At 38.5% G+C, this 278223-nt stretch overlaps 36 protein-coding genes, 1 long non-coding RNA gene and 4 pseudogenes across 61 annotated transcripts; 18 read left to right on the forward strand and 23 right to left on the reverse strand.

Annotated features, from left to right (window-relative positions):
* Positions 1-2638: 2638 nt before the first annotated feature.
* Positions 2639-4428, forward strand: LOC135608951 (monoterpene synthase 8, chloroplastic-like). Its single transcript, XM_065102031.1, has 5 exons — positions 2639-3000; positions 3097-3315; positions 3408-3546; positions 3625-3870; positions 3969-4428. Exons 1-5 carry the CDS (start codon positions 2642-2644, stop codon positions 4260-4262), a joined length of 1257 nt encoding a protein of 418 aa, XP_064958103.1. The 5' UTR covers positions 2639-2641; the 3' UTR covers positions 4263-4428.
* Positions 4429-18049: 13621 nt separating this feature from the next.
* LOC135609678 (uncharacterized) lies at positions 18050-22402 on the reverse strand. Its single transcript, XM_065103186.1, has 2 exons — positions 21858-22402; positions 18050-19409 (listed from the first exon to the last, which is right to left on the reverse strand). Exon 2 carries the CDS (start codon positions 19401-19403, stop codon positions 18237-18239), a length of 1167 nt encoding a protein of 388 aa, XP_064959258.1. The 5' UTR covers positions 19404-19409; positions 21858-22402; the 3' UTR covers positions 18050-18236.
* A 5043-nt stretch (positions 22403-27445) lies between these two features.
* LOC135609679 (uncharacterized) lies at positions 27446-31651 on the forward strand. 2 transcript variants are annotated; one of them, XM_065103187.1, is made up of 2 exons: positions 27446-27801; positions 29759-31651. In XM_065103187.1, the coding sequence occupies exons 1-2, from the start codon at positions 27505-27507 to the stop codon at positions 30923-30925; spliced, it is 1464 nt and encodes a 487-aa protein (XP_064959259.1). In that variant the 5' UTR covers positions 27446-27504; the 3' UTR covers positions 30926-31651. The 2 variants fall into 2 exon arrangements, 1 of the variants encoding a protein (XP_064959259.1); XR_010485840.1 differs by having other exon boundaries at positions 27662-29268; positions 29759-29888.
* A 1155-nt stretch (positions 31652-32806) lies between these two features.
* Positions 32807-33474, forward strand: LOC135610796 (E3 ubiquitin-protein ligase RING1-like). Its single transcript, XM_065105746.1, has 2 exons — positions 32807-33033; positions 33183-33474. Exons 1-2 carry the CDS (start codon positions 32807-32809, stop codon positions 33472-33474), a joined length of 519 nt encoding a protein of 172 aa, XP_064961818.1.
* Positions 33475-36433: 2959 nt separating this feature from the next.
* LOC135608952 (uncharacterized) lies at positions 36434-38395 on the forward strand. The gene is made up of 6 exons (XM_065102032.1): positions 36434-36681; positions 36894-37043; positions 37558-37644; positions 37729-37854; positions 37946-38050; positions 38127-38395. The coding sequence occupies exons 1-6, from the start codon at positions 36567-36569 to the stop codon at positions 38219-38221; spliced, it is 678 nt and encodes a 225-aa protein (XP_064958104.1). The 5' UTR covers positions 36434-36566; the 3' UTR covers positions 38222-38395.
* A 6270-nt stretch (positions 38396-44665) lies between these two features.
* LOC135608953 (stem-specific protein TSJT1-like) lies at positions 44666-47800 on the forward strand. The gene is made up of 5 exons (XM_065102033.1): positions 44666-44736; positions 44813-45052; positions 45537-45777; positions 47143-47263; positions 47389-47800. The coding sequence occupies exons 2-5, from the start codon at positions 44859-44861 to the stop codon at positions 47574-47576; spliced, it is 744 nt and encodes a 247-aa protein (XP_064958105.1). The 5' UTR covers positions 44666-44736; positions 44813-44858; the 3' UTR covers positions 47577-47800.
* Positions 47801-47950: 150 nt separating this feature from the next.
* LOC135609680 (uncharacterized) lies at positions 47951-51120 on the forward strand. 2 transcript variants are annotated; one of them, XM_065103188.1, is made up of 5 exons: positions 47951-48446; positions 48682-48763; positions 50106-50320; positions 50478-50645; positions 50751-51120. In XM_065103188.1, the coding sequence occupies exons 1-4, from the start codon at positions 47977-47979 to the stop codon at positions 50596-50598; spliced, it is 888 nt and encodes a 295-aa protein (XP_064959260.1). In that variant the 5' UTR covers positions 47951-47976; the 3' UTR covers positions 50599-50645; positions 50751-51120. The 2 variants fall into 2 exon arrangements, with proteins under 2 accessions (XP_064959260.1, XP_064959261.1); XM_065103189.1 differs by having other exon boundaries at positions 50817-51120.
* A 145-nt stretch (positions 51121-51265) lies between these two features.
* On the forward strand, positions 51266-53355 carry LOC135609681 (CASP-like protein 4A3). The gene is made up of 3 exons (XM_065103190.1): positions 51266-52179; positions 52260-52395; positions 52995-53355. The coding sequence occupies exons 1-3, from the start codon at positions 51668-51670 to the stop codon at positions 53184-53186; spliced, it is 840 nt and encodes a 279-aa protein (XP_064959262.1). The 5' UTR covers positions 51266-51667; the 3' UTR covers positions 53187-53355.
* Positions 53356-53662: 307 nt separating this feature from the next.
* Positions 53663-57400, forward strand: LOC103980885 (2-methylene-furan-3-one reductase). The gene is made up of 4 exons (XM_009397409.3): positions 53663-54248; positions 55272-55595; positions 56159-56318; positions 56950-57400. The coding sequence occupies exons 1-4, from the start codon at positions 53775-53777 to the stop codon at positions 57213-57215; spliced, it is 1224 nt and encodes a 407-aa protein (XP_009395684.2). The 5' UTR covers positions 53663-53774; the 3' UTR covers positions 57216-57400.
* A 151-nt stretch (positions 57401-57551) lies between these two features.
* LOC135610851 (uncharacterized) lies at positions 57552-60274 on the reverse strand. The gene is made up of 3 exons (XM_065105838.1): positions 60110-60274; positions 57658-58416; positions 57552-57557 (listed from the first exon to the last, which is right to left on the reverse strand). Exons 1-3 carry the CDS (start codon positions 60272-60274, stop codon positions 57552-57554), a joined length of 930 nt encoding a protein of 309 aa, XP_064961910.1.
* Positions 60275-63801: 3527 nt separating this feature from the next.
* On the reverse strand, positions 63802-73204 carry LOC135609682 (uncharacterized). 2 transcript variants are annotated; one of them, XM_065103194.1, is made up of 11 exons: positions 73048-73204; positions 71708-72016; positions 70560-70637; positions 69889-70475; positions 68784-69395; positions 68562-68719; positions 67323-67525; positions 67097-67230; positions 66691-66998; positions 66508-66611; positions 63802-64182 (listed from the first exon to the last, which is right to left on the reverse strand). In XM_065103194.1, exons 2-11 carry the CDS (start codon positions 71997-71999, stop codon positions 64112-64114), a joined length of 2547 nt encoding a protein of 848 aa, XP_064959266.1. In that variant the 5' UTR covers positions 72000-72016; positions 73048-73204; the 3' UTR covers positions 63802-64111. The 2 variants fall into 2 exon arrangements, with proteins under 2 accessions (XP_064959266.1, XP_064959265.1); XM_065103193.1 differs by having other exon boundaries at positions 66691-67016.
* A 341-nt stretch (positions 73205-73545) lies between these two features.
* On the reverse strand, positions 73546-76846 carry LOC135609685 (large ribosomal subunit protein bL12c-like; annotated as a pseudogene).
* Positions 76847-77386: 540 nt separating this feature from the next.
* On the reverse strand, positions 77387-82577 carry LOC135609684 (1,4-dihydroxy-2-naphthoyl-CoA synthase, peroxisomal-like). The gene is made up of 9 exons (XM_065103195.1): positions 82209-82577; positions 81125-81247; positions 80804-80905; positions 79685-79723; positions 79486-79584; positions 78848-78895; positions 78483-78578; positions 78223-78345; positions 77387-77645 (listed from the first exon to the last, which is right to left on the reverse strand). Exons 1-9 carry the CDS (start codon positions 82467-82469, stop codon positions 77529-77531), a joined length of 1008 nt encoding a protein of 335 aa, XP_064959267.1. The 5' UTR covers positions 82470-82577; the 3' UTR covers positions 77387-77528.
* Positions 82578-83600: 1023 nt separating this feature from the next.
* On the forward strand, positions 83601-85597 carry LOC135582455 (uncharacterized). 2 transcript variants are annotated; one of them, XM_065103191.1, is made up of 4 exons: positions 83601-84298; positions 84377-84469; positions 84824-84891; positions 85198-85597. In XM_065103191.1, exons 1-4 carry the CDS (start codon positions 83639-83641, stop codon positions 85331-85333), a joined length of 957 nt encoding a protein of 318 aa, XP_064959263.1. In that variant the 5' UTR covers positions 83601-83638; the 3' UTR covers positions 85334-85597. The 2 variants fall into 2 exon arrangements, with proteins under 2 accessions (XP_064959263.1, XP_018681188.2); XM_018825643.2 differs by having other exon boundaries at positions 84824-84937; positions 85198-85336.
* Positions 85598-88025: 2428 nt separating this feature from the next.
* Positions 88026-91818, reverse strand: LOC135610891 (uncharacterized; annotated as a pseudogene).
* A 2141-nt stretch (positions 91819-93959) lies between these two features.
* Positions 93960-96929, forward strand: LOC135610941 (uncharacterized; annotated as a pseudogene).
* Positions 96930-97173: 244 nt separating this feature from the next.
* Positions 97174-100117, forward strand: LOC135609686 (zinc-finger homeodomain protein 5-like). Its single transcript, XM_065103197.1, has one exon. The coding sequence runs from the start codon at positions 98409-98411 to the stop codon at positions 99486-99488; it is 1080 nt and encodes a 359-aa protein (XP_064959269.1). The 5' UTR covers positions 97174-98408; the 3' UTR covers positions 99489-100117.
* Positions 100118-104120: 4003 nt separating this feature from the next.
* Positions 104121-108284, reverse strand: LOC135608954 (protein RADIALIS-like 3). Its single transcript, XM_065102034.1, has 2 exons — positions 105261-108284; positions 104121-104380 (listed from the first exon to the last, which is right to left on the reverse strand). The coding sequence occupies exons 1-2, from the start codon at positions 105478-105480 to the stop codon at positions 104376-104378; spliced, it is 225 nt and encodes a 74-aa protein (XP_064958106.1). The 5' UTR covers positions 105481-108284; the 3' UTR covers positions 104121-104375.
* Positions 108285-111680: 3396 nt separating this feature from the next.
* On the forward strand, positions 111681-113705 carry LOC135609687 (mannan endo-1,4-beta-mannosidase 1-like). The gene is made up of 5 exons (XM_065103198.1): positions 111681-112147; positions 112241-112435; positions 112547-112669; positions 112760-112962; positions 113066-113705. The coding sequence occupies exons 1-5, from the start codon at positions 111830-111832 to the stop codon at positions 113523-113525; spliced, it is 1299 nt and encodes a 432-aa protein (XP_064959270.1). The 5' UTR covers positions 111681-111829; the 3' UTR covers positions 113526-113705.
* Positions 113706-115651: 1946 nt separating this feature from the next.
* LOC135609688 (uncharacterized) lies at positions 115652-130281 on the forward strand. 2 transcript variants are annotated; one of them, XM_065103200.1, is made up of 11 exons: positions 115652-115966; positions 119197-119240; positions 119727-119841; positions 119951-120077; positions 120599-121293; positions 122873-123158; positions 123229-123294; positions 123383-123644; positions 124746-124904; positions 129086-129565; positions 129641-130281. In XM_065103200.1, exons 1-11 carry the CDS (start codon positions 115762-115764, stop codon positions 129917-129919), a joined length of 2718 nt encoding a protein of 905 aa, XP_064959272.1. In that variant the 5' UTR covers positions 115652-115761; the 3' UTR covers positions 129920-130281. The 2 variants fall into 2 exon arrangements, with proteins under 2 accessions (XP_064959272.1, XP_064959271.1); XM_065103199.1 differs by having other exon boundaries at positions 115653-115966; positions 123365-123644.
* Positions 130282-131556: 1275 nt separating this feature from the next.
* On the reverse strand, positions 131557-132574 carry LOC135609689 (chlorophyll a-b binding protein of LHCII type 1-like). The gene has a single exon (XM_065103201.1). The coding sequence runs from the start codon at positions 132516-132518 to the stop codon at positions 131718-131720; it is 801 nt and encodes a 266-aa protein (XP_064959273.1). The 5' UTR covers positions 132519-132574; the 3' UTR covers positions 131557-131717.
* Positions 132575-133729: 1155 nt separating this feature from the next.
* LOC103980894 (cleavage stimulating factor 64) lies at positions 133730-137686 on the reverse strand. 5 transcript variants are annotated; one of them, XM_065103204.1, is made up of 8 exons: positions 137568-137686; positions 136695-136878; positions 136539-136616; positions 135787-135825; positions 135132-135698; positions 134946-135026; positions 134248-134427; positions 133730-134145 (listed from the first exon to the last, which is right to left on the reverse strand). In XM_065103204.1, the coding sequence occupies exons 2-8, from the start codon at positions 136800-136802 to the stop codon at positions 134020-134022; spliced, it is 1179 nt and encodes a 392-aa protein (XP_064959276.1). In that variant the 5' UTR covers positions 136803-136878; positions 137568-137686; the 3' UTR covers positions 133730-134019. The 5 variants fall into 5 exon arrangements, with proteins under 5 accessions (XP_064959276.1, XP_018681069.2, XP_064959274.1 ...); XM_018825524.2 differs by having other exon boundaries at positions 136695-136852; positions 137568-137647; XM_065103202.1 differs by lacking the exon at positions 137568-137686 and adding an exon at positions 137179-137536.
* Positions 137687-137777: 91 nt separating this feature from the next.
* On the forward strand, positions 137778-142088 carry LOC103980895 (uncharacterized). 3 transcript variants are annotated; one of them, XR_010485843.1, is made up of 5 exons: positions 137778-138025; positions 138791-138932; positions 139016-139126; positions 141019-141676; positions 141771-142088. It is a non-coding gene; the product is annotated as an uncharacterized LOC103980895 (long non-coding RNA). The 3 variants fall into 3 exon arrangements; XR_010485844.1 differs by having other exon boundaries at positions 137779-138025; positions 138853-138932; XR_671360.3 differs by lacking the exons at positions 138791-138932; positions 139016-139126 and having other exon boundaries at positions 137789-138025.
* On the reverse strand, positions 139763-140608 carry LOC135608856 (glucan endo-1,3-beta-glucosidase 12-like). Its single transcript, XM_065101907.1, has 2 exons — positions 140552-140608; positions 139763-140473 (listed from the first exon to the last, which is right to left on the reverse strand). The coding sequence occupies exons 1-2, from the start codon at positions 140606-140608 to the stop codon at positions 139763-139765; spliced, it is 768 nt and encodes a 255-aa protein (XP_064957979.1).
* Positions 142089-144219: 2131 nt separating the features above from the next.
* LOC135582474 (transcription factor IBH1-like) lies at positions 144220-145115 on the forward strand. Its single transcript, XM_065103206.1, has one exon. The coding sequence runs from the start codon at positions 144565-144567 to the stop codon at positions 144997-144999; it is 435 nt and encodes a 144-aa protein (XP_064959278.1). The 5' UTR covers positions 144220-144564; the 3' UTR covers positions 145000-145115.
* An 8543-nt stretch (positions 145116-153658) lies between these two features.
* LOC103981601 (WRKY transcription factor 28) lies at positions 153659-155323 on the reverse strand. The gene is made up of 3 exons (XM_009398351.3): positions 154742-155323; positions 154208-154351; positions 153659-154096 (listed from the first exon to the last, which is right to left on the reverse strand). Exons 1-3 carry the CDS (start codon positions 155197-155199, stop codon positions 153781-153783), a joined length of 918 nt encoding a protein of 305 aa, XP_009396626.2. The 5' UTR covers positions 155200-155323; the 3' UTR covers positions 153659-153780.
* Positions 155324-158344: 3021 nt separating this feature from the next.
* LOC135609691 (uncharacterized) lies at positions 158345-159290 on the reverse strand. The gene is made up of 3 exons (XM_065103207.1): positions 159150-159290; positions 158957-159069; positions 158345-158889 (listed from the first exon to the last, which is right to left on the reverse strand). Exons 1-3 carry the CDS (start codon positions 159157-159159, stop codon positions 158386-158388), a joined length of 627 nt encoding a protein of 208 aa, XP_064959279.1. The 5' UTR covers positions 159160-159290; the 3' UTR covers positions 158345-158385.
* Positions 159291-159298: 8 nt separating this feature from the next.
* Positions 159299-164488, reverse strand: LOC103980900 (high mobility group B protein 14). Its single transcript, XM_009397422.3, has 5 exons — positions 164144-164488; positions 161599-161656; positions 161473-161517; positions 159635-159715; positions 159299-159544 (listed from the first exon to the last, which is right to left on the reverse strand). Exons 1-5 carry the CDS (start codon positions 164308-164310, stop codon positions 159503-159505), a joined length of 393 nt encoding a protein of 130 aa, XP_009395697.2. The 5' UTR covers positions 164311-164488; the 3' UTR covers positions 159299-159502.
* A 1186-nt stretch (positions 164489-165674) lies between these two features.
* On the reverse strand, positions 165675-166711 carry LOC135609044 (uncharacterized). The gene is made up of 2 exons (XM_065102130.1): positions 166544-166711; positions 165675-166385 (listed from the first exon to the last, which is right to left on the reverse strand). Exons 1-2 carry the CDS (start codon positions 166709-166711, stop codon positions 165810-165812), a joined length of 744 nt encoding a protein of 247 aa, XP_064958202.1. The 3' UTR covers positions 165675-165809.
* Positions 166712-167551: 840 nt separating this feature from the next.
* On the forward strand, positions 167552-172474 carry LOC103980901 (protein NUCLEAR FUSION DEFECTIVE 6, mitochondrial). 4 transcript variants are annotated; one of them, XM_065103210.1, is made up of 4 exons: positions 167552-167831; positions 167961-168082; positions 168830-168866; positions 172074-172474. In XM_065103210.1, exons 1-3 carry the CDS (start codon positions 167686-167688, stop codon positions 168847-168849), a joined length of 288 nt encoding a protein of 95 aa, XP_064959282.1. In that variant the 5' UTR covers positions 167552-167685; the 3' UTR covers positions 168850-168866; positions 172074-172474. The 4 variants fall into 4 exon arrangements, with proteins under 4 accessions (XP_064959282.1, XP_064959281.1, XP_009395700.1 ...); XM_065103209.1 differs by lacking the exon at positions 172074-172474 and adding an exon at positions 171514-171896; XM_009397425.3 differs by lacking the exons at positions 168830-168866; positions 172074-172474 and adding an exon at positions 171514-171896.
* Positions 172475-173088: 614 nt separating this feature from the next.
* On the reverse strand, positions 173089-177327 carry LOC103980902 (proline-rich extensin-like protein EPR1). The gene is made up of 3 exons (XM_009397427.3): positions 177021-177327; positions 176057-176332; positions 173089-174653 (listed from the first exon to the last, which is right to left on the reverse strand). Exons 1-3 carry the CDS (start codon positions 177162-177164, stop codon positions 173328-173330), a joined length of 1746 nt encoding a protein of 581 aa, XP_009395702.2. The 5' UTR covers positions 177165-177327; the 3' UTR covers positions 173089-173327.
* Positions 177328-178458: 1131 nt separating this feature from the next.
* LOC103981603 (3-deoxy-manno-octulosonate cytidylyltransferase, mitochondrial-like) lies at positions 178459-182715 on the forward strand (annotated as a pseudogene).
* A 128-nt stretch (positions 182716-182843) lies between these two features.
* LOC103980903 (interactor of constitutive active ROPs 1-like) lies at positions 182844-185042 on the reverse strand. 2 transcript variants are annotated; one of them, XM_009397430.3, is made up of 4 exons: positions 184870-185042; positions 184213-184277; positions 183988-184141; positions 182844-183891 (listed from the first exon to the last, which is right to left on the reverse strand). In XM_009397430.3, exons 2-4 carry the CDS (start codon positions 184224-184226, stop codon positions 182974-182976), a joined length of 1086 nt encoding a protein of 361 aa, XP_009395705.2. In that variant the 5' UTR covers positions 184227-184277; positions 184870-185042; the 3' UTR covers positions 182844-182973. The 2 variants fall into 2 exon arrangements, with proteins under 2 accessions (XP_009395705.2, XP_009395704.2); XM_009397429.3 differs by having other exon boundaries at positions 184857-185042.
* A 476-nt stretch (positions 185043-185518) lies between these two features.
* On the reverse strand, positions 185519-186204 carry LOC135608955 (dof zinc finger protein 5-like). The gene has a single exon (XM_065102035.1). The coding sequence runs from the start codon at positions 186123-186125 to the stop codon at positions 185667-185669; it is 459 nt and encodes a 152-aa protein (XP_064958107.1). The 5' UTR covers positions 186126-186204; the 3' UTR covers positions 185519-185666.
* A 1158-nt stretch (positions 186205-187362) lies between these two features.
* On the reverse strand, positions 187363-195500 carry LOC103980906 (phosphoenolpyruvate carboxylase 2). The gene is made up of 10 exons (XM_009397432.3): positions 195153-195500; positions 194005-194396; positions 193352-193436; positions 192233-192455; positions 191881-191984; positions 191685-191772; positions 190570-190724; positions 189343-190341; positions 188629-189015; positions 187363-187813 (listed from the first exon to the last, which is right to left on the reverse strand). Exons 1-10 carry the CDS (start codon positions 195312-195314, stop codon positions 187517-187519), a joined length of 2892 nt encoding a protein of 963 aa, XP_009395707.2. The 5' UTR covers positions 195315-195500; the 3' UTR covers positions 187363-187516.
* Positions 195501-207485: 11985 nt separating this feature from the next.
* LOC135608956 (uncharacterized) lies at positions 207486-208572 on the reverse strand. Its single transcript, XM_065102036.1, has one exon. The coding sequence runs from the start codon at positions 208471-208473 to the stop codon at positions 207805-207807; it is 669 nt and encodes a 222-aa protein (XP_064958108.1). The 5' UTR covers positions 208474-208572; the 3' UTR covers positions 207486-207804.
* A 1657-nt stretch (positions 208573-210229) lies between these two features.
* On the reverse strand, positions 210230-236618 carry LOC135586432 (U-box domain-containing protein 51-like). Of its 8 annotated transcripts, none has more exons than XR_010485846.1 (19): positions 236372-236618; positions 233904-234280; positions 233589-233792; positions 231799-231990; positions 231411-231670; positions 229755-229880; positions 229479-229553; positions 228301-228396; positions 227090-227176; positions 225848-225968; positions 222849-223119; positions 221540-221663; positions 221432-221451; positions 221185-221341; positions 211658-211946; positions 211494-211566; positions 211307-211410; positions 210950-211070; positions 210426-210563 (listed from the first exon to the last, which is right to left on the reverse strand). XR_010485846.1 is itself a non-coding variant. In XM_065103212.1 (18 exons), the coding sequence occupies exons 2-17, from the start codon at positions 234147-234149 to the stop codon at positions 211328-211330; spliced, it is 2424 nt and encodes an 807-aa protein (XP_064959284.1). In that variant the 5' UTR covers positions 234150-234280; positions 236372-236618; the 3' UTR covers positions 210230-211070; positions 211307-211327. The 8 variants fall into 8 exon arrangements, 6 of the variants coding, with proteins under 6 accessions (XP_064959284.1, XP_064959283.1, XP_064959286.1 ...); XR_010485845.1 differs by having other exon boundaries at positions 211298-211410; XM_065103212.1 differs by having other exon boundaries at positions 210230-211070.
* Positions 236619-246189: 9571 nt separating this feature from the next.
* Positions 246190-253940, forward strand: LOC135609693 (protein MALE DISCOVERER 2-like). Its single transcript, XM_065103218.1, has 14 exons — positions 246190-246295; positions 246408-246737; positions 246829-246961; positions 248318-248389; positions 249129-249272; positions 249356-249496; positions 250909-251004; positions 251097-251170; positions 251261-251710; positions 252192-252382; positions 252496-252628; positions 252726-252877; positions 253016-253204; positions 253367-253940. Exons 2-14 carry the CDS (start codon positions 246632-246634, stop codon positions 253625-253627), a joined length of 2142 nt encoding a protein of 713 aa, XP_064959290.1. The 5' UTR covers positions 246190-246295; positions 246408-246631; the 3' UTR covers positions 253628-253940.
* Positions 253941-254625: 685 nt separating this feature from the next.
* On the reverse strand, positions 254626-255414 carry LOC103980910 (protein DOG1-like 3). Its single transcript, XM_065106625.1, has one exon. It carries the CDS (start codon positions 255412-255414, stop codon positions 254626-254628), a length of 789 nt encoding a protein of 262 aa, XP_064962697.1.
* An 829-nt stretch (positions 255415-256243) lies between these two features.
* LOC135609694 (CBL-interacting protein kinase 19-like) lies at positions 256244-261774 on the reverse strand. Of its 3 annotated transcripts, none has more exons than XM_065103220.1 (2): positions 260088-261774; positions 256244-256786 (listed from the first exon to the last, which is right to left on the reverse strand). In XM_065103220.1, exon 1 carries the CDS (start codon positions 261533-261535, stop codon positions 260099-260101), a length of 1437 nt encoding a protein of 478 aa, XP_064959292.1. In that variant the 5' UTR covers positions 261536-261774; the 3' UTR covers positions 256244-256786; positions 260088-260098. The 3 variants fall into 3 exon arrangements, with proteins under 3 accessions (XP_064959292.1, XP_064959291.1, XP_064959293.1); XM_065103219.1 differs by having other exon boundaries at positions 260076-261774; XM_065103221.1 differs by lacking the exon at positions 256244-256786 and adding an exon at positions 257407-257537 and having other exon boundaries at positions 260088-261669.
* A 10762-nt stretch (positions 261775-272536) lies between these two features.
* LOC135608957 (monoterpene synthase 8, chloroplastic-like) lies at positions 272537-275068 on the reverse strand. The gene is made up of 7 exons (XM_065102037.1): positions 274832-275068; positions 274488-274758; positions 273866-274241; positions 273551-273769; positions 273326-273464; positions 272995-273240; positions 272537-272896 (listed from the first exon to the last, which is right to left on the reverse strand). Exons 1-7 carry the CDS (start codon positions 275030-275032, stop codon positions 272603-272605), a joined length of 1746 nt encoding a protein of 581 aa, XP_064958109.1. The 5' UTR covers positions 275033-275068; the 3' UTR covers positions 272537-272602.
* Positions 275069-278223: the final 3155 nt, after the last annotated feature.

Raw genomic sequence — 278223 nt, forward strand, 5'->3', positions numbered from 1 at the left:
AGACAGTCACAATTCTCAATTCGGACAATGTGATACTCGAGAGAAATGCGATGCTAATTGGTATGACCTGATTGATGGATGACAGTTGGTAGTACGTCATGTCGTATGCGATAAATATAGATGTTCATGTTTAGACTGCCACATGAAATGTCCACTTCGTGGTGGGAAACAAAAGCTTTGGACATGCACGATATACCTGTGTGAAGTGGGGCACTACTAACGTGGCATAAACGTACCCCATTCACGAACGGGATGGGTCATTTTTGCATTTATTTATCTTTTGTCTCTTATTGATTTTTGTGATATAGCTACTCATGTGATTGAAAGCACTTTTTGTCTAGATACCATATCATAAATTGACTATAGTTTAAATCAGCATTAGCTATTAGTATAACAGGATTATCATTCGTTTCTTTTGTGTTTGTAAAATTTGCATTATGACTTCCATTGTTATGATTATAATAGCAATACGCAGTATAGTGGTCAAACTTATTGCAAACATAACATTGAATTTGAGAGTTGGGATTATGATAACATTACTGTAGCATAGTGGTTAAACTTCTTACTAATATAACGTTAAATTTGAGATTTGTTAGTACATCCCATATTTACCTCATCCACGACCTTGGCCTCGATCTCTTGGGCTTATATTGTCTCCTCCATTTTGATTGTTTTGTACTTCACGAGTAGGTTGATCTTTTCCTCCTCGTCGTTATTCACGACCTCTACTTCATTGTTTAGTTTATATAGCTTGCTCTAATGACTTTCTTCTCTTATTATAAGCATTTGTTCGTGTACTCGAAGAGAACTCATTATTTGTTCCAAAAATAATTGTTTTCACTATTCAAATTCTTCAATTACCACAAATAAAATCAAACTTCGGATCCCAAAGATCTTAAATATTTCTCCATTACTCTTTGGTCATTAATTTGTTCACCATTTTTTCTCATTTGGTGAATAATATAAATGATATTATAGAAGTACTTTGAAATGGACTTAGAGGTGCATTGTTGTAGTTTTTCAAAGTCAGCTCTTAAAGTTTAAAGTTTGTAGGCGGATCTTGTTCACCTTGTTCTTTTGTAAAGTGTTCCGTGCCTCCTTTGATATCTTTGACGAAGCAATAATCTCAAACTACATTTTGCTAAGGACTTAGTAAATTGTGAATAAGGCATTCTTCTCTTTTCTTTGATATTTGAGTTGTTTTGTTGCTTCTTTATCCATTTGTGTTTTTTCCTCCATACTAAGTTTAATAAAATCATCTCGTACAAGCTTCCACACATCAAGAGTGCCTAGAAGTGCCTTAATTTGTATGCACAATAAATTAAAGTTTTCCTCCATCAATAAGGAAATTTATGTTGAAAATGCACTCTAGGAAGTCATGAGTTAACTTGGCTCTCCGATATCAATTGAAGAACGAAGTGGAGAGATTAAAACAAGTTAATTTGGACAAGGAAAGAAGGGTTTCTTGATGTATTTACTAAAACTTATACAACTCAATTGTTTTCACAACGCATATACTCGAAGGGATACAAATCATGACTTTATATAATCCAAGAAAAACTCTTTAACACAAATTAATTTCGAAATCCAAATTAAATTCTTTTTTATCGTTTTAATACCATTTTCTAATTTAATTTATACACGTTGATTATCATAAACTTGGTGCGGAAGTGAACAAGTTGAACACGCTGACAGCAAATATACATTTGCATGGAACACGAGGATGTGGAACTTGTGTGGATATAAATGAAGCCGTCCGTAATAAACCCATCGCAACACTGCCATTACAAAGCCCATAAGATTCTCCGTCTTCTGCTCAGTGTTGTCCACCGAACCAAATGGCTTTCTGCGCTTCTGCTCCGTCCTTCTGCAGTCTCATCGGTGCCCATCGGTGGACGTCGCCGTCCAAGGCTTCACCACGTCCATGCTTCCGACCACATATCCGGTGTGCTGCGCAGACTCCTCCTCGGCGATCGGCTAATTACCAGCCAAGTTCGTGGAGTGACGAATACATCCAATCGCTAAGAAATGACACCAAGGTCGGCATGCATGCAATCTGTAAACTTGAGTTTTATCTATAGTTCGCACTGGTTACTGACTTGGTTTCATTAGGTGGAGGAGGATAACGCAACAAGGATGGGAAAACTGACAGAGGACGTGAAACAATTGATCTACATGAAGAAGGGAATGGAGGAGCAGCTTCAACTGATCGATCACCTGCAGCAGCTTGGGGTGGCGTATCACTTTAAGGAGGATATTAAGGATGCTTTAGGGACTATATACGGTTCCGTGGAAAAGGTGAACATGTTGCTGAAGGATAATCTTCATGCCACGGCTCTTATGTTCAGGCTTCTCAGAGAACATGGGTTTGCTGTTTCTGAAGGTGATTAAGCTGTATATCCTACTTTACTCCTTTCTTGGCGACTGATACAGCATTGTCGCTGATGTACCTCATATATTGCTAGAACAATTACTTCCATAAAACTGAGACAACTAGAAATATGTCCAATTAGTCATAAATTATGCCACGTTAATAGCCTAACATACTAATGGAATTTTGTGTTTATTCTGTTCTATCATGGTGTCACAATCTAACATGCACAAATTATGTGGATGGACTGAAGGTGTATTCTACCGATTTATGGATGAGAAGGGAAACTTGAAAGCCAGCCTTCGCCACCAGACTGAAGGATTGGTGAGCTTGTACGAGGCTTCCCATCTTGCAAATGAAGGAGAGCACGTGCTGGAAGAAGCTACGAACTTCACAACTAAACAGCTCAAGAGCCTCATGGAGGGATCACTTGAGCCTCATCTCAGGGAGCACGTAGCCCATGCCTTGGAGCTTCCATTGAACTGGAGGATGCCGAGGTTACAGACCAGGTGGTTCATAGAAGCATCACAAAGGGAAGCGAAGATGAACCCTGTCCTACTTGAAATGGCTAAGTTGGACTTCAACAGGGTTCAGATCATATATCAGAGGGAACTCAGAGAAGTGTCGAGGTATTTTGAGCTTGCTTTACTTGAATCATGTCCTGTGCATTCTGCCCTCGTTTATGAACCAGCAAAATTCAGCACAAACTTATGGCTATCGATCAGGTGGTGGAACAATCTTGGCCTGGCGCAGAGGCTTCCATTTTCAAGGGACAGGTTGGTGGAGAACTATTTCTGGACTGTTGGCTGGGTTTTTGAGCCACAGTTTGGTAGATGCAGGGAGTTGCACACGAAGGCAAACTGCTTTATAGTAACATTAGATGATGTGTATGATATTTACGGCACCATGGATGAGCTCGAGCTCTTCACGGATGCTGTCGATAGGTGATGAATAACTCCTCCACGTCATGCATGCAAGAGATAAAATTTCAACTATCTTTGATTCTTGACAACTTCTACTCTGATGGATGTTGCAGATGGGATGTTAATGCAATGGACAAACTTCCAGAGTATATGAGGATATGTTTTCTAGCCCTCTTCAACACTACAAATGACATCGCATACAATGTTCAGAAAGAGAAGGGACTGGACATAATTCCACACCTAAAAAAAGCAGTAACATATCGATCCCTTCCTCTTTTGTGCATCAATCATGCAGTTCCACTTTCGAAGGAGTAATAGTCTTGGTTTCAGTGGGCAGATCTATTGAAGACATTCACGGTGGAAGCGAGGTGGTACCACCAAGGCTACACACCCAATCTTGGAGAGTACTTGGAGAACGCACTGGTATCGGTATCAGTTCCCCTAATACTGACTCTTGCTTATTGCACCAGTGACGATTTAACACAGGAGGCCTTGGATGATTTCCAAAGCTGCCCTGAGTTTGCAAGATGGCCGTCCATGATTTTTCGACTTTGTGATGATTTGGGTACTTCCACGGTATGAGAATTGCTCCATACTTAATCATTCGTTCATGAAACGAACGTAATAAAGAGTTCACACAGTTTCTCCTCTCTGCATCGGTTGTTTTTGTGCAGGACGAGCTTGAAAGAGGCGATGTATCCAAATCTATCCAGTGCTACATGCATGAGACCGGTGTATCGGAGGACACGGCTCGTAGGCATATCAGGGGATTAATCAAGGGGAATTGGAGAGCAATAAACGGAGATCGAAGTTTCACTTCGCGTTTTGAGGAAAACCTGAAAATGATGGCCATTAATATCCCTCGAATGGCCCAATGCATGTACCAGTTCGGAGACGGACTCGGTAAACCCGGCCAAGTAACGAACGACCGCATCAGGTCTTTATTAATTGAACCTATACCGCTATAACAATTTAATTATGGATAATATAGGGAATCTGTACTCGAAATTAGTCTCGTCATGAATTGTTCGAGTCTTCGATTAGGTTTCTTTGGGTGTGATAAGTCAATTGATGGTGTGATTCTAGTTTGTCGGTTGTCATAATTGTTCTGTATCGTCGCTTTATATTAGAAAAACTGTGTTTTATGAAACTTCAAAGAAAAAAAAATGCATAAATCATATTTTATTTTATGTTACTCATTGAGATCGGACTTTTATTCTCTCTGCTTTACCTCCTTATTCAATCGATACTCTCCGCAATTACGTGGCATGGGCTAATTAAGAACAAAACAATATATTGTTCCCAAAATCACCTCTAGGCTAATTAAGAAACAACCAATAAACACAAAGCATGAATGTTTATGGTTTTCTTCAACATAAACTTTTACTTTTAATAATATTTGACACAAATAAAGTTTTTATTAATCAATTATTAGACCATGATAGAAGGAATAAACGAACGTAAGTTTTGCAATTGATGATTATATCAAATAATAAGAACTATGCATGACTCCTACTTTCTCTACTCAATCGTGAAACCAGAGGAAGTGGCCCAGACGTCCTTCTGTTATAAATTGTTTAAATTAAAAAGAAAAAAAATATTTTCAAAAGATTTATTTGAAAAGATGTTTTCTTTTATAGTTATTTTGATAGTTATTTTTGAAAGATTATGTTTTTTGAGAAAATATCTATAAATAGATATTTGAGAGTAAATTATTAAGATATTTTTTTCATATTCTTCTTCTTTACTCTGATTGAATTAGATAATCTCTAATTTCTTTTTGAAGATTCTTTATTGTTTGCTTAATACATATCTTCTAAAGGCTTGTCATATCCACTAAAACTATTTGCATCAAACCCATAGTAATCTTATTAAGAAGAGGATGCAAATATCGTTTTTAGAAAAGTGTTTATACACATTTAAGCCTAAATATCTTTTCTAAAGTATTCTTGATCTTGTGTTTGTTATTTGTTTCCATAGTGTTTTTATCCTCTTCTTTCTCATATTTTCCCAATAATCTAAAATTGATATTTTTTGAGTTTATATAAATTCACTATAGAGGCCACAAATACCATCAAATTATTGAATCAAGATTTTGTTCGTTTCGATCGTTTTGGTGGAACAAATTTTACCCGTTGGCAAGACAAGATGAAATTCATGTTGACTGCTTTAAAGATCTTTTATGTGCTTGATCCAAATCTTCAACCAATTCCTGATCCAACCGATGATGACACCGATGAAGTCAAGACTGAACAAAAGAAGAGAATCGAAGATGAAGTCATGTGTAGAGGACACATTCTTAATGCTCTTTCGGATCGACTTTATTATCTTTATATGGTGGAACCATCTGCAAAAGCAATTTGGAATGCTTTGGAATTCAAGTATCATGTCGAGGAGGAAGGTACAAAGAAAATTTTGATTTCTAAATATTTTAATTACAAGTTTATAGATGACAAGCTAATCTTGGCACAAGTGCATGAGTTGCAGGTCATTGTTAATCAATTGAAGGTTGAAAAAATCGAACTTCCTGAACATTTTCAAGTAGGGGCTATAATAGTCAAGTTACCTTCATCTTGGAAAGGGTATAGAAAGAAGATTTTGCATGACTCCAAGGATATCATTTTGGAGCAAATTCAAAAATATCTTCGAATCGAGGAGGAATCGTGGATGAGAGAAAAGAGTGAGAACTCTTTTGGCAATATAAAAGCAAATGTTGTGAATTAGCTTAAAAATTCCAACAAAGGCAAACAAAATAAGGAAAATCATTTTGGTCCGAAAAGGGATCAAAGAAAATTTAAGAAGCCAAAGAGTGGAGGCTATTTTGTTTGTGGAAAACCTGGTCATTTTGCTAGGGATTGCAGATTTAAAAAGGGCCAGAAACGAGAAGTCAACTCCATTGAGGGAGATGATAATATAATCGCTATGGTGAGCGAAGTAAATACTATATTTGGCAAGGTTTCTGGTTGGTGGTATGATACTTGTGCTATCGTCCATGTTTGCTATGATAATACACTCTTCAAGACTTACAAAGAAGTCAAAGAAGAGCAAGAGATTCAAATGGGAAATGAAGTTCGTTCTAAAGTGATTGGCAAGGGAAATGTGGAACTCACTTTCACTTCGGGTAAGAAAGTCACTCTTACTAATGTTCTTCATGTACCGAATATGAGTAGAAATTTAGTAAGTGGGAATCTCTTTGGCAAACCTGGAATTAAATCTGTATTTGAATCCGAGAAGTTAATTCTATCCCGTAATGAAACTTTTGTTAGAAAAGGCTATTCTGCTGAGGGAATGGTCAAATTATCTATTACTGATAATGATTCTAAATTTAATAAAGATGTTGCTTCTATTTATATTGTTGATTCTTATTCATTATGGCATGATAGATTAGCACATATTGGAACTAGTACTATTAGAAGAATGGTTAAGTGTGGCTTAATAAATTATCATTTTGATGATCTTAATAAATGTGAAATTTATGTTAAATCAAAGATGATGAAGAAACCTTCAAAAGTGTTGAAAGATATACTAATTTTTTAGACTTAATACATTCTGATATATGTGAATTAAATGACATATTAACGAGAGAAGGTAATAGATATTTCATTACTTTATAGATGATATGTCTAGATTTACATATGTGTACTTGTTGAAACATAAAAATGATACTTTTAATGCTTTTAAGGCATATAAAGCAGAAGTTGAAAATCAATTAGGGTAGAAAATTAAATCTTTAAGAAGTGATAGAGGAGGAGAATACTTTTCTAATGAATTTAACTTGTTTTGTAAACAACATGGTATAATTCATGAATGTTCAGCACCTAGAACACCTGGGCAAAATGGATTAGCAAAAAGAAAGAATAGAACTTATTTAGAGATGATTAATGCTATGTTGTTGTATGTTAAATTATCTTAGGAGAAGTTTTATTGGCTGCGTGTCATATTTTAAAAAGAATAAGATCTCTCCTTATGAGTTATAGAAAGGAAGATAACCTAACATTGGTTATTTTAAAGTGTGGGACTCTCTTGCATATTGTAAGAATAATGATCCTCAAAGAATAAAGTTGGGACCTAGAGGAATTAAATGTGCATTTATAGGCTGTCTCAAATAGCAAAGCATATAAACTTCTTAATTTAAAGTCTAATATTATAATAGAATCTCGAGATGTGGAGTTCTTTGAACATTTAATGACTTCAAGTAATAATGTTCATCCTCCAACTAGTGAAGAGTCACTAGTGGAGACATCTCAAAAGGTTGGTGAGCAACCTAATATTCCTTTGATTGGATATCAATCAAGTTCACAAGAGGTTGGAGAGCAATCTCATAAATTAAGGAGAAACACTCGTATACGAAAAGCAAAAACAATTCCTCTTATTTTACAAGTGGAAGATGATCCATTCACCAAACCTCTTACATGAGAAGTTGTAAGATCAACATCAAAATGGATGGGGCTAAAACTCCTTGAATAAAAAGATCCACCAATGATAGCAACCCTACTCAACATTATGAAATAAGTAATGAAGAGTTCAAAGGGCAAGAACAAGTCATTGACATGTGGAGTGGTTCAGCACTTTGAAATATTTTATCTAAAGATATTAAAGTGTTGGTTATTACCGAATGAGGGTTGAGTTAATTATACTCTTAATAAAGTTCAGTCAAGTTAGGACAAGTATCTCAAAGAGTGACAAAGATACTATAAGAACTTCACCTATATGAACTTAAAAGTGGTGCCGCTTTGATTGAGAGTTAGAGTTTCTCTCATAAAAATTCATGAACTTGGATGAGCCCAAGGCCATATTAGGGCTGAGCGAGATTTTATGAGGAATACAATGATATTGTATTATATGTGTGGTATCACTAGTGTTGTCATTAGGAATAATAAATTCAAAACTTTTATGCTATTTGGGATTTCGACTTCACTTTGTGATGCTTACACTAAGGTAATATTCAAATCAAAAGATATATTACTTTATTCATAAATACTATTTAATCACTTGAAGAAAATTTTAAATTTGAACAAGTGGGGGATTGTTATAAATTATTCAAATTAAAAAGAAAAAAAGAATTTATTTTCAAAAGATTTATTTGAAAATGTGTTTTCTTTTATAGTTATTTTGGTAGTTATTTTTCAAAGGTTGTGTCTTTTAAGAAAATATCTATAAATAGATATTTAAGGGTAAATTATTAAGACATCTTTTTCATATTCTTCTTCTTTACTCTCCAAGTGATTGAATTAGATATTCTCTAATTCCTCTTTGAAGATTCTTTATTGTTTGCTTAATACAGATCTTCTAAAGGCTTGTCATATCTACTAAAACTATTTGCATCAAACCCATAGCAATCTTATTGAGTAGAGGGTGCAAATATCATTTTTAGGAAAGTGTTTATGTACGTTTCAAGCCTAAATATCTTTCCTAAAGTATTCTTGATCTTGTGTTTGTTATTTGTTTCCATAGTATTTTTATCTTTTTCTTTATCATATTTTCCCAACACCTTCCTCTTCTTGGCAACATCTCCCTCCCTTACAGTGTAGCCCGTGCTCCTTAGCAAGAAATCTAATTGTATCTCGTCTATGGCCTCGTTTCGAGCATTGGTGTATGTAGGATACTACAGTAGCATCTTGAAGAACCCCTTGCCATTATGCCACTGGCCTCGTATCATCAACGACTTTATCGGTATCGTCTCAAAAGATGACTTCTTCATGGTGGATGATGAAGGTATTGTTGGGCTGAGAGCCCATGAGTTCAGCCCATAGTGAGTTTTAATAGTCCATAACTCACATCTTTTTAACTTGAAAACCCTAACATTTTTAACAAAAAAGTATGGTGGCTAAGGAAGGTAAAATAAGGTTGCAGTGGCTACGAATAGGGCTAGAATACTGTAACTACGTGATTCTAAAAAAAAAAGAGAAAATAAAAAAAAAAATAAGAGAATGAAAGGGAAGAAGATAATAACAATACAGAAAGATTATTCTTAATCATCTAGGCAGTGTTCTCATCTAGGCAAGAGACTCTGAGATTTATATATTCGGATTTTTTCTGGTTTGTCTCGTGATTTTTACTCTTCACGTTAGAGGATTTTTTCATGTAAATCTTGATGTCCTATTTTATTATGATTTCATTTAATTCCACTGTGTGTTAGCTTATATTTATTCATATACAAAATTATCTCTTTTTATTTTTTCTCTCTCCCCACTTCCTCTCCTATGTGAACGGAAGGTAAGAAGGACCATGGGCTGGCTATAAAGAGAGACGGAGACAACTGATTCCCAAACGAACTAGGAGAACTAGTTTTGGTTGTAGATTCAAGCTGCTTTGCTACGTGAAGATTTGTGGGTCAAAACGGCCGTGGGCCTGTGATGAAGAGAGCAGTCAATAGCTTGCCAAACTGACTAGAAATCCTAGTTGAATTTGACGGATCACATTAGAGTTCTCGGGTTGGTTCTTTGTTTGAAGGGGAGAAAAAAAATGTTGGATTCGATCTCTATGCTTCTTCAATAAAAAAATCTGTTTGAAGTTCTTAATTACGAGCTGCTTGATTACATTCTTTTGTCGATACCTTGATATGCTGCCGTTCAACCTTATGATTTGGTAAAGGAAACATTGGACGAATCATGGTAATATACGGGGTCTAGAGAACGTGGAAAAGAGGAAGCATTAGATGTTGTTCACTGGTTGCAAAGTGAGGAAAGGTTTCTCTAGTCTTTTCAATGAATAATAGGCTGTGACATGGCAATCCACAAGCATGCCATGTGGCATGTTAAGTACCCTGTGGATGATCACACGCCCGAGTCTAGCATTGCATGCGATGGGCGCAATGATACCGAGTCAACGTGACAGATATCCCAACTCCATGAAAGCTAAGATAAAACCATCTTGTCTTCGCTCCTGATGCTAGAAATTACCTCACCGTCATTTTCCTATTATGCCATGTCCATTCCGTCGCCATAGCAACCCAATGCTCATGCATGAGAATTTGTTTTCTGATGACATCAGGATTTATTATAATCCTTCCTAACCCCATGCCATGATGTATCAACCCATCCCCACATTGGAAAGCAGGACCTCTCTTATTCTTTTCCTCTTCCAACACAAGGCACCATCTCCTCCTTCCTCTCTACATTTATCTTTCCAATTAATTCTTCTTTATATAATCCCATTGGGCTTGCATGAGGTTATGGTCAAAACTAACAGTTGCGAATGATAACATTTATGTGTCACATGGGTCAAAACTAATATAAGTCCATTGGACTTGCAAAAGGTTAAGGTCAAGATGGATGTTTGTAGATGATATCACTTAGGTGTCACACGACTAAGATAATCCATACTAAGGTCATGAAAGTACAATACCATTGTGATATCTATATATAAAGGATCAATTGTATTCTCCAAGGGACCCATATGGAAAAGAAGTGGGTTAGTGAATGTGAATACATATGCAAACTAACGTCACCACTCTATTGAAGTATAAACTTGGGAAAGCATAACAATATTAACACAAATACTTTATGGATAATGCAATACAAAAGTAGACTTATAAGTTTAGAACAACACGATAAACATTTCAAGACAATTCATTATGCACATAATCCCCATGAGCGAGTGCACATGCTATACGGTAGTTAGGCAATACAATGACCCATCCTTAAATATTATCCAAAATTGAAGGTAAGCCACATCTCTATTCAAGTAGATCCCAACAAGTTACAATCTAGAGGCTCCAATTTTTTGATGGTTTTCCCTAACGCAATCCTCTTACATATTGTCTATGATATATATAAATTGAAAGTATGAACATTATGTTAAACACACCGCTATTGGCTTATATGGCTATGTAACTTTGATGTATCTCATGATTTCTCCTTGGACCATTTCAAAAGAAGAAAATATGACATTAAATAAAGATACTGAACAATTATTAACTTTTGGGAGGTTTAATTTATAAAGAAATAATACTCATCAATATGTATAGCCAACATAATATGTGGATACACTTCAATGTGGTGACGTTATAATAGAACAAAATAAAAAGAAATACTATTGTATTTGCGTCACTGTAAATTTTGAGGTGCAGAGAAGCCTTGCCGAACTTGGTATTTTAAGCTACCTATCCCGACCATGTTCTTGTAATTTAGCACTACGTACTGACAAGGTGTCCATAGCTAATTCTGGTTCATGTCGTGACAGTACAACATTGCCTTCCTCCCCGGAGAAAATAATGTCAGGTCCATAAATACCTTATCACCCCCACTGAATGGTAGAAGTGAAAAGATTCAATGTCCCTAATGTTCATATAATCTAAAACATGGTACCTCCTAACCCATTCTCCATTGTCGGTCATCATCCATATGAAAATTAAATTATTCCTCATATATAGAGTTCTTGTCAAAATCTCTTCATCAGTCACCCCAACACAATGATGATAAACGTCATCATTATTTATTGGAATGTCTCCATATTCTATTGGCGACATCATGCTGCCTGAGATATTTTTATGAAGGTCAAACCATATTATATAAGGAAAATAGTTCCAATAGGTCAAGCATCTGATAAAAAATTGTCCACTTCCCTGTGTCCGAAGAGTATATCTTGAACCCAATCTCAGTAAATTCTATCTCATCGTCTTCTATTAGTTTTACTAGTTTATAACGAGTCAAAGTAGCTGATGGTTCAAAGGCCAAGCCAATACTCTCATGAACTTGAGCACGAGTTTTAGGTATGGCATGACCCTCTTTCATTATCGGATTCCACACATAATGGAAGGTGCACTTGCCAATGGTCTCCTCCCATCTTGTCAACAATAATAAGAGGACACCATTGGCAGAGGTAGCTATATTTGCTAAACTTGTGTCATCAAGCAAGGAGAAAGATAACTTAGGTTCACAATTGTCAGGTTTCCCAATAAGATTGATGGGCATGAAGTCAATTTTGTGGTCACGTATCCACACAAAGCCAGGCAGCCCACGACGACGTGAGCATTGGTGTGCGAATGTAGGATCATGATTGATGAGGTGATGCCATTTCTTATTGACAGACTTGAACCTAATGAGAGTCTTGTTCGTAAGCCATGGGAGAATTTCCAAATAAATGATTTCCTCAGGTATAGTTGCCACTGAAGCGATCATGTTACTCTATCAAGTACAAATATAAGACAAAATAATTAATAGGTAAATGTTATAAGCTAAAGAAGAAAAAAGAAACCAAAAAGAAAAACCATCGAAACATTTAAAGAATGAACATATTGCTAGAAATACTCCGACAAATAAAATTTTGTCATGACTCAAAATCAAGGATGTGATGATTCAACAAATGCGTCACCACCGAATTTTAAATATTTTAACCCAAATCATACGGGTGGAAACTTACATTTATTTTACTTGACCTTATGGCACAACTATAATTGAAATAATAACAGTGAAAGAAGTTACATAATAGCAAGGGGTTGGGTTTCGTTAGTAGAGCTAGGAAAGTTACGACTAGATTAGACTAAACAGGACTTAGGTCTGAAATTTCATGTCTTTTCTTCCACTACCTATAAAAATTTATTCTACAGATCCAATAGGTCACTAATAAGTCTAATAAATTCTAGATAAAATTCTAAAATTCAAAATGATGCATAAATCCTGAAGTTTAATTAATTAAAATGAGGAAAACCTAATATTAATTATTTATTGAATTAAAAAAAAACAAGACTTTACCTTATCTCCTTCTAAGGTCACATAGTTATTATATTAATCACAGATTTAAAAAACAATTAAGAAGAAAAAATTCTACGACTATATCGTGTGTTTTACCAAACTAAATGGGGAAATGAAATGTGCTATCATTTCATAGAGTTCAACAACACCTACCAACCAATCTATTACCACAGAATAATGATAATTATGTAATCAAGAATAAGGTAGATGTTAATCCCCATGTACATCAAATGTAGAGTTATGCTTGTGCATGAATATGGCATCACGATCCACCAAAAGAAAATAATTTATTTCAAAAAAAATTATTCATTAATTTCTTAATCAAAATCCATCAAGATTTCACCTTAAATTGATAGAAAAATACAAGTACATGAAACCAGAATTAGCAAGGATTTCTACCCATTCTTTAAGCAGTATTATGCCTCATGCGAGCACATAAGTAGAGAAAATTGACTCAGCCTCTTGTACTGAACCAAAAAGCTGAACAAAATTAAACAACGTAATATATATTGGGTTGATTGAGACTATTTATAATATAAAAATATCTTAAATGACACATTAAAAGGGTATTTTTCCAAGGGACACATTCTTTCAATAAGGTGATTATTGACTAATTTACAAAATTTTGATTTTCAGAAAACCTCTATCATAAGAAAGCATACCTTCAAATTGGAATGTGTATTATATATAGGAAAAACAGATGGGATACTCCGTGGAGGAAAGTCATAATAGACAATTATATTGTATATTTATTATATATAGGAAAGAAAAAAAATCCCATCAATATGTTCTCCTCTAAAAATATCTCATACATAGGAAACGACATAACTTCCAAAATAGTTCCCAAACCAAATTATCATTAGTTGCATGTTATGAGAAAAAGAAAACTGAAAGAGTAATTTCAGAGTACCATACTCCAAAAAAGAAAAAATAAATGCAAAAACTAGCTTCAAAATGTGATAAAATTTAACATGTATTTTTTATAAAGATAATGTCAAGTATGGTTGTCTGTTAGGAGGGATGAAGTCTATCCAATGAAGCTTGAATCCAATGTTTGATTTACTCAGGAAACAAGGCAAAGTGTTATTGATATGATCACATTGGGTGATTGGATGAGGAAAATTTTGATTCCGACCCATAGAAACTAGTGTTAGAGGTATACCTAATAAGACGACTTTTGACGCTTACACTAATTGGTCAGGTAGCTTGTCATTCATTCCGGAGCTCCAGTTATAAAACTATATATGGCAAAGGAGGTGTTACAAGTTGAATCCACAGTAGAAGATTGGGAGATCAGATTATTAGTGATTTATTGATGATATGGTTTATGATATTGTTGATGATGATGTTCTACTAAATTAGATAAGTAGAATAAAGAAAAATATTTTGATAAAAAACGTATTGAGGTATGATAGACAGTTTATTATACCTTATTGTAACTAGACCTGATAAAATATTTAATGTTGGGCTTTGTATAAGATTTCAAGATAATTTTAAATAATCTCACTTTAAAACAATAAAAGGAATTTTTAGTTACAGGAACATCATCTCTAGGATTATGATATTTATGTTCCTCTCTAGGATTATGATATTTTAGATCTAATAACTTCGATGTGATTACTTATACTGACTTTACATAATGTAAAATAGAGAAAAATAGTATCCTTGGAACTTATCAATTCCTAGATCATGTACTTGTTTCTTGATCATCAAAGAAATAAAACTTTATCACACTATGAAGCTAAATATGTTATGGTATGTGCATATAGGTAATTTGGATGAAGAACACTTTAGAAGATTATAGACTTTACTTAAAAATTATCTATATAAAATGATAATACTAATTCAATTTGTTTGACAAAGAATCATATTCAACACTCTATGACTAAGCACATTCGTATTAAATATCATTTTATTACGGATCATGTTAGCAATCATAATGTCTTTATATTTCGTTGACATGAAACATTAGTTAGCAAATATTTTTATTAAATCACTAAGTGAGAAACAATTCGTTTTGATTAGAAAAGAATTAGATATTTTGAATCTTTCAAATGCATGATTAAAAACCTTTTGCTATATGTTTTCGTATGACTTTTTTTCGCTAATGCCTAAAAAAGATATTCATCAAAATGAATCATGATCTTTTCACTTGACTTCTTGATATTCATGGTTTGAGATTTATTTATATGTTTTTTTTATTTATGACTTATATATTTTGTTGATAACAAAGGAGAAGAAGTAACTCATATTTTTGTTAATAACAAAATGAAAGAAGCAACAATTCATGCTTAGCTTATGTGTTGAACAAGAGACTAATGATATTTTGATAACTTTTTATTAGTAGTGATTCCTACCTAATTTTTGTTAATTATTTTTAAAATTTAAAACTTGATTGAATATTTAGGCTTGCAATGATAATATTTAGATCAAATTTGTTTTAACTTAAATTTAATAGTATCATTGAAAAAATATTATTTTGAATTCAAGTTCATCACATTTTTAAGATGACATATAGATAGGAAGAGTCTTGTTAAGACCGCATCATCAATTGATCTCTCAGTGTCCATAACTTGAATTTATCTTCGATGACACAATATTGAGATACTTCATATCATATCAAAGTAATTTTTATTTTTACACAATTAAAATATTAATACAAAGAGGGAGAAATACTACCATGATATCATTCTCTTCCTTTTGTTGATGACAAAGGCAAAGAAGAAGTAACTCATATTCTTTTGTTAATAAAGGGAGAAAAAAGAATTTTTTTAACCAAGGGAGAGAAGTGATTACTCATGCATAAACATGAAGAATCATGATGTCTTATAATTTTTTTGTTATGATTTGATTTATGTAAATGGTTAACTTATAGTTATTATTTTGATTGATATTATACATTAATAATTATTAAAATTTGAAACCATATTGGATATTGATTTTTGGGTTTGAATGATTAAATCATAATATCGACAAGATCAAATTTTTTTTAACTTGAATTTAGTATACGCATTTAAAAGAATATATGATTATTTGAGTTCAAATTTATCATAACATTTTAAAATGACAAATATACATGATAGTCTTATTAAAATTCCGTCATTTTGTCATCATCAAAAAATAAGAGATTATTGAATCCTAGATTTTGATGATGAAACTAATGATAAGTTTATTGGACTAAATATGTTTTTAAAATAAGTGATACAGGAAATACTTCAATCACAGGCTTGGATTACCGAATGACAACTATCAAGTAGGAGATTCGAATGTTATATTCAAAAATTATCGTGTTGAAAATTGGACGTCGAGCCGAAGGAAAAGACGATCTGCCGAAAGTTCAGATGGAAAGTTTAGATAAAGTGCCAAAAGAACATACGACATGCCGCAATAGTATACATCATGCTAAAAGTTTCATTCATGTGCCATATGCATGATTGATTAATCAAAGTCTTGATCGAGATCATTATGAGTCAATTTGAATTGGTATTGGGCCAAAACCATGCCAACTTGTGAAGAAAGTCATTGGGCTTGAATCAAGGCCGAATTGGATATGTTGGAAGGCCAAATCGATGGCCCAAGCAATAGTACCGCCTAAGTCAAGCAAAAAACACTATTTATGCTTTTTCGATGTTTTTAACGATAGTACTGTCCAAGCCAATGATATTACTACCTAAGGAAATGGTAGTACCGCCAAAGCTATTGGTTGCAATGGTAGTACTACCTAGTGCCGGTGGTAGTATCGTCAAGCACCAACGGTAGTATCGCTAGTACACCGAAATTTTGGGATTTAAATTTTTGTCTCTATTCTTGAAGCCTTTTAGTGCCTATAAATTCTTCACTTAGGCTTGGATAATGAAGCATCTATTTATGAGCAAAAAAAATATTGTAAACTCGTATTTTGATGATAGTTTGAGTCTCCTCCTTATTTTGAGTTTAGTTACAATCCTAGATTACAGGAGATAGAAGATCTTATGTCAAAAGATAGTATAAATGTTATCTTCTCAATGTGTAAAAGGAGAAAGTGCCTTAAACATATAAGTCAAGATTGCATTGGGCTTGCATGAAGTTAAGGTCAAGATTGATGCTTGCATGTGATGTTTCTTGGGAGTCACATGCCTAAGACAATCCAAGCTAAGGCCATGAAAGTGCAACACGCTTGTGATATCCATTCATAAAAGGATCAATTGCATTCTCTAGGGACCCACATGGAAAAAAAGTGGGTTAGTGAACGTGAATGCATAGGCAAACTAATCATCACTCTCTCAAGCATAAACTTGGGAAAGCACAACAATATTAACACAAACACTTTATGAATAACGCAATACAAAAATAGACTTCATAAATTCAGAACAACATGACAAGTGAGTGCACATGCTACATTGGTAGTTGAGCAATACGATGACCCATCCTTAAATATTACCTGATATGGTTGATATTTCAAGTGACATCTCTATTCAAGTAGATCCCAACAAGTTACGATCTAGGGGCTCCATTTTTTTAATGGTTTTTCCTTGACCACGAGCTATGATTACAGGACATAAAATCCAATAAAATCCAACCAACATGGAGTTGTCTAACCAAATATAAGCCACTTACATATTATCTAAGATATGTATAAATTGAAAGCATGAACATTACGTTAAACACATTTGCTATAAATAGCCCGTAACAATACAAATGCATCTCTATTGGCTTATATGGTTATGTAACCTTGATGTATCTCAAGGTTTCTCCTTGGCCCATTTCAAGAATCGCTCAAAATATATAAAGCTTCTACTGAAACCAAACAATAGCACGAGAAAACAGAAATAAAGGCCACTACTACTAAATGCATTTATTAGTCTTAGGTGGTGCACCAAGCCAAATAAAGACCTAGTGCATATTGTTTCTGTACTTTGTATAGTAAACTCTAATCTTGTGGGTTTAATCCACTGACACATGCTCTAATATTGTGGGTTTAATCCACTGACACATTCTCTAATCTCCAAGTTATACTCCAAAAAAAAGAAGAAAATATGACATTAAATAAATATACTGAACAATTATTAAATTTTGGGCAGTTTAATTTATTTATTAACTTATAAAAATTAAGTTAGGGATACAGGAAGCAATACTCATCAATATATATAGTCAACATAATATGTAGACTCACTTCAATGTGGTGATGTTATAATAGAACAAAATAAGAAAAATACTATTGTATTTGCATCACTATAAATTTTGAGGTGCAGAGAAGCCTTGCCAAACTTAGTATTTTAAGCTACCTATCTCGGGCATATTATTGTAATTTAACACTACGTACTGACAAGGTGACCATAGCCGATTCTGCTTCAACATATCGATCATCACAGTCTCTCCTGTCTTCATGTCGTGACAACACAACATTGCCTTCCTCCCCATAGAAAATAATGTCAGGTCCATGAATACCTTATCACCCCCACAGAATGGTAGAAGTGAAAAAGAGTCAATGTCCCTAATGTTCAAAAAATCTAAAACATGGTACCTCTTAACCCATTCTCCATCCTTACTCATCATCCATATGAAAATTGAATTATTTTTCATAAATAGAGTGCTTGTCAAAATCTCTTCATCAGTTACCCCGATACATTGACAATAAACATCATCATAATATATTGGAATGTCTTCATATTCTATTGGCGACATCATACTGCCTGAGATATTTTTATCAAGGTCAAACCATATTATGTAGGGAAAATAGTTCCAATATATGATGCCTCTAGCGTACAACACATTCCACCGATACCTATTGTACTCATCTTTGATAACAAGCTTCTGATCAGAAATTATCCATTTCCCTATGTCCGAAGAGTATATCTTGAACTCAATCTCAGTAAATTCTAGTTCATTGTCTTCTACTAGTTTTATTAGTCTATAACGGGTCGAAGTAGTTGATGGTTCAAAGGCCAGACCAATATTCTCATAAGCTTGAACTCGACTTTCAGGGATGGCATGACCCTCTTTTGTCATTGGATTCCACACATAATGGAAGGTGCTCTTGTCTTCATACATGTACCATTCGTTTTCGTTTTGTTCCTCCCATCTTGTCAACAATAACAAGAGGAGGCCATTGGCAGAGGCAGCAATATACGCGGAACATCCAGCAATATACGCGGAACATCCATCAGGAAGGGAGAAAGACAACTTAGGTTCACAAATGTCATGTTGCCCAATAAGGTTGACGGGCATAAAGTCAATATTGTGATCACATATCCACACAAAGCCAGGCAACCCACAACGGCATGAGCGTTGGTGTGCGAATGTAGGATCATGGTTGATGAGATGATGCCATTTCTTATTGACGGACTTGAACCTGAAGAGAACCTTATTGGAAAGCCATGGGAGAATTTCCAAATGAATGATGTCTTCGGGTATCGTTGCCACTATAGCGACCATGTTTCTCTATCACGTAAGAGAAAATAATTAATAGGTAAATGTTATAAGCCAAAGAATATAAAAAAATCAAAAAGAAAAAACCATCAAACATTCAAAAAAATGAACATATTGCTAGATATACTCCAATCGATAAAATTTGTCACAGCTCAAAACCAAGGATGTGATGATTCAACAAATGCGTAACCACAGAATTTTAAATATTTTAACCCAAATCATACAGGTGGAAAATTACATTTATTTCACTTGACCTTATCACACAACTATAATTGAAATAATACCAGTGAAAGATATTGCATAACAGCACCGCTTAATAAGAAGGGGTTGGGTTTCATTAGTTGAGCTAGGAAGGTTACAACTAGATTAGACTAAACAGGACTTAGATCTGAAATTTCATGTCTTTTCTATCCCCATGTACATCAAATGCAGAGTTATGCTTGTGCATGAATATGACATCACAATCCATCAAAAGAAAATAATTTATTTCAAAAAATCTTCATTAATTTCTTAATCAAAATCCATCAAGATTTCACCTTAAATTGATAGAAAAATATAAGTACATGAAACCCATTAAAAAAATAAATACTGAAATAACAAATCAAAAGAACCTGAAAGCACATTTATGTAGTCTTAAAGTGAATTCTCATTCCTTCATCTACGAATTAGCAAAGATTTCTACTCATTCTTTAAGTAGTATTATACCTCATGCGAGCACATAAGTAGAGAAACTTGATGTACTGAACCAAAAAGCTGAACAAAATTAAACAACATAATATCTATTGGGCTGATTAAGACTATTTATAATATAAAAATATCTTAAAAGACACCTTAAAATGATTTTGTTCCAAGGGACACGTTCCTTCAATAAGGTGATTATTGTAACTACATAGAACTAATTTAAAAAATTTTAATTTTCAGAAAACCTCCATCATAAGAAACATACCTTCAAAATGGAGTGTGTAGTATATATAGGAAAAACAGATGGGACGCTCCCTAGAGGAAAGTCATAATAGACAATTAAATTATATATTTATTATATATAGGAAAGAAAAAAATCCCATCAATATGTTCTCCTCTAAAAAATCTCATATTTAGAAAACGACATAACTTCCAAAATAGTTCCCAAACCAAATTATCATTAGTTGCATGTTATGAGAAAAAGAAAACTGAAAGAGTAATTGCAGAATGCTACAGTAAATCATACACAAAAATTAAAAAAAAATAAAAGCAAAAACTAGCTTTAGAATGGGATAAAATTTTACATGTATTTTTTATAAAGATAATGTCAAGTGTGGTTGTCTGTTACTGAGGGATGAAGCCTATCAAATGAAGCTTGAATCCAATGTTTGATGTACTCAGGAATCACGGCAAGCATTATTGATATGATCACATTGGGTGATTGGATAAGGAAAATTTTGATTCCGACCCCTAGAAACCTAGTGTTAGAGGTATACCGAGAGCTCCTGTTATAAAACTATATGTGGCTAAGGAGGTGTTATAAATTGAATCCATCATAGACGATTGGGAGATGGGATTATTAGTGATTTATTGATGATATGGTTGATGATGATGTTCTAGTGTCAACTAGATGATGTTTTTAATAGTAAAAATAAAAAAATTATTGCTGAAACTGATACGAAATAGTCCCTCAAAGCAAATTCAAAGATCCAAGTACAAACGATAACATTTTCTCCAAAGACTATAGAGCTTGTTGGCTCTAGCATGCATAGACAATCAATTAGCTACATACCTTCCTCCATGAAATACATACGAGATTTTATAATAATGCATGATAGACAATAAATACAAAATGTTCCTAATAATATTCAAAATTAGCCATGGGACAGAAGGTTGTTTACTAATGATATCCACCTTCATCATATAGACTGTCTCGATATGAACTCGATGGAGACCATCCTAATAAGCTAATAAGATAACTTTTGCCTCATAAACTATTGTCCTACTTCTTAAAATACTCTTAGAAAAACAACAAAAGCATTATCGTGTCTATCAGTGTCTAGCAATGAAGCCAATACTGCAATTACAATTTAATTTGATCCAACGAAAAGCTAGTTTTTCCCATTTAACAAGGAAGGACAACGACTAACATTTCTCACAAATTCATTTTGGTTCATCATATCATGAATTTATGAGACAATTTTGAAAAATAAACCAAAAATAGATGATATCAAATTATTAAAAATAGAATCATTGGAGCCCTCAATAAGACCATAAATTTGTAGCAATAAAAGATATTTGTCAAGAAGCCTCAAAATCTGGCAAAAGTAAACCCACATTAATCTAAATGCCAGCTAGCCAATAATCAAAAAGATGAAAATGTAAACCAAGTCAATTCTCACAAAGAGACTAAAAAGCCCAATGAGTTAGAATAATGAAACAACACATGTTCAGTATATTCTAAATCAATATTACAAAAAGAGCATAGTTTGCACTCACAAATTCCTAACACTGCAAGCCAATTCCGAACACTGTGAAGATATATCTTGGTTGCCCTCTTGTAATTCTATGACAACAAATTCATGAACATTAGTTAAAAGCATCGATTTCTAGCTCATGGGGGCAGGAGCCATATGGGTTCCCAAATTCTTTTACACTATTTTGAGTTTCTTCTTCTTAGATCTATATTTCAAAGAAATCAAAAGGGGGTTAGGACTTCCCTGAGGTGGCTTCCGTCGTGCTTTTGGACCATAACTGCATTCCATCCTCATTCATTCGGGATCATCCTCCTCCAACACGAAACCAGAATCCACATCGTGGATCTCCTTGGATGCCTGACGAAACACTTCGGCTGCCTTCTCCGCTAGTTCCTAGATGGACGAACAGCGAGAGGTGGATTTGTGTCTGCCTCCAGCCTCTTGCTCCTTGCGATGGTTGGCTTGGAAGAGGAGACATCAGCATTAGGGTGGCCGTTCTCTATCATTGACTCCGCCGCACGAAGGGCAAAGAAGGGGTTTTCCAAGATAAGGTCAACTATCTTTTTGCCCACTGGTAACATTAGCGTTAGCTTTATATGACAGGTCTTTCCGTCCAAATGCAGGCTCCTTTTGCATCCAACGGCTGGCAGACTGTTGATTTGATATTTGATCTGGTTTGTTGGACTGGCCGTTGAATCGGATTTGCTGTTTTCGAAGGTGATTAAGCTATCCAGCATTATTCCTTTCTTGGCGATTGATACAACATAGTCGCTAATGTACTTTTCATATGTGACTAGCAGTATTCCTTCATGATCACCTGTAGGTAAAGAACAAGCATGCTAGAATCGCTCAACATACTAATGGAATCTTGTATGAATTCCATTCTATCATGGTGTCACAATCTAACATGGACAAACTCTTTGGATGGACTCAAGGTGTCTTCAACAAATTTATAGATGAGAAGGGCAACTTGAAAGCCAGCCTTCGCCACTAGACTGAAGGGTTGCTGAGCTTCTACCAGGCTTCCCATCTTTCAAAGGAAAGCTCGCACTGAAAGAAGTTGTGGACTCCACAACTAAACACCTCATGGTGGAATCACTGTAACCTCATTTCAGGGACATAGCCCATGCCTTGGAACCCCACTGAACTAGAAGATGCCGAGGTTACGGTCCTGGCGGTTCATAGAGACATGCCAAAAGGAAGGAAAGATGAGCCCTATCATACTTGAATTGGCTAAGTTGCATTTTAACATGGTGCAGAGAATACAAAAAAGTGGGAACCCAAAGAAATGTCGAGGTATTTTGAACTTGGTTTGCTTGAATCATGTCTTCTACTTTGTGCCCTTTAAGGAAAACTCATCTTATTGCAGCTTGTCATGTGGTTGTCAAATCAGCATAGAGAGTGAGATCGAAATAATATGACTGTCACCCGAGCCCAACAATAATAATAAGAGAAAATATTTAGCCCATAGTGCATAATATTTTCTTGGATCTAGCTTGTTATAAAGGTACATTAATTTACTATTACTCGGGTTTTACTATTTATCCGTGACTCTACTTCCACCTTAGTCTTGAATGACGACGGAAGGATCAGGTCGGGCATCCCACCCAGCTCTAATCTTTTTATAAGTTGATTCTGAAGGGAACACCAGAGTCATATTCTCGAACATTTTTAGACTTTTTACACACATGATTTAGGATCGAGTCAAGCTGACAAAGGAAACACTGATAACTATATCATCATTTTAGTGCTAGGAGGGTTCTATGTCATAGGAGCACTACACCATCAATCTTCCCAACAAGCTTCAAGTGAGGATGCTCCATTGTTGATCCACAAAACTTTCACCCAAGGAGGCTAACAATTGATATTTCGATTTTAGGCACCTCTACCTCCACCTAAACCCCTAAGCAGTATGAGCAATTGTTCAACAATCATGGCCTTTCCTCTCCAACAGTGATGCTGGCCCACATGTTGGTTCCAATGGAGATCTTCCTGAACCTTGTTCAACGGGTCAATGGTTGATGCTATCAATTATTCCCTGCTACTATAACTAGCTTAGTCATAGTGGCACCTCGTACACCTATTGAGCCTCCTTAACTAGCCCAGATTGAAGTCATCATTAATGGCTCAACCAAAGGAGTCCTAAGGTCCCTTACCATCGAGTTTAGTGGATTGCGCCTCTCATAATTGATGACTCCTAAGTCTAAGACTCAATTAGTGGACTCAAAATACATGGACACAACTTCAATAGATGGACTAGTGCTTAAAAGATATACACCACGAGTTTCACTCGAGCAATTTGACCACATTTACCTCAATCAAATCCACATTCACTCGATAAATATAGGAATAGCCTATCCCCCAAGCTTACAACCACTAAATTTGGAAGTGTTTGACAAAGGTGTTAACCTAGTAGAGCATGTGGTAGCTTTCCAAACTCATATGGCACTATATGACACATCTAATGGCTTGATGTGTTGAGCCTTCCCTATAACCTAAAGCTCTCTTGGTGAACTCCTTCGCACAACTCGCAAGTGAGTTCTAAGAATATTTTGTAGGGAACATCTGTCCTTGATGTTCAACTGTTGTCCTTCTCCACATCTGATAGGTGGAGGGTAAGCCATTGGAAGAGTTTATCACCAAATTTATTAATAAAGCTCTGGGGTTACAAATGCTTATCCCTCGATCCTCATATAGGTATTTATGATGGGGCTTATATACTCTAGTTTCCGTAAGTTGCTAATAGAGAGATAGTTGGGCACCGTATCCAATATACTATAGAAAATCAACCAATACATTATGAACTAACAAGACATGCCTACAATCTAAATATGTTTCTATTACCTCAGCCCAATTCTAATTTTTAGCAAGCAATAAGTTATCCTAAAAAACTTATATAGTAATAGAGTAAGTATATAAAACTCAACAAGTGACTAACATATCTATGGTAAGAAGAGAATAGCTTCAAGTAAACTTGGTATCAAAATGCAAGGTAAAATATAAGAATTTATGGATATCCACTCATTGAATACATTGAATACAAAATCACAATATCATTTCATTTAAAGGGTGTTCTATTCATAATGATAGAGTAAAAGATAATTGGAGCATATCAATGGCTTAAGAAGTATTTCGGAGTATATCAATGGCATATGAAATATCTTGAAGCATCTCAATGATATTTGAAATATTTTAAAACATATTAATAGTGTATGAAACATTTTGGTGGCATAAGAAGCATTTCGAAATATATCAATGATATATGAAATATTTAGGAGCATATCAAAAGAATAAATATGAAACAGAAGCTCAAATGTTATATTTTACGCTGCATTCATTTCATTCTTATCCAAAGCATAAATAGAAAACTCATAAGTAATTCTTTGGATATCAAATCGAAAACACATAGGGTATAGTGGGATCATAGACAGAATATGGCCCATATATTCCTAGATAACCATCAAATAGAAGTTTCCTACATTTGGGAGCTTCATCCACTCACGTCTAGATGAAGTCAAAGGAGATTGACAGAACATTGCGGGCTCTAAGCATACCTCTCTTTACCATTTATGGTAAAGGTTCACATTATCCCACAAATACCGAAATATAAAAAAATATTATGAGTAATAAAGTTGGTACATATTGGAAACATATGTGGAACAACGAAATATGCATGTGTCTATGTGAGTGAAAATGCACCCAAGATGTCTCCCTCAAACTAAGCATGAAAAATATGTCCTAGACACCTTCGTAAATATATATATATATATATATATATATATATATATATATATATATATAATGTATAAATATATATATATATATATATATATATATATATATATATATATATATATATATAATGTATAAGATGTCTCCCTCGAGCTAAGCATGAAAAATATGCTCAAAATGTCTTCCTTAAACTAAGCAAGAGAATACACTTGAAACGCTTTCCTCGAGCCAAGCATAGAAAATATACTCGAGATACCTCTCTTGGACTAAGCATGGAGAATATACTTGAGCTAAGCGTGGCAAATACACCTGAAATGCTTCTCTCGAGCTAAGTATAATAAAGAGATCCTACTTGTGTTATGTGAGGCACTACATGCTTTAGGCACCCTTAAAGAGTGAAAAACTTAAAACCCAACATATAAAAATTATCAAGCACCTTGGGTATACATCCATCATGCCTAAAACTAGGGTTGGATATTCCCTCGAGGCATACTTTCAAGAGGCGATAAATGATAAGAGGAAAACTTACCCTCAATTGTAGCTCGCTACGTGATTGCTAGATCAACATGGAGAGTGGAGTTGACATGGCAATCACTACACATAACAGTAGTAGTAAGCTCAGAAGAAACTATTATGTCAATACGGTAAAATATTCTCTTGAGACCAATCTACTGTAAAGGCTCATTAACGACTTTATTTTTTATCTCGACCCTTTTGATGTGAGAAGTACTAAGTTGGACACGCCTGATCTTTTTACAAGTTGACTCTGAAGCAAATACCAGAAACACCTTTTCATTCTTTTTTCTTATTCTGACACACGTAGCCCTAGATCAAGGCATCACCGACAGCCAATCATCATTCAGCATGCAGTAGATGAAATTTCAACGATCATCGATTCTTGACAAAATCTACTCTGATGGATGTTAATGCAACGGACAAACTTCCAGAGGACATTCTTGCCCTCTTCAACACTGCATACAATGTTATAAAAGAGAAGGGACTGGACATAATTCCACACCTAAATGAAGCAGTAACATATCAATCCCTTTCTCCCTCTTTTGTGCATCAATCATGCAGTTCCATTTTCTAAGGAATGCTACTCTTGGTTTCAGTGGGCAGATCTATGCAAGGCATACACGGTGGAAAGAAGGTAATACCATCATGGCTACATACCCTTGCTGGGGGAATACTTGGAAAACGCAGTGATGTTAATAAAAGGCCCCCTGATATTGACTCTTTGCTTAATGTACGAGCGACAATGCAACTCAAGAGCACTTGAAGGTTTCTACAGTTGCCGTGAGATTGCAAGATCGTCATCCGTGATCTTTCGACTTTGAGATAATTTGGGTACTTCCACGGTTTGCGAATTGCGCCATACTTATCATTCGTTCATCAATCAACGCAACAAAGAGTTCACACAGTTTCTCCTGCATTGGGTGTTTTTTTTGTACAGGACGAGCTTCAAAGAGGCGATGTGCCCAAATCGTGCTGCTTGCATGAGAACGGTGTTTTGGAGGATGCGACTCGTGAGCACATCAGGCGGTTGATTAGGGAGAATTGGAGACCAATAAAGGGGGATCGAAATTTCATTTCTCGTAGGTGAGAAAGTGCAACAGCATATTGAAGAACTCCTTGCCGTTGTGCCACTCCCTCTACTCTCTCTCTCTCTCTCTCTCCTTCGTGAACGAGAAGGGTTCTATGGACTACCCATATAAAGAGGGAGGGGAAAAGGAATGCACGTCTGGCCGCAAACTCAGCCGGTTTTACGGTTCGGATCGGATTAATCGGATGTAGTTAATCGGATTCGGGTCTGGAGATCCTATATCCGTTATCATTTCAATCACGTGATGATTAGATCGCACAGACCCACATTGAATCCGCCTGCTCATGGGGTCGGCTCGGAACGGCAGCGAGCCCACGGCGACGCACCAATCGCGATGGAAGCCACCGCAACGGCAGAGGTGGCGGCGGAGATTCTAGAACCCTTGGAGCTCCGCTTCTCCGACCTTCTCCTCCTGTCCTCCGCCGCTCCCTCTCATCCTCCACCCTCTCCCGCGGAGCTGGCGCGGCTGGAGTCCATCTCCGCCGCCGCGATGCAAGCCCTAGGCTCTTTGGGGCCTGGCCTCCTCGCGATCACTGAAGTGCCCAAAGCTCCCGACCTTCGCCGGCTCATTCTTCCTTTCGCCCGCAAGCTCGCGCTCCTTGGCCGCAAGGACCGCGCCCGTGTCCTCAAGGTAACAACCATTTTTCTATGCGGCTCCACTTCTCAAGATGACGCTTTGACGAGTAGGCGACGGCGTATCGTATTGGAGTTCTTGGGTTGGTATTCCGTATCAGGGGAAAACTTGGGTTCGATCTCCAAGCTTCTGCAATAAAAAATTGGTTTGAAGATCTTATTTATGAACTGCTTGATTAGATCCTTCTGCAGATACCTTGAATGCTGCACTTCAACCTTATGATTTGGAAAAGGAAACATTTTGTTTTGAGTTAGGGTTTTATATTCGGATGAGACATGGTAAAAGACAGGGTTTAGAGAATGAGGAAAAGAGTCTCAAGACTTTATTCATTTTACATCATCAATAGCTTTTAACTCTTACTCCCCTGCGAGGAATTGAGATCTACTTGTCCGTCTTTGCTGATTTACCCATCAACACGTCGGCAAGTTTTTAATTCTTACTTGATCTGGATTTAAATTTTTGCTACTTACATGCGGTTATCTGACAAGAAAGAATAACTTCAGGTAGGGTGTGAAGATTTCCTCCCATTAGTTTACTTCAGTTCATAATGAGAATTTTTTCTATGTTTGTAGAGGCTACTATATTACCATGTTCACAATCTGAAATATATAAAACAGAAATTCCAGTGATACTTTAGGACAGATGTAGGGGATTAACTTGTGTAACTTAGTGTAAGTGAATGCACCTTCTTGAAAACTTTGACTTTTCCTCTAAATTGTTACAATCATATTGTAAACAGGAATGGTTTGGATTTAGTAGCAAATTCACTTTGCTTCTTTTGAGTGTCCAAGGGAATTGGATATCACTATGACTGATTGGACATGCTAACCATTTCATATTGAATGTTATAATGAAGTCAAATAAGGAGGAAATCTGACTATACTATAAGCATCTATTCATTTATTGATCATCTTACATTCTCAAGTTGAGCCTACTTTATGAATTTGTCTAATAACTTTGGAAAAAGAAAGGTATATCTTAAATAAGCTATAGTAACTGGACCTGGAAACTGGTGTTCCTAATCATGATTGTTTTTTTTTTTAATACTTTTGTGCTATGTGCTTGCCTTCTATACATTTGCATGAAGACTGTAGCTATTTGTTCCTTTTCCTTGGTAAATTAGTAAGCCTCAGAAAATTGCCAAAATTAATTTCTGTACAATGATGGATGCAACCTGCTACTCTTTATCTTATCTTTTTTTTTTATCCTTTGCTTTTTACCATCAGCTTCAGGAACGGAATATATGTCTACCGTATGCTTTTGGTATGTTGTTTAATATCATGGAATATAGAATTTTTTTCTTACCTATCCTTTGTACATAACGTAGGCTTTTAGGGATACCATGAGAAAATTTATAAAATTATCCTTTGAGCAAGGATGGATGGATAATTCTGTCTTCCTAAAGCCCTGACTTCTAAAATTGAGCTAGATGACATTGGAGAACTGATCTCTGAACAATGATAGGTAATTTCGTCCTCCATTTATGTCTTTGAGTTAATAAAACATTAAGGTCACTACACAGCAAAATTGTCCTTTCTGATTTCCAGGCTCCCATAGGTGGCATTGTTTGTAGGATTATTGTTAACTTGGCCATTCTTTTTAGATATCATATTTTGGTGATTCTACGAATTTGTAGGTAATACTATGGTTTGGGTTTTTTGTTACATGGACCAACTTGTAATTCATGTTGAAGGCATATTCTTCGAAGTTTAAAATGAACACAAAATGATTTTAACACTAGCATATGCATTGTTCCTTGGAGGACTTGTGCAGTTCACTTGTAAATTGTACATTTGTCATGATCATGGTGCATGATTTTTCTTGATGCCATGCACATTTATTAAGAATGAATAGGTATCAGACATTGAAGTTCACGAGCCTTGATTCTTGTGTTTAGTGTTTGATATTTGCCCATTTGCAGCTCTAAGAATTTTTTTTTTTCTGCTGATTACAGGAGCATGGTTTGGGCAGTGATGTTCCCCTAAAGAATCTTGACAGGAATGTGTCGTCTTTCGCTTTGCAATTAAAATATGCACATAATTTAAATTCTGAATCATCATCAATTAGATCTCTATGCACAGAAGAAAACCATTATTATGCAGAAGGAAATCCTGTTGAGGATAGTTTTGAGAAGTTTGATGATAAGGAGTTTAAGATCCTTGGGTCTACTTTCAAGGAACTGAGTCTTTGCATGATGGAACTTGGTCTTCGACTAGCTCAAATTTGTGATAAAGCCATTGATTGCAGAGAGTTAAAGCAAAGCATCATGGATGGCAGCGCAAAAGGACGCCTCATTCATTATCATTCAACAATAGACAACATTATCCTTAAAGAGACCAACAGAACAAAAAAAGGATCTAAGAAGAAAGTTGAACCTGCTACACTTGATCCTTCACCTTCCGATGAATGTACAATATCAAGGGACTTTCATGAGAAAACTTCTGTTACACATTGGTATTCAGGAAGCAGATCTGTAAAAGATAGAACAAGTCAGATTACTTTGTCCAATCTGTGGCAGCAATGGCACTATGATTATGGCATTTTTACTGTTCTAACATCACCTTCGTTTATGTTCTCTTGTCTGGCAGAAGATTGCTCTCATATTTCATGCTGTCGAGAGTGCTCCTCACCCGATGAACATACTTATCTTCAATTGTTTGATATAAAGAAGAACAAAATATTTATTGTGAGGTCCCCAGCTGATAGTTTCATCATTCAGGTAGGGGAAGCAGCTAACATATTGACTAGTGGTAAGCTTCAATCTACACTTCATTCAGTCGGTAGAACTGTGGACATGGAGAACTTGAGCAGGCAGACTTTTGTGGTCTTCCTGCAGCCAGCTTGGAACAAAATTCTCTCTTATTCTGGGTATCCTGAGGAAACAAGTAATCATGATAAGTTGGTCTTAAGAACCGAAATGACCACATCTTCTAAAAAAGAAGATGCTTTCTTGAGATATAGCACAAGTGACTCTAAGGATTCACATCAGTTAATGCAAGAAATACTCAGAAAGATACCACCTCTTTCTATCCGATTTAGAGATGGAATGACATTTGCAGAGTTCTCTCATGAGACTACCAAGCAGTATTATAGCAGCAGCGGCACACAGTCTATGAGATAACTAGATTATTGCTTTGCTTTTCATAAAAAATTCTAGTGTATCATTCACATTTGACATCATGGCAGATGTCGCAAAATATTCATGAGCAATCGGAATCATCCTAACAGAACTCATGTCAAAGTATTTTCAGTAGAAAATTTTGTGTTACAGTAAGGAAGCATGAAGATGCAAACGTAGGAGAATATATCAGGTTCTTCTGAGGCTTTGGATTTCCTATGTTGCAGTACATGCTGCATAACATATGTGCAAGTTCTCTTTTCAGAAGTTAAACAGCAAATCTACACACCACCTGTATCCTATGGTGAAATGCGGTTTGCAAGTGGGAGCCCGAAGATGATTTTGGCAAAGTGGATTTTGTGGACGTGGAATCCTTGAGATTCATACTGTACCCTCAGGCTTATTTCACTCGAGGCTGATGGAGCATGAGAACTGCTGTCATTCATCTTCCTTTGTAGGTTATGGCAGCGGCAACAATGTTCAAAGAGCCTGGGATGTCGAGAAGTCACTCCTTTCATTCTGTTTTGAGATTCAAGGATTTTGGCGTAGGATCCATCTATGAAAAGGCTGTGTTTTAGGCTTTTTGACTATTTGTGTAAGTTCGGAAAAATGCAGGCAATAGTATTCAAACAAACAAATCCTCATTAATTTGATTGCTGGAATCTGGGATGCTGTTCTCACACTGCCGATCGGCTGTGCTTTAATAAATATATCATGTGGTTTTATAGACATTCTGATCTTTTGAGCTTTGCTAATGATCTGTCATTTGAGCCTGCATGCAGCCGGGTAATGATGATAGCCTCGCACCATCATATAGACAACTTTCCTTTCCTGCAGTTGAATCAACCCTTTGCCTTTCCGTGTTCTTCAAACTCCTCCCCCCCTGAAGCTGAAGCATTTTTAAGTGTATGTTTCACATGCATCCCTCTTGATGTGTCGTGGTTTAGTATGATTGTACTGCATTATTGGTTGTCGAATGGCGAACCATGCTCTGGTTCAAAAACAGAGCTGCTTCTTCCAGATACCTAATCGAGACATCAAATGTTGTTTTCAATTTGATTGTTTTGTGAATTTATGGCTTTGTAGGTGCTTTGAATTTGCACACAGGATTAGACATGGATTTTAAATGCCAATTAGAACCAGGGTGATCTTTCGATGTCTAATTTCGTACATTCATTCGTCATCATGGATCTCGTGCTGAAGGCAAATGTTTTATCTAATTGCAGTGGGGATGACTATGTCATCCGCTGTTCGGAAACCGTACGGTTTGGTACTTCTCAAGGCGCGTCATACCTCCTGTCATCGTCTTGGCTAGACACGTGGCGATCGATGGAAGGAGCAGGAAGCGTTTGCTACGACGCTGCTGATCTGATCCGGTGTAGAATATTGAGTGTGGGCTTGCCCAAGCGAAGACGCTTCGACGCGCCTTCCTAGAGAGCGCGACGTGACGATGGAAGTCTCCTGGCAGCTTCGCTACACTTCAATTCAACGCCATCTACCGCTTACGAAATGGTACCCTACTGACCTATAATTACTGGAACGCCACAACCACCCACTAAAACATTAGTGCGCAAGAGTATGCTTCTTCAGCGCCGACTAACAGTTTCGTCTTGGAATTCATCAGCATGAAACAAATGAATTGAGTTCCTCCGCCTCATGCCGACAGCCGAACAGTTTTACTTGCATCACTATCTTCGTCTTTTAACATTATGAAATTTCATTGCATTATTTGATACTTATGTTATTGACACTTATACTGGCAATGGCGTTCTTGTAGTTACAGCATAAGGACGGCCCATTCTTTCATGCCCGTTTCCTTCTATTAAACGCAAGGAAGGGAGGATAAGTACGACCCGGGAACGGAGAGACTTGGGCGGTCCAACGATGTTGCCGGGGGTGGAGTTGGCACGGAAGCGAAGAGTCCACCACCGCCACGAGGTGGGGACGCCGCCGAACCTGCCGTCGTCCGCGCGCCTTCCGTTTTCCGACCGTCTGCCTGCTGCGGCCATGGACGAGCCGACCCTCGCCGCCCGCCTCCGTCTGGAGGAGAAGCTTCGGGGCCTTATGGGCTCCCGACGGCCGTCTCCCTCCTCCTCTCCGCCATCCATCAGGTTCCACCGCTCCTCTGTGCATCTCGTTCTTTTGTCCGTTCACTTCTCCATCCTCCGATGGATTAGGAACACGCAGCTACCAGTCTGCAAAACCTTTTGCACGACATCGAACTCTCTCTCTGACCGTGCTTGGCTAATGGCTTCCGCAGGTCAAATATAGAAGAGATCTCGACGCTTCCCGCAGCGGCTGGCAATATCACAACGAGGGTAATCGCTACTGAACTCCCTAAGCGACGGAGTAACAGTGTTGCGCTTCAGAGGACGGGCTCCAGGGCCGATCTGTGCGCGGTGTGCCTCGACGAGGTCCAGGCGAAGCAGAGGGTCACACGGCTTCCTTGCTCCCACAAGTACCACACCGAATGCGTGCTGCCATGGCTGGCTGCTCATTCGCACTGCCCATGTTGTAGAAGCCAAGTTCCTTCGTCGGATCAGATCTCATAGTACTCACATGTTTAGGGTTGTGCTGACGAGGGTAGATTCGAGGGAGGGTTGATGGTGTGAAGCAGGGTGGAGGTCTGCAACACGAACCTGTTCTTTGATTGTTTCATATGAAGTAATGGCATCCTCTTTTCAATAGTGCTCAACGCAGTGGTCATTGCGAAGTTTTCCTATTTGTTTCGAGTTTTGTGTTGCATTATCAAACATCAATTGCTCTCTGGTTTTCAAAATACACCACAGACAATAATTAAATATAAACGAATAAAATTCGTTTACAGCTAAATCAAAACATTCCCATCACTTTACCAAATCAATGACAGTACTGTTAACTAGAAATTCTTCTTCAATTGATGCAAGATTTAGTTATCTATTCCCTTTTGGTTTGTGAGGATATCTTCCCAAGAAAGGGCAGATTTGAAAGTATTACCCCAAGTTCTAATACTGAATATACTTTACATACTAGAAGAATATACTTCACATAGAATCCAAAGTCTTCCTGAATCGATGGAAATGGCATGTTTGCGTCTGAAGTATCACATCATTTTGTCAAACTCCTACCAAGTAAACAAGAGAATCATATGTTAGCGAACAAATACGTCGTGACCTGTGAGTCAGCACGATTAGGTCTGTGGGTTGATGTCGGGAGCTTGCTGTGAGGTGATCTGGATGAAGAGGTAGCCGGGCCCTCGGGAGAGGGTGTTAGATGGCGTTGGTTGGAATCAAGGCTGATTAACAACTCCACATTGCCAGGCGACTGACGCTCCCGTGTCTAGTCCCTCGCAGTCAATAAGGGGTCATCCTCTTACAAAAATGGCCTTCGCTGGGTGTTCTCCCGCTGTGGCCCCTTTGACGAGCAAGTTAGTAACGTAAGAGATTGCTTTTCTTTTTTTCCTTTTGTTTTTTGTGCCTCTCCCTGGCCGGAGATTGGCCAGGGGTTTTATACTATAGCGCGAGGGTTGATGGTGCATCGATTCGACGTCGCCGCTGACCCCCAAAAGATGGGACGGCCTTTCTGACCAACCGTCATTCCAGGACGTGCAGAGCAACGTCAGATAGCACCGCCCCGAGTTCCTAGGACGGGACATGTGGCATATCTTCTTGGTATAAGCTCCCGGGACGGGACGTGTGGCGTAGGGCTCTGACTTGACGTGCGATGTCAGCTGTGACGTATTCAGGCAGCCAAAATATACTGTATCACCATAAACGATGGTTCCAGTTATGTCGAATTTGGAATCTAAGACAAAATCAGTTCCAAACGATTACAGTTGTAAAATGAAAATGTAATATAATTTTTTTAAAAAAAAATTCTCTAATTAATCATTTATTAAGTTACTAAAAGGGATATATTTATCATTTAGACAATCATTTTTTTAATTTTTAGATTAGTTCAAAATCAAATTAGAACTTCAAATTCTATGAACCATAGACGTCCATGGAATCTAGTTTTGATTTGGTTTAGAATTACTAAAACATTAACTCGATTTGTTCGATTCTTAACTAGTTCGGTTCCAATCCACATCGAATCATGGTCGAATCTACCTCTTAAGCAAATCTTAAGTTACGATATAACTTGTAACACGAAACATTTGTTCAGTCTATTTAGACCGAAACAGGGGGACATGTAACAACATGTTCCAATTCTAGTCATCTGTATCACGAGTTGATAAGAAGGAAAACTTATTCGAAGTCTTGGTTTTTGTTTTCCCTTCTACAGGGTTGCGAAGACTCGAAACTAAATGTTTAGAATGACTTCCATGTAGAAAGTCGATTAGTTTACTCTCGGCCTATTAAACACGCGTCGTTCTTGACCTAAAACCCTTCTTAGGTGGAAGCTTAACGAAGGCAAACTTTGAATTCGTAGCAACGAACTTTCTCTAGAAACTATGTTTGTGGACAAGCTTTTGCCTCCAAAATATGACTAATAAATTAAACCAGTATGCATCGGCTCCCGTGTGTCAGCCCAGCCACCAAACACAGAAGCAGAAAGGGGCTCCTGCTAGTTTTGCTCGTGGGGCCCTTCATCGACCAATACGGGTGCTTTGTAACGTGTTTGGTCGCTCGATGGAGACATTGGTGTTGCACTACGTGTCTGTCATATGGAACGTGTTGACGCAACCTGATAAAGTCGGCCTCTAGATTGAATTTGGAATTATTAAGGCAACACGACGCTGACCAGACTGCTTAAATGTACGTCTACTAACCAAAAAACTAATCTATAACTAGTAAAGTTGAACTCCTTATAAAGCTCTCATACAATAAAACTTCATTTGATAAATTTATATTAAATATATTGATCTCTAATGGTGACATATTAGAGAACTAATTTCATATTTTACCACTTATGTTTTATAAAAGAATAATTTAACTAGTAAATATCTTGTCGGGATCTAATCACCTTCGTTTGTTCATGGTATAGTATAAATAAAAGACTTCGAGAAAAATATTGCTTTAGCCGAACCCATTAGGATTGAGATTCTAGATGAGATGAGACATTTTCTTCGATGAGGCCCCAATTTAATGCAGGGAACATTCGGATGTGTCTAAAAGTCAAAATCAGGTCTCCACAGAAACCTCATAATTCAAATGGTTTGGTCGGGAGGAACTGTCGATGACTATTGAAACTTGAAGTTTGTTATCCATGTTTGATCGAAGACACGACTTTTGATCAAATACAGAAACTTGACGTCTGTACTTTGGACCTTTGAACCGAAGCTGAGTTATTTGTTTATGATGCCAAATTGACACGTGGCAATGAACCAAGCATGAAATACATTTAATTAATTCAGAATTACCCACAAAAAGAAAACAAGATAGGGATAGTTTAAATATAAAAAACATATATTTTTTACGACAAGTGTTTTATGAGGTTTTGTTACAAAAAACACAAAATTTTCTTCTGTCTTCATTTCTCTGTTGTGCTGCGACTAATTATATAAAGCTGCGTTGCACAACACAATCTTAAACAACTCCGGTAATTTCTCCTAAACACCATCACCTACCCCACTTTCGTCTTTATTTATACCACCCAAAAGCGTATGCACGTCTCTCGTTGTGGGCTCGTGATCTGAAGCAGGAGCAGGAGGGGTGGAAGGAACATGGAGTGGGCTCAACTTGTGCTGGTTTTGGTGGCTCTCCAATCAATCACCACCTTGCTGCCACACGGAGCAGCTGCGGAAGATCCGCTCTCCCCTTTCCTCGCACCTGCTTTCGGTACCTACTCTCCTCATCTCTCCAACCTTTGTGCTTTCTTTGTGTTCACCGTATCTCATCTCCTATCTCTCCAAATCTGAAGCTTTCTGTTCTTGTTCTGCTTGTTCTTGTCCAGCTCTGTAGTTGCCTTTGATTTCTCTGTAAAATTGATACTGCCTAGTAGCTATTGGCTATTATGTCGAATGTCTGATTTGCCCCCTTTTGTCATATAGATTATATATGCAATAAGAGTGACTGTGGGAAGGGGACCTGCGAAGTATCACCAGAACACGCCTTTGGATATGTATGCAACTGCAAACCAGGGTGGACTCAGTTCCACATCGGAGACCACTTCAGGTTCCTCCCTTGTGTCGTCCCCAACTGTGAGTTCCCTCTCTATCTCTCTCTCGCTCGCGCTCCCTCTGACTTGGTCGGTGGAATAGCTCAAATATTTGCTTCTGTATCAGCCTTGAAAAGCTTAGCTATGTAGGTTTCAGGTCTATGCTTTGCATAATGAACCTGTTCTGCATAATGCCTCAACCAGAGCTCATTAACTAATTGAATGAGTTGGGTCACGTTTGATCAAATTATAAGAGATGTCCAGCATAGGTTTTGGCGATACAGCATATTCTTGACTCATTTGTTTGAGTTTAATCTCAAGACTTGTCTTGACATGTACTGGTTAGCTGTATGGATTCTCCTGAAACCAAATGAAAGAAGAAAACATGAAACATAAGAACTATTTGTTGAACACAGTCACATTCATCCACATCAATATGCTTTTAATATCTTCTATATGTCTAAAACATACAAAAACATATATCTTTGATTCTTTGGAATTTCAGCCTGCACATATTTTTTCACTTCAAATATCCTGCTTTTATGTTGATCTTTTAGGTAGCATCAGCTACTCATGCCACAATGATTCAATGCCTCCTGCGCCGTCACCCTTGCCAAATCCACTCAATTTCTCTTTGTGGGATCGTAAGTATCAGATCATGGCCTCCTTTTATATCTTTTTCACCATTAAGTTCTGCAAGTATGACACTGCTTCTCTGTTTCCAAAAGCTTGCTTGTATTCCTTCTGTGGAGGTGGCACTTGTGTGAAAACATCGACTTCCGAACATCGTTGTGACTGCAAAGCGGGTTTCAAGAATCTTCTGAACGATAGCAGTTTGCCTTGCTACAGAGATTGTAAGAACATCACTGTTTGGTTTCTCTTTTCTGTCAACATCATGATCAAGGGAAAAAAAGACAGATTACAAATTTGGTGATGGACTTGCAGGCTCGCTTGGAGCTGATTGTGCAAACCTCGGGATCACACTGTCGAATTCCACTTCTCCGGCTTCACCGCCAAGTCTGTCCGACAATGGCAGTTCATCAGGCGGAGGTAAGTCAAATTTGTTAGTTCTTTTGAGAACTGAGAACCGATGCGATGAAACACTACTTGATCTCTATGTCAACAGATATGTTAGCTCCCAATACATTGCTTTGGATGGTTGTGCCGGTGATTCCTGTCGCCATGGCTTACACAAGATTCGTAGAACTCGGAGTATTGTGATAGTGTTCTTCTGTCCACATTCAGCATATAGATACAGATGGAGTAGCACCATTAGAATTCATAGTGCTTGGTATTTGTTCTGAGATCTTATGTATATAACTTCTTGAATAAACATTTGGTTTGCTCCTCTCGTGGGTTGATATACTTATAATAAAGCAGGCAGATCTTCTTGTAGCTTTTCCATTATTGATTGGTTTGGTTCTCTACTGGAAAAATAAAAGAGTGCGGTGACATATAACGTTTTAGCTCATAACTTTTGAATTGAATTGATGTTCAAATTGATATAGTTTAACTTTGTCAAGTTTGACTTAGACTCATTGTTTTTAACATGCACTCGCAGTAGATCAACACCTCAGAGACAAGAAAATAGCGCAACTTAAAAAGAGTAGAAGAAGATGAACTAAGAAAATATTTTCATTTTGTTGCATATTGAAAGAATAAGAAGCTATAGCCTCTATATCACTTGAACATTTTGAGGAATAAAAAAATATTTCTACATTAGAAGCTGTAGCCTTCAAGAGATATTGAAAAATTATGACCTTGAGAAAAGATAAATTAAGAGTGGATATAGGTTTGGAAGATCGAACCACTATAATGTATTTGATTATGTTTTAAATTTATTGTAAAAGATTATCACACTATCAAGATAATCGTATCATTTTGTGTCTTCGCATAAGTCACTCTCTCTCGACAATTATGTCTCTTCGAGATGTTTTTAACATAATCATATCTTCAAGTTAATTATGTCTTTAGATCATTCTAAAATTTTTTTGTCAAGTCATTAATGTATAGTCATCTTGAAAACTGGACCCTTCAACATGGTCTATCCTCAAGTTGACTATCTATATCTACAAAAAAAAAAAAAAATCACATCATTCAAGATTGAATGATGGCCAAAGTCAACTGTATCTTCAAGAAGGTCACACCCTCAACTCGATCCCACCTTTAATTTGATCATTCTCAAGTTAGTTAGACCTCCAAGTGCTCCGCGATTGCAACCAAGACATTCAAGCACACAACAAACCGAGCACTTGACTTGTTCAAGTTGGCAAGATAGCATATCGACAAATCTAGAGCAAAAAGACAAAAGGACTAAGTCAAGTAGGTAAACATAATGACTCAATAAAGACCAACATATCATAAGACAAATGGACTAGGCATTAGGGTGAGATGATGAGTCAAGATCATCGTTAAAAGATACTTTGGTAGCCATCAAAATATTTTGATCTTTGGAGTACTCGATGAATGGGTCTTTCTCAATCTCTGCCTGAAGATACCTCATCTTGAAACGAGTTAACATAGTACTCATACTAGTATGAGGTGAACCTCAACCTCTCCAAGCTCTTCCTAAACCTGATGGAGGCCTTATAATCGATAATCGTCTTCTCTCAGTACCTCAGTATTATGTTTCTCTCAACCTCTAATACCTTATTTAGACTTTAAATGAGCTTAAAGTTGGCTGCAGCAACTTACTTAATGAGCTTAAAGTTGTAGGTTCTCATCGAACCTAACTCTCGGATAAGTCATAGTAGCTCATCCTCCATGTTATGATTGTTGCTCTAGACCACCTTCAATTGTTTAGCATGATCAGTGAGGTATCGCTTGGCGTTTTCTAATTGTCTCCCCATTTGTGCTTCCTGAGCTTCTGCCTCAATGATAAGAGCTAGGTCTCCCATGTCCCTCTTCAGCCCCCTCTACCTACTTAGAAAAATTGTCAATCATACGGGACTACTAATAAATGATAGAGCTGACGTCCTATACACGGTTAAGAAGGATCATGATATAATGGTGATGTTACAAGTCAAAAACAAAGGGGTTATTAACAAAGCAACAAGGTACTAAAGGAGTTAACCATGACTTAGCTTACCAATACTTGATTACGGTAGTTTGTGTCAAGCAAAACCTCTAAGAGGGAATGGTAAATATTCTTCACTATCTTGGAGCAAACGAACCCTCAACAATATTGCTCTATGGCTCTGGCATTGCCTCATATTTTATGCCCTTCTTCAATGCCCTCCCAGCTTGGTTGCAATGGCATGTTTGGAATCAGGTCTAGTAGGTCGACTATCTTCAAATGCTACGAAGGGTAGGGACTTGCCTTTGCACAAGTCAAACACTAACCTTTTTCCCTCTTCTCTTCTTTCCAAGGAGGACCTTGAGCTTTAAGAACCCCTTAAAAATGCTAGTATCTCGGAAGTAGGAGGCACTTTGTTTAGTTCCTCTTTGAGAATCCACTCCATCTTTGGTTCCTCAACCTGCTTCATGACCTTCTTCTTCCTTAGCTGGCTGATGGTTGGACATGGAAAGAGCTAAAGAGGCCACCATTGTGCCTAAAGAGGAACCAGCTTCATTTCTCTTTAAAGCTCCAAGATCCATAACAGTAGGAGATCAAAGTTATAAGGCTACACAGATTAATTTTCAAAGTGCAAAAATAAGTGAGAAGGAGAGTGTGTTCAGATCATACCCTGAAGAGTTAGGTTAAGACCCATGTTGATTAACTAGTCCTTATCTATCTTCTTGAGAGCCTCAAAAGAAGAGAGTATATCTCTCAATCAAAGCACTTGATCTGCCTCCTCATCTGACAAGAAAGGAAGTATGTTATCTATGGAGTGTGTGGATTAGCCAAGACTAAAAGCCCAATCTTGATTTGTATCTATTGGGAAGAAGCACTCCTTTTAACTTCTAACTTTGAAGCCTTCCTAAACAGTCAAGTAGTAATCAATTTTTGCCTTGCATAGCCAAAAATAGGTAGCAAAGAGTTTGTAGGTTAGGTTAATCCCGATGTGGTAGCATTCTCTTATGAACACTACTGAGTAACACCACAAGTTAGGCACTGTATGTGAGAGTGATATCTTCTATAATCGGAGGTAAGATACAATCATCAGGTGAAGGGAAAAACAAAGTCCCAACTTTAGGACATCAGAAGACAAACAAATAAACCTAAATATTAAGTCATATGGACGGTGACTAAGTTGAGGGACCTATACCTCAAACTTGATTGGGATAGAGTACTTGGCCCACAAATGGTCTAGGAGTTATTTGCTCATCACCAAGTTTCTATTATACATGTTTTTCATAGACTCTAAATCTCGAAGAATCTTTGGGTTTACAGGGATCGACTCTCTGGATGAAGAAGAGGTTGAATCTTCCTTCGCCCCTATGCTATCCAAGGATGGAGCACTAACCTCCTCAGACATTCGATGTCCATGAGATTGGGAGCAACTTGTGCAAGAAAGAAAAGACCTCCCAACCTATAGAGGCGAAAGAATGAGGTGCTGGAAGTGAAGGTTTTAAAGAGCGGGCATACCTAGAGGATGAGGCATCCAAGAATCAACCTACTTTCAAGAAGAGAATCAAGGATCAACTTATCTTATAGAGGAAAACTAAGGCTAAGAAGTGAAAGCTTCTGAGGGAGAAGAGGATCAAATGAGAGAATGAGTTTCACCTTCATGGCTAACGAGAATTTATGAGGAGAGGATCAATCTCTCTCCTCCCATATTGAAGACAAGTACATCTTCCAATCGAATCCAAAGAGACACTAACTAATAAAGGGGAACCTTAGAAAATGTAAAAGTGACTGATATAAGAAGACTACATTAAAAAGTGCAAAAGGGATCAATGTACAAAGAACACCACGGAAACACAAAAATAACCAATATACAGAGACCTCTTTGAAAAGTGTGAAAGGAACTTATCACAACGAGAGACACGAGGCAAAATATGTCTGAGGCACATGAGTCTAGAAAACCTGACCCGCATAATAAGAAACTCACCACAATATGAGGTACAAGGTAAAATATTTTCAAGATGTATGTTGGAAAACCCAACCCTTATAAGAAGAAACCCACCATGATATGAAGCATAAGATAAAATATGCTCGAAGTACATAAGTCGAGAAAACATTGACCAATTTAAGAAGAAACTTGCTATAGTATGAGGCATAAGGTAAAATGTATTCAAGGCACATAAGTAAAAAAAACTAGACCCTTATGGGAAGAATTTTACCATAGTAGGAGATACAAGATAAAATATGCTCGAGATGCATGAGTAGAAAATACCCAACTTATATAAAAAGAAACCTGCAATGGTGGGAGGCACAAGGCCAAATGTGCCCAAGGACCGTGAACTAGGAAAAACCTGACCCTATGAAAAGAAACTCATCATGATAGGAAGCATAAAGAAAAATATGTATGAGACACATGATTCAGGAAAACTCAACCTATATGAGAATAAATCCATCACGATGGAAGGCATAAAAGAAATAGTGCTCGAGATCATCATCATCAAGCCACGAAGATCAGACACTTGACCCTTGTCTTCTTGCCAAGGCATGAAGGTTGGGAAATCGATCCCTTTTCGTTATTGCTAAGCCATATACATTGGGCACCCAACCCTCACCTTTTATTATCATCGAGCCATAAAAGTCAAGAAATATAGACACCTCAAGTAGAAATAGGCCTCCTACATCTAAGTTTGAGAGGTCAAGCACCCGACCCTCCCCTTTTATCGCTATTGAGCCATGGAGACCGAGCACCCGACCCTCTCCTTTCATTATCACTAAGTCACGAAGGTCGGGAAACTCGACTCATAGTCACCCATAACCCTTGTTGGTGAGGCACGAAAGTTGAACACTCAATCCTTCTCCCTCCCACCACCCCATCATTGTCGAGGCACAAAGGTCGAGAAATTGACCCCCTCTTCGTTATCGAGCCATGAAGGTCAAGAAACTGACTCTACCTCTTTGTTATCGAGCCACGAAGGTCGAGAAACTAACCTCCCACCCCCCTACATCGCTGAGGCAAAAGCTTGGACACTCGACCCCCCTAGTTGCCAAACTGAAAGAAGAAGACAAAGACTATCCCTCACATGTTTACCCACATGGATAAGGGTCCAAGGCAAGCATTTGTAGGTTGTCCCCCCCTTGTCACCCATATGGAGAAAAAGCCAAAGAAAGATTATTTAAGGTAGTTTGAGGCTATCTTCTCATAAAATATTTTACGTAATATTTTATATTTTTGTAATCAAGTATAAAAGCTCATCTTCAATATAATAAAAAGGGGGAGCATGCTTTGACCACTCGCGTCCACACTTATCTTTCTTGAATTACTAACTTCGACGTCAAAGGGATCGATTAGAGAAACCTCTTTTGATTTTTGTCTTTCTGTAGATGGTATCTTATAAGCTCGATATTTCTATCTCAAAAGTACTTCAGACAATATTGTACATATGGATTCGAATCACGTTAGGCAAATAAGGACGTCAACGATATCTTTCTATAACAAATAATGATCAAAATTAATATATTTTTTATCTATCATAAAAACGAGAACAACCAAACACTAATATAAGCCATATGGCACAAGTCAATTAAAAATGACAACATTGGTATCACCAATTTATTCGACAATATCGTCTTATTATATAATGAAACATCTTATAGTAATTTGTTGTTTCTCTCATATTCACACCGTCAATCAATCAGTTGTTTCTCTCACCAAACGGCTAATGGGACGGCAATTTCACGATCACTGCCCGAAGATTAGCATTCTTGAGAGGTACAAGTGAAAACAATAATTTGATTAATCTTTTCGTGAACAGAAATTTTAGTGAGAGGAAATAATCTTTTAATGGAAAGGAAACAATACTTAGATCGAAAGAAAAACAATCCTTTGATTGTTAGATTTATTTGGTATACATGTAACAGTTATATATTTATAATTATTATTTTCCTTATTTTTATATCCAAGTTTATAATAGAACACAATTCAATTATACCCTTCTCCAGACGTCGAACATATGTGGATGCAGAAACATGGTAATCGCCCAATTTTTAGTATACAAGTAAATATATAAATTAACAATTGAATTCCTGAGAACTACGAGCAACAATGTCCAATTGCTAAACCCCCCCCGTCTTTCTTTCTTGGGATAAAAGATTTAAAGCATGCATCATTATCATTATTCTGCATATATATGCACAGAAACATAGATACATGAACCAGAATTTAAAGCCTGATGTCCCATAGACATTGATTAATCGGATTGCCTGCTCTTGTGATTATACTCCATAAGACAGTATATCATTTATTGCATCATTCATCGTATTTAACATCTTAAAAATACATCTGCCATGCAAGTCAAGATATGCATAAAGAAATTATTTTTTAGGAATTACGAGTTTGGATCGGTAATAAGCATTTTCACTAGAATATTATAATGATATATATATAAGGTATTTTCTTGTCCTCGTATGGGCGTGTGACACTTTCCGTACTGGTTCCCTACCTTTCTTTCTATTTGGCATATATGTGGGTCCTGCCGTTCGCAACGAGTAAAGTGAGATTGATAGGGTGATTTACAGGCTAATAATGAATTAAATAAGAAAACTTTTTTGAATTATACCTATTTCCCTCTCGGCTCTGTCATATTCAGACAATGGTTGAACACCGACTTTCTTTTTGCGCATTCATCCGATTTTGTCCCTTTTTCCCTCATCTGGTGGCGTTAGTATTGCGGTAATTATGGTTTGTAGCGGAATGCAATTTAGGAATATGAATTTCTATTTAAGATCCTTTTCGTTGCGGCAAACAGAAGCACAAAGCGAGACAGACGAGTGAGCATCAGACTGAAGGTGAAGATGTTGGCTGTGTTCGATCGGACGGTTGCGAAGATCCCGGAGGGCCTGAGGGCCCCGGCGGCGGAGCTCGGCGAGGGCGGTGGCCGCTTGATGGGCCACTTCTCGGCGACGCGGGATGACGCAGTGGTAGTTAACCTCGGCTCTGGCGGGGCCATGGCCTACACACCCGAGAAGCACAACCCTTTCTTTCCAAGGTAAGGAATGATCGAGATGGAAATGTGATCTCCTTAGACGAATTCCTGATTCCATTGAAATTTCTCTTCTTCGATCGGGTCATGGATGCAAAGGTCCTATAGATCATTACATATAGATTCCTTCCCTATCTTCAAGATTAGATCAGGGAATTTTTTATTCTGCTGGAGAATTGGATTGAACATATGGGCAAGAATTGAAGGTTGGGATGAGCCCTTATCGGGTGAGACTTGAGGAGAGGAAGTTTAAAGCCAATGTAAATTCTGCAGTTTTTCCTGAAAGAAAGTGTAGACTGGGATCTATTTGTCCTCTAAAAACAAAATAATGGTTGTTATATTTATTTATTTTTCTACTTCCTGCATTATATCAAATCTCTGTTTTTAGGATACAATTTATCAGATCTTTTATGATAGTTTTTATATTGCTTGCTGTTTTTTGATAGCACCAACAATAACACTAGTTGATCCTAATTCTTCCCTTCTGCAGATTTCTTGCTGTTGTGGATAATGTATTTTGCTTGTTCCAAGGGCATGTTGAGAATATTGCTTCTCTGAAGCAACTATATGGATTGGGCAAGACAACCAATGAAGCGATCATTGTAATTGAAGCCTATAAAACATTAAGAGACAGGGGACCATTCCCTGCAAGCCAAGTTGTCAGAGATCTCCGAGGACATTTTGCATTTGTTCTGTTCGATATCTCATCAAACTCCACCTTCATTGCGGCTGTAAGTATTACCGTGTTAGCTGTTTTTTTCATACCTCTATCAGATCATTCAAGTGCTGGTGGCACTGGATAACCATGAACAAAGAACACTTGAGATCACAGCATGAGGTCAAGCGGTCATGGAATGGTCACTATTGTCACAGTTATATGCCCACATTGCATAAACACATCCGCTCGTGTGCTCCCCATCCACTGAACTTATGTGCTTGACTTTGTACTTCCATTTCAGTTAGTTCAGTGAATTTATCATTCCTCAAAGTTTCAATTCCTGTCCTTGTTTCTTAAGAAGCATAGAACTGGGAATGCTAGATGATCACACATAGATGGGAATGCCTCGAAGTTTCAATTCATATTAGAATGTGGATTTTTCTTTAATTAATTTGCATCTCTGTCTGTTTTCTTTTTTTTATCACACATAGATACATTTCCTTTGACCCATGCTTTATAAGTTTTTGTATATTTCCTATTATTTATATTCGACTTGTGATGATGTTTTTTCAAGTTTGACAAGCTTAAGTTGTCGCCTTTACCTAAAGCTATACAGATGGGATTTAGCATAGTCCATTTTGTACACTTGAAAGATTACCTGAAAGTGCTAGTTATTATAGGCTCATCTTGAAGCTTTTTGTATGTTGTATTCAGGAAAAGGTTCTTGAGCATGTAATTGACCTGAAAAGTAAACATACAATAAAATAAGAAAATATTGCATGCACTTGATAATAGATGGGAAGATTTGGATCAGCCAAGTTGGATCGATGAACAGGATTAGTCAATCCTACAAACTTTTGTGAGATTGGTGAACATATTGCTCATAAAGTAGAGTAGAGAAGGGCATTTAGTTGAACTGTATGCCTATGCCTTTTTTATCTTTTAAGTTGAAGGAACACATTAGTCTGCTATACCTTGTGGATTTCAATGTGAGCAATTGAGTAGAAACAGCATATCCATTTTGGTGCTGGTAAAGAAGGATATTGGGCTGGTAAATAAGTAATTCCTTTAAGAGGGTTGGAATATATTCAAAAATCTTCTGAATGCATAATTAGTTTTCCATGTATACAGGCATGCATCCCCTGCGTTTTATTTGCGAGTTCCAAAAGCACTCCCTTTTAGCAAGTAGCAACGCTTTTCATTGTCAAGTAGTAATGCTTGTTAGTTTCATGCACTGTCATTGTATGCCAATTTATCATACTTGTAAATGTACCCTGAGGAGTTATCAAAGTTTTGGTATGTAATGGTAGTGCTAATTCTGTATTTATTATCACTTATATTAGCAGCTAATGGTACTGCAAGTTCTGTATTTTTTTGAGTTTATGCTCACCAAACAATCCTACGCTGAATCTCTCTCTTTTTCTTTCTCTAAATTTAGGATGCTGATGGGAGAGTGCCTTTCTTCTGGGGAGCTGATTCAGAAGGTCATCTTGTACTTTCTGATGATGTCGATATTGTCAAAAAGGGGTGTGGCAGATCATTTGCACCATTTCCTAGAGGTACGATCTATAGAAGAATTTAGAGCTACTGTTTTGTGTTCATTATGCATGTTGCTTTTGTTTTAATTAAACATATATTTTTTTTTAATTTTATCTCCCTCGTTATTTATCTTTTATTCTTCCAGGTTGCTTCTTCACTACCTCTGGGGGCTTGCAGAGTTTTCAGCATCCTCTGAATGAGCTTAAAGCAATACCAAGGGTTGACAGCCAAGGTCAGGTTTGCGGTGCCATCTATGAGGTTGATGACCAGACCAAAAGAGAAACCAAGATGCCTCGAGTTGGCAGCACTGCAAATTGGTCCTCCCATTATTAACTTTGCAGCCATCATCCTTCAATAAGCCATTGCTGCTTTGTTGTTCATGGCTAACAAGCCATGAACCCTTAGCATGTAACATTATTGTGGATATTCTGATGGAACTGTAGTTTTTCTTTAACAGTTATTGCTCTCCCTGTTCTAAGTGGGAGTTAAAGTTTCACCATTAGCATCATGTTTCAATAATGAGAGGAATAAAAAATATTTATGTGATTTTGCTTTAAGTTTGTTTCGCATCAGTTTGGCGTGCATATCTCGCGTCATTGTTGTATGACTAGGCTCTTCTTGAAGGCCAATGTGTGCTTGAACGTGGCCCAATCAGCCCTCGGAAAGGACAATGTATCAAACACTTCGTGATATATCCAGAGGAACCGTGGGACAAAGCGGACGGACCAAAACGATGTTAAGCTCCCCATCCACTCCCGCCCCTCCTCCCCTCCTCTCTCCTCCACCGCCACCTCTTCCCCTTCCGAAATTCCACCACCACCTACTCCTCCTCCCAGTCCGCCGACGCCGCCTCCTCGCCTCCCTCACCGCCCCGCTTCTCCAGCTCCTCCTCGTTTCCCCCTCCCCCGCCCGCGCCCGCGGCCTCTTCCGCATGCCTCCCGCCCGCCTCGCCAACCGCTACTTCCTGGTGCGCGCCGGGGAATCGGTCTACGAAAGCGCCGGCGTCCTGCGCACCAACCCCGTCGCCAAGACGTCTGTCGACAGCGGCCTCTCGCCCGAGGGCGCGAGGCAGGCCGCGCGGGCTGCCCTCGAGCTCAAGCAAATGGGGGCATGCGAGGATAGCTGCTGGATTTGGCCCTCCATCACCCAGCGGTCCTATCAGGCCGCCGAAATCATTGCTTCCGTCAACAGTATCGATCGCAGGTCGGTCCATCCATCTTCTCTGTCATTTAAATCAGTGCTTTAGACACCCACACGTAAAACCCACAGAATCCCAGCATTCGACACATGTGGAGGTAAATGGTTCCAGATTGCAGGGTTTCTTTTTGGGTTTTCTCTGCGGGTGCAAAAACGTCTCTCTCTTTTAATACCGCACAGAGATTGTCCAACATCAATAAAGGAATATCTTTGTTTTCCTCTATTGTTGCTTGTATTGTAGTCGGATCGTGCCCGAGTACAGCTTTCTTGATGCTCGAGGACTGGGAGCATTCGAGGGAAGAAACTTAGGCTCTATATCTGAGGTATGGAATCATTCATTGGCACTCAGAGAATAACTGAATATGATTTCTGGAGTAAAGGAAAAGAATTTTTTATACGAGAGCTTATATTTGTTTGGTTAAGGCTGCGTCCTTGATGCTTGACATTGCAAAAGGTTGGCAATTTGATGTCTGGTAATAGTTGGGTTATTGGAGAATATTTGGAGTAGAAGAACTGATATAAAGAAAAAAAATAAATGGAAATATTATAGAACTTTTTAGATAATAATATGCTTGAGCATTAATATCATGAGTGTTTGTATCAATCATGCAAAACATGGTTACAGTCACTTCACCAAAGGAAGAAATGATTAAAGAACTTCGTAGTTTTGGAAAATTTTCTATGCATTTTCAGTTCTATGTAGCATAAGAATGTAATGTTATCAATAACTGGGCATGGTAGCTTGTGTTTTCCTTGCAGTTCATTAGTTGATGCAATGCATGAAGAGTTTGGTAGCTTATATAATCCCCTAAACCATGCATTTACCTCAGATAATTTTATTGAAACCATGTATCTTCTTACTTTTGCTGCATGAAAAAGAAGAAATGCAAGCCTACAGAACAATTCCAGGCCACTAAATGCTCTTACCTTTTTGCCTTGTCCCTCCTCAAGAATTGTGAATGTGTTGTCAGCCTAAAATACCTACCTTTTGTTGGTGGTGGTGGTTTTGGACATTAGGTGTGCTTCGTCTCTTTTGCTGATTATCTTGGCAAGATGTTCACAATCTTATTTCTTCTTTGTTCTTGTGTTTTTTTTAATCATCATTAGTTCCCATCTCCCATGTCCTGAAGCAACTTCCAAGAAATTACATGTCAAATTTTGTTTCACATTGTTCTTCTGTGTATTCTTGATTCAGTAATACCTAGTCCATATTAAATGGTGTCTAAAACATCATCGCATTTGCATGGAGTTTTACCTCACTAATACAATTGAACTTTTAAAAAAATAGCATGTTAAAAGAATCTACATGCCTGTGCTTTGCATGAATTTTATCTGTATTAAGACTACAGGGCTGGTTTCCAAGACCACCAAGTCCATTTTATAGCCAAGCAGATTCCCTATGTGCAAACAGTGTCTCCAGTGGAATCGGCATACAGAGAGACCTTAAATTGCTTGCATGGAACTTGTGAGGAGGGATATGAAATGTTTAATTTTGCAATGTTGATAACAACAGACTTAAAATAGGCATCAATGAGCTGACCTATGTTGATATCTTAAAGCAACTCAAATCGAACTGGTGTTTACAGAACAACCAAGAACCTATTAACCTTAATGGATGTCCTTGATTGAGATTTTTCATTTTAACTTTTGACAGATATGCTGCAGGTTTATGAATCAGATAGTCTTTCTCCTGATAATAAACCCCCTCCGGTTGATGATGGAACACCAAATGAGAGTGTGGCAGATGTGTTTGTCAGGGTAACACAACTCATGTCAATACTCGAAACACAATATTCTGGAGATACTGTAATTATTGTTTCGCCAGATTCAGACAATCTATCAGTTCTACAAGCAGGCTTAGTTGGACTTGACTTACGCAGGTATCAACAATGTTTTGTAATGTTATGTTAAATATGATCTATGGCATCTTCCACTTTCTTTGTGACCATAACTTTGATAAATTTATCCAGTTGCTGGGTATCATTCTGATAACTTAGTGATGTCGAGCTACACAGCTAACAACACCTTTTCATGCAGGCACAGTGATCTGTTATTTAGCCCTGGTGAGGTCAGGCCCGTGGATCCAAGTAGCATACCTGACTACAAGCAACCAGCTTCTGCCGTTTACAAGTGTGCAAACCCTCCAAGTTGTAAATGACTTTTTTTTAGCTTGTTGGATAGCTTCATGTGGCATCTCATCCTAAGGTATAAGATAGACATCCAATTATCTATATGTGGTCTTCAATTTCTTCTGGTCATTCATGTGGTATGAGTTTTCGTCGTTACAGTAACAGCATTCATTCTGCACAGTTTTTGAACAGCAAAGATCGACCAAGGACTTTGCAGGCCAATAATTGTGGCCATTTTCCATTGCAGATTCAATCATCATCCTGTGCAAGACCAGCCCGTATGTTCCGAATAATTTTCTTGCTATTGAGAGTTCAGTAGCTCATCTTTATTTGCTTAACTTCGAGAGTTAATGTTGTCTTGTTAGACCCACACAAAGCCACCTTCCTCAATGTTGTGGTGGCATGCCTTTGGAGAATAAAAGCCTGTAAAGGGCATCCATGGCTTTCCTCCCATGCATGTACCCCCTCTTTTGTTTGTTTGCTTCCTACCACTGCAGAGACGTACTTGTTTGCTTGGCTACTGCTCCTGCAATGAAGTACCTATTTGTTTCCTTTCTGCAGTCTCTTTCACAACTGTGATATATATGTGCAGCACAGCTTGTCTTCCCAAGCAGCCCAACTGGACTCGACCTCTTTTGCAGTGAGACCCTGCCTACCTGTCACATATTGACATCTGAATTGGGTGCAAACTAGCTTTTTAAAGCTCCCAAACACAATAATACCAATCTCTTTATCTTTCCACACCTGATTTCCACAATCTCGCTTTCTGCCCAACACCCCATAGGTTGAATAACATCTTTAAAGCTTCCAATTTTAGTGACAAGAGACCCAGAGCTCACATAATATGATCAACTTTGTCTTTGCCAGAAGACGAGTCTTTTACTAAGCATTTAGATCCCATAGCTTCGGTTAGTTCTTTCCCCTGTATCAGATGAACACGCGATCGAATCTTTGCGTGTGGGCCCAAAACCCAAACCCCTTCTCCGCTAAGTAACGACACATGGAAAAAGAAAGCGTATAAGGAAATTCGAATATTAATGATAGGAACGATTAAATTCCAACTCACGACTCGAAGGGTGAAGGAAGAGCGAAGGAGCGATGACTTCGCCTCGCCGGTCTCCTATGCGAGACGCGGAGAATTCGACCCCGCCGCTGTCTCCGCCGGCAAAGACACCGTCGAGACCCCAAACTCCGGCGCGAGAAGACAGACCCGTGGCCTCCCCTCTCCGATTGCTGGTGTCTTCGCCGGCGAAGACACCGTCGAGACCCCAAACCCCGGCGCGAGAAGACGGGCCCGTGGCCTACCCTCTCCGATCGCCGCTGCGGCGCGCCGAGCTCCCGACCCCGCCGCGCACGCCCCCGGACGAACCAGCGCCGCCTCCGGCGGTCACGATCGCGAACCGGCTGACCCGGGACGGCGTCTCCCCGGCCGAGAAGGAAATTAGCGAGGGCGGCGGCGGAGTGCGGGCGGGGGAGGGGGGATCCGTGAGGGGAGCGCTTGGACTCCGGGTGGCGGCGTTCGTGCTTTCTATGATCGCCTTCTCGGTGATGGCCGCCGACAAGACCGACGGATGGGCGGGCGACTCGTTCGACCGCTACAAAGAATTCCGGTACAATACGCACTAACTGATACGCCGTATTCGTATATCAGCTTTGTTTTCATTCCCCACCGTCGACGCCATCTCTGCAGATACTTGGTGGCGGTAAATGTGCTCGCCTTCGCGTATTCGGCGTTTCAAGTGTGCGAGAAAATCTACCGTAAGATCTGCACGAGGCATATCATGAGCCGTCGGATGGGTTGCTACTTCGATCTCTCGATGGATCAGGCAAGCCGGAGTCTAGTTTTAAGAAACTTCTGTTGCAGGGTATCAATGAATGCGTGTTGTTCTCAGCTGACCCAGCGATCGTGATGGCTAAACTAAAGCAGAACACAAGTAAAATAAAAGAACCAAGGAAAATAGCAGGAAGAACACGAAAGAAAACCGCCCATGTTGTCACGGATTCCCATGTCACGTCATGAGCAATTGGTATTAGTTGCAGGCCGGGTTTGGTATTACATTTCTTGTTTTTTTCTGGTAGAAGTCAAAACTAGAATAGGAGCCGGTGCCATGCTCAATGATATAATTAACGTTTGCTTCTTAATATTATTTAGATTTGTTTAGAACTTTGGAAAGTAGGAATTTAATATTTGATTTGATTTCAACTGTTATTTCCCTAATATGCAATTTGATGATTTTAATGGAGCGGGGAAGAATTCAGTGACCAACTAAACATGATATGGCCAGTGTCAGCTGGTCTCAACTACTGTGAGGTTGCAACATGTTGGAAGTGATTAGTACCCTTCCTTCATCGAGAAGATGCCTGTAACAGTATCATCTGCTTCAGCTATTTCTATCAGTGCCATTAAGCGCCTTGGTTTCTGCAGATACTGGCGTACCTTCTGATGTCGGCATCGTCAGCGGCAGCCTCTCGCAACGACGTCTGGGTATCAAGATTCGGGAGCGACGGATTCACTCACAAAGCCAACGCTTCCATCGCCATGTCCTTCCTCGCGTTCGTCGCCGTTGCTCTGAGCTCGCTCGTCTCTGCTTACAAGCTGTTCGGAAGGAGTCCTTGAGAGGGAAGCAGAAATTTTGAATGATGTAAATTTGTCGTGCATAGCAATACATCCAAAGACATCACTTTTCTTTTTTCTTTTCAGATTTGTTCCGTCGCGACTTACATAAGTGTATGCTTACTCGACATTTCCATAAGAAATGTTTGGGGGATCGCCCCTTTTTGCTGCCTGCAGGTGTGCTTGAGCATGAACAGAGTAAGCTAAATGTATCATACATTTTAGTTCAAAGGGAAAAAAAGAAAAGCAATTAATTATTTGGATAAGGAATGATCTAATGCACGGGACTTCCAATGATAGCAAATTTGGGATGATTAATTATTTGTTTGAGGAAAATGATGGGTTTTTTTTGCAATTTGAAGTGGCAAATTGACTCGTTTCCTATGGCCCAAATCACACACGATTCTGCAATTCCATGAAGACGACGATTCGTTTGTAGTGCCGCCGCTCACGCCAAACAACCATCTTCCACCACGAGTCCTCCTTCCTGATACACACAACTTATCCACACGTGGCAGCCGAGAAACAACCCGTTACGAGTGGAAGTTCACCCATGGTCACTGGAAGGTGCTCGCAGGCTCTTCACATTACATGCACGCAAGCCCCCGCTGCCACTTGCAGGTAAGGCGAGCCCGGTCGGTGAGATTAGTCGCAATGGAAACCCTGCTCGCCGCATTCATCCCTTCGAAGACCCTTTCCCTTCCCTTCCCCATTCAAACACCTTATCTCAGGCCTTTAGCCTCGATTCACTCGGTCTCCATTAGAGAGAGAACTAGCACAACGAGAAGCAGAGCAGGAAGAGTTCATAGGATTCCGCTTGTCAGAGCCTCTGCCAGTTCTTCTTCCACAGAAACAGTCACAGCTATTTCAGAGATTCCGGCCAAGATGAAGGCCTGGGTTTACGACGATTACGGTGCAGCGGACCTGTTGAGGCTCGACGAGGGTGTCTCGGTCCCGGAAGTGAAGGAGGACCAGGTCCTCATCAAGGTCGTCGCTGCCGCCCTCAACCCGGTGGATTACAAGAGAAGGCAAGGGAAATTTAAGGCCACTGATTCTCCCTTACCGGTGAGTTCCTTTTCCCGTGAGTACCAATCTGTATTCTCTTTTCGTAGTATCTTCCACTCTGTGACAGATTGAAGCTTTCATTGGTAGCAGAATCGAATTGCATAGCATCGGAGAGGAATTTAAGCGTATTTTGTCATCCAAGAAACAAAAAACACACACAATGAAGCAATCTCATCAGATGAAGAGGTCTTAATTTGAGTTATAGTTTAAGGTAGAGTTAAGTGTTGTGTCCATCTGCGGCCTCTGTATTGTGTTTGTGACAGAGGAGAAAAGGAAGGAGGAGACCTTGCATCATTTGCCTTGTATGAGGATGCATTACACACATTGCAGATTTCTGCAGAGCGAATTAGCAATTGGACTAAGAAACATAAGTTGAATGAATTATGGAAGATGTAATCAACCAGCAATCGTTAGTTGACCAATTAGATCAAATAAGTATTTGGTCCATCAGAAGTGACAGGTGGAAACCCAAAAGACTAGTAAACAAGGCCTAGTTTTGTTCAAAAACCAAGAACTTTAAGATGAAAAGCTAGATAAATGGTTCAGATAACATTATTTGCTTGTTGGTAAATTATTCTGAGAAGCCATCCAAATGTTATGTGTATTCACATATAGCCAACTTGTAAAGTTGACCTAGGTGGAAGATCAATTTGCAATCAGAATTGCTAGAGATGGTGCATTTGGTTTATTTTTGGTATATCACATTTACCACGAGGATGCAAGGATTGGTCATAGTCGAGTATATTGAAGGTGCTTAAAGTGAGGCAAATGGAGCAGAAATGCATTTCACACTCCAATAAAATAATAATTTGTAAGGAAATTGTGAAATTTTCAGTATGGGGATACAGATACAGTAGACAGTAAACATCATAGATGATCTTTACTGAAACAAAGCATCATCCAGGAGGTAACTTGAAACAACCAGATTATGTTATTGGAACATATGATGAAAGTATATGCACACTTCTTTGTTTTATACCATTATGCTGCTTCATAATCTCTTTTTGTTTTTTCTGTGGGCAGACTGTTCCAGGTTATGATGTGGCTGGTGTAGTTGTTAAAGTAGGAAGCCAAGTAAAAAACCTGAAGGTAGGAGATGAAGTATATGGGGACATTAATGAGAAAGCTTTAGAGAACCCAAAGCAGTTTGGATCACTTGCTGAGTACACATCTGTAGAGGAGAAATTGTTAGCTTTAAAGCCCAAGAACATAGACTTTGTACAGGCTGCAGGGCTACCTCTTGCAATTGAAACAGCCAATGAAGGCCTTGAAAGATCTGGGTTTTCTGCTGGTAAATCAATCCTCGTACTGGGCGGTGCCGGTGGAGTTGGTTCTCTAGTAATCCAGGTAATGTTCATTTCCATTTGTGTCTTTGATGAACTGTCCTGATTATTTTTATATTCAGGATCTAAGTAGGTCTTCTAGTCCTTTTCTGAATATTCCTTTTAGAAATGTCAATCTTCTACTGCTTTACTCAGACATGAAATAATTTCTTTTATAAGTTTTTTCCTATAATTTTAAACATTGGTGTTCTGAGGATTTATTTCTGAATGAAACTACAGGTTTATATTTATTTGTCTGGCCTTCTTATTAATCTAATATTTTCATCTGGTGCAATTGAAAACTTTTCTGTTGTATAATTTCACTATATCAGTGCTTTCTCTTTATAAATGAAAACCACAATGCATAATTAATGTTGCGGAACAAAGAATTATTGGCTGCTAACATGTGTGAGTAGGAGAATTTCGCACAGTCAAAGGAAATTATGTATTGAGCTAGATATTTAGTAGGTTTTTGGCCCATAATATCAATCCCAAGGAATTAATGATTTAGATAAATATATAGGCTCTCCAAACTAGTGTTTCAGAGTTGTGACTTCTTTTTTGTTCTTTTTTTATTGCTTTTCGCAGCTAGCTAAGCATGTTTTTGGTGCATCAAGGGTTGCTGCTACAGCCAGCACAGGAAAATTGGATTTACTGAAGAGCCTAGGAGCTGATTTGGCTATCGACTATACCAAGGAGAACTTCGAGGAATTGCCAGAGAAATTTGATGTGGTATACGATACTGTTGGTAGGCATACATACTTCATTCATCACTCTTACTCTCTGAATGAGGAAAAAAAAGAAAAGGAAATTTCATAAAATAAGATGGTTACTTAGTGATTTCTTCCAAACTTACAAAGCTATGCAACTCGGTTTTCAACCCAACATAAAGTTGAATGCAAAATTCAGAAACAAAGTTTAGGGAATAAGGATACACTTTAGAAGATTTCTCATCGAACTATGGTTTAATTGTTCAAGAATTTATAAAAAGTTCCATGGTACTTCTTTTGTGAAAACTATCACATTCAGGTCTCCCTGTGCTCCTCTTAGGCCAGACAGGTGTATCTTTGCTCTACGTTCATAATCCTTTATGGTATTAATGCATATAAAGGCATTTTATCAATTGTAGTATATTGCATATGATTTCAGATCAAGGCTTAACAATCTACGCATCTTTTTCCGCATACATTTGTATTCGCTTGTAGCTTACCGCGTGCAAGAAAATTCATACTTATCATTAGAAGTTACTGGAATTATTTCAAATTTTGCTGATATTGGCTTTTGCTTCACCGGATTCGGGAACAAATGCTGCTTTTGATTGCAGATGTTGCATAAATCTTCGTCTAACGTAACAATGTTGGATGCCAATTTATGCACAGGTCAGTGTGAGAAAGCAGTGAAAGCGGTGAAAGAAGCCGGCAGCGTGGTGGTGCTGACTGGTGCCGTGACACCACCAGGCTTCCGATTTGTTGTCACCTCTGATGGGGCTGTTCTGTCAAAGCTGAATACTTTCATCGAGGACGGGAAAATTAAGCCCGTAGTGGACCCAAAGGGTGCATTCCCTTTCTCTAAACTAGTGGAGGCATTCACCTATCTTGAAACTGGGAGAGCAACTGGGAAAGTGGTGATTCACCCAATTCCATGAAACACAGTAGCAGTTCTCATTCTAGGAAGACCAATAAAATGAGGTATATGCCATGAGAGTTCAGTGCTAGGAAAGACCAATAAAGCTGCTTTAGAAGAAGGCTCTTCTTTTGGCTACAGAGTTGTAATTCCTATCGTTCTTTCATACTGTCTACGTGGTTAATTGAGTATTGCTGTTTTGCTTCATCATGTTGATTGCTGATGGATTTACTTGAGCCTTGAGAGAAAGATCAATTGCACGCCTCTCAATGGCAGGAGGATAATTTTATTGGAAACTAAATTTTAAGACATCATTTTTCTCGAGGCTGAACATTGTTTAAGTGTTATGGTAGAATGTTCATCTCTACAACGAAAATGGTACATCTTTTCAGGTTTTACCAAAAAAATATTTTTTGTTAAGAAAACAAACACACAAAAAGAAAACATAACGAGAAAACAAAAACAAAGCGACCGAGGCCATTCGCAATGGCGAAGAACCCGACCACGTTTTGCATGTACGGCAAGAACGGCCGCCCGGCGCCGCGTTTCGCCGCCTGCCTGCTGCCTTTGCCAGAGGACACCTGGTCGCCGGTGACCATATCCCACTCGACCCGCCTTCTCGGTTTCCCAGCCTCCTTCTTCCCCTCATCCTCTCCACTGTCGTCCTCTTTTACCGCGCCTGTCTCCGCCGAATCACGTCGAGGGTTTCGTGGTGAACACCCTCTCTTCTGCTCCGCGGAGAGGAACACGAACTTCTCCTTCCCGTCGCTCTGGCTCCGCCTCTTTACTAGGTAGCGGATGCGCCACCGCCGCAGGGACCGCCCCTGCGCGGGCGCCTTCGGCTTCCTCGGCTCCCAGGCGCAGTACGTGCCCGGCGCGACCCGCTCCAGCTCGTCCACCTCCGACGACGACGACGTCGAGTCCAGGCTGGAGACCCGCTGCTGATCATTGCCCGACATCCGGCGGACCAGCTCTCGATGCGCGCGGCCATCGGCAGGGTAGAGAGTGCGGATGCGGCCGTCGAAGAAGATCTCGTCGGCGGCGGCCTTTTCTTCGCCGTTCTCGGGATCGATGAGCACGAGGGCGAATTCGAATTCGCACTCGTCCTGGTCATCCTCGCACTCCTCCTCGCTACCGTCGTCATCTCGACGAGGCGGTTCTGGAGGGGAGGGGCGGCCGGGGAGATGGTCTTGTGTGAGTCGAAATGGACGGCGGGGATGCTCCTGGGGGTGTTGCGATGGGCGGCGGAGACGCAGCGATCACTTCTAAAAGGCGGGCAAGGCATGAGGGCAGGTTCGACTCTCGCTTGCATTGACTGTCGGTTTCCGCGTCCTCTTTGTCTTCGGTTTGGGTTTTTTTGGTGTTAGTGATTTGGCTGTGTTTGGTGTTATATCGGCGACTGGAGATGGGAAGCGGTGGAGCGAGCCACTCGGAGAGTCGGGGCCGGAGAGCGTTTTAGGGCGTCAAGAAGACCGAGCCACCTCCGAGGGATGGTCGACGGTCTTTTAGGTCTCAATCCCTCTCCCTATTATTGTACATATCTAATCATTCTTTCTCAAAACAATTTGCATATATATATATATATATATATATATATATATATATATATATATATATATATATATATATATATATATATATATATATATATATATATATATATATATATATATATATATATATAATGTTTATGCTAACCCCTATAATATATTTCTCTAAAATTTAAGCTAGCACTTAGGTTACACATTTTCCCCTCTAATTTGGAGCTACGATCGTATTTTTATAGGTCCCGAAGTATCTTTTGATCTTTCTAAAATATTCTTATGAATATTTCACAGGAGATTTCTTCTGAGTAATTAACTCAAACTGTTTTCTAATTTTCTGAAAATATTCTTATAAATATTTCATAAGAAAGTCGATTTGTAATCCAACCAAACTGTCATATGGTCTTTTAATAATATTCCTATAAATATTTTGTAAGGGAGCCAATTCTAAATCGAATCAAATCGTCTGATCTTCTAGGAATATTCTTATGAATATTTTGTAGAAGAGTTGTTTCATAACCAACCTAAACTGTCTTATGGTCTTTTGAGAATATTCCTATAAATATTTTATCGAGGAGACAACTAAGCAACTCGGTAACTTACCCGAGCGACCTTTTGGACTTCAATCTTTGTGGGCAGAAGAGTGTTGGCTTGATATGGCATTGATGTGATGAATGATGGCTATCATTTGTCCTCCCGAAAGCATGCTTCGAAGTTTCTAGGGTTCGGAGCACATCTTCTTGGTCTTTACGTGCTTTGAGCATTCTTGCCTCGTACCTTTACGACAGATTTTATCGGGTGTCGGTCGAGTTTTCGTACCTTGTGCACCTCGGGTACTTTTCTTAGTTTGATTTTTTGCTATAACGAATTTCTTCTTATGTGGGTCAGGTTTACTTGACTCACGCATCTTGGGTGCCTTCCTGGCTCGATTTTTCATCGTAGCAGATTTCTTCTTATGCGAGTCTGGCGTGCCTGACTCACGGGCCTTGAGCGCCTTCCTGGCCCATTTTTCTACCATAGCATATTTCTTCTTACACGGGGTCGGGTTTGCTCGACTCATGCGCCTTAGGCGCCTTCTTGGCTTGTTTTTTCGTCATAGTAGATTTCTTCTTTTGCAAGTTGGTTTCGCTTGACTCACGCGCAGTGGGCACCTTCTTGACCCTTTTTTTCGTTGTAGTAGATTTTTTCTTACACGGGTCGGGTTTGCCCAACTCATGCGTCTTAGGCACCTTCCTAGCCCATTTTTTCGTCATAGCATAATTATCCTTACGTGGGTCAATTTGACCCACGTGCCTTTTCAAAATGATCCCAATGATGTACTTTGTCTTGGTTGTGGAATGTGACTTTGTGTGGGAGTGGAAGACCGTCTTACCTTAATTGGGGCCACGTAGTCATGGGCTGGATTCCACATATGGCACCAGGAAGGTGCACCCATGAGGTGTTGCTCGAGGAGCTGGGTTCGACCCAATCGAGCCAAGACGTATGCACTAATCGATCGAGAAAGAGGTATAAAGTAGTCGTCAGGAGGGGCCCCCATCTTCTAAGTAGGAGGAGGTCTTAGGGGTCCATCGTGAGTGGAAGCCCAGTTTCGTTAGCGTCAGAGCTTGCGAAGAGCCCTATTTTGGCAGCGCTAGAGCCTGCGGAGAGTCCCAAGGGCCTCAGGTCTCCCTTGGGCCATAGAGAAGAGGGGTCAAGGTCGACAATTGACCTATGCAATAGGAGATCTCGACCCTTCATTGCTTCGATGATAGCTGACTTATCTATTTCGATTTTAGGCTCCCCATTACAGCCAAGATCGAGAGGTCGGCAGGAGGAGCAAAAGTTATGGGATGAAGGCAAAGCCTCAGAGCAGTACTATTGGGGATCTCTTTGTCTAGGTCTGGCAAAACAAATCTATCTCTCCCCTTCTAAAGAGTTACTCAATCAAGGTTATTGCTATGAAGTACTAGTAAGCAAAGACACTCAATTCGAAGCTTGAGAAGAAGACTAGTGTGGCGAAAGAGTGAGCTTGGGAGCTCAGGGAGATACTGGAGGTTGAGCGAGTCAAGGCATCGAGGTATCAAGAGGAGGCAATCACTAAGTACAAGGCATCTGTGAGATTTAAAATAGGGTTGGAAAGGTCGGGGGTCACCTCATATCAATTTGGATATTTGATCGCCTTAACCCATTTCAAGGTATGATATCTAAGACTAGAGCTTAAGGAGGACCCGTTCACTGACTACCCCGAAGACCAGGGCATCTAGATAGAAAGTAAGATAGCTTTCATTGATAACCTCAACTCGCCGCCTTGCTTGGGCCTTTGATTTGATGCAACATTCTTTTGCCTTTTTATAGATCGATGTCTAAATTTGTTTGTGAAGACCCGATCTATCTACTATAATTTTCTTTCTTGAGGAATGGAAAAAGACACTTTCTACTAACTTAAAGTGTACCTCGATCAGACCCCGAGGAGAGGGGGGGCTCAAGGATAAAACTTTTTTAGGTTAGAGATATACCACATTCTTGATAATGTCCCACCTTCTGTTGTTCCGAGGCGATAAGTTCATTTACGATCCCAAGGAGGAAGATTAAGTCGCATGTATCAATCATGACCCTTTTTATGCAGGCGTTGACCATCCTTACGGAGACCATCAAGGCGTCATCATAGTTTGGGTCGAGGCATTCTGTTTCTTCCTTTTTGAGAGTTACTTGTTGTTCGCCCTTGGTCCTGAGGCGCTTGCCAATGATGGCTCGAGTATAAGCTTTGCGACCCAATGTGTTGTCTCCTCCTGAACCGGGCCGTCGATAATGATGTTTATCTGTTTTTTGATCGACCCCTAAAGTCAGGGTGATGGTTTTTGACGTCTTCGAACAAACCACCTAAGGTGTCCTTGTCGTATAAGTACCTCGATCTGTTCCTTCAAGTTGTGACAATCCTTTGTATCATGACCATAATCGCAATGGAAATGGAAATACCTGGATTTGTTTCTCTTTTCGAGTAGAGTCCTCATTAGTCGAGGGTCTCTCAATAAGCCTCTTTTCCTTATCTACAAGAAAACTTTCGTCTTAATCAAATTCAGTGGGGGTTAGTTCGAATCGCTAGTGAGGCAGGTCGAGTCGTTCACCTCTCCTCCACCATGGCGATCTTGGGGTGGGGGCGAATTATGGTTGCTCTTATCTCGCTCTCTTGTGAGGTTCCCCACACTTGCTTGAGACCATTGTATCAACGGTAATGTACTAATTGGCTTTTTGAAGTACTTCAAGCATCGTTGTTGATGTTCTTTCTACCAATGATCAAAAGAGGTGGGAGAGCTTTAGTCACATCATGAAGGACTGAATCACGAGTGAGTGGTCTCGGGCACACATTCCCAAGGAAGTGGAGCTCGAACTCCTTCACTAGTTGAGCGAAGAAACTGATAGAAAGTGGTTTTATATGAGCATACCATTCTCTTATCGAACCCTTTAAGGTGGTTGGGAAGGCAGAGCACATCAGGGCGTCCGAGGTGTCATGCAACGACATCTAAGTTCGGAAGGCAGTGATGTGCTCCACTGGGTCAATAGCACCATCAAAGGTTTCTAATAACGGGAAGGAAAAAATTTTGTGGGGATCAGCTCCTCTTATATGTTCTGAATAAACGGGAACTGACCTAATGTAGAGTCAATCTGCTCCTCACCCTTGGATTGGTGGAAGTCGCAACATATTTCTTCTAGGCGTCGATCCATTTGTCGTAATCGGATCCTTGAGGAGTTAACTGTTGAGTCGGTCGAGTCGGACTTGGACTCAAGCGGAGTGGAGCAGCGGTGTGGTAGCCCACCGAATTCTACAATTATGGAGCAGGGAGCTCTCTTAGCTGATGGTTCGATAGGTCATGGATGCTCGAGAGGGGCTGGCAGATTATTGGGCAGAAGGATCTCAACGAACACCAACATCGATGGCTGAGACAATGGCATCACTTGCTGATCTGACCGAGGTAGGAGTGGGGCAACCACCTATTTTATGCCAACTAGTGCTTGCATATGCTGGATGAGATTCAAGAGCGCCTCGGTAGGAACGAGGAGATGGTCAGGCGACACTCATGAAGATGAAGGTCTAGGGTCTTTAAACAAACGCCAGTACTATAGTGGTACTTGCAACGAGGTGAATGTATCTATGTGGGGGAAACGTGGGTGCTTTCCAGTCTAAGTGAAAGTATCATGGGTTGGAGATAGTGCCTCACCCGGATGTTCATGGACAGGGTTGGCCTGTCGGCGCTCCTACGATATCGGGCCCTCCTTCTAGTGCCAAAATGTTAGGGAAAAATATTGTTGAGGTATGTGTCAACACCATCTGGCATTGATCCGTATGTGAGGAGCCATCCAGGATAAAGCGAGGTTTCTCTAGTCTCATTCTTGCACAAAAACCAAAGTCGAAAAGGGTTTCCTAATCCAATCTCTCTTATGCTTAAGTTAGCACTTAATTGCACCTTCATCCTTAATCTAGAACTAAGGACATATTTTTATACAAACATCAAGGGGAGAGAATAACTTATAATGATCCTAAAGAAGATAGTTCGTAACCATCCCAAACAGCGTTTTGATCTTCCTAAAATATTCCTGTGAATATTTTGGCAAGGGAGCCGATTCATAATCAAATCGAACTGCCTTTTGATATTCTGAAAATATTCCTACGAATATTTCATAAGGAAGCCAATTCATAATCGATCCAAAGCCTTATAATCTTTTGAGAATATTCTGCAAGGAGACAACTTGATAATTCATTTGAGAACATTCTACCGAGGAAACAACTCGATAATTAACTCGAGCTATTTTTGGACTTTGATATTTGACATGATGAATGATGATGATTAACTAATTTTATATTCTCTATCACCATGCATAATTTTTTCTTAATACTGCTCAAATTCATACAATTTCTAAAACAATCATCATGCCTTCGAGGTGGACATAATAGTTGCCTTAACATTACTTTATTGACAAAGGGAAACAAAAAACACAAATTCCAAGTGTCTCGATTTCTCAGACCTAATAAGTTGGACCCACACGTGTACAAGATCCCCTTTCATCATTCACAAAGATAACTAACTATAAATGAAGGGCAAATTTACTGATATTTTGACTAGAAGAATTTCCTGGGTTTCTCGTTGGATATAGAAGCAAAAAAAAAAATTCAGAAACTACTCTAGTGTGAATACAACAAGAAATCAAAGTGGCACACATGATTTTGTCTTCCGATTCCAGCAGTCTAAGATCACAGTAATGCTGTTGACTGCTCAGCAAGCTGCTTCTCTATATACTTTCCATCATCTTGTATCATGAGAATCCTAGCAGGAAACAGATTGATCCACCATGATGTTTAGTATCACCATATCCTGATACTATAAATGGTTGGCATGCTTTATAAAATTCCAGTTGCAATGCTGGAAGTTGCATGGATCTTCAAAGAATGCTCTGGCACGAATGTCAGACCTGCCATGTTGAAAAACACTACTGACACATCAATTATCACAATCAAACATTAAGTCTTCTAACAGAAAAAAAAAAAAAAAAAAAAAAACAAAGCTACTAATATATTTTATATTAGTATTTTTTGACTACTTAATTTCTTATGTTTTTAGGTTACATTGATGTGGGCATCGAAATGATATTTCTCCTTCAAAGAGGACAGAAAGGGATGCAATTCTTTATCCAGCCAATAGGATCTCTGAAGAATATCCAACTCTCCCAAGAAACCCCCAACAAAAAACAAACTTTCAGTGGCAATGCAATTTATCTGATCACATGACAGAGCCTTCATCATTTCCACATGAAAACCATTCCTTCACAAACATACTTGCGTATTAAAGAAGTGCCCAAGTAAACCTCTAGCTATATTTTTCAGATAAGAACATCAGACTACATACACATGTTGGATCTACGGATATCCACACACTTGTTCGGAATAGTTTCCTTCTCTAGATAGCATCAGTGAGATATTATGAATGTCCAAATAGAGCACCAATGAAAAATTAGATTGTACTAATAAATAAATATTAAGAAAAGAAAAAGACAACCAAAACATGAAGAACATTTCTCTGTTTGATTGACATTCCGGTTGATATCTATATTGTTATGTTATAATACAAAATAGCAAGCTTAAATAAAATCTACAGCATGGTAAAAGAGCCTGTCATGCCGTTAACAAGCATAAAGGTCACAAACCAAAACATCAGACTCCAAGCCTGCTACCTCCAGGTTAGTTCCAAATGGAGGAAAAAAGGTTGATGGATGATAATGCTAATAGGCTCATGTAAGAAACAAATTTCACGAACCTGCCCATGCACTGATGGCAACAGAGTCTGTTATGTTTGATATTCAATTACCTTTTCATATACACAAATTACAGATTTTCTTATACATATAAGCAATCAAATACACCCATCCACCACTCAATTCGAAAAATAAAGCAAAACACAACTGAAATATGTCATAATGGACCAGACAGAAGAATAGATGAGATATAAGAAAAGCTTAGGCAAGACAAGATGCAGTCTTTAAGAATTCAGATAGTATTCTACACAACTTAGAAGAATAAAGGTGACATAAAAAGATCAAACTAATTGAAAACCATTAGTGGAATTAGTAAATAGGAGAAATCTGATTTAGGTGAGAATCCATAGTGATGAAATCTTCTGTATAAGAGAGCAAGTTTTACTGTGTAACTAATTAAAACATTAGAAAGCAATTGGAACAAGAGATGAAGAAAAGCACAAGTCTTGTGCATGCTTGCACATAAACATCAATATAAAGAGACAGACATTAATAAAGATATGTATCTCGTTCTCTATAGTAATGTTTAGATATATATATATATATATATATACAAAATACAACAATGTAGGCAACCGTAAATAACCATATTGTGATCAAGGATTACTGTACCGCTCGAAATGGTATGTTATGGGCAGTACATACTGGTCCGGGCATGGACCGATATGCGGACCACTCCGTTTCGGGTGGTCTGAATTAAAATAATAAAAAAATTGAAAAGTGGTGGGCCCTAGTCCATTTCAGCATTAAAAAAAAGGCAGATTAGGGCTCTTCTTGAAAAGTGGTCGGCCCTAGTCCTCTTCGCTGCTTCGCCGTTGCGATGCTGCAGCGGCACTACCTTCGCCATTGTGATGCTGCTGCTTCCCTTCGACGTTGCTGCTGCTTCCTGGGTATCGGCACTTCTTCCCCTCCTTTTCTTTCTTCTTCTTCCTTCTTCCTCTATTCTTCCACTAGACCTTCTTTTTCAACCTCTTTTTCTTCCTTGTCGAAACACTGGCATGCATCGGCGTACCATGTGTTAGAATGCTGGTACGCGGCGACATGTGCCATGCCGCCGATCGGCACACTGGCTTAGACTGATAAGTCAAACCTTGATTGAGACTACTAGCTATGGATAAGAAAAACCATTGTGTTGGTGGGTTTTTCTTTTTTCTATTGTATTTTTTGTGAGAGAAGGGAAGCCAACGAATAACTTATATATTAAAGCAAGTATTGTTGTAGCTAGTTACCCAACAAAAGCTTACTGCACATCTGGCCGTTGTTCTCACATTCAAGTGATATTTCTTCCACAACTTGTTGATTTAGTCAATTAAACATTAGAAACTTACTGACCATATCACCATGCATGAGAAATATCTTTCTAACCAACAGAGCTTCCCCTTATATTTCTCAAAGGCACAGATTATTGTCGTTCTAATTGGACTCATGCATGAAAAAAAATCAAAGTTCTAAATCAATGCTAAACAAATTTTACGAGAGAAATACCTTTCTCCTTAACAGCTATCTGCAGAGTATCAAGCGTAATTATCCCATCAGTCAAAGGGAGAAGCTCAAGCTTCACAGTGGCACTTGAACGTGCAGGAATGCATCTGTAATGGAATGGTATCAAAAAGATAAGCTTTTATACTACAAGACTTTATGTACAATGGGGACTATAGATAATATTACCCAAGGGGAACAGCACTCTGCAACCATAAATGTGTAAAGCCTGCGCTATTACTTAATATGACATCAGACATCATAGCAGTCCGTTCTACAGAACTTGATGTTTTTCCATCATCACAGCTTTCTTTCTGGGATTTGGTTGCAATAGGCACTGAACTTCCCACATAATCATGAAAAGTGGCATGTGAGTTCATTGGAGTTCTCGGAGTAGAACTCAATGACAAAACTGAAGGAGAAGTTGGTATTTCTGGAGCAAGAACAGTAAATGTAAGATCTTCAGTTGTTAAATTTGTAGCTTTAAGGGTCAACACCTGAAAAAAATCACATGGCTGGAATTGTTAGATTATTTCAATAGTCCAAAAGTCACATAGGACTAAAACAAAGAACCACAAGAAATAAGTCATGATACCTTAACAGGAAGTTGAGGTGCCCTGGAATTTGGGATATCACTTTGTTTATGAGTTTCTGATGCTATGGAAATCATAAGATCCCTTGCAATATGTGGCCGCCAATCTGTTAGCTGCTTGAAGAACAATTTTGATTCTATGACCAAAGAAATTGCAAGATTCAAAATTAAACTATTAACAAAATGATCTTGAACTATGCAATTATGTCATCCAGGGTTCCTGTAGTACCAGTATAATTGCAATGACAAGATACCAAAATGGCGAACTGCTTTGCAGTGCAAGAAACCATCATCCCATCACTACTATTTGACATCATATGTGTATTTGAGGGAGCTGCATTTGTTCTTGAATACATAATCTCACCATTTCCCTTAGAATCTCCATTTATAGCACTTGCCAACTTGAGAATAAAGGAGTGCTCCTCACCCCTCCTGCATAGGTAATCATCATGAGTTAAAATAATGTTTTTTTTCTTAGCATTCATCTATTATCTAATGAATTACAAGTGTCTCTTCTCTGATCTTCCAAAGATTAATATGATACAAAAACTTACAATTTGACAAATATAACAGAGAGAAAGTACAATTCATGTACATTCATCAGAAATCATTTCTGAAATTACTCGAGCAACAGTTTCTCTTTTAAAATAGCCCCATATGTGATTTCAAATTGATGATGTAAGTTAATATATATGATACTATAATTTCTAATGATTGCATGTGTAGTTCAAACCAGGGTGACTAATCTACTATATTTGTACTAGGTAAAACCATGATAATGCGTAAAGTCTGTATCAAGGTTTAGAATATGCCCATAATGATCTGTACAGACTGTTATTTGCCAGTCCAACAGCTATCATTTGCTTGTTTCAGTCTGGTATGAGCTGTATTGCCTGATAAGCTCACCATACAGAACTTACTGGGAGGTAAACAACCCAATACTGATTGGTACCAGATGATAAGTCTACCACCTAGTACCCACATTCTTTTTGTTTCTAAATAACAGTTGGTTCTCTCTCTCTCTCTCTCTCTCTCTCTCTCTCTCTCTCTCTCTCTCTCTCTCTCTCTTATTGTACCCAAATTATTTTTTAAATGATAGCTGTCTTCTCCTCCTGCCACCTCACTGCCGCTGCCTCCTCTCTGGTACATCACTGCTGCCTTCTACACCCCATAGCATCACTGCTGCCTTCTGCACCCCATAGCATCGCTGTCACCTTCTACACCCCATAGCATCACTGCCACCTTCTAGACCCCATAACATCACTGCTGCCACATCCTCCTCCCCCTGGCAGACATCACCACCACCACCAATTCCTCCTCTCTGCTTCCTCCTCTTACATGGAACATGCATGTGATTGTGAAAGAAAGAAGCCACGATATTACATTATCAACAAAGTGGTGTACATCTATAATGATATCTACCAAAAGCAAAAGTACTAAGCAATAGAATAGCACCACTAGAAGAAACCTGAGGGCAAGGCTTGGTAAGTTGTGATCATTTCCTGCGTCAATACTAGCAATTGGTAGGTACAGAGGTCGACCTTCTTTTGATGCTTCCTCCTCAGCGACAATAGTTATCGCATCCAAATAGATAACTATATCAGGTATATGAGCTGGAGACACATTCTACAAAAAAAATTTGCCCTCATAAAATTGACAAACGAAAGTAAAATGAAAACATAAATAATACCTTTATTTGAACACAAAGTACATCCTCCGTATTGCATTCAGCAGCAAAAGAACGGATTTCAAGTGGTTGAATAATTTCAAGCTTTCGGCGCCACCTCCTGCCCGGTAAATATATGCCATCCAAGCCACAATGTGTAGAAAAGCGTTCTGGCTCCAGTGAGACACCTCGAAATGATAAAAGCCTTTCATTTCCTGTATCCTGATTTTTTGTAAGCTTCTCTGATGAAAAGCGATCAAAGTCTTCAGGATCAAAAGCAGGTTTTGAGTTGGAAAATGAAGTCGCAGATGATGGTGGTCCAGTAACTTGAGGAAGTGAAGACATGGAGTAGCTTCTGAAGTGACTGAAAGAAAAAAATTGTGACCCAGAGGCAGGATATGTTGGTTTTTGTGATATACTTGAGCTTAAAGGAGGTGAAAGTGACCGAGGAGGTAATGTTCGATCCAAGGGAAGCAACCAATCAAGCAGTTCCCAATATGGATCGTCCTTATTTGGAACCAACAAATTGTTGTGGTTCTCAAAAGCAGAATTACTAGATCGGTATTTTTCAAATTGGATAACCTCAAGAACAGCATCTTTTAAATTACTCACTCCAACATTCACTTCTAAAAGAACCTGCAGCAATCCAATAGACAAAATAAGCATGATACATTGATATAAAACAATACTATTGGCATTTTATTTTGCAACAAATCAGTGAAAAAAATAAAAACATGCAATTGATTGAAACTTTGCCAATCAATGGAGAAGAAGATTCAAACTCTTAAGCGATGAAATTCATGCATTTAAAATTCATTATCAATTTCAAAACAATGTGGTTTTGAGCATTACTTGTCAAGTATTAGAATCAAAAACAAGGTGAAGTCAATTGCCATACAGGATAAGGCGATGTCCTGTAATATCCCTGAATTAAACTTGTAAATTACATAATTTCTTTGATGGAAACAGAAATATATATTACAATAACAATTAAAAGAAATTGTAAAATACGAAGACATAAACGATAGGCAAAGAGTCCCAAGTAATTGAATAATTCACACTTTGATCTCACATGTAAGCAGGTACGAGGTTTATTTTATTAGAAAATAAAAAAATGTCACAAACATACCACTACGTCGCCATTTGACAAAGAGTAGCATCTGACAGTATTTCTAGCCACTCCACCAGATGTAATGCCATCAAAACTACCCTTATCAACTATTGCACTAACAACATTGCACCTTGGAACCTTTTTTGATCCATCATTAGGGTGGCTTTTTCCCCCTACTACCTCAGAGTTCATTGAAGAGTTAACATTTCTTTTGGACCAAAGTTGTTCATCTGCCTCAGCAATTCTGACAAAAAAATTTGAATTTCTAAAACTTTGGAGTATACTCTCAATTTGTTGTTTATGTTGCTCCATATGAAGTAGACTCTCAGTTGCAGAAATATCATTTTGAGGACTCAATACACTTCCAGCAGAAACAGTTTCGATATTGTTTTCCACCTTTTGGCCAGAAGCTTTTTCAGGTGTGCTACTAACAAGTCCATTCAGACCAAGCGGACTAGGCATTTTCCCCAAAGTTTCAATATGTTGCTCCTTATTTGGGCTCGATTTACCATTTTTTGACATAACAGCAGCAACTCTAAATGGAGTTATGACTTCTGACACATGTTTTGATGCTGACAGGCAAACCAGTATCTGAATATGTTCACCTGAAAGTTAAAAAGCTGATCTGATCAGAGACAAAATGGTCTCTCTAAGATGATAAAACAACAATACAGAATAGAAGTAACTACCAGGAAAAATAAACGAACGGTCCAAGGATCTCAGTTGTTGTATATCTGCGGCATCAGCCCAGTTATCTGGAAGCTCCTCTGTAAGCATAAAGAGAAAAAGTAAACCAGATGGACCAAACAATATGGTAGCTTTGAGTATCAGGAACAATATAGCATGTCATAAGCATTGTAATCAGATATACCTGGATTGAACCAAGATTGATAGATGTAAATGTTTAGACTTCTTTAATTAATTGTACAGTTATTCAAGCTGAAAGGGAAACAGACGATATGTCTGAAAGCAAATATCCAATATAATTCAATAATTCCTATCTGAGAAAATCATATGAGCCAACTATCGTTAGTCTTTTATGTACACAAATACCAATTCATGTCTTAATTTTAGAAGTAATATATGATGAACTTATTATGAAGTAGTAAAAAACTATGTTTCTTCAATCAGATGGCCTTCATTATCTTCCTCCTCTCTTACAAATTTTTTTCAAGTTTCTAATTGACTTCTTCGTAGCATCCACTCTGGTAAATTTCACTCCATCTTTCATCTTAGGTTATCTAAACAATAGAAACATACAGGTACACAAACACATAACTAAGAGTCATTTCTGAATCACTACAAGAGACATCAATTTCATGGAAGCCCAGAAAGCAGTCTAATATTTACTTGAGTATGCATCATTTACAATAAATCAAAACCAAACAAGGAGTATGTTTTTTGATCTTATATGAAATATCATCGGTTCTTCTATAAACAAGAACAATATCAGATGGCATGTAGGCAAATCAACAACAAAATGACTGAGCATATCTAATGGAAACTTATAACCAAATTGAGCATGAAGGTTTTTAAACTCAAAACTGCAATCAGGGTAACATCCTGAACCTGTTTTAGCATTTTTCCTATTCCTATTCCAGAACTTGTGAATCATTGTCATAGGAAATTGAGGCAGCAAATACTAAGAAAAACAATCAGGAAGACTCTCAAGATTCACAATTAAGATTTACATTACATATAATCAGGCCAGTTCATTCCACAACATTTAAGTCAACACTCTTACTTATCCATGTTCCAGGGACATCTCAGCAAATTGAGATGAAATAATGGCTCTTAAAATGACTCAAAAAGTGATGAGATGTGCAAGTAGACATACTATATGGAATTGTTATCCATCCATCATCGTCTGAAACATCAGTATGGTTTCCAACAGGAAACTGATTTTTGGAAGTTGAACCTGGTGCTGAGCTACCTACAAATCCAACTTGTTCACTGTCTGTTAGAGCATCATTTCCTATAGAATGATTTGAAAATGTCTCTTCTGCAATAAGGCCCTCCAAAGTAGCAGCTGGTTTTGGAATAGGTCTCACAGCCTTTTGATGTTCAGGCTCCACAACAGTGGATACCTCAGGAACTACAGGTTGAGCAGTACGGATAAGAAAATTCATTGCTATGTCCAAAGTTCCTGCAAGATAAGATAAGAACTAGATGTCACCATATACTTCTCTTCCCATATGCAATGAGATTCTAGGGCACCTTAACCATAGCAAGAATCAATGTACCATGAGAAATAGGAAAAGACAGAATCAAAGCTTTAAAAATACCATGAAGTTCTTGCATAGAATTTGGGGAAAAAAACACATGTATCACTCTAAAAGAAAATTGTGTTAAAAAAGAGTGTTGAAGGATGCACATCAACAAGGCAACATAAGTTGTTTACAACATAATAAAATGAAAAATGGAAATGCATGAGTATAGAATTCAGTAGCAGAGGCACAGCTTTGAGTTTATCTTACAGAAAGAAAAGAAAACGGAGCCAAGTAGCGTGTCAAAATCAGTTATAAATTCAAACGAAGCTGTGTCCAGATCAACGATTGTATTTGTACTAAAGTTTCCAAGCCCATTGTTGATAAATTAGTCACCTAGACATGCCTAGAAGGTTGTAGTTATGTATAAAGCCAAGCTTAATCATTTATCTGGTCTTGAAATAAATTTTATGTCCGAAAGGGCTGAACTAGATTACTTCCCTATATATACCAGAAAGGCAAGAACATTAGAGTTCAAGAATAAAGCTTAATTTAAGGAAGTGATCTGAGTACTTGAACAATGAACTCTTTATTAGTCTGCCTACTGCTAATGCCTTATCAATATGATACCTACGGAGGAAGACAACAAGAATGAAGAGCACATTTAGGAATTCGGCAACGTCTGATTGTTTTAAAATCGCTAAACTTAGCAAGCACCACTTCAAACAGACCAAAGACCCTAAGAATAAAGATTCCTCGAAAGAACAAGAAACTCAATCGCCTGGGTTACAATCGATCTCTTCCCTTTCGTTGCTATCCCATCTAAGTTGCCAGAAAGAAGCCAAATCAAACAACAGAACTGAGGTCTGCGGCCGGGGACCAAAAAAAGCAATGAAATCAAAAACTGAACCAATCTGACTTCCACCTAGAATTCTCACGGATTTAGTAAGATAAATGAGACAATCCGAACCTGCTGCCGTCGACGAAGGGAGATCTTAGTCGAAAGCACAACGAAGATGAGATCTGAGTGAGAGAGGAGGAGAGGTTAGGGATGATTGGGTTCTCCTTGGTCCGGACTCGCCGAGGACCAGAAGAGGCCGATCTTAGGCAAAAGTATTGTTTCCGTTACCCATCCTTTGCCTGCTCTATGGTTGGTGAAACAGCGGTCCCAGGTGGGCCATAGTCAATTTTTCCAATCCAAGATGAAGGTTTAAGAGTGGGTGTATCAAAGTGAGTAGAAAAAGTCGTCACTGGTTCAACGATATTTATACACTTACTGGTCCACGTCACGTGCTTTGCGCGTGATAAGTTAAAGGATACGAACTTGGGTTTCCACCGCGCAGGATGTCATTCCCACGCACGATGACCGGAGGCGGCGTCTTCATAAAATGTCCTGAAACATATGAAACCATGTAGATTTGGGTTTCTCTTGGTTAAGAGAACAAATGTAATTTTTCAACCATATTGCTAACTAAAATGTAGTCCATATTGTCGGTAGCCGAATCACAAAGAATATTCACATCCTTATAGTTCTTTTCTTGCTTTACAAAGTTTGCAATAAAATCCTTCACGTTTGCGGATGTAATGAATTCATCGGAAGGTGGACTTGAGAGGAGATCAGCGATGTGCGACCATAAGGTGTTCGACGAAAGGGAAATAGATCATCCATTTTGAGGATCCCAGAGCTGATGCCTGCAAGAGATGATAATAAAGAAAAGAAGTATGTCTTAGTAATGACTTCAGATGCAAATGATGATACCACAGCTCTTAACATTAAAAGGCAGCCTCAACAACAAAATTATTCTACCCTGCTTCATGTTCCGGATAAAACCATGACAACCCCCAGCAAGCATTTCAATAAACAAAAAGCAATGATTTATATAGATTCCTTAAAAGGAAGAATTCACATCTACTGTGACAAATTCCAAATAGGAACGCATCCAGATTCACAACAATTCAGCTTCAGCTGAAGAGGAACTCCGAGTGAGTCACTCGATGTTCTTGCAGTGTGCTGATTGTAATTTTCAACTGGCTCCAAATGGTAAATCCCTACAAATAAACATCTGAGTTAGGATATATTATGAGTACCATTTTTTCATGTTGAAAGCTATGATAAATTGTAGGGACTATATATAATTCTTGGGGTGTGTGTGTGGTCGATATTATTGCAGTCATAAAGCAGAGATTTCTTACATAAATCAAGTTGAAAGACCTTGATTCTTGACCAAACAGGCTAAAGAACATGATGCATCCATGAAGTTGATCTATGGCAAAGAAATTTGAAAAGCATTAGCATTAAACTTGTGAGTAGCACTGTGGAGATTTTTTTTTTTCAAGAACATCAGTAATCTGTGAGGTGTCATATTATATGAGGGATCTTTAAGCATAAAAACAGAGAGGACAAAAAGATAAGCAAGTATATATAAGAGTTAATATAACCAAAGTTGTTAATTCAAAAAGCATTCTAACTCATAAGCATGTTAGAGCAGCAATCCCTATAGTAGTAAATTCAATTATTTGCCAGTTGCTCTTCATACGCCTCCAAGCAAAGCATTCTTACTTAGGAGTAAAGCAGACACCAAATTGAAGCAAAATGATAGAAATATAAGATAACAGCTTCCCAAGGTTATCCAGCTCACAGTGATAGTAGCACTCGGCAGTCCTTCCATTATAATAAATGAGCTACCACCCAAAATTTTATCAAGTGAACCAAGTTTGTTTAACAAAAATCCACGACAAAATTTATGCATTCCATAACTGACGTACAACTCCAATAAATAGACAGCCACTTCCAGACTATATGGTCCACAAAAGACCCTTTGAAACATAAAGACTAAACGATTTGCGGAAGGATTATCATTGTGTCACGGACAAAGTTGTAAATAGGATGTTTAATGTAATACTCATGTATGTTCGTGTCTTTTAGTTTTATTCATGCTTTGCACAGCATATAGAGGGCTGGCTGTAGGCTTAGAAGTCTCATTTTGGTTGGTTTTAGTAGTCGTTTTAGGTTTTTAAACGAAGGTTGTGTCACGTGGGCACTTGTGGAGATTTCGGTCTATGATGGACCATCTTGGACGCTTTGTTGTACGACCGTTCAGAGCTTACGAAGTCAATGTTTGTAATTTGCATTGGTTATCATGTATTTATTGAAATGATTGGTTGTGGATCCCGAGTAAAACGATTCCTCTAATCCATCTTCTCTTTTGTATGTCCTTAAGGGACCATAAGAGGTTTCGGGAAAACTGACCATTTGAGGACGGACACGCAAGGGTGCCACACGACTTAAGCAAAACCAACTAAGCTCGTGATAGTTGAGTCAGATTGAACACTCACACAATGACTTTCTATAAATTCTCAAATGCCACTTATACAATCTAGCACCTATGCAGTCCACTACCCAATTCATCAACTATCCTTGAAGGTATCAGCAAAAATTACTATGATTCCTCTATTATGAAGGCATTACTCATTACCTCTAGCTTAGATACTATCTCAACCAATGACTCCCTTTGAAGTCAAACAATATCTAACATCTACAAGATCCATAGGTAACTCATCACCCTTGGGTGATAATGAGAAACAAAATTAGCCATGTTTTCTGTGTGACAACAAGCATCGAACACATTCTTGTAGTTCTCCTGCTATCAACCTAACAGGTGATAAAACAACTTGAGAAACTATCAAGACTTAACCATCATGACAGATAAAGATGGAAATGGTATGTGTAAGCAGAGGAGAGGACAAAGGAGAAAGAATCATTTTGGTATTCAATTACAAAGTTGGGCCTCTTTTTGTAGTCACCTCTATGCAGCCACAAACAATAATGCCATGATGAAATCCCATAATTTCACTAACATGTAGTAAATGTCTGGGAATTAGATAATGCAAAGAACATGAAATTACATCGAGGATAAGAGACTCTTAAATCTTACCATTGAGTCAATTTCTCATACTTAGGAGCAGGATACTAACTAATGCACAGGATTTTGTTCATCATCAGGTGCAAAAACATGACATAGCAATCGCCAAAGCACATACATTATGTTTGACATAGTTAATTGGATAAAATAACAATAAACACAGGTAAAATAATTTAAAATACACTATGTCTAATTAAATCTTACAGACCATAACGGCAGCAAGTCCCTAAATAGGAAATAAACAAGAAATGAAGAGCTCGTTCTTACAAACCTAGCCGTCCGACCTTGCAGAGCTCACACGATGGAGATCTTCGCTCCGATCTCCTCGAGCTGCTTCTTGCCCTCGTCAACCTCCTCCTTTGATACGCCCTCCTTGAACTTCTTCGGGAACCCCTCGATGAGGTCCTTGGCCTCCTTGAGCGCGAGGTTTGTCAGCGCTCTGATGACCTTGATGGTGGCGATCCTGGCGTTGCTCGAAACGTCGTCGAACTCCGTTTTCTCGTCAGTAGCGGCGGGAGCTCCGGCTGCCGCGTCGGTGGCCGTGCCGGGGGCGACGGCGGCGAAGGTGGCAACGGAGACGCTCAGGCGGTCCTGAAGGTGTTCGAGGAGGCTGAGAGCCTCCTCGAGGGTGAGATTGGCGATCAGAGAGCCGAGCTCCTCGATCTTGGGGGAAGCTGCAGCGGTGGCGGCCGACGGGGGAAGGGGGAAGATGCGGCGAGAGAAGAGGGGGAGGGGCTGGGAGGGGAATTTGATGCTTTGGGAGGGGGCGGAAAGGCGGGACGCCGAGGGCCGGGTGGACTAGGTGGAGATGAGGGAGCGGGCGGACGCCATACGGGAGGCGGGTGGCAACGCAAGTTAAGGCAATGGAATAGGTAAGCTTCGAGAGTAATGCTATATATATATATATATATATATATATAACTTCGAGAGAGCTCAAGTGAGGCTACCAATTGGCACGAAACGAAAAGTCCAAACATGTGGTGATTGGCATAATTGCAAGATTGGATAGCTTAGTTTGTCCTAAAAAAATAAATAATAGCTGATAACCATCTAATTAAGTGAAAGCTTATGAATAATACAGAGATGCTTTTGCAATTAACGGTTAGGTGAATTGTGAATCTGAATCATGCATGATCACCATCAGTGATGCTTTGATAATTGTTCTGCGTGTATGATGTATTATCTGAACAGATTGAGATTAGGCAACCGTTCATGATGCCGGAGATCCGCTTGTGCAGATCTTAAAGCACAAGGTGCACCACAAAGGATGATGGCAGTCCAAATACTCAGTGTCTTCTGCAACAACGCCCTATTATCACACAAGATCAAAAAAAATGTAGTAAGTACTTTTTTTATCTAGAAATTAATGGAAAGATAAGAGAACAGTTCGGATGAAAGCATGTAATATTATCAAGGCTCATGTATTCCACGGAATGTGCTATTAAGTTGCTCTACAGGATCAAAATTAGAAAATCCAAACATCCACATCTGTATATATTATCAGAAAAGAAGTCATGCAATATTGGCATTAAGGTCTTCGTGGAAATTTTGAGAAATCTGGGCGTCGGTGGTTCAAGTAAGCTTTTTTTCCTTCACTAGCCTCTTCTGTTCCATAGAAAACAAGAGTAGCATTGCCACCTAGCTCCTGCAAAACATATATCACGGCTTATTTGCTGAAGAGCTGAATCGAGTATTAGTCCAAGATAAGAAGTAATCATCATCCCCAATTCGGTGTTTTTATATCATTTTAAGGACATGCAACATTTTTTTCTTATAAGATATTCAATTCATTGGAAGGGAAGATTCTCTAAAATCACAAGACAACACAACAAAATATTCCAATTATTTGAAGGAAGAGAACACCAACTGTTCGATGTTTTAAATTAAATCAAGAATACCTATGCAACCATTGCCGAAGAAACCAATTGTTAGAAAAGTTATCTAATTGCTGAAGAAACCAACACGACAAAACATGTTTTTTAATTTTTGTAAGGTACATTTTTACGTGTTTACAGAACTATGTCCACATGCTTCACAATTCAGTTCATCTATATTCTTTTTGTGTTTATTTGGACCATTGTAAATACCAGTGAAAAGATAAGAGACCGATTTGTTTTGACTTTTGAGACTGACTCAATGAATCAAAAATATATGCTTGAAAAACTCGATAGCTTATAATTTGTAAAATTAACAAATAATAGCATGGATATGCTATAAGATACCTGGAGACCAGCATGCCCATCATCTACAGCATTAAGGGCAGACTTCAAAACCCGAATTGCCGTTGGGCTGTTTCGTAAGATCTCACGGCACCATTTCAGAGTCTCCAGTTCTAATCTCTCAAGCTGTAGGGTGAGAACATAATTTGTGTTATGTCACAAGTGCAGTTGACTATTATAGAGTTGTAGGATATCTCTTTAAGCAACTGAATGTAACTTTTTTGTGTCCTTTAAGGGAGAAGACTAACTAAAACTACACTTACTGGCACAACGATGTTCACAAGTCCCATTTTCTCAGCTTCATAAGCATCATAGAATCTGCATAGAAACCACATCTCACGTGCCTTTTTTGGCCCAATCTAATTAGACATGATAACATCACAACAAAGACAGGTGATCAGTTCAAATATCATTTGCCAATTCAAAGAATGCTTCTTTAGTTATGTCTTATATTTAAGTCAAGATATGCCAAAAGAGAAAATATATTGAAAAGAAACTATTTCTTCATGTTATGATGTAAAAAGGCTTCAGAGAGGAGAATCAATAGAAGGGATTCACCAAATAAATGAAATGATATCTTGATTAGAAAAATACGGGTTTGCATCTCTTCCTTACTCGTTCAACTTACCAAGCGGGACATGATGGAGGATCCATAACCAGCATCAAAACTTCCCACCTGTAACAAAAATTGAGAAAGGATGTTAACAAAATGGGTTTGGTATTTCGAACAATACAACAAAGAACGTAAAACGGTAGCAGGCAAAACCAACCATGCTCAAGTCATTTGTTTAATAATGCTGACTATAAGCTACTGACAGATGGCTAAGCTGGGAGTTTAAAGCTTTAAGCTCCCAAGACTTTTGTGCATTTGATTCTGGCTGATTACTGTATACTTGAATCCAATATCTGAATGTTTCTGCTCTCTCTAAAATAGAGCTTTGAGAAAAAGCATTTTCATGAACTTGTTTATCTGACCCAGTATAAAATAGCCTTCTCTCACAGTAGCTTATATCATTTATAGTTGCCTCTATCAGGCCTTCCACAACCAGAGCATAGGCATCAAGTTGAAAGACCAAAAATTGAAAATTTCTAGTACTGTCATGAAATCCCCATAACTGGAAAAGCCCATATATTGACAAGCTATGATTGCTCTTAAATTTTGGAAATGAATTAAAATCATCACTAAATTGTAAACCAATGTGCATTATAAGCATAAATATCAGTGGTAACATAAGAAGCCTCAAGATCGAAGATGAAGCTTAGCACCTTTGGACCAGTCTGACCAAAAACTGCATTATCAGCAGCAATAGTTAAATCACAAACCATGTGTAGTATATGTCCCCCACCAACAGCATAACCTGCTACCTAGTTTTAAACAAGATGCACAAATAATTTGTTTTGAGACCTAAGAACAAAGACTCAAAGAACAAAATGGAAATGAATATAATAATTAATAAACACATACCATTGCTATAACTGGCTTAGGAAGACGGCGTATCTGCACCTGAAAAAGTAAATGGCAAAGAAGAAAGCATATCATGCACCAACAGAGGATGAACGACAACTCTTACATTTGAGCAAAGCCCTCAAGCAAGGCTAAGACCTGAATTTTCCTTGATCATAAACACTAGCATTATGGATCATGAAACAAGTCATTGTAAGAATGGCAGTTCAAAAACCTAATCAGAAGATCAACTTACAGCAACTAAAAGTTCAAGAATCTAAAGAATGTCAATGTTTCAAGCAGCAAAAGAAGTCATTATATGTCAGTCAACCAATGATGTGAAACAAAAAGGAAGAGAGAATGAGAGAGTGAGAAAAGAAGTGAGACATGGGAGGACAAAAGAAATCTCTCTTTATTTCAAGAGATACTAAGAGATAATAGCTCGAAATATAAAAGTTAGATGAGGTTTAAAAAAAACTAGAATTCCCCACCAATCTTCATTCCTTTCCATTTATAGATCCATCATACATTGAATCACTCAACTACCTAATTAATGAGTCACAATTTACTAAGAGTCAAGCACAAAATATAATACATATTAAATTCATGGTGCATTGTACCTAGTTGATTTTGAATTTTCATAAGGAACCATGTTCTTGAAATTTAAGAGGGTTGAGCTCGGAATTTATTGTCTTAGAAGTCGGGAGCATTCAATGCTCACCATGCACCGCATCAACCATGTTGCTGGTCGAACTCTAAAATGCAAATTAGTAGATATAACTTTTAACAGAAGTATAATTTGTATCTAGCTTTTGCCATATGCTAAATGTGTAACAGACCTGTAAATGACTAACAAGAGGACAAAGAAAAAAAAGAGAGTTCCTAAGATCCAAAAGCAGAGCACAACAACCAAACCACATAACATCAAACTCATTATGTATTCATTCATGAATATAATATTTAAATTTTGTGAAATACATTTCTTTACATAAGAAATTTCACTGTGGATTATAAATTCGTTTATAACCATCACCAGAAAAAGATCAGGATCAAAACATACATACAGAGGAATCATGGTCTCAAAATATCCGTTATTATTATGATAAACATCTAATCGTTGGGACAAAGCAAAAGGTGCACCTGGAGATCCAACACATTTAAACGACCAAAACTTTCAAAATCAGCATATCCATCTGAGCTTCTCAATGCCTGGTCACCACCACTACAAAATGCTTCGTTTCCCTATTTAAAACAAATATAAAATTCTAAGACAAATTTAAAACATAAATATATCTTAAATAAGTTTTCAAAGATATAAAAAAGCTGCACCTATAAATGCTTCTTGGTTGGTAACAATGAGAACTGTTTAGCTTCTTATTGCAAGAAATTACGACACAACATATTGCACAAGTGAATCAATATGCATATAACAGATCTATAATCCATGATGTTTGTGTATACCTTACCCGTCAGGATGATTACCCCAATAGTGCTGTCATCCCTAGCATCATTAAATGCTCGAATAAGCTCTTTAATAGTATTTGGTCGAAAAGCATTCCTTCTATCTGGGCGATTGATTGTGATCTGGAGACATGAAAGGAACTTTTACCAAATTGCGTACAAGGAAATTTATATAGTATAGCAGAAGCTGCAAAACATAGCTGCACTACAGCTGTGACTTTGTATCCCTATCATGCACAACAATCAAGTCGTCATTGGATACAGCTAGAGCCTTTCCAGGAAAAATGATTACCAAGAATAGATTCATCAGGTTTCATGTTCTATTGTTTACGATAAGTGTTGAGTATCTTCTAGGAATATCATTCCAAATTTAATCCAAAGATGAAAGTTAAATTATAAATGACATGTTGCATGCTAAAAAGAAAAGAAGAGAAACTACCCTTGTCAAAGCAGAGTATGCAATTGCCACGCTACATGTCCCGTCTCTTGATCCACTATATAAGAACAAACATGATCCTAATAAGATCTCCACAAAGGAGCTTATATAAGTTTCATGTGATCAATTTTTTTGGAAATTGCAAAATTCCATGCATCAAATAGGATGCAAATTACAGTTCCAGAAAGTATTTAAACAAGATGGTGTCATTAGAAATCACACTTGACATGGTTATTTAAAATCTAATAAAGGCTTTCAAAAGAATATGAACCCAAGTACATTCTTTGTACGTTCTACTAAGGATACTCTGGCTAATTTCTGGCATCCTAACAAAGTTTATTCCTTGTCTATATTTCCCTTTCATATGACTTATACGACATCCGACAGAGTTTCCCGCAGCATGTGCTTTATCTTGCTTATAAAGACGAAGCAACACTGTTGCAATTTGTAAGGTAATGGTCATAAACTCTTGGCCATGAGGTTCCTTTAAGAGAATTTTACCAAGAACCCGAACAAACAGAATGGATCGCGAAAGACAAAAGTAGCTAAACCACCAACATTCCACAAGAAACCAACTTAACGATTTCAGTGCGCTCGTACCTTCGCAATTCCCTTTTTCTCTCAAAAGAAAAAGAAATTAAACTTTACCTTCGCAATTCCTTCTCCCACGGCTTTCTCATAGATAATGTCAGTGTACTCCTTTCCGGATTCATCGCACGCAGGTATCCACGTCGCCTCTCGCGTCGATACCTCGCCGTGTACGCGACGGTAGCTGTCGTTAGCGGAAGCAACCGATCGCTGGATCGGAAGCGGGCGAGGAGGAGGAGTAGCAAAAGGCAATAGATGGTGGGCGATTCTCGCTATTCTTCTCCCTGCGGTTCTGAGATCCTTACCCGAGACATCCGCCATTGAGGGATCTCGCGAAGTGCTCGGGAACCCACGGCGTACTATGGAGTCGTCGACGGAAGATTTCGAATAAGACGACGACCAGAAAGAGGGATAAGGCTTACGTGGGGCGTCGAGGGGTTTGCGATCGCTACTTTGATAATAACAGCCCGTTGTATCGTAACACGACGTGGGACGGTATGTTGAATCGTGGTAGGATCGGCCGACATAATCGAAATCAAATGGCATCGTTGATCAAAGGATTTATATTTTGTGACTTATGTGAATAAAAATATTTTCGGAAAAATAAATTCTTTTGGAAACCAAATTTTTTTTTGGTTGCCATGTGACAATCTTATAATATTTAATGAGTCTTATGAAATATAATTATAATTAAAATCTTTTAAATTATATTTAAATCAATTTTAAATCAAATATTAGTACACTTTTCTATGTAAGAGATCAAATAAAAATTAATACAACGTATGATGTCATTTTAATCCATCTAATTGATAAATCGAAACTACATCCTAGATATTGTTAAGATTATGCATTACATGGGTGAGCAATTATGTTAAATAAATAATTATTTTTACATCTCAATCGTCTATATATATATATATATATATATATATATATATATATATATATATATATATATATATATATATATATATATATATATATATATATATATATATATATATATATATATATATATATATATATAAGGCACTGATAGAGACTCACACGAAAGGATAGACAATACCCTCGTGGCATGATCTAACCAAAGTTTTATGGTCCAATAACATCCGACTGCAATCAATGTTGGTCAAATCCAATCTAAGACCAATTGAACTTCCAGCGAGATTGTTGTCCGTCATTCTTCGTCGATCCTCGAGCTGGGGATGTTAATGAGCATTGATGAAGTAGATGGATAAAGTAGTTGATCTAAGATGATGCCAGTGTGATCTCTTTGAAATAGTGAAGTAGAGAGCCAACGAGTCTCTGGAGGAAAACAATGAAACGAGTTCTAAGGAGGACTTCTTGAAATCCGACAGTGACCTACAGCGGCCAATGCTGCAATCATTAAGTTCTTCCCAGCCGCCACATCAATTCCTGCTACCTGTTCATTCTTTATAGCCTTGTACCATGGAGTGAACAAGGACAGAGGCCAAGATAGAGCAGCAGAGATGGTGAACTGGGTGGAAGCACAGAAGCCTCTCTTGCACTGGCTGGCGCGGAGGGCCGGCCTCCGGCAGCAGACCGTCGAGCTGGAGCCCGGCACCGTCATAAGCTTCTGGGTTCCCAAGGCGAACGTAACCACCAAGAAGAAGAGCTGTGTCTGTAACAGTAGGAAGGAGGAGAAGAAGAAGAATAAGCCGGCGGTGGTGCTGGTGCATGGCTTCGCAACGGACGGGATCGTGACATGGCAATTCCAGGTTGGATCCCTGGCGGACCGATACGACGTCTACGTGCCGGACCTGTTCTTCTTCGGCGGGTCGGCGACCAACTTCCCGGACCGCTCGCCGGAGTTCCAGGCCGACTGCCTGGCGGCCGCTCTGGGCCGCCTCGGCGTGCAGCAGTGCACCGTCGTGGGGTTCAGCTACGGCGGCGTGGTGTCGTTCAAGATGGCGGAGAGGTGGCCCGACCTGGTGCGCTACCTGGTCGTCTCGGGCTCCACGTTCGCCATGACCGATTCACTCAGCAGCGCGACGCACAAGAGGCTCGGCGTCTCGTCGTCGGCCGAGCTCCTTCTCCCGGAGTCCGTCGAGGGACTCAAAGGACTTCTTTCTGCGGCAACTTATAAGAAGCTCTGGTTACCAGACTGCTTTCACAAGGACTTCCTTGAGGTGTTTCTATATACGCATACACGCATCTCTCTTTGTGCGTTGCACTTGTCCCAGTAATTTGTTGTTGATGGTGTTCAGGTGATGTTCACGAACAGGAAGGAGAGGGCGGAGATGTTGGAGGCGTTGGTGATCAGCAGCCAGGAAGCCAGCGTCCCTCATCTCCAGCAGGAGGTGTAGACCTTTATATATAGTTCTTTCTGAAACACGATTAAAGAGGTGGTCACAGATACCCAAAAAAGTATATCCTAAGGGAAAATATTCACCCAAATCTAAGGTTAACTCTTAAATGTGATGGGACACTGCCTCTCCAAACCTCAAGCCATTCCCCTCACCTTTTTCAGTATTTTGGGTTAGAGATGTTTGTAAGAGTACAAACCTAATAAATCATGCAGCTATTCCAAAGTACAACAGTCACTCACAAGCAAAAGCTAATAAATCTTAGCTCAAATTTGATCCAGTTTTATAAATATCCATCAATTTCTCGTCGTTCTCTTATCTCACACTGCCTTTCTGATTTGGCTGCAGAGGATACTTCTACTGTGGGGAGAGAATGACAAAATATTCAACCTAGAGCATGCTAAGAACATCAAAGAGTAAGCTACACGTCATGGTAACACCACACCTAACCTTTCTCCAAGGGTATGCCACTGGGGACTTGGTTTGAATTAGAGATGAATTCTAACAATTTCCAAGCCCACTCTTAAAGGCTTTCACTTGTTACCACACCTCTCTTTTGTTCAAGCAAAAAATTTTAGTGAGATTTGCTTTATATTCATTTATTAACCATTTTCGATCCTCAATGGATCATTCAAATATAAAAAATACTTATATTATCTTTTGCTTTCCAACATAATCTGTGACTACCGTGAACTCACATCCTATGACTATCAAATTTACAGGCAATTGGGAGAGAAGGTCACCCTAAAAATCATAAAGAAAGCAGGCCACCTTGTTCACTTGGAGAGACCCTGCATTTACAACAGGTGTTTGAAGGAGTTCCTTGTGCTTGTCCATCCTGAGGTCAGTCAGAAATGATCAACTTCAACCACATCCATATTTCTACTCGAGGATCATGGACATGGGTCACATTATATTAGATTGATGATGAAGCTCATCTTCAGCCTCAAGGTTATTGCAGAAACCTTTTATAATTTAGAAGCATATAGTTCACAATATATGCAAATTACAGAGGAATGTGAACTGAAGTGCGTCTTTGTCGCATCGTTCATCCAAAAGACTCTCGCTCTCCTTTGTATACTTTATATAATTCGAAATAATAAATACATGTCACTGTCTCAATGTTCATGTATCATTGAGTTAAGACTGTTATACGATTCTTCTAAATATACTTTCCTAGCAACTTAAGATCTTGAAATTGTTGATCATTTAGCTTAAAAATCTTTATCATGGTTTGGGAGAAGGCGAAGTGGGGGTGGGGGGGGAGGCTGATAGCTGAGGTGGAAATAGGTGGAGAAGAAGGAGAGGGCGGACGCCATATGGGGGACCGGTAGCAATGCAAGATGAGGCGATGGAATAGGTAAGCTTGGGGAGTAATGCTATTACTATTTATAGGTAAAGAGAGAGACATATATATAGAGATAAAAGTTAGGTTACCCATTGGCGCGAAATGCAAAGACCAAACATGTGGTGGTAATTAGCATGATTACAAGATTGGATAACTTAGTTTGTACTAAAAGCAATAAATTTGAAAATTTAGAAAAAAAATATAATTGCTGAGCACCGTCTAATTAAGTGAAAGCATACAGAGATGCTTTTGCAGTTAAGGGTTAGGTTAATTGTGAATTTGTGGAAGCAATCGATCATCGGATCGGAAACAGGCGGAGGATGAAGAGGCAAGAGGTGGTGGGTGATTCTTCTCTATGCGGTTTTGAGGTCCTTACCTGAGACATCCATCATTTGAAGGAGCTCGGGAATCCACGGTGTCTTATGGAGTCGTCGATACAAGATTTCGGATAAGACAAGGAGGAGAAAGAGGGATACAACTTTGTTGGGAGTGTACAGGGCTTTACGATCGCTACATTAATAATAACAATCCATTATATCGTAACACAACGTGGAATAGTATATTGAGTCAGTGGTAGGATCGTCCGACATAATCCAAATCGAATGGCATCACCGATTGAAAGATTTATGTGATTTCCTTGGCCGAGAAAGAAAGAAATCTTATAAGAGAAGAAGTGTGGAACAGAGGACTTCCTAAATTAATAATCTATTTCATTCCTAATTTAATTATACATTACTAGACCTTTTTTTTTTAATTGCCATGTGACAATATATAGAGATAAAGTTAGACTACCCATCGGCGAATCTGATAATATTTCATGAATCTTAGGAAAGGTAATAATAATTAAAATCTTCCAAATTATAAGAGATTAAATAATAATTAAAATAATATAATCTTGATGTCATTTTAATCGACATAATTGAAAAATAAAAGACTGGGACTAAATAAAATTTATAATATATGGCTGATAATAAAATTAATTTTAAAATATTTGAAACTTCTGTTGGTGAAATCGACTCTAACATAAAAGATCTCTTCTTACCATTAGTTACATCCTAAGAAGTCAAAATCAAGTTGAACATCCTCTAAAATAATTGCATAGCAATTAATATTTAGTTCAATATCAAGATAGCTTGATCATAATCTTTTGACAGCTTAGCTCTGTTTTCTTCTTCCTTATATGTGCTTTATAAATTTTTTAGTAATTTTTACTAAATTTGAATTAATTTTCTTAGTAAGTTTTTAGTAGACAGTATGTTCCTCTCTCTCTCTCTCTCTCTCTCTCTCTCTCTCTGCGAATGCAGCCAACGAATGTGAATTCTTTATTCCCTCGGTGGACAGTTATTTCTCTTCAACATAATTTCTTTTTAATAATATTCTCTATTTTCAAGTAAGATGAGGTTTCTCTACAATTTGCATCCCAAACATCTTTCTGGAATGCATCAAGAGACGATTTTTTTTGAGGTGGATATCTCATTCGAACCATCTGACGTGATCAATTGCTAAGATGATCTTTATGGAGATGTTAACAAGCATTGGAGTAGTTGGATAAAGTGGCTGATCGAAGTCTGTGGCAGTGTGATATATGCATAGGAAGGAAGCAGAAAGCATCGATCCTTTGGAGGAAAACAATGACACGAGTTCCAAGGAGAACTACTCGAAATCTGACAATGGCCGACAACGGCTAATCGTCAATACATCATTAAGCATTCGCATTCCCCACATTAATTTCTGGCTTTGATGCAACCTGCCCAACTACACCGGAGAAATCAAAGCCATTTCTATATGGCCTCCTACTAGGGAACCCTAAATGGAGTGACCAAGGAGACAGGCCACGATACAGTAGCAGAGATGATGAACTGCGTGGAAGTGCAGAAGTCTCTCTTGCACCGACTGGCACGAAAAGTCCGTAAGAGAGAGCTCAAGTGAGGCTACCAATTGGCACGAAACGAAAAGTCCAAACATGTGGTCATTGGCATAATTGCAAGATTGGATAGCTTAGTTTGTACTAAATAAATAAATAATAAATAGCTGATAACCATCTAATTAAGTGAAAGCTTATGAATAATACAGAGATGCTTTTGCAATTAACGGTTAGGTCAATTGTGAATCTGAATCATGAATGATCACCATCAGTGATGCTTTGATAATTGTTTTGCGTGTATGATGTATTATCTGAACAGATTGAGATTAGGCAACCGTTCATGATGCTGGAGATCCGCTTGTGCAGATCTCAAAGCGGGACATGATGGAGGATCCATAACCAGCATCAAACCTTCCCACCTTTAACAAGAATTAAGAGAGAGGATGTAATTTAACAAAAAGGGTTTGGTCTTTTGACCAATGCGACAGAGATTATAAAACGGTAGAAAGCAAATCCAGCCATTCTCAAGTCATTTGTTTAATAATGCTGAATATAAGCTACTGAAAGATGGCTAGACTGGGAAGAATTTAATGCTTTAAGCTCCCAGACTTTTGTACATTTCATTCTGGCTGATCCCCACATAACTCGATCCAACATCTGAATATTTCTACTCGCTCTAAAATAGAGCTTTGAGAAGAATCATTTTCATGAACTTGTTTGTCAGTCCCAGTATAAAATCATCTGAGAAGAATCCTTTTCATGAACTTGTTAGTCATTTATATCATTTATAGTTGCCTCTATCAGGTCTTCCACAACCTATGACTGCTCTTAAATTTTGGAAATGAATTAAAATCATCACTGAGTTGTAAACCAATGTGTACTATAAGCATAAACATCAGTGGGAAGATAAGAAGCCACAAGATCCAAGTTGAAGCTTACCACCTTTGGACCAGTCTGACCAAAGATTGCATTATCAGAAGCAATAGTAAAAATCACAAACCATGTGAAATATATGTCCACCACCAACAGCATAGCCTGCTGCTACCTGGTATTAAACAAGATGCAAAATCAAATTGTTTTGTGAATTGAGAACTAAGACTCAGAGAACAAAATGGAAACGAATAGAAGAAGCATATACCATTGCTATAACAAGCTTAGGAAGACGGCGTAACTGAACCTGAAAAGGACATGGCAAACAAGAAAGCATATCATGCTCCAACAGAGTATGAATGGCAACTCCTATACTTTGAGCAAAGCCCTCAAGTGATGCTAAGACCTGAATTTTCCTTGATCATAAACACCAGAATTATGGATCTTGATGTATAAGACTGGAAGTTCCAAAACTTGATCAGAAAATCAACAGACAGTAACTAAAAGTTCAAGAATCTAGAGAATATAAAGGTTTCAAGCAGCAAAAGAAGTCAATATGTCTCAGTCAACCATGCTGCTGGGCGAGATCTAAAAAAATGCAAATGAGTAGATATAATTTAAGAATAGTATATTTTGCATCTAGCTTTTGTCATATGGTCAATGTATAACAACCCTGCAAACAGGTAACAAGAGAACAAAAGCAAAAAAAAAAGAGTTCCCAAGAACCAAAAGCAGAGCCCGACAACCAAACCGCATAACATCAAACTCACCACTTATTTGTGCATGAATATAATATTTAAATTTTGTGAAATACATGTCTCTATATAAGAAATTTCACTGTGAAGTTATAAATTCGTTTATAACTATCACCAGAAAATAAAGATCACTATTAAAACATATATACAAAGGAATCATGGTATCAAAGTATCTGTTAATCTTTTGATACATTTAATCATTAGGACAAAGCAAAACGTGCACCTGGAGATCCAACACATTTAGATGACCAAAACTTTCAGAATCAGCATATCCATCTGAGCTCCTCAATGCCTGGTCACCACCACTACAAAATGCTTCGTTTCCCTATTTAAAGCAAATATAAATTTTCAAAAATATAAAAAAGCTGCACCTACAAATGCTTCTTGGTTGATAACAATGAGAACTGTTTTAAGGAGAGAATCAAGACACAACATATTGCGCAAGTGAATCAATATCCATATAACAGATCGATAATTCATGATGTTGTGTATACCTTATAGTGCTGTCATCCCTGGCATCATTAAATGCCAGGGATTTGGAGACATGAAAGGAACTTTTACAAAATACAATTTGGTAAACAGAACTTTGGTCGAAAAGCATGAAAGGAACTTTTACCAACTTGCACAAAGAAGCTCTTTAATAGTATTTGGTCGAAAAGCATTCCTTCTCTCTGGATTGTTGACTGTGATCTGGAGACATGAACGGAACTTTTACCAATTTGAAATTCTTAATATAAAATATTAGGCATGATGAACAAGGACATTTATATACTATAGCCGAACATAGCTGTTCTACAGTTTTAACTTCGTATCCCTATCGTGCACAACAATCAAGTAGTCATTGGATATAGGGTTTCATGTTCTATTGTTTACAGTAAGTGTTGATTATCTTCTGGGAATATCATTCTCAATTTAATCCAAAGATGAAGGTTAGAGTATAAACAACATGCACTCTGCAAATGAAAAATAGCTTCTTTTTTTTTCTATGCTGCATGCAAAAAGAAGAGAAACTTTAACTACATGAAGGATTCCACTTGTCAAAAACATGCTGCTCTATGATCCTTACCAAAACAGAGTATGCCATTACCATACTAAGTGTCCTGTCTCTTGATCCAGTATCTACGAACAAACATGACCTTAATAAGATCTCAACCAAGGAGCTTATTATAAGTTTCATGTGAACAGTTTTTTTTGGAAATTGCAAAATTCCATGGACCAAATAGGATGCAAATTACTGCTCCAGCAAGTATTTAAACATGGTTATTGTTATTCTGATTTATATACACAGGGACGTCCGACGTATGGTCGAGATGTCTTCGAGGTAGAAACGTCAAGCTCCCAAATGAAGACCAGGGTTGGTAGAAGTTTTCCGACCTGATCCCTCTTATGCCCAAATTAATAACCCAAGATAAATGAATATGATAATAAGTGATCAAAAAAGTGATCTCGTATAACTATGTTAGAAGTAAACTTTCATACATAATAATAAAGGGACGGAATATTCTTCAATAGGAAAACTTTTAACTATCTCAATTTGACCATTTATCCTCATAGGCAATTAGGGTGCAGCAGCCTATAATTACCTGATTTGGACCCATGTCCACATGGGTAGACCGATGAGAGATAACCTTTGTCTCTTTCAGTTTATATGAAAGACATACGTCGAATGATGATTGATCGATAATATTCTTCCTATCAATTATTTAAAATTTTATATACTTTCAAAAGAATATAAAACCTAGTATATTCTTTGTACAATCTATGGAGGGTACTCTGGCTATTTTTTGGTACCCTAACAAAGTTTGTTCTTTTCTATCTTTCCCCTTCGTATAACTTAGCACGACATCCGACAGAGTTTCCCGCTTCATGTGGTTTATCGTGTTCATAAACACGAAGCAACACTGTTGCATTTGGAAGGTAATGGACATAAACTCTTGGCCATGAGGTTCCTTTAAGAGAATTTTACCAAGAACCCGAACAAACAGCTTGGAACGCGAAAGACAAAAGTAGCTAAACCATCAACATTCCACAAGAAACTAACTTAACGATTTCAGTGCACTCGCACCTTCGCAATTCCCTTTTTCCCTCAAAAGAAAAAGAAATTAAACTTTAACTTCGCAATTCCCTTTTTCTCTCAAAAGAAAAAGAAATTAAACTTTACCTTCGCAATTCCTTCTCCCACGGCTTTCTCATAGATAATGTCAGTGTACTCTTTTCCGGATTCATCGCACGCAGGTATCCACGTTGCCTCTCGCGTCGATACCTCTCTGTGTACCCGACGGTAGTTGTCGTTTGCGGAAGTAACCGATCGCCGGATCGGAGGCAGGCGAGGAGGAGGAAGAGGCAAGAGGTGGTGGGAGATGCTCGCCATTCTTCTCTCTGCAGTTCTGAGATCCTTACTCGAGACATCCGCCATTTGAAGGAGCTCGCGAGGAGCTCGGGAATCCACGGCGTCTTATGGAGTCGCCGACGCAGGATTTCCGATAAGGAGAAGGAGCAAAGAGGGACACGGCTTTCTTGGGGGTGTAGAGGGGTTTACGACCGCTACATTGATAATAACATCGTGAGACGGTATATTGAGTCATGGTAGGATCGTCCGACATAATCCAAATCGAATGGGATCGAAGGATTTATGTGATTTCTTGGCTAAGGAAGAAAGAAATGTTCTAAAGAAGAAGTGTGGAACAGAGGACTTCCTAAATTAATAATATGTTCCGTTCCTAATTTAATTATACATTACTAGACCAGATTTTTTTTATTGTCATGTGATAATCTAATAATATTTCATGAATCTTAAGAAATATAATAACAATTAAAATCTTCCAAATTATAAGAGATTAAATAATCATTAAAATAATATAATTTGATGTCATTTTAATCGACCTAATTGAAAAATCAAAAGATTGGGGCTAAATAAAATTTATAGTATATGGCTGATAAGAAAATTAATTTTAAAATATTTGAAACTTCTATTGGTGAAATGGACTCAAACATAAAAGATCTCTTCTTACCATAAGTTACATCCTAAGAAGTCAAAATTAAGTTGAACATCCTCTAAAATAATTGCTTAGCAATTAACATTTAGCTCATTAACAAAGTTGGTAATATACTTTTTCCTAAATTTGAATTGAATTATGACTTTTACCTCCGTATCGCCTATACATTGTGTTCCTCTCTCTCTCTCTCTCTCTCTCTCTCTCTCTCTCTCTCTCTCTGTGTGTGCACCCAACTAATGGGAATTCTACACTGATTTTATTCAAAGGTTTCTTAACAATTTTTTTTAGGTGGGATCTCATCCAAACCATCTCACATGATCAATTGTTAAGATGATTTTTTATTTTGATGTTAACGAGTATTTTTAACGTATCGATCCTTAAACTTTAAAAATTTATATTAAAATTTTTACAGTTATAAAAATAAAACATCTAACCTTATTTACTATGACACCATCGGCTTTACCAATGGAGATAAGCATGTGACAACACATACGAGAATGATATGAAAATGATGAACAAAAAAGTAATTTCAATATTCTAAGTGAGGCATCTATATCGGTTCTGCTCTCAATTGCGTCGACGAGAGGTGAGGCAAAGGCCTTACATCTCGTCGATGTAGATGAAGAGTGATATGATGCCAATGCAAATGCTTCACCTTCTACTCACACAAATGTAAAGTATCATCGGAGAAGGAAGATGGAGAGCAATGACGGGACGTGAGACAAGGGGAGATAAGGAAGCGGATGAGAATGAGGATGATGGTCATGCCGACATAGATGCAAAGTATTAGTATCTATAGCTTCTGCTCTGCATTATCCTGCATCTGTGTCGATGTCGATGCATACAACAAGCAATGCCAACATAGATACATAATGTTAGTATTTACAATTTTTGCTCTACATCGCTCTGCATTTATGTTCATGCCGACACAAATGCAAAGTGGCGAAAGGGGGAAGAAGGATGAGCATTATTCTGCATGTGCATCGACACAAACACACAGATGTAAGGTGATATAGAGCAGAAGTCATATATACAATTCCGAGCAATGTCACTCTATATTTGTGTTAGCACGACCATTTTTCTCGTCCTCTTTCTTTGCCTCACCTCTCATTATCGCTCTTCCTTTTTTTCCTCCTTCAATAAGAAGCCACAAAAGTCCCTCAACTCCATCTCTAGAACTCTACCAACCCATAACCAATAATATCAAAAAATATATAACTGAGACGTTAAAATTATTATTTTTATATTATTTTTATATATGTTATCATGTGTGTATCTTTTATTAGTAAAGCAAATATCGTTAGAGTAAATGAAAATTGTCTAATCGTAAATATCGAGATATCAAAATTGAGATATCAAAATTGTCTAATCGTTAGAGTAAATGAAAATTGTCTAATCGTAAACATTTAATTTTAAATATCGAGATATCAAAATTGTCTAATCGTAAATAGCCCGAAGAAGAGTCACTCGGAATCCGACAACGGCTAATCGTACATACATCATTAAGTTATTCGCATTCCCCACATTAATTAGTGGCTTTAATGCAACCTGCCCAACTACACTGGAGAACTAAAATCCATACTATATAGCCTCCTACCAGGGAACCCTAAATGGAGTTAACGAGGAGACAGTCCAAGATATAGTGGCAGAGATGATGAACTGGGTGGAAGTACAGAAGACTCTCTTGCACCGGCTGGCGCGGAGAACCTGCCTACGGCAGCAGACCGTCGAGCTGGAGTCCGGCACCATCATGAACTTCTGGGACCCCAAGGCGAAAGGAATTACGGCGACGAAGGCAAGTGCCTGTAACATTAGGGAGAAGGAGGAGGAGGAGAAGAAGAAGCCTGCAGTGGTGCTGGTGCATGGCTTCGCGATGGACGGGATCATGACATGGCAATTCCAGGTCGGATCCCTGGCGGACCAATACGACGTCTACGTGCCGGACCGCTCGCCGGCGTGGTGTCGTTCAAGCTAGCGGAGACTAGCCCGACCTGGCCAGCTCCCTTGTCGTGTCGGGCTCCACGTTCGCCATGACCGATTCCCTCAGCAGTACGACAGTCAAGCGGCTCGGCGTCTCGTCCTTGGCGAGGCTCTCCTCCCAGTGTCTGTCATGGGAGTCGAGCCACTTTTGTCTGCGGCAACTTATAGGAAGCTCTGGTTCCCAAACTGCTTTCACAGGGACTTCCTCGAGGTATTTCTATATACGGATACATGCATCTCTCTTTTTGCGTTGCCCTTGTCACAGGAATCTGTGTTGATGGTGTTCAGGTGATGTTCACGTACAGGAAGGAGAAGGCGGAGATGTTGGAGACGTTAGTGATCAGCTGCCAGAAGCCAAGTGCCCTTCTCTCCAGCAGGAGGTGTACACGTTTATTTATAGTCCTTTCTGAAACTCGATTAAAGAGGTCATCACATATACCCAAACAAGTACACCTTGGTCAACTCTTAAATGTGGTGGGACACTGCCTCTCCAAACCTCAAACCATTTCCTCTCACTCTTTTAGTATTCGGGTTAGAGATGTTTGTAAGAGTACAATCCTGATAAATCATGCTGCTATTCCAAAGTACAACAATCACTCTCTCAATCAAAAGCTAATATATCTTAGCTCAAATTTGATCTTGTTATATATATACTGTCTCCTGTGACTCTGTATATCCATCTATTCACCCTCATTCTCTTGTCTCACAATGTGTTTCTGATTTGGTTGCGGAGGATACTTCTACTATGAGGGAGAGAATGGCAAAATATTTAACTTGGAGCTTGCCAACAACATCAAAGAGAAGCTATAAGCCCTAGTAACACCACACCTACCCTTTCTCCTAGGGTATGCCATTGGAGTGGCTTTGGTTTGAGTTAGTAATGAATTCTATCCCAATCCAATACTTAATATTTTCACCCTTGATCCAATCCAGTCCCAACCATGATTTCTAGCCCCACTCTTAAAGGCTCACTTATTGTCAGTTCTCGCTTTTTCGTAACACACCTTGACGTTCCATTTACAATCCTCAATGGGATCATTCAAACATCAGAACACTTCAATCTTGTGACTACTGTGAACTTACATCCTGTGACTAGTAAATTACAAGTAGTTGGGAGAGCGGATCACCTTGAAATCCATGGAAAAACCAAGCCACCTTATTCACTTGGAGAAACCCTTCGTTCACAATAGGTGTTTGAAGGAATTCCTTATGCTCATCCATGCTCAGGTCAGCCAGAAATGATCAACTTTGCTCACATCCATAGTTCTACATTGTCTCACCATCCTCGTTCGAGGTATATATAATGTGAAGTGCGTCATTGTCTCACTGTCCTTGTTCAAAGTATCCATGGGCCTAACACCGATAGAGCTCAAAAGCATACGAGTGAAGATTGCCATATAATTCTTCCAAAATGCCTTCTTGGATTTAATGATCATTTAGTTCAAAAATCATTATCATGGCATCAGAACTGCTCGAAATCTACATTTATACGATGGCAATGCCACGGAGATATGTAAGCTGGTTAGGGGCAATCACATAGGATTCGTCGAGGAGAACCGGAGAGTACAGGGCAGAGGGACCAGAGAAAGCAGGGGAATGGACTTTATCTAAGGCAACCATGTACCCTGTCCTTGATCACACAAAAGCTGGCCTGCTCAAGTCTCTTCCCAAAAAGAATAACAGAGAAAGACAACAGGAAATCCCTGATCAAGGGAATCCTTCTCCATTGTTAAGAAGGAAGAAGACGAGCGTTCCTCTTTCTAAAAACGTAATGGTGTCCTTGAGCTGCTGAAGTAACGAGTCCACTTCCACTTGGAAATTCTTTAGCAAGATGGCATCAATCTGGAATATTTGTGTATGAAGTGGCTGTGAAGAGATGCTTCATTCATTAGAGAACGCTCGACTTCATCATATGCCTGTGTGCGCAACAGTGCAGCAGCACCTATATACTAATTACATCACATCCGTCCACAGGAGATGACCAAGATGTGATCGGTCGTGTGCACAAACTTTGAGGCAAAAGAAATTTGAGATTCAAATGGTTGGGGTCGTTCCACGCGTAGAACATGAGCCAGTACGAGCCAAATTGCTAATTAACACCGCGTTTGTAGCCATGCCATGGGAACTCGGCATAATCCACACTAGATTTGTGGGTAAAACCAATGGGATAAGTTTGATTAAACCACCAGCTCTTGAACCGGATGATTAATGTAATCCGATTTGATGTGCTGGGAGAATGCAGCTAACGTTATGGCATTATATAATACGACTAAAGGGACACGTTTGCCAATTTAGATGCATGCATCTCCTGTACGTTGTCATTCATGATAATATATCTCATGTCATTCCTCCCCCCTTGACACCTCCAATTGGTCTTCAGTTGCAATAGAAAACACTAATCGATCCCAAATCCCAAGTCAAACTTTGTAGCTTTCCCTTTAGCAGCAACGGGAAGCTACTGGGATGTGTTCTGGTCCCTCCTTACCCCATGCGGAATGGTCTCAATTTCTTTGAGAATTGGATTATGTTTCACCACCACTTGGATCTTCCACAATTTTGATTCTTATGTGTTCCATTCATGCAGTGGCAGCGCAGTGGAGATGAAGAGGACAGCCGAAGAAGCCCATTTTGTTTGGTGTGACCGGAAACCCTTGCGAAGCCACGTACGAACAAGGTTAGGCTAAACATGCCACACGTCGCTCATGCAACCCTCCACTTCGCTGTCTCAAAGCCGCATGGTTCAGCGATCTCCGTGGAGTAGGCATTTAAACACGCAATCGTAATACAAAACGTTGTTGTTGTCCAAAGAGATGATTAGCTCGATTAAAATCACATGAAAATTGTACCACTTTCAGCTTTTGATGATCTTTTTCGCATAACAATCGTTTTTTCTCTGCATAATAGCGTGGTATGTGTTCATGTCATGTGCTCCCAATGTTACAGAGATACTCGGTCTATACAAAATTATAGTGTTTCATGAGATCAAACTCAACGGGCTTGCTTGCTAGATGTTCTGGGAAAGTCCAAGAACAACAGAAGACTAGTGTGGAGACTGGAGACAGATCATGAAATGCTCTTAATGTGGGCATAGAAAGCAGCAGGATGGCGACACTATGTCAATGGATGAATCAGTAGCATTGGTTGGTTCGGCGGAGGACAGCCAGGCCACCTCCACTACGCCTTGCGCAAGTTGAGGACAGCAGTGGAGGGCCGTTCGCAGGTGACAAGATGGCAATACGGAATAAAGATGGGGAGAGGGCTTTTGCGCAGGTGACGAGGAGGAGAAACCAAAGGAGGGACGAAGTAAAAGCTGGCTCGAGAGAGCTGGTGGTAGACCCCAACCCCTTTCAGTGCTGAGCTCTGACACACCAACAAAGGAATGGGGTAGCTCTTCCGGCCCTTCAAATGCCATTGCGAGAGCAGACAGGGGGGAGGAGCTCAATGGAGTCGCAGAAGAGGCACAGAGTGAGGAGGAGGAGGACGTGGTAAGCGGCATACAGCTAAGGTAAGGACGCAAGCGATGCAGAGACCACACACGTGCACAGATACACAGCTACAGAAATTAATGTGATCACCGGGTTGCAGCAATAATTATGAGGGCAGGGACCAGTTTGCAGGGCGTGGAAGGGGTGAAGTGTGAGCCTGTCGGTTGTTCCCTGCGGCGACCCCAGCCACCCTTCTCTCCTCCATTGGTCTTCCATTGCATCACCACGTCGTCAGACGCCCCCATCTCTCTTCGCCCCATCATGATCTGATGACCAGGAGGGGGGATGGGTATTAGGAAACCATGTCCTACACCATTTCTTCTCCGTCCCTTCCTGTCTCTCTCTCTTCCTTTCTCCCTCTATCTCTTTTTTGGTCTCACTCAAAGCATCCCATGCGCCTCCGGGTGATGCTGCTTTTAGTGCTGCACTTGCTCGTTTAGTCCCTCTCATCGCTCATCCTCGCTTTTGTGAGTGCAAGAAGAGCTGGACCGGTGTCCCTTGTTCCAAGATATTTGTCCTGCTACGATCTGCTTTGTTTGGTTTGCTGAATTCCACTGATCCTTCTTCTCTGATGGGTGCGAGGTGTAAGAGGTGACAGTACCAGAGCGGTGTTGTAGGTGGGCAGAGTCGAATTGATGGAGTTTAGGGGTCCTAGTGAGATCAGGATACCTTCCTCCCCTCCTGGTTACAACACCTCTCTCATCAGAGGGGGATCAGCCTTCTCCAAACCCATCCTCCCCTCTGCCTCTCTCGTTTCGCCAAGAGGAGGAGGAGGAGTTGGTGCTGATGGTGGTGGTGCAGGAGGAGCTGCAAACGGTAACATTTTTGGCAACGCCAGAGCTCCACCACCAACTCTTGAACACACCACCACAACTATGGATCACACGCCCCAGTCTCTTACCAAAAACGCAGGTCAAGATTCCATCCCGAACTCGTCCCCAGGTGCAGTTGCTGCGGGCGTGTCATCCCACACCAAACCCGCTGCCACCACCAAGACCTCATCCACCATCGCCGCGACTGCTACTATCTCTACAAGATACGGGGAATGCCTTCGCAACCACGCGGCTGCCATAGGCGGCCACGTCGTGGACGGCTGCGGGGAGTTCATGCCGAGTGGCGAACCCGACACGCCCGAAGCATTTAATTGCGCAGCCTGCGGCTGCCACCGTAGCTTCCACCGCAGGGATGGTGACGGCGGCACCAACGCTGCCGGCCCCTACTACCATAGCACAACTCGCCTGCCTGTGCTGCTCCCGCCGCCCCATCCCCACCACCATCAGAAGCAGTTCCATCTCAGCGGCTTCTGCAGCCCGTCAGCTGCCGTGCCTGGGTCGTCCGGCTTCATCCAGTTCTGTAATACCAACCCCAGCGGCAGCGGAGGCACGACGACGGAGTCGTCGAGCGAGGAAAGGATCAACGCGGGGGCGCCGACGCCCGCAACCATGCCGAGGAAGCGGTTTCGGACCAAGTTCACGGCGGAGCAGAAGGATAAGATGTTGGCCTTCGCCGAGAGGGCCGGGTGGAGGATTCAGAGGCAAGATAGTGCAATGGTCGAGCAATTCTGTGCCGAGATCGGGGTGAGGAGGCAGGTGTTGAAGGTCTGGATGCACAATAACAAGCACACGGTAACTAGAAAGCGGCAGCAGCAGGAAGAACTCGCAGTACAACAACAGCAATCGCAGCTACCGCAGCCGGGGTCTCCCCTACTGCATTAGCGAAGACCACACCTTCAATGGCTCTTCGTTCACAGAGGATGCAGAAGAAGACAACGAGGAGACGGATGATTCGTTTTCTTGTTGGTTTACTGGTTTGAGGCGCTGCTCTTCTCCTCATCGCCCAGTACTGTCTGCTTTGGCATTTTAATCATTGTTCTTCAACTTGCAGTCTGCTTTGATCGATCGTTCGAGATCATTTGAGCTGTGCTACCCACGCAAATAGATGATTAAAGGATCTTAAAACGTGGGTTACAACATACGAGAGTTGATCTCTCAAAGCATCTCCATTCTTCCACATCTGGTGTTGTCAACATTTCCGGCTGCACGGTAAAGACATCATTGAGATGCAACATGAAATGCTTTCATCCTTAGGATCCAATGTGCATTGCGTTCCTTGAAATCATTGCTAGGATCATTATCGTCGAGCAAGAAGAAAGTGAAGGGAAGGCAACATAGCCACCTTGGAATCTGGTGATGGGACTGACAAACCCTATCACCTCAACCAAGAACTCCGCCGTCTGTTCCCGATTCTTGTTCCTCCACCAGCATTTCTTTTCTTTTCATGTTCTGTGCCTTGCTTGTTTACCCGAGTGTTATGAATTAAAATCCTTAAGCTTTTACTTTCTTTATATTATCTTCTATGGTTCTCAGAGAGCAACATCATAAAATTCTATTTCTTTCCAAACCATACGGACACAGATCAAATTTCTGTCATTGACTTAAGCTTCTGGTTTTCTGGCCGCTGTGGAGTTCCATTTTGCCACCACATATTGAAGTAATGCTTAAGAGATAACACTATTAAGCTCATATATGTACTTGAAATATTCTGGCTATAGTTTGCTTTCCATCTATGCCTTCGATCGGATACGGAACTGAACAGCTTGAGATCATGACACTTGTGAGTCTGACCATAATATTTTCTTCTCCTTAATTTTGAATCATATGCAGTAATCCATTCCTCAAATTGCATGCAAAGGCTGCTGTTTGCTTAGTAATTTTATTCATATCTTATTGGTTATTTTTGTCGATTGACTGCTAACTTGTTATTTATTATATATGATTTAGATGGGTTCCACTGATTTATTTTCCCCTTGTAATATATTATCAGCACATATGTATGATATTTTTTTTCATGTTCCTCACTCACTCTTGCAAATTAAAGAATGTGGGAAATATAAGGTAAGGATTGCATTAAAAACGTGTTCTTAATGCAATTCCATGTTTTTACAAAGTAGGAATTGTTTATTTTTCTCGATAATTTAGTGTTGACGAGTAATTTTATTGCTTCAGCATAGATTTAATGATCCATAAATAACTTTACATGTTATTTGCAAGTCTTTTATACTAGTCTGAAAGGAAACCCTTAGGTTACCTGTCGAGTTCGAGTTGGTCGACGGAATGGGGCCTACCATGAACTTGAATCCACAATTTCGGTCCGACGTGGAGGGTACTTCTTCCATGCGCCTTCGATTGATTGGTTGATGGGGGTGGTGCATGTGTCCTCAATTCATCTACGAATAGGAGCCATGGAAGCAGGTCAAAATGATTGGTTTCATTTGAACGACACATCAGACTATGTGATCTTAATGAGTTAGCAAAGTGATTTTTTTTCTGGATTTAAGTCAGTTTATATCCTTGAATCGGTAATCAAAGCAAGAGCTGTATAGAAGTCTTGATTTGGAGGCAAAACAAGGAGGTCGAGAAGAGGTACTAATGGAAGATCGACTCTATGGTTGTTCGATGAGGTCGATGTTCTTGACAAGCAGGTCATGGTGGCACGGTGGTGCTTCACTTCCTCGGCGGACCGCCCGCGGCCGACCGCCCGGACCACATTTTGACACAGCTCCGGGCGTCTCCTCGTCGTAGAACGGCAGCGCCAGCTCGAACAGAAGTTCTCCTCCTTGCTCCGGTGAGTGTTTGAGGACTGAGAGCAACATCTTGAACCGTATCCCATGTTTGACGTCTTATCTTATTGTGAACCACCAGAATGCATTTCAAGACCATAAAACGCACAGGTGATTGATTAGCATAATCGAAAATGGAAGAAGAAAAGGAAGTAAGATGAATAAGCTTGATCAATTTATCATGAAAGTTCCAAAACATTTTTCTTTTGAAATATCTCTATATTTTTATAAGTTTATTAGGGGTATTTATGTATTAGTATGTATTTTAGTCTCAAGATTGTTAGGGTGATGTCCTAATCAACTTGATTAGTGTTTTCGATGTGTTTCTAAAGCTTTTCGAGGTCGAAGGTGGAGCACTTATAAGCTTCGAGGGTGATTTGCACGATGATTGAGGTTGAGTGTGGGTTTTCCGATCTTATTCTTATGATGCTCAAGTTAATCCAAAATAATAAAAAATATATCATCTTAATTATCATACTAAAGATAGTTTTGAATAGAATGAGAGAAAATATTTCGTGAAATATTCGGAAAAGCTTGTAAGAACTATTGTCCACGTAGACAATAAAAAAAGATAACATATAATTGTCCTGCCAATTACATCATCATGTATATGTTCATATGATAACGGATAGATAGTATGTTTTCTATCAAATATTAGTATAAATAAAATAATATTCCCTAGTAAAGAGTGATGAGTACAAATACTAAGGCATAGCTTTGATAAGGATTTGATAAGGCGTATTTTGGGCCTAAGACATGTCATAGCCGATGCCACATGCCAAGTCAGAATCCATGTACCGAAACGCTGCTCGATATGTCTCGTCTTGAGAGCTCGGGGTGGTGCTGTCTGTCATCGTTCTGCACGTCTCGAGACGACGACCCGTCAGAAGTGTCATCCCATCCCTCGAGGGTCAGCGGCCACGTCGAACCCGCGTACAATTGACCCTTATACAATAGTATAAAAGCCCCTGGCCGACATCCGGCTAGAGGGAGACAAAAAAAGAAACAATCAAACCCACAACTGACTTGCTCGTCAAAGGGGCCAAAGTCGGAAAATACTTGACGAATGACATTTCTGCAGGAAAATGACCTCCCGCGAGCCGCGAGCATTTCAACCCAGAGATCACCATCCGGCGCGCAAGAGAGAGCTGCCAACCGATTTGGAGATCGACAAACGTCGATGATCACTCCTTCCCGAGGGCACGGTCACCTCGTCATCCAACTCAGTCGACAGAAGGCTCCTGACATCAACCCGTGGGCCAAGCCGTACTGACTCATCAACCACGGTACATTTGTTCACCAACACTATCTGCAATCAAGATTTAAGGGCATAATTAAGCACAAGAAATAAGATATGTATCAAAATGCTATCTATATATGCTTACTAGATAATTAACATCAGACACAAAACATTAAGCAACCACTCTTCGCTACTGTCTTTTCTCTTCGGGTATAAATCTTTTCCGATCCAATACACGACATAAAATCTGGTTTCTTGAGGTGAGAATTAGCAATTTCATTAAGACATTAATGTTCGAATCCAATATACACGCATATCAGTATTGAGTACCCCAAGTGAAGCTCGGTGTGACCCCATGCATCACGGGCCGTCTCCTTAACAGGAACTGCAGTCAATTCCCTACTCTGTAAAAGACTCTCTTTGATTCCTCCTCTCCTGGTCTCGGTAAGTTTAGCTGGCTCTTTCCTTGCAGGGTACCTCCCTGCAGCTCATGCTACTGATCGCCCTCCGGGAAAATTAGGGTTCTTCTGGCCTTCTGTGTCCTCTCCCCACCCCCCCTCTGCCACATCTCCTAGTCTAGTTCAAGACGGTTAATAAATGCACACAGTGTCTCGCCAGTAAAATGAGCAGGCTTCATCTAACTTCTCCGAGTAGAGTTCATGACTCCTGTTGACTGCACTGTGTGTCAGTTCCTGCTCGGATTGTGCAGGGTCTGCTTCATCCACATATATTAAGTTTTCTTGCGCCGGTAGGAGCTCATGACTTGACCTCCACATTGTAAACTCCGCTCGTCGAGTCACTTTCTTTTGTGTTGTTCCTTTTCAAGAATTGTTCATCCTTGGGGCGAGGGCTTGCCGGCATCTCATGCCAATGCGATGAACCTTCTTGGACGGGAAGAAGACTGGTCATAAATCACCCATCCCTCTTGACTTTTACCAGACATCAGAACCAAGTCAAGTCTTGTACCCATTGAGGTTTGCCTCGTCTCATCTTTTGTGAAGAAGCAGTGAAGCTTGAACGACGTTGGTGTCTGTTTGCTGATCATTTGTGCCTTAACGAGCCAAGAACACAGTGCCAGTTAATTCAGTGTAGTCGAGCAAATTAAGATTAAGTTACCTTTCTTTACCGAAAAGGCGGATTGCTCCGCTAGTTCTTGAAATCGCCGTCTCAGATCCGGAGATCTTGACTTGCAGAAAAGTGAGAGCAGGATCCAGCAAAACTTGTCTTGGTAATGATGGGGCTTACCAAGCTCGAGCTATTGGGTTGTGGTCTATTTCATCAAACTCTTGTCTCCTCCATACTTGTAACATCGGAAACTTGTCTTCACTGCTCTGTGCATATTCGTTTTAGCATTTCTTTTACCTTCAAATTAATGGTAATTTATCATCAAATAGACAAATTTTGATGCTGTGGAACCTCATTAGGTGCCCCTGCAAATCACTCGGGTATGCATATAATGTAACTCGGTATGGTTATATAAGCCAAATATTACAAAGCAAGCATACCTCTTATGCCTATAATAACGGTAGCCTTTAAAGAGTACGATGTCTCTATAGAGTACATGATAGAAGGGAGAAAGAAAACTAAATAAGAGAAACTGATACTGAGTTCAGTGAGATTTGGTCTTCATATAGTCGAATAACATTCTAATAACTGATGCCCAGAGAAGAGAAATGGCCATATTGCTTCACATAGACAAAGCAACTGCATGCTAGTTTGTGCTCCAATTAAGCTCCAAATACTTCAACCTGAAAAAACAGCAAAAAAGATGAGATGAAAAAGGGAAGATTCAGATGATTAGGAGGTTGAGGTTGCTTAATATCTTCCACCGAACATTTGAAGGCAGCAGAAGAATGTGGCTGTGGCTCTTCTGGTAGGATAGACACCCTAAATGAAATGTTAAAGTGTTCTCATGAAGGTGAACCTAAAAGAAGCATATTATAGAAGCCAGTAGAGCAAGACTTATTTTTCTTCTCTATTGAGTACTAGGCCAAATATTTCATACTAACATAGTATTCTGCATTATTTCAGGTATTAGTTGTCCTCCTTGCACAATAAAAATCTTTTATATATATGCATTGTTATTTCTCTAACTATCCATATGGGTGAAAGTACTGATCCATCCACACTCTAAAAAATAATAACAAAAGAAAAAGAATCTCCAAACACCTGAGACCATTAAATGGAGTTTGCTGAAGGAATACTGCTGGAGTTTTGGGGTTCATATGCAAAAGGACTAGTGTTTTTTATTGCATCTCATGTGACTTCGCTGGGGTTGACGAAGTGCCAAAGCATTAGAAGACAGTGGATAGTACACATGCATTTCCTGTGTCATTTAGATATCTCAGTATTCCAATCTAGGCAATTGGGATAGGCCTTTTAGCTAACCAAAAGCAACAGTTCTACCCAAACCTTCTCTCTCTCTCTCTCGTGGAAGATACAAATTATGAACGAAGCCAAGGGGAACAACCTGTTGTTTCATGCAAAACTAAGCTCTGCAGAGTAGGAACTCAGATATTTTTGGAACTGTTTGGCCAGATTAAACAAGGAGGCGCTAGTAGAGTGCAATGGCTGAGCACAGAAATCTCAAAGGAACAGTTTGATGGCAATATATATATGTATGTATACCTCTGCTGCCGGGGGACTTGTAATGGACGTACGGCATTTGGCCAGCCTCGATGCGGCGAATGTCCTCCACGAGCAGATCGTAGTGGCGCTTCACTTCCTCCGCCGTCTTCCCGCCGACGGCCCGGGCGATATTGTGCCAGCGGTCGGGGGTGTCCTTGTCGTACACCGCGAGGGCCCGTTCGAACGTCTTGTTCTCCTTCGCGGTCCAACCCGATGCCATCTCAGGGAGTGGGGGGGGAGTGGAGACTCTGTCTGAGCTCTTGCTCGAGCTGATCCCTATGGGGAAGGCATCTGCCCGGGCGGTGCTTCTTATGAGCCGGAAGGGAGTAGGCTTTGCATGTGAGGTTACGTTGGGTCTCCTTTTTAAGGACTAGGAAGGGCACGATAATGGATGCCTCGGACCTCTCACAGCCACAAAGACCGTGAAAAGAATACATAAAGTTGTGTGCAGGGAAGTGGGAGAATCACAACCCACTTCTTTGGAGTAGAAAGGATATGTTCTTTTCTTCTGTCTCTTAGCTTTCTTCCTTCCCACAGTTCTCTCCTCTTTCTTTCTCTGTAATCATCTTGACATACTGAATGCAAATTGCATGGAGTTCACCACAAGACTGCCTAATTAGGATGGAAACAGAGGCTGTTATTATCATAAACTTTTGGTTCTTTTCATGAGAAAGGACAGTACAGCATCTGCATCTGTGCCTCTTCATGTTCGTGATCTGTGATAAGAATAAGATCACAATAAAGATGCTACTGTACAAAAAGAACAGGGAACTGAATGACACCCAGCTGTTGCTTTCCGTTTAGAGAAGGCCTCGGCGCTCTGCTGTATCTAATCGACCTTATCTGTCTCCCTCGTTCCCGGGCCAAGGGACGAGGTCATGTGGCCTGCAAGCCTTTATTTTACTGCGAAGAGATTCCCTTCTCCACTGGATTCCCTTCTGTGTTCGCAGTCTCTACCAAGTTGCTTTAGAAAGATGAGGAGCTCGCAAGCGTTCCATGGCATGCATGTCATACAATTGCTGATCAGGTGGCTGTTCTTGATCTTTCTGAACGCTTGCCAAGGTGATATCAAATTGTCTATCGGTTCAAGTTCAGTAGCGAATATTGGGAGATAGCTTGGAAATGGAAAGGAACGAGATTAAGATCTCAGGTCATAAAATGATTCCTTTTTTTTGGCGGAGTGACCAATATGCTTTGTTTTACATACCAACTCTCTCATCAAAATCTGTTTGTATTGTGGAGAACTTACAGATCTGATCTCGACTTTTTTCGTCCATAAAGATCGATAGAGTATTATTGATCTTCCTAGCTTTCTGGCAACTATGATAACATATGGCGATGACATCATGTATAATCTGAGGTGTTGTCTTCCTCCAATGGTGTAAGAGCAGGAAAACACAATAGTAAGAGTTCGAAGCAGATTTGTTTCCACTGTTAAATATCTTAGGGTATCTTTTGAGATGAAAACTGCTTTGGTTCATCGTCCACATGCCAAGATTCCTCAACATAACTTTTAGCAAGTTGCCACAGGAGTGGAGTTAGGACCATGTTGATCCTGGCCGACTGCAAGTTGATGCCATGCACCTTGCCTGTTCGACATTGTCTAAGATCCGAGAGAGTGCTTCTGTCAAGTTGCAGACCAATTAAAAACACAGGAGAGGCACCACAGAAGATTCCCAGGGCTAAGAAGCAGCATGACGAGGTTATACTGCAGATGCTCTTATCATCAGACAAGTCACAAGATTACACAGCTAGTTTAGCAGTGGCATGGCGCTGATACGTTCATGCGGTTGCTCATGCAGTGCAAACAGGGTCCCCTGGGACATCGAAACTAGAGCAAAAGGAGTGTTTCTCCTCCTATGACTCGGGAATGAAGTGGTCGAGCCTACCATGATATGTGCCAAACACCTAAAGTTCTGCTTGTCTCTGAGATGTGGAAGTCCAAGATCCATGAGAAGAACCGTCATGTTGCAGCAATTTGCTCGTTTAAAGTTCAGAGCAACTTTCTTGGTAATCTGCACTGCAAAGGAGTGCTGATTGTGATCAGAATCCTTATCATCTCATGTCCACCTCCACAAACCAGTGGTCGGATTGCTTCCATTTCCACTCTACGAGTACGTATCAGCGCTACTATGGTCCCTTTTCTGATATCTAGTCATTCAAGATGCTATCTTGATTTCTCTGTGAGTGGAATAAATTTAGCCAGCCTGTTGTAAGATTCAATGCATCTCCAAGATAACTGATGACACAAGCAAGTGAACAGAGAACCGAGGTAAGAGAGACTTCCTCTGGCAATCAAGATACTGCATGCATGATTTCAGTGGGCAGAATGTTCCTAGCTTCATGGTAGGTGCATGAAAGCAATTGCAGATGCAATCTTCAGAAATTACAACAATGTAGATTTTAGCCTCCATTTCCACATAGATCAGAGAAATTGATATATAAGAATAAGAAGCACTACTAGTACCAAAGCTGGAGATGACATGGTGAGCTTGATTGTATAAGGCTGCTGAACTCCGAAAGTTGTCTTAGTATGATGATCAACAGAACCCATAAATTCTGGATTGATTGAATGAAATTTAACTTGAGGATAATAAAGTAAGTAGTACTGCGAAGATTTTTCCCAAAAATGAAGGAAAAAAAGGGTGGTAGTATTGTGGAGAGGCTTCAACATCATCATCTTCCTTTACTACCTAGGAGGCCACTGTACACCTGGCATATGTCATCATGGCTGAACACAGCACATATATGAGCAACATCTGTTCAATGCTTCATTGGCAAGGAAAACTACAGTGTAAATCCATCTCCTCAAGGATTGAACCTTACCTCTCCATTAAAAAGTAACCGGTAGCTCCAACTCCAAAAGCTGTCTTCTCCTGCTCTGTAAATTCACCATGACCAAGGCAAAGACATCGAGAGAAAGAAGGATGTGCCCAAGAAGTCTCTCGTCTCTCCAAGTCTCTACACCATAAAAAATAAGGATGTGATGGCATTCATCTCAAAAGCTCCCCCCTCTCGCTCTACAGCATTAGAAGGTCAATGCTACAGTTGGCTGGTGGAGATTGGACCGACGACCTATCCCGCAAAATATTATTTCATGATATGTGTTGAGGCCGAACGAGCAAACTTCACCATTTCAAATGGCCAAAACATAGTTCTTCCTTATGTACTTCAATTAATGCTTTGATTGTGGAGGACCAATGATCTGAAACAGACACCACTATTTCACCGACACCAATCAAATCGAACGAACAAGCTCGCTGCAGTAGCTGAAGAAGGCCTTCAGCCACCGAGTGTCGTCGGCTCCGCAATCTGCGCCACCACACCACCATGACATGAATCCCTCACTTCACGCACATCAAGTGCTCGGGAATTTACACCTTCCCAAACATATTTCGAATAATTCTACTTTATCCAAAGGTAAATTTCAATGATTCGAATCATATATCTAGTTTTTCTGCCTTAACCCGTTCCAATCACAATGGCCTACGTCTTAAATTTGAAGTAGGCAACGACAGGGACGCGAGCGTGCATGGATGAGCGTTAGGTGCACCGCGTACTCATCCAAAACTTAGTGGTACAGGTTCACGATGTGTGCCATGAATGAGCTGTTTGGCCCCCATAGCTTTTGTTGTGTTATCAATGATTTAAGGAAGGGAAACAACAGATGACTCCAACGCCATATATCTGGCAACTCCGATATGAGATGAAGTTTCTTTGTGCACTGCTCTATCGTCACCCGCTTAATCTTATCGGCTCAAAGTACATGACAGCGCCCGCGGGGCATGTGCGCGCACATGCGCTGTCGTACGATGATCCGAGAGCGAACGCGGTGGGATGGCAAGTGAGAAGTGTGCTCTGATTTGGAGCCGATTGGCTTATGCGGTCCAAAATGGGTTAATAATAGTGTCGTGGCGGTGCGTACACGGCTCGTTTTGGAGGAAACGGAATATTCCTTTTGTTTTTTCTTTCTTTTTATTCTCCAAAGTCAATTTCGGGGAAATGATTCGTGTCGGTACGCATCCTTTAAAATCCATATGTGTCACCATATTCGAGGTATTAAGAGCATCTCAGATTTCAAATTCATTGGCATTGTATATATAGTTTCACCAGTTTGCAAGGTATCATCAAGAGGAGGATTTCATAATTCAAATTAATACACATATATGATAAAAGTATACATAGATCCCTTATGGTCAACCCTTGTTTGATGAATGACATTTGATTCCAAGAACAGAGACATCGAAACTTTAATGCATCAGCAAAGCACGTAGAAATTGCTCCAAGAAATCTCGTAATATAGTATATTTCCTTGATGTGGTTCTATGTTTTTTTTTTCCTCAAACGTATTCTTTTCTCTTTAACGTATAATTTCAGAGAGAACGTGATATTCCGGGACAGTTTAGGTAGAAATTTTTATTTAATAACTGGTGTTCACCATCATTGAGCTTCATATTATATTATACCACACAACCAAAAGCATCAAAATTGAATATAGCAATTCTTAGGACATATTTGATAGTTCGAGTTCAAAATTGATTCGGAAATAGTCTGATTTCTTTTTCGAGTTGATTTTAAGATGAACTCCTTCTCGACAATAATCCTCTAAAGCTTAAGTTAGTTGATAAGTTAAATATGTTAAATTTAGGTTATTCAGTTGTTTGTACATACCTATACACCCCCTTTTATAGTGGGCATTTGGGATCGTTATATCTGATCATTTTGTGGTTCATACAATAACGAGGGTGTGGAGTTCAAACGTAACTTCCATTAGCCTATGTCAAATCTAGGATTGCATAACTATTCTTCATGTTGTTAGTAGCATGTGATACTAAGGTTTCCTTACCTTGTTCCAAAGTCATCATATCCTTTCCACATAGTATCATCTTTATAAAATTGTCATAATAGTCGACAATAAATATAAAAAAAATAATTATGCTTTATTTTCTTCATCAATATTCACATCAATTTTCTTCAGTTGATTCAATATTCTTTTGAATATGCTCAAATGTTTTATCAAGTCATTGCTTCCTCTATCATCGATCTATATAATTTTCGTTTTAGATATAACTTGTTAGTTAAACCTTTAGAGTTTTTCTAATTTATCCCAAATAACTATGATAAAATCACCATCAATAATATTATTAATTATTAGAAATTTAAAGATGAATAGTGCTCATAAACTTTGCCTTAAGTTCCTCTTAATCTTCATTGCTCATAGGATGAAATTGTTTCTTTTATCAATTTTTGCACAATAAAACTAGTAATAACAATCGACTACATCCTTATTGAATTTTTAATTATCAAATTTTTTGGAGTCTGATATCACTTGTCGGGGAGGGAGAGAAAAACCAAAACCCAAAAGAAATAGTAAAAATTAATGATCAAGAAAATATCATATAGTTGATATAAAATTAATGTGGTTCATCGCCTACATAAAAAAAATACTCACATGAGCATAATTATTCATTATATATAAGAATCACAAATCAAATTCTTCAAAAATTGATGACTTTTAAGTTATCTCTACTTAAACATAATCCCTTATATATCTTCTCACGTAAATTCAAAAATTTTTATCTCAACCCTCTCTAGAATCTACTAGAGAATACCCTTGATTCTTCTCTCAACCCTTAAGAGCATGCAAAATGTCTTACTCTATCCTCTCTCCAAAAAAATTTAAATCTCTCAATTTATTTGAATAGAATTAAGAATTTACCCATCCTTAAAACAGAGTTCTCCGTATAAAAAATTAAAACAGAATTCTGGCTATTGTAAAGCCCACATCCCAAGAAAGGAGCCGTCTGAAGCAAACAATCATTTTCTTTGCTCACAGAACGAGGCTTTTGCCCTTCTTGTTATGTAAAAAGCAGAAAGAAAAAGAAAAAGATAATTCAAACCCTACCTTCAAAGCAAAGAAACACTTAACCCTGTAGAATCAGTGAGCATCAAACTACAACAGAGAGAGAGAGCAAGTTACGTGATTGCTAATTCCTGTCAAGCCATGAAGAGGACCACAAGAGAGAGAGAGAGAGAGAGAGAGAAAGAGTCAAGCTTGTGGACAAACAAGACCCATGACTGCAGGCATCTTGTTTTGTTCTTGATTAAGGTGATGGATTGATTAGACTCTTTCTCGTTCCTGATCTCTCCCTTCGTGAAGGATATTTCTTTGGCCAATCGTCTCAAGCTGGCACAGTCTTTCCTGACACTTACCCACGAATCCGTGCTCAGATCAGGATCCTGCAGTCAATCCTCACAGAGTTCTTCACTCGGAAGACAAGCAACATGTTTGCCGCCCCACCTGCGATGTGTCTGTGGCTTTTGTTTCCAGATGCGAATCCAGCAAGCGGTAAATAATTGCCTGTCATGCAATTGCATATGCTCTCACAGTAACCCTCATCATGTTCCTTGTTTCAAGGTAACTTCAGCGGTGCTGGTAGAGTGGTAGGCCACCCTCACATGCATGAAGAGGGAGAAGACACCATTTATCCACATACCGAAGCTTTCCTCCTCCGGCATTCCTTCTGAGACGCCCTTTCTCGAGTGGTGGAAGAAGGAAGAGGAGGGTGATGAAGGGAGTGAGCCTCTTGGCTGTTCTTTGTCTGCTTTTGTTGAGTCCACAACACCATGTTGAGGCGGCTGGGGGTTTCATCAGGACCAGGGGTCTGAACTTTGTTCTCGATGGGAACCCCTTCTTTGCGAATGGATTCAATGCCTACTGGCTCATGACTCTGGCCTCAGATCCATCTCAGAGAGGCAAGGTCTCCTCTGCCTTCAGAGAGGCCTCCAGCCATGGCCTCCTTGTGGCCAGAACTTGGGCTTTCAGTGATGGAGGGGGCAATGCTTTGCAGTACTCCCCAGGCCACTACAATGGACAAACTTTCACGGTATCAAATCATCCATTGCCTTCTCTTGTTCTTGTTCTTTCTTCAATCATCCTTCGACAACCAGAGATTTAACATGTACTTCATCTACTCAAGGGGTTGGATTTTGTGGTTTCCGAGGCCAGAAGATATGGTATTAGGCTCATCTTAAGCTTGGCAAACAACTACGACACCTTTGGAGGGAAGAAGCAGTATGTCCAATGGGCAAGAAATCAGGGGCAGTACATCGCATCAGATGACGAATTCTTCACAAATCCTGTCGTCGGAGGTTTCTACAAGAATCATGTCAAGGTAAGAAGAAGACAAACCTTTTCGAAACTTCAAGAGTCCTTCTTTCCTCCATCATTTCATATATGTAGAGACAGAACTATGAGCTTGATTCTGTCCTTGAATGTCGTTTAGACTGTTCTCACGAGAGTCAACTCCATCACTGGAGTTGCTTACAAGGACGACCCAACAATCTTTGCTTGGGAGCTTATGAACGAGCCCAGATGCCAATCGGATTGGTCAGGAAACAGTGTTCAGGCAAGCAAACAAATTGTATTCTGGATTGCTGTTAAGCACGAGCATTAACTTTAGCTCAAGATAATTACTCTTGCTCTGGTTCTCGTGTAGCGATGGATTGCAGAGATGGCTGCGTATGTGAAGTCCATAGACAGCAATCACTTGTTGGAAGCCGGTTTAGAAGGGTTCTATGGGGCATCATCACCTCAGAAGCAATTCAATCCCAGGTTGCTGCAAGTGGGAACCGATTTCATCGCCAACAATCGAATTCCCAACATCGATTTTGCCACCATCCATGTCTACCCAGATCAATGGTAACGATAATGCCATCAAAAGAATCCTGCACATCGACCCTGTTTTCAAGTTCATCATCACCAAGAACAGATCGAGAACAAACACCTTCTGTGTCGTCCGCAGGTTGTCCGCCTCCAACGATCAATCGCAGCTGGCTTTCTTGAGCAACTGGATCGACGTGCACATCCGGGACGCCCGCGACGCGCTCCGGAAGCCGCTGCTAGTCACCGAGTTCGGCAAGTCGTCCAAGGATCCCGGATTCAGCGTCGGTCAGAGGGACGCGCTGTTCAAGACCGTGTACTCCAAGATATATTGGTCGGCCAGAAGCGGTGGTTCGGCCGCGGGCGGCTTCTTCTGGCAGCTGCTGAGCGAAGGCATGGGCTCGTACGGGGACGGCTACGAGATCGTTCTGAGCGAGGGGAGCTCGACGGCCAGAATCATAGCCCTGCAGTCTCGCCAGCTCCGTTACCTGGGCAAGTGGTACGCCAGGCAGCGAAACGTTGCGAAGCTCAACAAGGCCAAGGCCATGAGGGAGGAGGAGCGACAGAGACGTGCAAGCAAGGCAGCTGATGCAGGAAACTGATGATTAAGCCATGCCTGCACCAGTCTTACGTCTCCTCGAGATGATCTTATTTCATCCAGGAGAGGAAAGCACCTTATCGTTGTTTAAACGATTATATTGTTAACAATAAATATATTTTGGTGTGATATTTAAATGATTATATATATTTCAAAAAAAAAATCCGATCGATCGGATTACATATGATGTTTGGGGTTGGATTGATGTCCAATTAATATTAATTAGTATTAAAGTCTGATTTGGTTATTTGCATCGTCGATCAATATGATAGACTTAAACTCATTTGAGACCGTCTTCGTCGTAAGATCGGTATCAGGTAAAAGTCGGAGATCGATCATTTGACATGTAAAACTAAGGTCGATGTTGTATCCCACAAGACCTCTTCGATGCTTACTACCTAATTCAAAGAGTAATAACTTGTATTGAAGTTTTTGTGTTTTGGGGGTTAAATGAGCATACCTTACAATCTTTTATTAATGGGATATATAGTTACTTATACTTAATGGATAATTATTTCATTATGAGATTAAATTTTACTCAAATGTGAAGGAGTTATATGAATTATCGATGTTGCATTGACTTAAGTGTCTGATTTGATATGAATTAGCACTAATATAACACTCGGATATCGACGTATTATTTTTTCATATTATTAGCTTGACTCTTATTTATGTAATTTAAAATTTTAACACACAAACTTAAATGACCAAATATGCAAGTATGTGAATTTTGTTTCTTTAATTTTTTTTTCAAGTCAAATCATAAAAAATATGGAAAAAAATAAGAAAATTAGGCACTCCTTTAATCCCAATCTTTTAAATTAATTTCTCTCATCAGAAAAGAGAGGTTTAGGGTATGTATGTGCATGCATTTTCCTATTCTTCATAAAATAGTTTTTAGATGATTTTTCAAACTAAAACTAGCTGAAAGACGACAAGAGCAAAGATTAAATTTCGATATGGATTTTTTTGTTGTCTGAATTCCTTAAAACATTTTATTGAATTTATAGATGACCGATACACGAAATTGAATATTAAAATATCCAAAAATCAATAAATTATCTTATGCCTTTACGTTGATTGTGCCTCATAAAAGTCTAAAACATCTTTGAAAGAGTCATTATGTCCGAGATACGTTTTTACATGATAAGATAATCTCCTATTGTTTTAAAGAAGATGGAAACAATATTAAAAGAGATATAGTGGGAATATTAAGAATCCTTCTATTGTGGATGACACTCGGATTTCAAATGATGACTATAGTTGGAATTATCATGCTCTTCAAAATTATTTTTACCTTTTTTATATTAGAAAATTTTAGAATATATACAGAACGAGTAACCTTGATGATGATAAATGGATGTTGTCCTTTGCTCCGCATAATTTGGTTATTTCAAAGCATATTAGTTCTAAAAAATATTTTTAAAAATAAGAAAGATCCGATAGACTTATAAGTTATTGATTTCTATACTTCTCAATCAATATGAGACTAAATGATCTTATCACTATTCTATTTATTATGGACAATAATAAATAATAATAATTTTTGGGTCTTATAAAATAGTCTTCTTTAGTAAGATATTTTAATAGAGAAGACCTAATCTTGATTGGGTGGAATCTTATGATCCACTCATCGATGCATCGTAGTTGATCAAGGCCATTTGTAAATCATTTTGTCAATCCAGACTAAGGCATAAAGTCTAATTGGATATATTATGAGTGTCGTCAATTTTAGATTAGGTTCGATCAGTTTCTTAACATAAAATTTACCATCAAAATTGATCGATATATATATATATATATATATATATATATATATATATATATATGGTAGTCGGAAACAAAGTAGTCATGTGTATACTTATACACCACAAATACATGTGTTGAGGTAATCAGGGTGGTGGAGTAAATCCATCATGATTGATATCCTGGTTCGCGACTGCAATCGTGAAGGTCCACCGATAGACGACTTGCAGATCTACCCCAAGAAACGACACCGACCACGACTACGACTTAAAGAAACCTATTCCTCTCTCCCGGTTACTGTCTTGCTAGCATAACCTTAACTATTGTGTGTATATATATCATCTATACAAAAGCCGAACCGAAGAGGGTTTTGGCCGCCGAGACGCGATAGGAGAGGAGAGACGGTATAAGGCTACTACTACGCCCCCTTTTTGCTTTTTCTCTTGCGACTGCGAGAAAGGAGAGGAGAAGAGTTAGTCGGAAGGAAGGAGAGGATGAGGAGCGGAGGCGGAGGAGGGGCGGGGAGCAGGGGGAACGGATCGGCGGCATCGGTGACGGCGGCCCCGATCCCGTCGGGGTCGAGGAAGTTGGTGCAGAGCCTCAAGGAGATCGTGAACTGCCCGGAGCCGGAGATCTACGCCATGCTCCGGGAGTGCGATATGGACCCTAACGAGGCCATCCACCGACTCCTCTCCCAAGGTTCCCGCCTCCTCAAAATTCCTCTTCTCCATCTTCCTCCTCTTCGTTTTGTTCGCTGTTAATTCGTTCTTCTGCCTGTTACATGAAATCGTGTGATAAAAAAATGACATCTGTGGTTCTTTTGGGTGGTTACTTGGGTTTGAGATGAAAGGGTAATTAGGTGGAGATATGCCCTATGTGGTGTTGTTTCTCCTCTGATCTGAGGGGGGAAAAGATGCAGTTTTGCTTTTGCACATGCTTGTTTTAGTAAAAAAGGGTTAATTGTGGATGTTATGTTCTTTTCTTAGTCTCTTATCTGTTACATTGATGCCGTTATTTGGTCCGTAACTTCTTTCAACACAAAAACAAAAGAATTTTATTTACTGCCCTAAAATTTCGTTAAGGTTCTGTTTACCTGTGCCGCTTGTCATCAATGTTGTAGCATCTAGATACATCTGGTATTTGAACCTAGAAGGCCTTGTTTAGTTGCGTCGCTTATAGCAATTGTGGCTAAGATTATCTGTCTAACCAGTGTTTTATCTTATTACTATATATTTTTTTCAGAAAAAAAGTAAGATTTTATTACTTAACTAGGGGAGTATTGAAAGAGCCCTGCTCATCCAAGGAGAGTAGGGTATTGAAATCAGATGGCCAATCCTTTTGCCCTCCTCATGATGCCTCCTATCCTTGTGTTTTTTTTTTGATACTTGATGAAGAAACAAGAATATAAGTGGAACAAGAGACAACAAAGAGAAGAGAAGAAAATATTGTTCTCTGATTTTTTAAATATCATGTAGTGATGAAAGCAAACTTGATCTTTGTTCCTGTGGAAATTTGTTTACTTTTCTAGAGGAAGAAGAGAGCGATGGTAGATAAGAATCACTTTTTTTTAACATATCGCAAGCCCTGCTCTTTGGTTTGAGTTCTAGTTGGTGATTTCATTTTTCTCTTTACTTTTTCTTATCTTTTAACATGAGTTTTAGTTTCAGATGCTCCTGCTTGTGATTTCTTTCTTTTCATACTCTGATGATCTGTTAATTGCTTTTATTCATACTGAGAATTGTTAGTTTTTCCTTCTTCCTAAGTTTGTCATTTTATAATGTCACAAGTTTTAATCATGTTTTAATTGAACTTTCAGTATCTAGGTTAATGTGGCTTTTGCCCAACTTCTATTATCTATCTTGAGCCTTGGGAACCATTGCAATGATACGAGTACGACACAATCTTACTACCAATGAAATGGAAAATAATTAAGATGGTTTTGTTGAAATTTTAGCCTTCTTTTTAAATTTTTAAAGCTTGGCCTATTTTCATTCGGAAATTTTTGAAATTTGGTTTGCTTATTCATATTATGTACCTCTATTTATCCATGTTGAAGCCTTAGCAGGGTTCTAGCTCTAAGCTATGAAACTTCTATAGGTGCACTGATATGTAAAGGAGTGTCTAAGTAGTTTATAGTTTGTCTATAGTTTCTGCTGTATGCCAGCGGATGCTAAGAAGAAGGATGCCATACATATGGTTGAATTTATCTCTGGTTATTTTTTGATATTGTCGAGACATTGAGGATGCTTTTTCTAGTTTGCCTCTCGGATTTAACAAAAAGTGGCTTTTGTTAAGTTGTACAAACTTTTTTTTTTCTCATATTGTCATAAATTTCTTTCATTTGGCAGCTTCTTGTTGTCAAGAAGTTAGGTGTAGGAGAAGTTCTTCATAGATTTGGATCTACAAACTAAACCGCTCAATATTATCTGGTTTGTTTTGGTTGCTTTTGTGCTTGTAGGGTGACGCTGCTGGTAGGATTCTTAGTAATTTGTTTCTGAGTCTGTAATTTTCTGTGTCCAGTGTCCACTTATCCAGTCCCCAATGTCATATCGAGGGCTTGGCGTTGAAAGTGCCTTTTGAAAAATCCTCTACTTGAGGAAAGGATCTTGATGGAAAATGTCTTTCAAAGTACTGCTTTAGCTTGATGGAGCCCTGACCTGTGAAGTAACAATGCAGGATGGTTTTCTTAGCACACTGATATATACAGGGAACACTTTTATTTTGTTATTAATATAGGTCTTAACACTTCATAACACTTAAATAATACAAGCTCTTATAATTTTATGATCTATCATGGTTTCTTTTGTAGAAATTTCATTATTTAATTTCTGATGTTGGCTTGTGGTCTGGGTCTTGGTTCTTTGTAAGAATAGATATTGGCAATTGCTTGTCAAGAAAACATCTTCTTCATGCTGTACATGATACTGAATTATAGGTTTCCGGGGTTGCTGCTGGTGGGGACAGTCCAGTTGTTTATTTGTTGTAAGGTTGAAGTTTTCACAATGTTTTTTTGACTCATTTTTATGTGTTTAGGGTCCTTGGTTGTGTTTGGGATCATGACAACTTGCTTTTGTACTTGTTAGTGACTGTCATATGCTATGTGATTTTTTTATTAGTAGGATTGTGATTCTTTTTCTACTTGCTAAGCAAAAATGCATTCTCAGGTAGTATTTTATTTGTGGTAGTATTCATTAGATAGTGTGACCTCTATCTGAAAACAATTATTATTGTTTACCTAAGAATGTTAACTTGCTCTGGCATTTGTGACCCTGATCAAATATATGAGAACAGCTTTATTCCCATAGTACTGCTACTATCATTCTATTGACAGTCCTCGTTTAGGGTTTATATACCCTAAATTTTACTGTGTCCAACTGTTTTGTATTCGGCCCTTTGTTTCTGAAAATTTTGAACTTATTTATATATTTTATTTTATTGTGAAAGCTCCATTGACATGCAAGAAATTGTCTTTGTATTGGTTTTTGGTGTTCGGTAAGTGGTTATGTCTATGTGGTGGCATGTTTCAACATTATGGAATACTTCTTGCTCACTAGAATGAGAGGTGATTGGATATATGTACTTTAACAATGAACATTAGGTAAACATGGGTTATTGCCAAGTTGCTTCTAGAGCTGGGCAGGACTAATATATTAAGTTTTTGTAGGCTACTGATTCTTTGTCTTTGCTCTTGTTCCAGATGTGTTATTTGTTTGTAAGCACTTTATGCAATATGGTTGGTCACAGATATTATGTTCTTTTATGTGTATGTTTCTCTTACCATTCATGCTTTTGTCAATGAACTAGAGCAATTTTGTTGTCCACTATTACTGGCATTAATTTTGTTTAATGAAATGTTCCTGCAAATTGTGCATTGATGTGTATAGCATCAAGTGGACTTACATCGAATTAATTGCTCATTCATGGTGTAGATACTTTTCATGAGGTGAAGAGCAAGCGTGACAAGAAAAAGGAGGTTAGTGCATACATTGTTTATGAATTAACTGCATCAGATCACCAGGAACCAACCTTTTCACATGATGTATTATCATCATTCATATTCTGTTTGTTTATTTTGCAGCTTTTGACCTAACTTATAAGTTTAGTACTTCTTGTAGGTTACGTAAACCATTTCATGGATCTGTCACCATCATGATCTTCATATATGATTATTTCTAGATCCTTGAGTTGGTCTAATTATTCTTGTTTCACCATTCAATATTTTCAAGGAATGTTGAATATGAGTCTGCTGTGTGCATAAATAATTGTTTATGATCTTTAACTGGTTATTTGTGCTGTAATTCTTTTCGCTAATGGCCTTATTTTAATGAAAAATTGTCTAGTTTCTTGTTGTTTCTTATTGAATTTCTGACTTGACATGTTTAGTTTGTAACTACCCAGTGAAAATAATTTTACATTGTTTTCTGCATCATGTTTTTGTTGTTTCCCCACTCTTTTTTAGATCAGAGAACCACCAGAATCCAGGTCTCGAACATTGAACAACAGTTCAATCCGTGGAGCTAGAAGCAGCACTGACCGTGGGGGCCGTACTACGTCTTCCCAATCCAGTTCTGTTGGTATGATGTTTAACATTATGACTTCACTGTCTATATGTGCTTGAGAGTGCAAATTTGATGTATTTGTCTTTGTATTTGCTTATTTTATTTTATCTTTGCCTTCTGGTAGACCATGGAACTGGTAAAGGTAGACTCATGCACAAGAAAGAAAATGGTACAAGTCCTGTTCTCACCTCATCAGTTCCGGAATCTTCCACAGTATCAAGTAATCCTCCTCGAAGGCCAACAGTTCCAAGGTGATATTTTATAGGACGACACTTCCATGTTTCCTGATCTAGATGAAATTTTCATTGGAACTAATTGGATAAAAAAATTTCATTTAAGTTATTTTAAGGTTTTTCTAGTGATTTTATTTTTTGAACGTGTTAAACTAATGTGTAAATCCTTTTAGATTTTTCTCCTAGTACTGATTCTAGTTTACTACCTTAAAAATAATCTTTAAACATCATGCATTCCCTGATTGTTGACAAAGATGATTTCTAATGGCTTAAAACATTATGTCCAGCATATAGGAAGTTGCTTTTGTCTTCTCAATATTCTTTCTTCTGAAACAACAAACCTCATAGTGAATTGTATTTATTTCTTGGGAAGTCATATTCTGCAAGTTGTGAACAAAATGTTCGATTTTGTTCTTTTTCTTGAAACCAAACCTGATGGCTATTATTTCCTTTGTTTCTTACTCATTGTAATTGATTTTACCTGATGCAGTGCTGAATGCATTTTTCTGCAATCTAACTTATTGCTTATTCTCTTGCAGTGATTCTGCTTCTGTGGGAATCACAATACAGGCAACAAGCGCTGCTGATGGAATTTGTATATCTATGCAATCTTCATCTGGCTATAAAAATTGTTGGTCAGGGATGCCAGGACATGTTTCTATGGCTGATATTGTTAGGATGGGTAGACCTCAAGGGAAACCTTCTAACATGCCCCTTGTGGGAAGCGAAAGGTCTGTGGCACAAAATTCAGTCATGTCAAAAATGTTACATCATGATGCCAAGCCATCCCTGACAGCAGTTCCGCCATCAGAATCAGATAAAACTCTAGAGTCCTTTCAAGAATCCACACATTTTTCTGAGAATAGTCATGATGTGAGAACTGCTGAAGGCCAACTTAATTCTCATGATGGGTGGTCCCGCGTTGATGAGCAACCTTTGGAGAGTGGGTCAACGACGCCAGAAATATCTGGTGCCTCTGCTCAATCAGAATTGGAATCATCTAATTTGGTCATTGATGGAACTAACCTGCATATAGATCCTCATTCAGAGGAGATCCAAATGCCGGAGGAAGGTCTTAATTTTAAGTCCCTACCAGCGGAATCCAGAGCCACATCTGTATCTGGAATGCAGATACAAGTAGATAGTTCTGTAGATGCTCCCCATCTGAATGAGGGCTTATTGAAAAGTTCAATTCCATACCTGTCTCAAAGGCTTGAACTTGATCATCTTGAAGGTAAAATTTGGGGTTTTGTTGGATTGTTTTCTTTTATGTAACCATGGATATTTGTTCTTCATGTTGGTTTTACTGAATCAAGAAGATGGTAGATTTGGTTGCATTTTTTTGAGTGATCTTCTATGATTATTATTTGAATGCAAAGTTGATGTGCATTGTTAAGATCAGCCGCTGCCATCTTTAATTCAATATACCCAATGGAATAGCTGATTATAAAGATCAGCAGTTAGTATCTTTAACATCTTCTAATCAAGAAGGAAGAAGCATTGGTTAACGTATTTTGCAAATAAATTGAAGCTGATAATGGACAGTTAATTGAATGGTGACTACGTTGATGTTTTAACCTATTTTGCATTTTTGTATATCATATTCCAAATGTTATATTGTCCCAATTAGGATATTCTTTGCCTCAAAACTTCTCTACTTTAGCCTTTGAATTTGTCAGTCTACTATGATATTATTTCAGAGCAAATTCTGTCTTGGATTGATGTTTTTCCATGTATATGGGAACTGGTACGGTATGCTACATACTTGCATTACATCCAAATTTGAAAATATAGGATTGATATGGTATGCCTAATGGCAGTAAAAAATATTATTTTATAATACTATATATAACAAACTTTTTTTTTATTTATAGTATCAGAATATATTTATAGAATATGTATCACATAACAACTTACCTTATAAAGATTGTTATTTTAATTTTATCAATTTATTATATTATGTTCATTAAAAATAAGATTAAAAAATATATCTGTCTTATCTATAATTGAAATATGATAATTTTAAAACAAAGTTCTTTTAAGAAGTAACCATTAAATATCCCTTGAGTATCTTAAAAGAGTAAAAGTATTGGTACTTAAAAGGAAGTGTCCGACACATATTAAAGAAGTATCATGTTTCATATCCGGCACATACATGGCACAAATATGAGAAAGACTGTAGTTATGGAGGTTTTTCCTTTTTTCTTTTCTTTTGGGAGGGTGGTTGGTGGGGTGGGGGGCTTAATCTGCTGCCTACTTATTCAAAAACTATATCTTTGTACATATTTGTATGATGACATAACTGCTTTTCCTATGCACTTTACATCATCTTGCATTTCTACTTATGCAACTTGCGTTTGACCTCATCTAAAATTTCTGCTTACATAGTAGATGTTGAGATTTTTCTATAAGATCAAATTGCTTATTGAATTGATTTATCAATTATTAGGAATAAATTTTCAACTGTAAAGTGTTAATTATAAGAACATATAATCTGGACTAATTTATTTTCTTTAGATATGATCCAAACACTAGACTAGCCCCAAGTTTTAACTTCCAACCAGACTTTTAAATGAATTCCTGTACATGAATTGTTAGCTACATTGACACAAATCCCTTTATGAACCTTGTTTCTAGTAGGTAAGGCAGTGAAGTTTGTTCAAGCACTGTACTGTTAAACATGATCCTTCTTTCTTTCCTTTGTTTTTCTTAGATGAGGATTCTTTCCTGTTTTGTGGAATTATTTCGAGTGCTAAACATTAAACATGATCCTGCTGTCACTTCATCGATGTCTATCTTTCCTCCATGACTAGGTTCTTTTCCAGCTGGGGATGTCAGAGTTAAAATTTCATCAGCTGCTGTAAACTTGGGGCAACTAAGTTTACATGAGGAGAGGAGCACAAACGCTATTGAGGCTAATCCTTCAGTAATAATTCCTGATCATCTACGTGTTACAAATGCAGATTGTGCACATCTGAGCTTTGGTAGTTTTGTATCTGGTACATTTTCTGGATCTTTTCCAACAAAGCCTCTAAAAAGTAATTTGGAAGTGGCACCAGTTGTAGCCGATGCTTCTATGATTGAGGATTCGGATGCTAGGTAGTCTCAGAATCATTTGTTATTTTTCCATGCAAATTCAGTCTGTGATTTGACATATATTATTTGACAGGAATCATGAGTACTACAGTGATGGGCAGCTTACGCCTCCTCCTGTGGCTGAAGATTCGGATGTTAGGTAGTATCAGTAACATTTGTCTCTTTTCCATGCAATTTCAGTCTGTGAGGTAGTGTATGTTTTTTGACAGGAATCATGAATACTTCAGTGATGGGCAGCATACGACTACACTCACTGAGAATGTAGCTTCTATATCTGGCACTGTTTCAGAGAATCCCGATGCACCTTCCGCATCGCAATCTGAAGTTGTGAGGAATGATCCATTGGATGCTACACATGAGATTCAGTACAACCTTCCAGCCGGGGCTAATTATGCATTTCCAAACTCTACAGAGCCAAATGCTACAACTTACACCTATCTACAAGGAAATGCACAAATGCAAAGCCTTTCCCCTTTCTCAACTTTAATGGTAATCTAATATCCATTCTTTTGCTTTTCGGCTGACTAATATATAATAGTCTGGTGTGAACATGATTTTATGGTGTTTGATTTTCTTGGGTAAAGTTGAGAATGATATTTATTTCATTTCATGGATGCTTACTGTAAATAGATTGCAGTGGTTTATCTGAAAAATCAATAACAAAAACTGACATTTGTTCAATCATTTGTTTGTCTCTTGCCTGTTTCTGGTTTCTTGACAATGAAAATCTAGATACTTGTTTATGAGAATATATATAAGATCAATCTGCTTGAATGATGATTTGTAATTAATCTTTGAGTATTTTAAGGATAGAGGAGCAAACAAAAAATAACATGTGAATTTTTCTTTGGTTATTTTTCAGAAAACAACAATCATAATATATAATGGACAATAGTCAGCATTCCAACAGTTTGCTCATCCTAGCAAAGTTTTTTTTAACCAAAAAAAGGCAGAAGTGTTTTCCTGCCCTAAATCCCTTTTCAACTCTGCTTCCAACTTCAGTATTGTTTCCAAAATTTTACTGTAAATGAAGCATGAATTAGTTTTTTTAGATCTACTTATGAATTTGATTCACAATGCAAATAACATCAACCATCAGATTTAAAATCATATACTCATCTTGTCCACTGTCACAAATATAACATTCAGGGAAACAACTTCCAAGTATAGTAGAACTATCCTTTTTTTGATAATTATGTAATGAATAGATATTTCAAGGAATTGTCCAACATTTACCAAGAAGTAATTATTTCTGATGCTATATATAATACCTATATGTCAAGCTTTTTGAAGTATTGGTGTTTTGTCGATACCATAGATACCATAGTCTATTGGAACTGCTGTGTAAAGCAGGTCATGGATAAGTTCTCATTCTTATTTTACAACATGGGAGAACTTATTAGGGAGAATATGTTTATGCAGCCTTTGAATGATTCATTATAAGTAGATAATACGTTTATCATGGATATTGCAGTTTCACCACTTATCTCATTTGAATACTTGCTGTTGATGAATTTTATATATTGATCTCTGTATGAAAGGGTTATGTTTGTGTGTAGTTTTTCTTACTTTTAGAAGTATCGCTTGCAGCAATCCCATAATCTACAGAACAGCATGCTAGCACCAAACATTCCGCCACTTCGGGATTTTGATCTTCCCTTGTCTCCCTTGCTCACCACCCAGTCAATACCTACAAGGTATAGCACAACATTGTCATCGATTAGCGGGTCTACCATTTCCATGTCGGAGGTAATCATCATGATCCCAAAGTTTTTAGTCAAATTATTCATTTTTTTTTGCAACTGTTTGGTTTTTGGTTGATAATTTGGTGAATCATCAAGCAATCAATTATGGCCACATCATATACCCACATGTCTTTTGAATGCATATCACCAATAACCACTACATATATGTGAGCATTTTGACACACTAAAATATAGTCTGGTCATCAGCTTCTCATGGAACATAAGTTTGGTCATACTTTATGCTAGTTTTAAGGGTATTTTAATGTTCATTTTTGTGATTATGATTATAGTTAACCTAAAACCATTTAAATGATATTTGCCAAGTAAGGTTCATTTCCGAAACTTCAAATGAGAGAATCAATTTTTTTAAGCCTATGGTAAATCCTTACCCTATTTGAAGTTATATCAAGACTTAGAAGCCTAAAGGATCTAGCTTGTGGACCATTGATGAGCCAAAATGCGATTAAGTAAAGTTGGCATGCCCAATTGATAAACCTATAGCATATATATGACTTTTGGCTCCTGTTCTGAATTATGCAATTATCATTATCTTCTCCGTGTTCATCAAATTTGATCGTAGCACCTTTAAGGTCATTAAGTTCTGCAAACTTAGGTTATAGGCTAGTTATGGTTACAACAACTACAACAACAAAATCATAAATCCCTAACTATTTGAGATAGGCTACATAGATCTTTTGTCACCATTAAGATCTATGAAAAGTTATATGTTTAGTTAAGTTCAGAGTATTTAAATCTTTATTTATAGTTTCTATTAAAGTCTTTTTAGATCTTTATCATTTCTCGTACCACTTACATTAATTATTTCATATCTTTTGACTATTGTAATCGGAGATCTTCTCAATATATGCTCATACCATCTTAAATGATTTTCACTTATCTTATTCTCTATTGTAGTGATACCTAGTTGTTCACGAATAAAAGTATTCTCCACACATCCATCTTAACATTCTCATCTTGGCAACACAAACTTTTTGTATATATATTTTTTTAATTGCCCAACACTCAGATCCATAAAGCATTGTTAGTCTCACAATTATTTTATAAAATTTTTCTTTTAATATCAAAGGTATCCGATGATTATATAAGACTCTTAACGCCCCTTGCCATTTTAATCATTCTGTTTTTACTTTATGAATAATATCTTTATCGATCACTCCTTTTTGTTGAATAATTGATCCAAGATACCTAAAACTTTTACTTGAAGGGACTTCTTGTCCATCTAATTTAACTATATTCTCTTGCATATTTATAAAATAATTAAGATTACATTTTATATATTCAGTTTTGGTCCTACTTAATCTAAAACCTTCAATTTCTAAGGTTTGCCTCCATAACTTAAGTTTATAATTAAGTCCACTTAGATGCTCATCAACTAAAACAATATTATCAACAAATAATATACACTAGGAAGGTCTATTATATAAGTAGCTAGTAAGTTTATCTATTATCATTGTGAAAACGTAGGGACTTAATGCGGGTCCTTGGTGTACTCTTATATTGATAGGAAACTCACTAGACACACTCCGTATAGTTCTAATACTAGTAGTTATATTATCATACATATCTTTAATAACATCTATATAATTAGTGGATACACCTTTCTTTTTTAAAACCCACTATAATAATTTTTAGGAATCCTATCATAGGCTTTCTCTAAGTCAATAAAAACCAAGGTTTGTCATAGCATAGCATACTGCTCGGTATGAGTGGTACGTACTAGTTTGATAGGGGATCGGTACAAGCGATACATCGATATGCCTTAATGTACCATGTGTCAATACGCTCAGTATGGCTCGGTACAACTCGGTACGTACCGTACCAACAGCTGGTCGGTACATTGATATGGACTGATAAGGAGAACCATGATAAAAACCATATGCAAATCATTTTTTTTCTTCCTATACTTTTTCATTAATTGTCTTAAGAAATAAATAGCTTCTATGGTTGATCTACCAAGCATAAAATCAAATTGATTTTCAGAGATTTGTTTTAAGCCTTATCTTATTTTTGATAACTCTTTCTCAAAGTTTCATAGTATGACTCATGATTTTAATTCTTTTATTATTTTAATAATTATGTATGTTATTTTTATTTTTGTAAATTGACATTAAGAAACTCTTTCTCCATTCATCAGGTATTCTTTCGAATCTTATAATTTTGTTAAATAAGTTAGTTAACTAAGTTACTCCATTGTCTCTTAAACTTTTCAGATCTCAATAGGGACACTATTAGACCCCACACTCTTACCTATTTTCATTTTCTTTAATACGTCTTTTGTTTCATTAGTTCTAATTTTATGAATAAATCTATGATTATTAAATCTATCATTATTATTTATCGTTAAATCTAAGTCCTTTGTGGAATATTCTTTAAATAATTTATAAAAATAAATTTTCATCTTTCCTTAATCTCGTTATCATTAACGAAGATTATTTGATCTTCATCTTTAATGCATCTAATATTTACCTAAATCCTTACATTTTCTTTTTCTAGCTTTAGCAATTTGATATATATCTTTTTTTACTATCTTTATTATCTAATTTATTATAAAAATTATGATAAGCTTTATATCTTGATATACTAATCGTTTTTTTAGCCTCTTTTTTAGATTCTTTATATCTTTTGATTTTTTTTTCACATTTTTATAATTTTGTCAATCTTTAAAACATGATATTTTAGTAAAAATTATTTTTTGAACTTTCTTGCACCGCCACTAACTCTCTCTTAAAATTACGCTTCTACCTTTAGTTTCACTAAGAATCTCCTTTGCTAAGCTCCTAATTTTATTAGTCATCGTAGTCTAAATAATAAAAAAAATAATATTATCCTCGTATAAGTTTCAAGTTGCTTTCCTTTCCATCTTATTCTTAAAAGTGTTTACATTATTATCTTTGAAATTTCACCATCTAGTCCTAGTAACTTTTCCTACTATATTTTGCTTCTTTTATTTTCTATAGTAAATATCTAATACCATCAACCTATGTTGATTCGTCAAACTTTCGACAGGTATAACTTTACAATTCTTCCAAATAACTTTATCTACCTTTATAGTGAGAAAAAAGTCTATTTGACTATAGTTGTGATCACTCTTATAAGTATTTAAAAATCATGCGAAGGTACAAAATCTAAAATCATACCACAATCTTCATTTTTCCCATAACCAAAGCCCCCATGCAGCCCTTTGTGTTCATCATATGTTTTCCCTACATGATCATTCAAATCTTCTCCAATTATAGGTTTTTTCAGTTATAGACATTCACTGAATGATATAATCTAAACTTTTCCAAAATTCTCCTTTGGTTTCATTATTCGATCCAACCTGAGAGGCATAAACACTAATGATATTCAAAATATCTTATCTTTTCATAAATTTTAAAATCATAATTATATCTTTAAATCTTTTTACATTTACAACATTGTTATCAAGATCCTTATCAACAATAATTTCTACACCATCTCTGTGTTTAACTTTTCCAGTATACCAAATTTTAAATCTAGTATTATCAATATCTCTAGATTTTTCTCCTACCCACTTAGTCTCTTGTGAGCAAATAATATTTATTCTTCTTTTGATCATAGTGTCTACTAATTCTAATCCCTTCTCTGAATGTATTTCTATATTCCAAGTTGCCAACCTAACTCTCTATTTTGGACTAGCTTCTTTACTCCCATTGGTTCAAAACACTGGGAGAACCTTTGCCTACTTGGCACCACATTCGGGTGTCAATGTGATGGGTTGTTTCCAGGTGACCTCCTAGCCCACCGTTTACAATTTGGGACACCTAGGTGGTGAAGGTGTCTTATGTCACTTTCGGGTGACGGCCTTGCTCTATATTGAAATTGGTTAAGATTCATATTCATGAGATCTGACATAGTTTTACGTTGGTTGTCAGTGACCTAATGCAACCCTCCACCTTTTTGTCTGGGCTTGGGATTGGCATTGGTGGTAGTAGGTTGGTTATGGTTATACATATCAGTTTATATGCCTGAAGGCACTTTGCTGAACTAAATCAGCTTGTAACCATGTTGAACTTGTTGATATCAAATTGTTATTAGCGTCAATCTAGTTAATCTACACTCTTGAAATTGTTAACTTTGTTATTATTGTGCAAAACTATCATTTGAAGAATTCTATTGCTCTGACATTAGTGATGCATTGTGCAGGCTCTGAATCCAGGGGTGTTTTCCAACTCTCAATCAATTCCACAATCCTTGCCTAGCACCACCATGCTCACGAGTGCTTCGCTCCCTCAACATCTTCCTGTCCGCTACTCTCAGCCTGCTCTTCCTCTAAGCCATTTTGCCAATATGATGAGCTACTCCTTTCTTCCCCAGAGCTACCCCTACTTGCCTTCTTTCCAACAAGCATATGCTGCAAATAGTCCGTTCCATCAATCTCATCATGTTGCGCCCAGTGCAGGCATGAGTTATTCACAGCCACAATTCAAAAGTAGCTTATCTGCTACTAGCTTACCACAGGTTTCTTCTATAGCCTCTGCTTATGGAGGATTTGGTAGCGCAGCTAGCATTCCTGGGGGCTTCACCCTCAACCATACAACTGCATCTGCTAACACAACAACTGGATTGGGTGAAGCTTTGAGCTTGCAGTACAAAGAAGGGAGTCATTACATGCCTCTGCAGCAGGTAATATTTGCATCAATTAATAGCATCATTTTTTACTTTCAAGTGTAAACCTAAAAAGATTGTGGCTGTTACTAGAATGAGAACCCTGCCATGTGGGTCCAAGGTGCTGGTTCAAGAACAATGTCAGCTCTTCCCGCAAGCACTTTCTATAACTATCAGGGCCACAATCAGCAAAGCGGGTTTCGACAGAATCTACAGGCTTCACCGCTTGGAGCTTTGGGGTACCCAAACTTGTACCTTTCGCAGGGAGGTCCATCACGGGAACATCAACAAAGCCCCAGTGATGGCAATTTGAATGGTTCCCAGGCCACACAATCTCAGCCAGCAAACCAAATCTGGCAACATGGGTACTAAGCCATTGCGGTTGACTCCCCTCTGGGTCTTGGAGTATGCGTTGCAGGGTCTTTATAGCTCGATCCCATGTATACACTGTTTGGAGCATTCTTAGACTGACCAACCAAGTGTGTGGCGATGAAGTACTCAACTGGCTGCTATTCTTATTGGATGAAGAAGGGCCATGTATCCTAGAGTTCTGAGTGTGTTTTAACTTGTAGTGCTGTGTGTTAATCTAGACTTTTTTCCCTTGTGATAAAGATAACAAACATTCGTTGATCTTAGTCACTAACAAAATGTTTTCTTTTGGTTATCTCCTGCAATTTCAGTTGTACCTGAAGAAAGCATTGTGCTTAATGAATGCTTTTCTGATGGCCTTACTACGCGATGTATAATTGTGGTTCAGACTCTGAGAAAGTGTACAGGTGTCACGTTATCTCTTTGATAATATTTAGACTTAATGCGAGTTGAATGAACTCTCTTAACAGAAGCATGCCACTAGAACACCAAATTAGCCATATGCTAGCAAATGGCGAGCACGACCTTTCAAAATTGAGCCAAGTTTAATTATTTTCTGTATGGTTCTTATGAGCGTTGATTTTTTTCTTTTGTGAAGTCAATTGAACTCTAAATCCATGAATATTATTTGGATAAAATAAAGGTTAATTATATATTATCTCTTGTATTTAGATTTATTAGTATTGTGGTTCGTGTAAAATTTATATTGAGATCTTAATAGTTTTTAAAGTAAAATAAATAACTTAATTTGTTTTAATTTTATCAGTTGTATTGATGGAAAACAATACAACAAGTGACGTAATGGACTAGATGAAGTGATATAAAAAAGATAATTTTAATATTTTTTTGTTAATTTTAATATTCTTTTTGTTTCTAGCGACGAGTAGCTTGGTGAGTGTGCCGTCGATCATGGAGAAGAGTTGGACGATCGAAAATGACCTTGACTTTTGTGAAGGAGGTGATAATGAGGTCGACAAAGGTGAAAGCTCCAATGAAAAGGGGGAGGCTTGGAGTCGTCACGGTGAGGAACCTTTATGAGTTTGATGGGAGTGTTAGTCAATTAAACATAGTTATTCAAATGTTCAATGTCGTCGTCGCCTAGAGGCCGATGATGAGAGGTGCATGATGGTTTCTCATGCAAGTTGGATCGATTCAGCGAGGAACAAGTCCAGTTGATTAAGCCCAAGTTTGCAGTTGTACGATTGGTCAATGACGGTTTCTCATACGAGTTGAAATATAGAGGGCAGAGGTTCCCATGAAGAGGGGGGAGGTCCAAAGCCATAGTGTTCCTCACTATCGGTCTATAAATGTCATTACATTGGCAACTAGGTGACTACAACACTGAGTATTTCGACAGTGATTGCTCTCGCTATACCAAGTGGTAGGGCAATTGTCATCTTCGGTTGTCCAACCCCATCCAACTCATCTTCATGACCTATGATTCACTTACCAAATTGCTCATTATTGAAAATGAAAGAGACATTAAAATTATATTTTTACCTATTACTTTCATATCGTTCAACATGTGATGTCACGTATTGTATTTTTCATCAATACAAGTGACGATATTAGGGCAAACTAGTGTTTCGCTTTCAGAACTAGATGCATTCCAATATAAGTTTTTTAGCTAGCAATGCTAATAGGGTTCAAAGGATAATATGTAATTAGCCCGCACAACAAATCCCATACAAATCAACAGTACAACTATTTTGCATCGTCAACAGCGATCTCGATCAATATGACTGAGGTTGCTACTTGCTACGGATGAAGTATGCCAGGCAGCGGCAGTGGGAGAGGCTGCTCACTTGCCGGGGACGAAGTTGGTGGCGTAGGCCCAAGCATTGTTGTTGACAGGGTCGGCGAGGTGGTCGGCCAGGTTTTCGAGCGGGCCCTTGCCGGTGACGATTGCCTGCACGAAGAAGCCGAACATAGAGAACATGGCCAGCCGTCCGTTCTTGATCTCCTTCACCTTCAGCTCCGCGAAGGCCTCGGGGTCGTCGGCGAGGCCGAGGGGGTCGAAGCTGCCGCCCGGGTAGAGCGGGTCGGTCACCTCGCCCAGCGGCCCGCCAGCGATGCGGTAGCCCTCCACGGCGCCCATCAGGATCACCTGGCACGCCCAGATGGCCAGAATGCTCTGGGCGTGGATCAAGCTGGGGTTGCCAAGGTAGTCCAGCCCGCCCTCGCTAAAGATCTGCGCGCCAGCCTTGAACCACACCGCCTCCCCGAACTTAACCCCGTTCCGGGATAGCAGCTCCGGGAAGACGCAGCCGAGGGCGCCCAGCATGGCCCACCTGCAGTGGATCACCTCCAGCTCCCGGTTCTTGGCGAAGGTCTCGGGGTCGGCGGAGAGCCCCGCGGTGTCCCACCCGTAGTCACCCGGGAACTCGCCGGTGAGGTAGGACGGGGGCTCGCCGGAGAACGGGCCTAGGTATTTGACGCGGTCAGGGCCGTACCACGGGCTTCCGGAGGGGGCGGACTTCGGCTTTGCGCCGGTCTTCCGCATGGTGACCCTTCCTCCGCCGAGGACGTCGGCGACCGAGGGGCCGAATTTGACGGCCTTGCCGGCCAGGGACGGGGAGGAGAGCGCCATGGTGGAAGCCATTGGAGGACGGCACGCTGCAAGATGGGAAGAAGAGTTGGAGACGAGTTCGATGAGAGAGTTAGGGAGGCGCGGGGCTTTTTGAAGGGTAAGGGGAGAAGGAGACCTTATCCCATGAGATCTATATCTCTCGTCTCATTGGCTCGGAGGATTTGTTTCCGTCGAACACATGGCGCACGCTGGTTCACAGCAAGCTTTGTGGCTTCTAACAATCTCCTTCACTGAGTGCTGATTGGATCCTCTAGATTCTTTGGTCTCGTTGTCAGATGTGTAGATAGTAGTCAATTCTGGATTTTATATATATATATATATATATATATATATATATATATATATATATATATATATATATATATATATATATATATATATATATATATATATATAGGGTGAATTTTTGAAAACAAATATTTTTTAAAATTTTTTCTAGAGTGCCCTTGTTTTAAAATTTTTTGAAATAGTATTTTTTAAATAATCCTTTTACCCTTGGCCATGCCGCCGCCTCGTCGACCATCCCTTTTCACGATCTCGAACATTCATTCATAGCTCTTGTTGTCATTGCTCGAAGACCTGCCCCTTCTTTTACTTGCAGCTCTCGTCGCTATAACAGACTCGTCCCCTCCCCTCACTCGCCACCCTTGTCATCACTAACAGACCTATTTGTAGCACTTGATAATTAAGGAAGGAAGGAGGTGTGTGATTGTGGGCGAGGAAGGAGAGAGGGCAATTGCATGCCCTCATTGTCAATCATGGGAGTGACCTACAGACCCGTCCCCCCCCCCTCCCCTCTTGTGCAGTCAACCATGGGCGAGGAAGGAGTGAGGGCGACCGTACACTCTAGGGGGCCTAGTCATCGTCGACAAGGAAGGAGTGAGGGTGATCGTGCGCTCTAGGGGGCCTAGTCATCGTCATCACCTTATGCAAGGATCACGAGCGGGGCACGCAATGGCTAAGTCGACGAGGCCAGTAGAGGTGGCCCCCCTAGGTTACGGACAATCTTTTCATATGGTTAAAGGCATTGTTTCAAAATTTTTCATAAGGGTGCTCTATGAAAATTTTAAAAAAGGAAGAGCTTTTTTGAAAAATTCACCCTACATACATACATATATGACATACTTGATGTGATTTCCGAAGAAAATACCATCGAAAAAGAGCACTCTCTAATGACATAAACGTCGCACCTAAACAACAACGGCATTCTCCAAGTCCAACAATTGAATGAAGGAGCAAAGCAATCCATGAAATCAAATGTTGATAACAGCTGATGACAGTGTACTACAGTGAATCTGCCTTGGTGGTGAGTGGTGACCCGACAGCACCATCATCATAATATCAAGTGCCATTTCAGGTTAAATTTCAACATTAGATGGTCAATCTTTGGTGAATGACCACTATAGCAGAGCTATATAAATCGCCTACAGCCAAAAGAACCCATCAAAGCAGCAAGTCACAAGGTCATTTTTGACATGATCAACGTGCATGGAGAAAAAAAAGGCCCAAATCATCACTGTCGTAGCATTTCCTGTAGTTGAAGCACCTGATTCCTCTGCTCTGGAGATAGAAGATTGATCTGTTCTGGTGTAAGGCTCATAACTTGCTGAAGCAATGCCTTCTCCATTTCTGGTGTCACCTGTACAACCACAAAGAGAAAGGTCCGATCAATGATTTTTCTGGTTATACCAACAAATTACAGGCAAATGACATATAAAATGAGGCCGATGTGGGCTACTACCGAAGAGCGAGGTGGCTGACCACTTGTGCCTGTAGCCATCAATGGTGGTCCTGGAAGTTGGGTCCCCGCTTTTGTCATTTCCGGTGGGCCAGGCGCCCAAGGAGCTCCTCTGTCAGCTGGCAAGGCGGTGCCTGTGCCAGTTTGGTTGCCATACTCTGGACCTATATGTGAACTGACCTGCTAAAAGAAAACAACTTTGTTTAGTAGGACATGGCATATATTAAAGCAACAACTTTTAGTATATACATGTAACAAATTTTTTTCATTTTTTCCACAATGTCACAGTTTATGTGAATCTAACAGATAACAACTCAAGCTGTTACTTCATTGAAGTACAGAACCAAAAATGTATTTGGTACATAATATAAGTGGACCATGCAATATTAGCAATTGCATTTGTCGGTTTTGCTGCTTAAAGGCTTTTAAAGTCTTAGACACAGAATGTCATAGTTGATGCAGGAGACAACAAGAGATACAAATCACATGCTTGGACAAAATTCTAATTTGACACCGACAGGTCTTTGTTACATATTTTCGTATAGCACATTGAAATGATAACAGAACAGAGTTCATTTTCTGCATGTTAATGTTCACTACACATTTTGTTTGCCACATTGCTTGGACTGTTTTCACAGCTTAACATTCTAAACCACTCGAGACATCTAAATATTTTGTTCAAAAGCAGAATCTAAATGCACCTGATAAAGATGCTGAGGTGGTGGCTGGCTTGGAAGTGGTGGCTGTCCTTGTACAAAGGAACTTGGAGGGGTGACACCTGACTGAAAATTTATAAAAGTTTGTCACCCTCTGCAGCTAGTCCCATCTGCAAATAAGAATGAAAGCAATTCCTGGAAAATACATGAAGACTCCAGTTGCCAACTGACCTGAAACAAGGGTTGTGTTAAAAGATGTTGAGGTGCACTTGATGGTTGAAAACCAGCGGAGTGAGTTATCTGTGGGGGAAGCTGATGCGTAAAAGGTTGTCTTGCAACTTGTCTAGGTGGCAGTGGTAATGGTGGCTGTAGGACCTGACTGAATACTCCAGGATTCTGCAAAGTTTGCTGTGGTTGCACAGACACCACAGGCAGATGGGATGACAGAGTTGAGTAGTGTAGATGAGCAGGAGCGGGCAGAGATATATTCTGGTTCTGGGAAGATTGTGGAGGTTGCACTGAAGGAACTTGCACAATTGGAAAATTCTTAATTTGTGGTGCTGAAAGTGCCGTTGCCATTGCCTGCGACTGGGAGGTCAATGAAGCAACAGATGCAGGTGAAATGGAAATGGACGGTTGTGATGGATGTTGTGGTCTAGCTGGTAGCACAGTTTGAGATGAACTAGATTCACCTTGTGCTCCAACTTCAACTGGCAGTGTTTGAGAGCTTTGAATATTAGGTGGCTGTTTAAACTCTGCTGGTTGTGGCTGGGACAAAGCCTGCTGGATATTGGGTATCTACGAAACAAAAAGAGCATTAATGCATTGCAACCAAGTCTCTATTTATGTGCAAAGTAGATTCTAAACTAAAAACATTTAGGATTACCACTTTAGGAGGCTGCACCATTCCAAGCATTATTTGTGCCTGAAATAACCCACCATTTCAATGATGAAGTGTTTAAGCCTTAAACATAATACTTATGAATAAAACATAGTTTCTATATGAAACAAAAAGATGGAGTCAAGAAAATCAGGAGTCAGAAACTGAAAAGTGTTCAAATAAGATGCAAAGTTTCCATCTTGCTTTTGAAAGCAAATTAAGCTTTTCGACGTCAAAAGATGAGTCTGAACAATGTCACTGATTAATAAATAAGTATGAAATATACAATACTCCAATTAAAATCAGCTACTAGCAAACAAAACTATGTATGATTAAACTCAAGTAATGATTTCATGGTCAGACTAATGTTGAGGTAACAAGACTTCATAAAGTGTTTGATATGCTGCCATAAAAAGCAGATGGGTTCTCAGTACTTGGATATCATCTGCACTGCCAGTCGAGTGAAAGGAAAATAAGGCATGCAAGTTAGCACGAGATTAGCAAATAAAAGAACAAATCATTATGAACTAATAACACATGCTGGAATCTAAATGATCATATGACTGCATATGTCAATATCCTCCAATAATGTGAGATGATTAAATATCCTATACATGAAGCTCAAATCAATCCTACAATTCAATTCAAAGCACTAAAAAGAAGTCGACCAACACATTCATTCTTTACTATGCAGAGAGAGAAAAAAAAAGATTCTAGCATCCAGAATGATGCAGGGGAAGAGCAAAGCGATTGATAACCTGGAACAGAGCTCGGGTCAGAAGAGGATTGTCAACGAGGATTTGCCTTGCCTGTTGCTCATTCTGCTCCATCAGAGCCTGCATAAAATAATTACAGAAAGTTCATGATCATGGATTTTTGTCTTGGATATCAAATAAAGAAAGAACGAAACATACTTTCATTTGACTCATGATGTCATATATCTGAGTTTTAGACAAGCCCCCAAACTGTGAGGTGAAACCATCACCAGGCAGTTGTTGCTGCTGCGACTTCTGTGCAGCCATCTTCCTCCACCCTTCCACAACCCACTGTATCTTTATCTCTTCTACAAAGACTTTTCCGGTCTCCCAATTGACAAAGCTAGCAAACTTAATTAAATTATTATTTGAAAAGAAGAGCTCTTTGCATTTCTACCACTATTGTTCCACCAGTGAAAAGTTCAAAAGAGATCAAATCAGATACGGATGCTCCAATAAATGCCCCAAGGAATTTTAGACTAAATAAACAGATAACATCTGATATATTAGGACACCAATCTTCAAATGCATAGCATCTGATATATTAGCACACTAATCTTCAAATGCATAACATCTGATATATTAGCACACTAATCTTTAAATGCATACCAAAAGTCCTGTCACAAAGCAAACATCCACATACCCTGTAAGACAAGCAAACATATAATCCCTACTGAGCACCAACAGATCTTCAGATCACTATTTAAACAGGTTTGATTGTATCATTTCTCCATAACGAAGTCACATGAAATGCGCATTCGATCTGCAGATGATCGAACTATCAAGGAACATGATTCCTGAAACAGAGCTGGAAAGCTACAACAAAGATACTGATACGATGGCGAATGCAATGAGAATACAAAAAGACAAACGAAGTATACAAAGAACTGGAGATCATGTTTATCTCAATGTCCGCAAAAGACCGAAAGATGGAATCGAAAGTTTCAAATCGGAAGATAAAAAAAAAGGATGAATCATATATCCACCAGAAATTGTTTCAAATCGAAGGGAGGAGGAGGGAAGAAGAAGCACCTGACTGCTGGTGGTCGTTGCCCCGTTCGCCACGGAGGAGGACGCTGTGGTGGTAAGACGGGGGAGAAGAGGGGAAGAAGACTTTGGGCGTGGGGGTTAGGGCACAATCATCTTAGATTATGGGCCGTATGGGTATTGGTTATATAGGCCCTTACTGCATGCGCGGGTCCATCATTTCGTCACATCCGAACGTGGGCTGCACAGAACCGGCAAAGCTAATCCCCTCGGGTGGCAGCACTTCTCAACCTCTCCGTGCAATTTCCGAGCCTTCGCTAGCATCAATCGGTGTGATAGAGATCCGCTGCTGCTGTTTCTTCAAACAATTGGTTCTTCTGTGATTAGAACCGTCAGCCTCTTCCGGCCACTCGCTCCCGTCTGCGAGAAGGGGGCGGCGGCCGCCGCGGCGGAGAGTCGCCCTGAGGCAGCAGCGGGTTTCTGCCGTTCGTTTTGGCCGTGTAGTAAGCTCGCCTAACTCTGCGCTTCTACTTGCTTTCGTAATAGTTAACGCATCTATTGTGCGAATCCTTCACCATGCCATTTTAGATGTCGCGGAAAGCCCAAAGCATGTAATCGATATAGATCTGGTTGAATCTTGTAACCTTAAGGTTAAAGATGCTTGTTTCAAATGGTCCGTTCAGGAACAATTTCTACTCCCCAGGAATCAAATTTTCAGCAAGATTAGAGACTTGTGCATAGGAGTAATTTGAATATAGACTCACGATGTGTAAAGAAGTTATCAGTTACCTTGTGCTTGAGGATTTGTTAATGTTCTAACTTGAGTGTATCTCTTGATTTTAGTCTCCCTAAATCATTCTTGGAAAATCTCCAAAACATCATCAATTCAAGGGATTTGCTTGATGAAGCTTCAAACTGCTACTTATTCAAATAAGAAGAAACAAGTGCAATCGAACGGAAATAGATGATATTTGTACCTACAAAATGAAGTAAATTGTTTATAACTACCCCTGCTACTGGAGACTTTTAAGTAATCTGCTGGCTGTTGTCTCTGCTATAAAGGACATCCTGGTCAGCTTCCTCACTCCATAGAATGAGTTTCCAAGAGGGTTCCTTTGCTTTTTGGTTGGATTTCCAGTGCTGCCTCTTTTCTCTTGGGTATCCATAGATGCTGTAGCAAACAATGGCCATCATCCCATTTTCTTTGGCTCGTTATAGAGTATCTTTGATGTCTATCTGGTGACACTTGAGAAGATCAGTGACATCAGGAGACATATTACAATGATTGGAGGTGTTATGCTGTTTAACATCAAGGTGGAACCACTTGTAGCTGGCGGAACAGACCCAAAGAGTGTTGATCCAGTAGGATAAGTTGTGTTGAGGACGGATGAGCTTGTGCTGTCAATGCAGGTGGAAGATTTTTTTTGTTTTTTGTTAGTTGTAATGATCATATAGGTAACTGAATGTTACTGAAAAAGGTAAGTTTTTGGCAGGACATTTACCTTGTTGATGGATACTGACATGTTGAAGTACCTGTGAGAGTAAACAGTGAGATTGCCCAGAAATTAGATGTTATATCAACAACTATCATAACGTACTGCATGGTGAGTAATGCATGATTCGTACTGTATTATGATACAATACGTTTAATGTTTTTAGAATATAATACATTTAATGTTTTCTACTTTTCTCTTTAGTCTCAGATAGAATAAAACAGAAGTTCTAGATAGCTGCAGCTAGATGTAATTAGGTCTATTATGCATATCCGAAAGAAAATAAATGGAGGCAGTAGGAGCTATTAAAGCTATACGTGTACATATTTGATTTGTAGATGATAAATTAAGTCCAAGTGCCTCCTATTATAGTGTCATTGAGTGTGCCCTTCTAATGGCATCACATCCAATACAAGGAGGAATTTATTTTTTAGTTGGAACTATTGCTTTTAGAATTATGATATTTAAACTCTTAGATGGTAGTATATTTTGTCACATTATGATACGATTGTCTTAAGTGGCACCTATCATTGTCTGTAGGATTGAGTAATAGGTTAAGGTAGAAACCTGATACCACTAAGTTGTATGCAGAAAATTTTCTTGTGACAATTTCTCTCATGAAATAAATACTATCAAATTTCATCATAGGGCATGATCAAATTACATCTTATGTTGTGAAGGATTTGATTATTATTGACTTTAAAAATATAAGTAATTATGATTAAGAAATTCCTTGAACATCAATGGTTAACAGAATTGGATGTATAAGGTTTGCTTAAAAATGTAGCGGAATTGTGAGATGTAACCAAACCTACTTGGATTCACATTGGTGATCACAGCCGTTCCTCCAAAATCACAGCTGGTAGGAATTGGGTTCTTCTGATAGTAGTCATTGAATGCATATGATGCATGATCACGGACTGTATCTGGGTTGTAGCAGCTTCCACCTTGCTGAATTGCTGAACAATCTGCACTTCCATATCCACAAGCATAGTCTAGAGCAACCTGCAATGCAGTCTGTGAAGCAGTTTGACTTGCCACACACCAGCTTTGGTCTGATGGTGATGATGGGGTCGCCATCGTTGGAGTTGAATATGGGTTTGTAGTTGGAGTCATGGATGGAGTTGATGTTGTGGGAAAAGGATTATAGTTGGGAGTCACTGTAGTTGGGGTGGTTGTAGGGTTTGTCATCGGAACTGTTGTTAATGGAGTAACAACATCCATTTCCCACACTGTCCTTGAGGATTGTAATTTGTTTCGGGTGTGTAGATTTCTGTTGGATTGTCTTTCAGGCTCATAAACTATAGGTTTCAGCAATATGCTTTCTTTATTAGATTTGGCTTTCTGCATAAGAGATGGATTGAACGACAGATCATCTTCTGATTCTTTAGCAAGTCCTGCAGAGTCAACATTGGACTCCAAGCAGTTATAAAAATTGAATGTTAGTTTAATCTCATCCTACAATTGTGAACAAATGGAACTGACAAAAATGTACCAGTAAACAGCTGCTGCCAAAAGAAAAAGCCATACAAATACTTTAGAATCTACAGGAAAAGCATGATGAAGGGGATCAAACTTTTTGTAGGCTTGCATTTGAGTTTAAAAAAATCCAAGGTTGTTATGTTAAATATACAGTTAGTGAATTATTTCTGAGTTAGTGTGATCAATTTCCTGGTTTGGATGCTGCTTATGCGCGAGAGGGAGAGTTGCAAAAAGTGGCTTCCCTTCTGATGGGTGTGATGTAAGATGAGAACATGATGAACAAAAGTTCAATTTTAGAAATATAACTAATAAGAAGAGAGTTTGTTTTAAAGAATATCTGTCAAGCTTTCTTCACTTTGCATTATCTAGAGGTTATAGGAATATAATTTACCCATTGTTAAAACTAAGACAAAATGATAAAGAGGAATAATGGCCAAACCTTAAAAGTGACATAAGCATGATATTTATGGTTAAGTTTGTTCCTCTAATGAGGTGCCATGCCTAATGCTTCATTTTTGAAGGTTTGAGAAGAGTTTGGTTCTCGATGCTGGTGAGCGCAACTCTGTCAACCCGATTGTGTGAAGGCTTCTCAAGCTTGATAATGGTGGCAATGAAGTAGTAGCTTGTTCAACCAACATAGAGATGGGTCAAAATGCAGAGAGTTTGTACTAACCAGAGGAGAATAGAAGGCCCAACAGGAAGATGAGATACGAGACGACATTTACAGACATATCTCCAATGGCTTCCCTCAACCTCTCTTTGTCTTCTCTTCTGTTGTTGCTCTGTTTCAGATGCTCGAGGAGAGTGATGCTTCTAGAGAGAACAGAGAAGTCTACTTAAGCAGTAAAAAGGACTTAATTTACTTCATCTAACGGTATATATGACAGGACAGAATCAGAGTTTCCTTCACGGTGTAATGGAGAATAAGAGGAAGCTTGTGAAAGAAGGATGGGAGGTTTGGAGGTGCACGCAAGATAGGGTGGTATTAAAGAGCAGAAAGGAGAAGTTTGCAGAGGAAAGCAGCAGTGGAAGAGGATGATGGTGTGGAATGAAGAATCCTTGTGTGGGCTGGCTAATGATGGTGATAATGATGATGAAACAAGGGGCGGTGGTTGAGGTGGCAATCTCTCCTTTATGCTACACTTTTACTGTTCCATGAGATTAAATCATATGGGAAAGGTGATGTTAAGGTTCTTTGTCTTCTTTTTCTCTCTTTTTGGACTCTTTGGTGGCAGCAAATCTTTGTCTTAAGATCATCTTTTGTTTCTTGCAGCCTGGGATCAAGCAAGAGCTTGCCAGTGGCAGTAAATCTGTCTTAAGATCATCTTTTGCTTCTTGCAGCCTGGGAGCAAGAGCTTGCCAGTGGCAGTGGCTCAAAGAACCCAGATTACTCGACTCCACTCTTCTTCCATAAGCCTAGTCAACCTGGAACTAGAGTGCTGGCACGAATTTTGAGATCGGACCCTGTGATATTGGTGCGTGATTGTGGATAGATACTGATCTCTGTGTCAAACACTTTAGCTAGATATCTACATGAACATAATTGTAGATAGATACGTGGCTGATAATAACAAGCTTATTTGAGATGATAGGATGTGATGTTTTTTGGTTTGCTCGATCTATTTCTTACGAGTTATGATCTCTGTATCTCATTTCTTGGGAACTGATCGAATACGATCTCGTGAAATCAGATCAAACTGATGCACCGAGGATCGAAATCAAGATTGTCATCCTTTACACTATGCTAGAAATTGTTCCTCCTCGACAACACCCCCTCCGACGCCTGCACTCTAGCCTGCTATCCTTCTCCGACGCTCTATGTTCACGTCGACCGTGCTAGGAATTTGTTTGTTGAAATGCCGAAGAAGTTTGATTGTCTCTTGAAGTACCATTATTGCAGACTACGTGCAGGTAAGAAACAGTGCTAGAAATTGTTCGATGAAATGCCGAACACTATGCATAGAGGTTTTGCTGTTCATGGAAGATCTGATGATGCAGTTAAGCTCCATGGGACAAGACAGTAGCATCACTCGAGAGAGTAACGATTGTGTCCTTGCTTCGTGCCTGTAGCCATTGGAAGATTGGTGGACCACGGGAAATATTTCGCTCAGTTCGATGTGGAACATCTATGGCACTGATTCAGAAATTGATCAACATGCATGATTGACAGATCTTGTTGTCTGGGATGTTGAAAGAGGAAGAGGAGATGATCATCGTGTCCTTGCTTGATAAATCTTGGTGCAGGACACATGGAGAGAGATGGGAGAAAAGGATTTATAAGATCATCAATGAGTTGGAGCCTGCACATAAGTTCTCCTGGCAAATATTCTGGATCTAGGAGATGGGATGATGCAAAGCATGTCCGAAAGAGCATCGTAATTGGCGGCGCAAGAATTGGATGCTGCTCCGCAGAATACCTTGATGGTATTCTCAAGGGAGATCAATCACATCTTTGTATGAGATGTCTATTAACTTGAGCTTGCTATGCCCAGAAGGTTGTAGAAGTGCTACTTGACTTCTGTGAAGAGGACAAGGAGAGTCGTGCATCGTTGTGTAATAACTACAGGAGCAAACAACAGCATCTTTACATGATTCTAGTTGATGAAGGTTTTTGAAAAGGTAGCTTATTGTATATGTTAAACCTACCTCCTCCTTCCCAGCAACCAGCCACCTTTGTGGTGGAGAAATAGTTTCTTCTGGTGGCAGCAACCAAAGGGAAGTGTATTGTGCAGACTTAGTGACAATCTACAGAGGAATGTTGTATGTTCAAAGTTGTCAGTTGCTCCCTACTTATGGTCTGTGTGCAAGCTTAGCAAATGGACAAATCCACCAGAGGACAACTTCTGACTGCACTATCGCTGAGAGCTCCTCGTAGAGTCTCCGAGGTGGGGTGGGCCTTGCAGACCCGGTGAAGCAGGAAGCCACCACGGGGAGGACCAAGCCCGCAGCAACAATGGCAGTCACCGAGCAGATCAGAACCAGAAGCCGAAGCAGCAGAAGAACCAGAGATGAGGATCCCAAGGCGTCTTCACTCGCCTCCTGCCCACGTGCAGCCCCCACGGCCACCGCACCACAGCAAACCGTAAGAGTAGAACTGTACCCCCACGATCTGACCACCCTCTCAACCGCCGTGCGCTCGCCTGCGCTCGGCGGCTCGCCTCCTACCACGCCTGACCCGCGAGGGCGTGGCGGGCGGCTAACGAGCGAGGGCACGGCTCGCCTCCTACCACGCCTTGACCCAGGGAGGGCGTGGCGGGCGGCTGTTAGCGCGCCGTTCGCGGGGCCGGCGTCGGAGGCCCTATGGGACGTGGTGGGGCCGGCGAAAGTGGTGCGCGCCGGGGCCAAGCACATGGGCGATAGGTCCGAGGCATCATGTGATGGCATGTGCCCACCACGTCTCTCTCTTCCCTGTTCTGCTCCTCCACCGCTGCTCTGCTGCTGCTGCCGCTACTGCTCCGACTGATGACACGTCTCCGTCAGCTTTATTCCGGCTCCGCTGGCGCTCCGAACTGTAGAGGGGGGATCCGGGTTTTGGTACAGAGACTGCGACAAGCGTCAGAGCAGGTCATTTCCGGGCTCATGTGGGAGATGGCATAGCAGGCACATGGCGAACTGTGTGACTGACAGTGGAAAGTGGTGAGGAGCACTACAGGTTGTGGTGACAGTGGATGTTACGTTAGATATGGGCCCCTTTCCTGGACATCATTCTTCTCTGTTAGAATAGTTGATATTATGAACCTTCTAATGGTAAGGTAAAATTATTTAGGTTGACCTTGAGCTGGCGAACAATTGTTGGTATCAGCTGTGTCCGATTCTCCTTGAAGGGCTTCGAAAGACGGTAAACATCCTCCATTTCTTACATGGTTTATTGCAGAGGACTATTATGTAGACCGAAGAGAAGACCAAGATTTCTTGAATTACAAGCATGCACATGTTAGTGTCGCGTTCCATCTCTCTCTCTCTCTCTCTCTCTCTCTCTTTTCCGCAGCGCTTACTATCCATATAAATATATATGCCGCCTGCTGTGCCTCATCTCTCTCTCTCGTCAACGAGACACTCTCCGTGTCATGGACAACCAAGACCTCCACGCCCCGTTCTCGCCCGAGCGCGGCCACGCCAGCCTCGTTGAGAGGAGTAGACGGATAAAGATGGCAGCGGAGATGGGCCTCGCCCGGTCCTCCCGCCACTGGAGCCGCGCACTCCGCCGCCGCCTCCTCCTCCTCCGGAGGGGAACGGCAAGTGACGGCTGCGGGTGCCAGAACGAGGCGTTGACTTCCTCGAAGGAGGGGGGAGACCTGGGAGTGGGAGCGAACGAGGAGGAGGCGGTGGAGGTAGAGGCACGGGTCAGAGCGCTGCAGAGGCTGGTCCCTGGAGGCGAGGAGCTGGGCACGGAGCGGCTGTTCGAGGAGACGGCCGACTACATCGAGGCGCTGCAGGTGCAGGTGAGTGCCATGAGGGCGCTTGCGTGTTTGCTTGATGAGTCGAGAGAGAAAAGAGGGTGAAGCATGGTTGTCTTTCCTGTACGTTCGGATTTTTCCTTCTCCGACAGTAGCCTCCTTTTGAGATGTAAGAGCAGTGGAGAGAGAAAATAATTCTTAGTAATTTATTTTTTGATTCATGGTTAAATCTTTGCCAGATAAGAAGAGACAAAGAACTATCTTAAATCCACCATTATTTACATGTGTGAGATTTAGATCTGCGCTCTCTTGCATCATGAAATCGACTGGATTACTGAAGAGGGTTTGAGCAGCTGAAAACATCACCCTCTTCCCTTTGTTTAAGACTCTCGGCACACTTTATTTGGCAGAAATCTAAATCAGTATGGATAGCATGCCACAATGCAGCCCTACTGTGAGTTCAATTAAACTCAAATTTCTGTGGTTATGGTAGTATCTTCTCTCAATAATCCACTTTGTCATTTCCTATGATTATACTTAATATAAATATTTCCTCAGAAACAGAAAGCCTGTATCAAATTACATAATTTCGTTATCATGTATAAATGCTCTATATCTTAGGAACAGTGCCTACAGAATTTTTATATTTTAGAAATATAATATATGTTAGAATTTTCTTTTGTTGCATATACATTATTTCTATCTACAGTTTTGGCTCTGATATACTGCCCTTGGGATGTATCAGATACTCGAACTAATTTTTTTTTTTTTTATGTTGATACGCTAATATATATATATATATATATCAAGAAATTGGTATCTGAATCCTATTAGTTTTGCTAAAGCATACTGATGTGATGGAACTGAAGTATGACACATCAGGTAGACGTAGCCGATCAGTCGAACGTAATAGTCAGCACCTATTATACTACGTGGAGGATGCATCAACTGCAAATAGTCAATGAACCAGTAGCCCCTTATCAACTCGGAACCAAAACGATTGATCGGTTGATAAGACCAACTAGCAATCCCCTATGAGCGCCACGTGGAGACAACTATTCAATCTCAGGTTCGATGTTGGCGACAATGTCAATTTAATTTCGTGACCTTTATTATCACACAAATTGCACAATAAAGGATTGTAATGACTTTAAGTGATCACTATAGAAAGGAGCCCCCAAGTGACTCCCTCAATTTAACTAGTCTGACTTGTCCGGCTAGCTATTGACTTAAGTCTCGTAGATTATTTGTCGGAAGTATCCTAGTGTAGTTTTGCATAATTTGATGTCACTTGTTTGACAAGGCAACGTTTAGATTGGCTCAAAAATAAATATCTGACTCGACTTTTAAATCAGACAATCATAATCTATTCTAACATATTGGCGCTAGAAGGGTTGATCCTATCTCAGAAAAACTTTATGGGTCTTAGTCAAACAAATCCCAAGGAGCTGAATCCCCTAAATGAATCTAATCTAATGGCTTTGAATGCTCCAATGTCGAACCCTCTAATGTCGATAATCCTAAATTAGTCAGGGTATCAGCCAGTCCTAATCCACCACAGTAAGTGCTTGAGTCAAACCTTTTCTGACGATTTTTTTAAGATTTGGCTTTTCTTCTACCCCTCCACATCGATCACCAACTCAACCTACCATGATTGTGCCTACTAAAGTTTTTAACACCTTGGTTTAGCAAATGCAAATGCTGACCAGAATAGTCCAATATGCAGCTTCTTATCTCCCTTAGCTTACCTAACTTCCACAAGCAACATTTGTCTCATTCACTCCACCATTTTCTTCACTCATTCCACCACCTATTCTCGTTTCGATTATAATAGTTGAGTCTCGCCTAGCTCAGGCTTTAGCACCTTAAGAAATACAATCTCCTCCTCTAGCTCAAATCCCTATTCCAGCTCTAATGTCAGATCTTCCTAATGAATTGATCGTTCAACAAACTAAATTCCTAGTTAAGGTCCGGGACTAACTTAGCAAAATCGACCAATAGCCTAAAGATATTCTAAGGAGATAAAATAAAAAAATCAACAAAGTGGAGTCATATCTATGGTCTCTTTGAAAGGAAAATCTGACTCAACATTTACAAAGGAAAATCTAACTCTTTGAAACACATTGCAACTCTCACATCTCGAATTATGTTATTCACAACCATTGACTCACTCATGTCTTCAAATTTTCTTAACAACATCGAGGGGAGCCGCACATAAATGGTTGGCCAAGCTCGCTCAAAGTCAATTTTCTCCTTTGGATAGTTGGTTAAGGAGTTCGAGCTTAATTTTATCAGCTATCAGCTCCTAAAGAAGCCCACCACCTCTTTACTAGCCCTTGGACAGGAGGAGTAGGAATCCTTAGAGAGTTATATAAGAAGATTTAATGATGAGGTCTGCTTAGTTGTTGATCCAACACCATCTGTCCTCATCAATGGATATATTAATGGGCTTCAGTCTTCATAGTTTTGGTCACAATTTCGAAACTCTTAGAGGTGAACCGCTATATAGTAACTGAGTCCATAATTGCTAGAAAGAGAAAGGTTGAACCAAAAAAGGCAAAAAAAAAAGGATGAAAGACCTTAATGATAAATCCCTATAGAAAGGCCACATAATGATTGACCGATGAGTGACTAAACAACTCGATGGGATTTCACTTTACTTAACACCTCTCATATAGAGGTATTCATGCAAATATGTGAGAAAAGACTCTTGAGGATACCACATAAGATTCATCTCTCCCGACTCACAAAAGGACATCTAGGAGGAGGAGGCTTGTTGTTTTAGAGAGGTTCCTCTTGTCGAGCCTCGTGTCAACCTCTCAAGTGGAGGGAGTTGGATCTCTGGGAGGGTCCCCCAGATCGATGTGCCTTATCTTCACACCTTTATTTGCTTGGTGAGAGCAGTGACAGAGGAGGAGGAGGATGCTTCTATCTTTCTTGGGAGCCCAATAGTCTCTTGCTTTACTAACTAGTGGATAGTGCTCCCTGCCAATCTCTTCTTCTTTGCGCACCCTTGACGTTCTACCCTGATGAATAACCTACTTGGTGCATCTACTTGTTGGGTGAGATTCCAAGGATTATGTCTTAATTATTTATATCTATAAAAGCAAGGAGGGGGTTAGACAGTCCGACTAGCAACTTAAAAGCACAACCCCAACTACTTACCCTGAGGAGCCAAACTTAATCTTACATCAATGAGCCATTGCTCACTCATTTGGAGGATGATGGTGAACTTAGGCTAGGCTTGAGATAGTTAGAGAAATTGCCCTTTTTTCATCTAAACCTCGAGGCAACATTGGAAAATTTATGGGTGGACCAATGTCACTCGCTCTTGGAAGAAACAAAAAAAATACCCCTTTTTCTAAACTTATAAAAGGTCAGAGCACTAGTAACCCTACAACGAGGTCAGGCTGAGGGAAAGTAAGTCGACCTCCTAAAGCGTATATTATAGTATGCAAATAGGAGAGTCAATATTGAGGAGATGCACATCTTTACACATTCCTTAACAAATGACGTAAGAAAGCATCAAGAATTCGATGTCATCTAGGTGGGTGAGAACTTTCAAAAATTGAAAGCCTCAACAAAAAAAGGGTGGAGGGAAAAGCAGAGTCTTACCTCCAATACATTCGTGCTTATGCAAAGCATGTGACGTGATACATAAGGTCAGTCACTCAACCGAGCAGATACTAGCTTGAACCTAGTCAAAATATGTTAGATCCCCTAGAGAATCTCTAGGTTGGAGACCAACACCATATAGTCTAAGTCAAAGGACTCTGTCGTCGGAGGCAAAGCCACACTTCATGATGTGTTTCCCCCAAGAGGGTAGCACATGTTGATGCAGTCAATTCAGCTCTATCAAGAGATAAATTTTTTATAGTCGACACCGGGGGTGGTAACGGAATCGATAACCTATCTAAATTCGAGATGCTAGAAGAGGAGGAAAAGGACATTGAATCTACTGAAGAAGGAAGTCCGAGTTGGTTGTCCATGAGTGTCCTAGCCATGGGTAGAAGTGAAGAAGAACAATGGTAGAGGGCTGGTATTTATAGGGTCCGAGGATGACAATTAAACTACCCATCCATTTGTTCGGCTTCTAAACACAGCGAAGATAGCAGATCACATGGTGCTATTAGAAACATCTTAGGACAGGTGGCGTGATTCGCTTGGCACAGTGGTCATTTACATCGTTGTGAAGATCGCATCGAATCCGTCATAACCTTCGGTAGGTGCACGTAGCGCACGATGAATGTGTCATGTTGACTCATTAATAAACAGATACGACACATGCTTAGTTGTTAGAATACACCAAATCCATTTGAATTTTCTTGTCTGATGAGGGAAGAGACATGCACAACACATGACCGCGATCAATTGTCTTCATCAATTTCCACCATGCTTGGTCATGTCACCCTAGTGCAGTCTCCATCGGTCTCCGCCACACCTAGTCATATTGGCTTGGTACATTCTCTACCATTCTCCATTAGTCTTTGTCATGTTTGATCATGTCGGCCTAGTGTGTTCAACATTTTCCATCGGTTTCCATCACACCTAATTGTGTCGCCTTAGTGTGTTCTCTGCCATTCTTTGTTAGTTATCACCACACAAGATCATGTTGACTCAATGCATTCTTCATCAATCTCTGTCATGCTTGGCCATGTTAGCCCACGCCTGGTCGTGTCAACCCAGTGAGTTCTTATTTGGTCTCCACTATGCTCAGTCATGTTGGCCCAGTGCGTTCTTCATCATTCTTTGTCACTTTTTGCCATGCCTGGCCATGTCGACCCTGTGCGTGCTCCATCGATCTCTGCCATGCCCAACTGTGTCAACTGGATGAGTTCTCCAATAATCTTCGCCATGCTTGACTATGTTGGCCCGATACGATCCCCATATTTCACTATTGTGCTTGATCTTGTTGGCTCATTGGACACACATAAATCGTTATCTCAACTCTTCTTCAAGACCCAAATTTACAGCTCTCCTAGCTCGAGAGGTTGGGGGTGGAGCACATGTGATACGACGAAATTAATATAGCCGAGTGATGACAAATCGAGAATACACATTGACATGTCGATCTCATATGACCAACACGACACGTCGGGAATACATAGTTGACTAATTGACCAAAGTGGTTGACACCCATGGTATCAGCTCCAGATAGTCAATGAGCCAACGACCCCCAACCACCTAGACCCGAAATGGTTAATCGATTGATAAAGGCATATCCCTGATGAGCACCATGTGGAGATAATCATTCAATCCCGGGTTCGATGCTGGGTGGATGGTTTCGATCGAATTTCATATCCTTCATTATCATATTAATTACATAATAAATGGGTATAACGATTCTAAGTGATCGCTATAAAAGAAAGTCCTCATGTACGTATAAGGATAGACTTCCTCGGTTTAACTTAGTCGAATATGTTTGATTAATTATTGACTTGGACTTCGAAGGGGTATTTGTGGACAGGAGTGCTCCGACATAGTTTTGCACGAATCAGCATCACTCATTTGACAAAACAACGTTTTCACAAGATCAGCTGCGGAACTATAATATACTCGAACACATTCCTTTCCGCTGTGCATACGAGAGAATTATGGTAAAAGATAGTTGAAAAACCATCATGATGAACAGAATATGTGATCATGATGTTAGGCAATGATACGTTCCACTGACCAGTATCCTGCCTGTGTAGTTAGTTTAATTCTCTAAGGTCTCTTATATTCTTGTATTTATCTTAGGTAATGATTGGTGAACAATAATATATTGGTTCAAGTGTTGTGTGACTCATGTCACACCCATCTTTGTTTATTTTGTTGTTTGCTGGCAAGGCCCACCGACTGGCGACCAATAAGACAGCAGCTCTCCCTCGCTCGGACATGAGCCGCCGCGTGTCTAGTGGTTGTTTCCCTGATCGGTGTCTGGACTGTGACGGGTGAGTCCATCTTGTCCGTCCAATTCTATCGGGAAAAGAGGGGGCTTGTATTTTATAAGCGAGATTGGTGCGGTAACCTCACCGCGTAACAACCCTCTGACGGAATAAAAGGCCTCGGCCAAGCTTTTTACTCTTCCCGGTAAAGAAGTGCGGTTGGAGGCTGCAAGAGAAAGGACGAAACGGGAGAAGAGACATTCGAACGGTGAGAAGGATCTCGTTTGGTCTTCCTCCGTTCGATCGGCTTCTGCTTCTACCCGATCAGGCCAAGGTTATTCGATCGAACTTCTTCAGGCATAGGTTTCTCCATATATTAAACCGAATGTTCTTTGGTTTCTTTTTGTTTACTTGCTGTAAAATTGATTCCTAAACAAACGAATCTGATAGCCAATCGTTCTGTGAATCTTGTAAAGTGGGGATTGTGGGATTTTATTGCGATTTGACGGTGATCTTGGTCACATCGGTGTCTCGTAGTTGTGTGTCCGAGCTTTCAAGTCGGTTCTTGTGATGAAGAAGAAAGGCCTTCTATATGCAGCTTGGTCTTCTGTGTGTCTGTTTTTAGTCAACTTGTGGGTGAACGGAAGAATCTGACCATCGATCGTTCTATGAATCTTGGTAGAGGGGATGTGGGATCAGATCTGCCTGATCTTGGTTAACTATGTACCTCAAAGTTGCGGATAGAACTTTCAGTTTTTTCTTTATAATATTTTTGAGGATTTCGAAGCCTACGGTTTAAATGTATCTTTTATATGCAGCATGATGTTTTTGTTGGGTGTTTTTGAGTGAATTTGTGGGTTGGTGGAAGAATCTGATCATTGATCGTTCTGTGAATTTGGTGGTGGAGGTGTTGTGGGATTTTGGATCTGTAAGATTTTAATTACAAGTGGAGGTCAAAGCCGTGGTCCCAAACGTTCTGTGAATTAAGGTTGTATACATCTCTTTTACATACATCTTGAATTTTTGGGGTGGTTATTGAATTTGTAGATGAAAAGAATAATACGATTGTCCATTGTTCTGTGAATCTTGTGGTAGACGCTGTGGGATTGGATTGGAATGATCTTGATCAAGTGGAGCTTGGATCCGTGGGTTTGAACTTTCAGTTGACTCTTGTGATTTATAATCACAAGAATCAACTGAAAGTTCAGATCAGCAGTTCTAAGTTTAACATGTAACCAAGACGGAGGGTGATGGAGGCGGAGGGGAGGGGGTGAAGTGCGGGGGCGGGAAAGACGGAGGGGTTGAAGTTGGGGGCGGAAGACCAGTTATGACAGTGTCAACCTACAACAGATAGCTTACATTCTGAAGAGTAGATGTTCAAGTACTTCCAATTATGAGCTGTAATTCATGACACTTGTAAACAAAAGAAACTATCAGTGCCAGCAAGTTAAATTAACTAAGGAAAGCTTATGAAGAGTCTATTATTCAGCAGAGTGAGTATACATCAATCTAGTATGAATTCAGCAGAGGAACAGAACCATGATCTATCATTTACCTTTAATTTCTCGAGATGGAAAGCGGGGTTTAGAATCCTCCTATGTTAGGAGTCCAGTCACTAGCAATCGTCCGGGAGGGCCTGTGTTTGGTCCTCCAAAGTGACCGAACTTGTTGGATAGGATGCCCCTCACTGCGGATCCATGAGAGTCACTCGAGGCAGAGGCCCAAACCAGGTGAAGGACGTTCTTCCTGCATGCATGTGGGACGATAGGTCGTGACTAACACAGCATAAGATTCAGTCCAGTCAGTTCACTGCTTGAGATTAGTTCTGTGTTTCGTATGCCTTTAAGTATTGGATGAATCAGTGACGACATGGAACGACTTGCAGCAGAAACAGAAGCGATCGATCGGGAGTGCTCACCGAATTCTTTGATAGGACGATGGTGGGAAGGAGCGATGCGGGGGACGTTGTCGTGGGAGAGGGGCATGGGGTCGGAGCGCGCCGCCTCCTTGAGGTCCCCTAAGAGGAAGCCACGCCCAGTTCAGCGTCCTTACCGCACATGTAACGAGCAGCACCACCAGCAGAAGCGCCACCCCGCCCCATCCCGAGCTCCACCACATCTCCGCTAATACGAACGACATCGACTGGACGTACGTCTCTCGGTGTTCGAAGGGGAGGATACGGAAAGATTAGCGTGCCGACGTCGGGTGATGGATTTGTCTCCGGAAGATGACCACAGCGACAACGCAAAAAGGTTTGGAGTTACATGGAAGCTGACAGAGATGCTTACACTAACATGGAAGCTGACAGAGCTACAGCGATGGAGCTTGTGGTTATTTGGGAGTGTTCATCTTCCTCTCTCTGTTTCCCGTACTGTGCAACAAGGACAATAAGGGAAATGACAGTTTCTGCGGCAATGAGTAATGCTACCAAAAATAATAATGGATATAATCAATAGTAAAACAAAAATTCAAAACAGTCGACCTAAAACAGCCATGGAAGAGCACTTCAAATATTTTTCTTAGGCATCATCTCCACATTAAGGGTTGAGATAAGATTTTTATACATAATTAATTTTTCTTCCAAATAATTTGATGCTCGAAGGAGTTTGATTTCCAATGAATAATACAAATATTACCAACCCTAGTATTTCCATCTTAGTGAGTATTTTTACTTGTTTTATATTTTTATAAAAATATTAAGTTGAAGGGTCTTAATAATTCTACAATTTTGTTTTTGACTGAAATTCAAAGAAGTCAGCTATAAAGTTTTTGGATTGCTCAAAAGAAATTATTTGTTTTGCTTATACAAATCTACCATCAGCTTTTACAGGTACAATGCGGATGAGTTCTCAGAAATGATCAAGAAAGGAAAATTATTCAAATGATTCAGGAAGACATGCTATTGAACTCTCTATCTTCATCTATACCACAACAGTTTGCAGAATCTCAAAATATTACATCCAAATACATGTAGAAGAAAAGTAAGGATCACAGATATCTGAATCAAGGAACCTCCGTATTATGGTTGCCCGTGGTGTGCCAAGGAAGGAAACATGTCTTGCAAGAGACCGTAGTGAGAGAACTCGAGCTGCTGGAGAGGAGGCATTTGGTTTGCCGTACTGGTCAGCTGGTGCGCTTGCTGCATCACAAGATCCTGGAAGAAGCTCGTTGACATGAGCGGAGGAGGCAGTAGCAGTGTGCTCCCTCTAACTGTTGCGGGGCACCGATGAGTGTGTCTCCCTTCGTAAGTGGTTATCACAATGGTCGAGTTTTGATAAGATCTCTCCACCCTCTTCTTCACCGGGCACTTCTGAGTCGTGCAACGATAGTAGCTTCTGCAACGCATGCAGAAGTCACGAGCATCATAAGAAGCGACGACTTGACATTAATGCGCACGACTGCGCTAAAGTGGATGGGAGATCTTGAGCGGCAACGTGACTACTAACCTGGGATAAGGGCTGTTCTTGACTGCTTTCTGGCCGTACTTCCTCCACCTGTAGCCGTCTTCGAGATGATCAACCTCGCTCTCGGTCACGAAAGCAAAGCGGGGTTCCCTTTGCCTTCTCTCTCCTTGCTTGTTGGGTTTCTTCCTGTTTCATCAAATTTCACGAAATCAGACGATCAAATAGAATTAATCTTGTCATTCTCATAGCTCATATTTCTCCAGATTTGGAGATCCCTAAGAATCACATCATGGGAAGACTTCTGGGATCGACAGAAACAGAAAAGATCTTCAGAGTTTATCATGTCGAGATGTACAAGCTCACATCCCAAAGGGTCTTAATTTTGTTAGTGCTTACAGAAGGAAGGATCAGCAGGAAAGCCTCCTGAAAAGCGAATCTCGCTTGTTTCGGAGCTTTTCTACTTCAATCAACCACCTATAGGAATTGTTTTAAAGGGTCGAACTCGGTGCGATCATCCAACAAAACCGAAGCCTTTCAAGGAGCAGATAAGGAAAAGGATCTATTAGCAAAACTTACACTTTCTTAGACGTATCACCTTCTTCCTCCTGTTGCTCTTCCTTCTTACACCGGTCCGCATCCTCTTCGCCGGCGGCCTCAGCGGACAATGAAGAGGTCGAAGAGTTGGGCGTCACTGTAGTCGCACGCCCACCGCACCCAAACGCGGGTGTCAAGCTGCCACTACCATTTCCAACGGCCACCATCAGCTCAGGAGACCCCGTCCTACCTCCGGGGCCAAGCGCATCCAACGGAGCCAAGCATGACAAGCCACAAACTCTAGGGAGCGCGTCGTTGTCCATCATCGAGCCGAGCGGCACATCGGCGAAGGTCACGGCCGGAAAAATCGCCCCGGTGTCGGATCCGCTTGGGCCACCACTAATGCAGGCGGCGCCGTCTGTCGGCCTCTGGGAGAAGAGCGCGGCTAGCTCGTCATGGAACAGGGAGCGGAAGTGCTCCCTCTCGTGATATCCGGACATGAAGATCGCCTGCGGTAGAATGGATGGTGTGGAATCAGATCGAAAGAGTATAACCCTTCCTCTTCTTTTCTTTTGGTGCAGAGAGGGAGGAAGGAGGAAATGGGACGGAACGGAGGAACCTGAGAATGCGTACAATGTTATATAACATGTCGGCCTTCTGCATAAGGTGGGTCGCATCAAACGTGAAATTTCTCGTGGAGTCTGAGCTCTCACGAGTGGGTCCCACCATATCGAGAGATCGCGCCACCCGCGAGAGGTTGCTGGATGATTCGGTCATGCAAAGGAGCCTTTGTCTTGGTGGAGACGGAGTCGATCGCGGTCGCATGGGCATCAGCCGCAGTCGACGGAGGACAACAGGTGATCTTCGGTCATGGATGGGGATTAAGAACTCCGAAAGGAGGAACGACCGCCGAAGGCAATCAGGACATGGTTCTACTTTCTGAGGCGTCGACGGACGCGTGCCAATGGGAAGGGAAGCGCTGGGAGACCGGCGCGCTGACCCTGAGGTGGGCGACGCTGACGTGGGACGGTGTCAGTGTTCCACCTCGTTGTGGGCGCCCGCAGGAGTTGACCACGAGGGCAATTTTCCTCCGTTGGATCGCATCCGACAGCATAGGACCCGCCGGTTCGTCGCGTGGTTCATGTGCATGCAGGACCACAGTTACAGTATCGGCGGCAGGGAAACCCCTCGTTGTTCAGACGAGCAAGACGCCGTTCGGGTGGAAACTGGGTGGGTATGCATGCATCACCATGGCTTTATGAGTTCACATATGCACGCACATCTAAAAGCCTTCACGGAGGTGCCAATTCAGAGCTTTCTGCAATGACATCAGTGGCTCCATTTCTCATTTTCCTGTAAAAGATATCCATCCATGTATCATCCTTGTTTGAGGTCGGTGTACCCAATCGAAGGACACTGGAATCCAGCTTAAGTAGATTGGATACTTGAGAAAAATCTGATCCCCTTGCCATCCCTAGGAATTATCGATTAGCCTGCCTCAGTTATCATTCATAATCACTGACAAATGAGAAGCCATTATGTGATGACAGGGCTGCAGGAGAAGTTTCCTGTGGTGTTTACTTTAAACGTGGGGAGGTTGCTTAATCTCTACGTCTCTGTCTTTCTCACGAGAGATAGAGAGAGAGAGCAAGTACGTGCATGTTAGGCATTTCTGCGACCAGATCATGCATGAAAGAGGTGGAGGATTAATCGCCCTTTGACGTCAAAAGCCGGTGCCGGACAGCCGCTACTGTAGCTTCTCTAAAGCCAGCACTCCTGTCCAAGAATTAACGCAGTAAAAAACTGATACTTACAATACATTGACACATTATAGCAAGGAAATCAAAACATGCCCATGAATTTACAAGATGAATTAGAGAACTGCTGTTATGCACAGTTGGAACAAATCATGAATGATTTCCTGGAATTTATTATGAATCTTTATAATTAAACAAGTGGAATAGCTGAATGAATCATTGATGCAAGCCAACAAGCCTGAAATCTGTCAAACAAATGTCTCTTTGTAGAACAGCTTTCAGAATTCATGTATGAACAGTGCAACTATATTAATAGATATAAATCTATCTATCTATCTATCTAACCATTTTTTTCTTTAATAATGGCTTAAAGCAATACAAGTCGAAAAAGATAACATAAAATAAAGGAGAACTCCATCTGCTTTCTTTCATAAAAAGTTCACTTGCTTGTAGGAAATAGACAAGTCAAAGATGATCCTTACAAAGGTCAGTTTGCCTACATCATTTTCTCTTCCATCGTTAGTCACACACCCTCCTTTTGACCATCACAGCTATGGAACCAATAGATACGAGCAACTTGGCTCTGCTTCATGTGATTCTTATTTAAAACACAGGGAAATCATTTTGTATAATTGCAGTCCATTCATCGTTCTAAGCATGTCAAAGATTTTTAATGGAAAGGAGGTGGTGCCATTTCCCATGAAAATGCTTTTGACTTTTTCTGACTATAAGGGTGAATCTTTACCATATATGTTATCAGTGATTTGCTTCTCCATGGCATGAAAGCTTGGAACTCAATTTACTGCAACCCACGCAGCTTTCTTTAGTCTCTTCTCTCATGGACAACTTATTTCGATAGAATTCCCCAAGCTTTCCTTTACACAAGAGTTAAATCTAAGAGCCAAACAAAGTCTTCATGAAGAGAAATGCCAACAAATTAGAAGCAAACACGGACTTTATAGATATGAGACAATTGGGAATACAATCTATAAGGAATATGGAATAGAACATTGATCGATGTGCCCCAAGTTGAAACCCTTTTGCATATGAATCCAATCATGCCCCCCATTGAATTTGCAAGCACAAGTGGCACCCTTGCTTGATTCAGCATCTGATTCAGACTCCCAAAGACCTCTAAATTGTCTCCAAGGTTAGGAGTGGGTCTCCATCATTTATCTTGATACATCAGTTGAGACATCAGTTGAGGGGAAGAAAAGAAGTCTAAGCCGATGAGGTCATGCTCCGGTAAGAGTGCTGTCGATGAGACTCTTAACGCAAAGACAGCCACAGTTCATAGAAGGGAGGAAAGGCTGAGGAAATTTAGTAGTCCTTTCTGAAGAGATCGTTTTAACTTACAGTTCAAATATAAAGTGGAAGAAGATTCAGTAACTTCACATATAAAATGCGCAGTATGCCTAACATCATCACCCGATCAACAAACAAAATTATCGATTACAAAAGAGGTAAGTAAAGAAAGAAAGAAAGAGAAATCTCTGCACTTCGTAGCTGTGCAAACTGCAAAGCATATGACAGATGCTGATACATTATCGTCTCTGCTGTTGTTGCTGCTGCTGCTTATGATCGATCGAGTGCAGATGACAGCAACACTTTGTCCGGGTCCTCATGGGGAAGGGACAGGGACTATGTCGACCTGTTTGTGTTCACTAAATCAGTGCTGCATGCAGCTGGCAGAAGCCAATGGTGAAAAGGCAAGATTTGGTTGTGTGGCCAAACCCAACTGGAAATGGAGCAGCAACAGATTAGTTATCTTTCCGGTGACAGTGGCAATGTAATGATGTTGAGGGACTTTGAAGGGAAAAACATATAGACAGATGTTGCTAAAGACACAGACAATGTGAAGACATGATAAGAGGAGATGAATCCCACGGCTGGAAAGAAGATGCTCAACTCCCGCTCGGCCAGTCAAAATCAAGATGCTAAAGGTAACATTGAATTGGTTTCCGCCTTCAGTGCGATCGGTAGTTGTTCACCGTGCGTCCGAAGAAGAGAAGAGAGAACAGGAATCGAATTGGCCGCTGCCCGTTGTTGCGAAGGGCCAGGATGGTGGGTGGACGTGGAGGAGGAGGTTGGCCTCGGGTGCCCAACAACAAGGAGAACCACTGGCCGGAGAAGCTCGCTTCCGCTGCCTCCTGGCGGTGGTGGAAACGCCCCGCCCTCCCCCGCTTCTCCTTCCTCGACGACCTCCTCTTCCGCGTCCTCTCCTGCCTTGAGGCAGTCGTCCTCGTCGGCGCTCTCTGCTTCTTCTACCTCTGCTGCGGCTGCCACCTCTGATCCGTCCTCTTCTTGTATTCCTTTTTGACGTACTATTGCTACCACCACCACCGCCTGTAGCTCGGAAGTAGATCTTTTTTGTGTTTTCTTCTTTCCTATTCTCGTGGTGTTGTTCTTGCGCTCTGGAATGGGTTGACGTTCCTGCAAATTTAGGCCTCAGCATCATCTGAGCAATGGCGATTCAACTATAGTCTCTGTGACTGCATACAATTGGTCTGGGCGGATGGTGTAGCGTCGAGAATCTGTACATTGTTGATTTGCATTGATGAGGTGTGTCTTCTTCTTTTTCCACATGAATTCGTATTACTTCATGGCAATTTGCTGTGAGAATTGGAGTGAAAGAAGATTTCAGATGTCAATAACCTAGCAAGCAAAGAAACGTAAGCAACAACAACACTTACAGCTGCACATTCCATTTCACAAGCAGTTAATCGGATCAAGTGCTGTTACAACACCAATGGCCGTAAAAGCAGGAAAAGCCGGCGTGGTGTGTGTTGTACTAATCTCGACTAGGCGGAGATGGTTTTGAGCTTACAGTGGCGGAGGGTGGTGCAGTCCATACACAGATTTCATTCAAACCAAATCCAATTCACTTCTGGAGTTGCTAGACATTTGAGATGTTTCTAACTGATAGTTCAGGGTTCGGATATGCACTAGTTCGAAGATTATGGAAGAGACAGATTAAGTTTCCAAAGCATAATTAACAGATACAAATAGAATTTACAGCCGATGATCTGCTTTCCATCCAGCCAAGTCATTCGTAATCATCAGATCCTTCAGAAAACTCACCACTTTCCTGCAAAATAATATGGAAAGGGCATTAGGGACATTTAAAGAGGCCATTAGAGCATAAGTTCGATACAGAAAGGACACGAGAATCACCAACCTTTCTCTTAATGTATGCTGCCATAGCCTTCTCGAACTCGGCTCTTTTTTCGGTGGCTATATCATAGTATGCAACCTTTTCCTAACAAATAAGGTAGCAGAAAAGTTACTGTTAATGAATTCTATAGTAGCATTATTTTAGCTGCTTAATTCCACAAACCTGAAACACAGAACATAAGGAAATCATTTAGATGAATTTTAAGGTTATGTATATCTTGATTTATATTTCATGTTAATTTTTTTTTCCCTGTTGCAAATAGAGTAGAGTTCTGCAAGGACTTCAAAAAGTGTATTGGCAGGAGGGTTGATGACTGATTGACAGGCAGAGAAATCCTACTGAATCCTTCTATAAAGTACTTTCTACCTCATCTGCAAGATACATGATTGACTTTTGTTATGATATAAGTGCATTATATAACTAAATTGGCACACAAAAAAACTAAGTTATACAAAATTTTCAAGTCATTACCATAAGCAAATCATGCTCCACCATTTGTAATAAAGATATAAAGGAAAGTTTAGGTTATCAAAAACATCATAAGCAAAAGCACCAAATATTACAAAATACAAATGTAAAGCATCATGAACAAGCCACTTAAGAAGGACAATTGACTACCCATCCAAGATGTTGATAAGGATGTAGACAAATGTTTACTCATGTAAAAGATACTGCAAGCAATGTCATTAATTTATTAAATGGCTGTTTATATCTATATTCATATTTGAGGATGCTGAGAATTTGCTAACATGTGCATCACAACACTTTATAGTATTAAGCCAACACCACAGACAAAAGATCAAACAAACAGTATAATGATAAAGAGCTTGCACTAGATTTATTAGCTCCGAGAATTGCAGTGGTTAACAAAGGCTTTCATTTGCAAGGGGTCAACAAATCATGGGTTGCCATGTGCAAAGAAAACTGAAGCTAAGTTAACTTTTACATTTTGGTCGCATGCATTTCTCCAATTTCATTCCAAAAATCTGCTCCAACATACTTTACATCCGTTATCATAATGAGGTGTGAAGATATAGTTAACTTCTATCATGTGGACTACCAAGTTCCAACATCATTGCTTCTTACATAACTTTTACTAAACTATTCCTAATCCATAGAATTTGTGATGCTGCAGCTTCACTTGAACGGTTGAACCAAATATTTCATCACACACAAGTAGTACATAAGGTGTTTTTGCATCATAATTCCTGATTGTACTACCAACAAGTACTTAATATGTATATTTTGGTTAATTGCAGGCCAAATATTTTAAAGCTACCATTATTCACTAGCCCACACAGATTATGCTAAACTTTTAGCATATAGAAATGAGAGAATGTCCACATGAAAAGCATGTCAACTTTGTGTGCTTAAGAACATGTGTGCGTATGAGAGAGAGAGAGAGAGAGAGAGAGAGAGAGAGAGAGAGAGAAGTTATTTTCCAGTTAACCTCCTAACTAATGAATGCCATGACAAAATTGAAAGTTTCTACTAACATCATATTTCACCATACTCCCATAAGCACCTTTATTCAACCAGTTAAGATAAGAAATTGGTCCTCCCGCAGCAAAGCCACTTGGTGAACAGCATAATGCTTGATTGCATACATAATATGCTATTTTAAATACATATCAAGAACATTTGATCATGCATCAGATACAATTTCTCCTTTGTCCTTTAATTATCTACCTCTTCTCTCAGATGGAATCTCTCCTTCCCAAGTTCTGAGTATCCACATTTTACCAATGGATAAGTTACATGTATATTTTATTTTCAATTGTAGCACAAGTAAATTATTTGTCTAAACCTGGATGCCTGAGAAAAACATGTCAAGAACTAACCTCAAATGACATTGTTTTCCACTTCTCCCCACATGCCTTACCAATCTGAAAGAAATATAGAAAAGGCATGTAGTATAAACAATAGAAATCAAATCGAAACATGAACTACAAGTAACAAATGCATACATCTCGCATTGATTTGACATTTGGGTTTTCTTGTTGGAAGGTCTTGCGAAAATCTTCCCTTCAAAACAAAAACAAAAAAGTTCTTTAACATATCCATCCAATTTAAACTCTTTTATTTCATAAACACACAACTACAAACAAATTAAATTTTTAGTTAAATAACAATATGATAAGAATGGTAATGAGATTGTAAGAGGGGGAATAGAGAAGAAAAGAGTAAAACAGCATCACACAAACAAGCATATCAAGACCCAAGACAATTTTTCAAAGATGAATTGCTGACAATGTCTGAACTTATTAAAACTTTTCTTAATCTTAATATAACTGTTTGACAGGCATGTTCTACCTTTAGGTAATTTAGCATAACCTGGGCAACAAACAGATAGTACACATGAAAGGAGCAACATTCAGGGATTTTATTGCCTATCCTAATATCTTTGAAACCATAGCTTTAGAAGATTGTTTCTTTGCATGATATTGTACTATTATCCATCAAAGTCGGATCTCTGTTAAATCATTACCATTGGATAAATGCTATTATCAATGCATACCTATATGTAAAATCCTTAATAACAAATATTAGAAGAACAGAGGTGCGATAAACAAAAGAGACTGGTTAGATATCTGTGCGTTGAAAGTTAAGGATCAAAAAGATGAAAACAGATAAGATGGATCTGGAAAAGATTTAATGACTATGATCAAATAAAGATGAAACAAAGGCAATTAAGATTACAATGGCTAGGATTACAAAAAAAAAAATCATCCTGGTTATCGTTATATTATGGCGTGGTGATTCTCCTGGGCAACAAACAGATAGTACACATGAAAGGAGCAACATTCAGGGATTTATTGCTTCATGCTTCATGTTTTAAAATGTCCAACGTTCAGGGATTTTATTGCCTATCCTAATATCTTTGAAACCATAGCTTTAGAAGATTGTTTCTTTGCATGATATTGTACTATTATCCATCAAAGTCGGATCTCTGTTAAATCCTTACCATTGGATAAATGCTATTATCAACGCATACCTATATGTAAAATCCTTATAACAAGGTAAGTTTAAATGCTTAACATTGGTGATGTCAATGACTCCTACAAGTTCAAATTTGATAATAGATGAAACAGTTCAAAGTTGATAAATGCTATTAATAAAGATGAAACACAGACAATTAAGAGTACAATGGCTAGGATTACAAAAGGAAAAAAAGAAATCATTTCGATTATCATTATATACGTGGTGATTCTTCATATTTCTGTAAGTTCTCACTAAGTGTGGTGTCTTCTTAGAGCCAAACACCAGCAGCTTTAGTATATGTGACGGACGGCTTGGACAGTTATGTATCACTAGGGTGTAAATTATGTTGACTGTGTTTTGATTGTTCACGAAGATAAAGGAGATTTTGTTTTGGTTTGGAAGTCTCAATATAAGAGTTTATGGTAGGAAGGGGTAATGTCAAATAATAGGATCTGATGCACTAAACTTACCATGTAAGAGACATCAACTTTGATGGATAATAGCATTTATATTGATTATAACTATTAAATCCTTAACATTGGTGATGTCAATGGCTACTACAAGTTCTAATGCACCACCAAGGTACCAACCTGTCCTACCATGGCAAATAAAGATACAAAAAAGAAGGATACAAGGCAAAGTCCATATATTAACACTCCCCCTATTGCCTCACTAGATGGCCTATACCCACCAGGACAAAACCCTCTCCAATTCTAGTTAACCAAAATTATATCCAAACAATCTTAAAATGGCGGCAATTTTTCTTATCGTGTGGTAGCACCTCAAAAGGATCCCAAATAATAGAGGTTATGCTCCAAAACAATAGGAAAAATATTACAGAAACCATCACAAAAAAAAAAAAAACAACCAAACCTAAACCTAAATAAACCCTATGCTAAATCAAATCCAATTAACCCAAAAAAGAGAGTTTATGTTGCTATCTTTAAGATCGACTGCTAAACTCTCTATTGCTCTCTTAGGGTTGTGTTCTCCCTGCATATACAAAACTAAATCTATAGCTAAACGATTATAAATTTGAAATGATGACCACCATGGTGCCCATGTAGGTCATGGTAATTTTTGTCAAAAAAGACAGTCATGAACTTGTAACGCAGCTAACTAGTGCAGCTCATAGGAACATGTCAAAATCACAAACAGCTTCACCCACACAGTCTGTGAATATGACCAAACATAATAGAAAATAGAACCCTTACTAAAACCTGGGACGCATCATACCTGCTCGACCGAAAGAGACCAAAACAGTGACTAAATCCCTACAATGGGCCTTTCGATCACCCAGACTGAACACAATCAAGAAATATAAACTGATCATTGTGATCATTTCTCCCACACAGCAAACGCAGTTTGAGGAAACCATGAAAGTTTTAAGTGACCAAACTTTATATAACAGATGTATCCAAGGAAACAGCATGCCCCAATAGCGAATCATCAACTTCCCACAAAAGCCACAGCCCGAGATGGGAGGGGCAGGAGCGGAGAAGCACGGGATTAGGGTTCAGAGAGGCGTACAGATAGTAGAAGAAAGCAGTGGGCGGCTTCTTGGGCTTGTCGCGGTGGTCGTTCTTAGCAGAAGAGGAGGGCTTCCTCTTGGCTTTCGCCTTCGGTTTCTTGGAGGCATCTTTTCTCGGCTTCGTCGCCGTTTCGGTGGCTTTGGCTCTCTTCGCTCTCGTCTCCATCTCCTCCCCTCCAACCCGACAGAAAGCAGCAGATCCCAACTCGCCGTATCAGTAATTGTTTCATCTATTAGTGCACACAACATGTTCGACTGGAGCCGTCAAACACAATCCTATCAACCCGGTCCCGAATAATGTCTCGCCCCATTAGTGTTCGACGAAATATCAACCCGGTCCACAACCATGTGTCGCCCGAATAGTGTTCGACGAAATATGCACAAGCTTGGGAGGGTAAGCACCCAACAACATATGTACGTATGCCATGACCCAAGCATATCATCATCCAATTATAATATATCCTGATGTAATTAATATCGATTGTGAAGTGGATTTTGATCACTATATAATATATAATTTACTATTTTTCTCGTGAATTTTTTTTTAAGTATAATCCATATGTTCAGATTGCGACAAATATGATATCAGAATAACGTAATCTACTATGCATCCTAATGATGAAAATGATGGTACACGAGCAGCCATGATAGTAACACTCATGACTGAGAGTTTGGACTTACCCTTTTGCTAAATTTATCTTTTATTAATTTATTTTCTACTTAAATTCCTTCTGTACCTCTGCCAAGTACCATAAAAGTATAATACATTCTGGTGTCCTAAATTCAATACCTATAGTTTTAGAGGCATTAATTATGACGGTTATGATAATTAAATGAGTCGTTATAGGACATATTTTGGTACCATCATCGTGATAACAATCAATAGCCACATCAATGTTAACATGAGCCTCAGAGTTAACATGGTGTGTTGTTGTGACACATCGGACTCAGGACGGAATGGCGTCACTCGCTCTCGCGCTGTCCGAGATTGTATAAGACAACGCATAATATATAACCATTCTAGAAAACTCAAAACGACATCGCATAGCACGGATCCGTACAAATTGATCGATACTCGCACAAGAGGTACAAGCCAACCGCTCGAAGAGTCGACGGCCGTCAACGTGCGTAAAACACAATAACCAGGTTCGAGTTTGACTTGTGGGTCAGCTTAGTCTCTTTTGGACTGCCAGCTCAGTACAAATACTCATGTTTGTCTTCTACACCTGGGAAACGCACCAACTCAATACAAATACTCTCGGACGATGGATAAGAGACGCTCCTGTTTGTCTTCTAAATGCACCATCTAAATACAAATACTCCCAAAATTGTATCTTAGAAAATGTTTCATAAAAATCGATGGTTGATGCCACAAGAACTAGTTTACAAGATGAATTTTTACATGTTAATGTTTTACTTATCCTGCTCACTTGCTGCAGGAGGTCATCTGTGCTCAGATTAGAAACAGCCAAACTCAGATGGCAGGCGGAAGCAGCAGATCCCATCAAAAAATAAAAGCTTCATTGCTCGTCTGAATCCCCAAAAATATAGAGATACATGTTTTCGTTCTTTATTGTAGAATATGAGGAGCCATTTATCAGTAAAAGTTTGAGTTCAAGCAATCACTTGCTGTCGTCTCCTTGCCTGGTTCATGGATAGAGTAACTTATGGAAGTGGATGATACATCGGGTTCTCAAGAATGCTACTTGCATGTCTTGCATTAATTCTTTTCTCCAGCCCCTTGTTCGGATGATATCTGAAGTGATGCAGTGGAGTGGAATTAGTATCGAGGAGGTGCAGTATCATCACCATGAATACTGAACATGCAAACATCGGTATCGGTCCAAAGATCCACAGCAGCAAGGCGGTGGCAAAGTACTTTGCTCTGAGACCCAACGACCAGAAATTGCTGCCTCTGATCACTGCATTCTGGACGTAGCTTATGGGTATGTCCGAGTCCAGTGTGCTCAGCATGAAGCTGGCATGGACGAGGTACCGTGCCGAGTGGATGAAGCAAGTGAAGGCGGCCAAGAAGCAGGTGAGCAGGGAAACATACTTCACGTAAGACGTGGTCTGGCTTGTGTCCCCGTAGATGACTTCCGACATCAATACCTTGGAGCTGCTTCCTATCCAGGTTCCGATGAGAGAGCTCAGAGCGATAGAGAGCGAGGCCAGGTTGGTTGATGCTGATATACTGCTTGATATCACCTGCAGAGCTATTGCAGTCTCCTCCGGAGTTGTCTGCAGAAATATGTTTGGTCATCCAAGAGGATGAAGTATACCTATATCTGTAAGGTGAAGTGCTTCGAGTTGTATTGAAGATTGGCACAGATTATTGTGGATGGACATTACTGGATATCGATGAAGAATAGAGAGCTGGAGGGATTTAACGTACTAACCTGCATCATCCGCTCGACCCATGCTCGCTTGTTGTGGTTCTCATAACCAATCACAGTGGTGTGGGGAAACCTGAAGAGTCTGTAGAGGAGAAGGAGATGGTACCCAAACAAAATGGCCAACCCAGCTGGGACCAAAACCAGATCTATGGATTCTCTATCCAGCAGCATATCTCTCTTGCTCTCCCTCCCTTTCTTCCCCTCACATTCCGGTTCAAGATGCCAGGAGATGTATCCTTCTGCATCCCCGTTGTTTTCTTGATTGTTTCCGAAGGGTAGCAGCCTGCCTTCCCGGGAAAGGCATGAAGAGGCGGGAGACCGAAACAAGTTGCATTTTAGCTTCGGCTGCAGGCTTCATGCGTTTGCTTTGCACTCTTCCAGCTTGTAGTATAGAACACCTCACCTAGGTGGCGTAAGCTAACTGGACACACCAGAAGAAATTGAAGTCAGCATCATGGAACAAGACGCTTTAGAGCAACCTGGCATGGGAAGAAGAAAGGAACCACGTACACTGCTCAGTGAGGTACGAAGGGCTTCTCCAATACCGTCCGTTTCCGGTAGTTCTTGGGTGTCTACACCCATGGGAATCATGCAAATGAATGGAAAGATGGATCCCGTTTCATGGGCTCAGCATGCAGATGGATAACAAGCTCACAGCAACACTGGGCTCCTCTCACACACTGAGCTATTAACACCATATTCACTATCCGTGATGATCCATGGATGTAATGACTATCAATGATATATTAAAAATCGATCTAGGTTTTCCACAAGGTAAATCTTAACGAATTCATGGTCCAATTTGATCTAAAGAGAGGTGATGACCTTTCATGTCCTTTCATGTTGTCGCATTCGGTCATCAGTAAAACGACGAACGTCAATCAAGATCATCAGCTACTTTGAACACAATCGTGACCGTTGGTGCGATGTAAAGATGCTTAACGACCGGATTCTATCGATCCCAAATGTGAGTAGCAATCAATTTAATGTTGGACGTATATCTGATGGGCTTTTAATCCTCCGACCCAACACAACGTGGTCTGCTGCTTCTAGCAACATCGCCTTGTGCTTTTAGGGTTTCAGCTTCGTTCACAAAACCTTCGCTGCCGGTCTTTTCTCGGCCTTCACCATTCCCTCCGCTCGCCATGGCTGCCGCCGCTAGGTCGGTCCTTCGCTCGGCTTCGATCCGCGGCGGCGCGGCGCGGGTCGCGGCCGAGGCCGTAGCGGCCTCGCGCCCTCAGCTTCGCTGTCTCCCCAAACTGAGGCCGGCAGCCGCCAGTCGTTTCCTCAGGTAGTAGGCAGATTAGGTAGATACAGACTAGTTGCATTCACTAGGGGTTGGAGTCAATATCTCATCTTGCTGCTTTTGTGTTCTGCTTCTTCTGACGATTTCCTCTTCTTATTTGGGAACATCTTTAAGGTCTCCCGTGGAGGCGAGCTTCTGTGTGGAGTCGCTAATGCCGATGCACAGCGCAACGGCCACGGCGTTGCTGACCTCGATGCTCAATGTTTCGCGTAGGGGATATGGATGGCTCTCCGAAGGTATTATCGGCCACTTCTATCTTCTTTAATTATTTGGTTGACTGGATTGTGTTGACCCCTTCAGGCGATTCTATTGTTTGGGTGAATTGGTTAAATGGCGGGATAGTGTTCGTCCAATTTCATCTTGTTATAAAGTTTCAATTTTCCCCATTCAAAAGACCGTGTGGATCTTGATTGAGTTCTTGGTTCATCAGTCAATTTTGACAGCATATTACAGGGTACAAAAAGGAGACATTTTGAATTAACCTTAATGTAATAAAAGACTTAATATGGATCTTATTGGATCTGTCTTGTTCTCTGTGGTTGTTGAACCGCTGTACTCTGTTCTTTCATATTACGTGGTGCTTCTAAAGTTGAAGTTATGATTGAGACTTGTTAATCACCTAATTAATTGGTGAATCTACTCTGCTTCCATGGATTAAATTGTCCTTTTTATTTTTTATTTTTAACCTTTTATACTTGTGTAGGAATATTATGCTTATTTGCATTAGTTATGTTTCAAGTTTAGAAAATTGCATTGCATGTAGTATTTCCTTTTGAAGTCCACTTATAGTTTGTTTTATGTCAAATAGCATGGACTAGAAACATCTCTAGTTATCACCAACAATAAGATAGCCTAGGGTGTCAACATAAAGGATTCATAGTTTTCTTATAAGTTGTTGCTTGTATTGTGATGATTTTTCCATATGCTGCCGTTTTCCTACTTTCATGTAAGAGAATTTTTTTTTTCTCTTTTTTCTTTTGTAGGATATGATGAAACTAGATGAAAGCCAAGCACCAAAAGGTAATTAGCATGAAATGTAATAATTATATGGGCTGTTCATAAATTGAACAAGAGATTCATCATTTTTAAAAAGGAAGTGATGCCATAGCTCTCAGACATCATGTGATGTGAGTTCTCTATAGACCTTTAAAATGTTTACACTGTTTGTGAACAAATATTGTTATGGAACCAATGTTGGTCAGCACCAACAACTCTGTTTTATACATCACCCGTTTAGCCTCATGTCTTATAGTAGCATGGTTAATTCAATTTTGCTTTTCATTGTTATAATTTAGGTAATTTTATCTGGATGCTGAACCAGATGGTAGTAACAACATGTGACAATTGCTAGGTGGAATCTAGCTAACTGGTTATATGTTCTCCTAAAATTACAGGTTGGCACAAGTAAATTCCATGAGAACAACAACAATTATATTATATGAATATTTTCCTATTATTGAGTCTATTTAGGGCATCTTTAATCAGACTATGACCATCCAAATATTTTTATATTGTTTCTCCTAAAATTGTCTAAATCTTGCTCTACCCTCTATGATCACATAGAACCTTTATGATCATTGACACTTTGATTTTTTGCTTAAATTTATTTGTTTATCTCCCTATCATGTTGTACAACTTATCCAAGATATCTAAATCTATTACCTTTAGGAATATTTTATTCTCTTTACTAATTCTTATCTTGGCATTGCTAAAGTTACACTTCATATATTTGGTTTCAATCATATATTAGCCTAAAATTTAGTTTCTAGCAATTGTCCCTGGCTGTCAAGAATAGAACTAATCCCAGTTAAATTCTCATGAATTAACATAATATTTAACACATAGGCTTTTCTCTAGCTTTAGCAACTTGGAAGTGTTAAACTTTTCCGTTTAGTTGTTCACATGTATCTTGTTCTTTTGATAAAATTTTGATTTAATCTTGAGGACATATGAGAACGATTACTTGACTAGGCTTGAATTCTACAACAATAATCAAATGACTGATATGACAATATATTTGATGGATATGCTTGTCAAGATGATTTAAATGTTTATTTAAATTGCTCCCATAAACTTAGTGAATTGTGTTTTCTCATAGAAGTGATAAGTTGATTAACTATAACTTTGAACCAAGGAATTAACTCCAACTACCAACCCCATGCCACAACTCCCCCCAAGACTAGTATGATATGATAACTACAACATCTCACTAGAAAATATGTATAAAATATAGTTGAAGCTCTAACATAATTTGTTATAGTCACCAAGGTTCGCAATTTTGTATCGTATGAGAGTATCGAGATTAGCTCGGTATGGTATGGTACGATACGAGTATATTGAGCAGTATACCGCTCGGTGCGTGTGTGTGTGTATAAGGTTAAAAAATAAAAAAAGGGCGACGTTGTCAAGGCGATGTTGCCTCATTTCTTCTCCCCTCGAAGCCTTGGCAATGTCGTCATCGAGGCTTCTTCTCTCCGCGCGGATGAGGAGAAGTAGCCGACGACGCCGAGGCCTCGTGGCCTCAAATGAGAAGGAGGCGACATCTCATCTGCGGTGTCTAGCAAGGGAGGGCGGTGATGGATCGGGATCGTCGAGGTAGAGCGGCACTAGATCTCCAGGTTCTCCCTCTTATTCTCTCTCGGCTAATACCACCCCATAGCAGGCGGCGACGGTCAAAATCGACCGTCACCGATCGATTTCGCGTGGTAGTCAGCGGTATCATTCAAAATTAAAAACCTTGATAGTCATCAAATACACTTAAATGCCGGCTTTTAGAGATTTTATTTTGTATTTTTTTAATTGATAGCAATTTGGTCTACACTCTGGATGAGTGCATGCACTCATGAAGAGTTGTGATTCCTTGTTCTCAAGTTACAGTTGTCTGAATCCTGATTTAGTGCATGGCTTATCTAAGCAAGTCTATTTAAATGTTAGGGTAGCAGAGACGAGAACACTGAGATAAATGGCTGATGTCAGAAACAAATACATCATAAAAGAAAATAAGAAAGATGATAAGATGGAGAAACATTTTTCTAAGGCAGTTAGATATCTCTAGAAAAGATATGTTAGACATGACTGGGAGAAGTCATAAAGGGCATGACAGTACTGGCATCATCTGTGACCACCCTTAAGAAAGTTAACTGGTGTGAGAATGTTCATGTATCTGACCCAATATTAGTTGAGAATGATGTCTGTGGCCGCAATAAATTAGGTGATATGATACATGTTTGTTTTACTTTTTTTGATGTGCTAGACAACTTATCTATTTAAGCTCTTAGTGGAGACATCCAAATCTTTATTGTCAGCACCCTCGATTATTCTTTGTAAAGAATAGAGTTGGTGGTAGTACTAGTTCAGGTGTCTGTAGTGCTGATGAAGTGTCTTTCCTTGATTCAAGTGCAGAACCATGAAAACTTCCCATATGAATACGATTTACTCCTATTTGCATAATTTTGATTGGATGTTGAATTGTGTATTTTACAAAAAACTTTTTTTTGTGTGAAAGACCGAGTTACTTTCCTGACAGAAAAGTTACACATTTTGTAACTAGGTGCCTAGACCAAAAGCATGTTTGTCCATATTTAGATAGCATTTCTCTGTCCTGAATATTTTTGTTCAATGCATTGCCAAATGAACAAATATACTGATATTTTTGCATTTATATCAGCTGGCAATGATGATGTATGATGGTCTATCAAGTGGATTCAGCAATACTTTGGATTCAGAAAAGCCAAATGCTTATTTGAGAATGATACCTTGCTATGCTATAGAAGGAACCGACTCGCTTGGTTTTGTGATTTATTTTTTCCTGCTAGATGGACCAATTTAAGGTTCTCGGCTTTTGCTTTTACCCTCCATTGTTTGTTTTGCTGATTCACCCTCGATATGTTCAAGCTTTATGAAACTGAGGGACCAGCTGCAAATAAGAAGGGGAAATGTCTGTCTCAATCAATAAATTAAGAATGTTGGAAATTATTTTGAAGCAATATCAGTGCTCCTCTCTCATCCATCATATAATGGGATTGCCAAGTGAATCTCAGTTTGCACTCATGCCATTTGTTCGAATTATACATGCCTCTCTGAAGCTATCCAAAATGAAGAATTGTTTTGTTTGCTCACGTAATCGGACTTCATTTAGGGCATCGGCATTGTGATTCCTCCTCATTTGAACAGTACACATAACTCGTACAATAATGCTTGTTTGACATTCTTCTTGTTTTTCTTTAGGTCTGTGATTTTTCAGCACGGAGAATTGCTAAACAGAGGTCATGCTGCTCCTCTTCCTTTGCCTGTCTCCTCAATTATCTCCATTATGAATAAAGAGAATTATCGAAACTTTTCAAACTTGTGTTGCTTGGTCATTGGTGGTTGGAGCTCATGTACTTGTAGATTATGAGTCGTGGCTTCTCGTGTACCTTTCATCAGTAGTAGTTGCTGCGGTTATCTGTTGTTGTTACAGTGTACGCAGTTGCTAAAGTTGTTTCTTTTCAAAGAGTTAGAAGGATATGCACATCATCAGTGTGTGTACTCGACTCGTTTAGACTGCCTCATCTAAAATAGCTTGTGGTAGAAGGAAATTTGTTGGTTAACCATAGTAATCTAAAATAAGACTCTTTTAGACTCTTTTAGACTGCCTCATCTAAAATGGCTTGTGACGATGGGATGGTAGGTTGATTGGTAAATAAATGTAGCATGAAAAAGTTTGCTTGTTCCGTTTTAGAATTCTGTTTTCTTGTATGTCGAAATCAAATCAGTAGAAAAAGGAGCTACAAGTCTATTCTACTTTATCGTAGGGATGCGCCGCCGCCGGGTTTGGAAATTGGTTGTAATGTATATTGAGACTTACAAATCACAATACAATGCAAGCGTAAGAAGGCAATGAGGGTTTAAGAATTTAAGATGTGGAAAACACACAAGATTAAGGGAGATATGAATTATATACCTCAAATAGACCATCATCAATTATTCTTTGTTTGAAATAAAAATAAAAATAACAGACATCATTCAATTTTACATGTATAAAAAATATAAACAGACATGTTTCGATTTTACAGGTAGCTAAAGGTTTTGTAGCTTCAGTAGTCTTATCTTTGTTTGAAATCTCATATTTACATTTTCCACCTAGTTTATTGTAACAAAAGGAAATTAATTCTAAAATAGCAGAACCAGAAGCAGGTAAGAAGATGATTGATTATGGCAACCAAGAAAATATTACACAGTTGCAAAGCATATTAATCCACGCTGATCAGCAAAAAGCAATATAAATTATATGTGCTCCAAGAAAATATTACGGTTTTCCATAGTCTTTGTCCAACCACAACATCTGATAAATCATGGTCCTACTCTCAAATTTCATTTGACCACAGGTCTTATGAGAAACGCCCAGTTATCGTGAATGGAATTTTATATCTACAAACACCATATATACTCAGCAGGAGACAATTGAAAAACCACCTCTGCAACATAAAGCAAATGTTCGTCTTACCATGCTCGTGGGGTTGCTCCAGCAGCTTGTCCGTTCAATCTATCGAGCAGGGAATTAAAATCCATAGGCTGACCAGTCTCAGCCATCCTCTGAACAAGGCTCATGACCTGATTCCCATCATATCCCATTCCAATAGCTTTCTCAATCATGTCTCCGTAGGGGTGATTGCGCATCAGCCGAGTCTCATAGTGGGGAGCTGGACCATTGCTAGGAGGTCCTTGCTGGTTCCTGGAAGCTGGAAGGTTGCTTGGTGGGTAGCTGTAGGCAGGATGGTAAGCTTGTGGATTGTATGGTGTCGGTGGATAAGTTGCACTACCCATATAACCACCCTTGCCAAACTGTGGTCCAATAGAGTTCTGACTCACTGGGGGCTGCATCTGTTGCTGCATATTATGCAAGGGCGGTGGCTGCGACACGGCTGGGAGCTGCATCTGTTGCTGCATATTATGCAAGGGCGGTGGTTGCGACACGGCTGGGAGCTGCATCTGTTGCTGCATATTATGCAAGGGCGGTGGCTGCGACACGACTGGGAGCTGCATATTATGCAAGGGTGGTGGCTGCGACACTGAGCTGCCTGTTCCTCCATAACCAAATGGCAGAACTTCAGGACGAATTCCACCAGACTGCAGAACTGTCGGATTAGGAACCTGCATGGGCATGCTGCCAGGAAATGTTTCAGGAACAGGATTCACAGGTTGAGATGGATAAGGAGGATACGATGGTGGCGTTTGAGTTATGATTTGAGCCTGTGAAGCAGGTTGTTGAAGCTTCACCACCTGTTGTGGCATCGGATGGCCTGGTTGTGGAGGCAACAGCTGTTGTCTAGGCAATGACGGAGGCTGATTCTGGTTCGCTATCGGTGGCTGCTGTGGTGGTGCCTGAATTGGGTTGTTCTGAAACTGAGGTCTTGCTTGCACATAGTGTAGCTCATATTGCATGGGTTGGCTGCACTGGTCCTGTGGCAAAGTTTGATGTCGAAGATGGTATTTTCCAGCTTGGTTCATTAAAATTTGGTCCTGTTGGATGTCAGGAGAGACAGGCACTTGGTGCTGGACAGGTACTTCTTTATATGGTTGGATTGGCTGAGATGTTCCAGCTGGAAGCACTGCTGGAGCACTAATCTGGTGAGGTAGAACAAGGGCCAGCTGTTGGTTTGCAACGTCTGGCTTGTCATCCAGCTTTTTTGTATCTAAGACTGATCGTGCAACAGCATTTTCATTCTTTTCTACAGATTCTTTCTGTACCAGTTGAAGCTTGGCCAGTTCTTTCTGAGTTTCAGCAAGTTCTTGTTTGTCTCTCAGAATTTGAACAGACCTGTGGACCTGACGTGGCAAGTGAACAGACATATCTCAAAAATTGCTGACATATCACAAAAAGGAAATGAATAACTATCATATAACAAATGCTGTACTTAAAAAAATATCCTCCAATTTAAGACTTCTATATATTTTAAAATGAACCTTCAACAAAGCATTGTAGAACTAACAGGATAAGACTGATGAGTATCACAATAGCATACAGAACAAGAGTTGAAACTGAACTCTTATCAGTTTCAAGTGCATCCATAATAAAAGTATATGTTGATTTTACATAACAGAAATGTGCAAGCCAGACTTTGTACCTTTTCCAATGATAGTACGAAGAAAAAAATAATAAAACTAATGAGAAACCTGACAGACCTACAATATGATGAAGTATACCCACATGGCCATTAACATAAATTTGGTGTCACATTGACCACAGGCAAGCATTACATAAGGAATCTATCATTGTCATTGTAAACCTTTTTCTATTGGTGGAAACAACCTCAACACATATATGGCTATGACAACCTCTTAATCCTATCTGAGTTTCTGTCAAGATAGCTTCTAATACCATTTTTTATTGAACAATAGCTGATGATAGGATCTTCTGATATATTTCACAGATGACATCATTTTTAACTTAGAATTTACATGCATATAGGTCCTCTATTTTCTCAGTTTTCTAACAGATCAAGAAATAACATTTGTAAGAGAAATTACAAGATCAAGCCTATTTAATGTCTTGTGGTTCTTCAAACACCAATGAAATGCACTTATCCACCATCTAAGAATCCTACATGATATATAGGTTTTTGTTTTCTTCATTCTGTGCCAAAGATTGGCTAGAATATGAAGAATAGAAATTATATAACACAGTCATCATCACAAACAAACTATAATCAACAACCAGTTACTTGTAAAAGTGGACTGGATGCCTACTTTTTAGGATAGTATTCCTTGTTTACAACCTTATATACAATAAGTGGTGAATGTCGGTTTTAATCCAGAACCCAGAACCATGACATGACAAAATCTTTATCAGCTAAGCTAAGCTAGGCAGCTCCTTCTGCAACCTCATATTAAATGTGCACTTTGTACACAAGTATTAGTCGAAAGCTACAAAACATGCTAACACTATTCCACTCAGAAGATGCTAGGAAATGTTTGATCATCTAGCACATAAAATAATCATCGTTTCTAGCAAACATAGACAGATAGCAAGCTTGAGATATGAGATTTGTACTTAGTAGGTAGCATGCACATATTACAAAATTTTAAATAATCACTATTGTCATATATAAACTTGCTAAAAAAATCAGTTAAAAGAAAAAAGGGTCTTCCTTTAACTAGCTCTACAAAAGGAATTATATAACAGTTACAAACTCACAATAATCAAATGTGATATGAGCATCAAAACTTACTTCCTGAAGATGCTTTTCGAGAGACTTGAACTTCAGATCTTTTTCACTCTGATCCTGAAGGAAATCAGCTCGAAGTTCACCCAGCGACCTTTCAAGTTTGTAGCAAAATATCTCCAGCTGTGACAACCGGCCACTAATACCGTCAAGAGATCGAAGTAGGTTATCAGCATATTTCTTCATACACTTCTCGACAGCAGATATTATGTCCTCCCTGGAATAATCTTCTTGCTCATAAATATTTACCAATGGTCTTCCTATCCTGCTCTCATGCAAATCCTGCTCCATGAACATCAAGGGACGTAAGCAATATCAGATAAATGACCAGCCGACTGAGCCAAATGAACGAGTAATGGACTTATCATTAAATTTCTAGTGAATTCAACATAATAAGGATAATTAACTTAGATAGTAGTGATATGTATAAGAGATAAACAAATAAAAAAGAGTGCAATCTTATGGCTAAACTTAAAAAAAAGAGAAGAAGTCTTGCAGAAGGCCCAATCCATTTGCATGTCAACATGGGGAAAATGATACATACAATAATAAATTACTACTAACACCAACCGATGGTGTCGACTTTCACATTCTGCACATAGAAGTTCAGATAATTATCATTGACTAACATGACAAGTTTACCCAAAAAATACGATGAAATCATCCCAAGATTCCGACGAAAAATATTTAATACGTCGATGAATTGATGCCCTAGAAAAGAATCATTCTAGTATTTGCATAAGCAGGAAAACCCTAATTCTTCCGTACCCTGAACCATCGATTACATTAGAACAATCGATGGCGTTCAAAGTGACGCCCCATGTTAAGAGAGAAAATGAGCGTCGATATCTACTCTAAACAGCAAACCAAATTGGTGGACCAATCCGAATCACTATAGCACAAACAACGAGGCACCAAGACGTGCTACAAACAGAGGAACAAAGAAACTAAGATCATGAAAGGAGAATACCCTCCCGGGAGGATCCGATCGCTTCCCGATCGAGATGTCCTGGGCCGCGTAATCGTCGTAGGAGCAGAGGACATCATCGGAGCCGAAATCAAACGATCGGGAGCTCGAGGCGCCAGCCCGGCCAGCGGATCCACCAGACGCCATGGAAGAAGAGATCAAGGAAGGGCTAGGGCTACAACCTTCTCTTTTCTTCGTCTCGAAGGAAAGGGGAAGCCGACGACAAGAGCGGTGGCTTTTCGTCGACGACGGGTAGGTTATAGAGCGCGACGGCGTCGAGGCGGAAAAGTAAGCCTCGACGCACGAGCGTACAGCATCGTGTGGTAAGATGTACTCGCTACACGTTTCTTGTGGGGGGGCATTAACTCGCGAAGTAGACCAACCTCGAAAGGGCGGCAACGACCTGAAATGTATTAATAACGCGGGTTTCGTTTAAGCTAAATGGCGACAAAGAGACACTTGACATTAACTCGTGTTGAGTTTATCCGTGTTCTTTTGGTTTTTGATTTGGGTGGTCGGTGACGATAAGGATGGAAATATAAATTTTTAGATGGTTGTTTTACAAATATACCCTTTATCTTAAAATACCATTTTTGCTCTTACAAATTATGATATATATATATATATCATAATTAGTTTAATTAGATTAATTAAAAGTATAAATCATTTTTAAAATTCTTAAATTATAATTTTTGTATGTATATTTTTTATTTTGATATAATTTAAATATTTTTTTTTTACTTTTAGTGATAAGTATGTTTAGTTGGAGTTGGAAAATCAAGAAGCATTAAAATCATCCTCCATTTTCAATATCACCTTTTAAGCTTCACTCCAAGGAATAATTTTTCTTGAGCTCTCATGCTCATGCCATCAAACCATGACTTAAATCATATGAATATCTTAATATTTTAAATAATTAGTTAATTAATTACCTTCAAGGTGACAACATTCCAAAATTACACAGGGAGAAAAATAAGCTCAGAAAAATCATATAATGTTGTTTGAAAAGTAGTATATAAAGTCAATGAATTTTTATATTTGTCCCTACAGACAATCTAAAATTTTTATGAATATCTTTCAGCTAATATTTATCAGTCGATTTTGATTTATATTGACTAATAAATAATAATAATAATAATAATTTACACTTACATCTTTTGAAATATAGACAAATATTAAGCTATTACTAATCATAGTTATCACTTAATTAATAAGTAAAATATTAAGCTCCTAAAATACCATTTAGTATCAATTTCAATTTTGTCATCGTTAATCGATAGAGATTAACTAAAAGAAGAAGAGAATATTTGTCAGCTTAAATTAAATGGAAAATATAAAAAAACACTAACTTGGGAGGGATATTTGTACAAATATGTCGTCATCTTAAGGAAGAAACGGCGTGCAGTGTAATATTTGGATCCTCCGAGAGTTTTTTTTTTTGTCGGTATTCATCAGTTAGTCCAGCAAGTGTTCGATCAAATTCCCACGCCATTTTGCGCTCGTTGCCGACCCACGCTCCCTCCTCCGAGTCATCCTCTTCCCCCTCCTCGAGCGACAGGACGCGGATCGTTCCCCCGGCGGTGCTCGGGGTCGCTGCCGTTGTGGCGGCGGCGTGAGCAGCAAGTGTCCGATCAAATTCCCACGCCATTTTGCGCTCGATGGCGAACCACGCTCCCTCCTCCTCGAGCGACAAGACTTGGATCGTTCCCGCGGCGGTGCTGGGGGTTGCTGCCGCTGTGGCGGCGGCCTCCTCTCCTGGCTGGGCAAGTACCGGAGCCGGGTGGTAGGGATCATTCCCGCCCGTTTCACCTCGTCCCGCTTCCCCGGAAAGCCCCTCGTCCGGATCCTTGGCAAGCCAATGATCCAGGTTCATCGGTAGAAACACTCTTGATCTCGGGCTTTCATCGTAAAAACTCTCTTGTTTCTTGGGTTCTAATTGCAGTTTAAAATCAGAATCTATGTGTGCAAATATGTTGGTTATTCTTTGTTGTCAGAGAACATTGGAGAGAGCAAAGTTGGCGTCCGCTTTGGATCGCATTGGTAATTTGCCTTCAAATTTATTTACTTGATTCAAATATAACGAATGTTTAGGCTAGTTTCGTAGAAGGCAGCGTGATTTCTCTTGCTTGTGTTAACATGCTAGCGGCCACTTCTTCCTCATTCTTGATTAAACATCAGCTTAGGTAGAAAATTTCACGCATGATAAACTATAGTTGTTCCAAATTTTATAAAATCTCTAGAATGGACCAAATAGAAAGGTAATTGGCATGAATTGTTGAGAAGAAAGGAGATTTACTTATGCCATCAGAGCTTTGTTTATTGCTAATCATTTTAAAATTTTGTTTATTGGACCATACATCTAGGATTTTTACATACTTATTGTATTATTACCAAAACACCTTTCGCAATTGTTTCCTCCAAACAATCTGTTTATGCCTTGGTATATGACATCATTGTTCTTGCAGTTGTGGCGACAGACAATGAGAAGATTGCAGAATGTTGTAGAGGATTTGGAGCTGATGTGATACTGACCTCAGAAGAGTGCAAAAATGGTTTTTTTTTCTGTGTTTCATTCTCTTTATTTTATTATAACATAATTACTGTTGTTCATTGATTTTTGAGAGCTGATTAGATCCGCAACTCAAATTTACAGTTAGATTGTGAAGTGTTGCATTGTCCAACTAATTTCAGGAACAGAACGTTGTTATGAAGCCCTTCAAAAGCTTGGGGAAAACTATGACATTGTTGTCAATATCCAGGGAGATGAGCCTCTTATAGAACCATAGATAATAGATGGTGTTGTTAAATCTTTGCAGGTATTTAGTTGCTTTTCCATGATGTCTTTGTATGTCTTCCTATTCTTCAACTTAATTCTAGATTCCATGCATCATCAAATACAAATTATTTGAAGGCAAGTATATATTCCATTCAACGTAGGCTTGTCACACTTCCTTCACCAGGCAGATGTTTCAACTGAGTGGTACTTACTGTATCCTTTTCTGCAATGACAGAACTTTGTGATAATTATAAAAGATAACCAAAAATATACTTCCATCAAGTTCTTTATCTGGTAAAATTCTAGAAAAATCCTAAACAGCAATCTAGTGTATCTGACATGGATGAATTGATGATGTCTATGCAGAAATTACATTTTAGCACATATTTTTATGCTCTTGCTTATACTTTCTGAGATTGTATTGAGAACAGATCAATATGACGCAATAGAAAGACATGACACTACTGGCACGTCAGCTACATTTCAAGGAACCTGCACTATAGTTAGGTTGATTTATTCTTCACAAGTCTGATTAGAGAAATCACCAATAATCTTTCCAAAGATCTTATACTTGTATTACACACTCTCCGAGCTAATCCAATATGATAAGCTGTTCCAAATATGCATTGGGCAACTCTTTGCCTGACTTCTGGCCATTAATTTTCTTTTTCTCAGGTTTACATCTTTGAGCATAATGCAAGGTGTTGTTAGTTCCTCCATCTATGACCTAGCGTTGAATGATTATGATCTGCTGTTGTTACAGTAATTGAATTGCTGCTATAGGAAGAATCATTTGCAGGCTCTGCATGATATAATTTCTAGAATTTAATGGAACTCAATTTTAGAAAAGCACGTATCAGTCAATATTACTTTAAATACTAATGGTCTATGAATATTGCTGTTACAATTTGTTGAATCTACATAGTTGTAATTACATTACAAAAACATGCAAGGATTTACAAATGTAGACTAGTGCAAAGGTTTATTCTGAGATCTGCAAGACTTTATTTTCTCACAGATGAGAACATTCTTGGTTGACATATACTGTCTGCTTTTCTTGCTATTGACATAGTATGGACTAGAGCTTTCATCTCCAGTTTCATAGCCTGGTATTGTTGCTTTCATAATTTCATTTGCCTCCTTCAGACATCCATCCAAGTTCCCATAAACTCAGCTAAATTTATTGCCATTTTGAACCTCAGATTGTTTCTTTTATGTAACTCTGTTATACTTAGTTTCACTAAAGCACACTGTGTTCTGTAGGGATCTCCTGATGCGGTATTCAGTACTGCTGTTACATCCTTAAAACCTGAGGATGGACTTGACCCAAATAGGGTAAAGTGTGTGATTGACAGTCATGGTTATGCAATCTACTTCTCTAGGGGATTGATCCCATTTAACAAGTTAGGTTTGCTCATGTCACAATTTTGAATTCCTCATGACAAGATATCCTGGAACTTCTGATCCATACATTGCAATGATCATATGTTTGCATGATTCAGGTCCGGGATGGTTAACCCACAGTACCCCTATCTACTTGGGTATTCAGGTCCGTATGCCACTCATCTGAAAATGTTTATGTGCCCTTTATTATCTACAATTAGAAATGTTGCAGTGTGTTTTTTTTTTAACAAACATTTATGTTCCTTGTTCTACTGAGACTCCTAATGTATGGTATTTCTGTGTAAGCCAGAGCTTTGATTCAAATTTCTTAAGAATCTACCCGAGCCTCCCACCTACTCCCCTGCAACTAGAAGAAGACCTTGAACAACTTAAAGTTCTCGAAACTGGTTACAGAACGAAGGTACTTGCACATATGTCATTCCATATCATCTCAGGATTATATAGGGCAAAGTTCATTTTTTATTTGTTTTAAAAGTGAGCATCTAAACTTCTCATATCATCTTTGGCATATGAACTGACTACGTTCCAGCTTTTATAATTAGTAAATAAATTTCTAGATTTGGTATATATCACTAGATTTACTCTGTGCAGTAGCTAATTCTTCTGACTTGTAGCAACATTTTTCATGTGATGTCACTAGAAAGTAGAAACCACCTACTTATGCTGGCACAAGATGCTCGCTCATGCACACGTCATGATCCTTGTTGTATGCTCATGTCATCACTAAAAGAAGCTGGCCTTAATAATTGTCTGTGTTTTCTTTAAATTATTTTGACACCAGTGCAACCCTTTGATTCATTTACCAGCTTAACTGATTAGAGCCTTTTTCCCTTTTGCATATGAAGCCCGTTGCCTCGGTGTGGAAGATTTGAGAATGAAAACATGAGTATACAATATTATTTCAACAATCATTTCTGAGAAATATATAATTTTTAGAACAAACCAATCATGTGGCAGAGTAGATGACCAATGCACTCATCTGAAATCTGATATAGATGGTCAAAAATAACATCTCGAAGAGCTTCTAAATTAACATTAGCATCTTCGAGATTAGATAAACTATAAGTTTCCAGCCAATGTTGTCATTTGATATTATAATAGTTCAGCAATGACTACAAGAAAATTTTGGCTATCGATTCAAGAGTTTAGCTGTCTTGCTGGTTCTTGATCAGTTAATCTCCATGATTCTGTATACAAGTATCGTATTAATTTCTTGAGATCGATTGGTGATGCACATCATGAGCATATGCCTACATCCTGGTATTAATTGGCCTTTCTAATTGAATGCCACCACTGGTGTTTCTTTTGTTCTGACTTCAATTTGGCTTGTTCTGATACAGGTAATCAAGGTTAACCACGATGCTCATGGTGTTGATTCTCCCGAGGATGTTGATAAAATAGAAGCATTGATGCGAGAAAGAAATATATCGTAAGAGTTATAATGAGACGACATGAACTCGACGATGATGCTTATGAGGTATGGAAGCTACGTGTTTTTCATATCACCTTGTTGATCTTGCAAGATTCTTTCAAGTGTTTGCATGATTTGCATACTTTTAAGATACTGATGTATGAGTAGCATTTACTTAAACAAGGTTTGACTTGCAAGTTTTTGGATTCTTATCGGATTTGGAAAGATCCGAAAATATGAATCCGGATTGGAATATGATCCGACACCAGGTTCAAAAGCTTAGTCCAAACCAATTACGTCTTCTCTACGGCTTCATGTTCGGTACATCGAAACAAGGAGATACGAATACAAAGAGCGCACGATCTCTACTTATGCAGGCTTTTCTTCTTCCAAAGCTCACCGAACATGCGAACTCCGGCGGCCCCCTTCTTCCTCCTCCTTCCGGCCACCACCCCCTCCTCCCCCATGCCATCCCCGGCCATCAGCGCTGGACCCCATTCTTCGTCCCCGACGTCGCCGGGGACCAGTGCCGCGGCGGCCGCCTCGGCGGCCTTCCGCCACTGTTCCGTCTGCACCCTTAGCAGATTCATTTCCGCCTCTAGCACCGACTTCGCCCCTTCTGCCGCCTGCAGCTGCTCAGTTAGCAGCTCCTCCTTCGCCTTGCTCTGTTTCAGTTCCTCTTCCGCTGATCGCAGCTTCGTCATGAGCTCGGCTTCCTTGGCACGTGCTGCGGCGGTCGCTTTCGCGGTCTCCTCCGCTGCTCTCCTCTTGAAGAGCACGTTCTCTTCTAGCAGAATCCCCACCTCTGTCGTTTTCTCCAGTAGCTTGGACTTGAGTTCGACCATCTCAGTCGAGTCCGGAATTTCCACCCTCTTACACTGTTCTTCCTCTGTCTTCTCCTCTTCTTTCGCCGTTTCTGTCTCGGCTTCTTCAGGCTTGCTGACATCGTCTTTCTCTTGGATAATGGGCTCGGTCGGTGCTACTACTTGGAAGACGTCGTTGGTGTTCGGTGAATTGATGCTCTCCTCTTCGGTCTTCGCCTCCTGAGTGACTTCGGATATCTCATCAGAGTCCTGAGAAAGCAGAAGCTTCTCTTCTTCAACTGCTTTCACTACTGGGCTGGCGGCGGGCACTTGCTCCTTGGACATCTCGAGAGCTCGTTCCGCGTCGAGCTTCGCGGCTTCCGCCAAGGCCAGTCGGTCCCTTAGCCTATCGAGCTCCACCAGCGCTCTGCCGAGCTTGGTCTCCAGATCGGCGACCCTGGGGCCGCTCTTCCTCTGGATCTACAGAAACGGTAGCCACAAGGACTGAATCATCGACGCCGAGATCAAAACGGACAGCCACGGGGGGGGGGGGGGGGGGGGGGGGGGGGAGCTCACCTCGTGCAAGGTAGAACGAGGGGACTGCCGTTTCTCCGGTTTCACACGGCGATCGACTGCGGCCACCGCTGTGCGGTGGAGGCTGTTGACCTCAGAGTTGGTCTTCTGGTGGAGCGGCACACGCTGCGGCCGCCTCTGCGGCAACTCCGTTCCTCTGTTTCCCGACAAATGATCAGTAACTCCGAAATCAAAAGCCAAACACATGAATCTACACCCTGACATTACCTGGATTTCGACATTGGATTGAAGCTCAAAGCAGGAAAGTCTCGTCACAAGAGATCACCAACCACCTGCTTGCAAGAACAGATAAAGCTTTGGCTCGACAACCGATAACATCAACTAGGAAGACGGCAGAATAAATAAACAGAGGAGACAATTCAAATTTCAAACACTATCACGCCCACTCGACAAGAAGCAGAAATCTGCACCCCACACGCCACATTTAGATCCTGGCAATCTAACACCGGCACCGGTCGATCTGATCATTTTTACAGCATATCTCTACGAGATTCGAAGGTTTTCAACCCCAGCGTTGTGAGGCCAAACCATGGGAAGAATGCGAACATGGAGCGTCCCCATTCAATAAATTTCCTGCATGCTCGAGGCAGCGGACCGCACCACTACCTCATTAATTACTTGTGTCTCCAAATGGGAACATGTCCATTGCAGTGCCATAATTAGATATACAAAAGAAACCATGAGATCTACTGGTATATAGCAGAGAGGTGAAGCGACTCCCGAAACTAGAGGAAGAACATGCTTGCAGACCAGGAAAGATGAGCGTATCAGAGAAACTACTAAGGAGGAGAAGGAGGAGGAGGCTTGAGAATCAAAATTAATTCTACTTGCAAGGGAAAGAAAGTTCCAACCAGAGAGCTTTACCCCACGCGGACCGATCTCCCGAAGCATCAACTCGAAAGCTTGTGGAGAGCGAGAGGTAAGCGAGGTGGAATTAATTCAAAGGTAAAATGGTGCTGTGAGATCCGTGCAGCGCGGATCAAAGGCGGAAGATCGACCCTCCACCCTCGGCCACAGTGTCTTTACCGTTTGGTACGGAAGAGCAGAAGCACTGCCCGTTTCCCGAGCCATGCGTTTGAATTAAAGTGAGAGCGAGAAAAGAAGGCGGAGGTCGCTCTCTTTCTTTCTTTCTTCTTTGAGCTGCTCACCTTCCCTGGAAAAGCTTTCTTTCGTTGGCTACTGACAGTGAGTGAGTGAGGTTGGAGAACGGACGAAGGGTGCTGCTGATGGACTTTTCAGTCCAGAAATAATATTAGTATGCTACCTTTTTTTTTCTATGAGGTTAAAAATGTTTATAAATAATAGGTATTCCGAATCTTAAAGAAGCCAATCAGAGTGGATGAATCCCAAAGCATCTATGATCTCTGATCGATATCCGTTTGTGAGATGAATAATTTTGTTGATCATCAAACATGGCATTTGATTGTATCTCGTAAACTAAAAGACAGCTCGATTCCCAAGTTCTCGACGTGACATACATCTCTTTCCTCGCCGAAATCTCAACGCATAATAATAATAATAATCATAATAATAATAATGATGATGATGATGACAAGAAAAGCTTTAGAAAATGAGTCGCATAATAACAAGCACCACTTTTCCCTGGGAATCGCAAGACGTGTCCCGTTTCCCGACGGTCCAACCCACCGACCGGAACCGAGTCAACAAAGTCCACGATTGAAGGTCGCGAAGTCAGCCCTCGGCTGCACCTCCGGGCGCTGGCGCAGGAGCCACCGCTCGGCCAGGTACGAAGGGGACGGGTACGCCATGACGCAGGTGGTGCCACCGGCAGACGGGGTGGCGCCGGCGTGGGGCGCGCGGCGCATCTTACGGCGGCCGGCGCCCACTGGGACGTTGCGCAGCGTGCCCCCGGCCGTCCAGTAGCGGTGGCAGGCCCTGCAGAAGTGCCGAGGCTGGTTCACGTTGTAGTTGTTGAAGTAGCAGAACTTGGTCTCCTTGCTCTGGCACCGCGGGCACGGCAGCGCCACGGCCGACGCAGCCTCCCTGGCCGCCGCGGTCTCGTCCTTCGCCTCCTTCTTCTCCTTGGCTTGTGTGTCTTCCTTGAGGATCACTGCGCCGAACAACTTGATACTTGTTGCTTCGTCCACTTCGCCCATCATATTAGATAGTTAGGGAGATCTAGAGAGAGAGAGAGAGAGAGAGAGCGAGAGAGAGAGAGAGGGAGCTGATACAAGTAGCTAAAAGAGGGAGGGGGGGGGAGTAGGGTATATAAGATGGGGCATGCACTCCCTTCTATGAGTGCCGTCTTAGGCAGATTGGATAGAGCAGTTCAAAGAATCTAAAGCAGAATTTTGTATGGAGAAAAGGCGACCTGTTGACAGCAAAAGTTCACCTCTCAAGCCACCATCTTTTGATGGGACAAGTCCGCAGTGGAGTACTTAATAAAAGTTTAAGCTGATAGATAATTTAACTGATAAAAGAATTCTCAGATCTTTATAAGATGCCGGAAGTAACTTTAAATGCTTTTCTTGTCAATTATTCGTTGATCTTTGTTCATGTAGACTGCACAAAAACAACTTCATAGAGACTTTATCGATGGTCCTTCTTCCAAACAACTTGCTTTATCCAAAGCCTTCTCAAGTGCTTTCCTGACTCATGTGGAAAAAATGTCTGCAAACAAACTTTAAGAACATGAAAAGAACAGTCAGAATTAAGTGCGTCAGATTCTACATTGAAAGCAAAGCTGGCTGGAACCAGGTGCAGTTAGCAACAGCTTTGGACTTCTCAGCACAATAGATTCACTGCCCCTTTTCCCCAACATCTCTTGAAATCCATGCTGCACAATCATTACTTGTGCCATCTGATTCTGGCAAAAGACCAGCAAAGTAGGGCCAGACGAACCGATGAAGGCCTGCTCGACGAGAGAAAGTTGGATCGGTATCACAGTAATTTACAACCATTGTTCAAAAGATTTCCACTTGAACAATTGAGGAGCTCCCTCTCTCTCTCTCTCTCTCTCTCTCTCCTTCGGCCAGTTGGTGGTTTCCCACAGGATAATTAGAGGTCGCATCGTTGCTTTTCCTTTTAGATCGAAGAGCATTTGCTTTTCCCTGTGTTGCAAAAGCCTTCCCATCACTTAAAGTTGCAAGCGATTTGGTTGGAAAGGTCACCCTGCCATGTCGCCCGCCTTTTCCCCTAGTCTGCTTTTTTCCTTTGATCATGACTCTTGTTTCGGACTACCATAACCTTTTTTTTTCTTTCTTTTGATGGTTCATCTCATCCTATGAATGTAGAAAAATGATTGAAAGGCTGATGTTATAATTTAGGATCAACTTCTATTCAAAGGATATTATTATTATGGTTTGAAGCTTTAGAAACAGCAGAATTGTTGATCTATGACTCAAATATCATGCTTTTATATCTTGGGCACAAGTCTGTTCCCTTTATTAAGACCAAGGCAATTTTACTGTCTACATACATACGACGACGACAGACAAGCCTACTTACTACATGCCCTTTGAAGAAACACTCGTACAGACGTAAATATAGTTCAGCCAGTGTTCTGCATGCCTGCAGCGATACCCTTCATCGTCAAGATGAGGGTGTCCTCCAGCCCAGGGGCATACTCGCTTGTTGGGTTCAGCTTCACCAATTCTGCTGCTGGTTTGGTGGACTCTGTTATCTCCCTCGACAGATGGGGTCTCACATTGACATGGTAGCTCGGGTCTCTAATCCGCTTCAGTGTGTAGGCTTGGCAAACATTAAGGGTTGTAATGTAAGCATCACGCAGCAGCAGCCGCTGCTTCAAGTATGGATCCCCTTCAAGAAGATCTTTGTGACCAGCGACCTGCAAAAAAGTGTGGATTTGTGGTGGTTACCAGTATGCAATCATCATTGGTTGGTAGTGACAGAGCTTGAATCAAGAATGCACAAGGCTATAGGAACATGGACGCAAGGATTCAAATACCAATATGTATGTACCAATGATATTTACTAACCCAACTAAGCATCGGTACTGATGATATCGGTCAGATCGGTACTGATGAAATCGGAAGTGGACGACCATATAAAACCTTACGTTAAAGAATCAAATTTGCACCTTTCTAGGTTGTGTTTTCACTCTCTATGCATATACTTAAAGATGGGGATTTTGTACATATACTGGGTGCCTCACATGAGGCTCTGTGACAGAAGGCAACCCGAGTATAAAATAGATTAAATGGATTCAGAAAATGACTAAAAGAATACAACTTATGGATCAAATTCAAGATGTAATAAACTAGTCCACTTGCATAGAGTCCATGACAATGGGTTGCAACAGGTTGGCAGAGTATAAGGATCAGATTTACAGATCTCTCCATCGTCCATTTTAAAGGGGCAAAAGATCCACAGCCAGCCATGCAAAGAAATCATTCAGTCATCTAAAGAAGTTGGCTGATCTTTAGGCACCAAACAGAAACAAACTATTAAACACAACCGGTTATATTTTGGATATGCACCAATTTGATGAAAGGTAGACTTCATGATTGATGGTTATATTTTCAGCAAATAGGCCTAGCAGTCAGAGATGCAATAGACAGAATAGGATACCATAATTGAACCAGAACAGATAACCCAGATTATCATTTGAAGATCAAAGTATGCATGATGAAAAGAACTAACCTGAAGAAGAAGACGCTTTGTTTCTTCATAGTTGGCTCTGAGTCGCCCTCCAAAGCTCCACAAATCCTCAGACACTAGAAGTTTATCATACAATGCAGCTATTCCAGGATCTCCTTTAGCAAAGACCATCTCCACCAAATCGATTGTGACCCTGAAAAATGGCCATTCATTGTACATCTCCTGTAAAATGTGAACATTCCTGATATCCTTCTGCAACACATGCTTGAATGCCGCACCAAATCCAAGCCACACAGGAAGGTGAAACCGTGTCTGTGTCCATGCAAAAATCCATGGGATTGCACGCAGTGATTCAATGCCTCCGCTGGGCTTTCTTTTTGAAGGTCTGCTGCCAATGTTCATTCTACCATACTCCAGCTCAGGTGTCGCCTGCAGTAACAAAAAAGTCATTATGTTTTCTTTTCCACATTTGATGAATCATGTATCAGAGGAACAAAAGAACTGAATAAGCAAAAGGGCGGAAAGACACCAGAGTGTATCTACAGTTAAAAGTATGTACCATATAAACAAACATGTAGATCCGCAAGTCAAAAGAAAACCGATAAAACTTTGACTTCACAGACAAAAGTAATGTAAGGACTGTTGGTACTCATTCAAATATGTACATCATCTTCAACCAAGTATTAAGTATATAAACTAGTGACCTAGGGAAATTGACTCTGAAATGCAGTAGGAAACAAGAACCACATTACTTACCAGGCGGAAATACTCGACAAAACGTGGTTCTTGGAAGACAATTGATCGATATTCCTCTGTAGCCACAATAGCCATCTCATCCATCAAAGCACGCCATTCTGGTTTTGGAGAAATGGGGGGACGCATTCCATGCTCAAGTGTAGCAGCTGTGAAACGTTGAAGAGTTCTGAAGCATAAATGTTCCTCCCCAAAACACTGCTCTATTACTTCACCTTGAACTGTAACTCGGAGGGATCCATGTATCGTGTCTGGTGGCTGAGACAATATAGCAAGATGAGTAGGACCGCCTCCTCTTCCAACAGTTCCCCCTCGCCCATGAAACATTGTTAATTTCACTCCATATTGCTTAGCTACCTTTACAAGTTCCTCTTGAGCTTTATATAACTGCCACGCTGCAGAAAGACGCCCAGCATCCTTTCCAGAATCTGAATACCCAATCATAACTTCCTGTTTACCATCAATCCTATTCCTGTACCATTCTATTGAAAAAAGTCGGGCTACAGCTGCAGGAGCTGCATCAAGATCTGCAAGTTTCTCAAACAGTGGCACTACTCTCAATGACTTCTTCACATGGCATTCACGCTGCAACAGCTCAACGGCAAGAACATCTGATGGTGTTGTTGCCATTGAAATGATATAAGCCCCAAAATTGTCTGGAGGAAGTTCGGCTATAACATGGAATGTGTCTAAAACATCAGCAATTTCATCGGTCTTGGGTAGGTCAGGACCAAATAAAGGGCGTTTTCCATTAAGTTCAGACAACAGCCATTCCTGACGTTGTTCCTCAGACCATTCACGATACGACCCAATTCCCAGGTGCTTGGTGATTGCATCAATAACATCAGTGTGCCTGTCAGACTCTTGCCTGATATCAAGCCTCACAAGAGACAGGCCAAAGGTTGACACTTGGCGCAAGAAATCAAGGAGGCTTCCATCAGCAATGGGCCTATCACCACAATCACAGAGCGATCTGTAACAGAGCTCAAGAGGCTCCAGAAACTGCAAGAGACAGGCATCAATCATGAAAAAAGATAGTGTCATAGTCATTTGTGTGAATGCCAACATAATCAGATATAAAAAAAGGCAAGAGCAAAACATTTAAGTAAAAAAATGTTGAATGATAATTTTGCCCAACAAGATCTAGTTTCATCTCATTGGCTTCCATAAGTGAGAAATAGAAAAAAAAGGAGAAATTTCACAAGACTTCATTAGAACTTATCAATGTACCTGGTCAACATTGGTGAAAGTTGCTTCTTCAGGAATGTCAGAATATCCATTAGACAGTAAATGGCGAGAACGCTCCCGTGTGTTGTATAGCTTGTCCCTGACATCGCTTAGCACAACACGATAAGGTTCACTTGGAGGGACTTTTTTCCAAAATTCTGCATTCAGAACATTGATAACAAACCAAAAAACAATCAATATAGATAAAGATGTTAGGTCTGGTAGAAAACACTTGGTTGGGGGATGGAAAAAAATTTAAAAAGTATGTAAACTGCTTACTACATGAAAAAAAAAATGAGGAACCAATCTCTTATAGGATTTGAATGCATGTTCATATCTTTGCTTTTAGAATAAAAAATATATAACCACTTCAGCTTCAAGAGAAATAAGAATCTTATGAACAAGAAGAGGATGAAGGGAAAAGGGGACATATGACATCTTTTTTTCTTTTGTAGGAAGACATATAGCAACAGTAAGAAATTATTTGACTGAATTATGGTCAAACTTCAGCTTGATGGTGTTAATGCAATTGAACCATCCATTTCAATGACATTTTCATTTTAGAATTCTTTGTTCAACCTTGGGATTTCACTAACTTTACCTGGCCCAATAAATTCAACAGGTTAACAATTAACTGTTTAATCCAGTCAGGGTCATCCAGCTCCGAAAATGTGGTAATGAAATATAAGTAAAAAGGATGTTGCACAACTTATTCTTACAGGACAAAGGAGGATACAAGATAGTTTAGATGTTGATGATCATGTGTGGATGAAATGAATGACAAAATGACAAGGAAAAGTACTTTGATAAAGGAAGCATTGGAGCACTAACTATATGTTTTAAATCTTTGCAACTGTATAATTTCAACTTAAATTTGTTTCAAGAATAAAAAGGTTATATTTTCTGATAATTTCTGAAAGAGAAGAGATTGACACCATAAAAAAGAAAAAGATAATTCCAGATCAAACTGATTTATGCACAGTTGATAAAGATATGCATAGAAAAATGCATATTACCATACTTATATAGTGTTTTGCATCCTTCTTTGACGAGCAATGTAACTAATTTATATGCAGTTGATGAAAAAGTCTCATGTAGAAAAATGCATCCTACAATACCTATGTAGTGTTTTGCATCTTTCTTCGAGGAGCGATGTAGTTGATCTGCACGTACTCGGAGTTCATCGTTGCAGCGCCACATAGACAACTGTGAAAATATGATTTCGGGAACCAAAACTCAAAAATCAAATTCCTAGTGATGTCACAGATATTTATAGAGATCCAGACAACAATGATTGGCTGAACATCATATTACCTCAAACATGAGATCCTCTATCTGGGAATAGTACAAGTTTGCAGCCATCATTCTAGCCAACAAGCACACATCCCTTGTAACCTCCGGTGTAACTCTGGGATTTCCTATGTAACATAACCATCATGTCTTAGATTGACAAAGCATGGTCTAGGCATAGATTATGTGTCATTACTTCTATTGATGTCAGCAAAAATATCACTCAATCACTGTTGTTTAATTATCTCCATTCTTTGAGAAAAGCATTATTTGCTGTTAAATACTATACTGGCTCAAATTTTAAATTTCAATAAAGAAATCTTAAGGCAAAAGAAGAAGACTAGAAGTTGAGCATAAATTAATGGCTGTGTCATACCATCACGATCCCCACCCATCCATGAAGAAAACTGAATCAAAGGAGCATTATAGGGTACACGCTCATCTATTCCTATGTTTTTAAGTGCAGTATCCACCCGCCTTAAGAACTTAGGAACACCCTTCCATATTGTTTCATGAAAATAGCTCATTCCAGCCCTCATTTCATCTTGAGGAGTGGGAGGAGTTCTTCGGATCTCATCAGTCCTAAAGGCGGCTTGAATCTGCAATAAAGAAAAATAAATAAAGCATAGTCATTAAGGATAATAAGTAGTGCAGACTTACTCGAGGTTTATGCAAGAGAAGCAAGCGTAACAAATTCAGATATAGTGACCACAGAAGTCGCCTATGTCCATAGCATTTGCATAATCTTTCAAATATAATCCCTTCCTCCATTTCAAGTGGTTCTTGTTCAAGAGAATAGAATCAATTCAACTGCAAAATCTTCAACCAAGGTGGATTTCTATGTAATATGTAAATTTTTATGCACAAGAATCATCAGAATCAAAAGGTATATAAACTAGTAGCAACAGACTAATAGATGCTGGGATGCATGATTGTCTGTGTGGTGCAGAAATTAATGTTCAGTTCAGAACATACATTTAGGACAACAAAATACCATCATAAGGTTACTGAATAATACAATTGAGTTGAAAAAAAATTATAATCATCAAAATTTTAAAATTTGATACAGTCCCATGAAGGCCATCATAGCAAGATTTTACTGCTGTTATTGACAATGACTTTCATCAATATGCTATTTCTTTTTGGCAAAAAATAGATCAAAGTAGGACAACAACATAAGCACATTCAGAACATGTGTCATTTTCAGTCATCACATAGAGGCAGGCAAAGGTGTAAGTAGGGCTGAAAAAAAAGCTTCTCAAAGAATCTAGACAAAATTTCACCATATTTTTTTGTTTACATCTTATTTGGTACTCCGACATAATTTAACCAAAATTACTATAACATTCTAGGACTAACCCATCTCTCCATTAACAGTTCACAGATAAACCAGTACTATTTAGCAAGTTTCTTAATAAAAAATGAGAAAATTTCTCCTGACAACTAAAGTAGGGAGAATATGGATGAAATTAATTGCCTACGATCATAAAATTACCTCTCTCTGAAGAGCCTCATCAAGCTCCTGCTTGTCATCAGGAGTGATATCCTTGGCAGTCAACTGCGTCAGACAGTTTCTTATCCTGAATACACAACAAAGGAATAAATTCTACAGCACATTTATCATGGTCCCACATCCCAACTGTGTTTTAAGTGCCACTTAATGAAGTACAGTATGGAGGAGGCATAAACAAACTATGCGGTACATGGGAGAGAACCATTAACCTTAGGAACTATACATTTACATGTATTCATAACAAAGAAACATTGGCAGAACAAGACAGGAATAATAGATGTAAATTCATATCAAGACCTGCTTCCTTTTCCAGAGTTCAAATACAAGACACCATCACTATATGAATTTCTAGTCAACCAAAGAGCAATCTTATTCACATTAATCAAGAACTACCATGTGAAAATATACTATCATGTGTGGACAGGTTCAACAAATAATTAGTAATCAAGAGAAAAAAAATCAAATAAGCATAGGAAAACAGATTTAGCATGCCCATATATCGAGATATAGGAAACTGCGACCAAGTGAAGCCTGCATGTAAAACCAGGTCAAGTAATAGGCATGGACCCAAAATGTATGTAACAAAAAACTATTAACCTCTGACCCCAAGGCATCGTTTTAAGGTTCCAACATACCTTGCATGCTTCTGAAGCAGGGACCTTCTGACTGACTGAGTTGGATGTGCAGTCAAAACAAGATCAACCGTCTGGTTCTTGAGAGCATCAAAGACCTCTTCTGGGGACTTCTTTAACTGCGCTACTAGACGCTTTAGGGTCTCTTCAATGTCTGATTCAGTAGTTGCAGAGTTCTCATCAGCAAAATCACCCTTCTTTAGTTTGATTCTTCTGCGATAGGCAATCTGCACCTCCTCAGCCAAGTTGGCTAAGTTAAGCATGTGCGAGAATGATTTGGTAACAACGATTAAATCGCCAGGATCCAGACTTGTCAGTTCATTACCCAGCTCCTCAAGTTTCCTGGGGTCATGCTTCCGTTCATACTCAGCAGAATGTTCATAGCATTCTTGAACCTGATAATACACAACTTTATATTAACCTATGCCTTCTAAAGATTTCTTACCTGTCTCCTCTATCAGTTATCACCAAAACATCTCATTCCAAAAAGATGTTAAAATGAAACAAATCCAATAATTGAAGACCAACAGTAATTATCTTTAAAACACATCAACTTTGGGGAAAGATCAAATCCAGCAGCTCTGTATCTTTAATTACGAACAATTACTTAAATGTCAAAGACATCCACAGATGTTGTTTTCAAATGATCGATCTAGGGGTCCACCAGGTCCAACAGCCTGATACTTACTTTAGCAATTTGCCAATGTTCTTATAGTCTTAAACAACTCATGAATCAATCTAAAACATTGATATTAACGAAAATAAAATTCAAGAAAATAATCATAGATGAAACTAAAATATCATTCGTCAAATATTCTTCCACCTATCGTTCATCTGAACTTCAAATTAAAACAAAACAAAAGAAAACTAAGAGGTCCACTTCCAACATGAAGGACACTCCTAAGCACAAGACATTCCGCACATTCTCGAAGGATGTGATCCAAGAAACAGTTCCTTGCCCCTATTCAGGTAATATCGTACCTATTGGCATGGACGGGGGTCGATCCCCCAGTGGAGGGCCTTTGCGTATATGCATATATACATGCACATAAACATAGAGAAAACCTCTTTTATATTAGTTCATTAAGAAGAAACAAAAGCACGGAAAACTCAAATTTCCACGAAACTGAGCGAGCGTGCCGTTCAATTACCATTTCTCTGAGATCTTCCCCGTGCAAATCCTGGAGGATGTCGAGGAACCGATCTAAAAGAAGGGCGTCGTACTCGACCAACTTATCATCCTCGGACACCTTCCCCGGCGCCAGAAGCCTCAACTGGGCATCGATCGACGCCGTCTTCTCCAACCGAGTCATCTCCCCACCCGCTCAACTCACTGTTCACTAGAAAGGCCCGCCGTTCGGCAGAACACCGCCCCCCGGTCGCGATCCGCCGGTGCCAAAACCCCAAAACCCTAGTCTCAGACTCCGGAGGACAAAAGAGGGAAGCAGGGAAGATCGAAGAGGAGAGAGATCAGACCTCAGAGGGGTAAGTAAAGCTGAAGACCTCAGTGGGCTATTTATAGAGGCTACGAAACTGTTTCGAGTGCGTTTGACGGTGACGAATATACCACTTCAGATCCGTTGAGTTTTTGGTGTTTAAAACCGTTTATAAACAGAATAAAAACATGTTTATAAAAACAAACAAAATAAGAAAGAAGGAGAAGAGAATTTTGTTAGGATTGTTGCTCAACCATAAACTATTTATTATATCAATGTACATTTTGTTTTTAGAAACAAAAAAATAAGAAAAAGGGAGAAAAAGAGTTTTATTATAATTGATGATCAACCCTAAACTATTTATTATATCAAAATATATTGAAATACTGTCAGGGAAAATATCTTTTTTATTATTTTTTTAGATGATATCCCTTTTTATAATTTCCAAACAATCACTCCATATTTTAAAAATCTTAAAAATATCCCCAAAAATTGTCACGTATTTTTTTCTTAAATTCAAAAAGTTTTTTGGCCAATTGTTCATAGTGTTATTGTTTTAAAAATACTTTGACATCAATATTTAGTTCAAAAATCCTATATAGTGTTTTTATCCTAAGACTAGTTTAAAACACTTCATAGTATTTTTATTCTAAAAAGATGAAACAAAAATACTATATAATATTCTTTTTCAAACAAAAACACTATACAGTATTTTTAAAATATTATGCAATATTTTATGGACAAAAACTAACCCATTAAAACACTATAAATAATTAGCAAAAAAATAGATTTAGAAAAAAAAAGGCAACTTTTAAGGGGTATACTTGAAATATTAGAAATAGGATTGGCTATTTGAAAATTATGAAGAAAAAAAAGGGTATCATCTAAACAAAACTCAAACAGAAAATATTTTCTCATACAATCACCCATATATATTTGGATAATTTCTTTAAAAAATACTATATTTTTTTGAAAAATAGTATCTCTCATTTTGGTTTTACCAAATTGTGGATCTAATTCAAAAGCTTTTTAAACTAGTCTCCTCCTCTTCTTCTCCCTTTCTTTTTTATAGTCAGATGGATGATGAACAATGTAGAACGACAAAAGTAACAACGGAGGGGTAGGGAAGGATAGTTTGAAGTTTTTAAATTATGAGTATTATTTATAAAAATTAAAATAAGGATAATGTTTGAGAAATATACAAAATATGAGTATTTTATATAAAAATCACCTAATATATTTATTTTTTAAAAATTAAAATAAAAAAGAAGAGTATTTGATTGATATCGATGACCAATCCTAAATTATTTATTATATACAAAATATTTTTTATATAAAAAAAATACATTAACATACACCTTTAAAATTAGTTATATATATATATAATTAGCAAACTCAAAATTTTATAAAAGCACAATAGTATTATTGATTTTCATGCCATTCAAAAACATCAACTATTATCAATGTAATTTAAAAATGCTAAATAATTTCAAATTAGTAACTTCTATATTCATCCCTCTAAATTTAAACTTAGAATCAAGTAATAGGTAAAGAATAAGGAGAATTTTAGGTATTTAATATTTTTAGTAAAACAGTTAACTTAGATTTATTTGATGGATGCTAACGAGAGTGACGTATAAGATATGAACATTAATGGAAGGATGGATACGTAAAACCCCTATTTAGTGAAAGTTGCATCAATAGTAGGATGCCGGACCAAAATAGTTGATTGATTTGAATGGCCACAAAGAACAGATTAAAGAAAAAAAAAGAAAACAAAGGCACACAAAAATAGCATATTCCGTTTTCTTCGCACTGTTGTTGATGGGCTTTCCAGCTTGTAATTATTCCCACCCTCACTAAAGGTTGAATGGTGGATCCCTACTCGATGAGACCTCTTTTAGGTCTCTCTTTTGTGAATGGTTCGTTTGCGTTTCATCTGAAGAGTGTGCAACTCAACCTTTATTTAATGCCATTCTTTATTTAATGCCCTTCCTCGCATTTAAATATTTTCAATCTTATCTTCTTTCTACAGAATATGTACGAACAGATTGAGAGAGAGAAAAAAAAAAGCCACAAGAAGCATGGCTTGTGATGTTGTGTACATCATAGAGGGACCATCTTAGATAATACTTTTAGTCTAAGAGTACGAGACACAACGAAGTCTAAGTAGTTAACTCGATGCAAGGAGTATAACTAAATAGATAAGAAAAATTAAAAATATTATTTTTATACTGTGTTAATATATAAAAAAGAAATGTGAAGAGAAAATGGGCGAGAAACTAAATTACTCATAGAACAATGCTACGTGGACAAAAACAAAAAAAATAAAGTATTGAAAGAAGTTTTGTTATCTAAGTATATAATATAAGGTGATATTATTTGGAGAATAAGAAATTCACATATCAAAAGAAATATTGATAATTATGATTTTATTATTTATATTAAAGATTTAACGATAGGAAAAAAGAGAGAAGAAAAATAGCATCTCGAGTTCTCGTAGGATTTTCTCAAAAAAATAAAAAAAATTATGTAAAAGGATAGAAGTGTTGATCATTAGATATCTTCTTTTGGTTTCAATGTCTTATTCTCTCCTAACAAATACAATTTTGATTTGTATGTAGTCGAGCAAGATTAGATGCCTTGATCACAAAGTATCGAATCACTTATCGAGGAATAAAATAATGGTGTGGAATTTTATATGTGGACTTTGATAACTTATCATACATTTGTGCTTCCCAATACAATAATACAAATTTGGGCTTTTGAACGTTATCAAGCTTATATATACATATAATATTAGCGATCATTCCTTTTCTTTATCGTTGTTGGGGTGGTGGGAATAAAGGTTTCGAAGGTCTTCACCCTCGTTAGACTTTATTGCATGAGCTGTCGTCCCCATCGCTCCAAGAAAAATCCAAGGAAGCATGAAGACTTCAGCTTCGTCGGCTGAGACTTCCACACCGCATGCTGTGTGACGTCCCAAGAAATCTTGTTTTGATGCTACTCATAAATGTTCAATTTAGACCAAACAAGATTTCCAATTAATATATATATATATTTTTTTCTTTTTGGTTTGATTATTTAATTATTATTTTGATGGTCCATTTTGGAGTTCATATTGGACCTAATTTTGTTTCCATGACGACATCAATTTAGAGGATGGAATTTTATTTGATCTGTTTAATCCATGATATTTTTGTGAATTTGGATAGAGAAATAGGTGTTCGAGTTTGAATACAAAAATACGATTTCAGGTAGTCTGATTCAAATATTAGGAAGAATCATACTTTGAAATGAAAAAAGTCAACTGCATGACAATTCAACTACTTAAAATAGATGTTCAACCTAATTTATGTTGACCTAAACTCAAATTCATCATCGATTACAACGATCTATATCTCTAAATTGAAATCGACTGTTTTCTTGTCATGTTTTCGTGATGAATCTGAATATTAAAAAAAAAAATGTATTTATGAGGGGAAAATACCTCTAAACTAGAATCTACTAAAGTCAACTACTGAAACTTGGTCATGGCGGAGAATATGATCCTTCAAACGTGTTCTTTACTCCACTCAGTGGGATCCAAAACATAGATCAAACCTGCCTCCTATTTTATTTGCCAGCATCAAGAATTCAACTCCATGACTCTTTATCTCAAAAGGAAGCCAAGAAAGAAAACAAGGAAGACTGATGCGTGTTTTCTTGACGAGTTCATCATCTGAGATGAGGTGACTGTTCCCTCCTCTTCGCTAGATAGGGACGTGCTATTACTGGATGCATGCAATTATGGAGAAGCACTGGCTACATGATTGGCATAACATTCATAAACTTTGGTGCACTTTCTGAATTGATATATTATCGTGAACTGCAATAGTCTTCCGTAAACATTCATAAACTGATGAGAGATTCTTAACGGCAGTCGAACACAGAAAGGTATGACTGTTTCCACTGTGCCACGAAGACCGGAGAACGGAAGCATCCATCCATCGACACCGACGTTAATGGAGGGTGGGTTTCCGGTAGCCTCGAAAGAGATTGGCATGAAGACTGGAATTACTTCTTGGACGGAGGACAGATTAAAGATCTTTGAACACATGTCGAGTACGGTGAGAGTGCATTAGTAGGATCGACAACGAAACAGCTGTTGAGAGTGGCAGACAGCATAGCATCCATCTGCTTCGACTCCAAGCATGAGATCTGAGACTGGGAATAGAGTATATACTGTGGATATATATGGGATGGATGAAGTCTTTTCTTTAGCTTTCTCTGTGATATGCCATTACGTTATGTTTGAGCGATCAGATTCGATATATGGAATCTTGAAGAAATCTAATTACTAGACATATCACGACAACTACCCGACATTATAAAGAATCTATTGAATATATTATGTTAATTTAATAGAGCATGTTCCCTCTCGTTAGATGGACGATCACAAAAATGATGTTACGTAAGCCTGACTTCTTAAATACATCAAAAAAATATTTTTTTTTCTTTGTATAAGTTCTAAATATGTATTGTCTACTCGAAAAATGAATAATGTCAAATCATCAAATTGAACTGATATTTAATTTAACTATGTCACTCTATAAATAAAAATATAGAATTATATCATGGAAGCTCATATTTTTTGTCATCCTAAAAGGGTTTTGGCTTCTTACATAACTTCAAGAAAAAAGAAGAGAAGATAATAGAAAGAACAAGGAATACTTTCAATTTATAGTAATTTTTATTTATTCAAAAATATGTATTTGTATTAATCAAAAGGATAAAGTATAAGTTTTTTAAACAAAAAAAAAATTCAGTCATAACCCAACGAATCTCCTCATCCTCATCCATGTACCCAAAAACCAATCGTTCATTTATTTATTTTAATCTTAATATTTATTTTTTATTATATCTAATCTTAAACATTTGAATTAATTTTAACATGCTCTTTTAATTCAAAATAGTTGCAACTTGAAGTTTCTTTCAAAAAAAATAAAATTTCTCTTTTGCTAAAGCTTTTGTTAAGATGTTGGTAAGTTTATCTTCAATGTTTATAGTAGTTTAAATAATGAAGTGATATCGAATTTTGATATATTTAGTAATGGTAGATTTATCATCATAATAGATTAGATTTTAGTTGGTTCATTTTGCTTTTCTTAGAGATCTACTAGGATTCTTTGAAGACAAATTGTTTGATATGTTGTAGTTATAGTCGTAACATACTCTATCTTAGAGATTAAGAGAGCAACAAATTCTTGTTTTTTCTGTCGTTCATAAAATCACTCTTGAGCTAAATCTTAAAGTATTTTTCTATCATCTACATAATTAGTATAATCACTGTAATATAACTTAAAATCTTTTACCTGCTGAATATCATAATCGAGAGTTCCTTTGATGTATATAAGAATTCTTTTAATTGCTTCAAATGATGCTTACTAGGGTTGTGCATTGAAAGAGATGATTTTACCTTATGCCAACTCATCTGTCACCGAGATTAACACCTAAGCATGGCTCTATGTCACCAACTCCAATATATCATAGTGCATCTCGATGTGCCCCGCATCAATAACCGACAATAATTGTTATACCTTATCAAGATCAGAGAATGATCAAACGGTTCACCTAGTCTTATTCTAGGCCAGCCAGTAAAAAGGCATAGGGATTAGGTATAAAAAGGAACCTATTAGCTTATGTTGAAGAGAGGTGCCTCTCTATATACTAACTAAGTCATATAGCTTACACTACTATCTTTTCCCCTTAGCTGACTTAACCATCAAAGGGGCCATACTAGGCAACCCTTGATGCCTGCCTATTATGCAGGATCGTTGGTTGCTCGAGGACACCAGGACGACCCAGCCTCGAGGAGGAACCTTGCAACCAAGAAGATCCCGATCTGCCTTCCTGGTCATCCCTAACTGAGTCCTCACCAATTGACATCTTTTCGACTAGGCAACATATATGGTCTTACCTCATCAAGTTTCCCACGTCAGTTAGGAAGAGACACCTAGCAGAGCTTGCACCTTTGACGGTGGATCAACCGTATCGACTCATCAGTCAACGATACTCATGACACCATCATACATGAATTTGGATAATAAAATAAAATAAAATATTCAGCCTTAAATGTATGAGATATATAATCCTTCAATTACACTTATATACTATTTCTCATCTATGTTTTAAACTTCATCATCTAACATAAGTTTATTATCTATTTTTTTTAAATCCATCATCTAACATAAATTTATCGTTATCATTTGTATTCATTAAAATATTCACTAGCTTACAAGTTATTATATAAAATCTTTTTAACAAATCTTTACTATATTTTTCTTAGTACAAAAAAATTCATTTGCATCTTGAATAATTTTCATTCCCAGAAAATAATGTAAAAGAATTAGGTCAATCATTTTAAATTTTGACATCATATTTTTCTTAAATTCAACAAGCATATCTCATGATTTTTTAATATAAATTATATTATCCATATACAAATAAACAATAAGAATGTTCATACGTTAGGCTTATATATATATATATATATATATATATATATATATATATATATATATATATATATATATATATATATATATATATATATATATATATATATATATATATATATATATATATATATATAAAGTTGATTCACTTGATTTTTTTTAAGAATTACATTAAGAAAATATTTGTCAATTCTGCTATACCGTATCCTCGGTGCTCATTTCAAACTATATAATGTTTTTATCGAATATATATATATATATATATATATATATATATATATATATATATATATATATATATATAATTTTTCAGTATTTTAATTTTAAATTCTTCATACTGCTTTGCATAAATCTCTTCTTAGAACTTTCCATTCAAGAAGGCTGATTTGATATCAAATTGATAAACTTATCAATTTTTTCTAAGCTACCAATGCTAATACTGTTATAATTGTATCAATTCTAGCAACTAAAGAAAAAATTTTTAAAATACCCACTTAGTCTAATTATTTCTTTTCATGGGGGCAAATTTACTAACTTCGAAGTCATACCTTTTTCAATAGCTTGCAGTTCGTTATTCATATATACAACTTCAAAACAAATAGGTTTCAAAGAAAAATATGCAAAATCATGAGATTGATATATCTTAAAACACTACAAATTTTTTTTAGAAGTATTTTAGTATCACAAGAATCGTCTAAATTAAAATCATTCAAAATATGAGAAAATTTGAATGAGGTATAAACAATACGGAATGTATCATGTATCTTATCAACTTTTTCTCCTATAACTATTGAAATTTTAACTATTTTAGAGTTTCAAACTTACTCTTTATTAAAAATAACATCACTGATTTATGATCAGTTTTTTAGTTATAGGATCATAAAGTCTTGAACATTTATGTTCTAAAGTTTCAGATCTATTCAATTTTTGCTCGTAAACTAAACACACCTTATTAATTCATCAATAGACGATATCTTTAGTTTCTTTTATGGTAGTAAACATTATATCAAATTTCAGATAAACTCTAAACCTTTTCTACTACTATTTATTCATTTAGGTTTTTATCATAAGACCTGATTCATAAAAGAAAAGACTTCTAAGAAAAAATAAATGATAGATTTAGAATATTTTATGGTAAGAATTCTGAATTCACATCGAAGAATCTAAAGCTTTAAAGTTTTTACCGTATATATACTTATAAACATTTTTTTTAATATTTTTTAGTTTTTGTTGTTGCTAATGCTGACGAGAAAATATAAACTTATCAATTTTTTTGTTATAGCATGTAAAGAGTTCTTACATCTTTCTGTATATTTGATCTTTAGTAATATTGAGATTTGATAGATTATACTTAATAAAATTATTATTTTTTATTAAAATTTATAATTCTTATAAAAATAATTTTTTTTATTTTTAGTGACCTAAAATCAATAATTTTCATCTCTGAAGATAGGAAGAAATTGATTAGAAATATTTACTCCAAAGTTTGTCTTCTCTTTTTTTTTTCACCTTCTCGTTCTACTAGTTCTTCCTCTCGTCTTTTTTAATCGACATACTCTTACTAATCTTCTTTAAATCAAACCCTAATACCACATTTATTGAGAGTAGAAGGAATGATAAGTACTTTCCATCTATAATGTTTTGGACTCATCCGAGATTACATATTTATATTAGTCAAAAGGATAAAATATAAATTTTTTAAACAAGAAAAAATCAATCATAGTCCAACAAATATTCTCATCCTCATTCATATAAGAAAAAACTAATTATTCATCTATGTATCTTAATTTAAATTTTTATTTTTAGAGAAGGCACCGTTGATGCTAGAACCCTAATAATTCTATCATCTGAACCAGACTGCTTGGGCTACTCCGAAGAGGCAACAGAGATGTTTCTTTAAGAGACTCCTGAAGTGCTCCTCGACATCGCCAACCTATCAAACCTCATCCATCGTGGGACGAGCCGCATCTGATGCCGTAAACGCTCGCATATCTTCCTCCCAAGAAATGTTGGGAGGAATCGGAGGGAGCCATTAGAGAACATGGCTCGTGAATGCTTCGAATAGATGCCACCTTGGGCTACTCGTTGCAGTCCTGTAAAGGCCATAATATAAGATAGCTTGATCTGTAAGAATGATATCTGATGGAGTCCATGCATCATTATTATTATTAAGCTACCGAAATGATGTCTAGCATCTCTACTTCTCGTGTTGGTCACGTAAGCTATCAACTTTAGCTATTACAGCCTCACAGTTTCGTGTAACATCTTTCTGAGAACTCATTAATTATCTTATCAAACCGAATCCTAATGCATGATATGATATCAAGACAGACATACTATCCGACGTTCAACCTTATGAGGAGAGAATTGAGTTGAGATCAAACTATTACTATTAACTTAGACTTAAGTATTTTGATCGTGTAATTTAATTTATCACATCAAATTGGATCATGACAATAACTATACTTACATGCTTCTATTAGTATGATAATTATATTTTCCTTTTTAGTAGTAAGAAACTCAAGATAATTGAGTTGACCGTAATAGAAGAGTGTACTGTTATTAACTTACGCTTGAACATCTAGACATGTGAATTAGGGTTATTAAATTAATGAGTTAGTTATCTCATTAAATTTGAGAGTGTTAATGAATTATTGTACTACTAAAAGCATGACAAATATTTTTTTTTCTTTTGGTATGGTTCATTTAGCTTCGACTTAATTAAACCTTTCATAAAGGCAATGTAACTTCATTAATCGAAGAGAATGATGATAATGATGGTTCGGAAAATAAAAAAAATATATATAGGAGTTATTGGAGGACAAGAATAATATAAAGACATCTGAACTTTGTTCTCTGTGAGCATCAGATTCCTATGTTTATTTTTTTTCCCTCCCTCGTATCGGTTCTATTCCTCGTTTTAGAAAGGAATTGGGCCGGACCAAATGGCCCACTTCTCCTATCTTATCACTTACTGTGTATATTTAAATTCTAGCCCTTTTTTTTAATCTACTTAATGGCTGATTTGATCTTTTGATCATTTTGACATCATCATATCTATTTTTAAAATATAAAATCATCATTACATGCATGATTTCAAATCATACATAATTTCAAATCATTATTTTATACATGATCGTCCTCATAATTTCTCCCTCTTTGTTATTAATAAAAAAAAATATGCAAGTAGCAAGTTTTTGAGATACGCAAGTTTTACGATATATAAGCTAGCAATAATTTTAAGTTGTTTCAAGTTTACAAATTTAGCTTTTTCTTTTTTGAGATATATGAGTTTTGCTTTTTGGGATAGACAAGATATTTATTTATGGCCATATACATAATTGTTATTTTTAAAGATTTTATTCAAAAATAGATTGGCAATTTAAATATCAATCCTCTCCCTCGCTCTCATTTTTCCTTTTTACTTTCTTGAGGTCTTCAGTCATTTTCTTTTGCTGCTGCCCATTCTATCAAAAGAAAACCAGTCATTGCTCTAACAAATACATTGGAAAGAATTTTTTTGATGAACGATCTGAACTCTCAAAAGCAATATTCCACCCTATTAATTTCCTAGCATTAGATTTGGTCTCAATTCGGTTCGAACCTAAATCGAATCGGGTCAACAATTCGACGATTACGAATCGGACCATAGTCGAGGTGATTCGGTTCGATTTTGAATCTATCGAAAAATTAAAATTATTAAATACCCCTGTAAATGATAAATATGCCCTTTCAATAGTTCGATAAATAACTAATTATAGGGATATTTTAAGAAATTTTAAATTAAAATTAGAATCATCAATTTCGAAACCGAGGGGGTTAGAGCAAGCGACCCATATTAATTTTCTAACATTAGATTTGGTCTCAATTCGATTGGAACCTAAATCGAATCGGGTCAACAATTCGACGATTTCGAATCGGACCATAGTCGAGGTGATTCGGTTCGATTTCGAATCTATCGAAAAATTAAAATAATTAAATACCCCTGTAAATGATAAATATGTCCTTTCAATAGTTCGATAAATAACTAATTATAGGGATATTTTAAGAAATTTTAAATTAAAATCAGAATCATCAATTTCGAAACCGAGGGGGTTAGAGCAAGCTACCATCTTGTTGCAAGATCCGAACCCACAAAGCCCAACTCCACCCTATTGATCTATCTGCTAACATCCTGTTGAAAGATCCGAACCCGCAAAAGCGAACTCCCAAAAGCAGTTCCGAACGCGCATGTGGCGATCGAGGATTGTTCCCAAAGGAACACACGCGAAGGGCAACTGCAACAGCAGCACAGTCACATCCAATGATGAGTCCCTCCCACCCTTCTTCTAAGACACCCCCACCCAAAGCATGGCTCACATACGCACACTAACGGTGTAAGGCTGCGAGGGGGTTCCCCATGTGCCATTGTGGCCTCATGCCTTTGTATCCATTCTCAGCAAAGTTCCCTTCCTTTGGGTTACCCTCATCCGTTCCTCCTGCCTTCCACCAGCGAGGGATAACCCCACTTGGCCTTTCCTAACTTGCTTGGCCACCATAGAAAGCTCCTGATGGCGACTCCCATGGAGGTAGACAACGTGATGAAGCATCGAATTATTGGGCTAGCTTGCATTAAAGTCTCCATTATTTGAGGTTCAATGGCGAAGAGACATGCAAGGAATAGGAGGTAAAGTGACTGATTTGTTGATTAAAGTATTTAAGTTTAAGTTAGTGATGGTGGATTCAGATTATTTCTCACCTTTGATACGGAACTAATCAGTCGCTTTGCCTGAAAAGATTTAAGTTAGTAGAAGCATGCAAAGTATTATTTTGCTACCATAGTAATTTTGTTCTTTTGGGATCCGAACAAAAAAAGGTGAAGATGAACTGTAGATTATTAGTTTCAAGTAATCAAGGATTGAAAGAGATGGGTGATAATATGTTGAGATTGACATGTCAGGTTGAAAAGGACTCCCTGCATTAATCCAATAAAAAAAAAATGGTGACAGAATTGAGGGGCGAGTCATCATCACGAATGATTTGAAGGCTCAAGGCGTCATTCGAGTCTACATGGAAGAATCTCAAAGCATGATGCATCTTAACTCTATGATTTGATCTGTTGAGCTGCCATTATCAGTGACGTAGAACAGCGCTAATTATACGGGAGAGTTGGAAATGTTTATGTGGACGAGTAGACAACACACGAAGCAGAATCGAAGGATATCCACAAGCTTCCATTTTTCTTTTCTTTTACTTCGAATTGCAACCCATCAATCTCAACATTGTTATAGCCAAAGCTAATACAACTTGATTAGTTTAGACCTACCGAAGCTTTTGCCTCAAGGACAACACCGAGCTTCTTATCTTGACTTATAGCTGCAGAGGACAAAACGAGTGAGGAAGTACACGAGCATGTCTTTCGGAACTGTTAGATGTTGAAGTTAGGGTTTTTGTGAGATCAAACAAAGTGCATGAAAAATAAGAAAAAGAAGTTAGGGTTTTAGAGGACTCAGGATTAGCAAGCATATAGCATATGGCCTTTTCAGATCAAGGATTAGTTTTGAGATCTTCATCAGAGAATAGGAAGGCGATTTCTTGCGGAATTCCTTCTGCATGACGTTGTACAATGTTTGAGGCTACTGCTGTACTAGCAATGATTGGATCCTTTCATATCTTGCGGAAGATACTGAACAAAGGAGGAGTGGAAACGTGGGGGTCTTCTCGCACACTCTTCTCTCTCTCTCTCTCTCTCTCGTATCAGCCAACACCAGAAAATATGAGTAGGAAGCCAAGAAAGGTGGTGTGTGTATGTCTTTACAGCGATATTACCATCTCTTGGAGAAGCGGAGGAGATGCTTGAAGAGAGGATAAACGGAAAAGGAAGACCGTGTTCAGAGATCATTGGAAACCTCGGAGATGCTCTCCAGATGTGGCCGCCACACGCCCACTCTCCCTCGCCGCCTCTCCCTCTGCGTCGACACCTTCTCGGATAGGATCTCCGACAAGTACTGGTCGCTGAGAAGCAGCCTCGTCTTGTCCGTCGCAGCCACGTCGACATTCGCTGCTTCCTCTTTCTTCTTCTTCCTCCTCCTCGTTCCGGGCGTCTGCGACCGGGCCTTCTCTGGCGCCGCGGACGTCACCGGTACGAGGAAGTATATCTTCCCCTTCTGCAGCTCGGCGGTGGGAGGCAGCACCACGGCCTTGGGGATGTCGGCGCCGTCCGACGACGACGGTGAGGGTGGCTTTCGGATTACGTGCTTGGGGTAAGCCTGCATGATCTCCCCGGCGCTGACGGTGCCGCTGATCTCCTCGACGCGCCCGTTCGCGTGCACGATACGGATCACGTCCAGCGCGCCGCACGGCAGGATGCAGGAGATGCAACACCATATGGCCTCCTTCATGTCTCTTTCTCTCTCTCTCTCTCTAATAATAGTTCTTTCCTGATTCAAATCTATTACTCTCTTCAGGTGGAAAGGAGGAGCAGAGGAGGGGGAGGAGGGGGGGGGAAAGAAGGGATATGAAAAGGGTATATTTAAAGAGGGGAAATGAATGCCCTCCATATTTGCCCCCTCCTTTTGCAGGTATTAGAACTGGGAGGGCGAGCTTTGGTGAGACATGACGGCATGATGATTAACTTTTTCTCTTTTGCTTTTGGTGAGGAATGGGGTGTGTGCGACAGTGATTTTGAGGAACTTGGATAAATATTCTCACTGCCATGTTCTAAGCCTGGCTCGAATCATTGCACCATGACGAACAGCTCAATCCCACAACAACATATTCTTTAATTTAAATGGAAAAAAAAGTTACAATTAAGGTTGTCACGATCATATGATTTGACATGTTCTCCTGATAAGAATGAGTTTTGGCTTCGAATAATGTATGTATCATAAAGATGTAGGATTTGTCATGTTCATTTGACATAAATGTCATTAGTCCAATGCATGGATAGCAATTGGAACAAACACAAGTGCTGAATTAATTAAGCTGGTTGGGCCTGGATAATGAGGAGATTGTTAACTCTCTGGGAAACAGTAATCATCATGCAAGGAACATCTTAAAGTATTTAAGCAAAAGGGAGATTGATTGAATAACTGTTAGAGAGCAATAAATTAAGTAGAGCGACTCTATGAGATTTTTTGGATGATTGCACAAGAACACCCAATTACACTAAAAAGCTGCATCCATATATATATATATATATATATATATATATATATATATATATATATATATATATATATATATATATTATTATTATTATTATTATTATTATTATTATTATTGTATTGCGATTCGTATATAAAAGATCGGACAGGGCACACCAAACGAACACTAGTGCACAGTGGACAATATATTATTATTGTATTACGATTCGTATTGCTCACAATAATGCTTCTAATCCACTAAACAACGTTAGGTTAAAGTGCTTTGGGCTATCTTTTCTTTTGTGAAACAATAAAAAAACATTCGATTGTCTTTTCTAGGTGAATGAGAAAGCATGGTGTTAATTGTTTTTTTTTTTCTTTTTTTGGTTTAAAGTTGACAATACATTATGCAATGCTTAAGCATAAAACCTAATGTAAAACATTATAAACGACATGTGGATGGAGTACTCATTGTCTGGTTTATGTAAACAATAGAGAGCAAACATACCCCACATAGGGCCAGCAAACATGTTTATCACATGAATTTGGTTGTAAATAATCCTAACTGTTGATAATTATTATATGACCTCAAAAGAATGGGATTGATAAAGGAGCAAAAACTCTTTTATTAAATAAAAGGGTGCCTCTCATCTAAGATTCAGAGTAATTACCTGTAGCCTCTTTGCTTTGTGACACATATGGCTTCTCAATCCTGTGGTAGTCACGACATTCTTAAACATGAGTACATCAAACTTCCACATACGCCTGTTTAGATCCCCATTATGCGTAGTTTTAGTCTCGAGAATTTTTGACTAGATAATGTTGGTCTGCATTGGACGCATCAACCCTATCAAAGAGATGGAAGAAAAGGAACAGCTAATTAAGAATAATAATGCTTTCATCATCTGGCACACGGCGATAAAGCACCTTTATTCTTTCTATACCGAGACGGGTTATCCACTTATTTCATTCTCTTTACCCAACACATTCCTATACTTATTTTATAGGTCATCTCACAAAAGTATATGTCATTCCCTTATCTTATTGACAACTTGTTGCTTCACCATCCAGACCTAAACGCACACTGATTTGTGACGTGTTGAGAGTCGCCAAACATATAGATGATTGATACCTACTTTAAAGTCGTTTCAATAATGACCGACAGAAAAAAGAAGAAAGGGTTAATTAGTCACGTAACTTAGTTCTTGATCACTAATATTGTTTTACATGCATGAATGGATGCGCCTGAGAAAAATGAATTCATTTTCTTGTAAAGTCTAATCATTCTGACAAAGATAAAATGATCAGAATAAGACTGACCCACCAGTGACGCTGGATCTTCAGCGGAACATGTATGAACATGAGACGATGTCGAGCGTCAACGCAACTTTTGGAAACTGTTGTTCTGACCTTCAATTCAACTGACAACAGCACGGCTACCACTTCGAACTGCGGCTTCTTTACTCTCTCTGCCTCCAACTCAGCTTTCAACTGCTCTGCTGCCACTTCAGCCATGTACATGTAGAGGAAAAGTGATCAGCAAAGTAGAACTCGAGGCGCATTAAAACTTTAAATAGAGGGTTCCCTGAGAGGGAATATTGCGGTCCAAACTTGGATCTCCTAATGAACAAGACGTCGGAGTCAGCTTTTTTCCTTTCATCTTTCTTCCTCTCTTTTCAACCTAATGGATTAAAGAGGTAGTGATGGCAACAGGTCATAAGACTTTTTATCTGGGGCTGTGATTTGGGTTTGACTGCGTAGAGTTGGAAGAGGCGGTGACACTCTTGGTGGTTTGTCAAAAAAAAAAGAATGCAGAATCTAGTTTGTGGAACAGGGACACGATGACACAGAAGGGGATGGCCGGTTAACAGACCCTCACGAGCGGCCGTACCCGTGTTTCAAACAGGAGGCCAATCTTTGATAGTGGTATCTTGTATAGGGCAGCAGGAGGAGGCACAATCTTCGAGAAAGCTGTCTCTGTTTTCTCTATGTAGATGGGCAGACCAGCTAACCTGCAAAAACCAATAAACCTCACCAGTGAGATAAAATAAAAACAAATTTTTGTCGAAGATATAAATATAAAAAGGTGCAAGTTGTTGTATCAATTGACCCAGAAGACAGTCAACTCTATCACAAATGTAACATTTCCTAACAATAAATCACTTAGCTCTACTTTCACAACACAAAATGGATAAATCAATTTACAAATAAGGCTGATAGGAAATAAACGACTGTATACTTGCTGTACATGCTACAGTCGACACAAAAGTCAGCAGAGAGAGTATTCACAATCGAGGAGGCGAGTGAGGATTTCCTGACAGCTTGGTCGCTCATTGGGTTCTGCCCAACAATCTACAGCAGATATGTAAAGTACTTTCAGTTGATTAGTGGACAACTAAGATATCAGAAAGAGTCTAGCTCCATGTTTGATATACCTGAAATTAGGCTGCCAAGAGGGCCTTCTGGTATGTCTAGCCTTTTACCTTCATTAGCAACTGCATATACCACCTAACAGCACAAAAAAATGAAGGTAGTTTCTTTTAGGTTGAGTTTTTATCAAGAGAACATATTTTGCACAAAAACCTACACCATCTCTTACCTGAACTGGTGGTATGCCTTCCCATGGCCTATTGAGAGTGCAAAGCTCCCACATTATAACTCCAAGGCTAAAAATGTCGCATTTCTCTGTAAATGATTCATTGCGTATGAGTTCAGGAGCCATCCATTCTGGGGTTCCCGCAGATGAGTTATCTCTCATTGGACTATCTTTCATCACCCTTGAAAGTCCGAAATCACATATCTTGACTGTCCAGTGTTTATCCACAAGGCAATTTGCACTTTTTAGGTCACGATGGACTATTTTCATGCGATGTATGCACATCAACCCCCTTTTTATATCACGGAATAAATAATCAGGCCACAATATAAGAGTACTTATTGCAGAAATATATGCTTTTTGTATCAAATGATAATTCCTTTGCGAAAGCAAACAGTGTTAGTAAATAGTTTATCATTCTAAATGGACCATCACCGATCACCTATATCCAAGTTTTTGAAGAAAACTAAGCTGTCAACCAAACAAGTAACTGGGGAAATTAATGCATGAAAAGGGCACAGCAAAATGTAATTTGTACTCGGAATTTTTCCTTCAAAGCAGAATATGCAATCAGCCCAAAATCAGTCAGTTCCAAAAGGGGAGTACCAAAATAAAATGTCATTCTTTACAGAATTTGAGTGGAGAAACAATAACCAGAAGGTATTCTAGTGTTGGCCAGAAGTTATCTGGCACTCTATAGAGCAGTAATAACATTTTTTTTGCTTAGATAATAGCAGAATGAAGCTAAAATCATTTTGTACTTTTAACGATTCAACTAAAATGTTATGGCAAGCATCATATAAGAGAATGTATAAATCATAACTATCAACCAAAAGTAAACAAGTAATTGTAGAAAAAAGATCACTGAACTGAATAGATAGAAAATTTAGCAGTGCAATAGCTAGATAAAACAAAAATACCTGACAATTTCTGCAACAAAATATTCCTATTTTATGGCTTCTTTCACCTTTTCATGATATATATCATACATATAAGCATCAGCCATATTTAATTTGTACAAAATTTGTTTTAAATGTAAAAGGCAAGTCAAAGATGTTTCTTTTTTTCTTTTTTTTTGAGCTTTCCCAAATCAATACAGAAGTTTAGGTTAAAAGAAAGCTCGACTTTTAGTATCTGTAATGTAGAATCCCAGAAGAATAGAACATTTATATATGAGCATATTTACCTTGCATCATACGGAATAATAATAATAATTTGAGGTTACCAATTGGTGGCTGGAAGAGTACAGTTCTGACACACTGCCATATTGATACTCGGAATGGAGTGGTTCCACCTGGGCCAGAGAGAAAGAGAGAGGTGGGGGAGGAGGAAGAAAAGGAGGATTGGCAGAGGAACTGGAGGAAGAGGAGGTAAAGGAGGAGCTGGAAAGGGGCAGAAGGAGAAAGAGGAGGAAAAGAAGAGATACTAGTTGGAGAAAATAACAATCCGAACAAAATGGAAATGACTGCAACATGGGAACAGTACACAATGGCAGGAAAACGAAGTGCAAGTAAAGGAGGTGGCAGCAGAGGAGGGCAGAGGCAGAGAGTGAGAGCATGAAAACGAAACAACTATTAATACAACTGTTAAAAAAAAATAATAGGTATGGTAAACTTACTGATTAGTACTATATTGTACCAGGCTATTTTATCATCCAGCAAGCCAACACGTATATTGGGCAGTACAACCCATTCTGGATCAAGCCAAACCATTCCGTTGACATCTTAATTGGCTGTCAGACCAGTAAATATCAGATCACATTGACCTACCCAAACAGTATTCCATACCTTGGTGCAAGAATTGAAGCAAGACTAATAATGAAGATTGCATATTTAAGAGAGGACTACTACAAAGAATTTGAGAATGGAGTTGTCCTAATTGGGACCAAGTTAAATGGCAGGTACCAAGTAAGTTCTTGGTTGTTTGACAGAACTACAAATCCACCATCAGAATGGTTATATAACTGGATACAGACAAGCAACAATTGGAGAGTAACATGACAAGCATATGCTGAACCAATCTAAAAGTTCAGAAGTACTAAATGGTCTTGTCCAAATAAAATAATATCAATTTAAGAGCAACTCAAAATAGAACAAAAAAAGATGACAATAATTTAAATCCACAATAAACAATAGAAACTGTTGGTAAGTTGAGAACCATATTCTCAGCTCAGTTTGTCCTTGTAAAGTTCTGATGGCCTGGGCTGAAACCTCACTTTGAAATTTTTTACTAAGGTTCATACGAACCTATGATCATGGTATGCAATTTCGAATGGTACCGCCCAGTACGGGCGGTACGTATCAGTCTGACGGCATACCGGTACGCGGACCGCCCGCTACCGGACCGACCGTGCTACAGTGCAACAGTAATACGTTGTAATGGTGCTACAGTGCTACACTGTAGTAGTGCTATAATGCTACAGTAAGAGGAAATAGCTAGGTAAACCCTGGTGTACCATTTGGTATGCCCTGGTGTATCGCTCGGTATGTCGATACCGTACCGAGCCAACCTCGAAACACCGGTACGGTACGGTATTGCATACCTTGCCTATGATATATTAACTAATCCACATCCAATGAAAAATAGGCAGTAACATTATATACCCAATCTTAAGGACACTCACTGCATCTAATATAATGCCTGACTCAAGGTGTTTCACATGTATTGGCTTCTGAAAAATTTTAACAAAAGCAGGAATGTAAAATCACTTCTGCATTTTCATCAGCTGTAGCAAGTGGAGTCAATTTGTAAGATGTTTCAGTAAACTTTACACAAGATCAGAAAAGGATAAAAAAGGTCACAAAATATGTTGTTCATTATTTTTATGCAAGGTTTGCTAATGCCATGATATATCACTCGATATAAGCGATACATATCGGTCCAATAGGGAACTGGTATGTGGACCACCCTATACCGGGTGGTATATGCTAAATGATTCCATATCACCCAACATAGGGTTTGTACCGATTGGAACAATTGAAATTCGATCGTTACCAACCTGTACCGATTGATTTAGGCCAGTAACGATTAGATTTCGATCATTACCAACAAACGACTTAGACTAGTTCTCACAATCAGTTCTATTTCAAAGGATTTTTAAACCCTTTCCTCTCCCTCGTTCACCCCCTTTCACTCTCTTAAACTCTCATACTCTCTTAATCTCTTTCTCACTCACTTTTTTCTCTCATTCTCACATTTGCACTATCTTAAGGCTTCACAAAACTGTGATTTGTGGTTTGGATCAAGCTTCAAAGGCTAATTAGAGAGAATTAACACCTAAGTTAGAGGAAGAACTATTTAATCAAATGTATGTTTTTTTTTTTTTCGATTTTTTTTATGATTTATGAGATAATTAAGCCTATTCTATGTTCACAATGTCTAATATGTTGTTTGAGGTCTTTGTGATTTTAGAATAGTGTTAATTAGGCAGTAATTAAGGTATTTAATGTTGTGATTAGTATGTTTAATGCTGATTTTTTTAAAATTAGACACAATGGGTCAAATCTCTGTATTTTAAGGTGATTTACATGTTTATGATGATATAATAAATTTAATTAGGATTTTATTAATTTTTTAATATTGTGATTAATAGTTTTGATGATGATTTAATCAAAATTTAACCCATATTGGGTCAATTCAACGTCTTTAATACCTATTAGGATGTTTCACATATTTATAATGGTGAAAGAAAACTAATTAGGAATTAATTAACAATGTTAATGCTGTGATTAGTGTATTTAATGTTGATTTAATCAAAATTTGATACATATTGGGTCACTTAAATATTTTTAATGTCTATTAGAGTATTTGATATGTTTATAGTGATGAAAGAGGAATAATTAAAGAATAATTAACTATGTTAATGGTGTGATTAATGTATTAGATGATGATTTCATCGTAATTTGACCTAGATTGGATCAAATTTAGGTATTTAATGCCTCTTAGGGTGTTTGAGATATTTATAACAGTAAAATAGGACCAATTAAAATTTAATTAAGTTTTTTTAATACTGTAAATAGTGTATTTAATGATAAATTTATTGTTATTTAACCCTTTATTGAATCAATTTTATGTATTTAATAATTATTAGAGTGTTTAACATGTTTATTGTGGTAAAGGATGGTTAATTAGGGAGTAACTAGTGCTTTTAATATTGTGATTCGTGTATTTAATTATGAAATCATCGTAATTTGACATATATTGAATAAATTATATGTATTAAATGTCGAATATATTGATTGACAAGTTTATAGTGGTAAAGTTAGTTGATTACATATAATCGCACTATATTATTTCAAATTAGGGCTAGTCGTAACTTGCTTATTTAATTCAATTTTGATAGAAACATAGCACCAAAGAAATAGACACAAAATAACGCTTGATATTATGCCCGAAAGTTAAAAGGGGCGCCTTCATTATTGGCAATGCATTTATTGTGACTACATCGGCAAGGGTGGAAGAATCATTGCGTGAAAATGCATTTAGCCGACGGGTTTTTCGATATTGCAAAATGCAAAAAGGTTCCGACAGAGATCTGTAAATCATTTCAAGATAAGTTACAACAAGAAAGGGAAGATACAATTAAAGAGAAAGCAAGAGCAGAGGAAGAATACTACAAGTCTACGTAGGAACCAGTTTATGATGAACATAAGGGTTGTGACAATGATATCGACTTGGATCTTAGAGCTGATATTCGTGCATCATTAGAGCATCAGTACATGTATGAGGAAGCAATGAGGTATCGATGACCTAACTCATAATGGGAGCATGATCCCTATAGTGGGTTTACACTATAGGGATTCTAGAGGTCGGCCAGCATAAGGCAACTAATTACTTTTCCTCAGTTAGATTGAATTGGTAGCATGAGGGATATAATCCGCAATGGACCCGGCAGTAGGTCAACACCATATATTATTAATATTGATCAACAAGCCTATCCTCCACAAATAATGAAGCAGACAAGGATTGATGATGCATATATAGAAGAAAAGAAGCGGGATATTGGAAAGACAATAGCTAAATGATTCAACTTCCATATGATTCCAGCAAACACAACCCAAAGTCCATATTATCAGAGCATCGTCTCCTTTATTCAAAAGGCTGGCACGGGGATCAAACCTCCAACATCAAAGGAGATACATGACATGTATTTAGATGAGGTGACATAATTGGATCAAATTCTTCAAGAGACAGTGGGATGAATATGGTGGGACATCAATGTGTAACAATTGGATAGGGCCAACAAGATTGAGTATCATCAATTTTTATGTATTGCAACAGAGGAAAGGTTTTTTATTAGTTAGTTAATGCTTCCAACAAGATTCAAGATGTAAACTATATTGACAACATCACAGTACATTGTCTAGATAGTTATCGACAATGGAGCCAATTTCAAGAACGATTTACAATTGATGAAAAAAAGGAAAACAATGTTTTTGACTTTATGTGTAACTCATTGCATGGATCTAATACAAAAGAATCTTGATGAGCTACCATCAGTTAACAAGTGTATAGCTCGAGCACAGTTGATAACAAGGTTTATATATAATCATCATTGAGTCCACTCTTGATGCAAAAGTATACAAATGTTGAGATACTTTAACCCGAAGTCACTTGGTTTACTACAAATTTCATTACCTTTAAAGTCAATATAGCAAAAGAGGTGGGGTCTCAAGGCAATTGTCACCTTATAGAAATGGTTCGATTCTAGGTATTTGAGATCGAGCGATGAAAAAACGATTAAAAAAACTATTATTTCTTTTATATTTTGGGATACCATGAATGAAATTGTAACAGGAGTGGAACCACTTTATGTTGTCCTCTATAAGGTCGATATAAACAAACGTCCCTAAATACCTTATCTTAGACATATGCTAATTATAACAAGAGAGGAGGTCAAGAAAACATTCATAGATAATTTTAAGGTTAAGCAATACTTATATATCATCGATCGCAGGGCTAAAGTTCATATAGACTAAGACATCCATAATGCAGGTAAATTCATATTCAGTGTAATTTAATTCATATTTTTTCATTATTTGAAAAATTCATACTAACAAAATTATTTGTCTTCCAACGTATTATTTAAATCCGACCATTCAATTTTGATATTGTCTTGGAACGTGATCAGATTTATTATCGATATTAAAAAAATGTTATATATCGACTCTTGCTAAACACTATCGATGTAGTTGATGCTATTATAAATAAAGGGCCAATTATTTCAAGAAACAACTGGTTCATTCTCCAACGATATAACTATATAGTGTCATTATAATATGGATCCTGGTAAGGGAAAGTTGTACACATGTTGATTATAAACTATATTTGATGTTAATTATTTGTTATGCTAATAAAGTCCTGTTTATATCTTTTTACAATCGAGTGGTGGCTACAATTTGGAGGGGACACACCAAATTTAAAGAAGATTGCCGTACATGTCCTTTTGCAGGTGACAACATTGAGTGGTTACGAACATAACTGGTCAATGTTCATATTGATTCACCCGAAGATCCACAATAGATGATCGTATAGATGGCTGTAGAAACTGAAATATGTCCACTACAACATGCGGCTAAGGTTGCGATATGTTGAGCTGGACAAGGAGCCAAAGGAACCAGAGATTGTTCCCATCGACCTTCAACACAACAACGAAGATTCACAACTGATGTTAGAGTAGGTCAAAGTAGAGAAGAATTAAGAGGATCCTCTTGTTGATGAGGTGAGAGATCTTTCACGTCATTCGTGTTTTGTCACTGAAGCAATAAAAAAAAGAGGAAAGCACAACCCCAGTAAGAGGAAGATCCCTCTCGATCAGTATGTTATGAAAGGAGCAAGACAACATCAAGTCAAACTACTCGAGGAACTAGAGACGCCCAGCGTGCAAAGGCAAAGACAAAGGGAAAGGCAGTAGTATTAGTTGCACTATTTGAAAGAATCAAGTCGGACAACAAAACACCTTGTCAATCACATTCAGCAACGCACTCGATCCAGAAACATGGCAATGATGTGGAAAGCAATGCCTCGATCTATAATGGCGACGACGTCAGGAGTCAATGGTCTTGTCTACACATTTTGAGGAAGGTTCATGGATCGTGTAGCAATATTTTATGCATACGACCCAAGATTCAAATAATGGAGCTCGACGAGGTGCTGGTTAAATTTATACACGGAAGGGGAAGACAATGGATGATTTTGAGCAGATACGACTGAGCCAACACGAAGTAGACAAAGAGCGGAGCTCATCATATTCACAACTACTGTATTATGGAGAATCTTATGGCCAACAACAATATGATGATTGTTGGTCATTCTTCTCCGAGTAGTAGTACGGTGATCGATCTTATGATATGAAGCAACAGATCAGTGACAAAAGTAGAAGTTACGGCATTCTCTAACCTTTGAATCAATATATTCCATAATTGTACTTGCCTTAGGAGCAACCTCGGACATGTGTGGTTCACAATGATCAGACTACTACGATCATCACCATATTGATGCATCAATGACATACGGTGTATCAGTATACTATGTCATTGGATTAATTTTAGGATTGGATTTGACAAACATATTAAATTGATATACAGATTCATAGGGTCGAGAACCCCGATCTACCGCTCGTGGAGTCCTGTCGTTCTTTTTGGTGGTAGAACTAAGTATTTCTATCGATCAATTATTTGATTCATTTATATCTTAAAATTTAAGTTGTTTAACAGATAATCTAACAATTAAAATCACTTCTTTGTAGATAATTCAATATCAACGAAAGGATGGTTCGGAACGTATCACAAAGCTACTCCTCAAAGCTCAAAAAAGATACATGCCATTATTGTTTCCTAATTTATATTATTTTTACTAAAATTATACTAAAATTATATTTATTTTTAACTGAAAAGCCCTAATCTAATTTTTTTATTTTTTATGAATCTTTGGAACTATTTTTGATCATTTTTTCGTGCTGTCGGTACACCCCATCGTATCGACACATGATACGTCGATACGAAGTGGTACATACCGTACCGCCGACTAGTCAATACATAGATTTGGACCAGGAAGATGAACGTCACAAACCTTGTTATTATGTATGCAAAGGAATTTCATTATCCAATTTCTAATGCAAAAATAGACTCACAAAAACAACCACATTCACTGTGATAGTTTTCCATCACTTGAATTCTATAAAGTTTATGAAGCTAATGCTGCTCACTCTGATCTTCTTAAATAAATCATCTTACTATCTTACTGTCCTACAAATCTTTAACATGGAAATCTGAATTGTTTTGGATGTCTACCTAAAATAAGTCGCATCGTTACTCTTACGGTGAAGGTAAAACTAAAGTTAGCTCATTTGTGGTAGGGCCCACCTGATTCCACTTCACCTACATGTATAATTTTTCATAATATTTACACACCTGTATGAATCTTCATCAATCTTACATGTAATTGCCATTAGGGTTACATCAATTAAAATATCATCTACTTGATTGAATGCCCTAAAGTCCTAATGCAAACATGTGAATGAACAGTGGAGCATCCTTTCTCTGTACACAAAACATTGTTGTACTCTTAGGGACACTAAATGGATTTTCAACAGGTTCCTTGACCTATTGTTAAGGAGGTCCAGCAGCATCTGCGAGGTGGCCTAATGGAGTTACCATGATGTGGACAAAATGCTACGAAAAATATCAGAAGTAAATAAAACGAAATCGAGCCAAACACAAGTGGGCGATCTATAGTTAATACTAGTATTCTAGGATAAAAAATTAAGGTATGTTTATTTTGAAGCAGAGTTTATCTAGTAAAATGATAGCCAATGTTTACTGTCAATTAGATTGCGTCAGCATGAGTTACCTCATGATGTCTCAGAAAGTAATTTGACGTAGACCATGCTGACCCATGCTGGATGTATCAACTATGACAAGATCAACATTGGCCTATGTTGGTTGGCGCAGGGGTGTCATGAACAACACAACATGGAATTGTTCCATGCTAGAAAGGTATTATCCTACCTTTGTGCCATGAAATGGCAACCTTTGATGGCAATATTGTACACAAAGAAATAAGGATGTCTTAATATCAGATATATCAACACATGACAATAGTTGAGGTGCCGACCTCCAAAATCTTCCACACTTAGTAGATTATGGACAAAAAACTGTTGATAAGAAATGGAATATGGGCTATAGGAAGGGAAAAGAGATAATGCCTTCTTTAGAGAATAAAATAAAAATAAATAAAATGAATAAAGGAGTGATTATAAGAAAAGAAAAGAAACACTAAAGGCATATTTTCATCGACAACTAAGAATCTAATAATATCCATCAAATATAAATGGTTAGGCAATTCATCCCATTCTAAGAGAATCCTATGCACAAGGGGGCTATGCCACGATGCAAATTACAGAAGATAAATACTCAAAACAGAAGCATGGTAAAGCAAATATGAGACACAGAAAAATGGATAACCATAGGAGAGAAGATGAGTAGGATATTATTGATGCAGAAGATGAGTATGATATTATTGATGCTTGCCTGCAAATATCACGAAGCATTTTTAATCTCTTACGCCAACTTAGCCTCCTTTTCTGGCCACTAGTATGTATAAGATAATATAAAGATCCCATCTCCATGTATTCTGTAACCAATGACAGGTGTGGCGGCTTCACACATGCACCAAGAAACAATATAACTGCAGAAGAAATAAAACAAAGGTAAGTGAAGAAAATTGTGTGTGGAAAATTCATTGTTAATCTATCACATGATAGCAGAAAATCATTACCATTAGGATGCCGGAGACGGCTGAAAAAGAAAAAAAATGTAGTAAGAACAAAGCATCAGAAAATAGAAAGAGAATTTTAGATCTTTATAAGCGACAAGGAAGTGATACCTCAGTATAGATATCTCGTTGCAAAAATCTTCAACATTCTCAGTTGTCAGATCTTGTTCCAGAAAAACTTTTATTGCAACATCAGTACCATTCCATATGCCACGAAAAACTTCCCCAAAGAATCCTAAAGATAGACGAAACAAATTGTTAAGTCTATCATCCTGTGTCTTAGCAGGTCATCAGTCCCCAATGAACAACAGCATATAGCAGGCAGATAGAAATGCTTATGATCAGAACATTGTTCAGAAAAGTTTCACATTTTCTGTTTTTCATAAACTAAAAACCTCAAGACCATCTCTCTTTCAGGTGATAGAAATCAAATTGAAACAGCAAGAACAAGAAGGTTTAAAATACCAATACTGAAACCAATACCGGTAACTTACTGGAAGATGTGTACCAATCAGGATGGTATGGCATGCCTCAGCACACAATAAGAATGAAAAAAATTATGTTGTCATGAAAGGTACTAGGTGCACCTGTGTACTGACACAATGGCAGAACAGATGTGGTTCATTGTAAGCATTCTATTGAAATCTTACCAAATTGTGCAAGATATCCCTAGGACCACATGCCCTTTACTCCTAGGACCTCATATGAGCATTCTATCAAGAACTGTGATGTATCCAAATGTTCCTGGCTCTCGAAATCTTCCAATCAACTATAAAAATTTCTTTTACTTATCTTGCATATTGTGACATGACTTATTGCGAAAATAATGTAGGTTCTGATATTAAAAGAAATTTCTTTTTTTGATGCTAATCGGTGATTAAAAATGTATATCTTAAATATATTAGTTTGGCTCATCTAATTCTGAAGTCAACGGACAATCGATTGGGCTAAGGATTTAATTTACCACAGAAATGTTGCTTCTAGTTGCTCACGCATCACAACACACATAATTGTGTAGTTATTTACATTTTTAAATTTTAATAATATGCTCCATTAAGTGCAACAAAAAATAAATCCAAAAATATTATGGTGATACAATGGTTTCAACAGAAAGAAAGTATCATTCCAGCATATTACACTAAGCAACAGATATAGCTTGATATAATCCACTTGAGTTTCTTGAACATAATTGCCCAATCCACTAAGAAAAAAGTTGGGAATGGATCCATCTGCTAGATTTTAGTAATGCAACAAAAGAGTTAGGACTGATGTGACACGCTATTGCAGATATAAGTTACCAATAAGAAAGGATCATGAATAGATAATATGAGCATATATGAGCGCAGCTTAATTCAAAGTAAACAACAATCAAATTGCAGGAATAATATGCAAGAGAGAAATATTTTTTCAGCTAACTTGCCTATTCCAACACGTGTTCCAACAGTTAACTCTGAGAATTCAATGTTCCATTCATCAAAAGGTAATAAAGGCTTATTCAAAAAGGGAGATGTCTGCAAAAGTTTGTTCCAATTTGACTCCATGACTTCTGTTCTTAGAAAGTCCCCACTTCTCTTTAATGTCTGGCCCCTATATTCATGAGGAGATGAGGGCAATGATATAGCCTTCTGAGTTGAACCTGTCTGCTTTCGGAAATTACTACATGTATCAGAAAGTCTGCCAGATGCTTCATCCTGACAAAGAAACCGACTTGAAGTTTAAATCACATAAAATTATAGTTCCACAAATGCTGTATAGGAAAAATGGGCAATACATCAAAAGACTAGCTTCACAGCTGTAGACTTAGCAAAAGAGCATGAAAAAAAGGTAGAATGTAGAATGACCTAGTCAAAGAAAATGCGATGAGAAATGTGAAACATTAAAGTTTCATAGCAACAAACTAACCACCAGGCTTATTCTCTTCATCTTCAAAAGGTTCCGGTTTATATAATTGTTGATGTGGGTATCCAGGTAATTCTCAAGGTGGGACTCACACCCTCCATTATTCTGAGAAGAATTAAACTTGTCTTACCTAGATCTCATGTAATGACAAAATATGTTGACCTAGACATAAATCAATGCTGCATTGCTACAAACTCAGTGACTCTTCGACAACATGTCATTGTTCAGTGACACAATGAAACACTATCATTGCAAGTAAAACAAAAAAAAGAGATAAGTGCTAGTCATAAGTTCCCTGCAAGCCAATCACGTGAGTAATAACACGTGTGACATGATACGCATTCATTTTGCTCATTATATTATTTGATATTTTATCAATTTATATTACTTGTTGCGTATATATATTTTGATGTCCATGAATTTATGCAATGAGAATCAGATCGTGACGAGATCACGATAATGAGACTGATTCACCTTTAAACACAGATTCTAAATAATCCCGGTCATAGGTTACTCGAAAGGGACATCGAGATAATCGAACAGACTGGTGAATTGTATACCCCTATATATGATGGAGGCGGCTGGTCTCATAGCTGCTCATGTGGGGACATTAAGGCTACAGTGCAAGTGCTCATTGAAGAATGATACCTCATTGTTAATGATAGATGGTTAATGATACCTCATTGTTAGACAACGATTTTGTTGTCCTAGTGATGTACCTGGTCCTTAGATTTAAGACACCAAGGATGTCCTGTATTAGTACTTCACTCTTTGATACCACACTTATGGGTTTGAAAGTTTCAAATATAGCACAGCCGATTATCAGGAGTGACAAGCAACCTTACGAGAACCATTGAGTGTCGATATAGGATCATCCACTCTCGGTGTCATGAGAGGGATATCTCATGTGTTTTTGCTCAGACAAATCCCAAACCAGAGTCATTCGGATTGAGAGAGAAAGAGAGCTCCGGGAGAATCCGATTAAAGCGAGACTCGAGTAGAAACTATATGAGTCTGATATCACCATGCCCGGTATATACGATCTCTGGGATATTAGATGAATGAGGGACTATAGATATAAGGTAACTAAAGACAAACATGTCCAATGGATTGGATTCCCCTGTATCGTTTGGGGACTGCAGCATAGTGGCCTAATACGTTCGGAGTCGATGAGTCGAGTGAATCATTGAGCTAGAAGGAATTCTGACATGTATGACTCACAGCTAGCTCAATATTGGGCCTAGATGGTCACACACATATGGTAGGCGTTGCGACGAGTAGAGATTCAGATATGAGATATCCGCCGAAGCTCCTATCTTATTGGATATCCAATAAACCCCTGAATTATTGAATCTTATGGATGAGATCCAATACGAGCCAATGAGAGATTATTGAATAGAGATCTACTAATCTAAGAGGCTTGGATAGTTGGATGAAGATCCAATACCCAATAAGGTAGGATCCATTAGAACTAAGCTGACAAGGAACCTCTATAAATAGGAGGGAACCAAAGGTTCTTAGGCTAGAGCTTCTCTTGGTTGTCATCTCCTATTCTCCTCTCTCCTCCTCAGATAGCAGACATGGAGATTTAAGGAACATCGCAGCATTCCTGCTGTGTGGATTATCGCTAGAGAGATCGTATATCCTCTTTTACATATTTGCAAGAATTCAGAGATATACGATCTCCCTAGGTAAAACACAATCTTTTATATACGCAGTTTTTTATTTTATGGATTTTGCGCATCAATCTTCGCACGACGACAAACATAATTTATGAGAAATTTGGGGATTTTTATTTTCTGTTCTTCCGCTGCATATATGATGTCGCCCCTAGATTTCCCTACAATAAGGACATCTTCCACTGAGGCATCTTTAAGAACCTCGTCTCTTATATGTCCTAGAGAAGCTATAAGAAACATCAGCACAACAAATATCCTGATACTACACAGAAATAACGCCTATGACGATAAAGAAGTAAATATGAATGTAGCCTTGGAATAATACAATATGGAGCAAGTAAGTGAAAAAACATTAAAGAGTTTGGGTAAGATAATACAACAGCAGATCCTTAAACAATAATTGCTCTTTCATCGGCATATGGTATGTAACAGTTGCCATGTTATATCATGGGTCTCATACCAACTACCACAAGCACATTGACTAGAGTGTGCTGCTATACCTTTGTCATGACACAAGTCGCCTCATAATATCTTATTGTTAACATAAATGACAACAAGCATGAAAATCTTAACAAGATTAGAATGGTGGAATTTGAATAGCACTCGCATATGTGAATCATCAGATAAGATGAGATCCATATGACAATAGAAAGCCAATAAGATGAGAAATATGTATTTGAGCTCGATAACACAATGCATTATCAAATAATGTACAACAATACATATCAGAGTGGTAAAATCTTGTAACGTGTAACTTTTTATGACAACATGGTGTAAATGATGAATAAGAATGTAAAAACAAGAAGCAAGCATTAGAAAACCTAGGAACTAGGATACATACATTACTTGGTGGATCATTCAACCTGCATTTATCATTCATAGAGAATGAGCCTGAACCTTCACCATCATGATCCCTTAAGAAACGCTTTTGTTTTAGAGCTTCATTCATTGCTCGTACAGCCCTGGAAAGGAAGTTCTATAAGAAAGATGAAAGACTATCAAAACATGAGGCCAAAAGTATGAAGATTAATATGCACAATCAAGCAATGGTATATGTTTCACACAAGTAACAACTAGAAGAGCAATAAATGTTTTCCCATAGAAAAAAGCAAAAACAAAATCGAGCAGTTGCTGGAACATGACAGCCATATACAAATTATCATCATCCAAGAATTCATAATGCATAATGCAATAACTTGAATTATATAATGTTCATATGCTTACTGCATTCTATAATGATGTTACATACAAAAATACATTAGTTTATTTATTCCAAATCAAGGACTCAAATAGAACTTTTTTGTTTTACTTGTTCACATTGTTCTAAAAAGAATGTCTAAATAAAACATGCAAACAGAATGATGTGCCTTGGTTAACTAAGAGTGGTTTAATGAACATCCATAAATAATTTAAAGGAGTTCTAAATGCATATACATGACAATACATTTCACATTGTAGAAACAACTACACTGTATGATCAAGTATGCTGTTTCGTTCATGTTATCAGAATCATTTACAAGAAAATCTTATATACAATATGAACCAAGAATGAAGAGGTGGCAGAGGAGGAGGAAGAAAAAGGAAGAGAAAGGAGATGGTGGCCGAAGGTGAAGGAAGAGGAAGGAGGAGGAAGAGAAAGAAAGAAGACAAGAAGAGGAGCTTACAAAAGTGGGCAACGAAGGGTGACATCTGTCGAAGGTCTCATGATTAGAGCTGGGCAACCTGGATGGCAAGCATGAGGAGGAGATGCATTTTTTTCCCATGTAGCTGGACCGGACCGGACCGTCCAAAATGGGCCTGGTCCATGTATCACCGGTTCATGCCCAAACCAATATATACTAGTCGGTATGTACCCGTTAGGCAAAACGGAATTCCTTGATATGGACACAGTTATGTTGTCAAAATAATAATCAATCCAGATATTTAAATCCAGAAAATATTTACTATGTACTTGGTTCACAAATATGTAAACGGAATAACAACAAAATGTGAAGATGAAAAGTGAAGGTGTAATAGATATACCGAAGTTTCAGCTACAATATATGCATAAAAAACAATAAATTGAACTAAAATGTACACCAACCTCACAATATCGTCACCAATTTCCGGGGTAAAGCTAATGCTTCTTCTTCGTGCCCTACGAGCATCAGATGTTGAAGCACCATCTGACCTGCAAGTGAGTTTGAGAACACTTGTAATTGTTTGGGTATGCTATAAGCATTTAGATGCAACTAGAATACCAAAACACAATCAGTTCCCACACAAAAAAGCTAAAAATACAACAGACAACAAAGGTTATATTAAAAATAGTTAAGTCCCTCACCATGTCCAATATTAGGTTTGCTATGATAATATTTGTCATGGCCTGACATAATTAAATCACTAATTTAATAGGCTTGAGTCATTGGTCCAAAACACTTAAGTCCAAGTTAACAGTAATAGAACAATGCTTATCAAACCCTATAGATTAAGTCAATTCTCTTGCAATTACCGCATAAATTAAGTCAAGTTAATACTATTTGTCATGACCTGACATAATTAAATCACTAATTTAAGAGGCTTGAGTCACTGGTCCAGAACGTTTAATTCCAAGTTAATAGTAGCAGACCAATTTTATCAAACCTTACCGATTAGGCCAATTCTCTTCCAACTACTGCATATAGGATTAAACTCATGCAACACTCCCAGTTCACACCAATGAGAGTTGAGCTTACCATGTATACCCATGTAGATAGATTGAAGTAGAAGAGGGCATTGATTCAATATCCTGGTCATTAAATATGCATGTGCCATCAAAGAAGTGAAAAGCATTATCTTAGTTGATAACCTCCAACTTCAAGAATTTTCCCAATTTCTTCTAGTTGCACTAGTTGTCTGCCTAACTACAACTATGACAGTAACAACCTGAGCTATTAGTTCAGGTACTGAAGTCACAAACTAGCTAGAGTTAGTAGTGGGTGGGAAGGTGATTAAGTACTGAAGTCAGCATGTTTGATAAAGGTTTCACAAAAGCACGGGGGGTTTGACTATGCTCAAAGGCAGATGAAGGGCACGATAAAGCAGATGATAGAGATAAAAATCAGATTGTTTGCTAGTAAGTACATGGAATAGGATTCCAATGATTAAAGAAATATAAATCCCTAAGAACATAAAACTATCAAGCTGCACTTGGAAAGACTTGCAAGTAAGAATCAGACTTTACATGGTCATGAATAATAGTCATTCCAAGAAAAGCTGAAAGAAAAATATGAAAGGAAAACACTAGAATAACTAAAGCACAGACAGCTAATGGACCTTGAAATGATCACGCCATCTGCATATTCTCTAAACAACTGCCTATCACCACCAAGCATGGACCGCCCTCGTGCTCTAGATACAGGATGTTCTGGACTGCAAGTATCAAAACAACAAGACGTAATGCTAAAGCTTTGTACTGCAAGTAATAACTAAATTTCAATGTCGCAAACATGCTTAAAAGTTTTCATAATCTATAGGGGGAGAAACAAAAAGAATATACTAATGAAAGTCACAGATTAATACAGTAACACCAAGTTATGTAAATGAGATAATCGTTTTGTAAGATAAGCATGCACATTTCCCATATGCAAATAATTATAGTAGAATTAAGGCATTTCAAAATTTAAACATTCAATCAGAATATATATTATTTAATCAATCAACTTGTCCACATCTGTCTATCAATTGCTCAAAAAAAAAAATTGTCCACAGACATGTCAGAACAGCACTGTGAATCTGTATTTGTGTCCTTCACAATCTCCAAGTATGCAAGCAGTAGGTATTTTAAGTCTGTTTACCGTCAGTTGTAATAGCTAAAATTATAGGGTTTACAATTTCTTAAATAACATAAAATAATTTCAAAACTTGAATCATTACATCAGAGATCACATGCCACAAAGATATAGATGTTCAAATGGTTGCCTCACTCATGAAAAGAGTGATCAGCACTTCAGACACTCCTACTGAGGATGTCTAATTGAGATACTTAAGAAGAAGAAAAGAGAAAACTCTTGAAGGAAGGTCCTAATAAGCATACAAAATTTCAAGAACGTCCTCCTAAGCATACAAAATTACCAGATATCCAGATTCAAATGAAGCATAAATAACAAGCCTAGCAAAACAAACCCAGAAACACAGGTTCATTTTTGGTTATTTTCTTATATCAGGACACATGATTTAACAATCAAAGAAAAGGACTGTCCATGAACATAAAATTTCCAACAAAATCAAATTCATATAGAAATCCCAAATGTACACCAAGTCATACAACAACAACAAGAAAGCCATACACCAAGTCATAGCCTTAACTAATAGTGGAGGGAGAAACAAAGGTATAAGACGAAACCCCTTTAGAAAGGCATCAAGATGCTAGATTATATGAACCTGTACTTTGTACCAACAAGCATAACAAATTCACAGGAAATTAAAACCATATGGATTTTAACAACAAAAACCTTGAACTAGCAGTACGTCCACCAGCAACTTTTCTGCTGCTGCGCCTCCAGAAAGCATTTGCAATGTCTGGTTCACTATGTAATACATTCATTCAGCCATCCAACCAAGCAAAAGTTAAATAAACAAAAAGCAGACAACTGAATTTGACGTGATTAAGTGGAAAGAAAGCAAAAGATACTAGACAATATTAGCCTTAAATTAAGTTCTAAAACAAGAATGGTGAAAAAAACGAGAATCAATGGTTGACCATTTCAATTTTCAACCTCAAATATCACCTTAAATTTCCCTCTGCAAAAGTTGTTGATCTCAGCATAACCCTGCGCAATGAGTGATCAAGTAGACTAGACGATATGTCAACTCTACGCTGATATGAAGATTGGAGATTTTCATAGTGCTCTGAACTGCCATATTAGGGTTAGGTGATTTGAATGCATCAAAAAACATATGGGGCATAAAAAAAAAAAAAGAGTAAATAAGGAAATTTTGCAATTTTGTATTGAACAACACTTAAAAATAAGGAAATAACAAGAAAATTGTTGGAAAAACATTAGGTGCCCATATGTTTTACAAAACTAGTAAAATAGTTATTTGCTTCTACTTACAACAAAAAGACTAGTGTCTTTCTGTTAAAAACTACATGATATACTTCCAAAGCATAAAACAATTTCGACAAAAACTTTGAAACATAGGAAAAATATTGGAGATATCTATAAAAAATTAGGTCCAGTAAATATAATTTAGATGTGAAGAACTTCCTTGTAAAGATAAGTCAGACCTTTTATAGGTTAAGCTCAATTGATGCAGGATCAAACCAACCATTTCCAGCAAGCATATTGTGGGCCAGAGGATATAGGAAATATTGGTTATCATCACATAATCAACCTAGTCGTAAGACAGGAAATAAAACTGAGAGATCTCTGATGGTCAAATAATTGAATTATTCACAGGTTTCACAGGAATATTGTAATTAAACACAAAGGGTTGTTGGTTGGTTCACAGAATTTGACTTTTTAAGAGAGGTTAAGGCTGATAAAAACTGCAATAGTTTCAGTTAATCAAAAGGTTCCAATTATTAGATAGTCTAACTATGCAAAGACCAAGAAGGAAGCAAAGAACAAACCAAATAATCCATACTGATGTTACATAAAGGATTCAACAGTCTTGAAATATGAAGGCAAAAATTAGTGAACTGATTAAGGATGATGCAAAAATATTAAAGAAAAGTGTAAGTCTTCAGAGAGAAGAATATAAATGGAAAGAGGGCTTATGTGGAGATTGAGAAAATTCATAGAGAGGGTAAACAGGCAATGGAGACTGAAGATAGAGCATCCAAACCTTTGTAGAGAGATTTTTCAATAAAAAATAGTACATGCACATTTACATTTCAGATAAAACATAAATAAAGAAATTAACAGTATGGCAATATCTTAAAAAAGACCCACTAATTCCCAACTAATAAGCTCAACTGCCACTCATGAAAAATACTAAAATAGTAATGATAATATTCATAAGACTGTAAGATATTTAGTCTCAGAAAGTACTATAACTCGAGGGAAAAGTATTCATCCTAAAAAGTTCAGAAAAAAATCCAATTAACAAGTTAGGTTGACTTGTTTGAAGCTCTAATACCCCATCCTCCATCTGTTGGTGCCAGTTTCGTATGAAATCAAATTTTTTTAGATGATTGCATGAGAGCTGGGAAAAAAGAATCCAAAGGTGAATAAGTTAAAGTACTTCCCAAATAATTGCGAAGAAGAAAATAGCAGGGCAGTGATACTTCTTTTAGTAGGCTACAGAAGCATTTTACATCATATATTTGGCAAGTAGCCCATGGATAAATATATGCTATTTTATAATGACAGCACCAGAGACACATCACCAGAAAAAATAACCATGAAGAGGTTGATATCATATCAATGTAAATATCATACCCTGCAGCCTCCACTTTGTCAGAGAGCCCATATAATGGACTATTGGGTTCAAGGGGAGAATCACAAGAGTCATACTCAGCAGAGTCACTCTCCCCTGCTGCAGAAATATGGGATATAAAGATCGCCTTGGTTGAAAATGGAATTAACTGTCCAGGATAGCGCATAAGATCGACAAGCAGCTCCACAGAATTCAGCACAACTACCACAGACATATGCTTGAATGAGTCTATGCATTCGACACCACCATCACTAGGAAGACCCTGTATGTATACATAATTTGACAAAATGACAATTTAAGTAGGGCTAAAATTTGCAAATCCATGTAGTATATATTCATAGTTCAATGTGTGAAGATCAATCTAAGCACACTGCAATGTAACATTATTACCACCACAAGTTTGCTCTCAAGACCAACAGCATCTGCCAAAACTTTAAACAAAATTGCGCGAGGCCGGCATGATCCCTGCCTAATCTGCCCTAGAAGTTGGATACCTTTATTATCCATCAAATGAGAAATATCATCTACAGAAGCTTTTGCAGGACTCAGCTCTGAATTTGGACGCTTATAGAAGTCAAAGACCTGATTTTGAATCAGCAATTAAGCACAAGACCAGAAATAATGATGAGGATAATTTTTCTACTGAATAATGGGTGGACATATTTCAAGCTTATATTCAACTTACTGTAGATGCAACAATGTATATTCTGATGTCTATATAAATGTCCACAAAGGCACAAATAGAACATAAAACATGCTTTAGCAAATGCACCCATAACCAGGATTATATTTCTTAAATGTGTAAAAACAAAATCTAATGGTTTGGTCGATTTCACAAAACTAACACTTTTCCTTCTCTTAAACGTCATCAATACAACCTGACGAATTATACAGAATGAGATAATAATAATCTAATGACAAAGTAGACTAGCCAAAACATCATTATTTAGTGGGATAAATTAATTCATATAATATTCCATAAAGTACTTCTCTCCAATCTCAGTGTATGGTGTGCAAAGATATAAAGGTTTTGATATTCAACTATTCATTGCTATGTAATTTGACATCATGTTAGTTGAGACTTGAGCCAATGTATTTCTACTAATTTTTCTTGCACAAATATATCGTTGTGTATTGCGGAGAGTAATTTAATATGGTTAGATCTATTTTATTTAGAAAGGAGTTACCAACTTACCATAAGTTTTGGGATCTTATTAGGAAATGTTGTTCCTTTGTGACCCAAGAGACCAAGTTTCAAGTCAAAGAAATAGTCTGACCCACACTGGCAAAGCCTCGTGTATCGGGTACATCCTTTTATTCGGGAAAAAAGTTTTAGACCCATGGATGTGTCTAGGTTAGTTAAATATAGTCGTAAAACAAAAGTAAACCTCACCTGCAAAACTTTGATTAAGAAAATCCACACTTTTACCTCGGTTTTAAGAAAGTTATTTCACAAGTGAAATGCTACCAATCTTTATGTAATCATATATTTTCCTTTTATTGTGTTTATTAATAAGTTATGATAAAATTCTTATGAAAGAAATGATGCATTTTTAGGCTGCATGGCCTTATAGCTATCTTCCACTGTCTTTGATGTGTGTTGCTTACGGATTCTAGTATACTTCACAATTTCCACCATTCCTTGCACTCCATCAAATATATTCAGTTATCTTTAATTATTTTGTTGTATCAGTGCAATTGCCATACATAGATTTAGAGTGTCATGACACTCTATTTTGCATAAGTTGGTAACAAGACAAGTTAAGAAACTCATGAGGTTGAGAAAGGTGTCATCTGCCACCCTTTCAACCTTCAAATTTGCTACATATCAACAATGTGTTCATCATATTTCCAAACTCATCCTTTCTAATTGTGAAATTTTACTTTCCTGGACTACGAAATTTCTACAAGTCAAAAAGTGCAATTATGAGATTGATCTAGAATGACAATAATGTTCAATGTGAAACCAAAACAAATTTGGAGATCGCCCAAAATATCAGAGCAGTTATGTATTACAAAACCTGAAGGACCACATCTATGTAACAAAAAACCACAACTAATGCAATCTGGTTTAAAGTGTTTGACTGAGTCAACCCTTGATAATTTGTTGCACGCTAGTTGGGTGAAAATGACTCTTTTTTTTTAGGATTGCCAAACTAGGAAGAGTAAAAAGAACATACCAAACCAGCAATCTTTTTTATTACTAAAGCAGGGTTCGCATATATTCCTTTCACCATGGCAGCACTTAATTGCTTCAGCATGGAGAGTTTCTTGTCCCTTTCTGCATCTACAAGAATTATGTCAGCCATGGACATTTCCATTCCAAGAGAGAAAAGCTCATCAGGAGATGGAATAGTGTCAAATAGCTCCTTGAGTTTCTTATCCTGCATTAATTAAAAAAATAAACTTTTTATTGCTCAAGGGAATCAAAACAATTTAAAGAAATAATAGAGATAGCAAATTAAAAATATCTGGTAAATGATTCTATTTCTCACTGGAATGATAGAATAGAAGCCATTAGGTATCAATCCTGAAAAGGTTCCAGTGGACCACAATATTTGAGAAGCAACCTGAGATGAGTGTACAGCTAGCCTCACATCACTTGCAGATTCTCCAGTAGTCAAAGTTTCTTCTCGTGGGGCCAAAGAAACAGAATTTAAATTTTCTATAAGATCTGAAGCCCACCAAGCAGCATTAGAAGTTCCTGGTTCAGATTGTGTTGAATCACCTGACAACTCCATTTTTCAGAAAATATAAAACTGCCACTCACTTCTCACCCCATAGAGGAAATTGGGTACTATATAAAGAAGGACCACCAAGAAGGTCAAAATACTTTTTCTATTAAATTCTCTTCCTCCATCATTCCTAATGTCTACAAATATAATAAATCTGGGTTAGGCAAAAAGCTCAAAAAGCATACAAGAAACTGACAACAATCTGATTATCACATGTTCTTGATCCTAACAAAAAATAAACTTCATCATGAGATTTGTAAAAAGCAGAAGTTGCATCATGCGTATAAGAACTTACCTTAGCTCTTACAAGTTAACCATTGTGCTATGATGTATTAGTATGAAAGTAGAACCGAAATTGGCATTTAAGTAGCTAAAAGACTTCCAAATGTTATTCTACATCAGATGTTAGGCTTTGAAATGATCAATATTTACCAAACTTTGAGATGGATTTCACTATTGAAACTAAAGCCATTCGAAGTAAAAAGGATGTGCAGGAATTCTAATTTTCTAAGATACAAGATCACTAACCAAACAAAAATATCCAAGCATGTGCATTCAGCCATCATCACTTCCATAAAACTAATACCAGTGCTGACAATAAATGAGATCTAATGGCATAACGCAGAAAATATAAAAAGAATTTGCAAGTGTTGCAAAAGAGATATCAGATATTTCTACAGCCAAAACCATCGCAAAAATTAAATTATATAGTTGGTCACAGAAATCCACAATAAACAAGAACTCTTAGTCACCAGTTGAAAATGTGGTGTCTAAATTAATAAACACCAGAAAATGACAATTTTCTAAGTCATAAAGGATTTCTTTTTTGGTGTCAGGATGGGAAAAAGAATAAAGGATTTCTTTAAGCTTTTCTTAACATACCAATCACAAGAAAATCAGCTTTTATAGGTCTGAATAATCATGTAGAGCATTCTGCATAGTTTCCATATCCAACATAATATTAAAATGAGTATCATAAACTCAACAATGCCACCAAAATGACAGCAGCAAAAAAAGTTTCAGTCTTGTTCTTAATCTAAGGAAACTCTATATAATTGCTTGTTTATTTACATGAGATTATACTAGAGGCCAACTAGCCTTTAGGTCTCAAACCCCTCCAGCCCAAGGTTGACTTTGCCAAAAAATCTAGCGATAAGTTTAGAGGCTTGAATAAGATTGAAGATCAATGGTAAAACAAAACATCTTGATTTTAAGTCACTGCCATAGTGATCAATCATTAAGAAGTCTTGGAGAAAAAAATACTGCTACTGACTTTCAAATAATGAATGATTAAATCATTAGCACATAAGTTTTAGAACATATTGTAATTTAATGGATCCAAGTTTAAGAGAAATTCAATCAAGCACATGGAGGGCATCGTGGCCATTGTCAGCTTCCAAGCAAGAATCAATCAACATAGTCAGGCACAGACATAGGCTCACAAATATAATTGACTGCATAAGTCTACCAAGTTTCAACTAATGCATAAAACCTAAAAACAGAATAATATTTTTGGTGATAGGAGTATATATCAGAAGCTAGTACAATCCTTATTGCTTATGCATGGAATCTTATCAGGGTTTCTAGAATCTCCTGTAACAAGCACTGTCATTTCCCTGTGACGTAACCTACATCAACTTACATGGAAGAATTCCAAGTGTGATGACCAGGAAAGTTTGTGATTACTTATCCAGAGAATTCATAAACTGTAACGGGTTGCAGCCATTGCACATTCTGTAAGAACGAACATATACTGTTGGGCAAAAGAGAAACAATGGTTTTGAAGGCTCTGACGTACGGTCAGCTCTTTTACAGATAAGAAACAAGTGATCACATGGACAAGCTATAGAAAACAGCTTTTAATTGCTAAATCACCACATCTCGTAAACTAATATTTCTTACCCAAATCAGCTATCCCTCCATGTTTTAGTGAACCATGAGGTCATGGACAATAACATCAACCAGGGTGCATTATCAAAAGATTTACCAAAACAATGGTCATCAAACCTCCAACATCGGAAGGTTCTCAGAGCACGATTCTCCTTATCATCAATCAATCGATGATATCTCAATCTTATGTTGCCCTCCTCGAGGAAATCAAATCAAATTCCAAAGATAAAGCGAGTAAAGAGCCAAAATACCTCATCGTCGTCAACACAACTCCAACAGAACTCAACCAATTATGAACGCATTGGAACAGAACCAGAATAGAACCGATGAAAACACACCTTCGATCAATCCATCACTGGCGAACGAATTCGCTCATCTTCACCAAATCCAATAAATGGTCACGAATTCAGATCTTGGACGAAGAAACCGGTTAAGATCACGGATCTAGATCTCCCAATCCGCACGCCCATCGAAATCCGGAGCCCAAATACCGAGAAGAAAGAAATCGAAGAGAACTAGGGCATCAACAGAAGGCGAGAAAGTGAGAAGGATAAAAATATGATAGGAAATGAACGAACAAAAGAAATGCGACACAGGGGGCGTTGGAAGTATTTATAGCAGGCTGAGAAATACTCGATTTATTGATTTATAGTAAATATTCTAATTCATTTAATTGGGGGGCCGACGGGTCCGCTCGCTGCTCTTACAGCAGAACGTTAGATCTGATACGAGCGTAGGAACAAGTTGACGCATAAAAGTATGATGCGGGAAAATAGGATCATCGATTTGGAAAAATGGACGGTGATCATAACATAACAACACCTGATGTGTTTATCCTAACTCGCGGTCGAACGTGCAAGAACACACGTCGAATTACTACCCGGTTCGAAACGTTCTGAGGCAGCGACAGGACCCGGTGGGTCCATTCGCTAGGGCCCATCACTTTGGCCGATCACCGATAAGGTACGTCGCAATCGCGTAGGAATAGGTTTCTGATTTGGAGCACGACGTATGAGGACCAAACAAACCATTGTTGTGATTCGCTCACATCATATGGTGCTCGTTTACGGTTAGTTTAATGGAGCGGAAGATGCATGGAAGCATCCCGCGTCGACCCCACGCATTGTATTTCCGTTATTTATGTCACGCGATCTGACAGAATACTCTCTTTCTCTCTCTCTCTCTCTCTCTCTCTCTCTCTCTCTAAATAAATAAATAAATATAGTTATTTATTTATTTATATTGGTTTTACATATTTATTAACATATTTACCCCTCAAAAAAATTAATACCTTGCATGTGTATCTCTTCAAATATTAAATCACTTATATATGTCACTTCAATTAGCATCAGCTTAACCGTTGTTACTGGTGACTATTTAAAAATTAAATTAAAATACCTATAATTCTCTTTGAAATTCTCATAAAATTTAAAATTAAAGGATTAAAATATAATAAAATAAAATTATATGAATAAAATCATATAATTTAATTGGCTTAGTTGGTAAAAACCTTAATGTACTAAAATTAATGGACAGATAAGTAATTGTAATGATCGACATAAAATGAGTAATAACTATGTAACGGAAAAAGTAATACTAGCACTGTAACCGACAAAAATTAACTACAATGATACTTCCATTAGTTGTTGGGATATGTAGTAATATAAATGCTGAACATAAAATGAAAGAGTAGTCACCAAAATCACTAATTTTGGGTATGTATAATTTTATTGAAGGGGAAACGATGATCACATAGCACATCATTAAATGATATAACAATAATAATAAATGATATAGTCCAAATATAATATTTCTTTATTATGGATCCGAGTTTGAAACCAACTCAATTTCAACGTTGGTACTCATCATAAATTTAATGACCGAAGATAAAAAGGATTTGATATATCAAGAATTTGAAACCAACTCAAGCTCAACATTTCAACTTACAAGTTTGATGATGAAAGACAAAAAGGTATTCGATAAGAGATTATATAAATATGTCGAATTAAAACTTAAGTTAATAAAGTGGAGAATACAATATATTATGATCTCTATATAAATATGTCTAATTAAAACATAAGTTAATGAAATGGAGGATACAATATATTATGATCTCACGATGACTTGAGAGGCTAGGAGTATATAGTGAACTTTTCTTTTATAGATAGTTTAGGTTATTATTATTGTCACGTTCTGATAGGATAATTAACTTATCAATTTAGATTGACCTAAATCATATGTTAAAATACTTAAGTTAAAATTATTAATAATATACCTTTCAAACTCTTTTAAGTATATCTTAATTTTATCTACTTTGACGTGAGACTAATTAATATATTATAAACTCTTCCATTTAAGGACGTGATATCCTCGTTAAGGCCCAAGATAGCTCAATTAAACTTTAGCATGATGCATATGATGTGTAGCTCAATGGTAGTTCCACATCATGATGAGTCATCTGACGCTATCTATAGGTAACTCGTTTTCTACTCGAGCCCCCTCACCATGCTTAAATATTAAGTCAACTTTGATATACGAAAAAGATGTCACATCTTGATTTTTTTTAAATTTTTTTTCCTATAAGATAACATCTTTCTATAGGAACATTAAGAACCATATAAATAATTATTATTTTATTAATATATATAAATTATTAATATTTATTATAATTTTTATTCATCAAAATAAAAGTCAAAAGTAGTCTTAAGCTTCATTAAGAAATATAGTAATGTAAATTTAAAAATAAAATCCAATTGACTCTATCTCGTGGTAAAGAAATATTTGCTCTTCACTAAAAATTTGATCTAGTATTACTTGAAGATTGCTTTGAAAATAAAGAAATTTTAGTAACATTGAGTAGGAACTCCTATAAATCAATTGTAAAATAAATATATATCTAAAAGTAAATCATCCTATTAGTATATATCAAATACCTGATAGAATACTTTTCTAATAGTGAATTGAGATACTTTATTTTATTGGATGAGTTTATGTTCTCTGAATAGTGTGTAGAGTTGTATCTCTTACTCTCAAAGTGGGGACACATTCCTCTAAATAACGGATGGAGGAACTGTCTAGTCATCATATTTGATAGCCCACTAATCCTCAAAGGGAATCATCTTACTTACCCTTGATAGAAAAATAAAATTATCTCGTATTGTTTATGCTAATTGGCCCTTAATGAGTTATACCCTTACTCAATCAGTCTAATTAAACTTGATTTAATTAGAACATAACTAAACCGATCTCTAATCCTCGTTTAACCATTTTGAAACATCTTAGATTAGTATAATTCAGATTGAATTTTATTCGATTTACGTTAAATAGGCTTGAATAAGTTAAACTGATTTAGAATCATCTTGAATCAACCTAAATTAATAAAATCTGATTTGATTTAATCAATGTTCGGAATCAAATCAAACAAAATAAGGACAATGAGCCAAGTTACATAGCATTAGACTAGGTTGGGCCAACTCATATGCACTCGATATGACTTCGATATGACTGTACATGCACCATTGGCCAACCAATAACCCATAAACTAGCCAAGATTGCATATTACTACTCATATTAAGTTAGGTTGAGCTAATCTATGACCTGGGCTTGATCTATTAGCTAGGTTTAGTCTATCGATTAATTTGTAGGCTGAGCATGGCCTACTAGCTAATTTTAACTCAAATACTAATTAATTTCATTAATTTTAAATTATAGCATAATAAAATTCTAATTAAAATATATAGTAATTAATAATGAGTCATTACAATATAAAAAATAACAGTAGATTAAAAGGATAAAATTGCATAAGCAATAAAATAATATTTTGTAATTAACTATTATATAAATATAATGGAAATCAAATTTTATAGCTAGCTTCATAAAAATTTTAGAAACTATACATACCATGAATAATTTTAATATATTGTAATCTAAAAATAAAATAAAATTTTAAACACTTTAAAAAAATTAAAGAAAATATTTATTAAAAAAAAAAAACAATGGAACCTACCTCTTCGCGACAAGTGCAACCCCTCATTCTTCTCGTTGCTAGGCTTAGCTTTACGAGGAACAAAGGAGGAAAATCACTCCCCTTAAATAGGAGGAGATGAGTTATCCACATAAGGTAATAATTTTTAAATTTTTAATTTTTTTAAATTATTGACAAAAATAACATCATCCAACTTAAAATATTAAATATTCCTTTTCTAAATTTTATTTAGAAGAAAGAAAATATAATAATCATTGCTAAAATTGAGGGATTTGATTATATTTTTTATAATATGATAGCATGGTTTAGGGCATACAGGTATTTGGGTCCTAAAATTAATTTTGACGAATGAATTAATTAAAAAAAGCAATGGTCTTATCACTCGGGGTACTTGTGGTCATAATGTTACTCCCTTTAAATAGGAGAAAAATCACTCCCCTTACGAGGAACAAAGGAGGAAAATCACTCCTCTTAAATAGGAAGAGGTGAGTTATCCACATAAGGTAATAATTTTTAATTTTTTAATTTTTTTTAAATTATTGACAAAAATAACATCATCCAACTTAAAATATTAAATATTCCTTTTCTAAATTTTATTTAGAAGAAAGAAAATATAATAATCATTACTAAAATTGAGGGATTTGATTATATTTTTTATAATATGATAGCATGGTTTAGGGCATATAGGTATTTGGGTCCTAGAATTAATTTTGACGAATGATTATCTTTTAACCTATTATAAGAGTAATAGAGTTAATTAAAAAAAGCAATGGCCCATACACTCGAAGATGTGTTCATCCAAACCCTAACTTGGAAGTTATATGTATTTTGGCACAGGTTTAGTCCTTACATATATCTGTTACTAGTTATATACTAGCTTCCTTGCCACTATAGAATGTATATTATGCTCCAACACCTACCGATACTCTAGATAATACACACAAGTCCTTAATAATATTAAGGCTACTTTTAAGTGTTAGAAAGAGCGAGATAAAGCAGGGTGGAATTAATATTTTAGATAACTTTAAATGTTTGAAACCATCTATTTTTTATGGCAAGCCAAATCCTACCTTTGTTGAATGTTGGATCCATGAAGTGGAGAAAACATCTAGAGCTATTATATACAGAAAAAAAAAAAGAAGTTGTCTTTTGCTTCTTTTATTTTGGAAGGGAATGAGGACATTTGGTATATCTCAAAAGGAGGATGTTAGAGATAGGAGTCAATGTTGTGACTTAGGAGTAATTTAAAAATATATTCTAAGCAATTCTATGATTCAATCTACTTTGAGAAGAAATAGGAGTTCTTTAGTATCAATCAAGGAAGTAGGACTATGATGAAATATTATCATTATTTCACTAAGCTAACTTGGTTCTAATCACATATTGCCTGCAATGATCATCAAAGAGCTTGTCATTTTGAGAAGAGACTTCATCCATCAATTAGAAAATTTATTTCTATATTGATTTTATCAACATATGATGAAATACTTAATCAATCTCTAATGTCAAAAAAATTAGATAATGACAATAAACAAAGGATCGAAAATGATATTTTAGTGCTACGCCATCTATGCATAAGGGATCACATTCTAAACCTTTAAAGTAGGACAAGAGCGGATAATCCAAATATCAGTAGTCAGGAGCTCAAAGTAACCAAGTTCTCATATTATGTTATTTTTGTGGGAAGATTAATTATTTTTTCACCTCATACCTCATGGGGCAATGTGTATGCTTGTAAGTGGGGCATATGTCAAATGATTGTCTACTAAAATAATATCAACGTCGAGCTCCATAATAAATATCTAGACAATAATAAGCAGAATATAAAGAGGAAAGTTAGGTGATGGTCTATGCATTCACTCATCAGGATATTAAAACCTTATAATCTAACATTTAAGGTATAATTATACTATATTGAATGCTTACTACTGTGCTTATATATTTTAATTCTACGTATTCTTGTATACCATCTTGTTTTGCCATGTGACTACATAAGACTCCTAAGACGATGAGTAATGCATTAATAGTAGCAATACGAGTTGAAAATCTACTGGAGTTTCGAGACTTCGATGCTATCTTGGGTATGGACTAACTTTCAACATGCCATGAAAGTATCAATTATCTTTTAGAAGACTGTTACTTTTTCACATATAGATCAATCATCATTTCAGTTTATTGGGATAAAAAAAAATCTTCTATTATTTAGTGCTACTTAATTATTATTGAAAGGATGTCATGAGTACTTTACCTTTATTTTTAAAGAAGAATATGAGAAGTCAATATTAAAGAATATCCATTGTACGAGATTTTTTAGATATTTTTTCAAAAGACTTGCTTAGACTACTAACTGGTAGATTGAATTTATAATTAATCTTCTACTTAGCATTACATCTGTTTCTAAATCTCCTTATAGAATGATACCAATTAAGTTGGAGGAGTTAAAGAAACGATCTATGTATCACCTTGGGGTGCCCATGTCTTATTTGTGAAGAAGAAAGATCGATCCATGCGTCTATACATTGATCATCAAGAATAAATATCCCCTTCCCCTGATAGATGATCTATTTGATCAACTTCAAGGTATTCAGATATAATTTAATATCTGAATATCATCCATTGAAGATAAGAGAAAGAGATATATAGAAAACTATCTTTAAAACAAGATACTGTTATTATGAATTCTTAGTCGTGTCTTTTGGACTCGCGAATATATCAACTACCTTAATGGATCTCATGAACAAAGTATTTAACTCTTATCTTAATAAATTTATAATCATGTTCATTGATAAACACCATCTCATAATAGTTTCAGAAGTCCTAAGATAACAGAAATTATGTGTCAAATTGAGCATGTGTAATTTTTAGATCAATGAATTTAAGTTTCTTAGCTATATAATTTCTTATTTTGGTCTATTTATTGGCCGATTAAAGTTATGATGAATTGGAAGCATGTTTCTAATGTTTCGAGTATCAAAAGTTTCTTGGATTTGGCTAGATATTATAGAAGATTTATAATTTTTTTTTTTAATTTCAAAAATTTCAAATTTTTTTAAAAATTTCAAAAAAAATAATAATAATTTCAAGAAGTTTATTTATGATGATAAATATTAATAAAATTTTAGGAACTAAAAGGTTTTGTGGTGTACGGTGATACTTCACTTCAAGAATTTTGATTGTGTTTAAATGTAAAATGAGAGGGTAATTACTTATGCATATAGACAGTTAAAGTCTCATGAGAAGAATTATTATACTTATGATTTAGAGTTTGCAACTATCAATTTTTAATTAAAAATTTGGAGGCATTATATTTATGAATAGACTTTTGAAATATTTATAAATTATAATAATCTCAATTATATCTTTGCTCAGAAGGATTTAAATATGAAATAATGAAGATGGTTAAATTTTCTAAAGAATTATAATTTTAATATTAACTATCATCTTGGGAAGATCAATATAGTTACTAATGCCTTGAGTAGAAAGCCTTCAAGTCTTATAGCTTATATGAATGTTGAAAAGAATTTTATGATAACAAATTTGTTAGATATAAAGCTGGGACTTTTATATGAGACAAATAAATATTTTCTGATATTCTTGATGACACAATTTGGTAGAAAGGATTAAAGAAAGTTTGAAGGAAGATGTATATCTTTAAATGATAATTAAGGAGATAACTTAAGGATTTAGACTAAAATTCCTCTAAGTCGAGGATAGTTTTATTAGATTCCATAATCGACTTTGTATACATGAGAATCATCTAGTAAAAACACAACCGTTAGAGGATGCTCATAGATTAAAATTTAATATTCATCCCAGGACCACTAGGACTTGCATCAAAGTTACCAGTGGTATGGTATGAATAAAGACATAGAAGGGTTCATCTCTAAATGTATAATTTATTAACAAGTAAAGATAAAATATTAAATACATGTGAGAAGATTATAAAAAGTTTTAATTCTTGAATGAAAGTGGGAGTAAGTCCTTGCAAATTTTATGATAGGACTATCGAAAGGATATTATATAATTTGGGTTGTAGTGGATAAGTTCGCTCACTTCCTCTCTATTAATAAGAAATATTCCTTAGATAATATTAATTAAAAATATTTTTTCTTCCTTACATAATTTTATATTTTTAATATAATATTATTTATTATGTTCCAATGATTCGATATTAATGATTAGATATTTTAATTATATAATATTATAATTTAAAATTGAGGGAATTGATTAATATTTGTATCAAAATCAATCAGCAGCTTAAGTTGAGACCCAACCGGTAGATTAAACCCAATCAAAGCTCAATTAGTAGACTAAGCCTAGCCCTACATGGGTAGTTATACGAAGCACATATGATTAGTCCATGAACTATAGACTGGTTTAGCTTAGCATATGGTCCGTAAAGTGCACAACACTAGTATATGAGTTGCCCATTGTTTGATATGTGCTATCTAACTTAGTTCAGGGCTATCTATCTTAGTTCATTGTCCTTACATTGTTTGATATGTGCCCATCGAATCAAATCAGATTTGTTCAATTTAGAGTGATTCCGAATTGATTTAATTTATTCAAGTTTTTTTAATTTGAATTGAACCTAATCGAGTCTAAATTATACTAATCAATGATGATTTCACTAATTAAGCCGAAGATTAAGTCAATTAAGACCCGACTAATATTATTTGACACTAATGATGTTTGAAAGATAAATTGAGATATTGCAATGTATTATTTCATCATAATACAACTAAGATCAGTATAAGATGATTTTATTTTCTTATCGAGAGTAAGTTGGGCCATTCCCTTCGAAGATTAGAAAGTCATCAAAATGACGATTGGATAGTTTTTGATGTCCTCCATCCGGTGTGGAAAATACATAAACTAATCTTGTAAGATAAATGTTCTCCATTTGTTGTTTGGGGAATACTACTTTAAGTATTTGATATATGTTAGTAGGATAGTTGATTTTTAGATATGTATTTATTTTATAGTTGACTTATAAGGGTTCTTGCTAAATTTTTTAAAATTTTATTTTTTAGAATAATCTCCAACTAACACTAGATCGGATTTGAATGTAAATATTCATTCATCAACTATTAGGTAGAATTAGTTAGATTTTATTTTTGAATTGATATAATTCTCAATAAAATCTATGAATACGTTTTTTACTTTTATTTTAATAAATAATAAATTATAATATATATATATATATATATTATAGTAAAGTGATGTTTGACTGATTTCCGATATTGTAATGCTGTAAAGAAAATTCCATAATTAAGTAGGGAGTTAATCCATGAGCAATTATTTAAAATCATATCTTATTATTGAGACGAGGGTGTTAAAATGTATCAGGTTCAATACCAGCATAATGTTTGCCCGATGTCTGATGTAGCATAAGTCATCCATGTGTCATACTTTGCTATCATAACATAATGCAATTAATACAACAGAGGTGCCTCTAATTAGTTTTTTACCACTAACAATTAATGACACTCTGAATAAATATTTTCATGATATACTTAAACAGTTTGAATCATGATTGATTTCAATTAGACTAATGATTAGTTTAGATGTAATGACCAGTGTCTATGTCAAGTATAAATTTTATATTGATTTGGGTTCGGATGACATGAAATTTAGATTAAGTTGCAGACAAATCATTTGCCGATTAGTCTTAATAATTAGGTCATATGGATTGGATCAAACAATTGAATCTCACTTTTTGGGATCTCTATGATAAGTTAAGGTCTAGTCCGTCATAATATTTTTAGTAATATCAAGAAAGTAGTAAAAAAAATTTGTAATTATGATTAAAAAATAATATGTTATTGGTTCTTAAATCAAAGATATATTCAAAATTAAACAAATAAGGATACGTTATTTGAAAAATCTGAAAATGTGAGACATTATTCTGAAAAAAAATCAAAATAAGGTTTTTTATAAATCGCCCTTCTATATTTAAAATAAAAAGGATTTCAAGAAAATCTGAGGATGAGAGGGCATATTCGGATTTTCCGAGAGATGTTCCTAATAATATCATATGTAATTTTGGTATTGAAAAATGATTTTACATATGTTATCCGACGTCTACCAAATATATGTCTTTTTTTTGTTTGATTGGGATATATAATCACTGATTTGAGAGGAATATATATTTATATATATACCCTTTTAATTTCTCGTGACTTATTTTTAACAACAAACTCCACATCCGCCGGCCTCGGGGGAGCTCGTCACCCCTCGCCTTCCGTCCCCCTCCTTTCGATCGTCCTCCCACCATGTGAGCAACTTTCTCTCTCCCCCTTCTTTTCTTCCTTTCTAAAACTATCCTTTCGAACCTGAAATTTCTTGCGCCCGAAGAATCCTTGAATTCTATTGTTGTTCTTCCTCAGGTGGGTCGGGATGCTTCTCAGGCGCCGAAAGATGATGGACTCGAATTGAAGAATTCGAGCTCTACCCGAGTTCGAGGGGTCCGTTTATGTGCGATAGTTGCTGCTAGGGTTGTTCGCTGATGAGATCGTCCCCTCGCCGATTTCTATCCCAAGAAGTCGAGGAGGGGGAATGCTTGTAGACAGCCTGTCGTGGGAGAGAGCATTCGGAGATCGGAGTTGAGGAAATGGGGGCAGGATTGAATCTCTTTGGGCTCCATTTGCACAAGGCGTTATGCGTGGCCCTGATGATTCACCTCCTCTGCGATGCATGCTTGTCGATTAACCTCGAAGGTATGTGTGCATGTTAGTTTCTTGATGCCTTGGTGGGTGTGGTGTTGGCGGTTGATGGTGATATCTTAATAAAGGCTGAATCCATATGAAGGGTTGGCGCTGTTGGAATTCCGTTCTCGAGTGGAGTCTGATCCTTATGGGGCATTGGAGAACTGGAATCCCAGCGACAGCAACCCGTGCAGTTGGACCGGTGTTTATTGCGTCGGTGGTAAAGTTGTGATGTTGTAAGTTCGCTGCCCCTTTGTGCTGCGTTTCTCTTGATAATTTCGTCTGCGGTTCTGTTCTTCGCGACTAAATATAGGCTGTTCGTGGACATGATATACTGCTAGAGGAGAAAACTTTGTGTAATGTGTAATGGGTTGTTAAAACGTATTCATGTATGCAGCCTATCGGTTTGGGATTGGCATATAAATTTTCCTAGTAACTACTATAATATTTAAATAATTTCATTTTGATTACCCTGATCTGTCTAATTTGAATTTGGTGTTTTGAATCAACAACTTCATATTCTTAAACCTTCAACAAAATTTTGTAGCTTTGCTGTGATATCGACTCTTTTTCGAACAGTAACTTCTCCAATGTCTTGCATCCTTTACTTACATGCTAATATGAACATGTTTTTTCTTTCTGCCAACTTTATGACTGAATTCAATTGTTTGTTTTGATTAATCTAATATTAGCTGCCAAACTTCAGCCTAGAGAACCTTCGGTTGAATTGGCTAAGAAGGGTCAACACAGTTAAAATATCCTTTCCTAGTTCATGCCGCTTCAGTTAGATTTAGGCAATAGGTATTCGCTTAGTAAATTAAGGCTTTCAGTGTTGGGAAAAAGTCCAGAGATAGGAGTCATCATGAGAAAATAAAAACTTAATAAGCAGCCAAAATCAAGAAAACTTGGGTGGGGCAGATCATGGAAGCCTTGCTAAGAAAGCTAATTAATTTGTAATGCTGTCAAGTGTTACCATATCTACACAAAGAGCTTGGCATGTTTTCCTATGATTATATATTGTTTTTCACTTTTTTTAACTAATACCATGAAATTGTATTTGTAGGAAGAGATTAACTTAGAAGTTGCATATAATTACTACAAATGGGTGAAAATAACTTGTTTGCTGTTTGCCTATCCTTTTGGTCAATTTTTTCCTGACAAGCATATGGGATGAGAAGATCAACAAGGACCTTGTTAGCAAAACCAGCGCATGCCGCTCAACTTTAAAATACAATTAGAGCATGGTTAAGATTGTTGTGCAGTAAAATAGATCCAGGAGAGTGGCTTCTGATAAAAAAAAAAAATCAAAGGCTATGAAATGTAGGAGAGGATACTACTTCCAAAGATGGTGCTTTCTAGGAACCGTGATTAAAAAATCACAGGAAACAGAAATGGTGTATTGACTTCTTTTTCATGTAGATTGGATATTTAACTTCATTTTTCGAAGCAAAGAACATTGGCATAGAAATATACCAGTTTAATTTTTCATTCATCTTTTTTCTATTGAATTTTCTCCTAGAAAAAAAGAACCTGTTTGTATGTTTCTCATTTCATTTGATTTGCCCAAGATCTAATATGATGCCCATTGGCAGGAAGCTAAAAGAGTTATCTCTGCAAGGAACTTTGGCACCTGAGCTTGGGAAGCTTAGTCACCTGAGAGCTCTGTAAGTTGCATTTTAGTTTCATATCTCACCACAAAAAATCATTGATATGATATGCAGATGGAAAGCATTGTTATAATTGCCTAAGTATAAGAATTGTTGAAAATAGAAGGAACTGTAATTTAATAAGGATATAGTTATAAAGAAGTTCTGGGAATAGTTTGAGTTATTTGAAGAACTTTAGAGCTTTAAAAAAAAGAAATAATATTGATATGTAGGAACTATTTATATTGATAAGGCTGGTTATATTGTGTGAATTATTTCCTTTACCTTTCCATATTCCAATAAATTTTATGCACCATCTCTTATTCTTTGCCTCCCATCAAAATTAATTCCTGATAGCTCCATTTTTAAAATTATTCTTACAGAGGAGTATTACTTGAAAGCACCTATTTAGCATGTTGTAATATTTCCCGCTTCCTTGATGGTAAAATGTTCTCAAGAAACGATTAAGTGGCCACACTTTTCTTTGCTTGTATTAAGGGCTCTTTTGGATGATCCCACTTCTTCGTACATTGGAAATTACATATTTACTATCAAGATCCTTAGAGATTAAAGTCTGTTTCAAGTTTAACAGCTGTCAAGTAATAATCTTAAACTAAATATATAGTGGAATTTCTTCTGTGTAATACTTTCAGCTCTGATAATGTCATCAAACCTTCAGGCCATCCTAGCTCAGTGAAAACAAAGTTAATGTATCCTAATTGTTCCTATTATGTATTAACTAGTTTTCTATCAACAGTATACTTTACAGGAACAAATTTTCTGGAGTAATCCCTAAGGAGATTGGAGGACTAACAAAGTTGGTGCTCTTGGATTTGAGAAGTAACATGCTAAATGGTACAATTCCAAAGGAGATTGGGGAAATGCTATCTCTCAAGCATCTGTGAGTCCACTATTGCAAATATACATGTTTGCTTCATCACCAAGAAAGCTAACAAATGAGGAAATTCTGTTTTTCTTTTTCAGTCTGCTTTGCTATAACAAATTCGAAGGCAGCACACCTTGGATCGAAAATCCCAAATTGCATTTTGATCTGATTCTTGATCAGAACATTTCTTGTGATGCACCTGATGATCTGGGACATGCGAACAGGAAAGCTGGGGATTGGTGAGTTTCTATTTGTTATTTCTAAATGTTTATGGAAATTATGCATATTAATGAGCATCAAGGTAAGTGTGATTATCTTTAAATGAATTTGAGGCTGAAGAATTGCAGTATAAGGTTTGATTTGATCATCACAGTTTTGTACGAGTATAATCTGAATTAAGAACAGAATTTGTTAGCTTCAATATCACAATGCAGTATAGGTACTTTACATAAGCTTCCTCTTCCATTGCAGTCAGGATATATTCAGGCAAGTGTTAGGAGTTAACGATCAACAAAGTAGTAATTGACTATTTCCATATGAAGTCCTGTGTGCTACTGATGAGGTTGAATTTAAGATGAAAGAATAGAAGTGGTCAATAGTAAACAATAATATAGGAGTCAGTTGGTAAAGCTTTTTCTTTTATAAATTTTGATTTTTATATGTGCATCTTTCGTATAACTTATGAACTCGATTTCATATGCTTTTACAATTCTGCTTCCATTGCTGTTATGGTAAAGTTATAAATTATTTTTCTCATATTACCCAAGAAATGGAAGTGGGGTATGGACCGATCAAGAGTTCAGGAAGTGGCTCATCTTTGGTGCATAAGCACAGAAGCAACCTGACATACTTTGTAGTTTACATGCTATTTTGAAATGAAATGAGTTAAGATTTTTATTATGATTCTGATTTTATAAGAGTCAACAATTCAAACAGGTTTTTACTGCATCTTTGATATTGTAGTTCCTGATGCGTTTTTTCTAATGTCACAAAATGCTGGCTGAAGTTTTACTAAAAAGGTTTCATCTTGGACACACTCGGTCTCTATGGTTAGGTTGTTTAGTGGATGCTCATTAAATATTGACTTCTGAATGTTGCAATAGATATTATCGTTAATTAAACATATAGAAAAGAATGATTCAAAAGATATTTAGGTTATCAGTATAAGATGGCCGCCTAGGTTGACTTCCTTATGAGTGCAGGGGATAAGGTAGTTCGACTGTAGATTATATATGAACAGAATCTCTAGAGATGCTCCTGGTCTCCTGGATATGGACTTTGACCTTCTTAATGAAAATGGTCTATTGATTAAGAAAAAGTATGCTGTGATTTAAGAGCTTTGAGTTCATAAAAGTGGGAGCTTGAAACACAAATTCTTTATGTGTATCAGGTTTCTGTTCAAGAAATTTTGGGATGGGCATGAAACCAAGAACCACTATATAGATGAGCATGAAGCCAAGAATCTCTATATTAAAACGAGGGCTCATAATCTTTGTTATGTTATTCTCTTAATACTGTTCATTTTTCTTCTATCCAGTTCCCTATTTTTGCATTTGGCTAATTCTTAGTTTTCATCCTTTACAAGTTTCAATCTCTAAGTATTGAACAGATTTTTTTATTTATGTACTTACTGCTATTAGACATGTATCAGCTTCTGGGAGACTGGCTGGCGAAAACTGAAGAGAATTAACTCCTTTCTGTTCCTGTTTAAAGGGAGAAACATAAAAATCTTTGACACATCATCGCTGTAAGAACTATTCTTATTGCTTGTATTTTTTTCTCAACAATAACTATTCAGATAGCTAATGGTGCAATTTGCTTTAACTATTCCAACTGCAGAAGACTTCTGCTTTTGAGCTTCAGATCCAAAGGACTTTCTCGCGGATATGAGAAAGGAAAGAGTAATCTAGCCAGTAAGTAGAAAGTATTTACTGATGATTGAATATTCTTGTCCTCTAGAATGTTTTTATTACAATAATAATGATACTCTTTCTTGATTTTAGCTGGTTTTGGCGAGCAGTATATAATGTCAGGTATACATATGCATTCTGTTCGCCGTAGCCTGGTTGAAGAAACCAGGAACCTCCATGCTGCTCCTGGAAGCATTGGCCCTGTAAATCAAGTTGTCATTGTTCCACCCACTGCAAGTGGATCGTTCCCTGCAATAAGAGCCAAATCTACACTTGAGCCATCTCCAGCTCCTATAACTCCAAGTCCACTACCCATTTCTCCATCTGTAACTGATCCTGAACCAACACAAAATTCTGTGGCAAATGATCTATCATCAAGTAAAAGATCAGCAACTTGGACATACATTCTTGTCCTTTCAGTGGCTGCTTTACTTCTTGCCCTAGCGGCACTCGTGTATTTGACTTGCCGTAGCAAGGGTGTGGCTGCAACCGGTCCTTGGACAACTGGTCTAAGTGGTCAGTTGCAGAAGGCATTTGTATCAGGTACATCCTCTTTTTCTTACCTTACTTTTGGTCATTATTAATATGATAGTATAATTACTGAAGCTACAACCCTAAATAAACACTTCATGTAATCTGTGTTAGCTGAGAGAAAAGTGCATGTATGATATGTATAAAAATTTAAGTTGTGTGAAATGTTGACTGATATGGTGTTATCAGAATATTCTCAGGGTAACCTTCTCTGTAATATCTTGTTGGGTTGTTTCGTAATGGGTGTACTTCAAGTCAAATTGAAGCACCAAATTAGCTTACTGAATGAAACCTTATTATATTCTGCATAGTTTAGGGAGTACCCAAGACCATACGGTTCCCCCCACTAACCATATGTTTCTGTTCAATGGCACTCTTTCCCCACTGTTGGCAAGGGTGGTTGTGTTCTGTTTCGATTACATATGGAACTGTTACTGAATGAACTAAATATTTTGTTCTTGTGTATATTGACGCACAACTTTCACATATGCAGGGGTGCCAAAATTGAATGCCTCAGAGCTGGAAGCTGCTTGTGAGGATTTCAGCAACATTATTTGCAGCCATCCAGATTTCACTGTCTATAAGGGAACATTATCGAGTGGGGTTGAGGTTGCAGTTGTGTCCACAAGTATCACATCTGCCAGTGATTGGTCGAAGCATTCGGATTTTCTTTACAGGAAAAAGGTTTTCATTCTTGGTATCTTTGAAGCAAAATGCCTTCTCTGGTTAAGTACAAACTGAACACATTATTGTTGTGGTTGGTGCATTGATGTTTCTTTGTCATTTTGGACGTGCAGGTTGACACATTATCTCGTATAAACCACAAAAACTTCGTCAATCTCCTTGGTTACTGCGAGGAGGATGTGCCTTTTGTGAGAATGATGGTCCTTGAATATCCATCCAATGGTACAATCTATGAGCATCTTCATGGTAAGAAAAGTTGATGCATTCGTGTTTGATGAAAGCTTAAGTCAGCAGCAGGTAGTAACAGACCAAACGATTAACGGGTTTTACTTGTGTGTATCAGAAGAATTTGAGCATCTTGATTGGAGTGCTAGAATGAGGCTAATAATGGGGACTGCCTACTGTCTCCAGCACATGCATGAACTGAACCCACCCATATCGCATCCCAAACTGCGCTCAAGCTCCATCCTCATATCAGAAGATTTTGCTGCTAAGGTGACCTCAGTACACATCTTATGGTATCTGTTAGCTTTTCTATCAAGGGATGTTTGATCATACTAGTTGACAGGGAAGACATGCTATGCCATTTTGTCATTGATACGTATGATCAAATGCTGTGGCTATCCGATGCAGGTAACGGATCTCAGTGTTTGGAATGAAATCGTTGCCAAGCAAAAGACTCATGGAGCTGGTGACCTCGATCAGTCTGAATCCCTGTCTGTTGATCCTGCACGCAACGTTCATGATTTTGGAATATTGATGCTAGAAATAGTTTCTGGAAAAGTTCCAAACCCCGAAGAACCAGAATCCCTTCTGAACTTGGTCAGCTCACACATACTTGTCACAGCACTAGAAACTAATGACAACCTTGAACTTTTTCTTGTTCTTGAGTTTTCTGAGAAGTTGTACCACAAATTTTTTTGATCTCATTGGACTAGAAGATGTGGTACGGGATCTAAGATATCTTCTTTTCTGAAACTACAGGTTGCGGAGTACCTAAATGGCAACGGCGGCGCCAGCTCTTTGGTTGATCCTGCTTTGAAAGCCCACAAAGATGAGGAACTCCGTATCATTTCCGAGGTCATCCAAGATTGCGTTAATCCCGACCCACCGAAGAGGCCAACCATGAAGGACGTCACTTCCAAATTGAAGGGAGTGATACCTATTTCACCTGAAGCAGCCATGCCAAGACTTTCTCCACTTTGGTGGGCAGAACTGGAGATCCTGTCCATTAAAGCGAGCTAACCTGGTTTTGTTGCTTGTTCCAGACCTGGATCTCCTCGCTGATTTTGTGCCTCAACTTTGTCTATTTGTCGTCGTTCATCAATGTGAACCTCAACATGCTTATGTCTTTCTCCTCTTCGATGGACGTCCTCTCTCTGGGGATCCATCATCCTCTCATATAGCCATAGCAATCAATCCTGTACCAGAGATCTGCCGCGATGTGCAAGCATCAAGGTGTGTCAATATGGGCTACTACGAACATGAAAACATATCGTCATTGTATTTGCTATTACCACAAGTTGGTTTATTGGGGGGCCGAGACATTCTCTTATAATTTCTATACAACGATTATGGTTGTGGCTATTTTGAGGTCTATCAGGTTATAGACATTTCATCCTTACGATATGTATATCAAATTAAGCTGTTGATACCACCATAAGAGTACACTTCTATGACATGGCCATGTAATCAAGCATGAATCAGTACATCGTCATCATCCCCGCAAGTGGCACTGCCGCCACGTGACGCTTGCCGCTACTACTGCCTTTTTCCATGCATGACAAAAAGCCACCCCATGTCAAGATGGGTGCAGTCTACGTACGTACGTACAATAGACCACAAATATACAAAGTCGCATGAAGCATCAAAGACACATTTAGTTGCTATCTACTGACATCACATTATAAGATATCTCTCTCCTCTTGCTGCTTTCTCTATCTACCGCCTTTGCCATACGGAATGAAAACCGAACTCGTGTCCACCACGATGAACAGACACGATAGTAACCAAACAACATACGAGTCATATAGATTTTACGTACTATTACACCCTAACGCGTGTCTATGGACAAATTCAACATCCACGTTACATGTTATCGTCTCCTCAGCGCATTCACATGATGGCTCTCTCTCTCTCTCTCTCTCTCTCTCTATATATATATATATATATATATATATATATATATATATATATATATATATATATTCGTTTTCTTAGGTCATATACATTGAGTCAATACCTCATCCACCGCGGCCGTGGCTCAGGTCCCGTTGGTGGCCCCACTCGTGGACCGAAAGGTGGAGCTGCTTCCCCGTCGCCAGCAGCTCCACCGCCTGCTTCGGCGTCAGGATGTCCGACAGCAGCGTCCTCGCCGTCTCCAGCCTAAGCCGATCTGCCGCCTCCACCAGACCCGCCATCGCCGCCGCATATGACCCCATCGCTGCCACCACCTCCGCGTCCCCGCGGTCGCCAATCTCACCGCGGGAGGTGTCGCTCCTTCGCCACCTCTGCCGCTCCTTGACGATCGGGAGCAGCGGCCGGTCGGCCAAGTTCTCCTGCAGCGTGGCCACCTGGGACGTGATCCTGTTCTCCTCCAGCAGCGTCGACCGGTGGAGCTCGTTGACGAGGACCAGCTGTGGCGCCGACAGCTCCACCAGCCCTTCGCCGTGGGAGGCGAAGGCGCGGCCGGCGAGGTTGTCGAGGTGGGCCTCGAGGCCGGCGGAGCTGAGGGAGTAGATGAGGCGGATGAACATGGAGGGGCGGCAGCCGCCGACCCAGAGGACGGCTTTCTCGAAGGAGTTACACCAGGGCGGGGCGAAGAAGGCGGGCCCGTCCTCCCGCAGCAGCCTCCGCCGCCGCTCGTAATACTCTTCGTAGTGCCGCACGCTCTTCTCAACTAGCTCCCGGAGCTCCATCTCGCTGCGGGCCCTGCTCCCATTCTGGCTCGATATGGCTTGGAGGAGCTCGTTCAGATCGGCTCCCTGGATTTGGAGCCACTCCTCGTAGCAAGCCAAGAATCGACACTCCATCGTCTCCGAGCTACAAGAAAACAAAACGAGGCTGATTAGTACTTATAGAGGGCGGGGGAGGGAGGAGGTAAAGGCTGAGGCAGAAGAACGGGATAGAGACTGTGAACCCGCGGCCGTCTGTGGGGCCAGAAGTTACGTCATGAAGTTAGCCAAGGCGTGAATCCGTCGAACAAGACAAGACGAGAGGCTTCGGACTTCGAGCTATCAGCCTTTTTATCTCTTTGTTTGTTTCGCCGTCCTCTGTGTTCGAGTCCGTGCTTTCCTCCTTCCAGCTGGAGAGGCGGAGGAGGGGGTTTAGCGTCCCCTGTGGCTCACGAGGAACCCATGGTCGTAGCACGTCGATACCAACGAGGGAGATAGCCCACGTCAGAGCTCTCAGCGTGCCACATCGGGTGGGTCCGTGGCTGACTTGGCAGGGCTCGGTCGTGAGGGACGGCGGTTCCGCTACCCTAAACGGAGGCAAACGGCAAGGGAAAAGCCCGGGCCAGAATCGAGGGTGACGCTAACCGCGCCCGTCGGCGAGAGGTGGTCTCCTGCATGGTTCGTGACAGCAACACCTGTTGGTGCATGCCTCGGTTTTTTATCGGGATGCTTCTGGGCGTACCAACCAAAAAACTAAGCGTTGTAGTTTGGCTTCATCTACATCTGCTGCGACCGAACTGTAAAATCCCAGAAGAACCGATTAAAAGTGGTCACACTACGCAAACGAACAACTTTGCTTCTGTGGGACAGTCGAAGACGATCGAATATGGTAACAAAATTATTTACTTGCATTACGAAGGAAAACAGCAGCAGAGCAATGAACACATACGGGCATACACTACTGGTCTTTGCCAAAAACAAAAAAACTATTGGTTCATTCTGGAACTCTCTCTCTTTTCTGTACAATATATATTTACATAAGGACCATATTTTGATTAAGGATGTACATCACAACCAACTACTGGGGAGATACGACTTCCAAGTTCCCAACAAGTACATGCAAGTCTCAGCAGATCTACTAAGCACCTAATAACGAACGAATAACGTCATTTCACGGTGAGAACAACTTGCAAGTAACAATGGTGAAAAACCTTGCTGGTTCCAGCAAGGTCGAATTCCTTCGTGGCACACGGCATGATTCAAGGTAAGCCAAATGAACACACTACAAAAATTAGAGATCACATCATTAAGAGAATGCTTCCACAAAGCCTGGAAGTACTTGATCATGGAGAGGTAGAACCAGGGAGGATTGATGGTCTGAACCAGATTGCAGCACAAAAGTTCGGGGCACCTTATTGATGACCAAGCAAATACTGAACATCTGGAGGAACTTTCCTCTGCTCCATTTTCAACGGCCCATGAAGCAATCAACGTTTTGGGATCAAAGAACCTACACATATAAGCCCAAGTACAGAGAAACAAATTAGTTACGATACAATAAGCATAAGGTAAATAAACATGAAGGACAACAGAGGTGTATAAGAAATAACTGAGAAGGAAGAAGGCAGAGAAAAAAAAAACAAGGAAATCATCATTCCAACTATAGTTACTGTTAAATACACCAAAGACAAAAATAAATCTCTCACCTTTTTCATTTTGACACCCGAAATTAAAAAGGAAGAACAAAAGTAAAATAGACAAAAGAACCTCTTTAAATGTGTTCTTTTTAGTTTTTATGTATAGATTAAAAAAAAGTAACTTGAACCGAGGAGACAGATGGAGAAAAAGCACAGTTAATCAACCACTCCTATAGAAGCAAGAATGAGCTGCCAAGCATATCCCATTTGGTAGAAGGACAACCCTGTTGTGGGAAGTCCCAGGTTACTTGCCAAAATTTCTGGCAAAAGACCTGAGCATCTGGTTCGATCATTAAACCAAATGGAGAGGCACTCTCCTAAGGTACAGGCAATTTAAGTACCATGATATATTTCTAAAGAACTAATACTATCTTAAGCTTTTTCTTTGTTAAAGATATATGATGAACACTTACATCTCTATTTGTAGTCTTGTAGTGCTCATCTGTACAGTCTCATTGTTCCCAGCTATGATATTTCAAAGCTGTCTGACTTACTCATCACTGCAATTTACACTTGAGAGAACTACTGCCGAAGCTTTGAAGTTTTATCTGCCCCACCCTCCACCTGACCAAAGAGCTACTTCAGTCAGAGGAAAAAAAAGAACTATTCTAGCTACCAGATAGTGAAATGTATCTTGGAGTCTATAATGTACTCCAAAAAAGGTAACTGTCAATAATCTCATTGGTACTCTTAACAATTAAAAGTAAACCTCATTACTTATAGTATCTGAACACTTGTGTGAACATGATCTTGACATGGCATGGTGCCTAGAGTTCCAGCCATTAAAAAGCACCATTGTGCCAAGAAAAGGTTAATGAGACCAAGAAGCCATATGATATCTCCGCTTCCCCTGTCAGTTAGGTTCTGAGTTGTCATAATTTGACTAACACATCCAAGATATCTTTCAATTAGCAATATGTATATAGAACTCCTGCCAACCAGAATGTGTCTCCTACATCTCCTCGAGGTAACATATATCTCCTGTTGCAAAATCTGATAATTCTATACAACAGACCCATCTCAATGTTGGGGAAAATCTTCACTCGTTTTTCTCCTCATCATTGCCTCTCAAGTCCGGTGGAAACCATCTTTAAAGATCAAACTCAGTTAATAACCAGAATCAAAGAAATCGCCTAGAAACATGTGCTGATTTGCAAAAGGCAACCATAACATCCTTGCTAGATAAAAATCAGCAAATACGCTGAGGTAATAAAGTTCACAAATGTTCATTCACAACTCTAGTATAAGAAGAGTAGCTGACTTTTCTGAACACAGAAGCAACATTACTCTGAAAACTGTTTTGTAACTGGAGTTAGCTAATGAGCACCAAATTCTTTTATAAACACTTTGAACAATTTTAATTTGTATCTTTAGCTTCTGAACGGTTGCTGACTTCCAAAATGTGAGTTTAATTTAACATGAAGATATAACAAGACATGTTCCCCACGTCTAAATATCAGTGTCCACATACTATTTTGGATATCTCATGGTCATTGAGATACTGAAAATAGTAACAAGATGCAATTGTATAGTTTTTGTTCATGTATGCTAGTTTATCTATCTCATAACAGAACCCTGCCGAGGTTTAGCTGAGATACACCATATTTTGTAATTATTTTATTTTACTATTATTAATTTTGCCTGTGCTTTTAAGGTTTTTGAGTTGTACATCCTACATCACTTACGGTAGTGACAAGTACAGGATGGGCTATCACAAAAAACATGCTACAGTAGTTGTTTCTATTTTCAATACTCTAATTTCACTTTTAAAATGCTACTGTGTCTTAACCATGACAAATCATCATCAATATTATCCTAGAGTGGAAACTATGGTCAAGGGAAATAATAGGTGTCCTATTCCATTTCCCACTTCTAGAACTTCACATCAAGCAATCCTAGGGCCTTCCAATGTAAACTTTCACATTTGATGGGATATATAACCATGGGGGTATACCAGTAGGTCTCTCTGATCAACCATTCATCAAATGTGCCCACAGCATCATCAGCATGGCAGCTAGCTAACATGGCTCGATTCCATTACAACTATGCATGACTAACATTAAATTGCAAATAGCAGCCATGCTGTCAGCATGTGCAGATGCTTACATTTGCAGAAAATGTTAGGCGTTTTGACAAAGACATTCCCACATTAGAGCCATACATGACAACATGTCTAATACGGCTCTTATATCGTTTGTCATGAGTAATCAAATGAGATAACTGACCCATTAATTTATTGAGCATGTACTACTTGCTCAAAGTGCTCAGGTTCAAGTTATCAAATTTTTATAAGTCACTATAAGTCTTTGTCCACTTTCGATGTGAGATGAAGTCGGATAGTATATAACATGAAAATATAATATATTAAACTTGATACATGTATAGTGCATAAAATATGTTTAACAAAATGTATACTTACTTCCGTACCACTGTCTAGAGGATCATAGGAGAAAAAGATCACACTAAGATTTTTATTGAACAATTTTCAAATGCTGAATTATATCATCAAACTATCTCAAGTTTAATATAGAGATAGATGAACAGTTGACACTACAATCAGCAACACTGCTGAAAAGTACAAATGTATCTTCCAGGGAACTTCTGGGAAATGCCGAGGGCTTGAAACTTTGTATTAATAAATCCAAAGAAAAGTGAATTATTTTACAGATTTATTGATTATCAACCAATGTTAAAGAAGGCACAAAAAATGTGAAGGCTCTATTTGCAAGATTAACTTGCTCTAGAAAAGCAAGCAGTAATATTCTCCAAGTGGAATAGACCATTATCAATAGATAATTTATTCCAAACAAAACGATAAAAAGGGAACTTCCTGATAAACACTGCATTTCTTTTCTAGTAAAATCATGGAGCATATGATCCTAGAAGCATTTCAATCTTGTTAGATTCAATCAACTTATAAGACTTTCCAAAAGCTTTTGCTTGAGATTTTTTAAACTAACACATGATAAGCAACTTTAGTTTCCTCAGTTTTTTGAACTAACACTGTTGGGCAAGAAGCAAAATTATGAAACGGAAACTGCATAACAATATGAACCACATATGGCTGAAAAGAGGAGCATCAAAAGGCAGAGAAGCACTTACTTTTCCTTTTACCTTTTTTATTATTACATGCTGGTGTTAGTTTTGAGAACGGGAGGCGACTCGTAAACAAGGTGTTTTAACCCGGGCTTGAGCTCCTTGTTGCAGAACTCTTCATACTCTTCTCCATCCCCAGCCTTTTTCTTTACCTCGACCACAACCATTGAAGGTGTGAGCTCGTATATGTCCACACCGATGGTCAATGGGCCCTTCTCACCCTCTCTCGTTCCTTCCAAGCTGATCCGGCAATCCTTCCTCCTAACCTTGAAGCTCACGACCTTTGCAATCTCCTCCAATTTCGATACGATGTCCGAAACGGGCTCCTTGGACAGGAACCTGGTCATCTCCCCTGTTTCTTCAAACAATCCGGAGAGGTCAAAGCCCCTGGAGAAAGATATGATATCGAATGCGTTAAGGCTCGGTGGCCTTGGCAGTGTCTGGAGCTGCTCATCGGAGAATGTTGCCGGGCAGGAAGCGACCGAGCAGTCCGATTCTGATCCTGATTCGTATGTCTCATCCGGCTTAGGTTCATCACTCTGCACTTCGTCATCTGCTGGATCATCGAAGCTATGTAATTGGTTGTCTTCGATATAGAATCGGACATGCCGGAACCCTTTCTTGAACCAGGGATTCTCCATGATCTCCGGGATGGTGATTCTGGTTTGGGGATTGACATCGAGGAGGCGGCGGAGGAGGTGGACGAGGTCCTGCGAGAACCACCGGGGGCACCGGAAGGTGCCTTTGTAGATCTTCCGGTACATGGCCACGATGCTGCGGTCGTGGAAGGGGAGATAACCCGCCATGAGCACGAAGAGGATGACGCCACAGGACCAGACGTCGACCTTGGCGCCGTCGTAACCCCTGCGGGAGAGCACCTCGGGCGCCACGTAAGCCGGCGTGCCACAGAAGGTGTGGAAGAGCCCGTCGCCGCGCATCTGTTCAGCCACCGCAGACAGTCCGAAGTCGGAGACCTTGAGATCACCGTACTCATCCACGAGGAGGTTCTCCGGCTTGAGGTCTCGGTGGAAGACGCCACGGGCGTGGCAGAAAGCGACGGCCGAGATCAGCTGCTGGAAGTATCGGCGGGCAGTATCCTCGAGTAGGCGGCCCTTGGAGACGCGGGAGAAGAGCTCGCCGCCGCGGACGTACTCCATCACGAAATAGATCTTGCTCCTGGTGGCCATGACCTCGAAGAGCTGGACGATATAGGGGTGGCGGACGCGGCGGAGGATGGCGATCTCGCGCTTGATGTGAGCGACGAGGCCACCCTTGAGGATCATCTCCTTGTCGAGGGCCTTGATGGCGACGAGCTCATTGGTGTTCACGTCGCGAGCGACGTAGACCTTCGCGAAGGTTCCGGCGCCGAGGAGCTTGCCCACCTCGAAGCGCCCCAGGAGGAGGCCACCGTCCTTCTTCCCCCTCTTCTCGTGCTCGCTCGTCGTCGTCGGGGCCGTCTCCGCCATAGAAGATCGGATGTGCCAACCCTTGTTCGCCTTCGTCTTCCTCCTCAAAGCATCTGATGCGGATCTCGTTCTCTTCCCCTCTTTAATGGCGCCAATCTATTTGTTAATGTCGTTACAACGGGGTTTGAGGGATGAGAAGCGTCGCGGAAATATCGAGTGCCATATAAAGGGGAGGGCGAGGGCGTCCGCGGTGGAAGGATGGCTTCTCCGAGACGAAGGAAACGTGACGGCGGTGACGGGAAACGGCAAGCCGTCTAAGGTAACGACAGCGGACAAGGAAAGCTGTTTCCTTGTTCCGTCTTCCGGTCAAACCCTGTGATTGGCCGTCACAAAATAGAAAAGCAACACAACCTCTTCGTCGGTACCCCATGCTCTTCGTGATAGAAAGAAAAGAAACCGACGCGTGGCGCCCACTTTTCTGGATGGTGTCGACTTGGGTACATCAAAATTGAGGCGCTTAATGCTGTTCGTTAGATGCGGTGGATCTTGCTCGGGTGGGGGCCGCAGCCGGGACGGACAGCTGGAGGGGAGTAATCTGGTTAAGGGTATCTCCCCGCGAGCGACCGATATGTTACTCCGTTTATCGCTTGCGCGACTCATCGAACCGACTTCCTGTAGGCGCAACGACGGGAACGTGGGAACCACATACCAATCTCACCAATCATAAGTGGGAGAAGGATAGGGGTACGTGAAAACCACGTACGTGAATCTAACGAGAAAAATCGGAAAGCAATTGAGAACACCTGGAATTGCTATCGCCAGATGCCACGCGGCCGGAAACTACGGTGGAACAGCGTGACTTAAAAGTTTGGCTACCCGTTTACCGATTACCCGAAATTAACGGGTTCAATTTTCGACTACCGATCCAATGACTGAAACGAATAATATGCTTTCATATCTCATGGAAATTAATAAATAAAATAAAATGAAAGAGAAATCAATGTCGTTCCAAAGATTATAGTAGGAAAACAATTAGAATAACAGACGCCCTTTTGTCTGAATATTTTAAGATAATATGCTTAGCATAATCGAACTTATCACTCATTAAAATAAAGGCTTTGATAGCTTATCATAAAATTCTCGACTTCGATTCTGTCTTCTCTACTTATCGTTTGAAATTGTGAATTATATGAGATACTAATTATCATTGCATAGAAAAATACACTATAAGATTATTGGAAGTCATAAAGTAAATAAAAAATCCGTCTTCGCTATCCGTGCGCACGGGGAGGTCAGATCAGAAGGTCGGCAGAAGACCACGACTTTTAAAGCTATATATATGTATATATCAGCAGCATCATCACCGACCTAACCGACATTCGTGATGATCATTTAATGCCACAAAATTAAATTGACATTTTTATAGTTGATGATGAAAAAATAATGTTGGCAATAAATGAGGCATAGCGTATGCATCAACGCAAGAGAAGTTTGAATTACTAATTCCATGTTCGAATAATATAATTCCATTTGGCAATGTTGGATCATCCATCAATCACTAAATAATTCCGATCCCAAACTTTATATGAGTCCACAGTCAACGCAGGGGATGAGGTCAACACATGGTCGGTGCTAAACGTGCCAAAGTTGATTTCTTATTTTGGACCCGAAGTTGATTTCCACCTCAAAGCAACATAGAAAGTATCAATTACAAAAATGAAAGCTAAACAAAAATACTTTGTCAAAGAGTAAAGAAGGAAGTGCAGATTAGATTATCTTTATTTCGTCAATTATTATTTGTATAAAAAATTTAAAAATGAAGAATAAAGATATCAGATGTGAAATATTTAAACTCAAACTAATGATAATAAATTATGAAAAAATATTCATTAATTATTAGTTTGAGCAACTTAAGTCCGATCTCCATGTCGAATAATTTAATTCAATTATTGCTCAATTTGGGAAATTGGGATGTCATATGACTCGCAATTTCTAAGTTTTAGATGTGGATCTTATCATCATACGATATTTGGTAAAAGGTGCTGACCATTTCATCGGTGAATTAATTGACGCTGAGCTTATCTTGGCCCTTATCCCAATATAAGATAGACAATAAACTCATTTATAAGTTTATATTATTTTAATTAATAGCATGAAAAGAGGTTAAGAAAGATGTAAGAAGATCTTAACAAAAACTATAAATAAGTATTTAAACATTTTAAATTTAATTAAGTATATAATCTTTTAAAAATCTATATAGTTGGGACCTATGGTCTTATTATTATTATTATTATTGTTGTTATTATTATTATTATATTATTATAAATTATTTAACATAAATAATTAGTATTAGCAATAATAAGAAGAGGTTAACCTTTTTTTAATGCATGAATATTAATAAGATGGAAAAGGATATATATGGTATATAAAATTCATGACATATATGACGCAAGCAAAGAATATGATTTTTTTTTCTCTTTTTGCTCTATTTGGATTGAAGAGTGGTAATGGAAATGTGAATATAATACTTGGAAGTGGAAAATTCTGAAATCAACAATCAGAATTAGTAAAAGGAATAGTACACATAGTTAGTATATCTATGATGACTAATGCCAATGATGTCCTTTGAAAATTGTTCATGTAAAATGATGAAAGAAAGAACAATGTTACAAGCAAAATTATTGTAATCATCTATGAATTTTTTTCTTCCTTAATATAAATCTATTATCATAAATAATATATTAATTTATTTAAATTATTAACCTTCTTGTTTATACAGTATGATGAAGGAAATGATTAAAATTAATTTTGGATAAATTAGAAACTTTGTTAATTAATTAAATTAATAATTTATTTATTTCTTAATGAGTGATGTGATTTTTAGAAAATAAATAGTTTAGATTTTATTTGCCACATACCTTTAGACTCCTCTTCTTATATCCTTTTAGACTGCAGCTTTGCATAGGCCTACTGGGCAGCCTTACAGCAACACTTACACTTCCATTTTCACCTTTTCTCTTCCTGGTTTCAGGGAGTCTGGATAGTTGAGGATCCCTCTCTCGATAGTTCTTCCCGTGATAGGCTCCTTAGCATCATTGCTACATCCTTTCGGTTTTCGTGGAATAATCAAAATGACGACGTCGATGTTTCTTCGCTCTCAAGGAAAGCTCTGCTCATTATCAATGACTACTTTGAGTCCTCCTACGACCCTAAGGGCCCTTATGACACTACCCAAAAGAAGAAGATGCTGCAAGACAATTTAGCCTATTACAAAACCCAAAAAAAAGAGAAAAATCAGTGATCTCCCTTTGTTTTCGGCCTAATGCATCCACGGCAGCGATTCTTCTTCATCTGTCTACCACTGTCTCTCCTCCCATATATAATTTCCTCTAGCAGAATTCTTGTTATGTCTCCAACCCTAGTGTGCTTACTCGCATGCTGTTCTTCGAGTTCAGCAAAACATACTGGATTTTATGCAGTTCCAGCTCTAGCCTTTCTATCTTATCTGATTCCCTTCTTGCTTGTTCTGCAATTTGCCGTCTTCTCCGCTGCCACCATCTTCAGAGTTTGTGTCCATACTATCCGAGTTTTTCAACTTCTTGTTTGTATCAATTAGCTCAGTGGCAGCTCCTTCAGCATCATTTAACTGTACATAAATTGTGTTAAATCTTAAACTTGCAGGAAGCTTCCCCAGTTGAGAGCTTTCCATTTTCATCTTCAAATCCTTCACATTAGTTTCGAGATCTAAGAACTTCTGCAAGTCAGTTTGAAGCCTTTCGATGACTCTTTTGGCCATTCTTGTTGGGTTGCCAAAGCTCTATTCGGCATCTCTAACATGTCAACACTCGACTCCTTCTCAAACCACCAGCTCTGGAGAAGTATATTCACTTTTTTATTCATATGTAGATTCTGTGGATATTCACTTTTCCGGTTGCTGCAATCTCTTTCACCTGCATACCATAATTGATCATCAATTTCAATCGCCCTTGTATCATAAGAACAAATAGTCCTACAGTGCAAAGAACTTGACTCCTGGTCGAGTTTGTTATCTTTCGTCATTTGCCCCTGCCGATCTCCACATATCGAATCTAAGCTTTAACGGGCATTGCCCCTCCTAAGGGACTTGGCCACGTGGATCTACGTGTGCCATATTCACCTTGATCCTTGATGGGCGCATTTATTCAGTTGTTTGATGGGCGCTACTATTAGGCTGACAACACACGAGTTTAGTTCATAGTTGACTTTAATAATCGATAGCTCATTTTTCTTTTAATCTAACTCTAGATCTAATAAAGGGGGTGCGGTTATTGTGAAAAATTAGGAGAAAAAACTACAGCAACAACGCAGGAAACTGCAGCAGAGGCAGAAAAATTATAGTAGTAACTTGATTAAAAAAAGGAGAAAATGACAGAAAAATAGGAGAAGGAAAGGGAAGAAGATAAGAATAATATAGAGAGACTATTCTCAATTATCCAGTATTCTTATCTCAGGTTAGATTATATCTAAAGTAGATTCTTGTTATGATTACTTGGGAAGATTTTGGATATTGCACAGTAACATAATCCTTGTATCCCAGTTATTCTCTTGAGATCGTTGCTTAGGTTTTGGACAAAAGATTCTGAGATTTGTATATTTATTATTCTTGTAGTAAATTATCTCTGGTTTGTCCCGTAGTTTTTACCTTTCACGTTGGAAGGGTTTTCCATGTAAATCTTAATATCCTATTTGATTATGATTTTCATTTAATTCTGTTATATGTTACGACCTGTTTGTATTTATTCGTATATAAACATTTATTTCTATTTTTATCCAATCAGCCACATAGCATGTCATGTTAGTCTAAGCATCCGACAACAAGACAATTAGGTAAAAGATCACCCAAGCACTATAAATAACCCCCAAACTCATTTGCACTCTTCACGCCTTCTGTCATTCTCAGAACCTTTAGGCCTTCGTACACTCAAACCTTTAGTATTTTAAAGTACTTGAATCATTCGGACTTTCAAGCTTAAAACAATTTTGAATGTCTTCCTCAAATAGATTAACCCCTTCATCTGACTATAACTCGGATGATTCTTCGATCCCGTCATTGCCTTCGGCATCGATTTCCAAAACTTCATCCTTTAGTGAAGGGGTTGAGCGAGGCCTAGCTCATAGAGGCTAGAATCAGCCCCTCCCCTCGGGGTCAATATCTGAAATTGTTTCTCCCGCTTCTTTTGTTGAGTGTGTAGTGTGTACTAACATATCTCCTATGCATAAATGGATCTCCTAACAAATATTTTCTTCTTTGTTAAGGCTTTCGAACCCCCCCCCCCCCCCCTCCCCCCCCCCAATGCTGATGCAAGTAATAGATGGCTAATAGGTCCCTATCAACCCAATGGACCAAGGTAGTCACATGAAGCTAAAGAAGGGACGAGTCACCTTTGGAGATTCACCAGGTGGCTTGGGCTTTGACCCACAATTGGAATTAGGTTGATGAGTTCGAGGCACAACTTGGTATGAGACGTAAAAGTTTCTATAGGCTCCATAGGATCATAGCTTCCCTCGTAAAGCTCAAGGGTTGGCATTCTAAAACCTATTGGCATTGGTTCCTCTATAATGCTAATAAAGAGAGACTTAAAGTAAGAATCAACTTCAGAATACTTTCCCTGCCTTATCTCTTTTTTTATATCCTCTCGCCTCTAGTCTATCTCAAAGAGTTAGACTTGCATCATGGGAGAGAGTTTGGCTGAGCGAGAGTTTGACTGATTGAGCAATTGAATCTCTCGGTCTCTCTACTTGTTGAGAGAGATATTGAGTGGATCATGAGGGGGGTGATCTAGATAATTATTTTCTGGAGACATATCAGCGGTAAGGGGACACAACTTTATAATTATTTAAGAATGTAACATATGTTATGATTATTGTTATATGCGTAGATCGAACAATCACATGTTAAAAATGTAGTGCAGAAGTTTATACTCAACAAAATCATAAGGGTTTCTGTGTTTATTTATTGTTTCTAAATTAGCATTTGTTAGTACCCATGGTTCTTAAAATAATATAGGGTGAATTTTTGAAAAAAAAACCCATAAGTTTCAGAATTTTCAAAATAACACCTCAAGTTTGAAAATTTCCCCTAGAGTATCACTTTTTTTTAAAATGACCATACTATTTATCTAAGTCGACCATCATCCTCTAGCTGAATTGTCGTCCCCCTCTATTGGACCCACCCAATGACTGAGGTATAGTAGCTGCCACCACATCCTGTTAGACCAACGATTGAGTGACCCTTGCCACCCTCACTAATGATGATGAGAGTTAAGGGCTAGGGCTATGCCAGAAATTTTGCTCTGTAAGAAATTATGAAACTTATATACTTTTTATGAGAATTCACCAAATAATATATAGTTTTATTCTTAATTAGGCTATGCCAGGAGATTGTAGATACTTGATCCATTAAATCAGCCTTTTTAAGGTGCCCGTCAATAATAAAATTGAGGAAAATTAAAAATCCAATCTCAATGAGTGGTAGAAAATAAAATATACTATAGGCTTTTTTTTCCTTTAATGTTTCGTAAAGAAAGATTTTCTACTTTTAAAGCGATGATAAGATCAATTTTCACAACCAACAAACTAGAATTACACCAACAATACCTTTTACAGAATAAAAAGGGTGATCACACCTAAAGAAACTTAATCAAAGACTCACGATATTATCCTTAATAACAATGTTACAGAAGTATAGGTTCAATCAACAAAGACCTGATGCGATCCTCAATTACTCGATCGGATTTCCCATGTCCATCTCCGTATTGGTACATGCATTGGGCCATTCGAGGGATATTGATGAACATCATTTTCAGGTTTTCCTCAAATCGAGAAGTGAAACTTTGATCTCCGTTTATTGCTCTCCAATTTTTCCTAATCAATCGCCCGATATATTCACGAGCCGCATACTCCGATAAACTGCTCTCATGCATGCAGCACTGGATAGATTTGGACACATCGCCTCTTTCAAGCTCGTCCTGCACAAAAACAACCGATGCAGAGAGGAGAAACTGTGTGAACTCTTTATTGCCATGATTCCATGAACGAATGATAATTATGGTGCATTTCAAATACCTTGGAAGTACCCAAATCATCACAAAGTCGAAGGATCATGGATGACCGTCTTGCAATCTCAGGACAGCTGTGGAAGTCTTCCAAGGTCTCTTGACTTACATCGTCACTGGTGCAATAAGCAAGGGTCAATATCAGGGGACCCGATACCGATAATAGTGCGTTCTCCAAGTACTCTTCGAGAATGGGTGTGTAGCCCTGGTGCTACCACCACCTTGCTTCCACCGTGTATGCCTTGCATACATCTGCCCACTGAATCCAAGGGTTGCACTGTTTAGAAAGTGGAACTGAATGATCAATGATACACAAAAGAGGGAGGATGGGATCTCGATATGTTAATGCTTTTTTCAGGTGTGGAATTATGTACAGACCCTTCTCTTTCATAACATTGTACGCGGTATCATTTGTAGTGTTGAAGAGGGCTATAAAACATATCTTCATGTACTCTGGAAGTTTGCCCGTTGCATTAACGTCCCATCTGCAACATGCATCAGAGTAGATGTTATCAGGAATCAGCGATCAGTTGAAGCTGGTCCTCAATTCCCTTCTTCATGTAGATCAGTTGTTTCACGTCCTCCGTCAGTTTTCCCATCCTTGTTGCGTTATCCTCCTGCACCTAATGAAAGCTAGTGAGTAACCAGTGCGAACTATAGATAAAACTCAAGCTTACAGATTGCATGCAGACCGACCTTGGTGTCATTTCTTAGCGATTGGATGCATTCGTCACTCCACGAGCTTGGCTGGTAATTAGCCGATCGCCGAGGAGAAGGAATCTGTGCATTACACCGGGTTGGTAGTAGGAGGCATCGACGGGGTGAAGGCTTGGAGGGGGGCAGTCCGCCGATGGGCACCGATCAATCTGCAGCAGAAGGAAGGAGCAGAAGCGCAGAAAGCCATTTGGCTCGGTGAACCACACTCAGTAGAAGATAGAGAATCTGATGGGCTTTGTAATGGCGGTGTTGGCGTTGGATTTATAGTGCCAGAGGCGGTGAAAACAGGATTCAGTAACGAGGTTCTCGTGCCTCTCGACCTACGTCCGACCACCCTAAAACGAGATTCACAAGCAGAATGGTAAGCGGCCACCAAATGTAATTCCAAGTGTCCAAAAATATATCTGGCATCATAGTGAAAGAAGCCACTTTAAAAAATAGTTAATTCAAGGAGTTGATTTGATTAAATTCGACACCATTAGGACAAGCCCATGGCCTCGATCCTTTAGCGTTCCCATTTGCTGTACGTTAACTACTCAAGTAACTTATTGGTGTGGTGCTGTACGTTAACTACTCAAGTCATCTAGAAGGATCTGAAACACTAGTTACACAGATGAGTGGATCTCTCCATCCTATAACCAACATCACACTATACATGGCATCAGAAAATGTTACAAGTATCATTAGGTGAAGGATCACATCTAACAATAGTAAAGGATAACAGATAAGAACGTCCACCTGTATGATCACCAACATATGAAGCTTGCGCTATTGTACTACAATCTATTATTAATCTCGCATTCAGAAAATGATAAGGAGAGGCCACTTGTATGATCACCAATATGTGAAGCCTTTGCTATTGTACTTCATTTTTTTCAAATTAATAATTATGATAATAGTGTGTGCTTGTGCGCTCTGAAACGTTTGGGAGGGTAAGTTTGGATGTGAACGAAACTTGAGTTGCTATTATTTTATCTCGATTTAATCTCATGTCAAATGGACGACGTGGCATATTTGATAATTGATCACAAAGATCGGTAAGAGACAAAGGTAATATTTTTCTTGAGCTTAGTAATGAAAAGCAAGTATGCATATATATGTTTATTATGTTTTTGATATAAAAAAATAATATTTTAAGCTTAGATCTATTGATTGAAAAAGGATATGATATTGAAATAACATATTATATATTCATGATAAGAACAAGACTTTAATCACTCATGTGAAAATGACTAAGAACATGATGTTGCTTCTACAATTGAATATAACAAAATAGGTTATTTGGGGACCAATTTGATGGAATCCGTTGGGTCGAAAAAAGAAAAGAAGACAAATAAATAAATGCAAAAACGACCCATGCCGTTAGTGAATGGGGAACGTTTATGCCACGTTAGCAGTGTCCCACTTCACACAGTTATATCGTGCATGTCCAACGCTTTTGTTTCCCACCACAAAGTGGACATTTCATGTGGCAGTCTAAACATGAACATCTATATTTATTGCATACGACATGACGTAACTACTAACTGGCATTTTATATTTCACAAGTCATTTTATATTTCACCATAATAGCTTATGGGCATACAAGGCAATTAGGCAAAAGGTCACCCAAGCACTATAAATAACCCACAAACTCACTCGCACTCTTCACGTCTTCTATAATTCTCATAACCTTCACGTCTTCGGACACTCAAACCTTTAATATTTTAAATTACTTAAATTATTCAGACTTTCAAATCTAAAACAACTCTGAATGTCTTCCTCATATGCATTAGCTCTTCATTTGACTATAGCTTGGATGATTCTTTGATCCTGTCTTGCCTTTAGTATCGATTTCCAAATTTCTTTTTTTAGTGAAGGGGTTTAGCAAAGCCTAGCTCATAGAGGCTAGAATCAGCGCCTCCCCTCAAGGTCAATATTTGAAATTGTCTCTTTCACTTCTCTTATTGAGCGTATAGTGTGTACTAACATATCTCTTATGCATAAATGGATCTCTTAATAAATGCTAGAAGTAAATGACTAATAGGTCCCTATCGACCCAATGGACCAAGGTAGTCACTTGAAGCCAAAGAAGGGACGAGCCACTTTCAGAGGTTCATTAGGTGGTCTAGGCTCTGACCCACAATTGGAATTAGGCTAATGTGTTGGAGGCACAACTTAGTGTTCGAGGTAAAAGCAGCTATAAGTTCCGTAGGATAAGAGCTTCCCTTATAAAGCTCAAGGGTTCATTCTAAAACCTATTGGAATTGGTTCCTTTATAATGCTAATGAAGGCAGACCTGAAGTAAGAATTAAGTTCAGGATGCTTTGCCTTATCTCATGTTTAATATCCTCTGGCCTCTAGTTCATCTCAAAGAGCTAGACTTGCATATTATTAGAGAGTTTAGCTGATTGAGCGATTGATTCTCTCGGTCTCTCTACTTCTTGAAGGAGATATTGAGTGAATCGTGAGAGAAGTGATCTAGAGAATTATTTTCTGGAGGTAAATTAGTCACAAGGGGTATGACTTTATAATTATTTAAAAATATAATATATGTCATGATTATTGTTATATGCGACCATCACATGTTAAATATGTCATTAAAATGTAAAAGTTTATGCTCAACAAAATGACAAGCATTCATGTTCTGTGTTTATTTATTGTTTCTAAATTTACATATGTTAAATAAATTGACTATGTTAGAAAAGCCGATCATTTTCTTTTACCTCTCCCCTAGCTATATTGTCGTCCCCATCTATTGGACCCATCCAACAACGGAGGTGTATCGGCCACCACCATACCCTCTTGGACCAACGATAGAATGACCCTTGTCACCCTCGCTAATGACGATGAGAGTCGATGGCTAGGACTATGATAAAAAATTTTTAAATGGTGAGAGTAAAATCATCTTTTCATGTACTTAGAGGTGCTCTATGAGAAATTATAAAACTTATATAATTTTTTTAAGAATTTATTAAATAATATATAGTTTTATTCTTAATTAGGCTATGTCACATTGTAGACTGTTGATCCATTAAATCAGCCTTTTTAATGTGCCCGTCAACGATAAAGTTGAGAGAAATTAAAAATTCAATCTCAATGAGTAGCATAAAGTAAAATATGCTATAGGCTTTTTTTTCCTTTAATGTTTAATAAAGAAAGTTTTCTACTTTTAAAACGATGATGCAGATCAATTATCACAACGAACAAATGAAAATTATACCATCAATACCTTTTACAGAATAAAAAGAGTGATCACACCTAAAGAAACTTGATCAAAAGACTGACAAATCACTAGGAGACTTATAGCCTCACGATATTATCCTTAATTACATTATTACATAAGTATAGGTTCAATCAACAAAGACCTTATGCGATCCTCGATCACTCCATCAGGTTTCCCATATCCATCTCCATATTGGTATATGCATTGGGCCATTCGAGCAATATTGATGGCCATCATTTTCAGGTTTTCCTCAAAAGGCGAAGTGAAACTTCGATTTCCGTTTATTGCTCTCCAATTCCCCTTGATTAATCCCCTGATATGCCCACGAGTCGCGTCCTCCGATACACCGGTCTCATGCATGTAGCACTGGATAGATTTGGATACATCGCCTCTTTCAAGCTCGTCCTGCACAAAAACGACCGATGCAGAGAGGAGAAACTGTGTGAACTATTTATTACGTTCATTCCATGAACGAATGATTAAGTATGGAGCAATTCTCATACCGTGGAAGTACCCAAATCATCACAAAGTCGAAAAACCATGGATGCCCATCTTGCAATCTCAGGGCAGCTTTGGAAATCATCCAAGGCCTCCTGAGTTGAATCGTCACTGGTGCAACAAGCAAGAGTCAGTATTAGGGGACCCGATATCGATACTAGTGCGTTCCCCAAGTACTCTTCAAGATTGGGTGTGTAGCCTTGGTGGTACCACCTTGCTTCCACCATGTATGCTTTGCATAGATCTGCCCACTGAATCCAAGGGTAGCACTGTTTATAAAGTGGAACTGCATGATTGATGATACACAAAAGAGGGGGGATGGGATCGATATGTTACTGCTTTTTTAAGGTGTGGAATTATATCCAGGCCCTTCTCTTTCATAACATTGTACGCGGTGACATTTGTAGTGTTGAAGAGGGCTAGAAAACATATCTTCATGTACTCTGGAAATTTGTCCATTGCATTAACATCCCATCTGCAGCATCCATCCGAGTAGATGTTATCACGAATCAAAGATTGTTGAAATAACATCTCCATGCATCACGTGGAGGAGTTCTTTACCTATCGACGGCATCCGTGAAAAGTTCGAGCTCATCCATCGTGCCGTAAACATCATACACATCATCTATTATTGTTATCAGGCAGATTGCCCGTGTCTGCGCCTCCCTGAATCTTGCAAACTGTGGCTCAAAAGCCCAGCCAACCGTCCAGAAATAGTTCTCCATCAACCTGTCCCTGGAAAATGGAAGCCTTTGCGCGAGCCCAAGATTGCTCCACCATCTGATCGATAGCCATAAGTTTGTGCTGAAGTTTGCTGGTTCATAAACGAGGGCAGAATGCACAAGACATGATTCAAGTAAAGCAAGCTTAAAATACCTCGACACTTCTCTGAGTTCCCTCTGATTTATGATCTGAACCCTGTTGAAGTCCAACTTAGCCAATTCAAGCAGGACAGGGTTCATCTTCGCTTCCCATTGGGATGCTTCTATGAACCACCTGGTCTGTAACCTCGGCATCCTCCAGTTCAATGGAAGCTCCAAGGCATGGGCTACGTGCTCCCTGAGATGAGGCTCAAGTGATCCCTCCATGAGGCTCTTGAGCTGCTTAGTTGTAAAGTTTATAGCTTCTTCCAGCACGTGCTCTGCTTCCTTTGCAAGATGGGAAGCCTCGTACAAGCTCACCAATCCTTCAGTATGGTGGCGAAGGCTGGCTTTCAAGTTGCCCTTCTCAACTATAAATCGGTTGAAGACACCTTCAGAACATCCACATAATTTGTGCATGTCAGATTGTGACACCATGATAGAGCAGAATAAACACAAAATTCCAATAGTATGTCAAGCTATTAACGTGGCATAATTGTATGACTAATTGGACATATTTCTAGTTGTCTCAGTTTTATGAAAGTAATTGTTCTAGCAATATATGAGGTGCATCAGCGACAATGCTGTATCAGTCGCTAAGAAAGGAGTAAAGCAGGATGGATATATAGCTTAATCACCTTCAGAAACATCAAACCCATGTTCTCTGAGAAGCCTGAACATAAGAGCCGTGGCATGAAGATTATCCTTCAGCAACATGTTCACCTCTTCCATGGAACGGTATATTGTCCATAAAGCATCCTTAATATCCTCCTTAAAGTGATACGCCACCCCAAGCTGCTGCAGGTGATCGATCAGTTGAAGCTGGTCCTCAATTCCCTTCTTCATGTAGATCAGTTGTTTCACGTCCTCTGTCAGTTTTCCCATCCTTGTTGCGTTATCCTCCTCCACCTAATGAAAGCTAGTCAGTAACCAGTGCGAACTATAGATAAAACTCAAGTTTACCGATTGCATGCATGCCGACCTTGGTGTCATTTCCTAGCGATTGGATGTATTCGTCACTCCACGAACTTGGCTGGTAATTAGCCGATCGCCGAGGAGGAGTCTGCGCAGCACACCGGATATGTGGTCGGAAGCATGGACGTGGTGAAGCCTTGGACGGCGACGTCCACCGATGGGCACCGATGAGACTGCAGAAGGACGGAGCAGAAGCGCAGAAAGCCATTTGGCTCGGTGGACAACACTGAGCAGAAGACGGAGAATCTTGTGGGCTTTGTACTGGCAGTGTCGCGATGGGCGTATTACGGACGGCTTCATTTATATCCACACAAGTTCCACATCCTCGTGTTCCATGCAAATGTATATTTGCTGTCAGCGTCTTCAAACTCGTTCACTTCCGCACCACGTTTATGATATGATACGTGGATAAATTAAATTAGAAAATGGTATTAAAACGATAAAAAGAATTTAATTTGGATTTCGTAATTAATTTGTGTTAAAGAGTTTTTCTTGGATTATATAAAGTCATGATTTGTATCCCTTCGAGTATATGTGTTGTGAAAACAATTGAGTTGTATAAGTTTTAGGAAATACATCAAGAAACCCTTCTTTCCTTGTCCAAATTAACTTGTTCTAATCTCTCCACTTCTTTCTTCAATTGATATTGGAGAGCCAAGTAAACTCATGACTTCCTAGAGTGCATTTTCAATATAAATTTCCTTGTTGATGAAGGAAAACTATAATTTATGGTGCATACAAATTAAGGCACTTCTAGGCACTCTTGATGTGTGGAAGCTTGTACGAGATGGTTTTATTAAACTTAGTATGGAGGAAAAAATACAAATGGATAAAGAAGCAACAAAACAACTCAAATATCAAAGAAAACAGAAGAATGCCTTATTCACAATATACTAAGTCCTTAGCAAAATGAAGTTTGAGATTATTGCTTCCTCAAAGATATCAAAGGAGGCATGGAACACTTTACAAAAAAACCTTTGGTGGTATGGACAAGGTGAACAAGATCCACCTGCCAACTTTAAACTTTTAAGAGCTGACTTTGAAAAACTACAATAATGCACCTCTAAGTCCATTTCCAAGTACTTCTATAATATCATTTATATTATTCACCAAATGAGAAAAAATGGTGAACAAATTAATGACCAAAGAGTAATAGAGAAATATTTAAGATCTTTGAGATCCGAAGTTTGATTTTATTATTATGGTAATTGAAGAATTCAAATAGTGAAAACAATTATTTTTGGAACATCTAATGAGTTCTCTTAAAGTATATGAACAAATGCTTATAAGAAGATAAGTCATTAGAGCAAGCTCTATAAACTAAACTTGCTCTTGAGAACTAAGGTCTTAATGAAGTAGAGGTCGTGGATAACAACGAGGAGGAAGAGATCAACCTACTCAAGAAGTATAAAACAACCAAAATGAAGGAGACAATATAAGCCCAAGAGATCAAGGCCAAGGTCATGGATGAGGTAAATATGGGATGTACGACAAATCTCAAATTCAACGCTATATTAGTAAGAAGTTTAACCACTATACTACAAAATGTTATCATAATCCCAACTCTCAAATTCAATGTTATGTTTGCAATAAGTTTGGCCACTATACTACATATTGCTATTATAATCCTAACAATGGAAGCCATAATGCAAATTTTACAAATACAAAAGAAACGAATGATACTCCTATTATACTAATAGCTAATGCTGATTTAAAATATAGTCAATCTATGATATGGTATTTAGACAAAAGTGCTTTCAATCACATGAGCAGTCACATGGAACTCTTTGCTAAAATTAATATGAATTATTCTGCCAACATTACAGTTTATAATTGATCACAAAAATCAATAAGAGAAAAGATAATATTTTTCTTGAGCTTAGCAATTGAAAGCAAGTATGCATTTTAGATATTCACTATATTCCTGATATGAAAAATAATATTTTAAACTTACGTCAATCGCTTGAAAAAGGATATTATAATAAAACAGTATATCTTTCTATTCATGATAAGAACAAGCCTTTAATCACTCATGATGTTGTTTCTACTAAACCATTTTTTTTTTATCTTCTATATGTATGTATATATATATATATATATATATATATATATATATATATATATATATATATATATATATATATATATATATATATATATATATATATATATATATATATATATATATATATATATATATATATATATATATATATATATATATATATATATATATATATATAATGGAGATAAGTTCATATATATAACTAGAGCAACAATTATGTCCAAGACGATGCTCGATGAGTTGGCATGTCGTATAAATGCCCAGCTTTCTTCAATTTTGTTTCTATCTGCTCCTTTCCTCTGATCGTTAACACCAGACATTTACAAGTGCGGCAAGTGATGTCACTCAAAGTAGTTCAATCGTGGAGTTGATTTGATCAACTTGGCCCGTGTCAACAATTCAGCCGCAACTCTCACGTTCGGATTAATAAGTGACAACAATTTGGTTCAGTTAGACAACTGAATTTATATTTTACGACTAAATTTAATTTATATTGTTTGGGGTCCAATTTGACCGAATCCGTTGGGTCGAAAAAAGAAAAGAAGATAAATAAATACGAAAACGACCCATCCTATTACTGCATAGGAGAACATTTATGCCACGCTAATAACGTACCAATTCACAGTTATAATTTGCATCTTGAAAGCTTTTGTTTCCTAACACAATGTGGACATCCAATGTAGCAGTCTAAATATAAATATCTTGATGCCAGATGACATTAAACCTAATCCCGTGATAAGGATGGGGTTTCCTGGCTAACAGTACCGTCAGCGTCATCTGGTTCGCTAAATAAATGTGTAGGGTCATGCGTTGATAGCAGCCTTTAAGGTTCGTGATGCGTCTGGGCGACACCTTGCGCTCGTTCTTATCTTTCCACGATAAAGTTGATATGATGCTACAACGACTTCCCGCCTCTTTCCTGGCGGACACGCACGGAGATGTACGAAATAGTTGGAGAGAGCGAGAGAGAGAGAGTTACGCCTCATCATTATGATCATGTGCTATAGATGACTAGATTTTACTGTTATCACATAATATGATATGGCATATTTTGACCGTTACGTCAAGTTAGAATCCGATATTATTCGGTAGGTTAAGTCTCAGGAATCCCAAGATACGTCAAGTCAGAATCCGTACTAAGACATTGTTCGGCATGTCACGTCTCGGGAATCCCAAGACACGCCAAGTCAGAATCCATACTAAGGCACTGCTCGGCACGTCCACCACGCCAACCCACATACAGTAATATAAAGATATATGGTCGGCATCTAGCCGGGGGGAAGAAAAGGTGACAAAATCAATTGATCACTCGACTAACTTGCTCGTTGGAGGGG

Source organism: Musa acuminata, chromosome BXJ2-4 (genome assembly GCF_036884655.1).
Source record: "Musa acuminata AAA Group cultivar baxijiao chromosome BXJ2-4, Cavendish_Baxijiao_AAA, whole genome shotgun sequence".
NCBI classification, from domain to species: Eukaryota; Viridiplantae; Streptophyta; class Magnoliopsida; order Zingiberales; family Musaceae; genus Musa; species Musa acuminata.

What these genes read in the sequence shown, in the direction of transcription:
- LOC135608951 (XM_065102031.1), top strand. Translation starts at nt 2,642, where the DNA reads ATGGATGAGAAGGGAAACTTGAAAGCCAGCCTTCGCCACCAGACTGAA. An exon ending in GAACTCAGAGAAGTGTCGAG is followed by an intron (nt 3,001 to 3,096) that starts GTATTTTGAGCT and finishes GCTATCGATCAG; the next exon opens with GTGGTGGAACAATCTTGGCC. An exon ending in TTCCACACCTAAAAAAAGCA is followed by an intron (nt 3,547 to 3,624) that starts GTAACATATCGA and finishes TCTTGGTTTCAG; the next exon opens with TGGGCAGATCTATTGAAGAC.
- LOC135609678 (XM_065103186.1), bottom strand. Translation starts at nt 19,403, where the DNA reads ATGGTCGCTATAGTGGCAACGATACCCGAAGACATCATTCATTTGGAA.
- LOC135609679 (XM_065103187.1), top strand. Translation starts at nt 27,505, where the DNA reads ATGGAAGCCACCGCAACGGCAGAGGTGGCGGCGGAGATTCTAGAACCC. An exon ending in ACCGCGCCCGTGTCCTCAAG is followed by an intron (nt 27,802 to 29,758) that starts GTAACAACCATT and finishes TGCTGATTACAG; the next exon opens with GAGCATGGTTTGGGCAGTGA.
- LOC135610796 (XM_065105746.1), top strand. Translation starts at nt 32,807, where the DNA reads ATGTTGCCGGGGGTGGAGTTGGCACGGAAGCGAAGAGTCCACCACCGC. An exon ending in TCCTCTCCGCCATCCATCAG is followed by an intron (nt 33,034 to 33,182) that starts GTTCCACCGCTC and finishes TGGCTTCCGCAG; the next exon opens with GTCAAATATAGAAGAGATCT.
- LOC135608952 (XM_065102032.1), top strand. Translation starts at nt 36,567, where the DNA reads ATGGAGTGGGCTCAACTTGTGCTGGTTTTGGTGGCTCTCCAATCAATC. An exon ending in TTTCCTCGCACCTGCTTTCG is followed by an intron (nt 36,682 to 36,893) that starts GTACCTACTCTC and finishes TTTGTCATATAG; the next exon opens with ATTATATATGCAATAAGAGT. An exon ending in CAATTTCTCTTTGTGGGATC is followed by an intron (nt 37,645 to 37,728) that starts GTAAGTATCAGA and finishes TGTTTCCAAAAG; the next exon opens with CTTGCTTGTATTCCTTCTGT.
- LOC135608953 (XM_065102033.1), top strand. Translation starts at nt 44,859, where the DNA reads ATGTTGGCTGTGTTCGATCGGACGGTTGCGAAGATCCCGGAGGGCCTG. An exon ending in ACTCCACCTTCATTGCGGCT is followed by an intron (nt 45,778 to 47,142) that starts GTAAGTATTACC and finishes CTCTAAATTTAG; the next exon opens with GATGCTGATGGGAGAGTGCC. An exon ending in ATTTGCACCATTTCCTAGAG is followed by an intron (nt 47,264 to 47,388) that starts GTACGATCTATA and finishes TTATTCTTCCAG; the next exon opens with GTTGCTTCTTCACTACCTCT.
- LOC135609680 (XM_065103188.1), top strand. Translation starts at nt 47,977, where the DNA reads ATGTTAAGCTCCCCATCCACTCCCGCCCCTCCTCCCCTCCTCTCTCCT. An exon ending in GTCAACAGTATCGATCGCAG is followed by an intron (nt 48,447 to 48,681) that starts GTCGGTCCATCC and finishes CTTGTATTGTAG; the next exon opens with TCGGATCGTGCCCGAGTACA. An exon ending in GTTGGACTTGACTTACGCAG is followed by an intron (nt 50,321 to 50,477) that starts GTATCAACAATG and finishes CTTTTCATGCAG; the next exon opens with GCACAGTGATCTGTTATTTA.
- LOC135609681 (XM_065103190.1), top strand. Translation starts at nt 51,668, where the DNA reads ATGACTTCGCCTCGCCGGTCTCCTATGCGAGACGCGGAGAATTCGACC. An exon ending in GACCGCTACAAAGAATTCCG is followed by an intron (nt 52,180 to 52,259) that starts GTACAATACGCA and finishes CCATCTCTGCAG; the next exon opens with ATACTTGGTGGCGGTAAATG. An exon ending in TCGATCTCTCGATGGATCAG is followed by an intron (nt 52,396 to 52,994) that starts GCAAGCCGGAGT and finishes TGGTTTCTGCAG; the next exon opens with ATACTGGCGTACCTTCTGAT.
- LOC103980885 (XM_009397409.3), top strand. Translation starts at nt 53,775, where the DNA reads ATGCACGCAAGCCCCCGCTGCCACTTGCAGGTAAGGCGAGCCCGGTCG. An exon ending in CCACTGATTCTCCCTTACCG is followed by an intron (nt 54,249 to 55,271) that starts GTGAGTTCCTTT and finishes TTCTGTGGGCAG; the next exon opens with ACTGTTCCAGGTTATGATGT. An exon ending in TTGGTTCTCTAGTAATCCAG is followed by an intron (nt 55,596 to 56,158) that starts GTAATGTTCATT and finishes TGCTTTTCGCAG; the next exon opens with CTAGCTAAGCATGTTTTTGG.
- LOC135610851 (XM_065105838.1), bottom strand. Translation starts at nt 60,274, where the DNA reads ATGGGGGCCCCTCCTGACGACTACTTTATACCTCTTTCTCGATCGATT. An exon ending in ACTACGTGGCCCCAATTAAG is followed by an intron (nt 58,417 to 60,109) that starts GTAAGACGGTCT and finishes CAACACCCCCAG; the next exon opens with GAGCATCCCCGCCGTCCATT.
- LOC135609682 (XM_065103193.1), bottom strand. Translation starts at nt 71,999, where the DNA reads ATGAATTTTCTTATCCGTACTGCTCAACCTGTAGTTCCTGAGGTATCC. An exon ending in ATGGATAACAATTCCATATA is followed by an intron (nt 70,638 to 71,707) that starts GTATGTCTACTT and finishes TTATGCTTACAG; the next exon opens with AGGAGCTTCCAGATAACTGG. An exon ending in GATAGCTGTTAAGGAGAAAG is followed by an intron (nt 64,183 to 66,507) that starts GTATTTCTCTCG and finishes TCAACATGGCAG; the next exon opens with GTCTGACATTCGTGCCAGAG.
- LOC135609684 (XM_065103195.1), bottom strand. Translation starts at nt 82,469, where the DNA reads ATGGCGGATGTCTCGGGTAAGGATCTCAGAACCGCAGGGAGAAGAATA. An exon ending in TGGGAGAAGGAATTGCGAAG is followed by an intron (nt 81,248 to 82,208) that starts GTAAAGTTTAAT and finishes TCATGTCTCCAG; the next exon opens with ATCACAATCAATCGCCCAGA. An exon ending in TTGGTCAGACTGGTCCAAAG is followed by an intron (nt 78,896 to 79,485) that starts GTGCTAAGCTTC and finishes TTTTTGTTACAG; the next exon opens with GTGGGAAGTTTTGATGCTGG.
- LOC135582455 (XM_065103191.1), top strand. Translation starts at nt 83,639, where the DNA reads ATGGTGAACTGGGTGGAAGCACAGAAGCCTCTCTTGCACTGGCTGGCG. An exon ending in TCCCTCATCTCCAGCAGGAG is followed by an intron (nt 84,470 to 84,823) that starts GTGTAGACCTTT and finishes ATTTGGCTGCAG; the next exon opens with AGGATACTTCTACTGTGGGG. An exon ending in CATGCTAAGAACATCAAAGA is followed by an intron (nt 84,892 to 85,197) that starts GTAAGCTACACG and finishes TCAAATTTACAG; the next exon opens with GCAATTGGGAGAGAAGGTCA.
- LOC135609686 (XM_065103197.1), top strand. Translation starts at nt 98,409, where the DNA reads ATGGAGTTTAGGGGTCCTAGTGAGATCAGGATACCTTCCTCCCCTCCT.
- LOC135608954 (XM_065102034.1), bottom strand. Translation starts at nt 105,480, where the DNA reads ATGGCATCGGGTTGGACCGCGAAGGAGAACAAGACGTTCGAACGGGCC.
- LOC135609687 (XM_065103198.1), top strand. Translation starts at nt 111,830, where the DNA reads ATGAAGGGAGTGAGCCTCTTGGCTGTTCTTTGTCTGCTTTTGTTGAGT. An exon ending in GGTCAGGAAACAGTGTTCAG is followed by an intron (nt 112,670 to 112,759) that starts GCAAGCAAACAA and finishes GTTCTCGTGTAG; the next exon opens with CGATGGATTGCAGAGATGGC. An exon ending in CATGTCTACCCAGATCAATG is followed by an intron (nt 112,963 to 113,065) that starts GTAACGATAATG and finishes TGTCGTCCGCAG; the next exon opens with GTTGTCCGCCTCCAACGATC.
- LOC135609688 (XM_065103199.1), top strand. Translation starts at nt 115,762, where the DNA reads ATGAGGAGCGGAGGCGGAGGAGGGGCGGGGAGCAGGGGGAACGGATCG. An exon ending in CGAAGGCCAACAGTTCCAAG is followed by an intron (nt 120,078 to 120,598) that starts GTGATATTTTAT and finishes ATTCTCTTGCAG; the next exon opens with TGATTCTGCTTCTGTGGGAA. An exon ending in ATTGAGGATTCGGATGCTAG is followed by an intron (nt 123,159 to 123,228) that starts GTAGTCTCAGAA and finishes ATTATTTGACAG; the next exon opens with GAATCATGAGTACTACAGTG.
- LOC135609689 (XM_065103201.1), bottom strand. Translation starts at nt 132,518, where the DNA reads ATGGCTTCCACCATGGCGCTCTCCTCCCCGTCCCTGGCCGGCAAGGCC.
- LOC103980894 (XM_065103202.1), bottom strand. Translation starts at nt 137,198, where the DNA reads ATGTTTGCTTGTCTTACAGG. An exon ending in TGACCCGAGCTCTGTTCCAG is followed by an intron (nt 135,826 to 136,538) that starts GTTATCAATCGC and finishes GGGTTATTTCAG; the next exon opens with GCACAAATAATGCTTGGAAT. An exon ending in TAACACAACCCTTGTTTCAG is followed by an intron (nt 135,027 to 135,131) that starts GTCAGTTGGCAA and finishes ATAAATTTTCAG; the next exon opens with TCAGGTGTCACCCCTCCAAG.
- LOC135608856 (XM_065101907.1), bottom strand. Translation starts at nt 140,608, where the DNA reads ATGCAAGCCTACAAAAAGTTTGATCCCCTTCATCATGCTTTTCCTGTA. An exon ending in CTTTTCCTGTAGATTCTAAA is followed by an intron (nt 140,474 to 140,551) that starts GTATTTGTATGG and finishes TCACAATTGTAG; the next exon opens with GATGAGATTAAACTAACATT.
- LOC135582474 (XM_065103206.1), top strand. Translation starts at nt 144,565, where the DNA reads ATGGACAACCAAGACCTCCACGCCCCGTTCTCGCCCGAGCGCGGCCAC.
- LOC103981601 (XM_009398351.3), bottom strand. Translation starts at nt 155,199, where the DNA reads ATGTCCGGATATCACGAGAGGGAGCACTTCCGCTCCCTGTTCCATGAC. An exon ending in GGTGATACGTCTAAGAAAGT is followed by an intron (nt 154,352 to 154,741) that starts GTAAGTTTTGCT and finishes TTGATGAAACAG; the next exon opens with GAAGAAACCCAACAAGCAAG. An exon ending in AAGAACAGCCCTTATCCCAG is followed by an intron (nt 154,097 to 154,207) that starts GTTAGTAGTCAC and finishes CATGCGTTGCAG; the next exon opens with AAGCTACTATCGTTGCACGA.
- LOC135609691 (XM_065103207.1), bottom strand. An exon ending in ACCATCCGCCCAGACCAATT is followed by an intron (nt 158,890 to 158,956) that starts GTATGCAGTCAC and finishes CTAAATTTGCAG; the next exon opens with GAACGTCAACCCATTCCAGA.
- LOC103980900 (XM_009397422.3), bottom strand. Translation starts at nt 164,310, where the DNA reads ATGGAGACGAGAGCGAAGAGAGCCAAAGCCACCGAAACGGCGACGAAG. An exon ending in ATGTCAAATCAATGCGAGAT is followed by an intron (nt 161,518 to 161,598) that starts GTATGCATTTGT and finishes TATTTCTTTCAG; the next exon opens with ATTGGTAAGGCATGTGGGGA. An exon ending in CAGCATACATTAAGAGAAAG is followed by an intron (nt 159,545 to 159,634) that starts GTTGGTGATTCT and finishes ATTATTTTGCAG; the next exon opens with GAAAGTGGTGAGTTTTCTGA.
- LOC135609044 (XM_065102130.1), bottom strand. Translation starts at nt 166,711, where the DNA reads ATGCTGCTGGATAGAGAATCCATAGATCTGGTTTTGGTCCCAGCTGGG. An exon ending in GGGTCGAGCGGATGATGCAG is followed by an intron (nt 166,386 to 166,543) that starts GTTAGTACGTTA and finishes ATATTTCTGCAG; the next exon opens with ACAACTCCGGAGGAGACTGC.
- LOC103980901 (XM_065103210.1), top strand. Translation starts at nt 167,686, where the DNA reads ATGGCTGCCGCCGCTAGGTCGGTCCTTCGCTCGGCTTCGATCCGCGGC. An exon ending in GCCGCCAGTCGTTTCCTCAG is followed by an intron (nt 167,832 to 167,960) that starts GTAGTAGGCAGA and finishes AACATCTTTAAG; the next exon opens with GTCTCCCGTGGAGGCGAGCT. An exon ending in ATATGGATGGCTCTCCGAAG is followed by an intron (nt 168,083 to 168,829) that starts GTATTATCGGCC and finishes TTTCTTTTGTAG; the next exon opens with GATATGATGAAACTAGATGA.
- LOC103980902 (XM_009397427.3), bottom strand. Translation starts at nt 177,164, where the DNA reads ATGGCGTCTGGTGGATCCGCTGGCCGGGCTGGCGCCTCGAGCTCCCGA. An exon ending in GATCGGATCCTCCCGGGAGG is followed by an intron (nt 176,333 to 177,020) that starts GTATTCTCCTTT and finishes TTCATGGAGCAG; the next exon opens with GATTTGCATGAGAGCAGGAT. An exon ending in TCGAAAAGCATCTTCAGGAA is followed by an intron (nt 174,654 to 176,056) that starts GTAAGTTTTGAT and finishes TTGCCACGTCAG; the next exon opens with GTCCACAGGTCTGTTCAAAT.
- LOC103980903 (XM_009397430.3), bottom strand. An exon ending in CTCGTTCTACCTTGCACGAG is followed by an intron (nt 183,892 to 183,987) that starts GTGAGCTCCCCC and finishes CCGTTTCTGTAG; the next exon opens with ATCCAGAGGAAGAGCGGCCC.
- LOC135608955 (XM_065102035.1), bottom strand. Translation starts at nt 186,125, where the DNA reads ATGATGGGCGAAGTGGACGAAGCAACAAGTATCAAGTTGTTCGGCGCA.
- LOC103980906 (XM_009397432.3), bottom strand. Translation starts at nt 195,314, where the DNA reads ATGACTCGGTTGGAGAAGACGGCGTCGATCGATGCCCAGTTGAGGCTT. An exon ending in CTTTCACCAATGTTGACCAG is followed by an intron (nt 190,342 to 190,569) that starts GTACATTGATAA and finishes TGTCTCTTGCAG; the next exon opens with TTTCTGGAGCCTCTTGAGCT. An exon ending in TTGTCGAGTATTTCCGCCTG is followed by an intron (nt 189,016 to 189,342) that starts GTAAGTAATGTG and finishes TTGTTACTGCAG; the next exon opens with GCGACACCTGAGCTGGAGTA.
- LOC135608956 (XM_065102036.1), bottom strand. Translation starts at nt 208,473, where the DNA reads ATGGAGGGCATTCATTTCCCCTCTTTAAATATACCCTTTTCATATCCC.
- LOC135586432 (XM_065103212.1), bottom strand. Translation starts at nt 234,149, where the DNA reads ATGGAGTTGTCAGGTGATTCAACACAATCTGAACCAGGAACTTCTAAT. An exon ending in TTTGCAGAGGGAAATTTAAG is followed by an intron (nt 229,554 to 229,754) that starts GTGATATTTGAG and finishes TGTATTACATAG; the next exon opens with TGAACCAGACATTGCAAATG. An exon ending in TCTTGGCAGCCTAATTTCAG is followed by an intron (nt 211,411 to 211,493) that starts GTATATCAAACA and finishes TATCTGCTGTAG; the next exon opens with ATTGTTGGGCAGAACCCAAT.
- LOC135609693 (XM_065103218.1), top strand. Translation starts at nt 246,632, where the DNA reads ATGGGGGCAGGATTGAATCTCTTTGGGCTCCATTTGCACAAGGCGTTA. An exon ending in CTTAGTCACCTGAGAGCTCT is followed by an intron (nt 248,390 to 249,128) that starts GTAAGTTGCATT and finishes TTCTATCAACAG; the next exon opens with TATACTTTACAGGAACAAAT. An exon ending in AGGAAAGAGTAATCTAGCCA is followed by an intron (nt 251,171 to 251,260) that starts GTAAGTAGAAAG and finishes TCTTGATTTTAG; the next exon opens with CTGGTTTTGGCGAGCAGTAT.
- LOC103980910 (XM_065106625.1), bottom strand. Translation starts at nt 255,414, where the DNA reads ATGGAGTGTCGATTCTTGGCTTGCTACGAGGAGTGGCTCCAAATCCAG.
- LOC135609694 (XM_065103220.1), bottom strand. Translation starts at nt 261,535, where the DNA reads ATGGCGGAGACGGCCCCGACGACGACGAGCGAGCACGAGAAGAGGGGG.
- LOC135608957 (XM_065102037.1), bottom strand. Translation starts at nt 275,032, where the DNA reads ATGGCTTTCTGCGCTTCTGCTCCGTCCTTCTGCAGTCTCATCGGTGCC. An exon ending in CGCTAGGAAATGACACCAAG is followed by an intron (nt 274,759 to 274,831) that starts GTCGGCATGCAT and finishes AGCTTTCATTAG; the next exon opens with GTGGAGGAGGATAACGCAAC. An exon ending in ATGATTTGGGTACTTCCACG is followed by an intron (nt 272,897 to 272,994) that starts GTATGAGAATTG and finishes GTTTTTGTGCAG; the next exon opens with GACGAGCTTGAAAGAGGCGA.